At 33.9% G+C, this 267,410-nt stretch overlaps 38 protein-coding genes, 1 long non-coding RNA gene, 4 other non-coding genes and 3 pseudogenes across 87 annotated transcripts; 25 read left to right on the forward strand and 21 right to left on the reverse strand.

The window, feature by feature from the left end:
• The first annotated feature begins 13,606 nt into the window (after positions 1-13,606).
• On the forward strand, positions 13,607-16,829 carry LOC123223771 (calnexin homolog). Its single transcript, XM_044647132.1, has 6 exons — positions 13,607-13,969; positions 14,060-14,129; positions 14,827-15,953; positions 16,042-16,113; positions 16,201-16,311; positions 16,401-16,829. The coding sequence occupies exons 1-6, from the start codon at positions 13,886-13,888 to the stop codon at positions 16,545-16,547; spliced, it is 1,611 nt and encodes a 536-aa protein (XP_044503067.1). The 5' UTR covers positions 13,607-13,885; the 3' UTR covers positions 16,548-16,829.
• A 1,754-nt stretch (positions 16,830-18,583) lies between these two features.
• LOC123224522 (ribonuclease TUDOR 1-like) lies at positions 18,584-26,738 on the reverse strand. Of its 4 annotated transcripts, none has more exons than XM_044648219.1 (18): positions 26,614-26,632; positions 26,403-26,432; positions 25,680-25,842; positions 25,277-25,351; positions 25,075-25,188; positions 24,885-24,989; positions 22,984-23,190; positions 22,665-22,871; positions 22,484-22,591; positions 21,534-21,704; positions 21,251-21,448; positions 20,818-21,171; positions 20,500-20,730; positions 20,229-20,417; positions 20,070-20,153; positions 19,789-19,983; positions 19,184-19,561; positions 18,584-19,045 (listed from the first exon to the last, which is right to left on the reverse strand). In XM_044648219.1, exons 3-18 carry the CDS (start codon positions 25,833-25,835, stop codon positions 18,857-18,859), a joined length of 2,961 nt encoding a protein of 986 aa, XP_044504154.1. In that variant the 5' UTR covers positions 25,836-25,842; positions 26,403-26,432; positions 26,614-26,632; the 3' UTR covers positions 18,584-18,856. The 4 variants fall into 4 exon arrangements, with proteins under 4 accessions (XP_044504154.1, XP_044504153.1, XP_044504155.1 ...); XM_044648218.1 differs by lacking the exon at positions 26,614-26,632 and adding an exon at positions 26,527-26,543; XM_044648220.1 differs by lacking the exon at positions 26,403-26,432 and having other exon boundaries at positions 26,614-26,738.
• Positions 26,739-28,251: 1,513 nt separating this feature from the next.
• LOC123224524 (glutamyl-tRNA(Gln) amidotransferase subunit A) lies at positions 28,252-32,693 on the reverse strand. 2 transcript variants are annotated; one of them, XM_044648221.1, is made up of 12 exons: positions 32,303-32,693; positions 31,768-31,869; positions 31,425-31,646; positions 31,252-31,334; positions 31,078-31,178; positions 30,485-30,608; positions 30,241-30,395; positions 29,870-30,006; positions 29,599-29,769; positions 29,278-29,502; positions 28,821-29,072; positions 28,252-28,570 (listed from the first exon to the last, which is right to left on the reverse strand). In XM_044648221.1, the coding sequence occupies exons 1-12, from the start codon at positions 32,480-32,482 to the stop codon at positions 28,433-28,435; spliced, it is 1,890 nt and encodes a 629-aa protein (XP_044504156.1). In that variant the 5' UTR covers positions 32,483-32,693; the 3' UTR covers positions 28,252-28,432. The 2 variants fall into 2 exon arrangements, with proteins under 2 accessions (XP_044504156.1, XP_044504157.1); XM_044648222.1 differs by having other exon boundaries at positions 28,821-29,054; positions 32,303-32,692.
• Positions 32,694-33,463: 770 nt separating this feature from the next.
• Positions 33,464-40,833, reverse strand: LOC123224523 (annotated as a pseudogene).
• A 3,836-nt stretch (positions 40,834-44,669) lies between these two features.
• On the forward strand, positions 44,670-46,842 carry LOC123222511 (inositol polyphosphate multikinase alpha-like). The gene is made up of 2 exons (XM_044645332.1): positions 44,670-44,892; positions 45,524-46,842. The coding sequence occupies exon 2, from the start codon at positions 45,546-45,548 to the stop codon at positions 46,464-46,466; it is 921 nt and encodes a 306-aa protein (XP_044501267.1). The 5' UTR covers positions 44,670-44,892; positions 45,524-45,545; the 3' UTR covers positions 46,467-46,842.
• Positions 46,843-48,032: 1,190 nt separating this feature from the next.
• On the reverse strand, positions 48,033-52,306 carry LOC123223409 (respiratory burst oxidase homolog protein C-like). The gene is made up of 12 exons (XM_044646573.1): positions 51,727-52,306; positions 51,473-51,632; positions 51,341-51,389; positions 51,101-51,214; positions 50,575-51,003; positions 50,070-50,453; positions 49,885-49,980; positions 49,703-49,818; positions 49,518-49,620; positions 49,336-49,415; positions 48,467-48,999; positions 48,033-48,391 (listed from the first exon to the last, which is right to left on the reverse strand). Exons 1-12 carry the CDS (start codon positions 52,304-52,306, stop codon positions 48,282-48,284), a joined length of 2,754 nt encoding a protein of 917 aa, XP_044502508.1. The 3' UTR covers positions 48,033-48,281.
• Positions 52,307-53,518: 1,212 nt separating this feature from the next.
• On the forward strand, positions 53,519-57,055 carry LOC123222382 (protein FRIGIDA-like). 2 transcript variants are annotated; one of them, XM_044645112.1, is made up of 3 exons: positions 53,519-54,504; positions 55,818-55,984; positions 56,051-57,055. In XM_044645112.1, exons 1-3 carry the CDS (start codon positions 53,670-53,672, stop codon positions 56,822-56,824), a joined length of 1,776 nt encoding a protein of 591 aa, XP_044501047.1. In that variant the 5' UTR covers positions 53,519-53,669; the 3' UTR covers positions 56,825-57,055. The 2 variants fall into 2 exon arrangements, with proteins under 2 accessions (XP_044501047.1, XP_044501048.1); XM_044645113.1 differs by having other exon boundaries at positions 53,522-54,504; positions 56,072-57,055.
• An 851-nt stretch (positions 57,056-57,906) lies between these two features.
• LOC123222383 (superoxide dismutase [Fe], chloroplastic-like) lies at positions 57,907-60,180 on the reverse strand. Its single transcript, XM_044645114.1, has 9 exons — positions 59,923-60,180; positions 59,805-59,845; positions 59,614-59,697; positions 59,157-59,345; positions 58,776-58,947; positions 58,572-58,690; positions 58,456-58,482; positions 58,336-58,359; positions 57,907-58,247 (listed from the first exon to the last, which is right to left on the reverse strand). The coding sequence occupies exons 1-9, from the start codon at positions 59,969-59,971 to the stop codon at positions 58,038-58,040; spliced, it is 915 nt and encodes a 304-aa protein (XP_044501049.1). The 5' UTR covers positions 59,972-60,180; the 3' UTR covers positions 57,907-58,037.
• Positions 60,181-60,779: 599 nt separating this feature from the next.
• Positions 60,780-62,866, reverse strand: LOC123222385 (probable pterin-4-alpha-carbinolamine dehydratase, chloroplastic). The gene is made up of 3 exons (XM_044645117.1): positions 62,407-62,866; positions 61,293-61,485; positions 60,780-61,210 (listed from the first exon to the last, which is right to left on the reverse strand). The coding sequence occupies exons 1-3, from the start codon at positions 62,767-62,769 to the stop codon at positions 61,119-61,121; spliced, it is 648 nt and encodes a 215-aa protein (XP_044501052.1). The 5' UTR covers positions 62,770-62,866; the 3' UTR covers positions 60,780-61,118.
• Positions 62,867-63,181: 315 nt separating this feature from the next.
• LOC123222384 (phosphomannomutase) lies at positions 63,182-66,832 on the reverse strand. 2 transcript variants are annotated; one of them, XM_044645115.1, is made up of 13 exons: positions 66,190-66,832; positions 65,938-65,987; positions 65,763-65,852; positions 65,632-65,676; positions 65,490-65,556; positions 65,275-65,351; positions 64,994-65,029; positions 64,747-64,802; positions 64,538-64,637; positions 64,316-64,411; positions 64,113-64,202; positions 63,736-63,787; positions 63,182-63,430 (listed from the first exon to the last, which is right to left on the reverse strand). In XM_044645115.1, the coding sequence occupies exons 3-13, from the start codon at positions 65,829-65,831 to the stop codon at positions 63,372-63,374; spliced, it is 747 nt and encodes a 248-aa protein (XP_044501050.1). In that variant the 5' UTR covers positions 65,832-65,852; positions 65,938-65,987; positions 66,190-66,832; the 3' UTR covers positions 63,182-63,371. The 2 variants fall into 2 exon arrangements, with proteins under 2 accessions (XP_044501050.1, XP_044501051.1); XM_044645116.1 differs by lacking the exon at positions 65,938-65,987.
• Positions 66,833-70,103: 3,271 nt separating this feature from the next.
• LOC123224264 (polyadenylate-binding protein 1-like) lies at positions 70,104-73,836 on the forward strand. Its single transcript, XM_044647879.1, has 6 exons — positions 70,104-70,397; positions 70,478-70,580; positions 71,290-71,360; positions 72,150-72,341; positions 72,435-72,562; positions 73,463-73,836. Exons 1-6 carry the CDS (start codon positions 70,266-70,268, stop codon positions 73,506-73,508), a joined length of 672 nt encoding a protein of 223 aa, XP_044503814.1. The 5' UTR covers positions 70,104-70,265; the 3' UTR covers positions 73,509-73,836.
• A 559-nt stretch (positions 73,837-74,395) lies between these two features.
• Positions 74,396-77,516, forward strand: LOC123224265 (mediator of RNA polymerase II transcription subunit 31-like). The gene is made up of 5 exons (XM_044647880.1): positions 74,396-74,965; positions 75,082-75,179; positions 75,879-75,975; positions 76,166-76,244; positions 76,907-77,516. The coding sequence occupies exons 1-5, from the start codon at positions 74,919-74,921 to the stop codon at positions 77,189-77,191; spliced, it is 606 nt and encodes a 201-aa protein (XP_044503815.1). The 5' UTR covers positions 74,396-74,918; the 3' UTR covers positions 77,192-77,516.
• Positions 77,517-78,777: 1,261 nt separating this feature from the next.
• On the forward strand, positions 78,778-81,835 carry LOC123224195 (glutamate dehydrogenase A). The gene is made up of 9 exons (XM_044647790.1): positions 78,778-78,960; positions 79,049-79,162; positions 79,479-79,700; positions 79,932-80,006; positions 80,106-80,222; positions 80,321-80,571; positions 80,980-81,055; positions 81,134-81,220; positions 81,434-81,835. Exons 1-9 carry the CDS (start codon positions 78,853-78,855, stop codon positions 81,617-81,619), a joined length of 1,236 nt encoding a protein of 411 aa, XP_044503725.1. The 5' UTR covers positions 78,778-78,852; the 3' UTR covers positions 81,620-81,835.
• A 213-nt stretch (positions 81,836-82,048) lies between these two features.
• LOC123223724 (light-harvesting complex-like protein 3 isotype 1, chloroplastic) lies at positions 82,049-83,048 on the forward strand. The gene is made up of 3 exons (XM_044647056.1): positions 82,049-82,416; positions 82,485-82,622; positions 82,692-83,048. Exons 1-3 carry the CDS (start codon positions 82,095-82,097, stop codon positions 82,940-82,942), a joined length of 711 nt encoding a protein of 236 aa, XP_044502991.1. The 5' UTR covers positions 82,049-82,094; the 3' UTR covers positions 82,943-83,048.
• Positions 83,049-84,692: 1,644 nt separating this feature from the next.
• LOC123223722 (TBCC domain-containing protein 1-like) lies at positions 84,693-91,810 on the reverse strand. Of its 3 annotated transcripts, XM_044647053.1 has the most exons (9): positions 91,235-91,805; positions 90,768-90,908; positions 89,748-90,128; positions 89,138-89,242; positions 87,407-87,547; positions 86,888-87,091; positions 86,701-86,793; positions 86,422-86,533; positions 84,693-85,195 (listed from the first exon to the last, which is right to left on the reverse strand). In XM_044647053.1, the coding sequence occupies exons 1-9, from the start codon at positions 91,712-91,714 to the stop codon at positions 85,152-85,154; spliced, it is 1,701 nt and encodes a 566-aa protein (XP_044502988.1). In that variant the 5' UTR covers positions 91,715-91,805; the 3' UTR covers positions 84,693-85,151. The 3 variants fall into 3 exon arrangements, with proteins under 3 accessions (XP_044502988.1, XP_044502990.1, XP_044502989.1); XM_044647055.1 differs by lacking the exon at positions 90,768-90,908 and having other exon boundaries at positions 91,235-91,810; XM_044647054.1 differs by lacking the exon at positions 89,138-89,242 and having other exon boundaries at positions 91,235-91,808.
• Positions 91,811-98,372: 6,562 nt separating this feature from the next.
• Positions 98,373-102,726, forward strand: LOC123223618 (FT-interacting protein 3-like). 4 transcript variants are annotated; one of them, XM_044646872.1, is made up of 4 exons: positions 98,373-98,577; positions 99,006-99,100; positions 99,322-101,742; positions 102,359-102,726. In XM_044646872.1, exon 3 carries the CDS (start codon positions 99,380-99,382, stop codon positions 101,705-101,707), a length of 2,328 nt encoding a protein of 775 aa, XP_044502807.1. In that variant the 5' UTR covers positions 98,373-98,577; positions 99,006-99,100; positions 99,322-99,379; the 3' UTR covers positions 101,708-101,742; positions 102,359-102,726. The 4 variants fall into 4 exon arrangements, with proteins under 4 accessions (XP_044502807.1, XP_044502808.1, XP_044502806.1 ...); XM_044646873.1 differs by having other exon boundaries at positions 102,367-102,726; XM_044646871.1 differs by lacking the exon at positions 102,359-102,726 and having other exon boundaries at positions 98,374-98,582; positions 99,006-99,048; positions 99,322-101,932.
• Positions 102,727-112,184: 9,458 nt separating this feature from the next.
• On the forward strand, positions 112,185-117,802 carry LOC123224213 (bZIP transcription factor TGA10-like). Its single transcript, XM_044647816.1, has 12 exons — positions 112,185-112,348; positions 112,458-112,787; positions 112,881-112,981; positions 113,599-113,675; positions 113,781-113,903; positions 114,041-114,109; positions 114,222-114,281; positions 114,379-114,456; positions 114,540-114,609; positions 114,705-114,976; positions 115,766-116,005; positions 117,467-117,802. The coding sequence occupies exons 2-12, from the start codon at positions 112,603-112,605 to the stop codon at positions 117,614-117,616; spliced, it is 1,425 nt and encodes a 474-aa protein (XP_044503751.1). The 5' UTR covers positions 112,185-112,348; positions 112,458-112,602; the 3' UTR covers positions 117,617-117,802.
• A 2,524-nt stretch (positions 117,803-120,326) lies between these two features.
• On the forward strand, positions 120,327-122,575 carry LOC123222793 (annotated as a pseudogene).
• Positions 122,576-123,007: 432 nt separating this feature from the next.
• LOC123222350 (FT-interacting protein 1-like) lies at positions 123,008-126,303 on the reverse strand. The gene is made up of 2 exons (XM_044645052.1): positions 125,815-126,303; positions 123,008-125,629 (listed from the first exon to the last, which is right to left on the reverse strand). Exon 2 carries the CDS (start codon positions 125,507-125,509, stop codon positions 123,119-123,121), a length of 2,391 nt encoding a protein of 796 aa, XP_044500987.1. The 5' UTR covers positions 125,510-125,629; positions 125,815-126,303; the 3' UTR covers positions 123,008-123,118.
• Positions 126,304-130,938: 4,635 nt separating this feature from the next.
• Positions 130,939-135,352, forward strand: LOC123222921 (annotated as a pseudogene).
• Positions 135,010-138,044, reverse strand: LOC123223410 (protein ABHD18-like). Its single transcript, XM_044646574.1, has 6 exons — positions 137,819-138,044; positions 137,328-137,412; positions 137,064-137,233; positions 136,599-136,873; positions 136,131-136,348; positions 135,010-135,138 (listed from the first exon to the last, which is right to left on the reverse strand). Exons 1-5 carry the CDS (start codon positions 138,042-138,044, stop codon positions 136,175-136,177), a joined length of 930 nt encoding a protein of 309 aa, XP_044502509.1. The 3' UTR covers positions 135,010-135,138; positions 136,131-136,174.
• Positions 138,045-139,453: 1,409 nt separating this feature from the next.
• LOC123223037 (cytochrome P450 93A3-like) lies at positions 139,454-141,446 on the reverse strand. Its single transcript, XM_044646091.1, has 2 exons — positions 140,333-141,446; positions 139,454-140,253 (listed from the first exon to the last, which is right to left on the reverse strand). Exons 1-2 carry the CDS (start codon positions 141,245-141,247, stop codon positions 139,624-139,626), a joined length of 1,545 nt encoding a protein of 514 aa, XP_044502026.1. The 5' UTR covers positions 141,248-141,446; the 3' UTR covers positions 139,454-139,623.
• A 2,151-nt stretch (positions 141,447-143,597) lies between these two features.
• On the reverse strand, positions 143,598-143,690 carry LOC123224610. Its single transcript, XR_006504018.1, has one exon. It is a non-coding gene; the product is annotated as a small nucleolar RNA snoR31/Z110/Z27 (small nucleolar RNA).
• Positions 143,691-144,157: 467 nt separating this feature from the next.
• LOC123224622 lies at positions 144,158-144,248 on the reverse strand. The gene has a single exon (XR_006504029.1). It is a non-coding gene; the product is annotated as a small nucleolar RNA snoR31 (small nucleolar RNA).
• A 74-nt stretch (positions 144,249-144,322) lies between these two features.
• Positions 144,323-144,423, reverse strand: LOC123224624. The gene has a single exon (XR_006504031.1). It is a non-coding gene; the product is annotated as a small nucleolar RNA R30/Z108 (small nucleolar RNA).
• Positions 144,424-144,516: 93 nt separating this feature from the next.
• On the reverse strand, positions 144,517-144,619 carry LOC123224615. The gene has a single exon (XR_006504023.1). It is a non-coding gene; the product is annotated as a small nucleolar RNA Z107/R87 (small nucleolar RNA).
• Positions 144,620-146,620: 2,001 nt separating this feature from the next.
• Positions 146,621-155,692, forward strand: LOC123222465 (protein ORANGE, chloroplastic-like). 2 transcript variants are annotated; one of them, XM_044645246.1, is made up of 8 exons: positions 146,626-147,097; positions 148,162-148,276; positions 148,915-149,028; positions 149,212-149,298; positions 149,899-149,975; positions 154,395-154,522; positions 155,142-155,278; positions 155,425-155,692. In XM_044645246.1, the coding sequence occupies exons 1-8, from the start codon at positions 146,898-146,900 to the stop codon at positions 155,500-155,502; spliced, it is 936 nt and encodes a 311-aa protein (XP_044501181.1). In that variant the 5' UTR covers positions 146,626-146,897; the 3' UTR covers positions 155,503-155,692. The 2 variants fall into 2 exon arrangements, with proteins under 2 accessions (XP_044501182.1, XP_044501181.1); XM_044645247.1 differs by lacking the exon at positions 149,212-149,298 and having other exon boundaries at positions 146,621-147,097.
• An 815-nt stretch (positions 155,693-156,507) lies between these two features.
• LOC123223018 (U6 snRNA phosphodiesterase-like) lies at positions 156,508-158,697 on the forward strand. Of its 2 annotated transcripts, XM_044646071.1 has the most exons (7): positions 156,565-156,865; positions 156,946-157,044; positions 157,203-157,452; positions 157,532-157,628; positions 157,861-157,926; positions 158,062-158,200; positions 158,319-158,697. In XM_044646071.1, the coding sequence occupies exons 1-7, from the start codon at positions 156,691-156,693 to the stop codon at positions 158,369-158,371; spliced, it is 879 nt and encodes a 292-aa protein (XP_044502006.1). In that variant the 5' UTR covers positions 156,565-156,690; the 3' UTR covers positions 158,372-158,697. The 2 variants fall into 2 exon arrangements, with proteins under 2 accessions (XP_044502005.1, XP_044502006.1); XM_044646070.1 differs by lacking the exon at positions 158,319-158,697 and having other exon boundaries at positions 156,508-156,865; positions 158,062-158,317.
• Positions 158,698-159,881: 1,184 nt separating this feature from the next.
• Positions 159,882-164,728, forward strand: LOC123224129 (polyamine oxidase 2-like). Of its 2 annotated transcripts, none has more exons than XM_044647674.1 (10): positions 159,882-160,366; positions 160,479-160,594; positions 161,201-161,289; positions 161,382-161,495; positions 162,099-162,190; positions 162,436-162,517; positions 162,601-162,703; positions 163,396-163,493; positions 163,592-164,021; positions 164,163-164,728. In XM_044647674.1, exons 1-10 carry the CDS (start codon positions 160,327-160,329, stop codon positions 164,469-164,471), a joined length of 1,473 nt encoding a protein of 490 aa, XP_044503609.1. In that variant the 5' UTR covers positions 159,882-160,326; the 3' UTR covers positions 164,472-164,728. The 2 variants fall into 2 exon arrangements, with proteins under 2 accessions (XP_044503609.1, XP_044503611.1); XM_044647676.1 differs by having other exon boundaries at positions 162,099-162,186; positions 162,432-162,517.
• An 8,150-nt stretch (positions 164,729-172,878) lies between these two features.
• On the forward strand, positions 172,879-178,287 carry LOC123224436 (polyamine oxidase 2-like). Its single transcript, XM_044648091.1, has 10 exons — positions 172,879-173,357; positions 173,460-173,575; positions 174,863-174,951; positions 175,037-175,150; positions 175,725-175,812; positions 176,052-176,137; positions 176,221-176,327; positions 177,002-177,095; positions 177,194-177,623; positions 177,734-178,287. The coding sequence occupies exons 1-10, from the start codon at positions 173,318-173,320 to the stop codon at positions 178,040-178,042; spliced, it is 1,473 nt and encodes a 490-aa protein (XP_044504026.1). The 5' UTR covers positions 172,879-173,317; the 3' UTR covers positions 178,043-178,287.
• A 977-nt stretch (positions 178,288-179,264) lies between these two features.
• LOC123222781 (N-acetyl-D-glucosamine kinase-like) lies at positions 179,265-185,060 on the forward strand. 10 transcript variants are annotated; one of them, XM_044645740.1, is made up of 8 exons: positions 179,265-179,325; positions 179,598-179,816; positions 180,752-180,899; positions 181,295-181,486; positions 182,211-182,339; positions 183,213-183,382; positions 184,012-184,142; positions 184,707-185,060. In XM_044645740.1, the coding sequence occupies exons 2-8, from the start codon at positions 179,615-179,617 to the stop codon at positions 184,764-184,766; spliced, it is 1,032 nt and encodes a 343-aa protein (XP_044501675.1). In that variant the 5' UTR covers positions 179,265-179,325; positions 179,598-179,614; the 3' UTR covers positions 184,767-185,060. The 10 variants fall into 10 exon arrangements, with proteins under 10 accessions (XP_044501675.1, XP_044501676.1, XP_044501674.1 ...); XM_044645741.1 differs by having other exon boundaries at positions 179,300-179,325; positions 179,601-179,816; XM_044645739.1 differs by having other exon boundaries at positions 179,324-179,456.
• A 2,610-nt stretch (positions 185,061-187,670) lies between these two features.
• Positions 187,671-192,015, reverse strand: LOC123222870 (transcription factor PIF4-like). 5 transcript variants are annotated; one of them, XM_044645871.1, is made up of 9 exons: positions 191,829-192,014; positions 191,180-191,272; positions 190,180-191,056; positions 189,993-190,091; positions 189,851-189,916; positions 189,173-189,238; positions 188,790-189,098; positions 188,522-188,647; positions 187,671-188,171 (listed from the first exon to the last, which is right to left on the reverse strand). In XM_044645871.1, exons 2-9 carry the CDS (start codon positions 191,251-191,253, stop codon positions 188,160-188,162), a joined length of 1,629 nt encoding a protein of 542 aa, XP_044501806.1. In that variant the 5' UTR covers positions 191,254-191,272; positions 191,829-192,014; the 3' UTR covers positions 187,671-188,159. The 5 variants fall into 5 exon arrangements, with proteins under 5 accessions (XP_044501806.1, XP_044501805.1, XP_044501801.1 ...); XM_044645870.1 differs by lacking the exon at positions 187,671-188,171 and adding an exon at positions 188,179-188,454 and having other exon boundaries at positions 188,790-189,089; positions 191,829-192,015; XM_044645866.1 differs by lacking the exon at positions 187,671-188,171 and adding an exon at positions 188,179-188,454 and having other exon boundaries at positions 191,829-192,015.
• Positions 192,016-192,589: 574 nt separating this feature from the next.
• On the reverse strand, positions 192,590-195,393 carry LOC123222904 (uncharacterized oxidoreductase At1g06690, chloroplastic-like). 2 transcript variants are annotated; one of them, XM_044645926.1, is made up of 11 exons: positions 195,240-195,393; positions 194,841-195,112; positions 194,620-194,711; positions 194,488-194,528; positions 194,244-194,408; positions 194,131-194,153; positions 193,912-193,983; positions 193,575-193,742; positions 193,179-193,261; positions 193,041-193,103; positions 192,590-192,891 (listed from the first exon to the last, which is right to left on the reverse strand). In XM_044645926.1, exons 2-11 carry the CDS (start codon positions 195,055-195,057, stop codon positions 192,706-192,708), a joined length of 1,110 nt encoding a protein of 369 aa, XP_044501861.1. In that variant the 5' UTR covers positions 195,058-195,112; positions 195,240-195,393; the 3' UTR covers positions 192,590-192,705. The 2 variants fall into 2 exon arrangements, with proteins under 2 accessions (XP_044501861.1, XP_044501860.1); XM_044645925.1 differs by lacking the exon at positions 195,240-195,393 and having other exon boundaries at positions 194,841-195,223.
• Positions 195,394-196,581: 1,188 nt separating this feature from the next.
• LOC123222867 (reticulon-like protein B8) lies at positions 196,582-199,347 on the forward strand. 2 transcript variants are annotated; one of them, XM_044645858.1, is made up of 7 exons: positions 196,627-196,697; positions 196,821-197,106; positions 197,262-197,478; positions 197,554-197,734; positions 197,842-197,983; positions 198,684-198,753; positions 199,000-199,347. In XM_044645858.1, the coding sequence occupies exons 3-7, from the start codon at positions 197,298-197,300 to the stop codon at positions 199,167-199,169; spliced, it is 744 nt and encodes a 247-aa protein (XP_044501793.1). In that variant the 5' UTR covers positions 196,627-196,697; positions 196,821-197,106; positions 197,262-197,297; the 3' UTR covers positions 199,170-199,347. The 2 variants fall into 2 exon arrangements, with proteins under 2 accessions (XP_044501794.1, XP_044501793.1); XM_044645859.1 differs by lacking the exon at positions 196,821-197,106 and having other exon boundaries at positions 196,582-196,697.
• A 529-nt stretch (positions 199,348-199,876) lies between these two features.
• On the forward strand, positions 199,877-201,098 carry LOC123222866 (oxygen-evolving enhancer protein 2, chloroplastic). The gene is made up of 4 exons (XM_044645857.1): positions 199,877-200,189; positions 200,318-200,550; positions 200,635-200,682; positions 200,761-201,098. The coding sequence occupies exons 1-4, from the start codon at positions 199,949-199,951 to the stop codon at positions 201,019-201,021; spliced, it is 783 nt and encodes a 260-aa protein (XP_044501792.1). The 5' UTR covers positions 199,877-199,948; the 3' UTR covers positions 201,022-201,098.
• Positions 201,099-201,495: 397 nt separating this feature from the next.
• On the reverse strand, positions 201,496-206,557 carry LOC123222865 (WD repeat-containing protein 26 homolog). 3 transcript variants are annotated; one of them, XM_044645855.1, is made up of 6 exons: positions 206,217-206,557; positions 205,211-205,312; positions 203,504-204,392; positions 203,271-203,372; positions 202,178-202,807; positions 201,496-201,875 (listed from the first exon to the last, which is right to left on the reverse strand). In XM_044645855.1, exons 3-6 carry the CDS (start codon positions 204,299-204,301, stop codon positions 201,645-201,647), a joined length of 1,761 nt encoding a protein of 586 aa, XP_044501790.1. In that variant the 5' UTR covers positions 204,302-204,392; positions 205,211-205,312; positions 206,217-206,557; the 3' UTR covers positions 201,496-201,644. The 3 variants fall into 3 exon arrangements, with proteins under 3 accessions (XP_044501790.1, XP_044501791.1, XP_044501789.1); XM_044645856.1 differs by lacking the exon at positions 205,211-205,312 and having other exon boundaries at positions 203,504-204,288; XM_044645854.1 differs by lacking the exon at positions 205,211-205,312 and having other exon boundaries at positions 206,217-206,556.
• A 927-nt stretch (positions 206,558-207,484) lies between these two features.
• On the forward strand, positions 207,485-211,110 carry LOC123223090 (DExH-box ATP-dependent RNA helicase DExH6-like). Of its 4 annotated transcripts, none has more exons than XR_006503751.1 (5): positions 207,485-208,063; positions 208,182-208,492; positions 208,683-208,757; positions 209,893-209,981; positions 210,603-211,110. XR_006503751.1 is itself a non-coding variant. In XM_044646156.1 (4 exons), the coding sequence occupies exons 1-3, from the start codon at positions 208,208-208,210 to the stop codon at positions 209,902-209,904; spliced, it is 372 nt and encodes a 123-aa protein (XP_044502091.1). In that variant the 5' UTR covers positions 207,485-208,207; the 3' UTR covers positions 209,905-209,981; positions 210,603-211,110. The 4 variants fall into 4 exon arrangements, 1 of the variants encoding a protein (XP_044502091.1); XR_006503750.1 differs by having other exon boundaries at positions 208,206-208,492; XM_044646156.1 differs by having other exon boundaries at positions 207,485-208,492.
• Positions 211,111-211,652: 542 nt separating this feature from the next.
• Positions 211,653-216,044, forward strand: LOC123223044 (BTB/POZ domain and ankyrin repeat-containing protein NPR1-like). 4 transcript variants are annotated; one of them, XM_044646100.1, is made up of 6 exons: positions 211,653-211,782; positions 211,886-212,610; positions 213,285-214,035; positions 214,104-214,307; positions 214,696-214,842; positions 215,408-216,044. In XM_044646100.1, exons 2-6 carry the CDS (start codon positions 212,074-212,076, stop codon positions 215,680-215,682), a joined length of 1,914 nt encoding a protein of 637 aa, XP_044502035.1. In that variant the 5' UTR covers positions 211,653-211,782; positions 211,886-212,073; the 3' UTR covers positions 215,683-216,044. The 4 variants fall into 4 exon arrangements, with proteins under 4 accessions (XP_044502035.1, XP_044502034.1, XP_044502037.1 ...); XM_044646099.1 differs by having other exon boundaries at positions 211,659-212,610; XM_044646102.1 differs by lacking the exon at positions 214,696-214,842 and having other exon boundaries at positions 211,660-212,610; positions 215,355-215,530.
• LOC123223047 lies at positions 215,149-216,704 on the reverse strand. The gene is made up of 2 exons (XR_006503747.1): positions 216,450-216,704; positions 215,149-215,641 (listed from the first exon to the last, which is right to left on the reverse strand). It is a non-coding gene; the product is annotated as an uncharacterized LOC123223047 (long non-coding RNA).
• Positions 216,674-220,788, forward strand: LOC123223045 (TLC domain-containing protein 4-like). Of its 3 annotated transcripts, XM_044646105.1 has the most exons (10): positions 216,925-216,958; positions 217,552-217,669; positions 217,964-218,197; positions 218,386-218,474; positions 218,567-218,702; positions 219,163-219,237; positions 219,478-219,599; positions 219,683-219,758; positions 219,911-219,970; positions 220,401-220,788. In XM_044646105.1, exons 3-10 carry the CDS (start codon positions 218,078-218,080, stop codon positions 220,527-220,529), a joined length of 807 nt encoding a protein of 268 aa, XP_044502040.1. In that variant the 5' UTR covers positions 216,925-216,958; positions 217,552-217,669; positions 217,964-218,077; the 3' UTR covers positions 220,530-220,788. The 3 variants fall into 3 exon arrangements, with proteins under 3 accessions (XP_044502041.1, XP_044502039.1, XP_044502040.1); XM_044646106.1 differs by lacking the exons at positions 216,925-216,958; positions 217,552-217,669 and adding an exon at positions 216,674-216,697; XM_044646104.1 differs by lacking the exon at positions 217,552-217,669 and having other exon boundaries at positions 216,822-216,958.
• Positions 220,789-220,863: 75 nt separating this feature from the next.
• On the reverse strand, positions 220,864-225,392 carry LOC123223046 (probable transcription factor KAN4). Its single transcript, XM_044646107.1, has 5 exons — positions 225,059-225,392; positions 224,718-224,794; positions 223,342-223,466; positions 221,319-221,394; positions 220,864-221,141 (listed from the first exon to the last, which is right to left on the reverse strand). Exons 1-5 carry the CDS (start codon positions 225,183-225,185, stop codon positions 220,926-220,928), a joined length of 621 nt encoding a protein of 206 aa, XP_044502042.1. The 5' UTR covers positions 225,186-225,392; the 3' UTR covers positions 220,864-220,925.
• A 7,470-nt stretch (positions 225,393-232,862) lies between these two features.
• LOC123223011 (protein JASON-like) lies at positions 232,863-236,449 on the forward strand. Of its 3 annotated transcripts, none has more exons than XM_044646060.1 (7): positions 232,863-233,147; positions 233,234-233,282; positions 233,368-233,441; positions 234,413-234,651; positions 235,024-235,822; positions 235,899-235,981; positions 236,091-236,449. In XM_044646060.1, the coding sequence occupies exons 1-7, from the start codon at positions 233,010-233,012 to the stop codon at positions 236,197-236,199; spliced, it is 1,491 nt and encodes a 496-aa protein (XP_044501995.1). In that variant the 5' UTR covers positions 232,863-233,009; the 3' UTR covers positions 236,200-236,449. The 3 variants fall into 3 exon arrangements, with proteins under 3 accessions (XP_044501995.1, XP_044501997.1, XP_044501996.1); XM_044646062.1 differs by having other exon boundaries at positions 233,377-233,441; XM_044646061.1 differs by having other exon boundaries at positions 233,237-233,282.
• An 8,404-nt stretch (positions 236,450-244,853) lies between these two features.
• Positions 244,854-247,011, forward strand: LOC123222983 (transcription factor JUNGBRUNNEN 1-like). Of its 2 annotated transcripts, none has more exons than XM_044646016.1 (3): positions 244,854-245,294; positions 245,791-246,092; positions 246,215-247,011. In XM_044646016.1, the coding sequence occupies exons 1-3, from the start codon at positions 245,096-245,098 to the stop codon at positions 246,617-246,619; spliced, it is 906 nt and encodes a 301-aa protein (XP_044501951.1). In that variant the 5' UTR covers positions 244,854-245,095; the 3' UTR covers positions 246,620-247,011. The 2 variants fall into 2 exon arrangements, with proteins under 2 accessions (XP_044501951.1, XP_044501952.1); XM_044646017.1 differs by having other exon boundaries at positions 244,871-245,294; positions 246,218-247,011.
• Positions 247,012-247,645: 634 nt separating this feature from the next.
• On the reverse strand, positions 247,646-252,168 carry LOC123224137 (switch-associated protein 70-like). 2 transcript variants are annotated; one of them, XM_044647688.1, is made up of 10 exons: positions 252,030-252,168; positions 251,828-251,932; positions 251,439-251,500; positions 251,242-251,325; positions 251,112-251,143; positions 250,890-250,971; positions 249,821-250,049; positions 249,374-249,601; positions 248,441-248,733; positions 247,646-248,147 (listed from the first exon to the last, which is right to left on the reverse strand). In XM_044647688.1, the coding sequence occupies exons 1-10, from the start codon at positions 252,054-252,056 to the stop codon at positions 247,787-247,789; spliced, it is 1,503 nt and encodes a 500-aa protein (XP_044503623.1). In that variant the 5' UTR covers positions 252,057-252,168; the 3' UTR covers positions 247,646-247,786. The 2 variants fall into 2 exon arrangements, with proteins under 2 accessions (XP_044503623.1, XP_044503622.1); XM_044647687.1 differs by having other exon boundaries at positions 251,106-251,143.
• Positions 252,169-253,058: 890 nt separating this feature from the next.
• Positions 253,059-263,170, forward strand: LOC123222539 (anaphase-promoting complex subunit 5). Of its 2 annotated transcripts, none has more exons than XR_006503660.1 (20): positions 253,059-253,372; positions 253,470-253,629; positions 253,712-253,833; positions 254,257-254,506; positions 254,827-255,004; positions 255,097-255,175; positions 255,311-255,396; positions 256,299-256,395; positions 256,505-256,537; positions 256,795-257,043; positions 257,882-257,959; positions 258,085-258,347; positions 258,794-258,853; positions 258,943-259,010; positions 259,153-259,258; positions 259,360-259,501; positions 260,690-260,788; positions 261,158-261,400; positions 262,191-262,258; positions 262,670-262,959. XR_006503660.1 is itself a non-coding variant. In XM_044645380.1 (20 exons), exons 1-20 carry the CDS (start codon positions 253,211-253,213, stop codon positions 262,829-262,831), a joined length of 2,727 nt encoding a protein of 908 aa, XP_044501315.1. In that variant the 5' UTR covers positions 253,061-253,210; the 3' UTR covers positions 262,832-263,170. The 2 variants fall into 2 exon arrangements, 1 of the variants encoding a protein (XP_044501315.1); XM_044645380.1 differs by having other exon boundaries at positions 253,061-253,372; positions 261,136-261,400; positions 262,670-263,170.
• A 579-nt stretch (positions 263,171-263,749) lies between these two features.
• Positions 263,750-265,680, forward strand: LOC123222540 (4-hydroxyphenylpyruvate dioxygenase). The gene is made up of 2 exons (XM_044645381.1): positions 263,750-265,022; positions 265,244-265,680. Exons 1-2 carry the CDS (start codon positions 263,911-263,913, stop codon positions 265,428-265,430), a joined length of 1,299 nt encoding a protein of 432 aa, XP_044501316.1. The 5' UTR covers positions 263,750-263,910; the 3' UTR covers positions 265,431-265,680.
• The last annotated feature ends 1,730 nt before the right edge of the window (positions 265,681-267,410 follow it).

Raw genomic sequence — 267,410 nt, forward strand, 5'->3', positions numbered from 1 at the left:
AATATAAAAATATCACATGATACTACTTTATTTTAAGAAAACTAATTAAAATAACTTAACTATATCTATACCATATTAATTATAATTTTAGAGATTATGCAGGTATAACAGAGAAAATGAGATTTATTGAAATTGCTCAAGCATTTAATAAAGGTTTGATCACTATTAACTGATTTGAAGTGACCCATCTTGCCTACCAAAATCTTTTGTCTTTTTTTTTTTTTTTTATGTCAAATTCACCTTTAAAATGAGTTAAAAGGTAAGTATTAACTGATTTAATTAATTGCCTTAATATTCATTGTGTTGTTTTCTATTTTTATTTAAAATTTTGATTTTTTGTAATGCATATTGGGTTTTTGAGTTTGAAATTGGTTATTAGTTAATAAAAGTTGTTTATTCATTGGACTATGATGTGATTTGTGTCTGGAAACTATGAATTTTACTAAAAAAATAGTAAATTTTTTATTGGTAAAAAGTTTAGGGTTTAGTGAAATTTTTGAATTCTGCTATAAAGTTTAGGGTTTAGTAAATTTTTCAATTTATTGGTAAAAAAAATAGTAAATTCTGCTAAAAAGATTTTTGTAATGATTTTTTTAATAGGGATAAAATGGTATTTTTATAATATTAATTTTTTTAAATTTTTATAAGATATATTTGATTAATTTTTATACCTTTTATTTGTTTTAAAATTAAAATATGTTAAATTAATATGAATTCTTTTTTTTCATTTGATATACCCGCATCAAGAGAGGATAAAGTAAAAGTATGCATATCCAATTAATTTCAAGGAAAAGGCATGCAAATTTCATAAGGCATACAACTTTAAGATGTAAATAACACTAGAAAGGCACAAGGATAAAATAGGGAAAATATGAAGAAAGTTGAGTAAGAGACAGAGACAAGGGGCCTGCTTTGGATGTTTTATTTAGATGGGGGAGCATATGTTTAATTTTGTGCCCTTCTAGTCGGTAATTTTGGCAAATAAATCACGAAGACTTTGCATTAGAGTTTTGATTTCAACTAAATGGAGTGTATGTTTGTTTTAACTCATTGAAATTTGTCTTAGTGATTGGATTAAGATTTAGTACGTACAATCATATGTGTTAGTCTTAAGACAAACATGGTTAAAGTCTATATATTTTCTCAAACATACGTAAGTTAGTTATAGGGATTTAAGTTTGATTTTTAAGACAAAGTCCTAAGAGACAACAATAAAGATGTTGTCAAGATTGCAATACTTTAAACATATACTAGATTGGTGGTTCCAGATCACTTTCTTATATTAGCAAATGATTCATATGCTTCTATCCATTACTCATAAAGTGTTTTTGGGATGGAATTTGACAATAAATTCAATTAGGTGCCTCAACACTTAATTACGTGTTCATGCTTTCTTTTTAAGTGTTCCAAATAAACATTTTCTATTATAATGTATTCCTTAATTTTTCCTTTCTTGAATATATGACTAACTAACAACATTGATATTAAAATTAGAGTGTGTTCATGCTTTCTTTTTAAGTGTTCCAAATAAACATTTTCTATTATAATGTATTCCTTAATTTTTCCTTTCTTGAATATATGACTAACTAACAACATTGATATTAAAATTAGAGTTATTAAAAGCAAATCATGCCCATGGGTTTTTATCTTTTTTGTTGAATTTTCATGTTTTTCGATAACCGAAAATGACAAATAAGGATAGTACATTATCTTACTTCTTGTTTGAATCAATTTATTGCTAAAATTATTAAGATTTGAGGGAGATTTTGATGTTTGAATGTTTAGGGTTCTGATTTTAAACAATGTATAAAATGTTTTGATTCTTGGTTGTTTTGCTTGAATTTCTTGAGGGGTTTTGTGTTATTGGATGTGTAGATTTGATTTGTGTTGAAATTAGAGGTTGAAATGACGATTTTTGGTAGGAAAATGGGTTAGATCCATAACATCCCCCTCTATAAGTACTACCCACCAAAGAAGAAATGTTACGAATTACTATCTGGAGCATCTATTTTTTTTCTTTTTTAAAATACTTTAAAATAAACACATCATTAAAAGTGTTTAGGAAGTATTCCAAGAAAACTGAAAATTTGGAAGCGAACAAAAGATGTATATACTCATATGAAAACTCATTTGAAAGCATCTGAAAACAGGGAATAATCATATGCAACTATACCATAATCTCAAAAAGTTAAAAGTCGACAGGAATATGCCATTGTATGCATGTAATATAAACCAGAGAAAAACTGCTTCAACCGGATCTACCTACGCTGACCTGACCCTACCTCGCAGCTACCTCGATCACCTGTACCTGCAATCAGGAAAGAAAAGGAAGTGAGTGATAAAAACACTCAGTAAAGGGAAAAAATTAAGTAAACTATTCCCTTTCCTGTTTTAACTTACTCTCGGGACTCAACCTAACTCATAACCCTCCATAAGATATTAAGGGGGCAATTTAGTTCATTTTTTACTATTTGGGTCATACTTTGTCCCATCTGGTGTCTATTTAATACTTTTTAGAAGCTAACTATAGGGATTTGACACTTTTCTAAGCTCGTGCTCTCTTTCTTTTTTTCACTACACTATTTCTAAATCTAAATTAAGTTCTACTGCGAGCGGACCCTACTAGGGGTCTATGTCCTACTACGGATGTGTCCTACTACGGACGTGCCCTACTTTAGGCAGTGTAGTGTAAAGTGTCCCCTCATAGTTTATAGCATGCATGCGGGTCTTATATCTTACTAATCTTGCTTCCATCTAAATTTATTCATAACTTATCAGACATTGCTCTTAGGATGACCTCTAAATCTTGAGCCCCAAATTCCTTTTCTTGCTTTTCTTTCTTTTTCTTTTCTTCTTTCCTTTCCTTTCCTTTCTTCTTCCTTTCTTTTTTTTTTCTCCTTTTTTCTTTCTTTCTTTCCTGCCCAAAACTACAAAATACTGTTCACAGAACAGTTATTTAACTGGGTAGCCTTCTTTTTCATATAATTTAACAGCCTAAACGGTTTCTAATTCATACAAAATATATATCGTTGAAAAGAGGATTCAAAGATCTTTCCAACAAGCTATAATAACACTCATAATTCAATAGATAAGACAGTCAAAACGTGAGATAAACTCAGTGACAGAAACTGTCTCCTCTATTTATTTAGTAAAGCAGTCCTTTTAGTTCATACAATATTTAACAGTCCAAATGATCTCTAATTCATACAAGCTATATATCATTGGAAAGAGGATTCAAAGAGCTTTCCAAGAAGATATAATAGCACTCATAATTCATCAAATAAGACAACCAAAATATGGGACGAACTCAGTAGCAAAAATTGTAAATATCATGCAACTTTCTGCCATGAACAAAATAACACACATAGACATCCCAAATGGCAAAACAACATTCTTCAACTTCAAAATCATCATTTATAACATAGATCCAAAGAACCAAAAGCCTAAAACATGCAACATATCAAAGATAATTTTCCTTACCTTGTTTCAAGCCAAATCTTTGCAAGTTGGCTTCCTTCTCTTTGTTTTGCTTCCTTTATCACTAAGACCACTTTAAATCAATACCAAAACACACTAACATATTCACATAACATGCATATATATATAGATAAAAGGGAAAGGAAGGAGATTTTTGGTTACCAAAGCTTCCAAGTGCTTCCTTTTCTTTTCTCTTTTTTTCTTGTCTTTTAAACTCCTTCAAATCCTTCCTTATTCTTCAAGAAAACAAAGAAAAAGTATGAAGAATGGTGGCTGCTGGAATATGGATGGGAAATGATGGAAAAAATGGGATGAGATGCCTTTTTTGACTTTACTCTCTCTTTATCTAAGCTTTATCTCCCTTTTTCTCTTTATCTCTTTTTTTTTTTTCTTTTTGTATTTATATACATATATATATTTATATAAACACACTCATACATAACATATATATATATATTTAAAAAATGGGAAATATCTCAAAACATGGTTAAAAAACGTAATTACCCCTAGAACATATCCGAGAGTATTACAAGATCTGTCGATGCTGCGTAATCTCCCACGGGCGCTCGTGGGATGGGGGAAAATTTAATGTTTTCAAAATTTTAGAGGGAGGGGAAACATGGAGAGATCCACGGGGGTCCGTGGAAAATTTTACACTGAACCGTGGGCAGTCCGTGAAAATCGTGGGTTGGGTGGAAATTAAATTTTTTAAAACTACAAGGTTTATATGAGACAGATTTTGAATGACCATAACTTTTGATCCATGAAGAGTTATAAGGCCTTTAATATATCAACGCAAAGCTCGTTTTGAGCTCTATAACGACAACCAGCTTTGCCAGTTGTGCCAAATTTGGAGGCCGAAATAAAACTATTTCAATGTGTATTATGAAGTTTTTTTGTTTTATCAAATTTAGGATTTTCAGTTTTTATGATTTTGAGTTTGTTTGTGACCAGGCTAGACTTTTTTGATATGTAATTTTCAAATTTGATATTTGTAATTACGATGTGCTTTTTTAGACATGTTTTACAATGTAATTACGAAATTTTTGATCGATTTTTTGGTTTTCTCATTCATAAGCTATTTGAACTTGTAGTTTTCGAAATTCAGATATGTTTTTTTAGATTTTTGAGTAATTTTTTTATTATTGATATTCTAAGGTATTTCAATATATCTATTTATTCATAACATGTTATTTTCAATATAGTTTTCACGAATTGATTTTTTTCGATTCGAATTCAGAAATACAAATTTTTTCTTTTCGAATGAATCTGTAGTAATTGATATTAAGTAAAAATGAGAGTAAAAGTGAGTATTTAATTGATATAAAAAATGTATGTAATGAGAGTGAGAGTGAAGGAGTTTATATAAATATGATGAAGGGTAATTTTGATATTTAAAAAAAAAATTAGGGCGTTTTTGCTTAGGAATAGGGAATTTGGGTATTTTTACTTAGAAATAGTAAAATTGGATATTTTTGCTTAATGGAGGGATAATTTGGTCATTTATTATAATTTCCCTTAAATATATTTTGTTTGATAGGTAAGTTATATAGTAAACGAGGTTGAAAAGAACAAGAAAACGGCCCGTGATTTATTTACTGTGCTTTCCTCCATATTTTCCCTTTTTAACTTTCTGGAACAAGACAAAGTTAACCGGCGATGGACCAATTATATCTCAACACGTAAGCGCAGGAGCAGGGTCATGGCTGCGCTATCCGCGTGTGGCTGTGTGCTATTCCAATTTCACAGGTCGTTCACGAAGAGGCACATCGTTAAATTTAAAATACATTTGGTAAATGGTGGAAAATGGCTTCGAGGAAGTTCCTTCCAAGTCCTTTGGAATTTTTTACAAAGAATCATCGAAAAGCCAAATCAAAGCAGAAAAGCAATATAATAATAAGATATAGTAGATATAATTCACCATTAAACTTTATAAATACACGCCCCGCTACCATCTTCTCTGCCTTGTAGAAGATGAATCAAAGAAGTTCATTTCAGGTGTTGTGTCTGATGTGGGAGAGCCTGTGTTTGCTGAACTCTCTCTCAAAGGCTTCTCTGGTTTGTATAATCATTCTTTTAGCCAATCCAGGAGAAGCCATGCTGAGGGGAGTTCCACAAACGTAAGCTCTTAATTTGAAGATTAAAGAAAGAAGTTCATTTCAGGTGTTGTGTCTGATGTGGGAGAGCCTGTGTTTGGTGAACTCTCTCTCACAAAGGCTTCTCTGGCTTGCTATAATCATTCTTTTAGCCGATCCAGGAGAAGCCATGGTGAGGGGAGTTCCAAAACGTGGGCTCTTAATTTGCTTTAATTTAAGTCCAGCCAGCAAGAATGAAATGAATACAAGGCGGTACCAGGTAAATATTTATCTGCTAAGTGATTTGATTATTTTCTGTAACATCAATCACTATTCATGGTTTTCATTAATTCTCCATGAACTTCATAATTAACCTGAAAATTATAAACAAATTAGGTGCAACACAACCCCTTTCTTACTTCTAATGAAGCAACTTTACATGCCTGCCAGCTGTTGATTTAGCATGTTTAACCTTTATATTTGCATCATGGAGGAAAGAAGTAATTACGGCTGGACCTAATTTTCTTTGCATGCTAATCCAACCCTGAAGGATTCAATTAGCAACGAAACTTCGCTTTGATCACAATCATCTCTTTATGTGGTTCTACAAAAGCACACACTAATCTACTAATCTAGTTTGTGTTGGCCTTGTGGCCACATATTTCCAGGAGATCAGTATGGCCTTAAATTATATATATTTATATGTCTATGCAATATTTAGAATTATACTCAGAATTGGTTGCATAGCTTTGAGAAAAAAATCTCAACTTTTCATTTTGTACATGCCTCACTAACATCAAGCAGACAAAGCGCAGCTTATCGACGTCGATCTGTTGATGACATACTATATCTCTTTGATCATATTCTTTTCTTTATAAGCACAAAAAATTTTTGTGCTTCGTTTCTCAATTTGAAAGTTCTTGTTTCTAAATCCTTTGATGATTAGAGAAAAGGTTTAGACATATTTAAGGTTATGAAAGCATATGATCGTATATATGGTATTGTGTAAGATAGAAAATACATAGCTCACAACTGCATCAACCATGATCATCATGTCATATTTTTGGTGATATGGAGGAGCAACGGTAAGATGTATGTGATCATATAATCCATTGGTCTTCCTATATTAAATGATTTTAACTTTAATCCTTCATCTGCATAAGTTTAATCAGTTTAATTATCATCTTTATTTAAGTTAATACTTAAACAAAATCAGAATTAGAATCTTTCTTAAAATTAGCCAGCCTTACAGTCATGTTTATGAATGTTATTTCCTGATTAGGGTTTAGAAAATTAGTGGAAGTACTTCCTCCCCGGAGGTGACTTTTAAGTTTAAATTTTGCAGTTTCAGGTAGTACTAATTTCTATGCGGTAATAATCCGCCCATAAATGATGTCAATTTCTGCAGCAATCAGCATTTTTTTCTTGTTCAAATCAGAAGGAATCAGAGATTATCAACGGCTGTTTATAATTAATTTCGAAGGTCCTGTTCTTTGTAAGTTAAATGATAATCGCAGACTAACCAACTTCACTTGATCAGTCTGCTGGTAAGTGGTAAGTGGTAAGTATCACCTCAGTAACAACTTCACCATTGATTCCCCTTATCTTGATCCAAATTCATAATCTTATTCATTTTTAGCAAACCGGTTCTTTCCATAGATGCACCTAATTGATGCTTGGAATTTTAAAGACGACATACAGAAGCTTAACTTTAAGTTCATCGAAATCATAGTTTTGTTTAAAAGTCTGCTCCAATTTACGATGTTGAGCCAGTTTATTCTACTTGGAAAATCTTGGGAAGCAATCCTATGTTGTGATTTTGTTGAACATACATTGGGATGCTTTGATTTGGATGAATGGATAGTTCATGAATATCGCACACAATATAAATTAAAATTAAATATTTCATCCCTTTATTTAATTAAAGCTCTTAGCTAAGTATTGAACTCAAATTAAGAAATCAAGCCTATAAAGTATTCAACAGTTGACGTAGAGATTTTACTGACTTTTGGAAAGCCTCACCCGCATAAGAGTTTCACGGACGGAGTAACAGAGTTCTAAAGAAATCTGTGGAAAATTTCAGAAGTTGAAATACAATCATGGGTTAGATACATCTTTGACATACATTGAGAATAAAGGGCTGGGAATATACGTTTGATTATAATCCAAATATTACAAGTCAAATCTAAAAGTGGGTGTAAATTATATTATGTTGATCAGAATCAAATCCTTGAGTGTTTTCCTAATTATTCCATTGAACATGCACCGTCGCGCTTATTCAGCAGTCATTTTTAACAGTAATTACCCAATTCATTCCAGACTGATGTGTTGTGTCGAAGAAACATTTACCAAGTTCGTGATTTAATTTCTTCAAGGTATTTGCAAGCCAAGCAAACAAAAAAGAAGTTTTTGGAAATAAGTTCCTAATGACAACCATTCATTAATCCTTCATCAGGCTCATTTCATAGCTTGTACGAGAATATCTCTTACTTTATATTGCTTTGAATGATGTTCCAACTGTTGATGGCTAACGCTTATGCCTTGTGCAAGACAGTACGTGTATGTCAAAGATCATGGATGATTTCAGCCTGATGATGAGCTTGTACACTCAGCAGAAATGCAAACTTGACATAAATATTATAAAACAAATATTGGAGGATGTGGGAGGATCCAATTCTACAGATGTAGGTAGGCAGCTAGGTATTAGTGGCCCCAGAATCAGCTCCAGTATCTGTCAAAGCTGAAATTCCCTGGAAAAAGATGCATTCTCTCGACCCTTGTAGTAGGAAATGAGTCAATTTTATAATATTGTTTATCCTTTGACATTAACGCCATGATAATTAGCACATTTAGTTTGCCAACAGATTTAGAGAACCAACAAAAATTCTGTGGTGGATGTGGAGGAGGAAGCTGTGTAATAGAATAAGCTTTTGCAATTTACTCGAGTAAGATTTGCACCACAAATAGTAAAAACGGCCCTTATATAAAGCATCTGGCATATTGGTCTTGCAACAAATAAAATTTCAAGGCCTTGTTAAGCTAATTGGGAGAAGACGCCAGTCTCCCTCAAAGGCTTCCAATGTGCATGCCGTCCTGCTGTTTTGTATACTTTAGCATGAAAGTTGGGACCCTTACAGGGAGAACTGAAGTCTACTCCTCATACGTCAGCGGCATTCTTTGATCTTCTCAGCAGCATCGATAAGTATGATTTTTTTTCTTCCCTTGAGGTATTTTAGGAGACTTAAAGGCATGACAAAAGTTCTTCCCTTACCATCAAATTTGGAGATTTCCTCTGATCAGGATTTTTTAGATAAGCAGACCACATACGTGCAGGTACTTCTTTATATTTGTATAGTTCAGAATATCACAAACTTAACTGCTTGGGAAGTAATTCGCGAACTCCATCAAGTTATAGTCAATTCGCTCTTAATATTAACAAGGTGTTCAAAATATCAAATGTGTTCATAAGGCCAGCATGCGGCAGAAGCCTAAAACTTGTGATCTAGTGAGAAAAAGGTAGGAACCCTTGTGGAAAAATACTTGATGAGAAGGGAGGGGCTTGTCATGGTATTATATGTTGTCGCAAATGACCCTCCAAAACCATGAAAAATTACATTTAACGCAGAAGCATCGCCAACATTGATGTTCTCGTCAAGGAAAGTAACATCTGATGATGAGAGAAAAGTTGATTAATCAAGAGGTAGAATAGGCTTTCTAATTTTTATTGTGTACTCTAAGAACCCTTCAGTTAGTTAAGTGTCATTTCAGCTGTATGGGGCATATTGTGTAATTCTTGATTTGTTTCACACTCTCTGCTTTATAATAAATCAAGAACATTGAAAAGAACAAGGGAGAGGCATGTGATTTCTCTGGTGTCGTTATTCATGTCTTATCTTTTTAACTTTAGGAAGAAGACAAGCTGATCCTTGTTATACCTATCATCTCTTAACACTGAAGGGGTAATTGCTGAATCATTGCTGAATAATCTCTGTACTATTCGAATTTCATAGGATGTTACAGGAAGGCACCAAAATAAATAAAATCTTGGACTCTACAAAACTGCCGGAAGATGATGGCGAAGTTTCTTTGTAAGGCCCTTTCTATTACTTCACAACCAATAATGATCTTTGTTATGCATGTCACCAATTAAAATGAAGGAAGAAAACAAACAAAACAATTATAAAGAAACAAAAGGGCAGAACTTTGACCTTCAAAAATCATTCTCTATAAATACTTGAACAACCATAAATAATCCCTGCACATCTAACTCTAGTAGAATAAAAAAGAAACAGTTTTGGCCTTTTAGAGAGCTTTTGTAAAGGGAATTTAACGAGCCAATGTTTTCCGAACTCTCTCCCTCAACGGCCTCTCTGCTGCTTGCTTCAGTCAATCCAGAAGAAGCCGTTGTTGGAGGAGTTCCGAAAGCTTTGAGTCTGCGCTTTGAAGTCCATCGCAAAGAATTACTATTCTAGAAGTTTGCCAGCAGCAGGTATGTTGAAGTGGTTAAAGACTAAAATTTACCAGCTTAGTAGCTTACTTGGGTTCATGAGCATCTATTGTTTCTATTGAATCCAATTAATTAATATTTTCTGATTAATCTTGTGCTTTACGATTTCGAATTCTATTTTGTGCTTGGCTTGCTCCATATGTGAATACAATTCCTCTTTATAGGGCTTGGCTGACTGGGATTTGGGACGGCTGTGCACTGATGTGTCTTTCTAAACTCTTTGATGATCACAGCAGCTGTAGTTCAACAAATTTTAGTAAATAAGGGTTCATATTGTACAGACTCTATTAATGCAAGGCATTTGTGTTCTTGTATATCAGTTGCGCTTGAAATAACGAAGTAAATCAGTTGGACTTGACATTTAACCTTGCAGAGTAATCTTTAGGTTTAAGTTTTCAGATAAAATAAAGCATTTCCCTTGGGTACCTTGTCATCAATTCCCAACAGGTTGATATTAAATTGGAAGAGCCAAAGGCTCTCCTATGCGGCACGGTGCTCATGGTTGGTTAATCGGTTTATATAAAAGAAAAGGCCAAAGGACTTATTCCCACCCAAAATATGTTGTTTTCCAATTCTCATCCTTTAAATTTGAAAATCACAAACACCCATCCATAGAGTGGCTAAGTCTGTTAGTTTCAACAGCAAAATCATCTTTTTATCTATAATATTAAAAATAAACTAAAATCTAATTTTTTTTTTCCCATAAACCCAAAAACTAAAAGTTTTTTCCTAGCCCAAGTTTTAAAAAATAATATTTTTTTTCCTAGAGTTTAGTTTCATTTGGTGTCGGAGATTGAAAACTAAACCCCAGAGGAGAAATGTCATTTTTTAAAATTTGGCTCGTGAGAAAAACTTTTAGTTTTTAGTATTTAAGAGAAGAAAATAATATTAAATTTTAAGAGATTAGAGTTTCATTAACTTTAACCACCTATAAGTGGATATGTAGAATTTTCAAAATTAAGATATGAAAACATGAGAAAACAACATATTTTGAGTGGAAATAAGTCCATTGGCCAAAAGAAAAATAAACATGATTTCGTTTTTTCAAACTGTAAACAATAACCCTTAACTGATTAATCAATAATATTAGATTGATTAACCAAAATTTTATGTTTTTTGTCAAAATTATTTTCAAAATTCAATAAAAATTTTATCAAAGTTCTTTTATAATTAAAAAATCCTAGTAAAATTAAATATACAAAAATCATCTATAGAACCTGAATCATCAATATTGTAAATCTAATCATGCGTCGTCTTTTATAGTGCACACTTAATTCATTAACATAGCCATGGGAAAATACAAATCGAAAAATGACATTACAATGTTATAAGATTACAACATTAAAACATCATATAAAATGGACATTTGATTTTACCAATAATAGGTATTCTTTCGTGAAACTTTAAAACCAAATTTGCTTCAATATTGGCATAAGGGGGAACGATGTTGTTGTTTTTGTTGTTTGAAATGAATATGAAACTTTTAGGTACGGGCATTCCATCTTATTTATTGGTGATAGAATAAATTAGGACTCTTTCCATACTTATCTACCATGATTATGAACAGGCCAAACGACTATTTCCCACCCAAGGTTTGATGTTTTCTCAAGTTTCTATCCTTTAACTATAGAAACATCAAACACCCATCCATGATCGGTTAGATTTAATAAAACTCTAACGGTGGTAAGGGTAAAATTATCATTTTTGCTATAAAATAAAAAATAAACTAAAATAGAATCTAATTTTGCCCCCCTAAACTTTAAAAACTAAAATTTTCCCCCAGCCTAAGTTTTAAAAAATGGCAGTTTCACCCTAGAGTTTGATTTTGAAATCTCCGGCGACCGTTCCGGCTCCATTGCCGACGACCTCTCCCTCCCGAAGTAGCCTCTACTTCCGACGAATGTTTTCCTCCCATTTGGAGGCTTGATCGGCTTCGTCTTCGCCTTGGGAGATGAAGAACTTCGTCAGGGAAGACGAAGTTCTTCATCTCCCAAGGCATCTCCGACGTCGATCGAGCCTTCAAATGGGAGGAAAGCATTCGCCGGAAGGAGAGGCTGCTTTGAGAGGGAGAGGTCGTCGGCAATGGAGCTGGAACGGTCGTTGGAGATTTCAAAACCAAACCCTAAGGTAGAACTGCCATTTTTTAAAACTTAGGCTTAGGGAAAATTTTAGTTTTTAAAGTTTAGGGGGGCAAAAAGAGATAAAATTTTCAAGCGTTAGGGTTTTGTTAAATCTAACCGGCCATGGGTGGGTATTGATGTTTCCATAATTAAAAGAGAGACTTTTGAAAAAACATCAAACCTTGGGTGGGAAATAGTCGTTTGGCCTTATGAACACAATAAAACCTTATGATGAATCTCCTTGTCTAGTTTGATGGTGTCTTTTTTTTTTTGTCCAAAGCATAATTTTTTGGAGTAATGCTATATTTAATAATAACTCTTATTATCTTATTCACATAACTTAATATAATAATATGTAATTGAGTAATTTTAAAGTAAAAGAAAAAATAAATAATTATATCACTCAATTACATCATTTAATCACGTACTAATACTTTAATTTATATGAATAAATTAACATAATTTATTATATATATATAGTTTTATTATATTTTGATTTAGGAGGTTTATTCGAAATTATACCTCATTTATAAATTCTTTTACGCCAAAGGACTTATTCCCATTCAAAGTATGCGTTTTTCTCAAATTCTCACCTTTTAACTTTGAAAATTTTATTTACCTATATTTAAACAGTTAAATTTGTAAATTTTCACGGTTAAATTGTTATTTTATTTATAATATTAAAAATAAACTAAAATTTTATCTTTTTTCCCTCCCTAAGCTCTAAAACCTAACAATTTTATCTTATATCAGGTTTTAAAAAAGAACATTTTTCCTCTTACGGTATAGTTTTCAATTTTCGATGACATCTCTAGTGTTATCGCAAGCAACCTCTCTCTTCAGACGCTTCCTCTTCCTTTGACAGTGTCTCTCTCAATATTTCTTTCTCTTTTGACCAACTATTCAAGCCGAAAAGATGAAAAGCTTCATTGAGAAGATAAAGCTCTTCATTTGGGAAGATAATCATCTTCCCAAAAGAAGATGAGTCGTCTTCTTCTGGGAAGAGCTTCCTTTTCTCAACAAAGTTTTTTATCTTTTCGGCTTGAATAGTCAGTCAAAAGAGGGAGAAATACTGAGAGAGATACTACTGGAGAAAGAGAAAGCATCAAAAAAGAGATATTGTCAACAATGACGTTGAAGATACTATCAAGAATTGAAAACTAAATTCTAAGGGAAAATGTTGTTTTTTAAAACTTGATCTAGAGAGAAAATTATTAATTTTTAAGATTTAAGAAAAAAATAAAATTTTAAAGAATTAAAGTTTTGTTAATTTTAATAATTTATAAATAATAAATAAGTTTTCCAAAATTACATAATGAAAATTTGAAAAAAAAAAAAAAGGCATAATTTGAGCGGCAGTAAGTCCTTTGGCCATTCTTTAATGCTACCTATTGTTTTGTAGGTGAGTGCAAAAAATAATTTATTCATAAAAAATTTCATAAGGTTAAAGAGCATGATTGGGTTCATGGGCCTAACGGCGCCTACACGTTATTTATAGACAGAAAGTCTTTCCGTCGCACACCAGCTCCCCAACAATTTCCTTACGTGTCACTATCTGATTGGTTATTATCACGTGGCGTCAGTTCTAATTGGAGCAAACAAGTCGATGGCAGTATTACGCAGCTCTATAAAAACAAAGTAACACCACCGGAACTCAGAGCATTCGAGATTGAGATTTAGATCCACCAAATCACAGGGAAGGAGAGATGGCGGTCTCTCTACGTTTAGCCTTTTTAGTGTTCGTAGCTTTTGTTTCCTTTCAGTTGATTTCCGCTTCTGATGATGCAAAGGTAACTTATAACTCATCTGTATATATGTTTTATGATTTCCTTATTTAATAATTTATTTATGATATACGGTTCTACTGATGAAATTTGCAGATCCTCTACGAGTCCTTTAATGAGCCATTTGAAGGGCGTTGGATCGTATCTGACAAATCAGACTACCAAGGTGAGCAGTTTTAGTATTTGGATCTGAAATGATAGTGTTAATGGAAGCTTTTGTTTTTTTGGTTACTAGTTATTACTTGTGAATTTAATTAGATGTAGAGTTGTGCTTAAAGTTAGATGGGCATGAGCTAATTTTAGAGCTTGTTTATTTTTCAGGTTAATATGATAATTTTATAGATAAAAAGTGAGAGCTTTTAAGGGGATTCAATTCATTAATGATTTTGTAGTAAATGAGGGTTATTATTGTTATTGCGATTCCTTGTTGGGAGTTGATAAGTTACGGGTTCGTGATTAGGGATAGTATATAATAATACATAAATCTATACAACGCCACGTCAGGGTTTGAGTGTGCGTGGTTTTTTGGTTAACGATCTTATGAAAAGATGATTAACAGGGAGGCGTCTATTTGATGGAAATTTTAGAATTAGTGTCAATGAATTAGAATGTTTGTTGTCGTACCTAATTTTTGTGAGTTGCATAGTTGTTGTGCGTCGTTGAATTTATAATCATTTGGAATAAGATCATGAGTTTCTTCCGCCAAATGGGTTTGCTGCATTACTGTAATTTAACCCAAAAATAGTATGGCTCAAATCTTAAACAATAATTGTTTGATTTGTAAGTAGATGGTTTTATGGAGTTGGATGTTCATCATGTTGTGCTGTATTTATATATATAATATATATCTTTTCTCATTTTAGGTGTATGGAAACACTCAAAGAGTGAAGGTCATGATGAATATGGCCTTCTTGTGAGTGAGCCAGCAAGGAAGTATGCAATTGTGAAGGAGCTTGATGAGCCCTTGTCTCTCAAGGATGGAACTGTTGTCCTCCAGTATGAGGTTCGCCTTCAGAATGGGCTTGAATGTGGCGGTGCATACCTGAAATACCTGCGACCCCAGGAGGCTGGTTGGAATCCTAAAGAGTTTGACAATGAATCTCCTTATACTATTATGTTTGGACCAGATAAATGTGGTGCCACTAACAAGGTTCACTTTATCTTTAAGCATAAGAATCCCAAGAGTGGACAGTATGTTGAACACCATCTCAAGTTCCCACCATCTGTCCCATCAGACAAACTTACTCATGTGTTCACTGCCATCCTGAAACCCAATAATGAGTTGCAAATTTTGATCGATGGAGAGGAGAAGAAGAAAGCAAATTTCCTGTCATCTGAAGATTTTGAGCCCCCACTTATTCCCGCAAAGACAATTCCTGATCCTGATGACAGGAAGCCTGAGGATTGGGATGAGAGAGCTAAAATCCCAGATGCCAGTGCAGTTAAGCCAGATGATTGGGATGAAAATGCACCAATGGAAATCGAAGATGAAGATGCTGTGAAACCAGAAGGATGGCTAGATGATGAGCCTGAGGAGATTGATGATCCAGAGGCAACAAAACCGGAAGATTGGGATGATGAGGAGGATGGTGAATGGGAGGCCCCAAAGATTGATAACCCTAAGTGTGAGACAGCCCCTGGATGTGGTGAATGGAAGAGGCCAATGAAGAAGAATCCTGCTTACAAGGGTAAATGGCATGCCCCACTTATTGACAACCCCGATTTCAAGGGTATTTGGAAGCCACAAGAGATTCCAAATCCTGACTACTTTGAGCTTTCTAAACCTGACTTTGAGCCTATTGCTGCTACTGGCATTGAGATTTGGACCATGCAAGATGGTATTTTATTTGGCAATATTCTCATAGCAAAGGATGAGAAGGTTGCAGAGTCTTACCGGGAGAGCACGTGGAAGCCAAAGTATAATGCTGAGAAAGAGAAACAGAAGGCTGAGGAAGCAGCTGCTGGTTCACATGATCTTGCAGGCTTTCAGGTAACGGATTGGGAAACTTTATTTTTTATCTTTTTGGATAAGATTTTCGGCGGCACCGTTTGAGTCATTTTCTTTTTCTCTTTTGCAGAAGAAGGTATTTGATCTGCTGTACAAGATTGCAAACATTCCTTTCTTGGATGCATATAAACATAAGATTCTTGTAAGTTGACAGGCCATTTTGTTTATCATTGTGCCAACTCATTGATAGTGACAGGATTTTGACCAGAAATTCAACTTTTCTGGATAGGGTGTCATTGAAAAGGGAGAGGAACAACCAAACCTCACCATTGGTATTCTTGCTTCGGTTGTGGTGGTTTTCATCACAGTTCTATTGAAGATTATTTTCGGTGGGAAGAAGGTAAGTTTAGGAATCTCCTTTTTATTGTTAGTTCTTGGAAGTCATGTTTAATTAATACTTGTGTTTAACTGTAACGCTTGTTCACGCAGGCAAGAGTGGAGCCTACACCCCAACCCACAGCAGCTGCTGAGAGTTCCAACCAAGAAGAAAGCAGTAGTGGTAAAAAGGAAGAAGAAAGTGACAAGGAAGAGACTGGTGCTCCAGTTCGCAAGAGGCATACCCGTCGTGAAAATTAAATAGATGCAGGTGTTTGTTTACTAGAATCACTCTTGATAGTTTTATCAGGTGGCTGGACAATGGGTTTTTTGCAATATCATTTTAGCTCAGCTTCGAAAACACTAAAATGTACGAAGATTGAAGAGTGTAAATTGGATGGTTCATCCTGAGAGGGTTGATTTTGTCCCAATGGGGGATTTCATGTTATTTTAGTTTTAAAGATATCAAAACGTCTTTGGTTTAATATCATTCATTTTGTTCTGATACGATCATTTATATATGATAATGTTATTTGGCCCAAACGTTTTTAATTGTCGAAGGTTTTCTGTTAGAGCGAGTGTTTGTTACAATCTTTGTTTATATGCTCCTTTTGAGAGTTGTGATTGGTAATGACGTAGTTGGACTTTAAGAGTGCGACCTGCCTGAAGCCACAATTAGGAACAAATCTTCTTAACCAATTTCTCAATAATTAAGGTATTGATTACTCAGGTCTAGAGGACTACTGACAGTGGCTCCAAGAGAAGAATCATAGAGTAAATTACATTTTCTCACCAGGATTGGTTTAAGAGCACCTTTCCGTCTTTATGCTTTAAATAAATACCTTTTTATCTAAAATTAAACTTCAAAAAAAAAAAAAAAGGATATAATAATAATTTTACTATCTTTTGAAAAATTTTAAAAATATTTTGTTGTAAATCTCACTTGTACGTTTAAGACGTGATACTTGGATTCTTTGAAAGGTTTGAAATCTTGTATTTTCGATCATTGTAATGCATTGAAAACTTTAGTCATCAAGGACGTCTTTGACCACTATCCTGCTCTCATTGCCATCATAGCTTGGCTCCCACAACTTTCTCTCCTGGCACATTTGGGTTATCTATGATGAATCCAAAAATGAGCCGAAGTCCTAACTGAGATCCGATGACGAAAGATGTGAGAGTGAAAAGAAATTGGATGTTTGAATGTAATCTGGAAAATCCCCTGTAAAAAAAGATGTTAAAAGTAAAATTAAATTAAAGCAATTGCGCCCATTGCAGAACCGAATTGGTATGGCTCATTTTATTTTTATAAATAATAACAATTAATAATAGGCCAAGGATTATTTCCTACCCAAGTTTAAGTGTGATCCTAAAGTCACATTCACAAGGTTTGAAGTCTCACTTATTGATCAATTGGGTTGAAATCTAAAATTATCATTTTATAAATAATATTAAAAAAATATAAAATTTATTACATTTCTCTTAAGTTTTAAAAACTAACATTTTACCTCTCCTAAAGTTTTTTAACTTTGAAAAGTCACATTTTTCTCCCTAAAACCTAAAAAGTTTTTTCTTCCCGTCTGACTATTTTCTCCAACGATCTAAAAATGACGACAATGAAGAGATCTAGTTTCTGGATCTCTTCATCTCCAACAAAGAGATTCCAAAAGAAATCAAAAATCTCTTTCCTCATATCTTTATTTGGATCTCTTTGTCACATCCTTTCTAGATTTATTTACGTATATCAACCAACTATTTAAAGTAGAGAGGGGAGGTCGTGGACGTCGAAGATGATAACGAGAGAGGTGAAAAAAATTTAAAGAGAAAATATAACTTTTCAAAATTAAAAACTTTAATATGAGTAAAATTATTAATTTTTAAAATTTAAGAAAGAAATAATAATGATTTTTATATTTTTTAATATTATTAATAAAATAATAATTTTGTCTCTACTCTAAAAAAAAATTTTAATGATAATTATGTCATAGGTGAGATTTTAAATTTTTTAAATCTCATATATATAACTTTGAAAACGCACCTAAACCTGAATGGGAAATAGTCATTGGCCTTTATAATACTCCCATCCACCTATCTACAGCGAAAATGGCTCACAGTTTGCCTTCGTCAAACAAGCTAAGTTTCACTTTCGAGTACTCTAGCAAGTTTGCCATACGGCCAGAGAATGTTCACACCAAAAAAAAACCCCAGATTAAACAGCGTTTCTGTAAGATGGACCCCATTATAACCGAATCAGTTCATCGTTTTGAACCAACGTCGTCAGTGCTGGGTTAAGAAGATTCAGCTCAAAACAAAAATTGTTAATAAAATCCTTCCCAAAGGAAGACTGGACTAACTCGGTGCAGTTCACCTTATTATCTCATGCTTAAAAAAAATTGTACCCTCAATTACAAAGAAATATTCGAAATTAAAAAAGATAATAATAAGAGAGTTAAGACAAAACTTAAGCAAGTAACTCCGCAACGTTTCACTGTTCCTACCTATAACTTACTTCATTTTAGGCCTATACCTCAATGAGGCCACTAGTTGATCTTTATCTGTTCTAGTTATAATCACCGTCGACCACCAGCCTTTCTAGCTGGAGGTGCCAAGTCTTCGTCATCTGACTGGACATCGCCATATTGCCACATCCCCAGCCTTCCAGTCTTGGCTTCTTCCTGGAACTTCTCCAGATTTTCGAGAGCAGCCTGCCTATCCCTGGCCTCCCATCTCTTCCTTCTTTCTACCCGAGCAAGTCCTTCCTGTAAATATATCAGATAATTCAGAAAATTGAACACACATCAGTCACAAAATAGAGAAAATAAGCACCAAAGTCAAGAGCACTCTAGATAATACAGACATCAAATATGACGACATAAACAAAGGGCTAATGTTCAAACCTGTAGCATAAGAGCATTTATGCTTATCTCAGCATCCACAGCAACAAGAGTTACAACAAGAGTCGTCCCAGTTCCCTGTCCCTTGATTTTTCCTCCAGAAGTATCCTTCTCCTCTACTTTAGCTCTAAATTCCTTTGAACTGCTTAATGTTTGCTCACTCAAAAATTCTGCAGCTTCAGAGCCATACTCATCCTCCAAGCCAGGAACCTTAATGTAAGCAAGGCTGCATAGCTCAGCCAGACCAGGTGCTGCAGATACTGAAGGATCAATACGCCTTAGGCTACTGTATGGAACAACTTCTTGATTTCCGTAATCGATGTAGAACACTTCAAACTTATCATTTAAAGATTCAACATTTCCCCGAGGTGCATCGACAATCTAAACATATGAAATCAGACTGATGTAAGCCAGAGAAACAACAAGACCAGGACTTTTGAGTTTGAATTTTACTTGAAAACCAAGAATCAAAACATATCTCACTAAATATAAGCTTTCGGTTTATAAATTTCTATAATAACCACTAATCATCTATCAAAAAACAGAAAGTAAAATTAGCTGAAAATTATAATGAATGTAACATAATTAACATAGGAGGCTCTACTAACCATAGCCCGATTCCAGGAATTATCTGCACTAAATTGAGCAAGGACAATGTCACCCTTCTTAGGATTGAAAGAACCAATAACAGGAGCTTCTTGAAGATTCAATGAAGCAAGTTGTTGCTGAATTGATGCAACTTTTTGATCCCCAACTTGCTGGACATAAAATTTACCACCACCCAGAACTTCTGTGACTACTACCTGAAAATAAAGGTAAGGGAAACAGGTCATTCACTACACAAGACTCATAACGAGGAAGATAAATGATGCAATAGTATCTCTAGCACCTTCAGTACTTCTCTCTGTATACTTTCAACAGCAGAACTGCTGGTCGAGGCTACTTCCTCCCCTTCAATATAATTCTCCCAAATCTGTAACATTATTTCAATTAGAAGTCATCAACACAACACTACTGTAGTAATGCACATACATATTCTGATTCTTACTTTCAGTTTCTGAGATTTTGCAGATCGCTCCGCCTGTTCAAGAAGATGAGCTTCTGGAATCCTATCACTGCCAAAAGAAGTTTGCAGCTTTGCCAGGCCAGCTTCAAGAAGTGTCACTGCCATATTGGTTCTGGACTCCCACAAGGATCCCAAGAAAGTTCCAGTTCTATCAACTGTTTCCACTTCAATCTGGGTAAAAATATGCATATAGAGTTAATCAAGTACGAAAAACAACCAAAGTGGCTCTGCCAGGTTTAAAGGCGTGCAGTACCTCCACATCTCTCTGTAAAATCTTGCGTCTCATAAGAGCAATTGCTTCTTCAGAATAGGACTCACCACGACCAGGGCAACGGACACCAGAAAATGAAAAGGCAATGCTGCATGTTTCCTTGGGAATCAACAACTTAAATCGATGGCCACTAAGGACATATTCAACAATGGCAGGAATTCTCCTGCTCCGCTGGAGGAATGGCAAGAAATCTCTAGCTTTCTTGACTGATGCCTGTAAGTGACAATTAAAAATGGAATACACAATAAGAGACAAAGTTAGATAATGCAGTGACAACAAATATTATGGTAAGTTTCTAACCGTGGTCAAGTCTGTTATGTGCATGACTGGGGGATCCTTGGAAGAGTATACCCCTTTCTTCCCAGCACTAGCACGTGACTCAGCAGCAAGAAGAGCATCATAATAATTTGATCTTTCCTCAAAATCTCGATGCTTGATTATGTTGCCAAAGCCACGTGATACCACAAGCTCTGCTACATTGATACCAGTTGGCTGGCCAGCAGAATTGGATGGAACCATTGAAGATGTATCATCACCCTCTCCCTTAACAGAAGATTGGAGGAAGACTGATCCAAAATCCATTATTCTTGAATCTGAAGTTGTAGTTCCATCTGCCATGGGGACCTTCCTGGAATATTCCATTTGAACATTCACCTGCAAAAACGTTTAATAGAAACATAAACTAAAATTGCCACAATAATTCAAATGATGTTCAATAAATAATGTTGCATACTTGTTTGCCAATGAGTCGTGTTCTTAAAAACTCTCTTGCTTCCTTGGCATAGGGGGCTGGCTTTTCATCTTTACGTGGATTGCCAATTTTTGGACACCTAATACTTGAAAGATTGACTCGTCGCTCAGCCAATGGACTACCATATGAGACAGAATCATCAGCCACAATGATGCAGTCCCCACTGACAACCTCCACAACCTGGGAAAAAAAATTAATTGAATCAGAATCCCATAAACATAAAGCAAGGAATCTTATGTAACCATAACTTAGAAGCAGGTACTACCTTTCCAGTGAAATTCTGGTCATGAATTGCTTTTGAATTTGTTGCTGGTGGTACATAGTTTGTCCAGATGCTCAACCGGCTTTTCTTGGCTTGAAGCTCTGCATTCTTTAGTCTTCGCTTAGCGTCTTCCTCCATCAAATTCGCACTCCATTCAACATATTTAGCTAAGCCCTAAGTTAAGAGTGAAAGTCTATTATAATAGCCAAATGCACTAGAGATGATAACAAGCACGATAAAATACAATGACATAAAAAAGAAAAAGTTTCATTGGCATTTCATAGTATTAGTAGGGATAAGCAAAATTTATTGAACTTCTAAACTGCATCATCATGGAACAGAATTTTAATTTAAACCCATAGCTTAATGATTCAGCATAATGTAAAAAAAGGTACATCAATGACCAGTACACACACATAAAATATAGCTTTGGCAGAAATTGCAGCACATGCAAGCCTTATCTCCACTTCCACCTCTTATTGTGCAACTAGCACAACATTATGAACAAAAATCAAACATATACACAAGTCCTATCATACTAAGTATCAAAACAAAATATTTGCAGTGTCCCAGACACACTCACATACAAATTTGCATTTTAAAAGTGCCAGAACAATTTATCCAAGCCTCAAAGTGGAAAGATAATTCTATGTATAGATCACTGGTGAATTAATATGAAGCAACAATAGGCAAAAATTTCATCCACAAACTGATTTGTTCGATGTCATTTCAAATATTTTCTTGTGGACAAGGAACTGAAATATATAAAGACCACATCTGTCATCGTCCACAAGCCTCAATCATATCACACTAATTTTATGTAGTAATTAGTAATGTACAAGGAACTACAACAAAGAAGCAGATCCCAGCAACTAACATTAAATCATCACAATCCTCAATCCGTTATAAAATTATGGATATGTATAAAAGCAAGACAAAATCTATGGACATACATTTTCCACAAGTTCCAGTGCTAGGTCCTTAGCTGATTCTCCTTCAGGATAATACACTGAGCCAATCAAATTATTGAATTTGTCAACACCTTCCAGAACAATGCGAACCTACCAAATAATCCATTTTGAGTTAAGACCATCAAATGAATATGAGGATAGACTTCAGTCGTAATTAACTTACGTCTCTGTTCAAGACACGAAGCTCTGTAAAATGTTTGGCATCCACCATATATGGATCATCAGTAGTTGTTACTGCTGATGCTGCAAGTGCAAGTCTCTGAGCAGAATTCAGTGGACCTTGAGATACACTTGAAATATCTCCATTGATCTCATCAGTGGTGGTATCTACTTCACTAGCAGCTACAGGCTTCCGACCAACTGCTGGGGCCTTAATTCAAATAGGAGAAATGACATGAAGAACTCATATTAGAATAGTGAATAAGGCAAAAGAAAAAAAATTCACATAAACTCAAATACCAATCAAGCTGTAAAATATCAACCTGAATTCCAGCCACAAGTACTCGGACATATTGAAATTCTGGAAGGAGGTAAACCTGTAAAGTGCTGCCATTTTGAACATGTTCAACCATACATTCCATGGGTCTACCCTTATTTGCAGCTAACAGACCCATTGCATCAAAATTACCAGAATCACCAATGGCAGAGGGAGGTAATTTCCTTATGGAAGCCTCAGCAGCACCTGGAACCTACAACCAGGAGAAAAAAACCATTCAGCCATTAGACAGTCATTACAAGTACATGTTTTCATTGCCAAACATATCAATGTTGCAGGAACTTTAATAGACCTGTCACATACAAATGGTCCAATAACTGAAGACATCACACAGATGCAAGTCTAAGTTTGACAACACAGTTACAAAATTATACCAGTAACCTTATTTAAGGAAGGCACCTTTTTAATAAAAAAATTTCCTATATTGTAGGTTCACTGTTTGTCACAGAAAAGAAGGTGAGCAACCCAAAAAAAAAAAAAAAAAGAAGAAGAAGATATTTTATGGTTATGGCTTTATCAGTAAGAATTTCAGCTGTCAGAGAAAGAGAGGGATAGAAAACAGAAAATTTTAAATTTTAGCTGAAACTATGATAAGAAAGACTCTACAAAGGGTAATGAATGACATCCAATATATTTGCTTAAGGTTGTTGAAACCATAAAGGAAAAATAACTAATAAAGGACAAAGTCTTTACTTCATTGCCAAGGGTGAGAAAAGAGAAACCATTTCAAGACTTCATATTGTCTATGGCAAGTCAAAAGCATTTTGATCATGTACATGCTATACTTATATAAAAAATTATAATACATCAACTGATGTTTAATGTCAAAAAAAAATTGTGCTGTGTAATTATAGAAACTCACAGCCCAACACCTCACTTTTGAAACTTATATACTGCCAGGAGCATCAACAAAAAGTTATGGGAAAACATACTAGTCTATCAATCTGAGTAAGCACTTACAATACGTCTAACACTCAAGTCCAAAGAAATATAGCTATTCAGCAAATATGAGCCTTGACAATCTACAATGCCATCTTACCCTCTCCAGCAATATTATTGCCACTAGCATGAGAGAACTTAAACTAAACTAATAAATTCAGCCAGCCACAGACTTCATTCAAGTCAACTGTCCACAGTTTCTGCTTTCAAAACATAATAGATCCTAGATTTTAATAAAATATTCTAGTTTAGATCTCTCCCTTTCATACTATGTCCGTTTAAGTAAAAGCAAACTGAAAGAATCAAAATTTCTTACTTGCCTTCAGTTGCAAAATAGTGGCAGACTCACGATGTGAAAACTCCAGCTATCCAATAACCAATTTTTATTTTGTTCATCATTATACAGTCATAGTAGACTGTTTTAAAAGTAATAAAATAGCAGACCTTCAACTTTTTCCTTTGATTTATCCATATCCATCTGGATGGGTCATCTAAAACAAAACTAACTATGAAACTTCAACTTCAACAAATTGTGGTAAAACAAGCTAGATTGGTAGTAAGCAACAGCCTTGAAATAAGGGAAAGCGCACTGTGTTAATATATTGCCAAGCAAGCTCCAAACATGTCATTTGGAATTAACACACAAACTGATAACTCTGTTTAAAGTACCCTCGGTATAGATATTTATATACTCATTTAATCAGACAAGCACCTTAAAATTATGTGCTCTTACTAAGTTAAAAGTGCAAAATTTTCCACTGAATTGATTATGGACATGTTCTTGCAAGGAACAAGAGTAGTAGAGGTTCTCAATTCATAAATCTTTCAGTTATCCAAAGCTAATGGATCGTTGCCAAAGGTCAGATTATTATATCCAAGAAACAGAAAGCAGCATTTTAGATTTAACATAGAACAAAAAGGAAGTAGGAAGGAGGGAAAAAAGAGAACCTTGGTCCAGCGGCCAACACCTTGTTGCTTTGCTTGCTCTTCTAGACGTAGCAATTCAACAAGGAAAGGACTTGCTTCACCTTTCTGGGAACCCTGCTCCTTGACCTGTATATAACAGAGTTTGCTAATAAAGACCCTAGGGTAAAGCAAAAGTCAATACCTCCAAATCCAAAAAATAAATGTATATAACCTTTGCCCAGCCTTCAGCAACAACCAACATTGCCACATTTTTATCATCGAGGATAACAGTGCCAAACTCCCTGCCTATACTGGCTACAGTATAATCCACTCTAAAAGTGACCTCCTGCATATAGCAGCTATTGATTTAGCTTATTCCCAAAAAAAAAAAAAAATTAACCAACTAACAACCAAAACAGAACAAAAGTAGGAACCTTTCCTATGCAGAGCTTCCTCAAAAATTCTCTGCTGTCCCAAGCAAAAGGCTCATCTGTACCTCCTCTACGGGCCTACGAACAAGATACAGAAATCATAACAAAACAAGTCCAGTCAGTAATCTGCCAAACATTCATGCCATGAAAATTGTTGAAATTCAAATAATTCCTAATAAATACAAAAATTATAATTCAACCAGAATTTGTATTATCGTGTTACCATCATTCAAAACAAACTAAAAGATCATTATAATTTAAAAATGAACTGGTACATTTCTAGAATGACTCATAAACTTACAAATATCTAACCTCATGAAAATCTTTGGATTACAAAATACAGCTGATTCCTTCAGCAAATATGCAACATAAATGCATGAGCTAGATAGAGAGATTGTTGAATTACCAGTCGAGGAGCAATAATAGATGATAACGTGAGAGTTTTATCACGTGGGGGTCCAGCCTTGAGGGCAGACAAGGCCGTAACTACCAAACTGTCCCCAGATGTAACCGCTTTCACTTTTCCTCTGTACCATTGTCCCCCTGCCGCTGGCGCCGCCATCTCACACCTAAGATAACCATAAAATTTTTAAAAAAGAAATTGAAAACGTATTCAATTGACTACTTTATTAAGTCGTTTCATATACTCTGTAAAAACAGATGTTAATGAGTTAACAAAACTAAATTATTTTGACAAACAAATTCAACTCTAAACCACTACCATGCAATATAATATTAGATCCGCAACACTGAATCATCGAACTTCATAAAACTCTTACAATTAGCATTAAAATAAACAAATCAAGACATGCAAAAACAGAACATGCAACAATGTAACATCAACAACTAAAAATAAAAATAAAAACTTGGTCTAATTCTTCGATCAAGCAAAATCAATACCAAAACTCAAACTTAAAAAACAAAAACGCAGAACCTGAAAATTGAAATCAAATTAATTTCAAATTGCATGCAAATCCGTACTCGCGCATTCATACATCAATCATCACACACTAAATATGAACGAATAAAAACTTAAAAAAAAAAAAAAGAATTATCACCAAAATTCAATCGAACCTAGATCTGAATAAAACGAAAGGAAAATAATCTTTATTCACATTCCTTAATCTACCTGGATTAGGTAAAACGGCGCGTTACGGATCTAAAGGAGAAGAAAAAGAAGAGATGAATTAGTAACTAATAATTTAGAATAATTAAGAATAGAGGAGACGAGACAGATTTATAGGGAAACGGACGGCGGATCAGAGAGGGAACGGAGGACGAGACAATGAGCTAAACAGTGGCCTATAAATAAGAGAGATTGCAGCTGACATTGCAATTACCTTTACCATTTGAAGAAATTACGAAGAATGCCACCACGCGAATTCTAATTGGCCAATTGCCGTGTATGAAGTCCTACCATATCTACAACTACACACTAACTGAATTTCCCTTTTTTTTTTTTTTTTTTCACTCTGGATAATTACGGAGAAGGTAAGCTGCTCCCAACAATTAATGACGTTACGTCGTTATCTTTAATATCCTATTCAGCGTTTGTGAAATCAATGCTGCTTCAATTATAGGCTGATTCTCGAGAATGTTGACTTGATTCCAACCAATTGCATGCTTAGAAGAGTACTTTTTATCTATTAAAAATTTAAATATTTATATATAAAAGTTATTAAAATTAATAAATTCAGCTATATTTTAAAAATTAGATTATTATTTAATTAATAATATATTAAAAATAAAATGATAATAATTTTTTTAATTTAAATTTTAAAATATTATATTTTCATTTTTAAGGTTTTTTTCTCTTTTTTTTTATATCATCGCTCATCGATTTCTCTCTCTTTTTCTCTTTCTTTCATTTTTTTATGTTAAAAATCAAACAAAAACGATCATCTTTATTTTTTACAAAGATATTCTACATTTAATTTTCGATGTTAAAGAGAGAGAAGTCGGTCAATAACAAATCTAAAAATATGAAGGAAAAAAAACATTAAAAGAAAAAATATAATAGTTTAAGGTTTAATTATGAAATAAATTGTTAGTTTTCTAAAATTATAAAAAAAATAAATAATATTAATTAATTTCATTAATTCTAATAAATCACGGATGAATATTTAAATTTTTAATAATTATCATATATCAATTTAAAAATACAATGAACTTTAGATGAAAGGAAGTCCTTTGGCCAGGAAATTATGAGCAAATACAATCTTAAAGTCATATATTAGCATCATCCATAATCTTTTTGTTTATTATTTATTTAATTATGATTTCAAATGGTAAGCTCACGTGCGATAAAATGTATTAAAATTAATATTTATACCTAAAATTCTATAAGTAAATATGGATTACACTTTAATATTTTAATTAAAAAAATTTTATATTTAATGAAATATCTATAAAAAAAAAAAAAAAATCAATGGATACAAGAATTTAGAAGTAAGGCATGTGATGCTGCCGAAGTGGCAGTTACTGTCAGGCAATGGATCTAAATAGTCTGATTCGGATAGCTCAAGTACGCGAACGTGATGATGCTATGTTCATCTACCCATCGCTTTACTTCAAAGAAAAATAAAAATGTAGGGCTTTTAATGGAAAAACAAAAAGAATTCTTACACCCTTTTTTCTTCGCATTTCTGCTTTCAATTTTCTTAGGAATCCTGTATAAAGATTAGAGAGATCTCAAGGCAAGGGTGCTGGAATCATGTTGCTTCCTTTTATGGAAAATAGGAACAACAACTAAGGAATAAAGTGCGATTTCAGGGACTAATCTTGGACCATCTAAAAGGTAAGGAATGTTTAATTGGCTCATAACCAACTGCCTTTTTCAGTCTACTTTCTAAGTGCTGGAAGATTTTTCCACATGCATAATACCACTTTCAGTACATTAATTTTTCTTCTTAATCTACTTCATTTGTCAATTTTACCACTACAGCTTCTGTTGCAAACATTCAAATGAAGATACACTATGTTTCAATGGAGTTTTCATGGGCTTTTACTTGACATGAACATTTATAATATCTATCCTCAACATGATATTGCAGTACTACTTTTACAATGCTAATGGCAATATGATAATTCTGATGGACCATTCCATGAATGACAAAGCAGGAAAACTTGTTAGCAGTAATATTCTGGATAAGGAGACCTTCAAAGATGCAGTAATTTGGGAGGGATGGCAGCCAAGGGATGATTCAGGATTGTGTCATTTGGCCCAAGATCATCAATAGGTGGGCGCTGCTTATGGTGGTCTGCGACTGATTGATAAGCCACTGATAATGCCAAAGCCTGCACCAGGGAACACCAGAAGAACAATTAGTCTATTCCTAATAAAGGAACCATGTCTTGACCATGATCTTTATATATGATACAATTACGGGCTATGAACGAAGTCTTTCTTTACTCTACAAAACATGGTATGAGAAGGTTATACAAGGAGGTTCAGGGAATCATCCAGACCTGAGATAGTACATAAAAAGCCGATACCTGAGAGAGTAAGAAGACAGTAATTACAGATAGAAGTTTGAATGAAGCTTACAATGTGATCATGGTCAGGAGGAGCATAAATGCCAGTAGAGATTGCAGTCCTTCTTCGAGTACCACCTTCTGGTGGATTAGTTATTGTTTTAAATCCAGTGGGAATAACGGTTACCGGCATACCAACAAGATTTCCTAGGCAAACTTTCTCCCAGTCAGTTGCATTTCCAATGAAGGCATCAACTGTAAAACTTTCTTTCACTTCTCTGATTAATTTTCCTCGTGCTCTTTGTGCCTGGACAATTATCAAAATCTGAATAGTTGAAACATCTCTGTAAATAAGAAAATATACATGTTTTTTTTTTCTCAGTTCTGCTTCGATTTAGAACTTTCTCTTTGTGTTAACTTTTTCATTTCATTACAAAAATCACCAAGTTAGCAGCTTTTTCTTATTTTACTCAAGAAGGTCACATTAATCTCATTTATAATATTGAATGATAATAAACTTGACAGCAAACCTGTACATAATCTACAGCTGGGATTATGCGAGCACGGCGTAACTCAGTTGGCCATTGTTCCTGAGCTTCATAATTATCATCTTTCCCAGAGCGTTGCCACTCATCAAAGTGACTCAGCATATCAACATCCATTGTGAAATTCAGGATTCCTTGAACAGAGTCAACAGTATAGTTCAGTTTGAAAGGAACCATGTTAACGCCCTTTGATGCGAGAACTTGAACAACCTAGCATTGCATCCCAAGAATGTAGTTTGGTGACACTAAAACTTCAAGTTTAGTTATGTTGCATGCATTGTCAAGTAAACAATTAACTTGTCTAACCTCCATCTCAGCATCCTCAAGATATCCAACTGTAAGTTTTGTAATGTCTACTGAGAATGGATCACTGAATGGGATATCTCTTGATGAGAGATCATCATGATCCTTCCCCCTGATAGCATCCAAAACAATCATACAATCTACAGCATTTCTACAGAATGGACCAAGTTTATCCTGTCAAGCACCATATATAGATTGGAACCTCACTACACTAGTCAAAAGAAAAGAGAGAGAATAGGAAAATCACATGAAAAGAAAGCATTTGGAATATTACCAAGCTCTCTGATATACTCATCACACCAGTTCGCCCGACAGTGCCAAAGGTTGGGCGCAAAGCTGTCACTCCACAACGAGATGCAGGGTAGGTTATAGAGCCAGCTGTTTCTGAACCAATTGCAAATGGAACCATACCTGTTTAAAAAAAAAAAAAATTCTAGAGTCATAACTGAAGTAATTTAAGTCTTGCAATTAAAAATCAAATATGAAAAAGGAGAAAGATCTAAAAGTACTACTTTAACATCATTCCCTGATTTGGAGTAGTTTTCCCTTAAAATTAGGTTGAGGTATACTCAAACCCAAGATAAAGTGCACAACAACATATGGCAAGAAATGAAAATATTGAAAACCATCAAACCAAAACAATACCAGCCGAGGTACAAGCAGCAGGCCCAGCTGATGAACCAGTTGAGAATTCCTCAATGTTCCATGGGTTCCTGGTCCTACCCCCAAACCAGATATCATCATATGCCAGTGACCCAGAAACAAGTTTTGCAACAAGAACTGCCCCTGCTGACTTCAACCTGCATTGAGCAGAGCCAAAAAATAAAGAATTCAAATACAATGTATTTATTTCTACAGGAAGTTATAACATTTCAAATAAATTCCTTACCTCTTGTAAACCCAGGCTTCACTGTTAAGGACTTGATCTTTGAAAGTTGTTGAACCCCAAGTTGTTTTGTACTGTGGTACTGAAATTATATCCTTCAACCCATAAGGAATCCCATGCAGAGGGCCTACAAAAATTTAGTAAAAGATTAAAAAGCAAATCAACAATGACTAAATGATCAATGGAAGAAAGGTGGTGGCAGCTTCAATGCAAATACTTTCCAGGAACCAGTCATATTGTAAAAGTTTCTAAAAGCACCATATAGCTTTACATATCAAATAGGAAAAAGTTGGCCCATCCTACTTCTTTTTCCAGTTCTAAACTTCAAAGTACTTTCAATTGTTGAAAACTACCTAATATTTACCTTGCCATAAAATCCTAACAAGTTAATCACTGATGTCAAAGGAGTTTTAAAAAGGGTTGGTATCTCTTGAAGCAATGATGCATTCTCATAGTGGGTGATGATTCAATAATATTAGACATACAAGAAATAAGCTCTGACAACTTATAAGTACCACGCTAATATTAAAATAAATGTAATAAGAAAATTCTTGTTATTCTCAGATGTAACTGACAATAAATAGAAAGAGACATACCCAAATATTTTCCTTGGGCAAGCAATTGATCAGCTTCTTTTGCTTGCTTATAAGCTAATTCTTCTGTAAAAGTAACCACAGCTTCGAGAATGGGATTGTACCTGGTTTTATCCCCGTCATTCATTACTATCATTACAAAATGAAGATGAATGTCAGAAAGCATCACTTAGTTACCTTTTTAATCTCTTCAGAAATATTTGAGTGAGCTCCTCTGATGTAATTTGTTTTGACTTAATCAGTGCCCCCAATTCAAGAACCTGATGAAGACCCCAAAAAATTATACATAAGAAGGGAAACAATGAAACAGGTAATAAAGTTCAACCGTGTCTATCCAAGAGGCAACTTACACTCATGAAGGCAATGTCTTCTTCCTTGTCCGGCTTTTGTATGCTAGACACAGAAGGATGATTAAATCTGTTGCTCACTTTTGCCTGTCCACTGCCCCAGTCAGCATTAAAAACTAAAGCGGATGGATTATGCAACCCTCCTTCCTCTGAAGCCACTAGTTTCCGGTTGGCCCTCATTATAGGTATATTAAATTCTGTGGCACCTTCTGCAACTTCCAACACCTAAATTAAAAGAGCTAATCAACCACCACTACAGAGCATGAAAGAAATGAAAAAAGCTTAACGCTACAACAATTGAATCAAAATCATTACCTAATTAAGGTAAAAATAGTTTAACAATCACCTTTCTTTCATTGAAGAAGTTGCTATCAAGCAACTTAAACGCACATCTAAGTGTTGAAGCTTCCCTGAGTGTTTTTGAACATTCGCTACTCTTTTTATTGTCCTGATCAAACAACATGACACACGACGTCTATCAAAAACTGAGATAAAATTATAAAAATAAAATGGCTTCTTCATGCTTCACGTAATTAGTGTGGAGTGTTAGGGTACAAAAATTCAAGTAAGCTTAATAGCATATAAACTAGAACACAGCTTTTTAAATGTGATTCTGCATACAGGTGAGAAGCCGTAAAAGTAAATTGTAAAATTTATTTCAGTATTCTCTTCTCTTTTTATTTCAACAGGTTCCTAGAGTCAGCTGTGGAAAGACTTCCAAATATTATATACAATCAAAACAAAAACATTTCTAAGCTTTACAATAATAATTTTCAAACAATTACAGATTGGACAAATGGGTAGTGGCAAAACGCAAATTTATGCATATGCAACACCAAAGATAAGCAAAAAGACACATAAAAGTGAGAGAAAAATAATACCATTTCATTACAGGTACTGGCAAGAAGAGGATAAGTTAAATTGGTGATAGTAAAGCGAGAGTGAAACTGTGTCTTGGGCAAAGCAGCAGCAGCAGCAGCGACAGCAAGTGAAGAAAAAATTACAAAAACACAGAGACGTGTCCCTCCAAAAGGAGAATCAAAACACATGTCAATAAACATGATTGCAAAGCCGTTGTTACTGGCGACTGAAAAAACCTCCTTAATGAATCTCAGACCATCCAGTGCAAGTAGTATAAAAGTAAAGACTTTTACTTTTATCTGTGATTATAAGAATCTTATTGAGATTTGAGAGCAGAAGGGTATTGCAGTCAGCGCACCCAAGTCTAGTCGAAACTTTGACTCTGATTCTTTCGAAAGGCCAGGAGACTTATTTCTACGCAAGGTATAAACTTCCAACCACTAAATTTTAAAATTTTAAATATTTAGTTAAAATTAAAAATAAAATTATTATTTAATAATAATATTTAAAAATAAAAATTTATTTCATATTATCCCCTTAATTTAAAACTAATAATTTTCTTTTAAATTTAGGTTTTCAAAAATGATATTTTCTCTCTTCTTAGGGTTTTTAAATTTTGTCAACAAATTTTCAATCAAAGATAGTTGATCTCATCATCTCTCCTTCCAGTATTCAATATTTGATCGACAATATTTAGATTCAACGAAATCCAACTCTTCGTTTGAATCTTTATCATTTAGACGAAATCAACTTCATTTAGATGGCAACGACAATCTCATCTAGATCATCATCGTTATCGTCATCCAAATGAAACAAATTTTATCTAGATGATAAAGATCCAGACGAAAAGTTTTAACTCTTTATTTGGATTTTATCGAATCAAAACATCATCGATTGGATATTGAACACCGGAGAGAAAAACGACATCGGGAAGGAGGGAAATTGGCCATCGTTAACTAGAAATTCGTCAGTGAAATTCAAAAACCTTAGAGAGGGGGGAAATGTCACTTTTCAAAACTTAATTTTAGATAAAAATGATTAATTTTCTAAATTAAGAGGATAAAATAATATAAACTTTAAATATTATTATTAAATGATGATTTTACCCTTAATCTTAACTGAAGAATTTTACAAATTTTAATTTATAAGTGAGTATTTAAGTTTTTGAAAGTTGAAAGATAAAATTTTTTTTTTATAAGTGAAGGTTTTTTTTTCTTTTTACTTTTTGTAAGTATTCAATGAAGCAAGTTGTTGCTGAATTGATGCAACTTTCAGATCCCCAACTTGCTGGACATAAAATTTACCACCACCCAGAACTTCTGTAAGTACTACCTGAAAAAAAGCTTAGTGTGACAAGACATTCACTATACAAGACCCATAAAGACAAAGATAAATTATGCAATAGTAGGCCCCATGGGTGGCCTAGTGGTTTAAGGCTGCGGGGCTTACACGTGTCCCGGGTTTGAGTCACAGGAGGTCCCGAAATGCTACCACTAATAAGCCTAGACGTACCTGATCGTCGGAGATAGAGGCGCAAGGCTGGCGACCCCGGGGGTTTATTGGCAGAGCAAGCTGAAGGGTTCCCCAGTCACAAAAAAAAAAAAAAAACGATGCAATACTATCTCTTGCACCTTCAGTAATTTTTTCTATTTACTTTCAAGAGCTGAACCGTTGGTGGAGGCCACTTCCTCCTCTTCAACATAATTCTCCCAAATCTGTAAATATATTTCAATTAGAAGGATTCAACACAACACTACTGTAGTAATGCACATACATATTCTGATTCTTACTTTCAGTTTCTGAGATTTTGCAGATAGCTCTGCCTGTTCAAGAAGATGAGCTTCTGGAATCCTATCACCGCCAAAAGATGTTTGCAGCTTTGCCAGGCCAGCTTCAAGAAGTGTCACTGCCATATTGGATCTTGACTCCCACAAGGACCCCAAGAAAGTTCCAGTTCTATCAACCGTTTCCACTTCAATCTGGGTAAAAATATGCATATAGAGTTAGCTACGTATGGAAAGCAACCAAGTGGCTCTGCCAGCTTTAAAGGCATGCAGTACCTCCACATCTCTATGTAAAATCTTGCGTCTCAAAAGAGCAATTGCTTCTTCAGAATAAGGCTCACCACGACCAGGGCAACGAACACCAGAAAATGAAAAGGCAATGCTGCATGTCTCATTAGGAATCAACAACTTAAACCGATGGCCACTAATGACATATTCAACAATGGCAGGAATTCTCCTGCTCCGCTGGAGGAATAGCAAGAAATCTCTAGCTTTCTTGACTGATGCCTATAAGTGACAATTGAATGGAATACACCATAAGAAACAAAGCTAGATAATGTAGTGACAATAAATATTATGGTACGTTTCTAACCGTGGTCAAGTCTGTTTTGTGCATGACTGACGGATCCTTGGAAGAGTGTACCCCTTTCTTCCCAGCACTAGCATGTGACTCAGCAGCAAGAAGATCATCACAATAAATTGATCCTTCCTCAAAATCTTGATGTTCAACAACGATGCCAAAGCCACGTGATACCACAAGCTCTGCTACATTGATACCAGTTGGCTGGTAAGCAGAATAGGATGGAACCACTGAAGATGTATCATCACCCTCTCCCTTAACAGAAGATTGGAGGAAGACTGATCCAAAATCCATTATTCTTGAATCTGAAGTTGTAGTTACATCTGACAAGGGGACCTTCCTGGAATATTCCATTTGAACGTTCACCTGCAAAAACATTTAATAAAAACATAAACTAAAATTGCCACAATAATTCAAATGGTGTTCAATAAATAATGTTGCATACTTGTTTGCCAATGAGTCGTGTTCTTAAAAACTCTCTTGCTTCCCTGGCACAGGGGGCTGGTTTTTCATCTTTATGTGGATTGCCAATTTTTGGACACCTAATACTTGAAAGATAGACTCGTCGCTCGGCCAATGGACTACCAAAAGGGACAGAATCATCAGCCACAATGATGCAGTCCCCACTTACAACCTCCACAACCTTTGAAAAAATATAACTGAATTAATATCCCAAAAACATAAAGCAAGAAATCTCATGTAACCATAACTTCGAAGCAGGTACTACCTTCCCAGTGAAATTCTGATCATGAATTGCTTTTGAATTTGTTGCTGGTGGTACATAGTTTGTCCAGATCCTCAACCGCCTTTTCTTGGCATGAAGCTCTGCATCCTTTAGTCTCTGCTTAGCATCTTCTTCCATCATATTTGCACTCCATTCAACATATTTAGCTAAGCCCTAAGTTAAGAGTGAAAGTATATTATAATAGCCAAATGCACTAGAGATGATAACAAGCACACTAAAATACACTGACGTAAAAAAAGAAAAAGTTTCATCGTCATTTCATAGTATTAGTAGGGATAAGCAAAATTTATTGAACTTCTAAACTGCATCACCATGGAACAGAATTTTAACTCAAACCCATAGCTTAATGATTCAGCATAATGTGAAAAAAGGTACAGCAATGACCAGTACACACACATAAAGTATAGCTTTGGCAGAAATTGCAGCGCATGCAAGTCTTATCTCCACTTCCACAACGTTATGAACAAAATTCAAATGTATACACAAGCACTTTCATACGAAGTATCAAAACAAAATATTTGCAGAGTCCTAGACACACTCACCTACACATTTGCATTTTAAAAATGCCAGAACAATTTATCCAAGCCTCAAAGTGGAAAGATAATTCTATGTATTGATCACCAGTAACATTAATATGAAACAACAATAGGAAAAAATTTCATCAACAAACTGATAGAGTTGTTCAATTTCATTTCAAATATTTTCTTGTGGACAAGGAACTAAAAATATATAAAGACCACATCTGTCATCATCCACAAGCCTCAATCATATAACACTAATGTTATGTAGTAATTAGTAATGTACACGGAACTACAACAAAGAAGCAGACCCCAGCAACAAACATTAAACATCACAATCCTCAATCTGTAATAAAAATTATGCATATGTATAAAAGCAAGACAAAATCTATGCACATACATTTTCCACAAGCTCCAGTGCTAGGTCCTTAGCTGTTTCTCCATCAGGATAATACACTGAGCCAATGAAATTATTGAATTTGCCAATGCCTTCCAGAACAATGTGGACCTACCAAATAATCCACTTTGAATTAAGACCATCAAAAGTGTATGAAAATGAGGAGGACAGACTTTAGTTGTAATTAACTTACCTCTCTGTTCAAGACACGAAGCTCTGTAAAATGTTTGGCATCCACCATATATGGATCACCAGTAGTTGCTACTGTATCTCCATTGCTCTCATCAGAGGTGGTATCTACTTCAGTAGCAGCTGCAGGCTTCCGACCAACTGCTGGGGCCTTAATTCAAATAGGAGAAATGACATGAAGAACTCATATTAGAATAGTGAATAAGGCAATAGAAAAAAAAATCACATGTAGAAAAATACCAATCAAGCTGTAAAATATCAACCTGGATTCCAGCCACAAAGATTTGAACATATTGAAATTCTGGAAGCAGGTAAACCCGTAAAGTGCTGCCATCTTGAACCTGTTCAACCATACATTGCATGGGTCAACCCTTATTTGCAGCTAACAGACCCATTGCATCAAAATTAACAGAATTACCAATGGCAGAGGTGATAATTTCCTTATGGCAGCCTCAGCAGCACCTGGAACCTACAACCAGGAAAATAAAACGATTCAGCATTCAAGTGCATGTTTTCATTGCCAAACATATCAATTTTGCAGGAACTTTAATAGACCTGTCACATACAAATGGTCCAATAACTGAAGACATCACACCGATGCAAGTCTAAATTTGCCAACACAGTCACAAAAATATACCAGTAACCTTATTTAAGGAAGGCACCTATTTTATCAAAAATTTCCATATATTGTAGGTTCACTGGTTGTCATGGAAAAGAAGGTGAGCAGCAAATTAAAAAAAGAAGAAGAAGAAGAAGATATTTTATGGCTATGGCTTTATCAGTAAGAATTTCAGCTGTCAGAGAAAGAGAGAGGGATAGAAAACAGAAAATGTTAAATTTTAGCTGAAACTATGATAAGAAAGACTGCACAAAGAATAAGAAATGACATCCAATATAGTTGCTTAAGGTTGTTGAAACAAAGAAGGAAAAATAACTAATAAAGGACAAAGTCATTACTTCATTGCCAAGAGTGAGAAAAGAGAAAAGCATTTTGATAATGTAAATGCCATACTTATAATAAAAATTATAACACATCAGCTGATGTTTAATGTCAAAAGAAATTGTGGTGTGTAATTATAGAAACTCACAGTTCAAAACCTCACTTTTGAAACTTATATACTGCCATGAGCATCAACAAAAAGTTATAGGAAAACATACTAGTCTATAGGAAGCACTTACAATCCGTCTAACACACAAGTGCAAAGAATTATAGCTAATTCAGCGAATATGAGCCTTGACAATCTGCAATGCCATCTTACCCTCTCCAGCAATATTATTGCCACTAGTATGAGAGAATTTAAACTAAACTAATATATTCAGCCAGCTACAGACTTCATTCAAGTCAACTGACCACAGTTTCTGCTTTCAAAACATAATAGATCCTAGATTTTCATAAAATATTCTAGGTTAGATCTCTCCCTTCTGTACTATGTCCATTTAAGTAAAAGCAAATTGAGAGAACCAGAATTTCTTACCTGCCTTCAGTTGCAAAATAGTGGCAGACTCACGATGTGAGAACTCCAGCTATCCAATAACCAATTTTTATTTTGTTCATTCTTATAGAGTCGTAGTAGACTGCTTTAAAATTAATAAAACATCACACCTTCATCTTTTCCCTTTGATTTATCCATATCCATCAGGACATATCCATCAGGATGGGTCATCTAAAACAAAACTAACTATGAAACTTCAACTTCAACAAATTGTGGTAAGACAAGCGAGATTAGTAGTAAGCACAGCCTTGAAATAAGGGAAAGCATGCTCTGTTAATTTATTGCCAAGAAAGCTCCAAACATGTCATTTGGAATTAACACACAACCTGATAACTCTGTTTAAAGTACCCTCGGTATAGATATTTATGTACTCATATAATCAAACAAGCACCTTAAAATTATGTGCTCTTACTAAGTTATTAGTGCAAAATTTTGCACTGAATTGAGTAAGAACATGTTCTTTTAAGGAACAAGAGTAGCAGAGGTTCTCAATTCACAAATCCTTCAGTTATTCAAAACTAATGGATCCTTACAGGAGGTCAGATTATTATATCCAAGTAACAGGAAGCAGCATTTTAGATTTACCATAGAACAAAAAGAAAGTAGGAAGGAGGGAAAAAAGATAACCTGGGTCCAGCCGACACCTTGTTGCTTTGCTTGCCCTTCTAGACGTAGCAATTCAGCAAGGAAAGGACTTGTTTCACCTTTCTGGGAACCCTGCTCCTTGACCTGTATATAACAGAGTTTGCTAATAAAGACCCTAGGGAAAAGCAAAAGTCAATACCTCCAAATCCAAAAAATAAATGTATATAACCTTTGTCCAGCCTCCAGCAACAACCAACATTGCCACATTTTTATCATCAAGGATAACAGTGCCAAACTCTCCGCCTATACTGGCTACAGTATAATCCACTCTAAAAGTGACCTCTTGCATATAGCAAATATTGATTTAGCTTATTCCAAAAAATATATATAATAATAATGTTACCGACTAACAACCAAAGCAGAACAAAAGTGGGAACCTTTCCCATGCAGAGCTTCCTCAAAAATTCTCTGCTGTCCCAGGCAAAAGGCTCATCTGTACCTCCTCCATGGGCCTACAAACAAGATACAGAAATCATAACAAAACAAGTCCACTTAGTAATCTGCCAAACATTCATGCCATGAAAATTGTTGAAATTCTTAATAAATACAAAAATTTATAATTCAACCAGTATTTGTATTATCATGTTACCATCATTCAAAACAAACTAAAAGATCATTATGATTTAAAAATGAAGCGGAAAATTTCTAGAATGACTCATAAACTTTCATTCCTTACAAAAATCTTTGGATTACAAAATACAGCTGATTCCTTCAGCAAACATGAAACATAAATACATGAGCTAGGTAGAGAGATTGTAGAATTACCAGTCGAGGAGCAATAACAGAAGATAATATGAGGGTTTTATCACGTGGGGGTCCAGCCTTGAGAGCAGACAAGGCCGTAACTATCAAACTGTCCCCCGATGGAACCGCTTTCACTTGTCCTCTATACCATTGTCCAACTGCCGCTGGCGCTGGCTTTTCATCTTTACATGGATTGCCAATTTTTGGACACCTAATACTTGAATGATTGACTAGTCGCTCGGCCAATGGACTACCATATGGGACAGAATCATCAGCCACAATGATGCAGTCCCCACTGACAACCTCCACAACCAGGGGAAAATTTTAATTGAATTTATATCCCATAAACATAAAGCAAAGAATCTTATGTAAACATAACTTAGAAGCAGGTGCTACCTTCCCAGTGAAATTCTGGTCATGAATTGCTTTTGAATTTCTTGCTGGTGGTACATAGTTCGTCCAAATCCTCAACCGGCTTTTCTTGGCTTGAAGCTCTGCATTCTTTAGTCTTGGTTTAACATCTTCTTCCATCAAATTCGCACTCCATTCAACATATTTAGCTAAGCCCTAAGTTAAGAGTGAACATACATTATAATAGCCAAATGCACTAGAGATGATAACAAGCACACTAAATACAATGACGTAAAAAAGGAAAAAGTTTTATCAGCATTTCATAGCATTAGTAGGGATAAGCAAAATTTATTGAACTTCTAAACTGCATCACCATGGAACATAATTTTAATTCAAACCCATAACTTAATGATTCCGCAAAATGTGAAAAAAGGTACATCAATGACCAGTACAGACACATAAAATATAGCCTTGGCAGAAATTGCTGTGCATGCAAACCTTATCTCCACTTCCACTTATTATTGTGTAAGTAGCACAAAATTAAGAACAGAAAACAAACATATACACGAGTGCTTTCATATGAAGTATCAAAACAAAATAATTGCACAGTCCCAGACACACTCACATATACATTTGCATTTTGAAAATGCGAGAACAATTTATCCAAGCCTCAAAGTGGAAAGATAATTCTATGTATTGATCACCGGTGACATTGATATGAAACAACAATAGGAAAAATTTTCATCAACAAACTGATAGAGTTGTTCGATGTAATTTCAAGAATTTTTTTTGTGGACAAGGAACTAAAATATATGAAGACCACATCAGTCATCATCCACAAGCCTCAATCATATAACACTAAGATTAAGTAGTAATTAGTAAGGTACAAGGAACTAAAACAAAGAAGCAGACCCCAGCAACAAGCATTAAAACATCACAATCCTCAATACATAATCAAATTATGCATATGCAGAAAAGCAGGACAAAATCTATGCACATACATTTTCTACAAGCTCCAGTGCTAGGTCCTTAGCTGTTTCTCCATCAGGATAATACACTGAGCCAATCAAATTATTGAATTTGTCAACACCTTCCAGAACAATGCGGCCCTACCAAATAATCCACTTTGAATTAAGACCATCAAAAGAGTATGAATACAAGGAGGACAGACTTCAGTCGTAATTAACTTACCTCTCTGTTCAAAACACGAAGCTCTGTAAAATGTTTAAGCAGAATTTAGTATCATATAAAGCAAATAAACCAAGATTCACTACTGATATACATTATCCAAAGATATCAGCCATCATTATTCAGAAACATCATCAATCATTATACACCAAAATATCAACCAACACTTCCAAGAATATCATAGCAAGAGACCAAGCACCATTTTCTGGATCACAATAGACAAACAAGTCAGGACCAAAAAAAAGCCGCACCAAGCAAGCAATTACTCAGATACTTCAGTACAACACTCAGCAAGTAAAACACGAAGATTTTCCCTTAAACGAACAAATCTATGTGATGGTAAAGCCTTGGTCAAAATGTTAGTTTTCTGATGCTCACTAGGAACATATTGAATAGAAACAGATTTAGCAGCCACCTAGTCTCTAATATAATGCATATTAATTTCAGTATGTTTTGTTCTAACATGAAATATAGGATTTGAAGTCAAAGCACTAGCACAATATGATGGGAGGACCAGAAAAATTCAAACCAAACTCAGAAAATAAAGTTCTTGTTCATGCAACTTCAACTTCAACTTCAATAAAAGACAGAGTTATTACCTTTGCTTCTTGGAACACCACTGAATAAGATTGGCGCCAAGAAACAAACAAAATTCAGTAATAGATCTTCTGTCTTAAATGTTATTGGCCCAATTAGAGTTAGAATAACACCATAATTGAAGACTAGAATGAGACTTAAAAAAAGACCAAAAGTGAACGTACCTTGAATATATCTCAATATTCTTTTACAAGAAATCCATTAAGATTGGGTGAGAGCTTGTAGCAATTGACTCCATTTGTTTACTGAGAAAGAAATGTCAAGTCTAGTTAAGGTTAAATACTATAAAACTCCTATGACACTTCCATAAAGGAAAGGATGCTCAAACCTATCACTATATTCATAATGAAGTTTGACATCAATAGCACAAGGAGTAGAGCAGGTTTAGAATCCTGCATGTTGGTTTTTACCAGAAGGTCTCTTGCATATTTAGACCAACGCATATGTAAGCCAACTTGAGTTTTGATAACCTCAAAGCCAAGAAAGTAATGTAAAAGGCCCAAAATTTTAAGAGCAAGCTGATCATTCATGTAAAACCTGTAAATTCATCCAAGGTTATTTTGGTCTTTTGGCTTTGTTTATGATCGATTGTGCGTGTATGTGGAATTGGGTTTGCACAACAGTGTGGGAAGGCCATACACACATGTGCGTGATGATAATGACAAAATAATATTTTCCTATGTGATGTATCAAAATTAGCTAAAGATAACATACACAATCAGATATGGTTAACGCATTTGAATTATGGATAAGACACAGTTTTATAGGGATTTCAAAAACTGTCATTAATAGATAATGACATATACACTCATGAATAAATAGTACACACTCTTGTATCACTAACTATAGTGAAAATAAAAAGAATCACAAAAGTGTTTGACTAAGTGGTTATTCATATTGGTCAAAACAATTACAAGAGAGATAAGAGGGATTTTGAGCCTCGGACGCAAAAGAAAATTTTTGGGGATCAATCCTTGCCATGAGTAGCTTATCGACGGAAGAACGATAAATAGACGATTTCGCATCTTTTTAATATGTGAGATTTTATCGATTATGTTTTGATTTGAAAGTTAATCTTTTGATCATGATTGTACAAGTGATATTAGTGTTTATATATGATGATGTTGTTGTAAGTACGCATGTTTATATTTTAATTTCTGGAATTGTTGTTGAGATAACTAACTGGACAAGTATACGAATGAGAAAGGCTTTGAGGCATGTTGATCTTGTGCCATCGGTTAGTGGCTATGTTTTGAAATAATGATTTCATGGAAGTAAATATGTGAATGTCAATTATGGAGGTATGGATAGAAGGACTTCCTTCCAATTGAGTTCTTAGACTTGGGAACATAGATTATTGTTTTATATATGAAAGTGTGAAAGATAATTAGTTATCATGGATATATAATAACATTGGATCATTTGGTGGTCTAATTGACAAACCTAATGGTTTAGAATTTTGTTTAATGGATACTAATAGTTCAAACTATTGGTGATAAAGATGATTAGAGGAGGATGATTGGTGGTGAAGAAAATGATGGAAGGAGAAAAAAGATGGTGGGCAATTGGGTGGTAAAGATGATTAGAAAAGCAAGAGATTGGTTAGTGGTAATATTACTAGTGAAGATAACGAAAAAAGAAGAAAGATGATAAATAATCAGTGATAAACATGACAAAAAAAGAAAAAAGATAACTAACAATTAATAATAGAAGTAATATGAGGAAAATGAGAATAATTGATATGTCACATCTAGTGCAAATAAAGAGGGTAAAAAAAAAAAACTTCACAAAGATGATAAGGGGAAAAGCAAAAAAAAAATAAAAAATAAGAATTTTTTTTATAAAAATAATAATTTTTATAACTATATTTATTGGAGAATAATTTGACAAATTAAATTTTATTGGAAGATAGATTGATAATTAAATTTTTCATTTTTTTAATACAAATATTACGGCAAAATTTATATTAAATAATGAGAGAATTTTTGTTATTATATTTACAAAGGATAAAACACTAATTTAAAAAAGTAGTTGATTAATAAAAACTAAAAATTTCAAATTAAAAGGGTCAAAAATATGGTAGTTGAATTACGTATTGTATTGTGTATTAAAAAACTAATTCTTTGTATTGTATATCCAGTATTGTATTGTATTATATAATTAAGTATGATAATTTTGGTTCGAATTTAAAGTCTCTGATCATCCTCAACCCTAATAAAGAAGAGATTTTCCGATAGAAATGAGGAAGATGATGAAGATGGAGATGAAAAGAATTCTCACAATCGGACTCTCCTCGCCCCACCTTGTCCTTATTCCTTTATATTAATATTTTTGTTTAAAACACTAATATATCTTTTATAGTTTTAAATTATTTATATTTTTAAAATTTATTTATATTTTTATTGTAAATATTAAAGTTGTTAATATATGAATTTGTAATATTTGAAATAGTGAATTAGTTTTAATTTTACTTAATTTTTCTATTTAATATATTTATGTTGTATTTAGGTATTATGAGAAAAAGATTTTTTTTTTACAGGTTCAGAAAAGGAACAAAAAATCTTTGTCATTCTATCCTCACTACCATCCTTACATATAACGCAGTTTTTTTGTTAAATTTAATAATAAAATTATAAAAAAATTAACCATTATCATTTTTAAAAATATATAAAATATCTTTAAATTTTGAAAATTTTTCATATAACCTCACATCAGGTTATTATTTCATTTAAAAAAATTTATTAATTTATATCGATAATATCTATTATTTTATATTTTATATATAATATTAATTTTATATACTTTTTATAATGATCATATTATATTATCAAATATATATTATATATCATAAAATAATGATAATTATATTAAAAAAATCGTTCCATCAAAATTTGGAATTGGAAATAGTCATTTGGCTATTATACTGAGTGGAATTTCAGTGTTTAATTATAATTTTAATATGTAAACGATAAATATTAAATGGACTATTTTATTAATTATGTTGATTCGCATGTCAATAAAAAAATATAGATATGATTGACTTATAGACATCGTAACATTAAAGTGCACGGAACTGACATAGTCAACTTTCATTATTAATGTAATTAACTAGGATTCTGTGAATAAAACCAGAACTGAAGGCCAAGAGGAAGTCAAAAGGAAACCCAGCAATCACCAGCCGTTGATCTGACTTCTAGTTTTCTAACTTTTTTTATTCTTTCTTCGGATAAAAACCAACGCTGTACAATGGTGAGACGTAAACCCTACGCTCACTTTATTCTCCTTCTTCTTCTTCTTCTTCTTCTTCTTCTTCTTATAGAATAATATAATAGAAAATTTTGGACCTGGACAACTTCTTTGATTTGGAAGCTTCAGAAAGGTAATTTTTTAATTCCTGTTATAATGCTACTAAATTATATTTATTTCTTTATGTGGGTTCTTTTTTATTCTGATATTTAGTTGTTTACTGGTGTTAAAAGTTTTCGTTTATTTTGTTTTTACGTTGGATGACATATTCAAGGAAAAGTTTAATTTTGGCTGGTGGGAAAACTTCAGTTCGTCATAAAATGTCATCATTTTGATCCGAATTCATTTTGTGATCGTCTGCATATGAATTTATCTGACCATTATTGTTTTTGAGACCTTAATTTTTTGGAACTTGCTTTCTGAATTCGAAGATTTTTACTTAAATAATTTGGTTAGTAGCTCTCTGTGCATATATGAGGTTTCATCGGTAAAGCACTGTATTTTTTCCCACAATATGAACATGGACTGTTCAATGCTCCAACGGAAAGTGTCGTTTCTCATGATTATCTCTTTTAGGTAGTAATTTTACAGTCGATAATTAGTAGATAATTTTGTTGTCACTGATACTGATGCGGTGAACATTTCATTTCTTATTTTACTGTTTCTAAAGATTTGTAGCGTTTAATCCATATCAGCCTTGGATCTTACCTTTTCTGGAATTAATCACATCTGGTGAAGAGATATCATAATGTTTTTATTTGTAGGATTCTTCATACTAGCAGCATTATGCTTAAGATCCCAGACCATCAAGTTGCAGGTCACCAAGCCCTTGATGGAAAACTTGGACCCCTTATTGATGATTCAGGGCGATTCTACAAACCCCTCCAGGATGGTGAACGTGGTTCCAATGAAGTAGCTTTTTACACATCCTTTTCTTCCAATACAAAGATCCCTGATCACATCCGCAGGTTCTTCCCTGTCTTCTATGGAACTCAACTTTTACAAGCATCTGATGGATCTGGCCTCTGTCCTCACCTGGTTCTGGAAGATCTTGTCGCAAAATGCCTCAATCCATCCATCATAGATGTTAAGATTGGTTCAAGAACATGGTACCCTCAAGCACCCAAGGACTACATTGAAAAATGCCTTAAGAAGGATGCAGAAACCACCGGCGTGTTATTGGGTTTTAGGATATCTGGGTTGCAGGTATATCAAAACAAAGAATCGGGCTTCTGGAAGCCAGAAAAGAAGCTTGTCCAAGCATATACTGCAGACGATGTGAGATTGGTCCTGAGGAAGTTTGTTTCATCTCACTCGCCTATTGATTCAAAATCAGTCTCAGACTGTTCTTTTGCACCAACTGTTTATGGTGGTTCCAATGGGATTCTAGCACAATTGTTGGAGCTCAAAGCATGGTTTGAAGATCAAACCATTTATCATTTCAATTCTTGCTCAGTTCTCATGATGTATGAAAAGGAGCCTCTTTTGGAAGGCAGGAGTTCAGGTGCTGAAATTAAACTTGTGGATTTTGCACACGTGGTGGAGGGCAAAGGTGTTATTGATCATAACTTCTTGGGTGGGCTCTGCTCTTTGATAAAATTTGTCTCTGAAATTCTTACCAGTCCAGATGAACCAGTGTCAACGAAAGCTTCTTCACAGGATTCAGAGAAGAACTGCAGTTCTACCGATAACGACACTAGTGAATGAATATTGACACTGCAAAAGGAATTTTCACTTCTATCTGTGTTGTTGTGCCTTTTTATATGGTTATTTTGGACACTTCTACAATAAATTTTGGTTCTGCTTAGGTTCAAATTTTTTTTCTCTACTGGTCATTATCTTGACTTGTAGATTGAGATTTGTTCAGACCATTTCAACACATTTCCTGACTTCTTTAAGTAATTTTTACTCTACCATAACTCTAGTTTTGGTTGGAAAGAGACAACAACACTGTTGAATCTTAATTTTCCCAGTCTGATCATGTTAGTATTTTATTTGCTGAAACGTGTGGGAGCTATCTTCATATGACTGTATTTTATTGCACTCCTGTGCTTATATAAGACTAGCGTTTGCTTTCTTTACAGTCTTTCTTGTAGTTGTAGAGCATCATCGTCACTCACAATTTTGAGTTGTTTGACGAGAAAAGGCAGAATCTAGCAGCAGAAAGAAAAATTAATTATAAAAGAGAGATCTTCTTTCATGTGTATAGTAAATATTTTTCTTAACTTATCATTTGTAAGCTATGTTAGTATCAACACAAAAATCAATTTTACAGTTACGTTTAACATCTACAGCCTGAATTTGATAGATTAATTTACATATAATTCTGAGAAGCTCAATGCAGGTGAACCCCTAATCTAAGGAACAGGGTTTCAAATAATTGACAGCTTACCTTATTTTAATTATCAGTGTGATATTGATTCTCCAAATTATATTCTATTATAGTCTCAAGGACATTGCTTTAAGGCGTAATAACAGTCTGTGGAGCTGGTTGGTTTCCTGTCTGTAATGGCAAGAAAGATTGCAGGTTCAGAGAAACATGTAAAGATTGTTCCTCTGGAAAAAAATCTGTTGTTTCACATTATCTTTGTATCTGTTCTATGGAGACCGAATCTGGAGAGATAATTCTATCATGTCTTGAAGAATTACCCTACAAAATTTATCGGAAAATAAAAAATGATCTGCCAAGTACTAAGCTATTAGGCACATGACCAGATTAAATGCAATGGAAGCTGCTGATTCATCTCAGATGATTAACGTTTTAAGGGTAGCATACTTAGGCTTGATTTACATAGCCTTATTGTTTGCTTCATGAGTATAAACCTTCATACATTTCGCCTTTTCTGAATTTCCTCTAGATAGAATCAAGAGACTACAATCCGATCCTACAAGAGGGAGGCTTCCATCAAAAACTAACATGTGAAGGAGAGCTTGCAATTTCGGTAATTATCATCTCCATCTGCATTCAGCTTTCTGGAAAGAATCATTCCAGCAAATGACAGATTGTATTCTAAGACTATGCTGTCATGCTTTTTAAAACATAGCAAATGAAGCCTTAAATAGGCTAATAATCTTTCAGGTGAACTTAGACAACTAATTTTAGACATAAGAATGTCCATTTGAGTAGTAGGAAACTGGAATAAGACCCCAACCAATTTTGATACTCGGTTAATAGGCAGCTGGATGATAAAAAAACATTAAGGATATTAGAAAGACTGCAAGTGCCAAGAAACTTAAAAACAAAGGTAGTTTCTCCGATTAGCACCCAACTCAACTAACCCACCATTTTTTGTCTGCATTATCTCTCTATTTACATATCAGCAATTTGCAAAGCAAAATCAATTATAAATTCATGGTTGCAACATAAATTAATATGATTAAATATTTATATGAACAGAGAGGCCAGGCCAGAATCTCTGTACGTGAAAGAGAGTGGGGTATATAATGGAGGAAATGACTAGAATTTGTCTGTCTGGTGGGATATTAGACTCTTGGACTTGGTTCCTTCACTTCCATTCGAAGTTAAAAATTTTCTTTATGGAAGTCAAATTTGGTGGTGGTCTTGTGAGAGAAATCCAAAGCCAGCCGGCGTAGCTCTTGTGTTAGTGCTGGCGCCCCGCAGTAAAACACCCCTGTATTCATAAAATACAGTGTGAATATTCAGTTCTCACATAATTCATAAAACGATTGAAAGAAGATTGACTTACCAACTCTGGAATGGGGGTGTTTAAGAGCAACGCGCTTGTAGACATTGCGCCAATTAGGCTTGGCGAAATGGGACATAACCTTAGTGCCGGAGACAATGTCAACGCCATTCTTAGCATGATTTAGGGATTGAAGCATACAAATGAGCGCAGAGCGAGCATCGCCCTCTTCATAAACACTGGTACAATAATTATGAAGTTCAATCACATTATTATGGTCTAATTCAGCCACTTCATTCATCACACCTTTGAACCAATCGAACGATCCTTGCTCTCTTGTCACCCAATAAAAGTATGCTCTCCTTGTCTTGAACTGTTCTCTTCTTCTTTGTTGTAAAGCACTAGGAGTTGTCATATTTCCATTTTCTAAAGCAATCTCTTCCTCTTCCATGGCCCTGATGTTGCTTACTATGTCCTTCACAATACTTATCATTGGGGTTGCTCCAATTCCCAAACCCACCAGTAAAACCACCTCATATTTCTTGTAGTCTTGCGCTGGTGCCCCATATGGACCGTCAATCAGAACTCTGGGGAAACTGATAATCATGGATAGTCAAATGTTCTCAGTCTTTAATCTGAAGGAGGTTGATATATTAAATTTAAAAGATCATTCTTCAAATAGAAGAGATTGAGTCTAGCCCAATAAATAAAAACAAAGTACTTATAACAATGTTGCTTGTCACATCTCTGCCCTTTCACATTATTATTTTGACTTCTCTTTTTATCATAGCATGTGCCCATGATTAGAATTACGAATTTCTTATTATTATTATGTTTTTTTTTTTTCAAATGTGAAGTTGAAGATGTGTTATTTAATGTTGATAAAGATTAAAAGTATGGAAACAGAGGATAAATAAAAGTCTAAAACTTACTTGGGAATTGGATTGTTACTTCCTTGCATGCAATCTGCTCTAAGAAGTCCACTTTTTCCAATAGGAGGTGGCCGACAAACCTATACAAATTAGATTCAACTTATTAATCAATTACCCATATCTAAAAAGAAAAAATGATCCCTGATTTTAATTCATTGTAAGATAATAAAAAAATTAATTGCCTCAGAGAATACTGTTCTGAGTTGTCTTGTCCAATCACCAAGAGTTCGAATGTGAACACTCAAGTAAACTTCTCCAGGAGCTGAAGTTATGGAAAATGGATGCCTGTAAAAGCAAACAGTACTTTTATCAGAATCAAAATTTCAACCTGCGTATTAAGATTTTCAGGAGTTGCATCATTGCCTACCATTCGAATGGCGACACAGCAGCACAATTGACAAACATATACTGGCCACTCTTGTATCTGAATCCATGAGGCTTTGACATGTGAAGTGCCAGCACATTTCCAGGATAAATGGCCACCTGCAACACGTATTTATTTCAGCAATAAATAAATAAATCTAATTTCAGTTCATGTAAATTCTTTACCTTTTCTATAGCAACAGGTTCAATGCTGGACCTCAATGCCCTGATTAATCTCTCACAGGTATAAAGAAGGGCTGGAATGGCCAGGTACATCCAGGTCTATTGTATCATAGGATAAAGATTATTATGTCAGGTTTTAAATTAATCAAGTCAAGATGGTGAAAAAGCAAGGTGAAAAGGGAACTAACCGTTTTTTTGTACCATTTATGAGTCAAATACAGATGGTATCCATGAATAATGAGCAAGGTATAAACGATGACAAACAAATGATGGGAATACCAGAAGGCATTGAAGCCTGTAAGCTTCTCCAGGGGCTCTGGCAGTTTGAGCTTATTGCGCCTGAACCATGGGGTAGCAAGAGTAAAAGCTATTGCCATTAACACCACCATCACAATCCCAGTTATTCCTTCCACTGACTTCACAAAATGCCAGTAGCTTTTAGGCTGCTTCCCAAAATATTGCTCCATTAGTTCATACTTATCTTCACTTGCATGAACCAGGCGAGGGAAATCACATGCTAAATGATAACCTGCATGTATACCAACTCCACAAACAATCCCCAATGCTATCACCTGAAAAGAATAAGTTCTATTGATTTAATTTGCTTCAGCTTTTGAATCTTATAATGGCTTTGGATTTGAATAAATCTCTCTCTCTCTCTCTCTCTATATATATATATATATTCGATATTACCTTATGGAAATTGAGGTTGTCATCAAATGGAACAACAACTCCCAATTTGGTCTTGTTCCTGAGCCATGTGATGGTGTTTCGGCAGACAGGCAGCAGAATTAGAGCCATGTTTAACTTTAGAGTCTCTGCTGCACCCTTGGCCATGCATACACAATGCCCCATTACTTCATATGCAGCTCTATTTCGATATTGGATATATTTGTATACAAATAGACCTGCCATGACGCCAATCCACAGTGCCACTACCCAAACTCTCTGCCAATTATCTAGCAAGAAGTACTTGATGCCATCCCACCATCTCCTTACTGGGTTGTCAAATTGTGTAGGCTTTAGCTTCTGGCTCAACATTTTGCTCAGGTTTCGACTTTCTCCTCCAGTTTTGACAGTATGATTTGGAGCTTCCAACAGCAGCATTTCTAGACTATCGATCTGAGATATATTAATTTGCAACAATATGAGCGTCCAAAAATCAAAATTCAACCTGCTACATTCGTAGAGTTTTATTTTTATGAGTTTTTTATTTTACCATGATGTATCCTAGATGGTCAGTATCTAGTTCTTCCATGATCAAAGCTGCATATTCCTCCGCTTGCTTTTGGATATTCGAGAGTTTATTTGCAGAAGCACTGAGGCTGATAATCTGCAGATATTGTTGCCAATTTATTAGATTCAAACTAATCATTAACAAACATATGAAAGTCAACTTCTGCTTTAATGCATCTATGGATTATTCAAGCTGTCATGTTCTTTGAGGTCGAGGCCTTACCTCTCTGACTTCCTCTTCTGTGATTCTTCCATTAGCATCTTTATCAACCCTGCATTTCGTTTAAAGTATATTTATTAAGCTGACGATCAACAAATACACATGCTGAGAATAAACAGGAAACAAAATATTTACATGTTGAAGAAAGTTTTGAGCCTAGAGTCAAAACTTTGGTCACTGATCTGATCCCAAAATTCTCTTAGCTGACCCTTGGTGATCGAATCACCTGTAATATTGAATCTCCGGGTAAGCGAATCAAATAACTCCCCGGCAAACTCCTTTGAGTCCTTCATTCCTGCCATGCCATAGCATTTTTCACATCAACCCAAGTTAAAAGTCTTTCAGAAACAAAAACTGCTGTATTTATATTACCGAGTTTGTGTTTATACCAATGCATTCTCCAAATCGTGCACGGGGCAGAACCCGGTTAGTTGAAGCAGTGATCTCATCAAATCGCTTCTCAACAGCAGCCCAACCACCTCCACCATCAGTTTTACTTATAAATTTAAGTCCCCTGAGAGCATGAGTAGCCGCGGACTTCGTCCTATCAAAGCGAGGAGGAGGCTTCTTTGAAAACGAAGTGAAACGTTTAAGCTCGTGAGACACCTGTCTAATTCTAGAGGAAGCATTTTTCACAATTGAAGAACCAAAAGAAGACGTGCTTTTCTCCAAACCTTTAGCAAGTAACGATAGCTCCGGATCTTCATCGATTTCAGCACCATTAGTAGATTTAACATAGTGAACAGGGACGGTATCATCACGCACGTCGAGGGTGATGTCAAAAGGTTCATCATGTGATGAAGCTGAGTCAGGAATGTTGAACCGGGCGCTTTTTCTTGCAGCCCTTTTGTTATTTAGAGGTCCACTGAGTGGACCTGAGTAAGCCATTTTATCATTGCCCACAACTTCTGTGTCAGAATGGTGATCATAATGATCCGGAAACTTCACTCTTAGATCGTCCGTTCCCATATTCTGCATCTGAGTGGTGAATGCTTTCTCTGGAGAAATGATATATCCATTTGGTTGCTCTTATTTTAAAACCTTGAATTTGTAGGTGAAATGGTGTAAAAGTGAAATGGATTGCACGTTTAATTTGAAAAATTATTGACTTAATCTTATGAGGCAAAGAATTTTGCAATTTTGCTGCTTAATTATTCCACGAGGACATGTACCGCTTTGTGGTTGCCATTATCTAACGGCTAACAAATAAAATAATTAAACAAAATCATAATTAAATGTTGATTATCCTTATTAAGATATTTAAAACAAGATTGTCAATTAAACCCCAATCGGGCCTTCTAAATGGAAGAGTCCAAAACGGATCCGGATTTTTATTATCATTCAACAGTACCAATTATTAAGAGAATTATTTACCTAAAAGAGGATCCAAAACGGCACTGCCAGATTTTGTTTGATGCTGTTCAACAGAAGTGTTTTTGCGGTTCAACAGTACATATATTTCATGGCAAAGTAGCTAGTGGCAATTGAGCTAGACCATGACCGGCTGGATCCTTGTATGGACGGAGAAAATTTATGTCGTACAGACAATATTTGATCTGTTTATGAGAATTTTATTCCCAATAATAATTCTTCCAAGGCTTTGTTATTAAATCGTGAGGAGACAGATAATGCTCTTCAAGTTGGTAGTACAAGAAAGAAATGGGGCGCAATTCCTGTTTGCCTCCTGGGAAGAAATTTTCCTTGAACGACCTTGAATTTATGCACCATACTTCATCCAGTAGCGATGTCGGTTCCCTACCACAACTTCTTTGTCCCGTAGAAAGCAATTTTCAGCTATTTATTGCTACATTTACCAGGGACGTTTCATGGTAAAGTTCCTTCAATCTTCCATTTTTTATCATAACAGGTTTCCTCCATTTTCCGGAGGCCATGGCTCTCGTTGAAAACCGCAAGAAACAAGGATTTGTATTGAAATAACATTTGAAATTAAAAAAAAAAAAATTATTTTTGAAATTGTTTTCACTTGTTCTAGATTAAAAAAAAAAAAAAAGATTGATTTATAATATTTGAAGATGGAGAAAATATTTTTTGGATTTGTATTGAATTATTTGATGATAGGGAGAAATGGTTTTTTGTTAAAATTCAGGAATATTTCTATGACAAATATTCGTTAACTTAAATATAATTTATTTAATAATATGATAAATAATAATAAATTTTATAAATTTTACGGAACAAATGAGGCATTCTCCTGTCTAATTCCGTCTCATCTCTGCGAACTCGTTAGAATTTTTCCCTGTTTAAACTTGAGATTTCGTGTTAAAGGCAATAATAGCCCTAAAATTGGAAAATCTCAAGTTTCATTCTGTCAATGGAGCAACAAAACGCGCCTGTATTTCTGAAATCCATCAACGAACTGAGCAGCCTGGGCGCTGCCGTACAAGTCTTCGAGCGCCGATTCCAAGAGTTACAAAACCACCTCGATTTCATCCAAACCGCAATCGACATCAAATTACGCCATGAAACCTCACCGTCACACCAAAACGCGGATCAATTACAACGGCTTACGGAAAAGATGCCGCTTCAACCTCAACCTCAGAGTCTACCACCAACTGAAACTCAAACCCTAACCGAAATGGCGACTAAGAATGTCAATCTGACTCAAGGGTCTCGGCCTTCTGAGCTTCACTATCTCTGCGAGATGATGTGCAGCCGCGGCCTGAGAAAATACCTTGTCACGCATCTATCGGACGTTGAAACGCTCCGCCGAGACTCAGCTTCGGCACTAAAATTGGCTCCAAAGCCGGCGAAACTCGTGTTGGATTGTGTGGGACGGTTCTTTCTACAAGGTAAAAAAGCCTACACCAAGGACTCTCCCATGATTTCGTCTCGCCAGGCTTCGGTTCTTGTGTTGGAGTTTTTCCTCAGACTGATTACTGAGAGCGGGAGCCACATTGAGATTGATGAAACGCTTAAACAAGAGGCCGAGAAGGATTCAGTTTCCTGGAGAAAAAGACTGCTTAGTGAAGGAGGTTTGAGTAAAGCTTGTGAGGTTGATGCCAGAGGCTTACTTCTGTTCGTCGCATGTTTTGGGATTCCTAAAGTTTTTAAAAGTGAAGATGTTAGGGATTTGATTAGGTTCAGTAATATCACGGAGATTAGTGATTTGCTTAAACGGTCTGGTGTTATTTTTGCAAGGGTTCCAGGTTTGTGCTAGCTGTCGCACTTTTTTGCATTTTGCCTTCCATCATAAATGTTGCTGTTTTTTCAATTTAGGATCACTTGTCCATTAGTAGAAGGAGCACGCTTATAATGCTGTTTGATTTGCCTCACTATTTTAATTTGCTTTGTTTGTTTCTGATATGCCATACAAATAGCAGGCTTAGTCCTGTTCTTAGTTTAGTGACAGGAAAAGTCTGATGGATGGCAGAAATTAGTACCTACCAATGAAGCACAAATTATATTTTGATGCGAATTTAGTTTTCTTATCGAATGTCTATTTATTAAAGAGCCAGTATTAATGTGTATGGTTATGTATGCATGTGCAATCTTACTTCCTCTAGGATAGAGAAGATTAGTTGAAGGCAGAAACCAATGCTGGTTTGTCTTTAGGAATGACAAGAAAACAAAAAGGTTATATGATGATTATCGTGAGAAACATGATTTCCTGATGCTGAGGCTGGTGGTGATGAACCAATTTTAGAAGATTGACGAGAGAGAGCAGAAGCAATCACTGATTTTTCCAAAATATTGATACTGCCCCTCCTATTTGATCACTGTAGCATAAGGCACCTGTTCTATCCACCAATACTTCTATGGACACGCTTTTACGGAGCTGTATTTTCCTAATTTTTTGACACATTGCATTGATATATTTTTTTCATATCCTTGTTTGTATTTATTTTCACTGCTTGAAAGTGCTATAAGGCTGGCACACTTGTTATAGGTAGGAAGTTAGGAGTAGTGGGCAATGTGCTCTTTCTAGTTTTCACATGCTTTTTTATCTGTTTTTAGCTGTCAGTCATCTGTGTAACTATATGTTCTCATCTTTGTTAGTTGATATGGATTATGTTTTATTGATGTGGCTGTAGGAATTTGGCAACTGTCTTTCAGTTTCTAAATCTTTCACATTTTTTTATTGTTTTTCATTTTATCAGCAAGAGTGAACTTAAACCTATTCTAGTAATACTAGCTATAAGGCCATCAGACAATTTTTGGTATTTCAAATTAGAGTTAGTTTGAGGGAGTCTTTTAAAGTAAATTTTGGCAGCATTTCAGTCGTGTATGCCTGTATCCAATCAACAAAGGACAAAGATACGATGAATCCATCCTATAAAAAGGGAATAGAACAAATTCATGACTTAGTGATTTTAACTACCATTTGGAATGGCTATAGGCAAACTATTCTTAGATGTAATCACATTTAACTTATTCAGCTTAAATTTTGTAACTGTGGAAGTGGGACAAACATAATGATCTTTTCTTATCATGCCATCTAATTTTTTATTTTTTATAACAGATATCATAGAGAATATGAAAAAGAATGGAATGCATGTTGAAGCAGTTGATATTGTTTACAACTTTGGGATTGAGGATAAGTTCTCACCTTATACAATTTTGACTTCACTCTTACGGGAGACTAGAGAAGCATGGAAGAGAAAAAGACGAGATGCACCACATCCTCTGGTATTGGCCTATTCTATAGCTACTGTAACATTCAAAATTTTATCTTTATTCTGATTAATGGTGTAGTTTCATGATGTTGTTTTGCAGAAAAAGGCAACTGAAAAGCATTTAGCTGCATTAAAATCTGTTGTCAAGTGTTTGGAAGATCGCAAAATTGATCCTGCCAAGCTTCTTTCTGGATGGCAAATCAAAGAAAAGATTGTCAAGTTGGAGAAAGAAATTGTTGATCTGAATAAACTTATAATGGATGATAATAAGAAGCCAAAGAGAAAAGCTGGTCAAATTCAGTCATCAAATAATTTCAACTTTCAAGAAACAAAACGTTCTCGATTTACAACCAATGGATCAACCCTGGTGTCATCTCCACATGTCATCCGGTTGCATGAACCAATGGCTGCAAACAGTTATATAGATAGGAAGAGATCATATAATACTTTGATGCCACATCTGTTGACTGGTGGTTACTCCAGCTACATCAGTAATCATCTTGCTGCCCCAGCTGCATCGCACGGATATGAAGCAGCACCTTTGCCTGAAGCTCTTGGCTCTATAGGACCAAGTGGGGGCACTGTGCATGCTATTGGAGTTGAAGTTGGTTTGTCTTCTGGAAGTAGTGTCCTCCCCTCCACTGCAGGTCCATCTGGTGTTCACAGAGAGGAGTCAAAGGATGCCGTTGGGCAAATGATGTGTGGCAGTGTTTCATCAAATTATGGGTGGCAGAGTGTTGGGGTTGCAGCTTATAATGACAGGGTAATTGGGCAACCTGCAGCCAAGGGGGTTGATGGTTTGTATGAGCCGCCATCATATTTCCCAGGTCCCAGCATCAATCGATGTCAATAATGAGAATGGATCCTCTGATTCCCATAGATCAGCTGATGCTATTGTCTGGGTCGAGTTGTAAAACGGCAATACATTCAAAGATGACCCCCCTTCTTCTGTTTTACCTCCCCATCATTCTTGGTACATCACAAAATATTTCCATATGAATGGTTGTGGGTAGCTGTAATTACTGCTAACTCCCGTAATTTTATCTGGGAATTTAAAAATTCAGTGCTACTACTTTTAAGTTTATATTTTCATGTAAACCAAAATGAAAATTATAAAATAAAGGCTAAAGGACTTATTCCCACCTCACAATTATTTTTTTTTTAACTTTTATATGTTAATTTTAAAAAATTCAAATATTTATCTATTTAATAAATTTGGTTATTATTGTAAAATTATTATTTTGAAAAGTTTTAAAAATTAATAATTTTTTTTTAAATTATTTTTTTACCCTTATTATATAAAGTTTCAAAAATTTTCATATTTTATAGTTAATAATTGGTCTCTTTAAATTTGAAAAAAATTTGTATTTACATTTACGAAAAATTTATTTTTTCTTTTTAACAATTATTCTTCTTGATAATTCATTTCAATGCGTTGTCAGTCACTTTAACGACACATTTTCTTTTTATCTAATGGTTTTTTAATGCAAAAACCACAAAAGATTCAACCAAAATGATCGGATTTGTCGCAGCCAATTTGTGCATCTTATTAGGTTTTTGTAACCCTATAAATTTGGGGTTTTTATGCCATGAAAAACATATATTCTTTCATATGTTTTCCCTTGTACATTTGGAAACTTCTCTAGTAATAATTTTATAATAAAATTATATATATCCAATTTAATTATACATTTATTTTTTTCATCATATAATTAAATGATTTTAAATTAAAGATAAAATAATACTTAATCCTATGATGATACGTATAAATGTGTATATGTTATATATCTGAGATAGATTAATATATTATTACTCATAATTTTATTAGTCAAAATTCCATTTCAACATTTATATTTTAATTCAAAAAATAGGGAAGAGGTTTTCCAATATGGTTAACTGAAGCCAGATAGTCGGAAATTTTGATAAAAAGAAAAAAAAAAAACAAAACCATTAGTTTATTCTCTTTGGATTTTAAAGATTGGCTCTTTAGACTGTCATCACCACAACCTTCGGAACCACTAATATCTTTGGCAGACTACAAGTTTAAGCAGATAACTGCAAAAATTTCAGTCGCTCTCCGAGTCATCACCGTCATTCTCTACGTACATCTTCACACCTTGATCATCCGTCGTCTTCTCCTCCTCTTCTCTTTTCTTCCTCTCTTCTTCCTTTTGTCTCTCAACTGCAAGAGCCTTTGCTACTTCCAGCCTATGGCCGACAGCTTCCCACGATACAAGCTTGTCCATAAAAATTGATATGTAATCAGGTCGTCGATTCTGCAAGGACATAATAGGCAGCTGTAAGACTCCAACTTAAGTAGACAAATTTCAGGCTAATCCCATATCTCATTGAACCATGCCTCACCTGAAAATCGAGGTAATATGCATGCTGTTGAGAAAAAAACAGATTCCATAGTACAGTTAGTAATCAGATAATATAATTGACTTCATTTTTCTATCAATGAAAGACAATTAAAACGTTTACCTCCCAAACATCAATAGTAAGGAGTGGCTGCAAAAATTAACAACCGCAAGATCAGATGCACAGAGAAACAAAAAATTGGAACGGACAAATTTTTGTAGTGAGTCACTTGTACTCACAAAATAATCCCACACAAGTGGATTCACAGCATTAGGACTCTTCACCACCACAAGCTTTTTGTCCTCTTCTGATGGAAGAGGATTTTCGGCATTGTCAACATTTAGTCTATTTGCTTTGTCTGGATTAAAATCACAGCAGGAAGAAAATGTTAACCCAAATGGTAAAACCTGAAAACAAGCAACAGTGGTAGGAAGATCACTCACAAGCAAGCCAAGCCCAACCAGAACCAAACTGTGTGGCTGCAGCTGACTTAAATTCCTGCAGAAAATTTTCAAAAGAACCAAAATCTCTTTCGATTAATTGCAAAAGTTCACCAGATGGCCTTCCTCCACCATTTGGTTTCATGGATTCCCAGAAGAATTCGTGGTTCCAGGCCTGAGAACAAGTAAAACAACTAAATAAACACTATGGAAGCATCAGAATCAAAACCGAAGACATGAAATGACTTCTAGCTAGAGTAAAGGAGAATCTGGGGATTATCAAACAAATTCATTTCATCTGTGAACTCTGAGATAATAAATTCATATGCTTGATATGAAAAGATCAAATTCAAGATCTAAATGATACAATGATGCATCTCATACCTGTGCAGCATTGTTAAAAGCTGGAAGCATGTCACCATTATTATAAGAAACAATTACTATGTCTTCTAATGGCATTCCATCCAGCTCTGTCCCTACGATTTGCTTGTTCAGGTTTTCCACATAAGCTCTGTGGTGCTTTCCCCAATGGTACTGCAGCGTCTCCCGGCTCATATGTGGCTCCAGAGCATCCTGCAAACCAAATCTAACTTAAATAAGCACACCACGAAGAAGCCTGTTTCCGGGCTTAAGTAACTTCTCTTGCATTATTTCTCTTCGTTGTGTATCACTTGACTTCAGGAAAACATAGACCAATGAAACCAAAAGACACTTGAAAGTTTTGTAATAAACACTTGATTATTTTTCAGTAGGCAAAATGCCAATACTTAAATAGTTTATAAATTGCAGACACTGTATTATTATTAAAAAGCTGATATTCAGACATACTGACAAATATTACCATTGGATATGGTGGCGGCTTGAGCTCAAGTTTTGCGCAAATCTTAGCGGAACCAGCGTCCCTTGTACATTTTCTCGGCACCATCTAATCATAGCAACACAGCATTCTTAATAAAACATTTCATCGAACACAACTTCTGCACGTTGTTTCCCATAAATCACCCAATGAAATAAATCTAGATAAGAAGAAACCTTTTTGTTTGTTTGCAAGCCTGGAGTACGTCCACCAAGTCCTGAGATTAAATCCACGTTAAAAACAGAAATAGAGCGTTACAAACAAAGGAAAGTAATGCGACTGAAATTTAATCACCTTGGCATGGAAAAGTGAATGCAAGGGGCCTAGTATATAAGGAAGCCATCCCTGAAAGTTTCCACCAATGTAAAAAACAGCAAGTGTACTGGGTTGAAGACTTTCAAGTACTCTGGTACTGCCGTTTGGTAGGCAGTACATATGTGCGGTACCTGTACGAGCAGTACCCCGTGGGTTAAATAATCTAGTGGAAGGTTCTAGCCTTCGTGATTATTATGTCAGAAATTAAATTTGTTTAGTTTGTCCGAACACTAGGCCGAATGATACATGATTGTCTCTTTCCTGTCTTTTTTATTACCTTTGATTCTCATTCTTATCTTTACTGATCTATATTAATATTTTTATTTAAAATATTAATATATATTTATAAATTTATATTTTTTAAATTTATTTATATTTTTATTAAACATATTAAGATGATTAATATATAATTTTTTATTTAAAATAATAAATTAATTTTAATTTTATTATTTAATATATTTTAATTATATTTAAAAAGTATATAAAGATGATTTTTTCTTACAAAGATGGGGATGGACATGAGGAGTGAACGGGAAAGAGATTTTTCTTTACAGAAAGGACATTGAAATCATTTTTACCCCTGTAACAGAAATGAGTAAAAGACGAGAATTGATATCCTGTAGAGATAGGTATGAAGATTGAACTCTTCTCTTCAGTCCTTTCCGTTATCACTCCTATAAACAGATAATTTGAATAGTAAAAAAATGATATACTGTACAGTAGTGAAGAAGTCAATCTCGATGTTTATTCAAACATTTATTTTCGATTCTAGGTTGCAGAATTGTCTATTTGTTTACAATCATACATATAATTTATGGGTATACTAGAAATCAGAATAAGCAAATTGACATATCAAATTTCAACCAGATAGAACTATGAAGTTTTACATCAACTGTGTGTATATCCCTCTGCACAAGATGATAACAAATCTCTATAAACTTGGAAAGTAAAAAATTAATCATCTGGTGAAGTAAAACATAACAAGAAGATAAGTAGTTCGAAACAAGGGAGTCAAATATAAAATAAATAAATTCATCCATTTAAAGAGTAAAAATGGGTTGAAAAACATTGTTCTCATAAAAATTGTAGCACATGAGTCTTTGTAGTCATTGCCGAAAGAGGGCTCAAGGGCAGACAGACATGCTTTTCTTCTTGGAAGAGAAAATATGGTCTACCTATGCCCAAATTCTTTTACGTGGAACCAAATCTGATGTTTTAATTTCATCTATTTTGGCAGCTACAATGAAATCATTCATGCTCAAGCCTCCTGCATGTAAACGAAAACTTGTATAAGAATATGTGCAGTGTAAAGCATAGCAGCCCTATGCGTGTGAGACCAGAGAGTTTACCAATGGAAGAAGTCCATAATTCAGCTCTAACTTCATTGGGCTGCTCCAAGTGGAGATTTGGGAAATGGCCGGTAGCTTCTACAACCTTGTATATTCTATTCACAAGTTCAACCCCACATTTAAAATCTCTCAACTTCCACAAGCATTGAAGTTTAAGTCCACCTTCTTCCTCCAAAAGTCTCCAGCCAATAACCTACATATACAAGTTTTTTCTCTTCAACAAATGAAAGCAAAAGATAAAGTCTCTGTGTGTGTGGGTGTATTCTTACACTATTCCATTCAAGATTTAAGTCACTGATACACACTCAAGAAAGCTTATTAGTGCTATGAGAGAATCATTAGATCTCACTGTGATACACAAATACAAACCAAAAGGAAATTGTGATGTGACGTATCTTAGTAAAAGAATTTATATATCGCAACATGAAATAAAACATGTTACAGATCACCTGATTGTCCCTTATAATCTGACAGTTCAACATAGCCTTTTAGGTTGAGATACATAATAAAATTGTTTGTTAAGCTTATCAGGTTTGAAGGAGGAGATGAAAGACCAAGCTCTATGTCTAAGTAGTGTCCAAGCTCTCGGTGACTACATCAGAACCAAATTTCAAACTTGTAGAAAATGTGGATAATGTGCTCTGTGGGTATATCAAGATTCCAAAACCAACAGTTCAAACTCAAAATTCAACATGTAACCAAAAGAGGTCTCCTCATGAAAGACAAAATATTCCTGAAAAGATATCTAATACTTGTAGTTTTGTATGCACTGCAAGAAAAAAAAATACTCAGCTTGAATTCGCCATTTCCATAGTTTCAGAATTCAAACTACATAAGGAAAAATTCTGACCAGTCCCTTATTATCCCATGGTAATTACATCAAATTAAGTCATTAGTGTAGAGTTCCAATTTTTCATATCTGAAAACTGAAAACAAGAACTAGCCTCAGTGCACAGGAAATGGACATGATTTCTTTAAATAGCAAGACATTATTATTTCATCTCCTTCTTCCCTATATAACTCAGACTACAACAGATACAATTTATTAATATGTATTAGTAAATAGCGAATTCTAACGCAAAATAGAAGAGGGGGTTAAGTATTGCAAAATAACCTTTTTCAACAACTTCTGTGCATCATCTACGGACATAGGTTTCTGCAGAGGAGACACGGGAGAGCAGTCTTGTTGAGCAAGAGAAAGAGCAGAAGCATTTGGAATAAGTATCTTGTGCTCAGTGTCAACATTTCCCAAAACTTTATCAGCAAATCCGCTTTCTAATTCTGCGGGAAACGGGTCTCTGGCTCCAAAATCGCCCAAAGAATCACTACCCAGAGCTCTCGTGGCTGTTGTTCTCAGGGAAAGTCGACTTTGAACTTGAATTGACAATAACTTGTTAAGGTGGTGGGGGTGATCATGACGAGGAGGAGAAAGGCGAGGGAGGATGAAAGAAAAGGTGAAGTGAGAAGTTGTGGCCATGAAATTGTCTGGGAGGTGAGAACAAAGAGCCGTAACTTGGTGAGCTTATCTGGTGGCACTGGTCCGAGACTCTGCTCTAAAACCGGTTTGTTTTTTGGTTCGATAAATAAAATAACAAGTTGCCGGTTTAACCCAAGTCAGCTTCACACAAATTGAGAAATACTGTATTTATAAATAAATTATTCAAATTTATTTACATAATAATAATATCTGCTTAAATAATTTTAAAATTAAAAAAATAAACAAATACAATTTTTTACAAGTATAGTTTTATTTGTCTTCATTAATACAGTGTCTCATTTTCCTTACAACTATAGAAAAACAAAGACAAACAATCTCTCTCAATTCAAATTTGATTAACAGAGCGTTTGAGATCGGTCAATATTCTGTTGAAACAAGGAACATTATAGCATGCCATAGTAAAATAAATACCCCTTTATTCAATTGAATCATAACCTAGACAAGGAGAGTAACTTCTCCAATTAACATTTCATCACGCCGTTTCGGTAGTTCAAATAACATATAACAAATTACATCATATTATTCATAAAAGAATACGTATTTATTCTCACAACAGTAAAATCAATATGTTTGTGGGAAGCTCAGGGTTTGGCTAGGAAGAGAGCTTTGCACTTATCTACTGTATCTTCTGGGCTGATAACTGCAAAAGGGCATGTCAATGTCATCAAATAATCCCATCACATTTGCAATTCAAAATACTCTCTATGTCCAACTGCTTCTAATGAAATTATCCCATCTTAATTTAATTCATTAAAATTATTTAATTTTTTCACCAATGAAATCATTTCTGAAAATTTCGAGAGTTATTTATATTTTTTCTTCTACCAACATGGATTCCTTCCATTATTTGCACCCAATTCAATTTAAAAGTGAATGAAATATTATTTCCACCGAGATGACATCCGAAATTCCCAAGTATAAATCAAAGCTAAAATATAAGCTCACCTGTGTGACCCACTGTTCGCTCAGATTCATAAATTTCATGATCATTCCCTCCCTGCTCAGAACAAAAACCCAAGCTCTACCATTAGTATGAAATCATGAGATGCATACACAACACTAGACTATAATGTACCATCAATAATAAATTCATATGTAATGGAAAGCTGTGGATCAAGCTAGAATCCAAGGGGGAAACTTATCCCAGAATATAAGATATTAGCGGTGATTAAAGCTCATGACAGAAGATTAATCGAATAATAATTATCACTGATATAAAGACACATTGCTACGAGTTCAGAAACAAGAAGGAGATGAGTGGCGTATGCACAAAGACAGTAGAAAATGGCCAAAATAAATAAGCAACAAAGTAAGAGGCTGACCTTGTAAGTTTTGTCTCCAAAGAAGTGAATTTCCTGGAAGTCATCAAGGTACCTCAAACAGTATGTCTTATCCCAACCTTGAGGAAAGACCTACCACAATCATCATGAAACATTAAAGATTCAATAGCAATACTTCCAATTTACCACCCTATATAAACCAGTCCAAGGATATTAAAAGATATACTAGATATAGTAACACAGACGTCAAAGCTTATCTGTCCCCCAATTGAAAATGTCAAGTTAAGATGAGAGAACTTCTCCCGAAGCACGGATACCATTTTTGTGCGTACATTGTGAACCTGAAACCGCAGTTGCATATCATAAATTTCAATGCAAACATCACCAGAGAGTATCTATACTAGAAAAACATGAACTATAGATATGACCTTTTGTATAAGAAGAGGGAAAAATAAATAAATCCTCACCTTGTCATACTTTTCAAACTCATCCCTTTCTTCTTGACTGCAGTTTCTCCCAATGGGTGAAACATTGAGCATCCCACTACGGAATTCAATGAATGTTCCCCTGCAAAATAATATAATACGAACAGAAATGTATTATTCAGCTGTACAATTAAATGGATACACAGAGTATGGTTCGACTAAAACTGATAGAAGGGCTCTGATCCACCAACCTTTTTATTGGAATGTCCAAGTCAGCAATATAGTGAAGTGTGAAATTTATAAATTCCTGCACAAGTTATCACAATAACAATTCAATAATTTCCATGAACAAATAAGTTCTCTGCACATGAAGTCAATGAGCCCACTATTCAGCAAGCACTTACAAGAGCTTGTAAAAAAAATACCCTATATATTTATATATATATATATTACACATGTAATTTATAAAGCCATCTGCTTGACAGGGACAGATCTTACCTTGAGCTTTTCCTCTCCAAGAAATGACTTCAAGCTCTGGACAAAGGAAAATACATAACTAAGGTTAACCATAAACGTTTACAGTCACTTTTAGTTAAGTGGTCCAATTACATTAAAATTAAAAACATCAATTACTGGGTGCCAAGTAATCAAATTCTGATACAAGCAAGGGACATTCTTTTATATATATATATATATATATAGGTATTAGTAAGTAAAGGTTACATTCTGATATTTCTTACTTCTAGTTTACAATTTTGGGTTTAATTTGCTAATAATACCTGGGTGCCTATTAATTTCCCATCCTTATGAGCAACTAGTCCATTCTCCGAAAATACATAATCATAGTCATTAATGACTGCAATACAAAAGAAAGGTTTAGAGATTCTTCATATATTCTAAAGACAATAAACTAGAAAGCTCCATTTACACAAGCTTTTCAAAAACTGATTCATTTCTCTTCATGCATGAGATTATTCAATCAACATTTTCTAACCCGAATTTCCGAGCTGCTCTGATATCTTAGAAAGGTCTGATCCACCAACAACACCAACTGTAACAACCTATAAATGCAAGAAAACCAACTTAGCATTGAAAAGACTTATCTTCTTGCAAACATTACTCGTTACACTCATTACCTTTCTGAGTTCTCGCATGAACTCCAACATCTGTGGGGTGGCAACCTGACAATCGAGTTGACAAAGAGTCAAATATTGCACATAAAATAAACAATTTAACATATAAGGAAGATCAAAAGGATAATTCATACCTTTCTTGGAGCCGTAAGAGTTCCATCAACATCAAACAGAGCAATTAAACCTGGCTTTATTGCCGCCATTGGAGCTTAATGTAAAATTATCTGCGACCAGATGCCCAAAATTGGTAAAGCCTTTTTCCACCAGAAAAGGAAACTATCAAATACCTTCAGTTTCACGATTACTCACCTGAAGATACAAAGAACTTAATAATGTGATAAAAGTGCAGTGTTTGATGTCTGTAAAAGTAAGATACGTACACGAAGGTTAAAGAAGATCTTAATTTACGTAAGCTGGATGCTAAACGGGAATAAATAAATTCAGTTTAGATCTAAATATGAGTATTCAATGGATAAAATTCTTTCTCCAGATCAGAGCCGTCATCAGATCACGACAAATAGTTTCAAAATATCGAAAAAAATTGTGCAGTCAGAAGAAAACCTGGCCGAGAACAGAGACGGAAGCGAGGCAAGCGAGTTTCACGGCAGACCTTAGAGCTTTCTTGTTTGAAGGTGCGTGATATCCCGCGCCTACGTGAACCACCACCAAGAACCCTGGATTTCCATCGCCGGTCTCGCCAGCCACAAACAAACAAGAGTAAGTGAGTTAGAGAGCAGTGAATGTTTTGGCAAGTCTCTGTTAATGCTTGTGCTTCTTGCTTTTTAAATACAAAGATTATGCACCTCAGGTTGGTGCGCGTTTCATGCCAACCGTATCGTTCCAATTTTATCGGATGTCTCCTAAGAGACGTTCAAGCCAATTGTAGCGTGAAAGTAAAACGGCCGCGCGAAATATGATGGGATGAGAAACCTGAAGCAGGGAGATTTGCCGGTGGATTTGTTTAGAATAACGGAAATGCCCCTGGTTTCAGTGTAATTGTTAGATTGTGATCTACGCTATAAGTGACTGATATTCAAGAATGAGCTGATCACTTGTTTATTTAGCCAATAGATTATTGCCACGTACTGCAACGAACGGAGTTGTTGTATTTTGTGAGAGGGGCTAATTTTTTTTGGGCCAAACCACTGGTTCCCACCCAAGGTTTGATGTTTTCTCAATATCCCCCCTTTAACTATGGAAACACAAAACACCCACCCATGAGCAGTTAAAATTAACAGTGGTAAGGGTAAAATCATCATTTTCTCTATAATATTAAAAAATAAACTAAAATATAATTTATTTTTTGCCCCCCCTAAACTTTGAAAACTAAAATTTTTCTCCAGTCTAAGTTTTAAAAAATGATAGTTTCACCCTAGGGATTCGTTTTGAAATCTTCGGTGACATCTCCGGCTTCACTGCCAACGGCCTCTCCCTCCCGAGACATCATCTCCTTCCGACGATCTCTTTCCTCTTATTTGGATGCTCGATCGGGGTCGGAGAAACCTTGAGAGACGAAGAACTTCGTCGGGGAAGATGAAGTTTCGTCTTCCCAGACAAAGATGAAGTCGTCATCTTCGTTTGGGAAGACAATAGTCTTCCCAAAAGAACTTCATCTTCCTCGACGAAGACGAAGTCGTCGTCTTCGTCTGGGAAGACGGTCGTCTTCTCAGAGGTCTTCTTCTGGGAAGACGAATCCCGACGAAGTTCTTCGTCTCCCAAGATTTTTTCGAGGCCGATCGGGCATTCAAATGAGAGGAAAGAGATCGTCAGAAGGAGAGGATGCTTTAGAAGGAATAGGTCATCGGCAATGGAGCTGGAGATGTCGCTAGAGATTTTAAAACGAAACCCTATGGTGAAATTGTCATTTTTAAAACTTAGGCTAGAGAAAAATTTTAGTTTTTAAAGTTTAAGGGGGTAAAAAGAGATAAAATTTTCAGATGTTAGGGTTCTGTTAAATTTAACTTGTCATAAGTGGGCGTTTGATATTTCTATAGTTAAAAAGAGAATATTTGAGAAAACATTAAACCTTGGATGAGAAATAGTCGTTTGACCAATTTTTCCGGAAAGTGGAGGGGCACAATTTTTAATGAAAGCTTAAAACTTGAATATATGAGAAAATATATATATTTTACCGAGGTTTGGTCGAAACAATAAGGCCAAAGGACCATTTCCCACTGTAGATATGCTATTTTATTAAGTGTTTCTTTTTTAATTTTAAAAATTTCAAATATACATATGTGAATAGTTAAAATTAATAGTAGTAAGGGCAAAATTATTATTTTCTCTATAATATTAAAAATAAACTAAAATATAATTTCTTTTTGTCCTCCTAAACTTTAAAAACTTAAATTTTTTCTAACGTAATTTTAAAAAATGATAGTTTTTTCTTAGGGTTTCGTTTTCAGATCTCTAGTATCATTACCAGTGGTTTTTTCCTTCCAAAGTTTCTTCTCTCTCCCTTCAATAGTCTCTCTCCAATCATTTGAATATCTGATTGACGTCAAAGAAGTCATGTAAGATGAAGAGACGAAGCTTTTTATCTTTCCACAGCTTCTTTGACGTCGATCGGATATCCAAATGGTTGGAGAGAGACCATTAAAAGGAGAGAGAGCTTCGGGAGGGAGAGACCGTCAATAATGGCACCAGAGATAACGTTAAAGATCTGAAAACAAAACTCTACAAGAAAACTGTCATTTTTTAAAATTTAGGTTGAGAGAAGCTTTTAGTTTTTAAAATTTAAGGAGACAAAAAGAGATAAAATTTTAAAAGGTTAAAGTTCCATTAATTTTAATTGTTCATAGATAAGTATTTAAGATTTTCAAAATTAAAAAGAAGAAACATGAGAAAACAACATACTTGGGTGGAAAATAGTCGTTTGGCCAAACAATAAATCCATCTTTGAATTACATAAAAAGGCAAAATAATATATTACCATACAAAATTTGTTATATATTACAGGCGAAATGCCATTTCTCACCCGAACTTTGATAAATAGTACATCAACCCTTTAGATTTAAAAAATCCATTTTTTACCCTATGCTGTTTCATTTGGTATAAATTTTTTATTTTTATTATAAATTACTATTTTACAATTTAAATCAAATTATAAAATTAGTTTTTGATAATAAATATATATATGTTATAAAATTAATATAACTAATACCAAAGATAAAGAAATGGAGGAGAAAGCTTCTGAAATTATAATAAGAAGCAAAATGAAGAAGAAAGAAGAAAGCTTTTTTATGTGAAGAAAAGTGTGTCGATTACATGAAGAGAGGGGGGTATTTATAGAAGAATTGCCGCCCCTCCAGTCAGCAAAAACGGCTTCCTTCTAAGCCAAGTTTCCAATGTCATTAATGTTTTCATACTCCTTTAGCCAAAATTTCTTCTCCTGCGTCAGCCTCTCCAATAAATGTTTTCCCACCCATTTTCTTGACTTTATTGGTGGAAAGCCACTGCATCTGTAACAATATATATATATATATATATATATATATCTATTTTTATTAAAATTTAAAAAATATCGTAAACTAATTTCAATTATTAATTATAATTGTACTCTTTTCGTTCAATCCGGAACACATTTTCAACCATCATCTATGGCCATGGCTTTGAACCATTTATTCTTTATTACCTTTTCAATCTTGCCAGCATCTTCCCTAACCTCATATGGATCTTGTAAAACATCAGTCATTGTCAGTGATTTATTTACCCATGAATCCATTATTATGCAATTCAACCTTCTTCTGTAAACTTTTTTAATTGACAACTCAATGACCTTTGACAGATTAGACTTGGTTGTGAGTAATTTTGACTTTCGCTTTTCACTCATGCGATGGACCACAATTTGAGACAAATCTCCCCTGGTTTATTATGCGGTGATTAAAAGTTGGATTTGTGTACAGGAGGTCAACAGGGGTTTGGCTGGGCTTGGCAAATGAAGGAAGAAAGGAGACCCAAAAAAAAAGCTACAGTGCAAAAGATTTTTGAGAAGAGAGCACCATGTGAAGTGAAATTGAATAGATGGGAATATTGATGCTAAGAAGATGACAAAAAATTGGAGGAAAAAGAAAATAGTGCAGTAGAAAGATAAAAAAGGAGGTGAAAAAAGAAACTAAAAGAAAGAAGAGGGAAAAAGAGGAAAAAGGATGGGCTAAAAGAGAATTTGAAGACAAAATGAATAAGAAGGGATAAGTAAAATTCATATTTTTCTTTAGATAAATGGGTGAAAAATAAACTTTTTAAATTTAAAATATACAAAAATTATTTTATTAAAACTCGGATGGAATGTAGTGATTTAGCTTTTTTCTATAGGCCCAAACTTTTATATTTTTACTTAATATGCCAGCTTATAAAAAATATTTAAAGTATTTAATTGTTCTTAATATATTGTTTGGTTTGGAAAAATGTTTGAAAATGTGGAAATATATTTTTTAGTTGCAAAAAATACTAAACGCTCCTTCCTTTATGCTGTGTCAAATCGCACCCCGTAGGTTCGTGAAAATTACAAAAGAACCATCTTCCCCAGTCCCTGGTTCGCTAGGCCACCTACACTTCCGAATCCCTAATCTCTTCTCTCAAAGAGAACCTAAAAAACCTCCCAAAACCCATACAAACCACAATAAAGAATAATAAAGATGGAAGACCAACATGAACACGAAGACCAAGAGTATGACGTATATGGCGGAGAGATCCCCGACCAGATGGACGCCGACGATCAGAATCCCGAGCATGAACAAGACCTCGACGACCCCAACTCTAACTCCAAGGTTTTTCTTTTCTTTCTTCTCTCTGTTCAGTTTTTGGAAGATTTTTTTTAAATTCTTTTTAAGTTTTGAAACAAAATTAGGATTTGGAGGACATGAAGAAGAGGCTGAAGGAGATTGAAGAAGAAGCTGGTGCTCTTCGTGAAATGCAAGCTAAAGTGGAGAAGGAGATGGGAGCTGTCCAAGGTCTCTCTCTGTACATAACGTTACTTTGATTTTGTTGATTTATTAAATAAATTTTGATTTTTGGATCTGGGTTTGGACTTGACGAACTTGTTTAGTTTGATAATTTGCGCTGCCCACATTCAGCCTACAAAATCATTTGCTGGCTCTTTGATATTATATTTGTGGGGAAAATTGGCCAAATTTGAAGCTGTTGATATTTGAAAATGAAAACTTTGGACCTGTAGTCTGGAAAGTAAAACTTGTCATAGGAAGTAAAACTTAGAATATGTTTTCTGTCAATAGTTGTTGATATACGCTGTGCATTACTAGTATGCAATGTTTTTGTAAACTGATGACGGAAGTGGCCAACTTTTAAGTCTTATGTTTGTAATTTTTTTTTATTCGCGATCTGTTCTGAACAGCAGTGAATTTTAGACTTGCTTCCATGTTCTAGGTATATTGATTACTAATGCTGTTGCTTTCATTGTGAAATCTGGTTTGTGCCATTTTTCCAGAAATTTTTATTCATGTTTGTTGGCAAAGCCAAGAACTGATGTGGATAAAGGAGTAGATCTACAAACTTGTTATACTTCTTTATTGTTATGTTGAAAAAAATTTGTAACCTGGCTCAATGTCAAGTGATTTTGCATTGCGTTATTATCTGTCGCACTTTTTCGTTCTAGCTAACGGTTTTTCTTATGTTGAATTTTTACCCTGGAAATGAATGAAGATCCCTCAAGTACTTCTGCAACTCAAGCTGAAAAGGAGGAAGTGGATGCCCGCTCGATCTATGTTGGTAATGTGAGGTTTCTTACCATTTTTTTTAATTTAGATTTTCCCGTTTCATTTTTCCAATAATTGATAAGGTCACTTTGCAGTAAACAGTTTTATTCATCCTTTATGAAATATTCAGAGAAAGTATCTGCAAACAATGTGAACTAGTTGTGTTTATCACAATGCATTTGACTGATGTATGGCTTTGAGGCTGATGATATGAATATAACATGAACTCATGTTGTATAAGATAGTGTCTCTAATCCCTTAAATTTTGATAATTGCATACTACTCGCACTAACAAGTGCTTTTATTTTGCTTTCCCTGCATAATTTTACAACAAAAAGCACTTCAGGTAGCTCTTCTTGCAAAAGAGCTGCGCTAATTCTAACACCACAAATATCACTATTCACCTCAAATAACTTCGCAAAATTAATTAGGACAATACAAGTGCAATTCAAACTTTTTCCCTGATAAATGACATCTGTTCTTCAACAAATTAGCCTTGCTGAAAATTCTCTCTCTTCCAATATTCCATGATAGGTGCAATTATGGTGTTGAAATTTCATAGTCATTTGTGATAGAAGGTTGCTTATCCATAGAAACTGCAAACCACTCCTGCAACTAACGTGGTGAAGTCAATGTATTTAGTTTAGTGCTTGCTTAATCTTGTTTTGGTCAATCAAATTTGAATAAGATATTCACATTTTAGTTTTTAGACTTTTATATTTCAGGTCGTTTCTTTGTGTGCAACAACCAACACTTTAGATGAAGCCTGTAACTCTTTTGCTGTGTATATATGTATATGCAATTTAGGTAGACTATGTTTGTACCCCTGAGGAAGTACAGCAACATTTTCAGTCCTGTGGAACTGTCAACAGGGTGACAATTTTGACAGATAAGTTTGGTCAGCCTAAAGGATTTGCTTATGTTGAGTTCGTTGAAGTTGATGCTGTCCAAAATGCTATTCTGTTAAATGAAACAGAGCTGCATGGTCGTCAGATAAAGGTCTTTAGATTTCTTCTTCTTGTATATAGACTATAGTTAATGCATGAATTTAATTTTTACATTATTACAGTGTTGGGTTTGGTCTATTTTCAGGTTTCTGCAAAGCGAACCAACATTCCTGGTATGAAACAGTATCGTGGAAGGCGACCCAACCCATATCTTGGTTTCCGAGGTCGGAGGCCCTACATGCCTGGTGCTCCTTTTCCACCATACGGTTATGGGTGAGTCTAAGAAAATCTTTACATCTACATGTATGTTAATGTCTATCTTGATTCTTGCTTTTGTGATTATGCTCAATTATTCAAATCTTGTGTGCAATCTTTTCATTTTATTTTTTTATTTACTCTACTTTTAAAATGTATACTTGGTGTAATATATATTTGTTACCATCCCAAATGCAAGATATGAGATTTGGATCTCATATAAAAAAATATGAGCTTTTGATGAGGGTTTATATGTCTTTGAACTCTTCAATCTCAACAATTAGCATTTGAGTGTGGTTCTCCTAAGATTCATATCATTTGGTATCAGAGTCACTATCATACCTCTCAGTTGCAGTCTTGCGATACGGGCGGTGGCATTGATATTGTAGTATTCGCCTAGGGGTAGCAAAAAACTAATGCACAATCAACACATGTGAGTGTCAGGGTTGCGGAGTATGGTGATATTTTACGATCCCAAATATTAAGTATGAGACTTGGATTTAAAATTGGAAAGTATGAGCTTTTGATGTGAGATTTATATGTTTTTGAGCTCTTTAATCTCAACACTTAGCTTTTAAGGTGTGATTCTTTGAAGCTTTTATCATTATTCCGCTTGCAATATCTGCGAAATGGTTCAGATTGAACGATTGTATCCTACTGTGAACCAGCTTCTGGGCTTTAGAAGGGTCCTTTTCACTTTTTGATTTATTTCTGCTTCACATTTAGAAACTAATGCATATATGTCACCACAGGAAATGCATTAGATTTATTTGTTTTTTAATTAGTGGATCGATGGTTTGGAAACTGCTAGATTTGCCCTTATATTTCATGTTCCGTGCTGCAAATAAAATAAAAATCAAATTTATCGGTTTCCGTGGCTATTCATTTCTGAATTCACTTATTTCTCCTCATACGCAGAAGGGTTCCCAGATTCAGACGGCCAATGAGGTACAGGCCATACTAATGATGGATCTCATGTCAGTACTGGTCACTATGGTAAGGGCATCATTTTTTTGGTGGTTTATGATAATTGTCATACGATTATTACTCCTGAAACCCGGATGGAGGAGAACACTTGTATCATATGCCTGTGGCATCTGCCAATTGGCTTCCTCTCAAATGGTTCTTCCTGAAGCAATGATAGAATCACGCTTTCTGCTTTTAAAAGAGGTAAGAAGAGGCAGAAATGCAAATGTTTTAGTGACTTTTTTTTTTAAATGTACTCTGCGAATTACTGGTCTGAAACTGATTCATTTCTAAGTTTAACCTGAGGATCAAGTGATGTTTTTTTCAAATTGGCTGGCTACTTTTGTGATTACAGTTTGGCTGAATGACTATTTTCCATTTAACTTTGATGAAATGATTTCTCACCTTTAATTTACAAAAGTGCATTTTCACACTTAAAATCTGGTAATAAAATTTGTTAATTTTTTTTTATATAAAACTGGTAAAAAGATAAAAATGTTATCTGCTTCACCAAACCTGGGTAGCCATGAGAAAAAGTCGCGGTTGGTTTGTTCTTGCCTGTTGATGATTGTTGCTCTTTTGTAGTTGCCACCTTTGCGTTACTCTCCATATGGGTCCATCAGTTGGACAATGTCAAGGAAAACGACCTATTTGAATGAGAAAAAACAGTAAAACAAAATGATTTGAAAAAATCGTGAAATTATTTGAAGAACTTAAATCACGAGCGTGTCTGATGGAGAGTCGCCAGGGAGGAAAGAGAATCGGGGCCCTTCATTGTGGGTTTCCTTCATGTTTTGGATTTTCAGTTTCATGAGCAAAAATCTTTGTTTCTGAACTTCTATCTTTTGATTTCAATTTAAAGTGGATTGAGAAGCGGGGCTTTTCCTAACTCGAAAGCAAGAGAGGTTTATATTGATTTGCTTTTCAAATGCACTTTGGTTACGGAGCTTGGCGGCATCTGGCCAAGCCCAATTGAAGCCATTGTCGGAGGCGATTCACCTGGCCGTGTGGTTTGTCAAACCCCAACCACCCTCCACAACTGCAAGCTCACCCATCAGCCAAATCTAACTGCAACCAAGCCCACTTTCTACCATTCATTTTCACAAATAACGATTTCACTCAACGGCACAACTTGTAAAATTAATAAAGAGAACAATTTGTAAGATTTCAAGAAATGAGAAAGAAAATATAGAAAAAAAAGGAAGAAAAATCTCCATGTTATCCGTATAAAATCGAGCAATGTCAAGAAATTAATTTAAAAAAAAAAAGAATAAAGAAAAAAAATACTGAAAGGTCGAATATGGGTGTGCGTATATGTATAAATATTTTTTATTCCTGCCTGCTCCTTCTCTGTTAGAGTTTCAAGTCATTTGATTTCTCTCTAGCTCTCAATTTCCTGAGGGACTGAATGGCAACGTCTAAAGAAGTTGAAGATGCACCTAACACTACATCCTCGTAAGCATCTGCTTGTTTCCTTACCTACACTTAGTAAATTTGATTGCTAATAATATTTGAAGGTTTTCGTCTTCTTCTTCTTTTTTCTTTTTGTAATTTTTTCTGGTGATTTTCAGGCCGAAGAAGATGTATAAAGACCCAGATGATGGGCAACAGCGATTTTTGCTTGAATTGGAATTCGTTCAGTGTCTTGCTAATCCCACTTACATTCACTGTATGTTTTTTCTCGACTAATATTTATTTTTGTCCCTTTTATTATATCTGCTTTTAATTTGCCCTTAGATGAGCAATTTAGGGTGCTTGCAGTCTCGTTGTTCTTATGGATTTTTTAACGATATTTATCTTAACCTTTCTTATTCTTTTCTTAATTGGTCCATTGATGATTCGTTACTTTTTAATAATAAATGAAACAGTTTGAAACTTATTATTTACCCACATCTCTGTTTTGCAACATCTCAAATGATTAAATTTAAATAATATGCTTCAAGGGAAATATTATTGATTACTGATATAGAAAATTTGGGTTTGAATTATTAGAGCTGACCTAAATTTCTTTCAATTGCCCTAATTTTAGCATTGCTTGCTGAAGCATTGAGATTTGAGCCAGGCACAGTTAGTTGGTGCACATAGATGGCACCAGGTGCTGTCATATATGTTTCAGTGAATATATGTTGGTGCATGGGTCCTTGATCATTGCTGTGTGAACTAGATAGAGAGTTTTTCCTTCAACTGCATATTTATCATTTTATGAAACATAGACTGTGTTTGTGCATGTGTGCACTTATACTTAACCAACCAAACTCTCTTGCATATAAAATAACTTTAGTACTTCACTTTGTCAATAATCACTTATGTTATTTGTTGCTGCCATTGCGTTTCTGCTTGATGTTTGGTCCTTGATTTTCTTCTGCAGATTTGGCTCAAAACCGTTATTTTGAAGATGAAGCTTTCATAGGCTACTTGAAATATCTTCAGTACTGGCAACAGCCAGAGTATATTAAATTCATAATGTGAGATAATTTCTTAAAAGTATGCTTCTACTACCTTTAGACTTGTGTTGCTAGAACTGACTCCATTTCCAGATCAAAAGGGGATAGCCTCTGCTTATCCAATTAGTTAATTTCTTCATTTTACATTTCAAGGGCGTGAGGCCTGGTGGGATGTTTTTATCGTTATACTTATCTTCTACGACAATTTCAGGTATCCTCATTGCCTCTTTTTCCTTGAACTTCTCCAAAATGCGAACTTCCGCAATTCAATGGCACATCCAGGCAGCAAGGTCAGATTCTGGTGTTTTCCCCCTGCCCCTTTGGGTGTGCTTTTGAAGTCATGTTATATCTCTGTTAAAGTTTTCTCTGCTTTTGTGTTCCTCTGAAACAAGTCCTCAGTGAGGTTTAGTTCAAATTTATCAACTATTTTGAAGTAACCCATGGAATTTTCACTTCTTTTAGTTAGTACCCAAGAGTTCATTATCATTTTTTTTTTTCATTTTCACTTCACTAGATTGTTTGTCTATATTCAGTGTAGCATTTGCCTAAGGTTTGCCTGCTTTATCCTACTGATTGAGTACACTATGATCCATTTTTGTTGTCCTCTTTAGAGAGTTATGCCTAGGAAATAGATGGATATTGACCATTGTATGTCATTGTTCATCGAGCTTCTTGTTAGAAGCGGCATAATATTTGCTTAACAAGGAGTTCTTGTTGCAGTTTCTAGGATACCCTAATATGAATTTACCATATAGTTGGCTTCCTTTATGTGTTTTCTTTTTTTATTTGTCTTCTTAAGCATTGTGAACAATATAAAACTAATCTTTTGGGTGAGATTAAAATTAGATCTCATTATGTTCCCTGAAAGAAATGCATGTCTTACAATTAATATTGAAACAGTTATGTTTATTGTTAACTTATAATAAAACATTGTTCATCTTGAAACCTGAAGGAATTAGCACATAGGCAGCAATTCTTTTTTTGGAAGAACTATAGAAACAATAGATTAAAGCACATCTTACCAAGATCTCTTCCTGAAATTGTTGAGGTGCCACCGGCTGCTGCTGCACCTCTGCCACCTGCACCACCTGTTCCAGCTGTGACTATCCGTATGACAGCTCCTCCTGCCCAAGCCCCTTCTCCTATGCATTACGGTATTCCCTCAGGATCTGCTCTCACAAAAAATGATATGAGGAGTAATAGCATTGATCGAAGAAAGAGAAAGTATGTACAGTGAACTATCTGTAGCTGAATGAACTCTTTTTTTTCCCAGCTTCCCTGATAAGAACTGCAGTAATTGCTCAGAAGACCCTTCAAATATCAACTGTCTGATGCAATTTAGTTTGATTATTACAGGAAAGAAGGGTAAATTGGCATATCATGCCATTTCATGTATTTGTGATGAGATATATTTGATGAGGTAATCAATGTTTTGCCACTTGGATAGTGAGAATTAGGAGTTTGCAGTGATTGTATGTTTACAAATATTGAGACTGTAAGGATTTCTATAATGAAGTCAGAAATAATAATTATTCTGGAAATCAAATCATTTCATTGGATGATTCCTTAGTGTTGCTATTTCAATATCAACAAAGCTTTTAATGAGTATTCATTGTGTCAATGAATGAATAGTTGTTACCATAAACAAAATGTGACTATCAGCTTGAGCTATAAATAAACTCTGTGGTTGTAATCTGAGAGTTAGGTTCAGCGGTGCTAAAAACTTCTTGATAAATGCTTGCAGGCTCCATGAAGAATTGGGAAGTTTTTTTTTTTTTTTTTGGCATACAAGGACAATTTCTATTTGTAGAGAAGAGTTTAGTGATTTCTGGACGACAGCATAAGAGCTGATATGAAATTTGCAGGTCCATTAACCATAGTTTGGGGAGGGTTTTCTTGTGGGAACCTCACAAGTAATTATCATAATCATAAAGGTAGAAGAAACTTGTAGTGTTTGCTTTGGCAGTTGTATTCAAGTTCATTAATTTGATGGAAAGACAGCTGATTTTGAATTAGATTTGAATGGCTATTACATTTTTTAATAAAATTTGCTTAGCTTAAGTCATGGTTATCATTATCCTAATATATACAATACATAGCTTATAACATATATTGTGATGATATAAATTGATATATCTTTTTTGAGAAAATAATGATATAATATAGTAAATAAGAGTTCAGGGGTGTTTGTGATATTTTAAAATGATGATATGTCAATTAAAATTTTTTTATTATTTTATGTAATTTGAATACACAAATGATATATTATTATATAATTAAGTATTCTTTTATTTTTAATTTAAAATTATTTAATCATATGATGATATAAATTATGTTCAAAAATATATATGTCTAATTTAATTGTTTTGTAAATAGTATTCAACAAATAAAGCAGCTTTATCATGTGATTCCTTTTATAAGTTGGAAACATAATCCAGACCACGTCATTTTGATAGGGTTGGACGCGGCGAATCGCATAACGTGTTCAGCAAGTTTTCCAAGTTTACATGTGGCGCGTCGTCAGTGTATCAGAGATTTTATGTTTATCCATGGAAATGAAATGTTTCCAACTAAATTGGATGGTGTAACTTGACTCCTTTGCCAATGACTAATTTTAGTTGAGAGGTTTAGTTTGGATTTCTATTTTTTCCCATTATCAATTAATGATTTTAGCAATGATGATCTGTCGACATATCGAAATTGGTATTTCAGTAACACTGTTTAATTGGTAGCTGAGTCAGTTTACCATTCTCAAATTCTTTCCATATCTTCTTGACTCGATCACTCCCGTCTGATCATCTGCCTCCCTTATATATATTTCCTTTATACTCTTCTTTGTTACAACACCCCAACCCAACAATCCCTTGTTTCTTTCTGCTTCCCTTTCTATCGTTACTTATGAATGCTCTTGCAGCCACCAGTCGTAACTTCCGCAATGCTGCTCGTATTCTGGGCTTAGACTCTAAGCTTGAACGGAGTCTTTTGATCCCTTTTAGAGAGATCAAGGTTCGTGTCTCTTGTTTTTTACTTCGTGGAGTTACTTCATTTGATAATTTTTTTTTTCATTCGTTTGAGGGGTTGTTTTGATGATCAGGTGGAGTGCACCATTCCCAAAGATGATGGAAGTCTCGTCACGTACGTTGGATTTAGAGTCCAACATGATAATGCACGTGGGCCTATGAAGGGAGGAATCAGATATCATCCTGAGGTCCCTATTTTTTCATTGCTTTTGTTTCTATTTCATGATGCATAGTAATTTTTTACTTCTGGTTTGCAGTCATCCATCCTATATAGTTAAGGTTCTATTTGGATGTTATATTCCGGTTTGAGTTTAGAAAGCAATAAATATGGAAGGAGTATAAGTAGAAACAATGAATAAGAGAAAACAATTTCCCCAAATTTCCTACCAATGGTTCGATCAATCCTGTCATTAAGTTAATGTTCTGAACCAAGTAATTGTGCTGGCCTTCTGCATTTAAACATGTGTGTTCAATTTCTTACTTTGGATTTGAAATGTTTTGAAGGTTGATCCTGATGAAGTAAATGCTCTGGCTCAACTAATGACCTGGAAGACGGCTGTGGCAGACATACCATACGGCGGAGCAAAGGGTGGGATAGGATGTGACCCAAAAGAGTTGAGTAATAGTGAGAAGGAACGTCTAACTCGTGTCTTCACTCAGAAGATCCATGATCTAATTGGAACCCATGCTGACATACCAGCACCAGACATGGGCACAAATGCTCAGGTCTTACAATCTGTCTCATATATATAGATATGTATATATATAGATATATATAGATATGTATATATATAGATATATATAGATATATATATCTATATATATACATATCTATATATATATATATCTATATATATACATATCTATGTATGTATGTATTTTGGTGTACATTTATTGATTTATCACATTCATTATAATTACCTAGCTAACTTGCATGTTTCTTGTATATGTGTACAGACTATGGCATGGATCTTGGATGAGTATTCGAAATTTCATGGTCATTCTCCTGCTGTTGTCACAGGAAAGCCCATTGTAAGTATTAAGGACTTGGACTTCTGATTCCAGGTTTAGTTGTCAAGTTGGATGTGATCCCTCTCCTGCCTTATCTCATGCTTTTATTTTGGAATTTAGGATCTTGGTGGATCATTGGGTAGAGAGGCTGCTACTGGGCGTGGTGTTGTTTTTGCAACAGAAGCTTTACTTGCTGAACATGGGAATGCGATAAGGGATATGACATTTGTAATTCAGGTAGAGTTGAGTTACCTTGCATGTCAATTTTCAGTTCATACATGAGTTAAAATGCCTTTCTGTGAGGAAAAATTTTATCTTATAAATTAATTTTGCAGGGATTTGGTAATGTGGGTTCTTGGGCAGCAAGGCTCATTCATGAGAGAGGTGGCAAGGTCATTGCAGTAAGTGACATAACAGGTGCAGTTAAGAATGCAAATGGAATTGATATTCCTGAATTGCTCAGGCATAAAGAAAATACTGGTAGTTTGAAGGATTTCGATGGTGGAGACCCCCTGGATTCTAGTGAGATTCTTGTCCATGAGTGTGATGTTCTCATCCCTTGTGCTTTAGGTGGAGTTCTGAACAGGTTAGGCTCCTTTTGCCAAGAAATTTATTCTTTGCATTCTTTTTGTTCTTGGTTTGGTACTTTCTTCGTGTTGTGTTATAAGATCATTGTAGTATTGACAGCTTCAATTATTCTAAAATTTGCTACAAAGTCAAACTGCCACTTGATATCGGTAATGGTTGAATCTTAGTGTTGCTGCTATTGTACTTACTATCATGCAGATTTTAAATGAATGACCTAGTTTATGCTAGTTTTAAGAAAGTTTCAGGATTGAAGTGTCTTTCCACTTAGCAAATTAGTTAGTTCAACATATTCCTGGTTTCACATGACATAGGATTTCTTTGTTTGTTATGATAAAAGATTTCTTAGCTTTCTAATCTAATTTATTTCCAACTAAATTGCCTTATTTTCTATGTTTGTCCATTGAAGGGAAAACGCCACAAATGTAAGGGCCAAGTTCATAATAGAGGGAGCAAACCATCCTACTGATCCTGAAGCAGATGAGGTAATTGCTATACTGGTTTCTTCCTTTTGCTGTAAGAAAACTTTTAGAGAGATTTGTAATGAGATTATGAAATTGCAGATATTATCCCAGAGAGGAGTTGTAATACTTCCTGACATCTATGCAAATTCTGGTGGCGTAACGGTTAGCTACTTTGAGTGGGTTCAGGTAATAAATTATAATTACAAGAAAAACTCCTCCAACCCCTTTGATGTTGGAAATTATAAATAATGTGCCAGATGAAATCCTCAACTCTCATTACTGAGCTTTCAACATTGTATGGTTGCCTCTTTGCTTTATGTTATTGACAGAGACAGAGAGCTAAAGCCTAAAGTTGATAAGCAATACTGTTGATATGCCTAATTATTTGTTATGTTGCAGAATATTCAAGGTTTTATGTGGGAGGAAGACAAGGTGAACAATGAGCTTCGGAGGTATATGATAAAAGCTTTTCATAACATCAGGAGCATGTGCCAGACACACAATTGCAGTCTCCGGATGGGCGCCTTCACACTCGGGGTGAATCGAGTTGCACGTGCCACCCTATTGAGGGGTTGGGAAGCATAAATATTTCCAGCCACAGCATACCAAAACAGCTTGGGAGCCACTGTTACCTCCCATTAAGTTTTATTAGTTCGTCTTTCCAGAATTTTTTTTTCTTCGAAACAGATTTAAGTGCATTCTTTGGGGAGATTGAATTGTTATATGAAACCTGTGATTCTTTGCAGCAACATTTTTAAAATAGATTAGTTATTCCCATCAGTTTTGCAATTGAAGTCATTAAAATTGAAATATTATTATGCACATTGGAGCATTGGCAATAGGTACATTTTGCAAAAGTCTTGCTAAAAGATGTCAGAAAGCAGTTACAGATAAGATAAAAGCACCTTCCCATAACTTTACTGACAAAAGAGGGAAGAGAAGATAAACTTATTTGTTATTCAGTATGGGCTATCTCTGCTTTTTGTTGTACATCACAACAAACAAGAACAAGATAGAAAGAAATTAAAAAAAGTAAACAAATAATTCTCTTGAATCAACCATGACTACCATTGCCGTTTCTGCTTCACTGCAAAGGGCCTGCAGCTCAAACAATGTCACCAAAAAGCAACAGTCTCAGATAAGAACTGCTCGCTCTATTGGAACAAAGCAAAAGTCAAATGTAGTTACTTTGAACGTGGAGGGCGACGTAGTTGGGCAACAAGAGAAGTCTTCTTTTCAAATGGGTAGATACTTGGAGCATAGCTCAGAGACAGAATCTCCCGCTCCAAAATTCCTGGATGAGCGTTGGAAGAATGGCACATGGGACTTAAACATGTTTGTTCAGGACGGGAAGATGGATTGGGATGGACTGATTGTCGCAGGTGAGTGCCTTATCATCCAACATTACAATCTTACCCAGTTTGATTTTAAATCTGTGGATCTCTTGCAGAAGCAAGAAGGAGAAGTTTTCTTGAAATTTATCCAGAATCAGCAACAAATGAAGAACCAGTAGTGTTTAGGAGCTCAATCATACCTTGGTGGGCATGGCTTAGGAGATCATATCTCCCAGAAGCTGAGCTACTCAATGGTCAGAATTTATCCCTTTCTATCAGGAATTTGCAACATCCAAATTTTATTAAACGAATTAATGTTGCAGGTCGAGCAGCAATGGTGGGATTCTTGATGACATACATTGTAGACGCATTGACTGAGCTAGACGTGGTTGGACAAACTGGGAATTTGGTGTGCAAAGCAGGAGTGTTTTTGACAGTAGTTGGTGTCATACTGTTGAGGCAAACCGACGATTTCACCAACCTCAAAAACTTGGCTGACGAAGCCACTTTGTATGACAAGCAATGGCGAGCCTCTTGGCAACACCAAAATTCCGATACTGGAAACAAAATTTAGTTGCCATAAAATTCCTTGTATTCTGTGTGTCTTAGTATATTTACATACATACATTCAACAGGTTTCTAATCTCTGTTAATTGAATTAAATTTTATTTTTTTGGGTCTTAAATCTTGAGAAGCTGAAATTAAGCTTATTTGGGTCAATGCTCTTAATGATAAGTAATATTTTTCTTTCTGAAACGTAAATATTAGTGTTACCATTTACAAACCAAAACATATAAAATTAGCACCAATTATAAAGTAAACATCCCCTACCTATTAGTCCCTCAGCAATTAATCATCCTGCAGGTTTAAAACCCTGCTCCTGGCCTTGTGTTTCCGCAGCATCACGCTGCCTGTTAGTGAAACTAAATGGTTGCTACTATTGCTTGAATATAAAATTGCTAGCAGGAACTTAAAGAAAAATAGAAAATCACTGCCCTCGACGTCCTACTGATTTTCCCAAGCGAAGCTGGGGATAGAGAAATTGAGGAGATCCTTGGCAGTGGTGGAGCTATGAGAAGAGAGATATTATTCCTTCCTCAACAAATGACAATCAAATCTGTGCAACAGCACAGGGACGTCCATTGCAACAATGGCCAAGTGATTTGGTGGAATACTTCAAGTTCAAAAGCGATTTCCCAGCTGGATTGAATCTTCCAGGTGGCGTTTGGCAAGACAACAGCAACCAGCATATTGCAGGGAGTTCCATATTGGGATCTGTGAAATGCTGTTGCATTTGGTATTGTTATGGCTTCCAACTCAATTGGGTTTGCAATGGCTCTTCAGATGATCTATATCCTCGCTTACAATTTTCCCTCGCAATTAGAGCTTCAAATTTGTGTGCTTGCAAATGTCTTTTACCTACAAGACTGCTGTGCCCAATCTTGCACCAGATAAACTAAAGCTCTTCCTCACTCTGTTGACGGCAATCCTGCCTGCAAATTTACCATTTCTGGCCAGGTGGGTTATAAAATTCATCAACTGGGTCGGATAATTTGTGAATACCTTCCGCACCACAAGATCTCAAATGTTTGACCTACACCCCAAAATTATAATACGATAATAATGTAGTGAGATCTCTAAAGAGACCAAACTAGTATTGATGTAAATAAATGCCATATGTTATAATTCAAAGTTAGTTGTTTAATTTATTTATTTCGATTATCATTTTTATATTAGGAATATCAGATCCAATATAGTGTTCAAACGAAATGCTACAGAGAAATTCATAGTTAAGAGGTTAATCAATATGTACCATTACACCAGGATCAACTTTTCTCCCCCAGAAAACACCAAACCATTTCAGAAATACAAATATTGTTCAAATTTTATTGTAAGTGGAACTTGTAAGTTGCGTGATAGCCCTGTCGGACAGATAAACCTTGGAGATTATGAGGCGCAATACAAGAAAAGAACCCCTAGCCTGAAGAATGCCTTTGAAATTGTGGTTGCAGGAACCTAATAAGTGATCTGCAAACACACCAGTAGCATAAAATATGCCACACATTACAAGACTAACATAATAGGCAGGGCAGCTCCGCTGACGTTAATTCATTGGTGGCAATTCATGAAATTCATATCGACCTAGGACTGGTGGGCAAATTTCACGCAGGCAGATATTCAACAATCTGTGACAAATTCAAAAGAAACAACAAACCTAGGTCTTACATAAAATTTTCCTCAGGAAGGAGGCCTTCATCATCTATCTTATCCTGCAGAAAATCCATACAATTTTCCTTGACAAGAAACAACAAGCCTACGTCTCATGTTCAACTCATCTCCATAATGATAATTGAAATTGTTCAATCCTACCTGAATAAATCATCAATTAAACACCATTGGACACCTCAAATCATTATTTACAGAGGAAGAAAAGATATGGGCCAAGCTCATAAATTAAAGAAGTTGGCCTTTAAATTGCACAAGACCAGACCAAGAAAAGGGAGCCAAAATTATATGAAAAGAAAACTTCACAAGACTGCAAGCCTAGGTAAATAAAATTTTACAGAAAAAATTTTTTAGATTAGCCAACGTGTTTCTAATTGCATTCTGTGCAACATTTTCAATGCATAGAGTTGTACCACCTCAGTGTAAATAGGATCGAGTCTCAGCAGCCTGTATTACCAACAGAAATGGTAAGTGGAACTCGGTAAGGGTTGAAACAGAAATAGAACCAGGAGGAAAGCTTCCCTGTCTAAGATCCTCAATCACATCTTCATACAGCATTAGTCACCCTGCAGGCAGTAAAGCTGACGAATATTTCCTGAGGCTGCAATTATGAGAGAATTAGAATTATATACTGATTATAGTGCAATAAAATGATATTATAGAAAGTTGTATAGCATTTCAAACATAGTTTAATTCTACAAATCTTCATATTTGGTATTATGAAATTTTAGATGAAAGAGAAAAGTTCATCTATGAATGTCAAAACAGGCATTGGTTGAGCACATCCCAGAGTTGACTACAGAGAGTTTAAATATAGTCTGGATTGAGTGTCATCCAAGTCCTAACCTCATGATGTGTCAGTTTCCCAATACCCATTTACTGTTAAAACCAAGTTGGTTAGCTGAGCCCAACACAGTTGAGTAAATTGTTAAAAGAAAACGTAAGAGGCAACTCAAAGAAATCTAACACTGCATCTAATACTTATTGTCTAACCAAAGACGAGAGGTGCGAAAGGTATACAGCAAAATCTCAAAATTCTAAAGAACAATCCTTTGCCAATTACACTTAGTATAGCACACCAACGTCCTTCACAATGTCAGTTCTCCACAACCCACCAACAGTCTGTAGACGAAATGGAAAATTATGGTGGTGGAGAGAGCATAGACAGTGTCGTAGGCTACCAGGATTAGACACAAATCCTATAAATCCAGACCTAAGCAAACTTGCATTCTTAGAGTTGTCTGCTTTGAGTGACCAAATAGTTGTGTACTTTCCATTATTACAGGAACTGAATCAGTGCAAACCATGCCTGTTGAAACTTCTACATAGATACAAGCTTGCAAAATTTGAACTGGTGAAACCCTCTTTCTGACAGAATGGCTTCACGCATGCAGGTAAGTTCATCTAAAAAAATCTTAGGGATAAATCCATACAAATGAATGAAAAGGATTAAAATAAGGGGTGCATAAATCCCATGATTAAGAAGTATCAAAACCCCAGGTTCAAGAACTTAATTCCAACAAGGGGAACAAGATAAATTGAGAAATTATATGATCACAGAATATGGGTTGGATAAATGGTACAGGAAATTTGTACACAAAGATCAGGAAACAATACTTTGGCATTCTGATGTTTTTTTTTTTAAATAGACACAAGTTCTCACATCAATATCACCTTCATACTTCTTTTTCCTATGACCTTCCTATAGTATTAAAGCCACATAAAGCCTTCAGAGCATAACATCAACCAACATAATAAGAAGTGTGGCAACAAAACCAAGAATATTTATTTTCCAATATAAAAGCTACAAAGAGCTATGATAATTACCATATAGCCAGTCTTTGAAGTATACATGGAGTGCACTCGATAATTCCCGTTTCCGATTTTCTTCAAGAGGTACCTCCCTCAAAAGTTGCTTAACCTGACCCAAGTTCTCTTGCTGTAGAAAAGTGAAAGCATTCCACAAAACCAACAAAATATCATTAATAGAACTTACAAGCAACTTGTGGAGCATCACTTATGATAAACAAAACAAGCAGACTCCAAGAAGAAGAGACAAATATTAAATAAATCATCTGGTCATCTAGTAGTATTAAACGCACGCACATTTCTCTTCTGAGATGTGATATAAGCATCTGGTAATGGAAACGGATTGTCCTTCGTTGACCCGGGGGACTCACCTCCATACCAGTTTGGGATCTGTGAATGAAGAAATAAAAGGTATGATCAGTATTAAACAAGAGAAAAACAATAAAGATAGCCTAAATTTGAATGAAAAATATGTTAAGTATACCAAGAAAATTGTGAAATGATCTGGGTCTAGAAGTGAAGCTGATTCAGCTTGAACATCAGAGACACCGGCTGGATGAGACAGTGAATCATGTGGATCAATCGCTCCCAGTGCCAAGGGTTCATCCCATTTGTTTATAGTTGCCTCAATACCAACTTCTGCCATGTGCTCCTCCAACTTAGAATAAAATGTATTGTATGGTGCCACCTGACAAAAGTAGTAACCATATTTATCACAAGATGCTCTGAAATACGTCCACAACTATGAACTCTACTCAAAAATCGTTAATCGCAAAAACACTTTTCACTAGAGAGCTAAAACAAACTCCACACTAAGCTAACTTAATTTGTGACAGCAACATAATGTATCTCTTTCAATCAGAATCTTTCCTTTAACATCAGATGGATAATTATAAGCACTAACATAATATAAAGAGATTATTACACTAAATGTAGCTATTATGGAGGAAAATAAAAAATTAACCGCCATTGAGAATACATTGTTACATATAGTGGCACACACCTGCAGTTTATGGTTGTCACCAACAATGAGTGGTCTCTGGTTTACTCCCAAAAAGAATACACATTCACGACAGTTGGCAATGCAAACACGATTAGCTGCCGTTATCACATGAACTCGCTCACAATGCTCAACTCTTACAGCCTGTAAAAGGAATTAAAAGCATATACGAGACCTTCTGAGAATAAACTTTCATCTGAAATATGAAGGCATGCTGAGTTGATAGCACATGATAAATATCCTAATTAACTTGATATAATAGGGAAGAATAGCCGTGGACATTTATCCTGTTTAACTAGACATAATGGGGAAGAAATATAAAACATAAAAAATCCGAAATTTAACTGTTAAGCAAGATATACAATACATTAACATATCCATAGTGATATTACATAAAAGCACAAAGCATATGCAATGGCAATATCAATCCTCACTCCCCTTTTAAGACACCATGATCAAAAAAATGAATTTGCATAGGTGTGGTGAAAGCCTTTGTAAAGCAGTTTTGGAAAAATAGCCTTCTAGATTGACAAATTTTATGAATATAGGACTTCCTAAATTATATATATATTTGATGTCCTGGTATCATTTTGCTATAACAAGAAGCTACAAGGAGTCTCCGTATAACACATGCACATTTTCCAGTGATAGATATGAACAGATGACAGCATTCATGCCATTGGCAAAACTAAGTGCTTATCACATGTATGTAGGTCACATTCTAGTTTATACAAACTCTTTCTAGCAGCTATACAAGGAATGGGTCAACATTAACTTGTCTAATTGGCTTTAAAGCACAGTAATCAGTCATCTCAAATGGGCCAAAAAAGTGTACTTGAGGTGAAGGCAGTTAAACTTTTTTTTTTTGGCTAACATGTGAACATGCAGCAGTATTAAAGGTGTCATAAAGCTGAATTTTCAAAGGATTTTGTCTACAAATAAAAGTCAATAATGCTCTTTTTAGAAGGCGTCATTAGCTAGTGGCTAAGTGACCAGATGAATAAAACTACATTAAACAAATGCAGAAAATTGACCCCTTTTCTGCAGCACATCTCATCATCATTGGCTAATTCTCTAAAGCATTATATTAATGAACAGTTCTTTGATGACAGATAGACATAGAATGCAGGATCTCTCTTTTTTGATAAAGCTGCAAATTTTATTATTGAGAGAAAAACATGCAAAGCACGTAAACCAATAATCAACCACTACAAAAAACCAAATTCAAGCCAACACAGAATCTCAATATGTATGATAAAGGAGATGTTATCCTGAAACTTTTGAGAAACCAAAGCTTAGTTACATGCCAAAACTTGACCTTTGCCCCACATAATATCAACTTGCTCATTCCACCATCCTAACAGGAACGATGCAAAATATGCATTGCTAAGTTATTAATGTCAATTAGCCAGTTAACCATTAAGCAGTTCTTTTCTGCTGAAGAGAAAAAGTACCGTTGTTGACAGTCAATTCTCCAACCAAGAAAGAATTATTTTCTGCCATAGTTACAAGAAGATTGTCCTCATGCAACTAATTAAAAGCTCCAACACATATCATTTTCCAACATTGAACAACAAAAAAGTTTTTTTATTTTAGTTTATGTGAGCTCAAAACAAATGTTTCAGTAAACTGGTAAATGAATCAAGGATAAAATAAAGATCTGCTAATCAAGCAAACACAAATCAGGGATGCACTCAATCTACGAATTATAGGAATGAATCTTTTCAGTTTTACCTTTCCAACGGCTCCGAGAATTATGGTAGCATCTGAGCATCCATATATTGTGGCATATCTCAAAGGTGCTAAAATGTAAATGACAGAATCATGGCAATTGATAACCTGCTATCATACAAGATACTGCTCAAAAGAATTCAAAAACAAATTTTACAAGAAAATTACAATAAAACAATCACGTGGAGCACTAAAAGCTTATGTGAAATGCACATTAGATTGAGGCAGAAACGAAAACAGATTTATGTTTCTTTTCAGATTGTTACATCATAACAAGTTAAGCCTTGAAAAATCATCTAAGGACAATTTAAATCTCAATTCTAAATAAAATGGATTCAGCTACTTTATATTACCGGCCTCTATAAATTTTTACAGCTATAATATCATAAAAATGAAATCAGGTCAAATTTAGCAGACTTGGTTCCAGGTTCACCTGTAACAAAAAATGACGTAAATTGAACGAGCTAGTAGTTAATGCTGAGAAAGTACGCTGAGAATAATATATGAAAACCTAACTTTGATAAAAACCACAAATTTAAGAGGGCATAAAATAGTGATCATGAAGACTAGAGTAAAACATATGTAATAGTAAAATCTGAGCTTCAAAACTTACCTTCAGAGAAGAACCTTTAAGATCTGAAGCTTGCTTTACATATGATGATTTGGAGATCCCCTCAATATAACTCAGACCCCTAGTACTTGTTGAGGGTTTGGCTGAACTTGTGCAGGCATCAGCCATTGCAACATCTGGATCAGAGGTATTGGCTGGCCCATTCTCTCTTGCAGAAGCTCTTTCAGTAAGATGTTCCAAGGCAGACTCTATATTCTGTAGAATCCACTCATGAACTTGTCCAGCAGGTACCGGTACAGCAGGCATGTCTGGATCTGAATTGGCAAAAAATGGAGCTGCTTGGCTTAAAGAAATTCCTTCAGATCCCTTATCACCAAATTGAACCAGAAACCCAAGGTGCTCAAATCCTTCCATGCTCAAAACCTAAAAAACAGAGAAACCACTAAATAACAGCCATACAATGAAGCGCAAAATATATAAATGCCATAAGACAAATTGCAAATTTCCATACAGTTTAAAGAGTCGAAACTGTATATAGGCTAAACACATGCCCACAAACTTAGGTAAAGATTGGCAAGACAAATAACAAAGAACAACAATGATTCAATCGGCATGACAAGCAGGTGAAATTGTCCAAGCCAAAACACAACTGAAGTATCTCAGTCCACAATCAGAATTAATATCTAACAGAGAACCACCTGCCAGTATGCAAGAAATGAGCCTACTTCAACTAGATGATGCACTCTGCATCAGGCAGGGTAATCATCAGTGCCAAATGATGATTCTAATATCTCAATTCACTATGGCAGGCGATTATTTAAGGAAAGTGCTTTAGGCGTTTCAAAGATAGGAGAGCTCTTACTGGTCTATATCAGCATACAACACAGATATATTTATGTCTCCAGCACGCTTTAATATACCTTACTAATCTACCAGCTCTACCAAGTCAAATGCCAAAAGTAAATATCGCATTTCGCCTTCATTGTAATGTCCGCTTCCAGTTTTAAATTGCAAAGTATAAACTTCACCAAACTCAATAAAATGCAAAGTGATATGACATACCAAAGATTCTTCACCTTCCCCCTCAGCAGGTTCCGCCAAAAGATGAAGAATGTTAGCCATGTGCTTTTGCAAATAGGACAACTGATGAATCTCTTCATCAATTTGTGAAGGCATGAACCGACGGCTGTTGCTTCGCACAAGCTGCAATTTGAGCAACAGGCTTAAGTCTAAATCCAAAATAAGAAAATAATAATGCAAATCGGTGGCAGTCAAAATTTCCAATGACAACATATCCAGTGAACTCATAATTTTTATAAATTGTAGATCTCCACACTAAATTGGCACCTCATACACAACATAAATCACAGGGAAACTTTCAAAACGAATCTAGAACAGATAAAACATAATCAAACACAACTCGGTTAGCTACAAAACTGATATCAATAAAAGCAATAAACAATGCGAACCAATTCGTCCCACTAGAAGCACATTGCACAACATTAAACTACCACCAAGAAAACCCTCACCTGAAGGGGCGATAACGCTGACAAATACCCGTCAAAAGCGGACGTAGACGGCCACACGTCAGCAACCGCGGCGGAGTCCTTGTGTGTCCTCGGTAACAACCTCTTATACGACTGTAAATACAAAAACAGTATCAGATCCCTAAAATCCGCCCCAACCAAGTCAATCTCGTCGGGCTTGGCCTTGACAATCGGGTCGGAATCCGAGTGGAGAACCGAAGCAAGAGTATCGAGAACGAGCCGCGCATGGTCGACGGTGATCTGGAGCGATTCAGAGAGGATTTCCGAGTTGACTCGCTGAGTGGAAGCGAGCTTCTCTTTGAGCGGGATTAGGCTCTGGATCGGGTCGGTGAAGATGAGCTTGGGAATTGGCAAAAGGCCGTGCTCAAAGGACTCCCTCCGAGGATGAATAAGGGAATTCAGATTCGGAGTCGGGTCCGGATCTTCCCGTGAAGATGTTGATGGCTCAATTGAGTTGGCCATTCTTTTTAATCTAAAAATAATAATTTGGATAAAAGTGAGCGAGCGAGTGAGGCTTGGCGAGAAAAGAGAAAAGAGAGAACAGAACTGTATGTAGATCTTTAATTTAGAGAGAAACGAATGAATAGGTTGTTACCGCTGAGTGGTAAGAAATTAATTAGGTGCAGTTAGGTATACATATACTTATAATGTGGCGATGTTTCATTGGACCAAGCGAAGAGTCACGGTGAAAGATTGTGACGTGTCGTACAGGTAGTAGTAGTATCACCTGAGTTGTATTACATCAGAATTTTTCATTCAACAAGGCGTGAGCGTGTCTGAAAAAAAGGATGAAAATATATCCATTAGAAATGAATCGCTGGACAGTCAGCAATCATTGATGTTGTTATAGGCAAAATTTCAAGTACAATCAACCATTATGCAAAGGGCTGGGCTGGGTTGGGTTGGGTTGGGTTGGGTTGGGCTTGGCTGTTTAGTTAAAAAGGTAATCATAAAGAAGAAGATAATACAAAGTCCATTTAATTTTTAGTTCTCAGATGTGTTTTTGAATAATAAATTATTATATAATTTGATACTATTTTATTATTAATTTAAAATTATTTATTCAAATTTAAAATAGATATATTATAATATCAATTAACTTGTAAATAAATAAGAAGATTCAAGATAAAATGAGACTAACATTTGCAAAAATACCACTGATATTATTGATATTACATTTGTTTTTCCCATTCATATATTAAATTGGGTGAATATTTTTTTCTAAATAAAAATATATTAAAGAGTGGAAAAGACAAGCAAGTCCAAGAAAATACTCGACCACAATCTAAGTTTGTCATGCCAAAAATCAAGACAACAGGAACAAAACAAGTAAATACCGCATTTTAAAATCACATATTTTAAATCAAAGACTTTTCAGAGGTAGAACTCAAGAATATGACAAAAGGACTAACTAGTCCCATAGATTTTTATATTCAAGTCAACGAAACACAATGCCACTAAACCGAGGCTCAAATATAGCACATCTGAAATTCTGATGGCAAAGGACTCTGGAGCAGTAAACCTGGAAACTTTGAGAGCCAAGCCAACAGAGGAGACAAGCCAAACCTGGAAGCACAATGAGGTGAATAACGTTACCAGACTATTGTAGTTGGCTGTGAGAATGGGCTTAAAGTCCACACACAAACCATAATTGTTTGTTGACATGAAAAAAAGGTAGTTGGACACCAAATAATAAAATTGAAGACAGAATGATAATGCTTTCAATAACTTAAGAAACAAGTTGTCATACATGAGCAGCCAAGGCCTTCATACAACGCCCTCCTCCCAAAAATATTTTTCGCCAATGAAAAGACCGACAAAAACAAGTAAACTGTAGATGGTCCGGCGTCTACATCTCTACCAACAAAGGGAGATCATTCATTAGTTAAAACGTGTGTAAAGTAGATGATGATTTATAAATAAATTAATAAAAATATTTTAAATTAAAACAACATGGCAATAATAAAAAGGCCAAAAGACTATTTCCCACCCAAGGTATACTGCATTCTCAAATTTTTTTTCTTTAATTTTGATAATCTAAAATATTCATCCATGAACAATTAAAATTACTGATAGTAAGGATCAAATCATTGTTTTCTCTATAATATTAAAAATAACTAAAATATAATCTCTTGTTGTCTTCCTAAACTTTAAAAACTAAAAATTTCTTTCAACTTAAGTTTTAAAAAATGACCGTTTCACCTTAAGGTTTCGTTTTGAAATCTCCAACGTCATCTCTAACTCCATTGTCGATGGTATTTCCCTCATGAAGCATCATCTCCCTTCAGTGTCCCTCTCCTTTAATTTGCATACCCAATCGATGGTGGAAGACAAAGCTTTTTGTCTTCTATCGCTCCTCTAACGTTGATCAGATGTCTAAATGGGATGAGAGATGTCGCCGAAGGGATTTTAATGTAAATTTTAATAATTGTAACTCCTTTTTTTTCTTTTTTAGATTTTAATAAAGATTATTACATTTAAGGAAACCTTCAATCATTATAGTTAAGATTGTATCAAAGTCTTTCGGGAAAACGATAAAATTTTGGTTTTATAATTTAGTTAAATTTTAATTTAATAATTATATAAACATGGATTAGATTGTTTGTTACATTTGTAGAAACTCTTTAAGAAATGAGTATTTTAATTAATTACCCTTTGTGTAGCGAACAAATTAAGAAGAAGATTGATTGAGAAATGCTAATGGGAGAATAGAGATAATGAGAGTTGGGTTTTTATTAATCCTAAAATTTAATAAAATTTACTAGACGTAAAAGAGTATTATTTTTAAAGTTTTGAGAAAAAAAATTAAAAAATAGTTATTTTGTGCGTTAAATCTCTCTTTGGCAACACTCTCCATAGACCAAAAGACTTATTCCCATCTAACGCTTGGATTGTTCCCAAATTTTTATTTATTAATTTTTAAAATTTTAAATATTTATCTGTTATTTAATTTTTATTATAATATTTTTATTAAAATTAAAAGTAAAATCGTTATTTTATTAATAATATTAAAAATTATATAATTTTTTCTTTTTTTTCAAAACTAATAGTTTTATCACACCCTCAACTTTTTTAATTTAAAAAAGTGACATTTTCCTCCCACATTCTTATGATTTTTTTTCTTCTTTCAACATCAATCATATCCAACAACAACAACGACGACTTTCTTTTTTTCATTATTTTCTTTTTATTGGTTATCTCTTTTTGTCAGTAGACAAAAACAAAGATAAATTATCTTTGTTTTTATCGAAACAAAGATAAAGACGAAAAAGACTCATCTTTGTCTCTTTTTTGATGAAAAGAGACAAGAACGACTCGATTACTTTTGTATCTGTTTTTCAATATTTTTCACTTTGTATTTTTAAATATTTATGTTGTTTAAATAAAAAATAACTATTTTGACTTCTTTATGAAATAAAGTACTCAAAAGAAACTTTATTCTACTACTAATTGGAATCATATATTCATATTTATTATGACAATTTTCTCTCATTTTGGCTCGACATTTTATTTTTATTATTAAATAAAACAAAATATTATTTTATTTAACCATTTAAATGTGTCAAGAACTAACTCATGTCATGCATGTAACTCTTATATAGTTATATATATTAACCTTAAACCAACTCCACATTTATTATTATTTTCATGCATAAAATACCATACCACATGTTCGGTTACCCATTTTATTGATAATAAATATTTATTTTCAATTATATTATTTTTAATATTGAAATCACCATCATGCCTTTAAAATGTGATAAGTCTTTTAAAATAAATTTTAACAATATCATAATACTTTTGCCCTTTTTATCTACTATGATCACATTTAAGATTAAAAATCTCTTGCACTATCTACATAATTGTTACGATGTCTAATATAAAGTATGAGATTTTGATCATACATTAAAAAATATAGGTTTTTAATATAGGGTTTGTATGGTTTTCGATTTTTTAATCTCAATAATTAGTTTTTGAAATGTAATTCTTCTAAAATTTATATCATTAGTATCAAACTTAAATATAAAGTATGAAACTAGTATGGTTCTGTCAAGATTCATAACAGGATGAGTTCGGTTTTGGGAATATTTTATTATTAAAATTAAAATATTACCTTGAAGAGAAATTATTTAGAAGATTACTGAGTATAAATTATAACTATATTTGATAAAATTTAGCAAAATTAGATAAATATAAATAATTATTGTGTTTGGTTAGAGATAATAAAATAATATAATTATATTTTTATTTTTATTTAAATACCTTTGAGTATAATTATTTTAAAATATTTTAAAATATTTTTTATTATATTAATTGAACATAAAATTATTTTTGCCATAAAAATTAATAAATAAGAATATAATTATAATAAAATTAAGATTATCTTGATAATTTTTTAATACATAAAATAAGATAGAGGTGGTAATCAGATTACTTCTTATATTACCTGTCATATCATCATTGGTAATAAAAGTTTACTATAATATTTTATTACTTATCAATCAAACAAAATAATATAAATAATAAACGATAGATTACTAAAATAATTTTTATTTTTCATTAACCAAACAACCTCTCAATATATGTTTAAGTGCGTGTTTCAATTGAAAATTTTATGCATTGTTATCGTTGCATTGTAATTCATAATTGAAGTATGATTACAAACCTTATAAATAAAAAAACTTGGACAATATTTGATGTGTTATACGAGTCTGTTAAAATTGGATACTGTCATATAAAGTTTGAATCGAATAGATTATAATTTATAATTTTCATTTTAAATATCATTCTCTTTGTTATCCGTGTACAAATTTTATTGACGTAGAAGAGGAGGTAAGCGGAGAGATTCATGAGAGAAAAGTTGAAAGAGAGCATCAAAGTGTATATCCTCTCGATTCGTAGATATACCAAGATATAGAATAGAATGATGCAAAAGGGGCGTTACTGGCAAGGCATCTTTGTGAATATTGAGGCTCGCTTTAAGCTGACTACGGTTGCTATGAGCTGGAATCCAACCAGAGTCCAGAGGCATTTAAATTTATTAGATTAATTAGGCCAAAGGAGTACTTCTCACCCCAGTTTCATCGTAAAGGAGAATAAATTTTTTAAAGGTTTAAAAAATTTAAAACCTTGTTTACGAATTAATTATTATTAAAATTTTTATTAAAAATAAAGATAAAATTATTAGTTTATTAATAATATTAAAAAAATATAAAATTTATTATATTTTTATTCAATATTTTAAAAATTAATAACTTTGCTTATATTTAAAGTTTTTAATTTTGAAAAATCAGATTCTTTTCACTAATTCTCAAATTTTTTTCTTCGCTTTTTTTATTTTAAACCGTTGGTTAACAACTTCCACTCTAAAAGCGATATTTTTGTCAAAAATGAAGAGATATGAAACAGACTTTTTCTCTAATAAAGAGATCTCCTCCAAAAGAGAGGTCATCGTGCCCTATATATTAACAATAGTTTATAGTAAAGAGGGAAGGTTATCAGCATTAAGTATGGTAGTCAAAAGGATAAGAAAAAAATTCCTAAATTTAAGTGGATAAAAAATATAAATTTTTTAAATTAAAAATTTTTAAATAAGAATAAAATTATTAATTTTTAAAACTTAAAAAAAAATATAATAAATTTTATATTTTTAATAAAATAATAATTTTATTATAACCTCCACTAGAAAATTATAACATTAGTTAATTTATATGTGAGCCTGCAGATTTTTTATACTATGTTAATATGAGTTTAAAAACACAACAAAACTTAGGGAATAAGGAGGCGTTTGGTTTGGGTAATGTTTGATTACTAAAATAGAAAGATTACCTTGAAGATATATTACTTATAAGATTACTGGGTATAAATGATTATTATGTTTGATAAAATTTGATAGGTATAAATAATTATTGTGTTTGGTTAAAGGTAATAAAATATTACTAGTAAATTATTTAACTTAAATGTCCTTGAATATAATTATTTTAAAATATTTTTATATTATTTATCATATTAATTAAAAATAAATTTATTTTTATCTCAAAAAATTAATAAATAATAATATAATTATAATAAACTTAATATTATCTCAGTAATCTTTAAATACCTAAGGTGAAAGTGGTAATCAGATTACCACCTATATTACCTGTCACGTCAGCATTGATAATAAAAAATTATTGTAATCTTTTATTACTAACAAATCAAATAAGAGAATAAAAGATATATTATCCAGATAATAATAAATTCTCCCAACCAAACGCACCCTTAAGTCTTTTGGCCGATTGATTAAACTATTTGAGGCATAAGCGACAGACACCTGTAAAGGACAAACCTCTTTTGTCCTTGTAACGTACGTTGCAATTCCATTAGATGTCAAGCATAGAACCTACCTCGACATTTGACACCTGTATTTTGACTGAGGTTCTCTTTTCAGTTACCGTCTAATATGTATGGTAAAAAAGTTAAGCAAAGGGACGGGTTTAGAATATACCAGAAATCGAGGATTACGGTAAAAACGTAAATTAATTGATTTACCGTCAAGTACGCCAAGGCGCTCTCTTCTAAATATTATTCCCGTTTAACCTGCAGGCTTCAAGGCTTTATCCACAAATACTTCATATTTTATTGGATTAATGTAAAGACAGATCTTGTAATTTCAAATGTCGATATTATATAGTAATTAATTCAATATAAAATTTGTCACAATGTAAATTTATATAATATAGACAAACATACTTATTTCAAGTATAACAATTATTAATGGCATCAATACCTATATTTATTATAATAAAATATTTTAGATTTTCAGATTAAAATTTTTGGGTTTGGATTATTAAGCGAAAAGGCGTTCAAAAACAAAGAAGAGAATTCAATGGCAAAACTGAGTAGACCCAGGCAAGGGTAAGGGATATTTTTTACCAAACGTAAGCGCTGGGCGCACGTGCGGGGCCCAACCGTTGTCCCATCGCTTAAGCTTGAAACCCGGGTCCCCACCGAACAGTGTACCAAATCAGTAGAATTAAAAATAATAAAAGAAATAAAAACCAAAAATTAGAAAAGTGTTTAAAAAAAAAAAAAAAAAAAGGCAAAGAGAACAGATAGATGGAAGTATGTAGAATATGTATTCTCTTAGAGATTCATCAGATCCTAGCCCACGAAAAAGCAAAATCTAAAAGCAGACACAAGTCTCTTCTCTCTCTTCCGTTTATTTCCATCTTTCTTCTTCTTGTTGTTCTTATCTTGTCTCTTCTATTCTTTTTTACTCTGAAGCAACAAACACTAAAAGGAAAAAGAAACTTGGTGTTTGTTCCGCTGCTTTCATCGTTCATGTAAGGCACGAAGCTAGGGTTTATCAACACCTTTTTCTTTTTTGCTTTCTTTCAAACATATTTTGGTTCTGTCTATTCTTTTTTGTCGTTGTTATACAATGTGTTTGTTTTTCGGGAAAATCGAGAACGATTATCTGAGGGTTTTGTCGCAAGTATCTCTATTTAGAAAAACATGTTTTGTTACTAAAATTTTTTTGAGAAGAGAAGAGACTGATATTTTTCCTGTGTTCTTCGTGATTATCTAGTAGATTACAGTCTTTTTACTTCTCTGTTGCTTGCATATACTACGCACATAAACTGGTTTTGAGCTTTGGATATCGCTTTTTCACTGTTATTAGATCTAAAAATTCTTACTCTTTTAGTCTCTCTCTCTTTTTTTTTTTTTTCCTGGCTGGTAATTGACGGTTTTGTGTTTTTGCTTTCTGCAGGGTTTAGCTCACAGATCTGAAGCTTTAAAAAACCTCTAGTAAGGTCATTTTCTATCTGTATCGTCAAGCTCCCCATTTATAAAAGACCCAAGAGTGTATGTTTTAAAAACCATCTGCGTTTTGTTTCCAGCTGTTGTCGTTTTGAGTTTTTGTTGCATCATTTAATGCTTTCTTTAACTAGCTGTTAAAGTTTCTTTCAATTTTCGTTTTCAAAATATCTGTATTTGATTTCCTACTTTTCAGTTTTCTTGAATATTTAGATAAGTTTTTTTTTTTTTCCTGTAACGGTTAATTCAATCATATTTCTATCTTTTAGGTTCCGGAAACATTTTGAACTCAAAAGATACAACTCTTCAGTTTTCTCTCCGTAAAACATGATGCAGAGACCGCCTCCAGAAGATTTTTCTTTGAAAGAGACCAGTCCCCATTTGGGTGGGGGTAAGGTCAGCGGTGACAAGCTCACCAGCACCTATGACCTTGTTGAGCAGATGCAATACCTTTATGTCCGGGTTGTCAAGGCCAAGGACTTACCTGGAAAAGATGTCACTGGTAGCTGTGACCCTTATGTTGAAGTTAAGCTTGGCAATTATAAGGGTACTACTCGGCATTTTGAAAAGACTTCACATCCTGAGTGGAACCAGGTGTTTGCGTTCTCTAAGGATCGGATTCAGTCATCCGTTCTTGAGGTTATTGTGAAGGATAAGGACTTTGTGAAGGATGATTTTATGGGTAGAGTTTATTTTGATATGAATGAGATTCCAAAGCGGGTTCCTCCAGATAGTCCTTTGGCTCCGCAGTGGTATAGGTTGGAGGATAGGAAGGGGCAAAAAGTTAAGGGAGAATTAATGTTGGCTGTTTGGATGGGTACTCAAGCAGATGAGGCATTTCCTGAGGCATGGCATTCAGATGCAGCCACTGTCAGTGGCATGGATGGTCTGGCTAATATAAGGTCCAAGGTTTATCTCTCTCCTAAGCTGTGGTATTTGAGGGTTAATGTCATTGAAGCTCAGGACCTGCAACCCACTGACAAGGGTAGGTACCCGGATGTTTTTGTCAGGGCCATACTTGGAAGTCAGACTTTGAGAACTAGAAGTTCTATTAGCAGGACTATTAATCCTATGTGGAATGAGGATCTGATGTTTGTGGCAGCAGAACCATTTGAGGAGCACTTGATTTTGAGTGTGGAAGATAGAGTTGCACCTAACAGGGAAGAAAATCTGGGAAGGTGTGCGATTCCTCTACAGTATGTGGACAGGAGGCTTGATCATAAGCCGGTAAACACTAGGTGGTTTAATCTAGAAAAGCATGTGATTGTGGAAGGGGAGAAGAAGAAGGAGACAAAGTTTGCTAGCAGGATTCACGTGAGGATCTCTTTGGATGGAGGTTATCATGTTTTGGACGAGTCGACACACTACAGTAGTGATCTTAGGCCAACAGCAAAACAGTTATGGAAGTCCAGCATAGGGATACTAGAATTGGGCATTTTGAATGCTCAAGGTTTGATGCCAATGAAAACTAAGGATGGCAGGGGAACTACAGATGCTTATTGTGTGGCAAAGTATGGGCAGAAATGGGTTCGAACTAGAACAATCATAGATAGCTCTGCTCCCAAGTGGAATGAGCAATATACATGGGAAGTTTTCGATCCTTGTACTGTTATAACAATTGGGGTGTTTGATAATCATCATTTGCATGGTGGAGATAAATCTGAAGGGTCAAAGGATTTAAGAATTGGGAAGGTAAGGATTCGACTCTCTACACTTGAAACAGATCGTGTTTACACTCATTCGTATCCGCTTCTGGTTCTATATCCAAATGGTGTCAAGAAGATGGGTGAAATTCATTTAGCTGTGAGATTCACGTGCTCATCATTGCTTAACATGATGCATATGTACTCACAACCATTGTTGCCAAAGATGCACTATTTGCATCCATTAACTGTGAGCCAACTCGATAACTTGAGGCATCAGGCCACTCAGATTGTGTCCATGAGGCTGAGCCGAGCCGAGCCACCATTGAGGAAAGAGGTTGTGGAGTTTATGCTGGATGTGGGTTCTCACATGTGGAGCATGAGACGTAGCAAAGCTAATTTTTTCAGGATTATGGGAGTGTTGAGTGGTTTAATTGCTGTGGGAAAATGGTTTGATCAGATCTGCAATTGGAAAAACCCCATTACCACTGTGCTGATTCATATCTTGTTTATCATACTGGTGCTGTACCCAGAACTTATTTTGCCCACAATTTTCCTGTACCTGTTCTTGATTGGAGTTTGGTACTATAGGTGGAAGCCTAGTTATCCTCCTCACATGGACACCCGTCTCTCCCATGCAGATTCTGCCCATCCCGATGAATTGGATGAAGAATTCGATACATTTCCAACTTCTAGGCCTTCTGATATTGTAAGGATGAGATATGATCGTTTGCGAAGTATTGCTGGTAGAATTCAGACTGTGGTTGGTGATTTGGCTACGCAAGGGGAGAGGCTGCAATCTTTGTTGAGCTGGAGAGACCCAAGAGCTACTGCTCTTTTTGTGATCTTTTGTTTGATTGCTGCCATTGTTCTTTATGTTACACCATTCCAAGTTGTGGCTCTTCTAACTGGAGTTTATGTCTTAAGGCATCCAAAGTTTCGTCAGAAGCTTCCCTCTGTGCCACTCAATTTCTTCAGGAGGTTGCCGGCTCGAACTGATTGCATGCTATGAGGAAGGCCAGATACATCTGCAGCCGCATTTTAGTGGTATGACATTTAGTTTTCCCCTTTATTGTCAAGTCAGTGGAGATTTGCTGATAGAAAAGTTTTATGTATATCCTTCTCCTGAAGGTGTTTGATTTTGTGGATTTGTGGTTCTTATATATCCTCCATAGTTCTATTTATGTTTGAGACTTGAGTGTATGGTAATCAATTAATGTTAATTTGTAATTTTGTAGGTTTTGATTAGAATTTTACTTATCCTGAACCTCTCTTTGCTTAGGTAGATCTAGTAGATACTAACTGGACCTTTGAGCTCCAACCTTCACATCTCTTGGGATGAATAACTTTCTGTTTCTTTTGGTGATTGCTGAATTACAGCATTGCATGTTTAATGTTAATCTTGATCCCTAATTTTGAGTTTTATGTTAATTTGTTATTGCTTTTTTGATCTTGATTAGATTAATATAATATAGCTAAATACCAACATTCATTTAAGTTGCATCTAAATTACCAGACATCCTGAACAACTAGCTGTTGACAGTACTTAATTGTTTATAAATGGTATGTTTGTACTTGTTGAATGGAAGTGTGCTTCTTACTCCTGTTGTTGATCATATTATAGTACATTTTGTTTATTGTTGGCTCTATTTTACATGTAAAGAGAATCAGGGTAAGGGGACAGGCAGAGATTGCGTTCCCGACTATTGCGGCAGCTGCGCAAGTGCATAATAAATTCTCCAAACAAAAACAAATAGATTTCCTTTGGGTTAACGTGATGGTTAAACCACTTTGGCGACAGAACCACAAATATGCTTCATAGCAATTGGAGGGGTTAATGTGGCATTTTGAACAGCAAAAACTGACTAGTGAGAAAATTGGGTAGTTGATTCTGGGAATTGTGTTGGTGTATCGGCTTTCTGTGTACCAGGTTGGTGGAGGCGTTATTTATTTGCTTTACAAGACTTATTCCCACCAAAAGGTTTGGTGGATACACAAATTTATATCCATATTAATTTTTAAAATTTTATATTTTTATTAAAATTTGTTATTAGAATTAAAGATAAAAATATTATTAAATTAAAAATATTAAAAAATAAAATTTATTATATTTTTTAATTTAAAATCTTAATAATTTTTTTAATTTGAAGTTTAAAAAGTAATAATGTTACAGGCTGTATCCACGTTTTCTTCTCAATTTAGCCACGTCTTTGTGACTCTGCTTCTGCATTCTGGTCAGTGAGCCCCCGTAGGCATATTGTTGGTTTTTTGTCTTTTCCGTACTCTACTTGTAACTGCTCTTGTATTTGATTCCTCCAATTTTAACAGCTCATGCATTGCATATAACACAAACATTAACTCAGATATTTAATCTTATAGTTCACTAAGGTTAAAAAAAAACCCAACGCTAGAAGTCAACTACTGATACATTGACTCCATTATTTCTTCCTTGAGAGGGAGAGTCTTGATTTTCTTCTTAACTACCTTAATTTCCACCCAATATTCTTAATTCTTCGTTCGATAAATAATTTTAGAATGTGATTACCTTAAAAATTCAAATAAATTTAAGCAATTAATCTAATCTAAATGCTATGCAATGGGTTTAGCTGGCTTTACATACCAGAAAGATGTGAGTTAAGCCTTGGGGACATCTCAAAACTCTCTCTTTTCGTGCTTTCTTAAAACATCATCATATCAGTTTCATAAGAGGGATTTGATTTACAATTTAAAACACTTTCCCAAAATACATTTTCCTGATTAGAAAGGTCGAATTACGAAGTATGCGAAATAGGCCAGATGATTACAAAAGTCCATTTAAAGCCCAACTAGAAGCATAAGTCCAATTCGATAAACTCAACTAACCCCAATAACAAATATTCGGATAGACCTTCTTTCTTTCTTTCTTTTACTCTCCGTCCTTAGTGGAGTAGCAAATATAACCTCATATACAAGGTTGGCAATAGGGAGGGGCGAGGAGAAGATATCAATCCCCATCTTCATTATCGAGATGATAAGGATTTTCTGTCCCTTTCCCATAAAGAAAAACCCTTTTTCTGTCCCTAAAAAAAAAATTCTCCTCTTCATTCACTCTAAACACAATATAAATATATTAAATAATAAAATTAATAAAATTAAAACCAATCCACTATTTCAAATATCACAAATATCATATATTAATCACTTTAATATGCATAATAAAAACTTAAATAAATTTGAAAAACATAAATAATCTAAAACTAAAAAAATATTATAGTATTTTAAATAAATATATTAATATAAAGGGATGAGGAAGGGGGCGAGATGGGGCAGGGAAGGAACACATGTATTCTCATCTCTAATTACAAAGTTTTTTTGTCCCCTTTTCTAAATCTATCGGAGAATCCCATCTCCATTAAGGTCGAAGTTCTTAAATTCGGATTGAAATTGTCTATCTCTACTCTACTCCTATGTCCACACTCACCTAATCCCACTTGCCATTTATTTATTTATTTTGATTAAGAGCATATATATATATATATATATATATTGTCAACAATGCTTGAATCTTGAGTGTTATTTCTTTTATATTATCATTAATAGATAATTTAAAGTATGTTGAATATCGAAATGAAGTACTGGATTAAAACTACATTGATTTAAAAATAAATAAACAAACTTGAAATTGTCAAATAAACAGACATTGGGCGTGCTCTTTTTTGACAAAGTGTTGTTGATTTATTTGAAGGACGCTGAAAAAATGAGGATGATGAAGATTTGTTCTTCCTGCACCAACTTGAAGAAGATATCTCCTGAACTTGAGCGTGACACATACAAGTCTCGATATTTCATCAACTATTCTTATTTGATTTTCGGTTTGTTGAGTTTGAATTTCGCAGTATTATCGAAACAAAAGTCCATTTTCTTGATCATCCCGTACTTCTTCAAATTACTAATTGAGAGGATGAAGGCAGATTCTACAAGTTATTTTATATAGTAATAGTTTGAGTGTCTAGTAAATTATTGAAGGGGCAACAGTCAAGCTAATTCATTGACGTAAATTGGGAAAATAATATATATTTATATTTATTTATATAATTAATCACATAAATTAATACTTAATCACATTATGATACATATAAATATATATTTATTTATATATTTAAAACAAATATATATGTTATTACTGATATAAAATATGTTAGGTAGTTTTGAGGAGAGGCAGGCTTTCTTGGAAAATAAAATTGCCATTAACCCAATTTTAAACCCCAAAAAACAAATGAGGATGATGATCGACGATGACTTGCTAACTTACTGGCACTTAAATTGGCGATTTCATTATTTGCTATGATTCTTAATTTGTCTATATATGGAAGGCGAGGTTGAGACTGCAAGAACAAAATTGCCCATATGAATTAGAGGTAAAAGTTTCCGGTCAAATTGTCAGTAATTTATGTCTAGTCAATTTTATAGACGGACTGCAGACAACTCGTCAAAAAAAGCCCAATTCAAACTAGTCCAATCTGAATCTGAAGCTACAGATAAAACACAGAGTTCTGGCTGACTATGGAGCCTGCAGCTTTAAATGAGTTAATCTTTGATTCCCATGTGCATGTGCATGGCTCATAGCCATACAGACCTAGAATATGAGAAAAACGAGTGCCATAGCTTGGGTGGGAAAGAATTTGAAATTCCTTCAACTCTGTTAATATCATATCAAAGATTAAATCTTTAAATTATTCGGTATTATTATAAATAAACTCTGAACTATTCAATAGAGGAAAGTGGGCATCTGCAAAGAGGGAGCTCATGCCTCCTGGTCAGGTGAACTCTCTTATTCAATATATGTGGCTCACATCTGAAACAGAAAGAAAAGAAATTAACTTCCCAACCAGCATTAAAATTTGCTATTTTTAGAAACTGAAAATGGAAGGTTGTGCCTGGAGTCCTAGACTAGACCCCATCGAAACTAAAATGTGGATCCTCCTCGTATGGCGTGAAATTATTGAATGCTCCTCCCTAAAAATAAGGACCAATATCTTGACCTTTACAAGAGGTTTCATGAAAGTTATAACTAGATTGACCCTTTCTCTTCCCATTTTCGGGCTCCAATCCAAGAGCCAGAATTCCTTACAAAATATAAATGTATTGGATAACCCCTATCCTTTGGAGAATTTCAAGGCAAGTCGTCAGTCGTTTTGCATAACAAATTGGTACACTCTCTGAACAGAGCTGTCTTTCGTCTATACCAATTTTTAAATATATAAATAATATATTATAAAGTAATTATTTTATTGTTTTATTTAAAATTATTTAATTATATAATAATATATTATTTGTATATTTAAATATACACTTAAAAATATATATATAATTTATTTTTTCGATTTCCTATATGGAATGAAGTGTTAGGCAATCTCATGATCTAATACTTAAAGGGCTCAAATTTAGAGGTTAGGCGAATTTAATTATGAAAGTAGGCTTCTTCTTGCTTGAATAAATTATCATATGACTTTTAATTTCAATTAATTAGATATAAAGAACATTCCATTATGTAAGGCAAGTTGTTAAGATTAGGCCGACCATACTTCTTCAATTCAATTCAATATAAAATTATATTTAATTAACAAACTGAATAAGATTAAGATTAATAATTTAAAATAACCAGAAGTGGTTTCCCTATTTCATTCTGTCTCAAATTAATTTCACAAAACAATAACTACTTGTCCTAGTAGTAATTAAATTAAATTAAATTATATTATATTTGCAGTCACAATATTTACTCTTTTGTATATATTAAATTTTAGCTATAAGGTTTGCTATTTGGTTAACAAAATGCTGATGATCAATAACATTCAGTCAACCAAAATAATTATCAATTAGATTGATCTCTAGAAATTTTCAATACACTGAGAAGGTATAAATACATTGAACATGTTCATGTTCATTTTCAATCGTATTATAAAAACTTTAGAATATTAATTGTATGATTATATATCCATCTATTATGATAATTTTTAGGCCACAGGACTATTCGCTACCCAGTTTGAATGTAAAAATAAATATATATATTTATAAAGTTTTAAAAACCCTCAATATTCATTCATAATCCAATTTTTATTAAAAAATTTCAGTTAGAGTTAAAAGTAAAATTATTATTTATTAAAAAAATTAAAATTTTATCATATTTTTCTCCTTAAGTTTAAAAATCTCACAAATTCTCCCCATTCAAAGTTTTCAAGTTTTGAAAATTGACAATTTCACTCCTAAATTCATAGGTTTTCTTTCTCTTCTCTTTGATGACAACGACTATTTGAAGATGAGACGAAGAGCCGAAAACCATCTCTAGTAGCTGAAGAGACATCTTTGTCGATAAAGAGAAGATGTCTCTGTCAACGATGAGACATCATCTCTTTGTCTACGAAAACGCCTCTTTAATTGTCAGAGATGGTCGGTGACTCTCCATTTAGTCTTTAGATGGTTGTTGTCACTAGAAAGGGGAGAAAGAAACCTTAGGGATTCGGGAGTAAAATGATCATCACTTTTCAAAACTTGAAACTTTGGGTTGGGAGGGATTGTGACAATTTTAAAATTAAGGAGAAAAATGTGATAAAACTTTAATTTTATAATTCTTTTAATAAATGACAGTTTTATTCCTAACCTAACTAAAATTTTTAATAGAAATTGATTCATGAGTGAGTGTTTGAGTTTTTAAAACCCTGTGAGTATGTATTTATCTTTATATTAAAACTTGGGCTGGAAATAGTCCTTCGGCCTAATTTTTAACTTTTTATCAACTTATCACTTGAAAGCCTAAATTAGTGGAGTATTAAAAGTTTCAAGGAGAAGTCTGACTTACGTTTGTAAAACTTTAACTTACGTGATGAAATGGTTATAGGTTCAATTATTGTATCTCAGGTTTACTCAACCCTAACTTACTCGATATAATGGTTGTGGGTTTGATTGTTATATCTCAAGTTTACTCATCCAACTAATATGGATGAGGTCCCTAGTGACCCAAAAAAAAAAAAACTCTCATCTATTTTTTTTACCTCACTTGAATTGAATCTATTTTTAGTTGACAAGAAATCTGCACGAAGAGTTTCAGTTATCTCAATTTTGTGGTGTAAATTAACACTTTTCTTTTTGTTGACGAGAAATCTGCATAAAGAATTTCAGTTATCTCAATGGGAGCATATTGAAGAAAAGCTAAATATAAAAACTAATTTAAGTTTTCAAAACTACAACTATTTATTTTAGGGTTCTTTATTTTAAACTTAGGATGTGGTATTAGAATAATCAAAAACTATATTTATACACTTTTGAATATATATGTGATATGTCATTATATAGTAAAGTGATTTTGAATTAAAAATAAAATAATATCCAATTACATAATGACACATCATCTGTATATTCAAAAATATATACATAAAACATTACTTTAAAATAAATTATTAACCATGTTAATAGCTAATCATATCTAGAAATTATTGCTGCTCTCTTAAGAGCTAGTCTCACAATATTGGTAACCTAATTTTGTTGTGGCAAGCAACTAAAGCTCATAAAATTAATAGAAAGAATTTTATAAGGTCTTGAAAAGGCAGTAGTTGACTATAAGGGAGTAGGACGGCATTAAAAAAGTAAATATAGATAAAATATTCAACTAAAACTTTATAATTATTCTATTAGTCAACCCATGTCCAAAATTAATCATCTAAAATACCTTCAATATCAACACAATCTACAGATTTCCTTCCAAATGAGCAGGCTAAATTTGATTGAGAAGCATTTCTAGAAATTAGATGGATCATTACAAGTCTTAAAAAACAAATATAGACAAAAACGGAGAGTCAATGATCTATGTGTCATTTCAAAAAAGGGTTTAAGTTTTCTCGAAGAAATTTGTAACACATACCATGTATTCACCAGGCAGAGGCTCTCTTCAATTAAAATATTGTATTTGATATTTATATTAATTGTCATTTTCAATGTTGACTCTGCCAATGGAATGGAAGGAGTTGGTATCGAAACCCTAGCTGCCTGAAGAGCCACAAGAAAAGGCCATGCATATATAATTACAAAAAATATTTTAGTTTATGGATCTGTTTTGATACACTACCTAATCCAAATAATTTGTTGTTTCCCTTTTTCTATTATAACATTAGAAAAGAGTTAAAGGAAATGAAATCCTTCTTGTATTGATAACAATTGCAAGTTCTTTGCTTTACATACATATATTTTTTTATTATGACAGTCCATATGTATAAAAGGTAGAATTATTAACAAACTTATGTTTATTTATGTTTCCAGTCCTTTTTTATATGGTTTTAGGGTATATAAATGTACATAGAAAATTAAAAATAAATTAATCCATTTTTATTTTTTGTATGTACATTAGAATAAGCTTAATCAGGGTGGAAAAAATGGAAGAAATTAGCTGGAGTTTTATAAAATATGTTTCTAGGTATATTTATAAATAATAAAATTATGTGCCCAAATAACAATGTGACACCATATAGTTAAATATTATTTTTTTATCTTTAATTTTCAACTATCCAATCAGATGATGATACATCATTGTTTGTGTATAAAATTATGTATAGAAGTTATGCACATAGCAATATTTATTTACGGATGTTCTTCGAATTATGATGATGGATAGACCCAAATTTTGATTCCATTACAAAATTTCTGTTAAGGGTGATGCATAGCTACCCACTTCTGCTAAAAAATTTGCCTTTATATCATCACAAATTAGTTTGAATAATTTAGGATTATTGTAGCATAGGTTTTCTTAATTCTTTTTTTTTGGGTAACGAAGAATTTTACTTGAACTGTATCACTATTTTTAACATCGAATCAATTATATTGAATAGAATAAACTTTAGATCTATCGAATAAAATAAATCAAAAATTTAATTTTAATATATTGTTAGATAAAACTTAAACTAATATTTTTTTATATATAAAATTTCTTTTTTTATTATTCAAATTATTACTGTTTAAGGGTATATTTTGTTAATTTTCCAAAGTCATCTTTTGTCATTATAGAAATTAATAATTAATGCATTTCTAATTTTATTAACTTCTTGATTGACAAAATTTAGTCAGTCTAATTAATTCTTTGTAATATTAAGTATTGATTGGTATTTTTTGAATTAAAAGAGGGTCTATTATTTTGTTTATCCAAATATATCTCTGAAAATATTTTAATTATGGTTGTTTTGAGGATTGTATTGGAATTTCATCTTCACAAATAAAAAATTTGAATTATATTTTTCAATTCTAAATAAATATAGTGATAGTATTATAAGCCAAATTACCATAAAACATAAAATATATAACATATCGTAAATTATTATTTCAATAAAACAGATTTAAATATTATTATGACAAAAAAGATTTTAAAAAAAAAAATTTATGAGATTTTGAGTCTTGTATCAATTTTCTTTCAAGTTAGCCGAGAATCCTTATTTTAGGAGTGGTTGAAAAACAAGGGAGTTAAAAAATCGCGGGAAAGGTGGGGGCCGGTTTGTGGACCCCCACCCCCCAACTGATTAAGACTTAGTTCTTCCTATCAAGTGGGGCCCAAACAAATTTAAAAACAAAAAAAGGAAACAAACTCTCTCTCGGCCGTCCGATTTACTTTTTATTATTTTAGATTCCGATAGTGGGTCCCGTCTGAAGATCGGTTTTTTTCGAACTTTAAACTGACACATGGTCTATGGTCAACGGTCCTACCTGCATTCTCTTGTTGACAGCTGCCTTTCGAAAATAATTAGGTTAGAAAAATAATTTAATGACAATTCTACCCCCACTCTTTTTCCGTATGAAAAAGATCCGGCAACGGCTCTTAAAAGGGGTTAAGGTTAAGGCTGAAGAGTTGAATTTGTTGTTTATTTGAATTTGTTTTAATGGTGAAAATGATAGGAATATGATAGTGTGGAAAAATCCAATATTCGAAATGTAAAAAATTATTTTTAATTCCCATAAATATGTACAATAGGGCTATTAAAAAATTATTTATAATTTACTATTTAATAAATATGATCAAGAAGTTTAAATTTTATCATTGATTAAAAAAGTCAAAAAAATAATGTTATTTACATTAAAAACAGAGTGAATAATATTCTACATCCACACATGTTTATAATTAACATTCCAATCACCTAAGCTTCCGTATTTTGGTGAATAATTAACAAAAAATCAAAGCAGTTGATTATGTTCATTAGTTTTGACCCCAGAAAGAAATTATATTCACACTTGTATTCGTAAATAGGGATATTCAAAATTATCTGGTAATAGAATTAAATTGATTTTTTCATCGAAAAATAAGTTATTTAAAAAATTGGTTCAAATATTAGTTAAAAAATATAGAAAAAAACAATTTTTCATTTTGATTATTAATTTGTCTAATTTTCAAAATTGATTAACTGAACTAAACTAGTTTTAAAAAAGTAGAATAAAAAACTAATAAGATATTAAATATATTTTTAAAAAAATTAGAAAAAATAAAATATGATAATTTTTTAAAATTATATTTAATTCAAAATTAGTTAATCTTTAAATCAGTTTGGTTTTAGTTTATAATTTTTCAAAACCGAAAATTTGGTTTAATTTAAAAAATTGGTAAACTGGTTCTAATAATTAGTTTTAAACACCCCCACTACTCAAATATCAAGCTAAATATTGCAAACTTTATTAAGTGATTAAATAAATTTAAATTAAAGATAAATTAATACTCAATCATATGATAATATATCATATAGATATATATTTATATACTAAAAAATATGTATGTACAGTATAACTTTTTTTTTTCTTTTTATAATTTTGTTTAGCCATCGTTTAGTTCAATTCTGATGTGTTTTTTGTTTTTCTAAGTTGAAATTTTAGAAAATATATGTACAGTATAACTTTTTTTTTTCTTTTTATAATTTTGTTTAGCCATCGTTTAGTTCAATTCTGATGTGTTTTTTGTTTTTCTAAGTTGAAATTTTAGAAAATATAGTATAAATTTGAGAAAATAGTATGCCCGTGATTATCTGATATAAATATACCATAATCATAAATGAGTTTTAATTTTTTAATGGTTAATCATTTTTTAGGTGTACCTAATCTCACTATTAAGAGGAAAGGGTTAAGATTATAATGATTAAAAGATTGGATTTTAGTGCTGAATTCTTATCTTTGAACCAGAATTACTGAAAATCAAATTGATAATTAGAAGTTAAAAAGAGAAAGTGGCTAAAGAGTAAAGACTATATACGAGGCGTGTGATGGTATGGTTGGAATGAAGCCGACTCACCCATCAACGTGTAAGTTTGCATGAAAATGTCAATAGTAAAATTTCAAACCAAACGGGGGTATTTTCGTCATCTTGATGGAAATTAATAGGAAACTCGGACAAGGAAACTAAACTCAGAACGCAAAAGTGGTTTTCCCGTTTACAAAACTGCGGTTTCATTCAAGTCTTGAGATGTTTATGGTTTTTGAGGGGGAGAGAGAGAGAGAGAGTTGAATAAGATAGCTTGAGACCGCTTTATCTGAAACTGTTTTATTTACCTTTGTTTTCTTTCGTTTCTTTTCGCTGAGACTCAAAAATGGTTTTACATGAAGTCAGGTAAGTCTAAGTTAGAGAAAGAGTGAGAGACAGATCGCTGGTAATAAAAAGGTTTGTCTTTTGTTTCTTTGCATTCAATTCCGTTCTTTCTTTTTATCTGTTTTCCTCTTTCATTTCTATCTTCTTTTCAATCATAACTGACTCTCTTATCTCTCTCTAGATATTGATTGTGCTGTAATGAAGAATGATCTTGCCAACTGCAAAGAAAGTCTGGTTTTTGTTTCTTAGTGGGGTTTCAAAGAGCTCTTGATCAAGTTCAGCTAGTAGAAGAGAAAGAAATTACGAGGCTTGTGGGAGCTCCTTTCATGGCTACTAATAATAAAGTCATCACCGATCACTCTGCACAACTAGACCATCACCATCATCAACATCATCATCAACAACAACAGCAGCAGCAGCAGCTTCAGCATCAGATAATACAAGAGCATCATCAGATTCCCTATGGAATGATGCAATCGTCATCATCATCCACTATCCCTGGAAACTACATGTAATTTTACATTTTGTAAACAAGGCCTTTTGGGTGAAATCAAGGTTCGATAATTGGTTCTCTAATTTTGTTTTCTTGTTATGGTGTCAGCAGCAGTAGTAAAGATACTGGAACTTATGATCTGGGTGAATTAGATCAAGCCCTTTTCCTTTATCTTGACGGACAAGACCCTTCTGGTGCTCAAGAGCAAAGACGTGAGTGCTTTCTCTCTCAAAATTTCCAGTTTTTTTTTTCGTACAGAGGGTACTCCTAATTTTCACTGGTTTTCTGTTGGGAAGATTCTTCGAGAGTAATCTGTTTGGGTCACAGGAAAAGTATGCTCAAGAGATCAAAATCTTCCGTGCCAGTACTTTCTTTGACCAGATCCTAGCTTGCAGAAAAAGCTTCGAAAAGAATATTTAAAAATATGTTATTCACCTTTCAATTATGAAGGGATAATTCTCTTGATTTTATTTCTTTCCCCTTGTTTGGAGCTTGTGTCTTGGAACATGACATGTAAAACAACCAACCCACTGATCATGATTTTTTATTCGATTTCTACATGCACTTAAAACGGTACGAAAGGGTGTGGGCTTTCTTCGCCTTTTTCACCTTTGTTTCTTCCTTTTTCTGTTTTCATGGCAGACGGCTAGAAATGCATGACGGTTTCTCTACTTTTCTAGCTTGCCCCGCATAACTCTCTACTCTTGTCTCCTCTTAGTCACTTGGGTCCTCGTTTTATCAGTATCTGTCTATCGTGGGCATGGGAATTATCTGCAACCAGTAGTATAAATCAACGCTTATTACTTGCTTTTTTTTTTTTTCGGTCCAGAGAATTCAGGAATGAGGCCTCCAACTTTAAACATCTTCCCTTCTCAGCCTATGCACGTAGAGCCAGCATCAACAAAGGTACTAATTCGTTATTCACTTAACCTATGCTTCTTCTCAAGATGGCGAGTTTATCATAATATTTAACTATCATTAGTTTCTGATAGTTTTGTTTGTATTTGATAGGGTGGTGCAGTTTTAGTTTCTTCTACAAATAGTGGTTCAAAGAGACCATCCGAACCGACCATGGAGTTGGCCAACGCACGAAATGACGCTGCATCTGGGCCTGAACCAGCTAAAACTGCCAAGGTAGGGATGAATAAAATAATATATTATTATATCTTGATCTAGAATAATAGTTTGGTAGCTAGTTTACTGAGAACTGAGATTCTTAGACTTCATTTTTTCTTTCCTTCGTTTTGTAATTTATTCTTCTCTTACGGCAGCGTGAAGGGAACCGTAAAGGGCAAACATCAAGCTCAGAACAAGAAGGACCCAAAACACCGGACCCTAAGGTGATTTATTTATTTATTCGATCACTTTCCTTTTGAAAAAAAATATATGAATACAGTATTCACATCAAATCTCCCTGGCAATTGTTCAACGTGCCTCATTATTTTCAAGAAGACACTGAGAAGACTTGCTCAGAATAGAGAGGCGGCAAGGAAAAGCAGGCTGAGAAAAAAGGTAAGTCTACAGATAGATGCCCTTACTTCTCTTCCTTTCCTAAACAAGTATATTTCAAATTATCATCTTTCTGTGATCTTTTCACTTTCCATTACAGGCTTATGTCCAGCAGCTAGAATCAAGCAGGATCAAACTTACCCAACTGGAACAAGAGCTACAACGAGCCAGAGCTCAAGTAAGACTAGATCTATTGTAAAACTAATTTCTTCTAATTATATATATGATCTAAAACTAATTTCTTCTGATTATTATTTTCAGGGCATGTTTTTTGGTGGGGTTTTAGGTGTAGAGCAAGGTCTTCCTGTTGGCATCAACAGCATTAGCTCAGGTATCTATATATGAAAATGTTCCTAAAATTAACTACTCTTCTTAAGTGTTTTTGTTTCTTTCACCTCGAACTTGCCCCATCTCTACCTTTTTTAGATGCTGCTGTATTTGACATGGAGTATGCACGATGGCTTGAGGTGCATCATCGTCTAATGTGTGAGCTTCGAGCAGCGGTGCAAGAGCATTTCCCCGAGAACGAACTTCGGCTCTTCGTAGACAACTGCTTAGCGCACTACGATGAGATGATAAACCTCAAAAGTATGGTCGCTAAAACGGACGTGTTTCACCTTGTTTCTGGCTTGTGGAAGACTCCGGCTGAGAGATGCTTCTTGTGGTTGGGTGGATTCCGGCCTTCTGAACTCATCAAGGCAAGTACTTAAATTCAGTATATATTCCCATCATCCAAGTAATTTCAATCAACCACTTATTTAAGTGTTTCCTTTTTCCTGTTAACACATTAGTTCCCCATGTAGCTACGAAAGAAGAAGTACATAAAACACCAAAAGTAACAAGAAAATGACAAAAGCCTTCACCAAAAAACCACAAAGCTTGAATTAGTGTTATGTAGCTAAACCTACTATAATATTTATATATAAATCTGAGTACAAAAAAACAAAACAAAAAAAAAAAAAAAAAAAGAAAGAAAGAAAGGAAAGGAAAGGAAAATGAAGCCATGTCTTTATTGCATGGTGCAACTTGTCGGTGGAATTGTGAAAGAAGATCACATAACAAAAATGAATATCAATTAATGACGAAAGACATCATGAAAGTTTCTACAACAAGGATTGGTTAGGTGCCATTCTAATAAAGCCATGTCTGTTATTACAACTTTTGGTATGAAAATGAAAAGAAAGAAGGAAAGCATTGCACGGGTCTGTAAAATATTCTCTCTTCTTCTCTCCCTTTCTCATTGATGCCAACAAACAGTCTTGTTCTCATCTTCATCTTCTCGTTTGGTTTTTAGTAAATAAAGTACTAAAACCCTTATGCAAAATCAAAGCCAAGAAAATTTGGTACTACGCAATGATAATAATGTCTACATGATTTATTATCCATTAATGTTTATGTTAGGCTGCATCATGGGTAGGCATGTTTTCTGATTCAGATTATTCTGACATATAAATTAATTACTGAGTTTAATTATGTGAATAATTCAGGTTATACTCAATCAAATTGAGCCATTAACGGAGCAACAGATCTTAGGCATATGTGGACTGCAACAATCTACACAGGAGGCTGAAGAAGCTCTCTCCCAAGGGCTTGAAGCTCTTAACCAGTCTATTTCAGATACGATAGCTTCTGATTCCTTGAGCTGCCCACCTAACATGGGTAATTACATGAGCCAAATGGCTGTAGCCATGAACAAACTCTCCACCATCGAAGGTTTTGTTCGGCAGGTATGTTTATCATTGTCTTAACTACAAAGTAATTTCTAGTTTATCCTATTTCTATTTTATATCTGTTTGCGGGCCTCTATATGCACGAATTATGATATATTTCTAAAACTATGTGGGGTATTTGGAACCCAATCTTTAGTGCCGTTTGGGTTTGGAAACTTAAGCCAATTTAGAAACTACTCATGGGGTGGCTAGAGGTACAATAAAGTTCGGACATTTCTTGCTGTATGATAGTTTCCCAAGAAAAATATGCCCTTCCCCATCATAGGAAATTCAGAAGGAAGCTAAACCAACAGCCATATGTCTTATTAGTAGAACATTTGGGTGTTACAGAAAATTTTTAATGAGGGATCATTTTGCAACGATAAATTGAATGCATAATTAACAGAGCTGATGAGAGAATATAGAAGCTTAATTGCACAATAACCACATCTTGTTAGGCATGAATTTGTTCATATATATTGTCCTTTTCTTCGATGTAACAACTTCTTAACATTAGACCTACCAAAGATTATAACTCAGTCATATGTATATATCCACTTGGAAGAGATATGGAAGATCCATATATTTCTATGATGTCAGGGTCGTAACTTTTTGACTTAAAGCCACCAGCCTTCCATGTATACCATCCCTACCATAACTTTCTTTTTTGTCCGTTCATGGAATTTGCAGAAACATGAAAACACTCAAAGAATGGACCCCTACATATGCGCATATAATTCGAAAACAAAGCTAAGTTGACTAAGTCAGTAGCTTGATTTCTTCTTCTTTTGTTCCATAATGAAAAAATAGATGCCTTGGTAGATAAATTCATGCTTAAGAAAATTTCAAGTGATGTGATAGTTTTAGTTTACTCTCTTTGAGGAAAAATAAAGGTTTCTTCTAGCAGCCTATACTTTGAGGATCGAGGGTCAGGTGGGTCCAAATATTGGAATGCATGTTTCGTCTGCAGAAATTCTGTTTCCTGCTTAGGAAAATTAATTAGGGCTTGCTTAGATTTGACATATGGTCAGGAAGATTGAATAGTCAAGTTGAATTCTCATGAAGACTTCTTGATCACTTCCTTACAAACGCCGCTAGCTGAAGTGTGCAGTTCAGTTGCTGTTTCAGTCTTATGTCAATTACTGTTCTTAATCTAAGGGTTGGCTAGGAAAACATCATTTGTAATTTCTTACTTAAGAATTTTGATTTGACGCTATCTGAACCTCTTTCTGTCAAAATTTTAGACAACGGTCAGTAATATACCAAAATTATTTACCATGAAAATGAAGACAGCCTCCCACATTTCACATCCACATTTTGCTAATTCCTTAAAGCTTTTGACAATTGAAACCCCTAACACCCCAAAGTCATGGATGCTCAATATTTCTCATCAAGTCAAATTATAATATTTAATAGTCTTAATATTGCTATCTAGAAGTACTGAAAACAGTCCTTATTTTTTAAATGGTAAACTTACAGGCAGATAATCTGAGGCATCAAACATTACATCGGCTGCATCAACTTCTGACGACCCGTCAAGCTGCGAGGTGTCTGCTAGCAATTGCCGAGTACTTCCATCGTCTCCGAGCTCTTAGCTCTCTCTGGGTGGCTCGCCCCCGACAGGAATGATAGAAACCCTACCCACTATAGCTAACTAGCTTTTATATTTTAAGTCCTACTTATAATTGCCTTCTTTGAATCTCTCTCTCTTTTTTACTTTTTTTTCTACAGATAATGTATAGATAGACGATAGACAAAATAAATAGAATATTAAATTTCAAAACAGTAGAACTAATTTCTCTCCCTCTCACTCTTCCTCTTTTAAGGAATTCATTGTTTGAATAATCTCGTTGGTATATTTCTGACTTTGAATGAACGGAGAAGAAGAAGAACAGGAAGAAGAAGGTGGTTTGATTAGTGAAAAAGACAAAACTTGTTTGGTCCTAGGAAGAAAAAGACTAAATGTTGTGGTCTAGGCATTGCCGCTTCTGCCTGCATGCTTTTAGATGGTGACTGATCCAAGATGAGATGCATGCTGACAAACTCTCTATGACATCACCCAACTCGACTCAATTGGCCGCTGTTCTCTATTTCACATATATACGTCATTATATATAAAAACTTCAAACGCTTCTTTTTCTCTCTAAAAGTATCAATTTAAATATCAAGTTCGGTGTTAAATTTTAGGTAGAACGCCATTTTTACAGTCCAGGATTGCTTTATTCATAATTTTCTTCATCCTTTATTCAAGTTTTACATACACATTTTTCTTTCACCATTAAAATCTAAAGATTCTAAACATTAGTTGGAACTATAAAATATTTTATAAGTAATATTATATACATAATTTTTATGGATATATAATGACGCGTCATTATATAATTAGATAATTAAAAATTAAAGATAAATTATATATTAAAGTAGTACACAAAAATAGCACACATGGTTTTATTATTGTTTTTTTTTTCCCATCAATTACAATATATATTATAAGATTAATATCAATTACACCCCACAAATACAAGTGAATTACTATCCTTTATAAACTTAGAAAATTCATCACTTAAACCACTATATTTGATTGAAAAATATTGAATCCTTAATCAATATTATTTCTTATGATTATAATAGTACTATTTGCTTTAATCTAGCTAAAATTGCACTACCAAGGGTACAAGGGTGTGATTCTAACTTAATCTTATCGTCAAAAATATAATTTCAACTAAATTACCTTCATAGATATGATTTCAAGTTATATCACACTATCTCAAAAGTACTCTGATCGAGATGACACCTAGCATTGTTAGTGATATTGTCGTTGATGACTTTTTCAATTTTTAATTTTAATTTTTAAAAGTATTAATCTTTAGTTAATCTAAATCGGAGTTGAAAAAAAAAAAAAAATATATATATATATATATATATATATATATATATAAAATAAAGTTTTTGAGTCAAATTATTTTTTTAACAAAGTAAACATTACCAAGTTAATAGATGGTATTTTCATTTTTTAATAATTGTAGTATATTAGGTAACAATTTTACTAATAGAAGTAGGTAACAGGCAAAGAAAATATATAGTGTTGAAATTTGAAGGATTAAATAATGTCAATGAGGCAAACCACCAGTGGGAATATCTCTTTTGGCCTAAACCTGACATCTGTTACTTATTCGGTCTTAAATAATGTTAGAAGCATTTGATCGATACATTATTTATGTATCTAAATTATATATAAAAAATATGTACATATAATTTTATTGACTTACTAAGTAGTGATGTTATTTTTCTCTTTAGTTCTCTACAAAATAAATAGATATATAACCAAAGAAAGTAGAAGTCGACATTGCAATATACATTAAGTAAGCGTTTGGTTTGCGTAATATTTTATTATTAAAATTGAATGATTATTTTGAAAATATATTACTTAAAAGATTACTGAGTATAAATGATTACTATATTCGATAAAATTTGGTAGATATAAATAATTATTATGTTTAGTGAGAGGTAATAAAAAAATGCTAATAAATTATTTTACTTAAATATTTTTTAATATAATTATTCAAAAATATTTTTTATATTACTTCTTATATTATTTGAAAATGAGGTTATTTTTATCATAAAAAATTAATAAATAAAAATATATTTATAATAAAATTAAGATCATATTTATAATATTTTAATACCTAATGTGAAGGTGATAATCAAATTACTACTTACATTACATGTCAGATCACCATTGGTAATAAAAGACTACTCTAATTTTTTATTATTGACAAATCAAATAAGATAATACAAGTAATAAAAGATAAATTATCAAAATAATTTTTATTAACTAGAAATCAAACACTCCTTAAATGACAGATAGAAGAGCATGACATATAAAAAGATTGACTAGCTAGACTAATGTGGTAACTTACTCAAAAGGCTTATTATCAGTGGTCCAAAAAGTCAGCAATGAATCCTGATGCAGTTAGTTTGATCGAATTTCAAATCAATAAAACTATGTGTATCCACTTTTAGTATATATTTAATATGTGTTATCAAATAATTATTTTGAATTAAAAATAAAATAATATTTAATCATATTATCATATGTTATATATATACTTATTTATATACTTAAAAATAAATATATATAACATTGCTTATTCCAAATAGCTCTATGACTCAAAAGAATGGCACATATACGATATAATACAAATAATGAATAGATTTAGAAAGGGGTATGTTTGTCTTGAGAAGAAAAAGAGTTTCGGACCAAGCTGCAATCTCTCCCATGTGGGCTTATATTGGGCCAAGAAGCCGGTTTTATAGCAACTCATGTAAAAGGGCCAAATACAAAACATGTTATTTTTATTAACAATGGTAAGTGCTTAGGGTTTGAGCTTCTTTCTTCTCCGGGCTACCGTCTCTTCGGAGAGCGGCTTCAACGAAATGGCCTCGAAAATCCTGAGAAGGAGCCGAAACCCAGATATCATACGTGGCGTTGGCAAGTTTTCCAGGTCGAAGATGTACCACAAGCGTGGTCTCTGGCAATTGAGGCCAAAGATGGCGGCGTTTTCCCTAAGCACGAGACTAAGCCTGCTGTAAACGATGCGGCTGCCACCAAGCAACCCAAGTTCTACCCAGCTGATGATGTTAAGCAGCCGCTTGTCAACAAGCGCAAGCACAAACCCACCAAACTTAGGTACATAAAAATTTTCCTATTTTCTCTGTTTTTGGGATCAATTTTTTTTTTTTTTTATAGTTTTGATGTTTCTTTTGGTGGATGTGTAGGGAGAGTATTACAGTTGGGACTGTGTTGATTTTGTTGGCTGGGAGATTTATAGGCAAGAGAGTTGTTTTTCTAAAACAGCTTCCATCCGGGTTGCTTCTAGTTAGCGGTGAGTTTTACTATAATTTTTTTAATGGCTATTTTGAGAAATTGTAGGGACTCTGATCCGTTTTGTGTTTTTAATATTAATAGTATAATTTTTCCTAAGCTATGTAACAAAATTGATGCTGGATGATCAGAGAAATGCAATTTGGTGCCATTAATTGTCACTGTAATTAGTGAAAAGTAGCTGGCTAATCAATCCCTTTTTTCCCTTTAAAATGTTGAATTCTCGGGGTCACTTATATGCTTATCATGTTTGATCAGCGGGCATATGCAATGTCAAACATATTTTATCAGCGGGCATATGCAGTGTCAACTATATTTTTATCAGCTGGCATATGCAATGTGTTTATGATGATGATAATATAAGAATTTTGTCTTAATGTGCTTTTCCATGTTTATCCCACAATTTTTTGGCGTCTAGTTATTATTTTTGTAACAGAAATTGTCATTTTCCTTGACTGCTACTTAAGAAGTCCTTAAAGATATTGAATTGTGTTTTTATACTCTTTGAAGAAGGAATTAAATTCTTTGATAATCTTATTAAGTTGATATTTTCATGGAATCATGTTTTGTTTAGTGATAAGACTTCTTAAGGCATTGTGTTAAGAAATGCAAAATATAAACCATTAACTTGTTCTTCTTTTTATAAACTTGTTCAGGAATATAACTTTCTTTTATGGAAGCCGTGTGTATATAATTTTATTGAATGTGTTATGCTTAGGCATGCCTTCAGTTCTTGTCTAACTATTATCATTTCTCTTCGCTTTATTGTTCTAATACTTGCATGGTTTGTTTCTTCATGACAGGACCATTCAAGATTAATGGTGTTCCTCTAAGACATGTAAATCGATCTTATGTGATTGCAACGTCAACTAAGGTTGACATTTCCGGGGTCAATGTGGAAAAGTTTGATGACAAGTACTTCACCAAGGAAGTTGCCAGAAAGAAAAAGAAGGGAGAGGGGGAATTTTTTGAGACAGAGGTGAGTTATATATCCTTCATGTACTCAATACAGTCCAAAGATACATTGTTTTTGACTTACTGCTTTGTCGGTATAGGTTCAGTTCAGCAGACATCCTATGCCAACATAGAAAGATCCATGAGATAAAAGAATTATATTGTGCTACTACATTCATCTTAGCCCTTTGAAATTTGATGGTGTTAGATTTTCTTTGGAATGTTTATGAACACATGCTTTTGCGACAAATCAAATTTTTGTAAACCCCGTCACTGTGATGTCAATGACATTAAAGAAGAATGGTGAAAAGTTTTGTTGGTCTGTCATGTTTAGCATAGTGTTTATAATTTTTCTTAAAAGCATATTCTTGTTTTGGTTTATTGAGTCCATTTTCTTTCTTTTTTTTTTTTTTTGGGTCAATGAACTGCAGGAGAAGAAAGTGCTCCGGGATAACAAGAAAGATGATCAAAAAGTAGTTGATACTCTTGATAAAATCCATTGAAGCAGTTGCAGATTTGAAGTCCTACTTGTCTGCAAGATTCTCACTCAAGTCAGGCATGAAACCACATGAGCTTGTCTTCTAAAGGAATTCCTCCAATTATAGTGTCAAAAGTTTTTTCTGAAATCCTTTTCATTTAGATTTTTGGTGCTTTATTAACAAAGTTTTGCAAACCTAAGTTTTGCATTAGCTCGTATCATGTTATGGAATGATTTATTTAATTTATTTTTGCGGTTAAGGTGGATTATACTCTCTGAATTCATATTATTGAGTTTGTTTCCTTATTTTGGAGCTATTCTTGTATATTACAATATCCTCTCTTCTGACCAAAAGAAGAAAATTACAGAATCCAGTCTTTCTCTGAACACAAAGTTCTGGTATGATATATTAATGAGTATATCATAAAAGCTTAGGTTGGGGACATTTATTTTTTAGTGCATGTTTTTGTTTATGATAAAACCGGCTTATATTGAGTATTAATTTGGTAATACATCTTATTATAAGTTAACATAATTAGGTCCTCTTGCTTGCAATCAATCAAAAGCCCAATAAAAAAAATTCTGGAATGGCTTATTCAACATTGCTATTTTCCTTGGATAAAGAATGGCTTCGGTCAAGGGGCTTTGTTTTTGCTGTTTTAGGAAGACATACGTAAATAATAACTGAAAGTAAGAAACAACAAAAACGAAACTACACATTAGTTATTGAATTAATATAAAAACATTCAGAGCAAATTAAAGCGAAAAAGAGGGAAAAAAACAAAAGAGTACACATCATAGTAGAGTCATTCTTTCAAAGCATGCTGTCAGCACGAGATGGTAATCTCCTGAAGAAATTGCTGGGTATGGAGGGTAGCTTAGTTCGAAATCTAGGATGTCGTAGCCAAATTAAGCCCGCAACGAAAGCAACTATCTTGAAGGGTGTCACATACAGCACGACTGCTGCAATTAGGCAGAAAATTACAAAGAGGCTGCTTGCTCTTGGGTCTCTCCAGCTCAACAGTGCCTGAAACCTCTCCCCTTGCGTTGCCATGTCTCCTACTACTGTCTGTATCCTTCCAGCCACACTTCTCAGTCTATCATACCTCATACGCACCACGTCTTGCTGCTTAGAAGTAGGAAAAGTGTCGAATTCTTCATCTAGTTCATCTAGGTGAACTGCTTCAGCCCATGAAAGTTTGGTATCCATGTGAGGAGGATGCCTTGGCCGGAATCGGTAATTCCATATTCCGATGATGAACATATATAGGAAAATTGTTGGGAGGATCAATTCTGGATAGCAAATCAGTATGAGAAATAGAACATGAACAAGAATTGTAGTTACTGGGTTCTTCCAGTAACGCACTTCACCAAGCCACTTGTTCATAGAGATTATGCCGGAAAATAGTGAGACAATCCTGAAGAAGTTAGCTTTGCTTCTTCTCATGCTCCACATATGAGAATCTACATCCAGCATATACTCTACTACCTCTTTCCTTAGTGGTGGCTCGGCACGGCCGAGCCTCACTGCTACTATATTCATGGCCTGATACCTCAAGCTATCTAACTGGTTAACTGTGAAGGGATGTAGATAATGCATTTTTGGCAATAACGGGTGTCCGTAGAGGTAGATCATACTTGCAAGAGATAAACAAGTAAATCTTACTGCTAATTGGAGTTCCCCCATTTTCTTCACCCCTGATGGACTTAGAACAAGAAGTGGGTAAGAGTGGGTGTAAATCCTATCTGTTTCTAGGGTTGATAGCCGGATTCTAACCTTCCCAATTCTTGAATCAAGTTTTGCTCCACTGCCGGATGCCGGTTTTTCATTTCCGCCCAAGTGGCAGTTGTCGAAGACCCCCAATGTGATCACTGTGCAAGGGTCGTAAACCTCCCAAGTGTACTGCTCGTTCCATTTGGGGTTAAAGCTTTCAAGGATTGTTCTTGTTCGCACCCACTTCAGCCCATATTTGGCAACACAATAAGCATCTGTGGTTCCCCTACCATCTCTTTGTTTCATTGGGAGGAGCCCTTGAGCGCTCAAGATGCCTACTTCAAGGATCCCGATTGGTTGCTTCCATAGCTGCCTAGCTGTGGGACGTTGGTCGCTTATATACATTGTTGATTCGTCTAGTACATGATAAGCACCCTCAAGGCAGGCTCTCAGATGAATCCTGCTGGAGAATTTGTGTTCATGCCTTTTATCTCCTTCCAAAACACCAAACCCAAATTTTTCAAGATTGAACCATTTGGAATGAACCGGGCGGTGATCCAAGCGCCTCTCAAATATGTTGAGTGGCAAATGTATCTTTCCCATAATTTCATCTTTTGCAGGTGGTACCTTATTTTCAATTGTAAGTACTAACTGTTCTTCGAATGGTTCAGCTGCAACAAAGATCAGATCCTCGTTCCAAAGAGGATTAGTGGTTTTGGTTGGACATAACTTGGTTTTGAGTATTTGGTTTCCAAGTTGAGCCTTCACAAAAGCCTGTGGTAATTGGCCTCTGTCATGGGGCTCTACATCCTGAGCTTCAATCACATTAACTCTGAGATACCACAATTTGGGTGAAACATAAACTTTTGATCGGATATTGAAAACACCCTCTCCTTTAACTGTGGCAGCATCTGAGTGCCATGCTTCAGGGAAAGCTTCATCAGCTTGTGTTCCCATCCAAACTGCAAGCATAATCTCTCCTTTCACCTTGCGATCGCCTCGACGGTCCTCTAGTCTGTACCATTGCGGTGCCAAAGGGCTATCCGGTGGAACTCTTGTGGGCACTTCGTGCATGTCAAATAGCACCCTTCCTAAGTAGTCATCTCTGGCTACCATCTCTTTGTCCCTGACAAATACTTCAAGAACTGACGATTGAATCTTGTCTTTGGAGAATGCAAAAACTTGTTTCCATTCGGGGTTTGTTTTCTTCTCGAAGTGCTGTGTTTTTCCCTTGTAATTTCCAACCTTAACTTCAACGTAAGGATCACAGTTTCCTGTCAAAGGGTTTGGGGGAAGATCTCTGGCTTTCACCACTCGAACATACAGATAAAACATCTGCTCAACAAGATCATATGTGCTTGTAGCTCTTTCACTGCTTATCCAGCCACCTGCTCCACGTATTCCTCCATGTGGCCATCGTTCTCCAAGCTGTGGCTTTGTGTCCTTCAACTTATAGTCTTCTCGTTGATGGGGAGCAGATAGCGGATTCATTGTCACTAGCTTGAAGATCCTCTGGAAGTTTCCTCCCTAAAATTTCTTCTTGCTTCAAAATCTGCAGGTTGTTTATATGTTGGATTGTAGTGACTTCTTTAATCTACCCCGCCTCTTTATCTGCAATTGCACAAAATGGAATTAGCTAATGCTGGAGCAGTAGAATCCAGCTGTAGAAACTGCAAGAATTTTTCACTGGTCTTGTAGCTTCAGTGGAAAATTATAATCATCATTAATTGTATTGATGAAGAGATTTTGCAATTTTCCAGACTCTATTAACATATGGATTGTAAAGATGAACTCACCTTCAGGATACAAGAATAACAGCTTTTGTAGCTCAAGAGTTGTTGATAGCCAGCCCCTTTATTGACTTACTCTTAAGCCATAGATTTTTCTCTTCCCAAGAAAGTTCTGAACAGTAATGCTCATTTCTTGTTGTAAGAAGCATATTTCGGCATCATGATTTTCAAGGCACTTGGAAATTTTGATTTTGATGAGTACCTGCAGGTTCCAAAAGGGGTTTAGCTACAGCTTGAGTTTTCTTTCTTTCTGAGAGCAGATTTAATGGTCCTCCCAGTTTCATATAACTATGTGCATGCAAAAGAATCTTAATATTAAAAGGAAAAGTTAGGGGAAAATTAGTGAAGTTTTTGGTTGAAAAAGTGATATATGCCTGCATTATCAAGTGAGCTGGAGGTGTAATGTGGAAGCTATTGCTCTGTCATTTGCATTAGTGCTCATCAAAAATCATTTTATAATTATGTGTCCACCGAATTCAAAGAGATTTGTTTCCGAAATTTACACTGGCATAAGATGATTGACAGCCCACTTGGGAGGACAAAGATAGACTTTCCCAGATTCTTTAAGATAAGTGATCTTTATTTCTTATACTGTCAAAGATTAGTGGCCTTTATTTATTATACTGTCAAAGATAATCTTTTAGATATTTATATACAATTTATTCTTTCTCCACTTGATGTTAAAGAATAATCTTGCTACCACATTGCTTTTCCAATTCTTTACAAGTGCAATATACTCTTAAAAGTTAATAAAATTAGTGAAGTATCAAAATTTTTATGAAAAATATTTTGATTCAAATCTTTATTATGCTTATAAACCTCTAACTTGTCTGATGTAATGATTGTAGGTTTGATTACTGTGTCCCGAATTTATCCATTCAACCAATATGAATAGAATCTCTGATTACCGATATATATATATATTTGAGCATCTTAAGTATTTGTTGTGGAGTAGTTTTGTTTGGCTGGCCCTGTACTTACTGTGTATAGACCTTTTTTTTATTTCAGTATAGCAAATGGAAAGGGAAGAGCATAGAAAAGACTATACAAAGAAGTAAAGCAGAATGGTGAGCTTGAAGAAAAGCAAAAGCACAACGAAAAGCGTATGGGTGTATGGCCTTGCACATAAAGACTTAACCATTATTCTTCATCTTTATTCTTTATTCCCTTTAACCTAATTTCCCACTAGCAGTTCTACTTTTGTTTTGCTTAAACTAAAGGGAGAAAGACCATTTCCCATCCCTTTTTTTTTTCTCTAAATGATGAAGATAATCTTGGCAAATGACTTTTGAAAATTTAATATTAATATAATAAATTAGATTACTTTTATATTTTTATATTAGTATTAAAATTACTTATATACTCTTTTATTTATCCGTCTTTATAAATCGCATTCATTAAATTCAAGATAGCTCTCATTTGTCACTGATAATTAGAAATTTTGTTTCTGATCGTGTGTCGTCACCCATAACACTAGAGTGATTACACTTTAGTTGGATCTTAGTGATGTTAGCCCATTGAAGATTTTGAATCTCTTTGTCATGTGAGATCGAAATGACAATGTTGAATCTTATCAGTATGGCATCTCTAAGAAAATTGCATCTTTATGCCATGTGAGATTAAGAGGAGAAGAAGGTTAGATCTCGTTGATGTCATCCGAACCATCTGACAATATATTCTGTAGCCATATGCATAAGCGTTCAAATGTAAATCGTTAGCATTGCTTCCGTCAAGCACACCCCACTTAGTCTCTTAATCTGTTGCTTTGGTTGATTTTGTTCTCTTCATCAGTCTCAATCTTTGATAGGTTTTTGTTGACATTGCATGTCGATGAGATAATAAACAATTAAAAAAAATTAGATAAGAAAAGAAGATAATGAAAAAATAATTATATAATTATAAATAAATTTTAAAATTATATGAATAAAATTATCTATATATCCTCTACAGTTAAAATTGACCCCAAAAAAAAATTAAAAATATGGTTAAAGTTAGAGTGAAAAAAAAGGGCCTAAAGGGAAATATCCTTGATGCTTTAACCCTGACCAGTTGCAGATGGCAGTGCTCTTGGCAAAGTCCGGGTAATTAGGTTCTGGATGGCAATTAATTATGTGTTCGACTTGCTTGGAAAACGTAAAGAAAAAGAGAAAACATGGCTTTTAACTTTAGTTGATATTTTCTTTCTCGGGTGTGGACTTGTCATTCAACCATATAATATAACAGTTCAAAGATGCCATGGCCATCCCATCCTATACATCTATAACCGCGATTGATTGATTGATTGATTGATTCAGTTAATATTTGATTATGGATTGTCGGCATAAATTCCAATGAAGTCTAATTTTATATGCTTCTGCAGTGTACTTAGAAGATGATACCCCTCATATTATTGGTTAGAAATGTAAGATGAAAAGTTAAAACCAGAGTGCTTCTGGTAGCCTCCATGTCCTTTAGCAAAGGATATTTAATATCAGAGAGAGGTCAACTAGGACGGGTTGGGCCACAGCCAATGGCTTGGCCCAGAGCCCGTTCATGAAGGTTTGATTTAGTATTATAATATGTTAAGCCCAATTTATAGGTCTTTCAAATCGAATCGTAAGTCTAAACATAAGATCCGTAAATCAATCTGGTATTGTTTATATAATATTAAAAATTAAATTAATTAATTAATAATTATAATATTAAAAAATATTTTTTTATTAAAATTAACAAGTCATTTCATTTAAAGCCGACCCATATCTATTAAACTGGGTTATAGGTCTTATATATCTCATGGGTCAATCTGACCCAAATACTTATTACTGCGGCAAACTTAAGACCGGCGTAGGCCATGAACACCTCTTATCAGAGTTACTCTTGACTGCTTCTACTTCGGCATATATAGTCATAATACTCAGCAATATGGTAGAGTTTTACAAAACTGTAGGTCTTTACTTTTGAGACTTGCAGGGAGGTTGAGGAATATGATCCTCAATATAACAGGTTCTCAACTTTTTTCTGTGTGCAATCAGATTTAGATGTTGAGAGTTGAGTTGGATTTTGTTAAAATATTTTGGATCTATAAGTGTAAAAATTTAAACCTATATTATACAAAATTAATTGATTTATATTAAAGTTTAATCTATTACACTTACATATTATTTATATTATTTTTTATTTAATATGAGATTTTTTTTCATCTTTTAACACCCTTTTTTAAATACAATTATTATAGATTATTGGATTCATTATTTGATTAAATGTGTTATTATTTGATATCTAATATTACTTTAGACTATTAAACTCGCTTTGATATTATGTAAAAATTATTAGATTCATGAAAATTATATTACAATATATAATATTCGTGTGCATGGAGTGCAGGAAAACTTTTGTCAATCAACATTTTACCACATGGCTGTACTCTATACAGAGAGCCACGGGATTTCACGTCAAGCATTAAATTCTGGTGCATGGAGTGCTGGAAAACTTGTCAATCAACATTTTACCAGAGACAGGATTTCACGTCAAGCATTAAATTCTGGTGCATGGAGCGCTGGAAAACTTGTCAATCAACATTTTACCAGAGACAGGATTTGCAAAATCAGGCTACTTCTAAGTTTTTTCTTTCAGAATCCTGGCTCCCCGGATCCCCCACCTGATGAAGACACTCTACTTGGCTTCTTTGAACAACTAGAAAGGAGTGATCTACTATTAGCCACCTCAACGTCAAGGAGATCACTCTCCACTCCATGATTGCAGCATGTATCACATGGGTTTCTACATGTCCTCTATTATTGGCATATGTGTGCTTTATTATTGTCGTTTTGATTCCTGCCATGGCCTTTCCTCTTAATGAAAATGACATGCAATGGCACATTTTTAGAATGGAAAATAGCAATCTTATCAAACCAATCCATTGATATTGATTTAATTACATTATCATATAAATTTCAAATTATACCTATTTAAGAAAGTGAAGGTAAAGTGAGAGATTTTTTTTTTTCAGATGTATACTTACAATATGTTATGTTGAATTTAAGAGAGATTTTAGTGTGAAATTCATATTATTAAAAATGAAAATATAACATGTCAACAAAACTCACATAAACGATGAGATATGTGATATATATATATATATATATATATATATATAGACATTTTATATTGTTTGAAAATGATAACAAAAGATTGGTCAAATAATTATTATCAAGATATGTTTTAAAGTATAATACTCAAGTACAAAACCCTGAATCAAGCTATTGGTATTAACATTCTCACATAAATAAGATATCTTAGACTAAATGGTTGCAAAATTGAAACACTCCAACGCATAGTAACATGTTCAGTCTGCAATTGCTCATAAGCAGTGTACTATTTCTTGGGAATCAATTGCTCTAACTGTTCCTTGGGCATTTGCTTAGGAACAGGAGTGCAATGAGGTTTCTTATCTGTATCCACATTCAAAAATATGGCATCTTGTGTATTTTTAGGAGTAGCAATATCCAAAGAATGGTTTTAGACCTGATATACTATTTGATAATGAATGGTAGCCATGACGGTTTGACCTTGTGAAACTGTACCAGTGGCTTGAACTTTGAATTTTAGGGCAGAGCAAAATTGGGGATATTGGAGAGACAGGAGAAATTTGGGAAGAGCGTCACCATAATAATACCTTCACTGTCTAATAAGTGAGCTTGCTTGTGCTTCCCTGTGTTATGGTATCAGAGCCAACATTCTAAGTTTTAGGATTCTTAGTTTGTGAAAGAGAGATATTTAAAAATTCAGATTTACATAATTACTCAAAACTTTTCTTTAATCACGGCTTGTCAAACTCTTATTCCATAGTTAGAAACTCATACTGTTCCCAGTGCCCCTACTTTTACCCTTTATGCATCCTATAAGATGGATAATTTGTATGAAATAAAATACCTTGAAAATTATTACACATCTTTATGACACGTTTACAAAGACACATTATAACAATACAAACAGTGTTACAAAAAAACTAGAATAAAAAAGGACAATAACAGAGAACATGTATCAAACAACTGGAATTAATAGGACAATAACAGAGGACACGTACTACAATAATAGAGGATGCGTATTAGCCCGTGTGATTCATGTTGCATTATAGAGTATTAATCTCTCTCTTTGCTTCACCTTTCTCATCAAAGCAAAAGCCACTTCTGAAAGCGAAACATGAACACTAACATTACTCCATTCTTGTCTCTCCTCATCTTCTCCATCCTCTTCTACTCTTCTCTCTCTGATCTCTGCAACCCTGATGACTTAAAGGCTCTTCTTAACATCAAACAAGCTTTTAACAACCCTTACGTACTCGCTTCTTGGGACCCTAATAAGAACTGCTGTCATTGGTACTGTGTCGATTGTGATTCCAATAATCGCATTAAAACTCTCAGTATTTCCTACGGAGATCTATCCGGTCCAATTCCCGTTGCAGTCGGTGATCTTCCTTACCTTGAAAGTAGAGACGTCAATGGGCCGGGCCGGGCCGACTCCAGCACGGCCCGTTGGGCTAATGGGCCGGGCCGGGCCTGAGGCCCAAACAGTAATGAGCCTTCGGGCCAGGCCGGCCCTTTGAAATATAAAGGCCCAAAGCCCGACCCATGTACTAACGGGCTTTAAACGGGCCGGGCCTCAGTAAACGAGCCGGGCCGGGCCTTATTAAATATTTTTAAAAAAAGTTTTAATTAAAATTTTTAAACACAAATTATTTTTCAATTATTAAAATCGAGGACAGTACCCCGAATATTTTATTTATAATCCCTCACTTATGGCGGAGGAATACTGTGGTTACATGATAAAAAATATTATAAATTGTTAATAAAATACAAATAAATTAATTTACATATTGTATAAATTACAAAACATAAATAAAATTTATCTACTATATAATATTTATCTATTCATCTTCTAAATCCAAATCTTTGAATTCTTCAAAGACATCTTCTGTCACACGATTCTGTAATTTAAAATCAGCTTTGATCCAATCTTTCATGCACATTATCGCTTCGACCATATTTGGATGTAAATTGGATCGTCTATCATCCAGCACACATCCCCCTGCACTAAAAGCGGATTCCGATGCTACAGTTGACACCGGAGGTGTTAGTAGATCTCGAGCCATGGCTGCAAGCACAGGAAAGGTTTCTGCCTTGTCTTTCCACCATGCCAAAACATCTAGTTTTTCAGCATTATATCTTTGAATAATTTCAGGATAATGGTCAATATTTATATAATTGTAAAATTGACTATAATTTGTACTTTGACTAACAGTTTGTTTACCTTTGCGCAATAAAGACCATATGCGTGACTTTTTTTTACCTGAACTACCAGAGCTTACCTCTGGTGCAGAACTTTGTCCAGTTTTTCCATATTTTTGTTCATAAATACTATACATATCAAATAAAAATTCTTGAACATATTCAACAGAATTTACATTGCTATTAATTGACAAATTTTCATTAATAACATCAAATAAATTTTGTAATCCATTAGTTTTTGCCCTAGGATCTAAAATAGTAGCTGCAGAATAAAGTAAAGGAATTTCACTCCAATATTTTTTAAATTTTTGTTCCATTTGCATACATATATTTTGAAAAGCATTATGAGAGTGACGATACCTATGTTATTTAAATATATCACTTATTTCTACCATATTATATATTATAGAACAAGTTGTCGGATAATACACACCTGAGCAATGATCTGTGGCTGTTTTCAATGGCTCTAACAAGTTCATTAAAGCCATAGCTATTTCCCAATCTTGATCTGTCAAAAAAATAGGATCTTGCGAATCCATTGGTTGGGTATTGAAGTATCGTGTTATAGGAACTTCATACCCTTCGCATGCTTTCAACATGAGATATGTTGAATTCCACCTAGTGCTAATATCTATTTTTAATTTTTTCCTTCTTAACCCCATTGATTTACATAATTGATGATATGCTTGTACCCGTGATGGGGATGATGAAATATATGCAATGACATGTCTAATTACTTCTAAATGTTTTTTTGTCAAACTCAAGTCATCTTGAGCGATTAAATTAATAATATGACATGCACACCTAACATGAAATAATTTTCCATTAAATGGAGGAGATAAATGATTATGCATATATTCAATAACTTTATTATTATTTTTAGCATTATCTAAAGTAATTGAAAAAATAGAATTATTAATTTTATATTCATCAACTAATGAACGATAAATTGCAAGACCATTATGTGAATATTCTAAATTTCTAAATGCAATAACTTTTTTGCATAATTGCCAATCAGAATTAATATAATGAGCAGTTGCACAAAGATACCCTATACGTTGATTTGTAGCAGTCCATAAATCAGAAGTTATTGAAATAACACCATTAAAATTACTTAATTCTCCAATAATTTTTATTTTCATTAGTTCATAATTTCTCAATATATCTGACCTAAGAGTTGACCTAGGAATTCTTCTAAATGCTGGTTGAATACTATTTTGCATCATCCATTCTAAAATTCCATCTTCTGCATAACTAAAAGGTTGATCAGAAGCAACGACATACCTGGCCATGTAATCTCGAACCTTCATTTGATCGTACGTAAAAGTTGACATTTCTCCCATATGTCCAGAACCGCTCGGACCTCCTGCTGAAGTGGCACCTGGACCAACAGATCGTGATCTGGTGAATGCAATTTGTTTTTGTCCTCTAAGTTCATGTGGAATTTTTTTACAGTAATCAGTAACATGTCGGCGAAGATGTCCCGTCCCACTTGTACTTGCACATGTTAAACAAGAACCGCAATGTTTGTATACTGCTCGACGAATTAATTTCCCCTCTATTGTTTCCTCTATTCTATCAAAGTGTTCTCATACCATTGACGTTTGTTTTCTTTTTCTCTCTGTCGAACAATGTGAACCTGTACCCGTACCACTTTCACCTGTTGGTGCTCTACCTATCCCACCTTGTGCATCATCAATAATATCATCAGCGCCAGCATGATAATATTCAAATGGATTGAATTCATTTGACATTGGATCCATTTGTAATATTTTGTAATGATAAAATTAAAATAAAATGAAATTAAAAATATAATAAATAGTTGAGATTGAGAGTTTGAGAGATTGGGAGTTTGAGAGATTGAGAGTTTGAGAAATTTGTAATTGTAATTGAAAATGAAAATGAAAAATTGAATAGGTTTTTATAGGAAAAAATCAATTAATTAAAAAAAAAATTAAAACAAAGTTTGGCAACGGCTACTGGCGCCAGTAGCCGTTGCCAACGGCTTCTGCCTCTGCCTTGTGGCAGAAGCTAGCCAACGGCTTCTGCCAAGGCAGAAGCCGTTCTGCCAGGCAGAAGCGTTCTGCCTGGGCTTCTGCCTGGGAGAAGCTTGCTTCTGCCAGGCAGAATTAGCTTCTGCCACCAGGCAGAATTAGCTTCTGCCATTTGGCAGAAGAAAAAATTAAAAAAAATTATATATATATGTGAACAGTGCCGGGCCGGGCCGGGCCAGCCCATGGGTTTAATATTAAGGCTCAAGGCCCGGCCCGGCACGCTACAGTACCGGGCCGGGCTTTGTCGTGCCCAGACTTTTTTTCGTGCTTCGGGCCAGACCTCCATTCGATCCGGCCCAATTGACGTGTCTACTTGAAAGGCTAGATCTTCGCAAGCTAACCAACCTCACTGGCCCCATATAACCCTCTATTGTCAAACTCAAGAACCTTAAGTTTCTTCGTCCTAGTTGGACAAATCTCTCTGGCTCAATACCAGACTTTCTTGGTGAACTCAACAACTTAACATTCCTCGATCTTTCTTATAATAATCTTTCTGGCTCAATCCCCGGTTCCCTTTCCAAGTTGCAAAATCTTAATGCTCTTCATTTGGATAGAAACAAACTTACAGGTCCAATCCCAGAGTCTTTTGGTGCATTCAATGGCAAAGTGCCATCGCTCTACTTGTCACACAACCAGCTATCTGGTAAAATACCTTCCTCTTTAGGCAACATGGATTTCAATATCATTGATCTGTCCAGGAACAAACTTGAAGGTGATGCTTCATTTTTGTTCAGGATCAACAAGAGAACGCAACAATTGGACGTTTCTAGAAATTTGTTGGAGTTTAATTTGTCAACAGTTAAGTTTTCGATGAACTTGACATCGTTGGACTTGAATCACAACAAGATCTTCGGTAGCATTCCTACCCAACTGACTTCAGTGGATTTACAGTCCTTTAATGTTAGTTATAACAGGTTGTGTGGGCAGATTCCTTTTGGAGGGAAGTTGCAGAGCTTCGATTATTCCTCCTACTTTCATAACAAGTGTTTGTGTGGCGCCCCGCTTGAAAGCTGCAAGTGAGTGCAGTAAGAAGAAAGCAGACGCCTTGGTAATTAAAGGCAGATATTCTAAATCTTCAGTTCCAGTCTATCTTAATATTGTGAGCATGTCATACTTGTTGTATGATTAAAATAAAAAAAAATAAAGGGATGGACTCCAAATGTTCAAAATCGAACTATTATTGTAGTCACTTAACAAATACTGTAGCATTTCCCACTGCTTTTACTTCCTATCAGAATATAATCAATTTGCATCAACATATCATCTTAACATTAATAAAAATCTGCATGACCAGATCCACAGGCTAAGGACCATCCAGTTGGAGTCCAAAAGTTTATCTCCAGAGATGCAGTTTTCAAGTAAAACACATATACCTGGAAGCAGATCTTCTGCTCTAAAGCCATAGATTGTTTTTAGGAGTAGCTTGTGACTGATAGCTATTAGAATCATGTTTTGCCATCTTTGCTAAAAGGCTTCTATTTCACGAGAGGGAGGATAATGAGGGAAAAGATTTTTAGTAGAAAGGCAGCAAAAGCATCTGCACAAGTGACTGATTCTTTCGACATGTCAGAGGATTACATTGTGGAATGCCATATTAAAAGGCTTTGACCTCCTTAATCGGAGGCCAATTAGTTTTCAGTTGACATGACAAAACCCAACTCTACAATTACCTATAGATAATTTGATAGTTCAAGAACTCGGGATAAGCAGCAATTACTAGTCACTAATTCCAGTTTCTTGGGTGTTATCTAGTAATTCTCTAGTATTCAGTGAAAAACCCGAAGCAAGAACAAAGGTACTACCATATTTTCCAAACAGTTCAAATTTTTTTTTTTCAATTTATTATAGATGTCAGTGAACTTATTTTACGTTTTCCCCAACGGTAAAGCATGCAAATAAGAGAGAGTAAAATATTCACAAGAAGTCTTTAGAAGGGTGTTTTAAGATATCAATTATAATTCATTGTACAAGTTCCTGGAGAACTAGCGATGAAGAAGAATACCCAAATAAAATCGAAAGCCTCTTCTTTACATGAGGTGCCAGTCATTAAGGAGACTCTTTCCACTCTAATCTATCAAGCCCATCCACAATCGCTTTGCGAAATTCACTACTGTAGAAAAGGAAGGATGAGACATGGCCTCTGGTAACCCATCTCACGTCTGAACCTGGCCATGCTTTCTGAAGCTCCAGCACTGAGTGTTTAGGTAGGTAACCATCATCCTAAAATGCATAATGAATCGATGGTAAGAAAAAAAAGTACAAGACTTGAAAAGATACAGGACATTATTCAGTTCAATGCATTAGGATCACTGACTCAAAAATATTTTGAACAGAATTGGCCTACTGGTTGAGACTGATCTCATGATCAGTCACAATTTTCATTTGACAACAACTTGGTAAAGAAAAAAGAAGTCAGGGGGCCATTTGTAAGTGAGACATCTACATGATGATCATCAGATATGGTACGTACAGTTGCAGCAACAAAAATCACGGCATTGGGATTTTTGGGGACTAGAAAGGGTGTAACATCTGTGAGAGATAATACATTTCTCATCCGTTCTCTGACCTCCTCAAGTGTGATTTCAGCCTTTTGAGCTGCAAGATCCTCCCTCAATGCCTCCCATGCAGTACCATGCTTTAATATTCCCTCACAGAATGCCACAACAGCAGAGTGCGGGGAGAGAAATGGAAGGGTTGCAACAGGTGTGGGGTGCAGTGATCCAACCATTGCAGCATGCCTTCCTCCTAGATTCGGTAAGGCATCAGATTTTGAATAAGTAAATGGACTTAATAAATGGTGTAATTATTACACACCATGGGTGTGAACATTCTGTGCTTCGAATTATCTTTCACAGCTTTGAACTCATAAGTTAGCAGCATACAACTTATTTCAACTTTCAAAGAGACAAATATATAACTAATGAATTTTTCTTACCCATGCTAAGTCCAGAGATACCCATCTTGCTAAACCCTGCCTCTGAGTCTAACCAATGCAAAAGACTCCGTGTCTCTTCAATTGTAGCTCTTCCTAATAATAGCAAGTCACTAAAACACAAAAGTTCCGCGCCTTGTTGGAGCATAGGCCGCCGTTTACCATAGAATGGGCTGCAATCCCATTTTTACATCGATCAAAATCTTATAACCAGAAGCTTAGTTTTCAGCTTCTGCAAGTAGATGGCAACATACAATAAATTTTTACCTCTCAAGCACCATGGTCGTAATGTTTTCCTTCAACAATGGTGCGCCAAGACGCAATCTCCGCTCAAATGCGTGGTCCCCTGTGCCTGGAAAAGATTACAACTTGAAATTAAGAGACAATAGATGATGGTTTAAATCAGAACAAAAGTAAGATTCAGTTGAAAACATCATTAAGAAGCTTCTGATACAAATCCTAGCTTTTGTGGGATTATAAAAAAATCAGATTTTCATATGGGCTAACTTCAAATTTTAAATTTTAACAGCACAATGTGAAGCTCAGAAATTATTTAGCAACTGTCATGAAAAAATCGGATATAAATTCCAAATCAAACATGCACTATCCTCGAAATGTTTGAACTGATGAAACTTCTCAACTAATACTGAACCTGGTTACAGTATCATTCCACATTCAATGGCTGGTTGGTAATCCACAATGAAACATATGATATTTTTCATAGAAAAATAAATTATGACACAAGATAACTTAATAACAAACCAATGACTGTTTCGCCACATTGCAAACAAGTAAACTAAGACTAAGAATCTCCACAAATACTTTTGAGAGATCCACAAAATTAACCAGATTCACTAAAAGTTCAAGCTTTGAGCACCCCCACCCTCTTGAGAAAAAAGGTGTGCTCATCTTTGTTCTGTGCATGAGTGCACCATAAACGTGGTCTATTACATAGTGCAGCATTCCCAGATTCACCGTCACCATTGCGGCACAACCCCACAGGCTGAAATAATAAAATTAAATGAAAGCTTTTTTAGTTTAATCAAGTCAAGCGACTTTTAGAGGACCCAGATGAGATTATGCAAGAATAGTGGATTGCTAGAGGTAATCACAACTTAAAATCGTATGAATAGAGAAAACTGTAATTTTGAAAGAAAAAAAAATTTAAAAGATATTTCTTTGTGGTGAATACAAAAAAGACGCGATACATCTAACTGGAGAAAGACTTTGATTAAACGATAATCAAGAAATAAATAGACAGAACAGATCTAATGAATTAGATTTTATATATATATCTATTTGAAAACGCTGAGACCCTAAAGGGTAGAGAGACATTGACTGAAAGAGAACGAAGGGATGAGGCAAGCCGTGAAGAGATGTAAAGACTGTTGGCAGCTAGTCTTTAAAAATTTATAAACAAAACAAAACAAAACAAAACAAAACAAAAAAAGGAAAAATCGACTACATAAATATATTTTTTTAATGAAATAAAAGCTGTTTTAAAAAAAAAAAAATCAATACTAAATTTTTGGATTTTGAGATCAAAATTATATTTCTCCACATAAAGTAGAAATAGTTTTAAAATTTGATGAAGTAAATTTTTTGTTTAAATTTAAAGATGATGATTGAGACAATAGAATGTCAAGGAAATCCATCGCTGCATGATCATCTCATATTCTAATATAATTCTCTGCATCATAGAGTCAAACATGTCTCGAACTTCCTTGGCCTATTTCTCAATTCCCAGCAAATCCTGCTTCTTACAAAATCAACTTCTTGAAGGGACGTTTTCAATAGAAAAAGATTTCCAAGTGTTGTAATCTCAAACCAAATATAATCTGCAGATTCATCTTCCCAATCAGCTCAAATACAGCTTTTACTAACTTCCTCATCTTATCGTCTTCTGGAACACTTACGACTTTGTTAGTCTTATTAGCGCTCCTCCAACAGCAACTGCCTTATTTCAGTTAGCTTTCCTTACATCAATTTTATGAACCGCTTTATCTCTTCAGACATACATAGATTCTTAAGAAACTTCCAGTAAGGTCCATAATTGGCAGAAAGGTGATTGTTAGCAATCGTTTTTTGAAGCCCACATAAACAAGTAACAAAGGGGCCGAGGTGAAGGTGTCCAACGATTGGCAGGTGCAACGGGCTTGGTAGAAGAGGAGATTTGGTCTTGGTTTTTCTGAAGATTGCTCTCATCAAAATCATGGAAGAAAGAAAAGTATAGCGCAGCCTTGCAAGTCAGCCCTGTTTGATCTTAGTGAAAATAGTTTAGATGAGATTAGCTTTTATCTAAGAAAAGTGGGTTTGCTCAGGGATATGAGAAAAACTAGTTATATAGCTTCAGTTACTAACAATTATCATAGATTAACTTATACCAGAGAGTATAGTCCAAAAGCAATCATATGTATTAACTTCATAAACAAAAGTAATTCTTACATCAACAAAGATAAAAATCATCTCCAGAGTAGTATGTTTTCTTTCATCATGAGTTGCATAAAGAACCACACAATTACAAAGGCTGAGTAAGTCTCGTTTCTAATTCTTACGTGAATAATCAGAGCAGTGGAAATGGCTTAAGCCTAGTAACTGGGACACAAATTAAAGGATGAGCTCTTGGAAGAGTTAATCCAGGTCCTTCTTCCATGTCAACAATTACACCTCCTCCCGAAAGCTTCCAATCAAAGCACTGAATCATAGCCGAAAGAGTTGCCTGAACCATATACAATGCCAGTGAGGTTCCGGGGCATGATCTTCGTCCACTTCCAAAAGGCAACAGATGAAAATGCTGTCCTCGAACATCCAACTGGTTCTTTCCATTTTCTACTATAAACCTTTCCGGGCGGAATTCAAGTGGGTTCTCCCAGCGGTTTGGGTCTCTACCGATAGCCCATACGTTAACAAAGAGTCTTGTTCCTGCTGGAATATCGTAACCATTTATGGTGGAGTTTTTGGTTGACTCTCTCACGATCATTGGCCCAGTGGGGTGAAGCCTTAGTGTTTCCTTTACTATAGCTTGGAGGTAGGGAAGGTTGGGGATGTCAGATTCTTCCACCAGTCTGCTCTTTCCTACTACAGAATCAATTTCTTCTCTCGCTTTTTTCATTATCCCTGGGTGATTGATTAGTTCTGCCAGAGCCCATTCAACAGTAATGGCGGATGTATCAGTTCCAGCTGCAAAAATATCCTGTGGAAACCAAGAAAATGTATATAGCTTCAAGCAAATTATAAAAATTATGGATGCACAGGTGCTAAAGAATCTTTACCAGGATGAAGGACTTGATGTTTTCTCTGGTCAACTTCATTTCTGAGCTCTCATCTTCTGATATGTCCAGTAGAATATCAAGTAAATCCTTTGGTGCCTCGTCTCTGCCTGTTTTCTTATTTATCTTCCTTGCCTCTTCATGCTCCTTAATAATTCTCTCCATCATCTTGTCAAATTTGTCACGAACTTCCTTCAACTTTTTCCCAAATCCCTGCAAATCTAAGTTCTTGCAGAACCAAATAAAATCCTGCAAATTAAACTTCCCGGTAAGCTCAGCAACATCATGCACCAACTTCCTTATCTCATCGGCTTCTTCTTCATTAGTGGAAGATCTTTGGCTCATAGTCATTCTTGATATTACGTGATTTGTCATCCCTATAAGCTCTCGTCCAACATCAACTGCCTCCTTTGCGTTTGCTTTATTCAGCATCAACCGTAAAAACTGCTTCATCTCTTCAGACCTGACTGGAAGAAACCGGTTCAGAGTTGGGCCACTGAGAAGCTCAGTCATGCATACTTTCTTCATGAACTTCCAGTAGGGTCCGTAAGGAGTAAAAGAGAAATCAGCTGATCCATATGTGAGATAGTCAACAGCAGTTATGCGGGGACGGTCAAGGAAAGAAAACTCGTGGGTTTTGAGGAACTCTTCAGCTATTTCTGGGGAGGAGGCAACCACACAAGGGACGGAGCCAAGGAAAAGATGAATTAATGGTCCATAGCCAGATGACAGCTTGTGAAATGCTTGGTGAGGTATTGGACCAAGAAGGTGGAGATGTCCAATGACTGGTAATGCCAGTGGGCTTGGTGGAAGACGATTGGCACTCTTGGTTTTTCTCATTATTGCTTTGACAAGAACCATGGAGACTAGCCCAACGAGGGAAAGTATGATGAAGCCTTGATGCTCTGCTATAGGCATGGCTGCTCTTAATTAGCCAAAGTAAAACTGATTAAGCTATTGGTTTTTTCATTTTCAGAAAGGTGTTTATAGCAAGGAGGTTTGGAACTGGAGAGACGGCAGAATGAATTGACCATTATAACACTATTCTGCAAGTTAATATTTGAACTTTTCTGCCAATACAGCATAGTGACTTTGCTCATCGTCTTGTCAATTCAGGCTGACTGGGAAGGAAGATTAGATGAGTGATTATATATGTTATGCATCTAATTTAATGTTTTGTTCCTTGTCCTATCTCATGTTCATGAATTTGCAGACTTGTAAGCTTTTAATAAAGTAATCTGTAGTAATTCCGTTCACATCACGCCATGTTAATAGTTTTAAACACAAGCAATTGAATTTGCAACCAGCGGCCGGCTGGTTTTAAACCATGGCCTAAGTTTTAGGCAAGCTCAGTTAATACTGCCGTCCCAAGATTTCTTATGTGGTGGAAATCCATAATTTTCCACCACAATATTATAACATCTAGTCAAAGATAGATTTCTACTCCAATACGGTCACGTATCACCAACTTAAAATTCTGGGCAAACCAGGATTTTATAAGTTGTTTTATAAATGAACCGAATATTTGCAGTTAAAATGACAGCAATGTTATAAAATTGTAGATTCCCACCACATGAAGAAACCTTGGAGTGAGAACATTAAATGAGCTTGGACCGCAGGGCGGTGGACACTGGAGAGTTGGACTTTGGTGCTATATTAAGAATTGAGAGAGAAGTCACGGAAGTGACTTCAGTTTATCATATTTCTTTCAGGTAAGACTAGAACAAACCTACTAGAATTACAATTATTTCCTCCCTTCGGTAACCTACTATGAAAGAAACCTTAGACACATACAGGAACATACCAAGAATTAGGGGCTTAAGATAACATATAGATTACAAAAACCTTCTTAATTCTTGATCAAAACAGTGATACTTAGCATTAACTTTAGTTCTATCTAGAAAAAAACTATTGAGTAATCTGATGTTCAACTCAAATCCTGATAATTGATTATTCTCCCACCATTAAACATGATGAGAGATTGCTGAATTTCGAAAGCTCCTAGATTTCTTGTTCATATTGCAGAACCATAACATTAAAAAAACTACTCAGTAACACAGAAGATCATAAAAAGAGATCATTTGATTCACACACAGTTGACAATAGAGTAGCACATGTACTTAATTATGACATTAAAGCTTTAAGCTTGCATAATCAATTACCAAAATCACAAAATTTTATTCCTTTCATGTAGTCCTGGCCATGGGCCGGTTTGGCCTGTGAACCGGACCGAAACCAGTCCATTCAAAACCGAAACCGGTATGAACCGAAATCAAAACCGGATTTTGACTGTTTAGTTTCGGTTTTAATATTTTCAAACCATGGAACCACCAGTTCATGTCCGATTTCATGAACCGACGGTTCAAAAATTCATAAACCGGTATTTTTTTTACAAGAACCGGCAAATGCTTGCAAGGACTGCCATATTTTAAACATTTACAGGACCGGGTCCCCTGCAAAATCTAAAATGTGGCTGCTTCTAAAACATTTGCAGGGACCGGTCCCCTGCAAATGTACAAAATATGGCAGTGTGGCTTTTAAAAAAAAAAAATTTAATATAAAATTTTATTTATAAATATTATTCAATCTTTCAAACCTCTCATTTCTCATTCTCTTAATTCTTAACACTCTTTCAATCAAATTATCTCAAATTTAATTAAATTTTTCTTTTATTTTTATCAATTATAATTTTAATTTATATAATTTAATTATTACTTTTTTTATTATACAATTTCATAATTAATTATAAAATTTACCTCTATAATTAATTTTATTTATTATCTATTTATTTCATTATTTTTATAATTAATTATATAATTTATTTTATTCATTCTCGAAAAATAGTAAATAAAATTACATAGAATTTAATTCTTCTAAATCTCAAATGGATACGTAAAAAATTTAATTGAAAAATTAAATTTAAGCATTTTTTAAATTTTTTATTCTTAATTATTATAATTATTAATTAAAAAATAAATCGGATCATAAATTAGAACCAATGGTTTAATGTCGGTTTTAAACCGGGGCCATGAACCAGAACCATCGGTTTCAAACCAATTACAAACCATCCTATAACAGTTTCGGTTCAAAGTTTTTATTTTTTCAAACCGTGAACTGACAGTTCCAAACCGAAACCGTCGATTCATAAACCGTGGCCAAGTCTACTTTCATGTTTTAACAAAAAGAAATTACCCCAAATTTATTTCAAATAATACTATCTAAATATTCAAAACAAGAATTAATTTTTCCTTAAAATTAATATGCGTGCATCATCATCAGTCTGGAATGTTGTTCTCATCCACAGCTAGACAGCCGTGTAGGAAGGTGTCCTAAGATTTTCCAGATTTCATCACTTGACAACACAGTTTTGCTTTAATGTGATGACAATAATGTCTCTCATAGAGATGTTAAGTCTTGAACGACCATATTGGTCAAAGAACAGCACTCTCATTTCATATATAAACATGTGAACAAAACTCATGTAGACTTGAAGGACTCAAAAGATAGATAGAACTAGCTAATACAGGCATTGCTTATTTGGTATATCTACCAACTCCAAACCCCTATTAACTATTTCTACCTATCTTTAAAAAACTTAAATCTACACAGAGTTTGAGTTCTCAGATCAATAGATAATTAACAACTAACCCATCAACTAAATCATATTCCAACAACGCTTGCACTAAATCAAATTTCAGTAAACAATAAAACTGGAGCGTGTGGACTATGATCTATAAGCTAAGAATTAAGTCAACGAAGGATTACAATATTCTAAAGAAAGCAGATGATTTAACCAAAGTAAAACTATCTGAAGAAAATAAAATTTCAGCAGATTCAGAAGCTAATAATAGCATTCATTTGATAATGAAAATCTCAGATCAAGTGTTGGATTATAATATTATTGCTTCATCCTCATCTACAAGTGAATCAAAATATATGGTATTTTAAAAAAAAAAAAACCATTAATATGAAGCAGCAAATCGAAGTAAATGATTACTCAGTGTTGGCTAAAAGTCATAGGTTCGATTCTGCCAGCGCTTCTCCTCAACTTTAAAATTCAGAAGAGGGAGCTGTGAATCCTCATCGTAATCCTTACCCCATAAATAAAAGAATTAAAACAGAAAAAATTAAGAAATTTGAAGAATTTCGGAAATACAAAACAAAAAACAAAGAAAATTAATGAAAAAGATCGCTCAGTTCAGCGGGGTGGTCGACACGCAAAGTTCTCAAGAAGAGAAGCCTGCATTCCGGTCTGTTGAGCTTGAATTTTACCGAGTCATCATTGCGATCTTCCATTAAAGAAAAAAATTATTGACACAAAAAAGAAATCAAATCTCAGTTGCGTTTTGAATGAAAGAGGTGCGGCAATAGTTAGGGGCGAAGTGAGTTTATAAGATTTTTAGCTAGGGTTTTTGGTCTTGTGGGCCGACTTCATTTGTTTTCCGGGTATTGTACCCGACCATATCATGCCACACAGGCCACCATTTGATTTTGATATTTAATTGTAGGCCAGCCAGTAGACCTGGACTGGTTTCTTCAAATTGGGCTAAAAAAATCGGATTTGGGCTATTCGAGGCTCAAAATTTTAGTTCAGATTCGGAACTTTAAATTGAATCGAGTTTCGCAATAATTTAAAAAACTATAAATACAACTTTATAATTTTAAAAACTTATAAAAACACTTTATCAAATAAATAATAATCAACTCAAGCACACATAAACTACGATTTTAATTTATGACTAAGTTTCTTGAGAATTATGAAAGCAAAAATAAGAAATAATGGTTTCATACATTAAATTTATGTATGAAATTATCGAATTCTATGATATAAATAATTTTAAAATATATAATTAGAAAAATCATGTAATCTTATTAAATATATATATATATATAAATAATTTAACTTAAAAAATTATAAGTTTTTGTTTTAGTTATACATATGTATGCAAAATTTAAAGTTTTTTCAAATTTATTTTATTTCAAACAATTTAACAAATATGATCTAAGTATAATAATAATATAAAGTAACAAAATTACATTATTTAAGCGTTATTGCATCTTTGGCTTGAACAACTTTTATTGAAACTTGAGCCCACTAACTTAATGAATAATTTTTTTTTTGTTTAGGTTTACCCAAAGCTTGAATTTTGTTTTACCAAAAATTTATTTTTTCGAACCAAACAATCAGATTTCAAATTTGTCCAACCCAATTAACATCCTTATTCAATTGCTAATATGATATGAGTGAATGACAAATTCTTCACCTATTGTTTTGTCCAATTTTGTTTGTTATCAGAAAATTTATAATACTCAATATCATCGGTTTTGCTCTTTAAATTAAAAAGAAAAATGAAAAATAAGTTCAAAGATAGACTTAAAAAACATGTGGGTTGGTCCAGATACACGTGTAGAACAGATTGATTTGAATGGACGTTGAATATGCAAACCTATATTAAGTCCCATGAGTACAAATGGACTCGCAAATACTCATATAATTTTCATTCAGTGGACATATTGACTTTAAGTCACCTTAATATCGTCTCCACAAACACCTGGAGTATTCAAAACAAAATTGTTTGAGCTATAAATGAGTTTAGCTTGAACAAATCTACGACAACAAATACTAATCTAATCATGAATATTTGATTGAGTAAACTTGACAAATTTGAATTAAATCCAAATTGAGTCTAATCTAAAATGAGTCAGATCTTATTTGTGTTCGGCTCATTTTTAACCTTAATATAAAGTTATTATAATTAAAATTTTAAAATAATAATCTCGATAAGTCAATTTATCGGTAAACAAATGTCAACTTAGGGTTCAATGTCATCCCAATTATACCATATATCTTAAAAATAAATTTAATCTGTAATTATTAATATATTATGATTGATGATCCATGTATAGAATCCAACTATTATCAATCATATTCTAAGCTGAGAAAGATTTATGAATGTTTTAACAGTTATATTTTATTAATATTTATGGCAAATTGGAGTTTGAATTAAAAAAGATGGACTAAGTACAATCCATGATTGGATGAATTATTGATTTAGCATACGATTTAAATAAATATTAAAAATAATATTTAAATTAAATTTACATAATTAATTATTAAATATTGATTTTATTTTGAATTAAATATTAAATTTTATTTCAATAATTATAAACATATTGATTTTTATTTTCAAAAAAATTATCACATTTTCTGTTTTTATATCAAATATATAAATAACTAAAAGCAGAAACGAGAATCAGGAGAAAGGAAGCGAACTGCTTTTTCGCTGATTAATTAAAAAAGAAAGATTACATACACTGAGACAACCACGGGGACGAGCAGCACAAGCTCCACTAAGTATTTTGAAAAATATGGACCACCCTCTTCCTTCCACGTAGCAAACCACTTATAAAAAGAATCCCTGCACTTATGCATTTGCTAATGCCTCTTTTTGTCTCCATTGTTCACTCATTCCTAAACTCATCTAAAACAGCCATCAAACCTATAAATTTTTTAAATCTACTAGTAGAAACTCTGAACTACTGTCGAAGAAACTAGGAATTACTCACCATGTCTTGCTTGAGCCGAGTTTTGGCGATTTCTTATCCATCGAAGCCGCTTGGTCGATACAAGCAGGGTCGTATCGACGCCGGAATTATCCAGGTTAATCGAAGATTAAGGTCGAACTGGCGATGTATGGCGTCAGAACCAGAGTCTTCCTCTTTGTCACCGTCAATTGATGCTGGCTCCACCGACAGAAGCGCTGCTGGGTACTATTAAGTTTTCTATTTCCTAATTTTTCTTAAATTTTATTGTGATAATTTTTTACTGCTGTAATATTTTTGATTGTATATATGCTTAGAAACTGTGATAAGTTAAAAAGTTGGTCAAGAAGTGTAAATTTCGTGCTATTGTTGATTTTTTTTGTGGCAAAATTTAGTATCAGAAATTATTTAGTAAATTTTTCTAGAAGTTTACTTTGAAGAAGAAAAGTTGAATTAATTAGAAAGTATGTGGTTGGTTGTAATTATCGTGCTGATGGTATGGATATATTGGGACCTCCTTTTACTCTGCCGTGCACGGATTTATCATCAACTTTTTAGTAGAATGTTTGTTATGTACAGCAGTCATTGGTAGTGAGTTTTGGATTCAATTTGGATGAGATGCCGTCCTGAGTTTGCATCAATAGATATAGATAGGGTTTTTATGTTTATAATTATTATTATTATTTCAAAATTAATGCATATCCACATGATGATCATGGATATTAAGAATAGTTTAAAAGTTGTGTGAGGGTCTCAAAATTTTGAGGTTAATACTTTCTTCTTCTTTAGAATGGAATGTAAAAGGAAAAAAATTTGTTAGCATTTGCATTGCATTAATTAGGGCTGGACTCAAGCCGAGCCAGCTTGAGCTCGAGCTCGGCTCGGCTTGGTTCTAGCCCGAAACGAGCCGGGCTCTGTTCGGCTCGATCGAGCTTGAGCTGGCTCGGTAGATTTTTTTTTTAAATTTTTTATACAAAACGACGTCGTTTTGATTTATATATATATATATATATATATATATATATAAAACGATGCCGTTTTGATATGAAAAACGAGCCGAGCCGAGCCGTAAACGAGCCGAGCCAAACTCGAGCCGAGCCGAGTTCGGCTCGAGTCGAGCTTGAGCCGAACTCGAGCCGAGCCGTAAATGACGCTTTCTTTTCCATGGGGAAAGGAGGTGCTTTTGTATATAAATGAAAATATGAAAAACTTTAAAATAACTAAGTTGTAATAGTAACAAAATCTAGTAAATAACTTTTCTGTGCAATGTCTTGTGATTTTGAATGCAGATTTTGTATCATAGAAGGGCCAGAAACTGTGCAGGACTTTGCAAAAATGGAAATGCAAGAAATTCAAGATAATATTCGTAGTCGTCGCAATAAAATTTTCCTGCACATGGAAGAGGTGGGTATGAAAGGATTACTAAATTCCTTGTAGGCATAAAATACATTATAATTGGAAGTATACTATCAAGGATAATTATAATTAACATCATATTCTATTTTTTTTCTTTTAACTTCGTGAAGCAGATTGAATTCATGAGTCAGCTAGTCACAGTTACAGGCCTTATATAGAGAAACAGTGAAATATCAAAAATCTTGGTGCATTTTCCATGCTTTAATTTTATTCTCACTTGCTATTCGGTAGTTCACCTCTAATGACCAAACTGATGGTCAGATGTTACCCACTCTCTATTATGGTTTTTATGATTTCAAGTGGGTTTTCTATGGACTACTATGGATAAAAAAAATCAAAGAGGCATTCAAACTGTAATTTTAATTATCTGTTTTTTTATATGGGGACCGGTTCTTCATTCTATGTGTAGAAATTATTTGTGAAAGTTACCTTAATCTAGTTGTTAAAGAGAATGGGATCGTCCAGGTTCTTTTATATGAGGAGCCTTAAGTTCTTTTTTTGAGTTGAAACCAAACAAAATAAATTTTTTTAAAGGAGTTCTTGACATTAAAATATTTATTTTAGCTAGTAGATAAGCTCATCCAGTTAAGCACTTAATTGATTATATGTGGGCTTAAAATGTGTAGGTTCGCAGGCTGAGAATACAACAAAGAATTAAAAGTGCTGAACTTGGTATGAAGGAAGAGCAAGAACATGAACTTCCTAACTTTCCATCATTCATCCCATTCTTACCTCCTTTGGTTAGTTCTCTTTCCTACTTATTGTTCATACTCAGAATTCATGTATCAGAAACTTATTTTCAGCTGGAACTCTTTCCGTAACTTTTCCTCTGTTTTTTTATTCGTAAAGTATCAAATGTAGATTTTCTTTTTCTTTTTTTGATCACATGTTAAGTAACGAATGCAATCAATGTATTCTTGCAGAGCTCAGCCAATCTGAAGGTCTATTATGCTACTTGTTTTTCTCTCATTGCGGGCATTATTATTTTTGGTGGCCTTCTAGCACCTACCGTAAGTTATTTGTGGACATAACTACTATGATCTGATAAAGCGTGATAAACCAAAAATAATTTCAATGCAATCAGAATTCAATATCTACCTCTATTTTTATTTTTTACCTTACTCTGTTTTGCCAAGGCTCCCTCTACTTCTTAACATATATCTCTCCATCTATTTCCATTGCTATATCCCTCTCAGTGTGATTTGCACTTAAATCTTTTCTCAAATATGCTAGAAATTTAATTATTTTATGTTTCTTTTAGAAAGAGTGCAATTCAAATTTTCTGTGAGAGAAGAACTTGCATGGCAAGATAAGAAATATTCCATTGTGTAAATTATTTGAAGCATGAAAGATGCAGAATGATGCAGCCAAGGCATGCAAACTTGGAAAACAAGCCAAGAGTGTTATAAGGTCATGCTAAATGTGTTAAGTCCTTTATGAATGAATATTAAATTTAGCAAAACTTTAGTCCAGGTGAAAGTCATTATGACTACTAACAAAGAGGATATGCCTAAAATTTTCTCAGCATACAGCGTTTATATCAAGGAAAGGGAGAATTTAATTTCCTTTACTTTACCCTGTTTTTAATCCTTGTTTTATTTCAATCTCAGCTAGAGCTGAAGCTAGGGATTGGTGGCACGTCTTATGAGGATTTTATCCGTAATGTTCATCTACCAATGCAGTTGAGGTATCCATTGTATTTTGGCTTGTTATTGATATTTAATTTGATTACTTTCATTGCTACATGGGAGAGGGGAACAATTAGTCAGGTGTTTACCAGAGAGAATTTGTTAGAGGAACATTTGTTACATCAGATATCCGAGTTTAGAGTTTTAATTTACATCTTCCAATACATCCATGATGACTTTTAGGGCATAGTATTTTGGCTTGCTACAAGATTACTTGCAGTTGAGGTATGCATCGTATTTTGTCTTGTTATTGATAGTTAATTTGATTACTTCCATTGCTACATGGGAGGGGGGAGAACAATTAGTCAGGTGTTAACCGGACAGAACTTGTTAGAAGAACATTTGTTACATTAGATATCTGATAGATACTTGGGCAACACCTCACCGCCAACACTATTTCAGACAATATCTCTCCCCACTGATTTAATCACCAAACTGGAGCAACTGCAGATACTAATAAATTCCAGCCAAGACAGAACATGCAAAATGAAATAGAGTAGAAAAATATGTATTGTATTGATTGGTTTGTCAACTTAAATACAACATTACTCTATCAATACAATGACTATTTCCCAGCTAATACAATTGTTAATTCTCAGAATTACAGAGCAAAAACAGAATCCCACAAAAGCACACTCAATAACAACAAACTGGATTTCAAAAGGATTCACTAAAAACCACCACAAGAAACAGTAAGCCAAGGGCTCCCTTGTTCAGCTTTCGAGAGGCTGAAACTCTCCCGCTCACATTCCTCAAATTTTCCCTCCTCCTCTCTTCCGCTCAAGGTTTCTTTTTATCTCTCCATTTCCACTGTATTCCCAATCCAGCATTGCCACTTGATCTTGGGATATCTTGGTGGTCCCACATTCTGATTGCGTATCCTGATCTGGAGGCTTCTCCTGTGCTGCATGTTCCCCTGCAGGTTGAGTATGTTTTAGTATAAGTTGACTTGCTAGTTGACTGCTACTTGTTATCCTCCTAGCGTTGCCACTTGTGTTTCTTCTTTTCTTCATATAAACATAATCCCTAACATTACCCCTCCCATGGAGAGACACCTTGTCCTCAAGGTGCGATTGGGGAAAGAGATATTGAAGGTTGTTGCATGATTCCCAAGTCCACTTGCAATCCGACAACCCTTTCCACTTATTAAGCAATTCAAGATCTCTATGGGAGGAATACTTGTATTCTGATACACCTTTAAGCTGCTCCTCTAGCAAGTCTTCCTTCAAGCCTTTCATATCGCCACATTTTATCAGATCACGAACAAGGCTACGAATATCACAGCGCACAGAAAAGTTTACAACAGCCCATCGTTCTATCTTTGTTGGCTCCACTAATTTCTCATTATTGAAATTCCGCCACCCATTTCGAGGAAAGAAATCCTCACCATTTCCTACTTTTAACCTTGGGCTGGACAACACACGACCTTCCACTTTGTAAGCTTTGGAGCGATAAGGGCGACATACTCTCTTTCGATCATTCGCACTAGGGCTCTCGCACCTATCAGGACTTCCATTTCCATTGTTTCTGCTGGATGAAATTTCCTCAAGCACAACAGTAAACTCTAGCTTATTGCGGGGAAGGGGACCAACAGTAAATAAACTCTTCTCCCCATCGTATGCAAAGTCCTCTCCAGCTAACTCATTATCATAGTTCTCTTGCACTCTGTCAATTACTCGTCTTCCATTACCCTTGCCATCAACAAGACGACCATCCTCATATGAGAGGGAAACACTATAATGGAAGAAGTGACCATTAACACTGGTAACATTAACTCTGAAGTGATTTGTAAGCACAACAATCTTTTGCCCTTTAGATCCAAGGCCACGCTTCGATATTGGAAGCCTCACCACCTTTTTCTTAAATGGTTCAGGTTCCACCTTTGTTGGAGTGAAATCTGGTGGAATTACTGGTGGAGGTAGTGGCAATGCATCATCTGTCCCATTTCCTTTATGGGCTCCATTTCCTTCGTGAGCCCCATTCCCTTCATGGGGTATCCCCTTAATTTTCTTCTTCTTTGATTTGGCCTCTTTCTCTTCGTCAGCTTCTTCAACGACACTTACCTCTATTTCCTTTACCTTTTCAGGCTCAGGAGACTCAGAGTTTGTGAACACTTCATTTGCAGTCTCAACTTTGACAAATTTTCCATCACTATAGCTATCAGAATAATTTTTGCTGGTCTTATGAATTTCAATTTTAACAATGTTCACTCTATTTTTTTTGAGAAAAGATAAAAAGCTATCACGCCTGTCATCTGTCGGTCGGTAATGCCCATTATCTATATCAGTTTGGATACGAATATCAAGATCAACAGCTTCTTTCAAAAGCTCAGGCTCAGTAACAGAAAGAAACCGCAGCTTGTCCACAACATCACTTGCATTGCTAATAAGCTCACGCAGGAACACTTCTTTGTTACTGTACAAGCTATTAACAATAAGGTCCATGAGTCGACTAACCTCTACTTGATATTCGTATTTCTCAGGTGGAGGTGAGGATGATGTGTCAGATGCTGTTGCAGTTGACTCATACCAGCTGCCCAAAAACAAACCATTCTTTTTCAAATTTAATTCAGTCGAATAACAGACAGTACCCGATTGCCTAGCTGTTAACACTGAATACCATCTGAGTTTGGTATCACTCTCTAATACCGAGTCCCCGGATTGATTGCTGCCGCTAATAGGTGCGACGGTTGCACTTCGAAGGTAGCGCGCACTTCCGTGGCGCAGAATAGTCGAAGCCGAACGCTTGGTGAGCTTGTGCATGATCGCAAAGTTTCGAAAGAGTGTTTGTGAAATGAGTGATTCCATGAGTTGCAAGCGAGTCGAACTGGTGAAATACTTATATAAAAGCAGTTCCAGTGGGGTTGTTGATTGAGGTTTTTGTAAAATAAGGTTTTGGGCTGGAATCTGGTTTTTTAAATATGAAATAGGTGTTGGCCTTGTTGATGAGTGATTGGAAAAGGGGTGGGTAAATGTTAAAGGGTTATTTGGGCCTGGGTCATATATTTTGGTTGGGTTAGTGGAAGAGTTAATGAAAAATTGGGTTGGGTGTTGAGTCAATACTTGGTTTATGCTGGCTGGGTTTGATTTTTAGGGGATGATTTTTGGATCGGGTCGGGTCTTTAGATTGGGTAGCAAATGGGTAGGGTTATTTCCTTCCATTTTTTCCCTTGTCTCCTTCCACCATCCGTTTTCCTGCAACTCCTCATCTCTTTTTTTAATAAACTGTGCCGCCTCCACTTCTACGTATTTCTCACCGAATTTTGTTGATTCTTCAACAGATTTTCCTATTTGGGCACCAGACATAATCGATCTACTCTTTTTATTGTCAGAATTTTCAATCTTTATTTCTGCTTCCCTTTTTTTGGTTTCTCTATCAAACGCAATTAGAATGCCTTCATCATCTGGATCATCCTCTTCCACCACCAGAACAGCCCATGACTTGCGTTTACAGTCATGGTTCAACTCCTCTTTGCCATCACAACGAGAACAAACTCTGTTAGCCCTCAGTTCTCGAATTTCCCACTGGGTTAGTCGCCGGACAATCCACCAACGTCCACCGTCTTTGATAAAGTCGATTTTTTCCATCCTCAGAATCGTCGCTCTGATACCAATTGATAGATACTTGGGCAACACCTCACCGCCAACACTATTTCAGACAATATCTCTCCCCACTGATTTAATCACCAAACTGGAGCAACTGCAGATACTAATAAATTCCAGCCAAGACAGAACATGCAAAATGAAATAGAGCAGAAAAATATGTATTGTATTGATTGGTTTGTCAACTTAAATACAACATTACTCTATCAATACAATGACTATTTCCCAGCTAATACAATTGTTAATTCTCAGAATTACAGAGCAAAAACAGAATCCCACAAAAGCACACTCAATAACAACAAACTGGATTTCAAAAAGATTCACTAAAAACCACCACAAGAAACAGTAAGCCAAGGGCTCCCTTGTTCAGCTTTCGAGAGGCTGAAACTCTCCCGCTCACATTCCTCAAATTTTCCCCCCTCCTCTCTTCCGCTCAAGGTTTCTTTTTATCTCTCCATTTCCACTGTATTCCCAATCCAGCATTGCCACTTGATCTTGGGATATCTTGGTGGTCCCACATTCTGATTGCGTATCCTGATCTGGAGGCTTCTCCTGTGCTGCATGTTCCCCTGCAGGTTGAGTATGTTTTAGTATAAGTTGACTTGCTAGTTGACTGCTACTTGTTATCCTCCTAGCGTTGCCACTTGTGTTTCTTCTTTTCTTCATATAAACATAATCCCTAACAATATCCCAATTTGGAGTTTTAATTTACATCTTCCAACACATCCATGGTGACTTTTATATCACAATGTTGTGTTTCAAATGATGTATTTGTAATTTCATTACTTTACTAGCTTTTACTGCTGTAATGTGCAGTCAGGTTGATCCTATAGTTGCTTCGTTCTCTGGTGGAGCTGTTGGGGTAATTTCAGCCTTGATGGTAGTTGAAGTAAACAATGTGAAACTGCAGGAACATAAAAGATGCAAATACTGTCTTGGAACTGGTATAGTGCTGAATCTTTCCTCCATTGTCTGATTTTTTTTACTGTCATTTAATGGGATGATGAAATTTTTTAGAAACTGGTCATTATTTATTCAATTATGGTCCAAAATGAAGATTTGTTTTGCCAAAAGATGTGGGATGGGCTATCAGATCCATTCTGTGAATGTTTAGTTTGCACTGTGTTAGACAGATGATCATGGCCTGGTCTTGGCTTTCAGAAATTTAACTGGGAACATTTTTGAACTGATTAAGACTGCACTTGAGACTTGACAGCTCCCTCCACTTATGCATCTTTCTATTGGTGCGTGGATGACATGAAACAACCAAGGAAATAACGAAAACAAACAACAGATTTTATGTATTGATCTCCTAATACACCTCAAATACTCCGAATTTGTTGATGAGTACCTGTACCCACCTAAACCCTGGAGGACTTTCCTTTGGCAGTTTTCTTTGTTCTTATTAGTAGCCTTAAATTCAAATTTGAACCTTTTTTTTTCATTCTTGCATTTTCGTCTGTTTTAATTTGAACTGAGATATGAACCTATCTCTATATTCTATGTGGGTTATGTATTTATTTAATTAATTATGGTGTTCACATTTCAACCTATTTAATGCAGGGTATCTTGCTTGTGCTCGGTGTTCCAGCACAGGATCACTTGTTCTTATAGAACCTGTCTCGACTGTCATTGGTGGAGACCAACCCCTATCAGCACCCAAAACGGAAAGATGTCCGAACTGTTCAGGATCTGGAAAGGTTGGGCATCTTGTTGAAAATATATTAAAGGAGACAGTCAAATACAAAATTCATATTCTACTTCCACAATAGTAAAATACAATTTTGAATTACAAGTATACAGCGTTCAATTTTATGATTATTATTATTTTTTCCATATTTTGCAGGTGATGTGTCCCACATGCCTTTGTACTGGAATGGCCATGGCAAGTGAACATGATCCCCGCATCGATCCCTTCATTTAGAGGTGCATCAGGTCTCTCTCTTTCTCTCTATCCTAACATGTAAAAAATTGTGCCAAAGATGTGTACGTGCAATATATAACCAATTTTGTGTATACAAACATGAACAACCATCATTGTGGACATTTAAGCGCCCAAATTATGCACTTTAAATTAATATTTAAAAAAATTAAAATAAAATGAAATTTCTCCACTCCCGACTTTTGAAAGAAAACCATGCAATTTCTGTAGCTCATCTGATTAATAGAAAACTATGAAATGTCTTCGCTCATCTGATTAAGAGAAAACTTACTTTCAAGGGTTTGATTCAGGTGGATTAAATGGTTCCTATGAAAGGTTTTTGACTTTCCATCTGGTGGTACTCCATTTTTGAGTTTAATGAAATCCGTTACTGATCACTTGAAATTACAGAATGCAAGCGCAAAATTGGAAATTAAATGCAGCTACAAAAAACTATTCTTGTAAAGGGTAATATTTTTTAGATATAAATATCTGTACATATAGATGTGACGTCAATTGATTGCTTGTTATAATTTATATGTATTTTATGGTAGATCTTTTTATCCCAGGGACCACAAATCCTAGCTTCGCCCAGGTAAGTGATGGCAAGAATGGACCACATCATGCCGTACGATCAAGAAATGGTTTTGCTGCTCTGAGAAATCCGAGATATTTGTTCCGCTAGGATTTCTTTTGTCGAAATATGAGTCATTCTTGTGCAACGAAATATTCTTATAATCATAAAAAAATAAAATAAAAATAGCTGAGATTATTATATTTTATAAAAATTAAAGCTTTTGTTAATGATCTAATTAACTGAAATATATTTTTTAAATAATGACTACATCAATTTTTAACTATTAAATGGTATATTTTAAATTATTTAAATATAATACATAATCATGTTTTACTCATAATAAAATTACGTATGCAATTTTTATATATAATTTTGTATATAAAAAATAATATATTATTTTATCTTTAATTTTTAATTATCTAATTATATGATAATATATTATTATTTATATATAAAATTATATATAAAAATAATGTATTTTTATTTGTATATAAAATAACGGGTCTTTGGCTTTGGGCTATCCGAATATATGGCCCATTTATAAATTTGAAGTAGAGGGTAAATTTGCCGTTAAAAGTTGAGAAAGCGGAGGTGAAGAAAAACGCAGGGTCAAAATGGAAGCTCTGATAGCCTCGTACGGTGACACATCGTCCGATTCTGATTCAGAACTCAGTAGCTCAACGACAATTACAAGCACCGGTGCCACAAATTCAAATGTTCAGCCGGAGACGACTAGTTTGCCTTTGCCGCCTCCGCCTCTCTCTCTCCTCACTCCTCCCAATTCATTGGGTAAACTTCAGAAATCGTGTACTATTCTTTCAGTTAGCTTTCGTGCTCACCATGTGTTTGTTATATTTTGCCAATGAAAGGTACGGTCGATTATCTCACTAGTAGTCAGCCTCAGCCGAGCAGACTCCGGAGCTTTCCCCATGTTGAAGGCAACTATGCCTTACACGTCTATATCCCAGGTCTTTTAAGCTTCGACTTTCTTTAATTTTTTTTTTAAGGGAATTTAAATTAAAGAGAAAATATTTAGGGTCACTGAACCATTATTTCATGGAATTTACGGCTATTGTGCTTCCATTTTATTGCATTGCGATATTTAACAGCAGATTTTCTTCTCTAGTTACTGTACCATCTGCATCAAAGAAGGAGCTGGCCCAGCTTTTGAAGAAGGTTTCATCTATTGTACCAGGTCTTCATGCTGTTGACATTGACATTCCATTAAGTAGCCTGTGTGAAGATGATTCTAAGTTTCAGCTAGTTACATTGGGAAGGCAATTTCACATAAGTTTAGGAAGAACTGTCCCAATACGTGTTCACCAAATTGACTCCATTGTAGCAATGCTTCGCCAGAAGCTTCAGTGTCAGCGGCGGTCAGATTATATATCCTTGCATATTTTATTAGCATTCAATCGTGTGATAGAGTTTAACGAACTGTTTTATTGCAAGCAGGTTTTGGATTGATTTTAGTCAGTGGGAGGTTTTCATAAATGATGATTGCACACGATCATTTCTCTCAATAGAAGTTCTTACAGGAGGATTACTTGAGGTATGCTCTATGTATTTCTTTTCTAGTTAGCCCTTTGCTTTTGCTAAGGGGAAGCTTCACTTGGATACGTACAATCATCTGCAAGTCTACATGCCCCGTGTTTTCAATTTTCTAGTGGATTTAGCAGATGAATAAATTGTTAGAATGATTGCTTATGTGATCATACATGCGTACCCAACGTCAAATGATTTCATTCAATTTCCCATTAATTGATTGGTTTCGAACATTTCAGATCACTAAGCAGATTCAAGTGGTTAACGAGGTTTACAGGCTTCATAATCTTCCCGAGTTTTACAAGGTTTGGTTATTAATTTTGTTGACTTTTTGCCATGTTGCTAATAGCATATTCTCAGTGTGTGTATGTGTGTAAAAAATGCTTAAGTATCCAGTCTCTGTTATGTCTCATGTATGCTCTGTTGAATGTTGATAACAGAGCCCACGCCCTCATATATCCTTAGCTTGGGCATTGGGAGATATTAGCAATTCTTTAAAGAGAGTGATCGAAGAAGAGACAAAGAAATTAAGGGTCGAGGGTTCATTACAGAAACGTATCTTTTCAAGTAAATTCAGTGGTACTGAGTGTAAGATTGGTAGTAAAATATATAAAATATGTAAATTTTCAGATAATTAACAAAACTGGAGCAGTATGTTATTCATCAAAGGGATTTGAGTTTCTTTGTTTTCTTGCAGCTCTTTCTTTGTGTTCTCTTGCAGTCATAGACAAACAGATAAATTGCAAGTAGATAAATAAAGGGAACTAAAACCATCTGTGACTGTGAGCCCTTGTCTTAAAATCATCAGGCTCCATCCCTGCTCCTGGCTCCTGGGATTATGTTTTACAACTGTTTTCAGTGAGCTTCAGATTAAAGGGCCCCTCCACGTTTCTCAAAATAAATGAGTGGGTGGGTGGGCCCTCATCTACTTTTTGAATTCTACGTTTTACATCTTTTCGTGACAGCCGTGTTACCGTGTACCAGTGTCCAGTGCCCAGTGGACACTTTTGTTTGTTTCCTTGACCCGCAAATTATATTACTAGTGGGATCTGCCGCATTAACTGGAATTGGATCAACCACATATCATAAATATTGCATACATCTCACCTACACCATATGTTATGTATTAATTGATATATTAAATTCAATTTAATATATACTTATGTCATATTAAATAATAATAATTATTTCAAAATATACGTTAATATTATTTCGGTTATTTTATACAAATATGGATGTTAATTTAAAGAGAGTTGCGAATGGGTTCATTGTGGGAACTAATTAGGTAAGACACGTGGTTAGATATAAATGACTGAATTTAATATGATACAGCACGTTTAAAGTAAGTGAGCTGTGGTCAAATCTAAGGTTAATTCCTTAAACAAACACAACACGGCCCTGCATTTCAACTTTTATATATATATATATATATATATAGTAGGGTAGAAAGTAGTTATGAGATAATATATATGTATATATATGGGGGATTTGTTATTTATGAGATAATATTTATTAAAATTTTTAGTTAGGGTAGAAAGTAGAATGATTAATGTTAAAAAATATAATTTATTAATTTTTTTCTTACAAAATTTTTAAAATTAATAATTTGATTTATATCTAAAACTTGTTTAATTAAAAAATTTATATTTTTATTCTTTTTAAATCTAAATTTTCATCTTTTTCTCGTTTTAATTGTCTCTAAATTTTTGAAAATTTTAATTTAACATCGCATTTTAATTTTAGATTACTAAAAAGTTCAATGATCTCTCTTTCTGTTGATTAAGTTAGTGTCTATCTTTGCCTCCAAATCGATATACATGGACGAAGCTTATCATCTCTGATGAGATCTCTTCATTGTCTTTAAAAGAAAATTGATGATTTTGTCTTTATCTTTTATAAAAAAAAATTTAACAAAAATTAATTTATAAATAAATATTTAGATTTCTTAAAACTCACAAATGTATATATATATTTGTATTAAAATTTAGGTAAAAACTAATGCTTTGACCATGTTAGTAAGAGAAATATGAAATTCCCAAAATGCTCATATTACGGCGAATATATTTCACAATGTAATCCGCTCGCTCTCCCGGCTGTTCACTTATCATATCAGAAAGTACAGAGATCTACAAATTCGACACGTGGTCAATTACACAGGAGAGTACGCTCTTAAATTATACTCGCGAGTATAGTATCTCCATCGAGTGACTTTTAGGTGGCAAAACTAACATTATAAATGCTGCCATAATGGTCTGATCTCATTACAGAAGCAACCATCCGGCACATTTCCTCTCTCTAGAAATCTCTCTTCCTTTTTCTCTGTTAAAATCTTTCGCTTTCTTCATCTCTTTTTCTTTCCGATTTCACATCACCCGATTTCCGTCCGGTTTTATCTCCGGCAACTTTGATATGTACAAAACTGTTGGCTGATCGACTCTGAAAACGATTTGATTCATCGAGATTTTGAAGAAAATCGGACAAAGAGTTCTGCATGAGCTGGTTGAGAAAGCTGGGTTTCTATTTGTTGTCCTCGAATTCCAACCATTTCATTACGTGTCTCTTGATTTTTATCCTTCATTATTCCCCTCAATTGCCTCCATCATTATTTAATTTTGAAAAAAAACCAACAGAGCCATTATTATTAATTAACATACGCAATTACTTTCAAAATATTATTAATCCTCTGTTAATAATATCGTCTTGCCATGGATTCAACAAACAGGAGTAATCGTCAATTAAGCAGAGGTTGGTAATGATTAGATTGTTTTTACAGTTTTTCACCGTTGCTTGGTTCATTTTTTTATCATTTTATACGTGTCGGTGGCATGTTCAAATTTTGTTTGGTTGTGTTGTGAAGCTCCTTGCTATTCGAACGTGGAGAGGGGGCAGGCAAGGTCGCCATCTGTTATTGTTATTGGCGGTGGCATGGCTGGAGTTGCAGCGGCTCGTGCTCTCCATGATGCGTCATTTAAGGTAAAAATAATTTTTTAATTTCATTGATAATTTATATTTTTTTAGAGTACATGTGTGCTTATATTTTCGTGTTCTACTTGGAGTCTACTTATCTTTATCTGTTTTTGAAACTATTAGCTCATTTTTTTCAATTATGCTGGCCCTAAAAGTCCACGCCTAATTTTCATTGTTGCCATTTGATTTTGACTTATGGAAAGAAATGTTTAATTTTTATTATTTACTTGCGACAAAGTCAAGGGAAACTTTTTTCTATTTTGAGCAACTGTTTCTTATGATTTTAGCTACCCAACTCTTTTTGAGAAATATGGCCTCATTTGTCAGCTTTAACCTGTTGAGATTTAGCTGATTTTGCCATGGTTAGAACTTAGGAATATGCCGACTGAATAGAAAGTGCTGCGGAAGGGTAGTTACGCCAAAAAAAAAAAAAAAAATTCTTGCTGAAGCGTCCTCGATGAAAAGCATCTCCGTTATTGTCTACTTGCTAAGGAATCGACATAGATAACAACCCTTCTTAATTTATTCGTGCCCAGAGGCAACACTTGTTTGGACCTTAAAATATTTTTAAAGGTTCGCTTTTTACCATGCTCTTTTTCATTTCATGGGCAGGTTGTCCTTTTGGAATCTCGGGATAGGCTTGGTGGTCGAGTTAACACTGATTATACCTTTGGTTTTCCCGTTGACCTGGGTGCATCATGGTAATTTTACTTGTCCTTAAAACGTAAATTTCTTAGTCATTTCTTTGTAGTGTAACAAGTTTTGGTCTCCAATGTTCATGTTGATGTTTCAGGCTGCATGGAGTCTGCAATGAAAATCCACTCGCACCTGTGATTGGGAGACTAGGGTTACCTCTATACCGCACAAGCGGTGATAATTCTGTGTTGTATGACCATGATTTAGAAAGGTGAAGATATGTTAAATTTGTTTCTCTCCGTGTGCCTGTAGTTTGATGTTACTTACTCTGGTTTCGTCTGTTAATAGTTACCTTTGAATCATTGTTCAGTTCATGTATAGAAGCCTTATTATCTGTTTTATTTTGTATGTTTAAATGAACGTGATGATTTTGTACGGTTAAATTCTTAAACCAATAACGTCCTGGTTTCTCTGTTGTATTAGCATATTTCATTTTTGTTTTGCTAATTTCATAAACTAAAAAGAAGACCTGGTTTACGTGGATTGAATGAGTTTTAGCTTGCTTCACTTTGTGGGTTTATTTGAGTTACTTGCAAATCCTAAACTGAGCATTCAACTAAAATAATGATGTATTGCTATACTAGCGTTTACTTGATTTTAAAATCATACTAGCATAATGGGCTTGTAGCCATCAAATTTTAAGAATATCCAAGAGACAAGTTATTTCTCCATGATTGTGTCATCAAGGCATCATTTTATTTCTACAGTTTTTTTTTCCATATATTAAAATATTTTGTCTAAATTCTCCCAAGTGAGCAAAAACTTCCATTTGAAGCTATCGCTGGATTGGGCTAAGCATATATTCTCTTTGCAGCTATGCGCTTTTTGACATGGATGGGAACAAAGTTCCTGCAGAAGTAGTCACAAAGGTTGGGGAAGTTTTTGAGATCATTTTGGCAGAGGCAAGTTTTCTTCATTGTGCAATTTTTTCTCTTAATGTTTACTGCTGTCACAAGCTGGAGCTGAAACATAATATACTATCTTTCCTTGGATTGATCTTTGGGTCATCCTAGCTAAGGCTAGAGGAATGTACTGCTATTTTGCTGCACTTTAAGGGTTGTTTAATTTTCTTTTAGTAATGTAGCTTCTTTAACTTATTTTGTGTTTTGCATTGTGCATTCTTCTGAGTTACTTTTCCTAAATTCAGACAGGTAAAGTAAGACAAGAATTCAGTGAAGACAAGTCTATAGGACACGCCATTTCAATTGTTTTTGAAAGGAGACCAGAATTAAGGTTGCAACAGCATGCTTTGAGCTCTGTTTAATCTTTGTTTAAGTTAAAGAATTTGAGTTACTGAATTTTGTTTGAACCAACAGGTTAGAGGGGCTTGCCCATAAGGTGCTTCAATGGTATTTATGCAGAATGGAAGGCTGGTTTGCTGCAGATGCTGATTCCATCTCAGTTAAATCCTGGGATAAGGCAAGTTTGCACTACATCTACAAGTTGAGATTTTTTAATCTTCACCGAATTTGTGTGTTATGAGAGTTGCTTAGTACAATCAACTGAGTGCATAAAAATAGAAATAAGGTTGTTCAATCCTGTATCCCTTGATTTAGTATTCCTGTGTTGCTAGGTAGTTGGCACCTTCTCTTCTTTCTTTCTCTGTTTTTCTCTTGTGCTTGTTCTGGATGTTAAAGATTAAAGCTCCTTGCATTTTTAACAATTTTTTTTTTATATATCAACAGTGTAACTTTTATGCCAGGTGATTTTAAAATATAATGTAAATTCATGGTAGCAGATCTATTTGGCATAAGTATAGTTCTGGCTTATTGAACTCTCAAAATTGTATAACATACTATACATCAACCAAGGGGTCGATGATTTAATTGGATCTGTATTGAGTATGGTCAACTTGTGTATAAGACAACTTCTTGTGTCCTATACTATCTGATTTTTTTTTTTTAATTTATTAAATTTCCAAGTGATGGAGTTAGGTTACGATGGCTGACCCATGGATAAGTTTATAACTTAAAATATGTTAAGAGATACATCTACAGTGGTTGGGCTCATCTTTCATATGTTGATTGTTCTTTTGTAATATTGTAAGAGCTACAAGCTATTGCATACTATTAAACTCAAATTTTAGTAATGATTTTTTTTTTTACGTACAGGAAGTGCTGCTCCCCGGTGGTCATGGGCTCATGGTTAGGGGCTATCTTCCAGTTATAAACAGCCTTGCCAAAGGCCTCGACATCCGCTTAGGCTGCAGGTGTGGATTATTTTTCTAAAGTAATCTTCAAGTTGCACACTGCTGTGGTATCACAGGACTTGTTTCAGGCACCATATCTTGACCTGATTTCTTTACAGGGTTACCAAAATTGATAGACGTTATAATGGAGTGAAGGTAACCGTAGAAGATGGAACTACATTTGTGGCAGATGCTGCTATTGTTGCTGTTCCTCTTGGTGTTTTGAAGGCCAGGGCAATCAAGTTTGAGCCAAGCCTCCCAAACTGGAAGGAAGCAGCCATTGATAACCTTGGTGTGGGAATTGAAAATAAAATAGTGCTGCATTTTGATAAGGTGTTTTGGCCAAATGTGGAGTTCCTGGGAGTGGTTGCAGAGACATCTTATGGATGCAGCTACTTCCTAAATCTTCACAAGGCAACAGGTCATCCTGTCCTTGTTTACATGCCTGCTGGGCAGTTGGCCAAAGACATTGAGAAAATGTCTGATGAAGCTGCTGCTAATTTTGCTTTTATGCAACTCAAGAAGATCCTTCCTGATGCATCTGCCCCGGTATTTCATCTGCATACAACTTTGTTATCATGCATGCCACTTTAAAAATTTGTTGTACTGTTTAAGGTTTCCTACTTAATTTATACTTCAAATTTTGTACTAGTTAAACCAAGAATCTAATTCTGTATTTTAATGATGCAGATTAATTATCTTGTTTCGCACTGGGGCACAGATGTTAACTCACTTGGCTCCTATAGCTATGATACAGTAGGCAACTCCCATGATCTGTATGAAATGCTTAGGATTCCAGTGGACAACTTATTCTTTGCTGGGGAGGCAACAAGTTTTAGCTATCCAGGGTCAGTGCATGGTGCATTCTCAACTGGACTGATGGCTGCTGAGGACTGCCGGATGCGTGTTCTGGAGCGGTATGGAGAGGTAGACTTGTTCCAACCGGTCATGGGTGAGGAGTCTCCTGTTTCAGTACCACTTTTGATCTCTCGAATGTGATTCTAAAGTTCCCAGAAGCCTCTCAATGCTCTTAAATTGATAGTATATCGCTTTAGATAAGTAAACAAGGGATTTGGCTAACACACAATTGCCGCTTTTAGTGGTGGTTGGGCAATGCCGTGATAAACCACTGTTTTCCTATTGACTAACCATTGTAAGAATTGGTTAATGTGTGTGGTTACCTATATGTGTTGTTATTTGGACAAGAATAATATTAAGTTTGATATGAATTTAAATAAAGGTGGACTTATGGACAATTTGCTGTTTTAACCAATAACTGTTTTAATTGTGAGTTAATATTTGAATGATGGAGAAGTGAGAAGACACAAAATATTCTTATGCCCAATTATTTTGTTCGAATGTGGATATTACTTTTAAGAGATAAGAATGAACATGGTTGATTCTGGTGATGTTATTATCCTGAACTCCATTTAATTACGTGAGACACGTGGCTGGATGTGGATGGGTGACGTTATTATATTAAAGCACGTTTGAAGTAAGTGATATTTGTTCAAGTCTGTCTTTAATTCCTTAGTGTTATATATGTGGTGGATTTTCCGCCACGTAGGCAAGTTGACAAATTAGTGTGAATGCAAGAAATTAAGCATGCATTAAAGTCAAGGAAGGGGGCAGCAGGCTTTCTATATAAAGCCTTCTCCTCTCATTTGTACTGACGCCTTTTCTCAATTAATTGCAGATTACTTTTCTTTCTTCTCTTCATCCGGGAAAGCATTTTCCTTGAATAGCTTCTGCACTTCTTCTCCTCTTTTTTCATTTTTACTTTACTTTCATTATACTTACATACTTGATTATTAATTTTATAACACGTTATCAGCACCATCAACTCAGATATATAATATTTTTATATTATATCGTTATGCTGCTTAATTATTATAAATACGGATATCCCAGTTGTGATATCCCAATTGACTTTTAATTTCTGTTATATTTCTGCGTAATTTTTATTTATAATCATACAATATTTGCAATCCGAAATTTACAAAATTGTAAATCTGGACCTGAAGTTCTAAAACTCTTGAATCTAGACCTGAAGTCTGAAATATCATAAATCTGGACCCGAAGTCTTGAATATTATTTGTAACCTGAAGTTTACAATATTATGAATCTAGACCTGAAGTCTGAACTATTATAAATCTGGATCCAAAGTTCCGAATCCTATTTGTAACTTGAAGTTTACAAAATTATGAATCTGGACCTGTAGTCTTAAATATCATGAATCTGAATCTGAAATCCTGAATATCGTTCGTAATCCGAAGTTTACGAAATTATAAATTTGTGGCCTGAAATCATAAATATTATTTGTAACCTGACGCTTACAAAACCAAGAATCTAGACCGGAAGTTCTGATATTATTTAAATATTTATTTTTATTGTATTTCATTTATTTGAATATTTATTTATTCGCATATTTATTTATTTGAATCTTTATTTTTATTTATATCCAATTTACAACCTGAAGTTTGTAAAATCGTGAAAAAAAAATCATATATATGGGCCCGAAGTCCCGAGTTTTACGATTTATAATTTGAAGTTTGTAAAATCATGAGAATACATGTTTATGGGCCGGAAGTCCCTAGTTTCATAAATATGGGCCGAAAGTCCCCAGTTTCATCAAAGTCTTTATTTTAATAATGATATCCCCTTTGCAACCTGAAGTTTGCATAAAGTGTGAAAAATATGGACTTAAAGTCCAAAACATAATCAGAATACGTATTATAATATTCTGAAAACTAATTACAAAACCAGAAGTTTTGTATATATGGGATAATATATGGACCTGAAGCTTTCAAAATTAATCCCAATATTTCTCCTACAAAATCAGCTGTTTTGTAAATATGAAATAATATTTGAACCTGAAGTTTCAAAGATTAACTCATATATATTGTTTACAAAACCAGAAGTTCTGTAAATATGACAATAATTGAACCTGAAGTTCCTAAAATTAGATGGATAATATTAAATGAGTTTTTTACATGAGTCTCCACTTAAAATTTGTGAGCCTTGAAAAACTAACTAAATAAAATATCCCAGAAGGACAAATATGAGACTATTATCTTTTGGCATCATATCCCTGAAGGATTGCAAGCCGAAATATGAATACAATGACTCTATATTTAGTATAAATCTGTAATATTTTTCTCGTTATATATCGTTTTCTGAAGTGAACGCAACTACCAGAAGTAGTTATTATGAGTATGAAATGCCTAAAATTTTTATAATTAAATCCATCATATATATTTATTTTGAGTCATGCATATTATTTTGTATTTTATTGTCATGTTCTCTTCCTTTCAATATTTTGTATACGTTATAACTAACGTAATTTTTAAATGAAAGGAAATGGACTCCAAAATTGAAGCGTTGACTTCAAAAGCTGATGTGGGAGACATATGTTTGGTGGATAGTGCAACAACGCACACAATTCTTAAGGAAAAGAGATTCTTCTTATCTTTAGCATTAATTGAAGCTAAAGTAACCACCATATCAGGATCAATTGATCTGATAGAAGGCTCCGGAAGAGCCACAATTATATTAAATAATGAGACCAAATTAAGCATCAATGATGCATTATATTCAAGTAGATCCAGAAGAAATCTACTAAGTTTTAAAGATATAAGAAAAAATGGTTATCATTTTGAAACCATGAATGAAAATAGTACAGAATTCATCTGTATAACTAATAATGCCTCCGGAAGAAGGCTTATACTAGAAAAATTGTCTGCTTTATCATCTGGATTGTATTATACAACCATAAAGGCAATTGAAACCTACGCAGTATCGAACCAGAAGTTTGTTGATCCAAAAGCATTTACGCTTTGGCATGATTGTTTAGGCCACCCAGGATCTACAATGATGCGTAGAATTATTGAAAATTCACATGGACATATATTATAGAATTATAAAATTTTATTGTCTAGTGAACAATTCTGCACCGCTTGTACTCAAGGCAAATTAGTAATAAGACCATCTCCCTCCAAAATTGGAGGTGAATCCCCATCATTCTTGCAAAGGATTCAAGGGGATATATGTGGACCCATTCATCCACCAAGTGGGCCATTTCGTTATTTTATGGTCTTAATTGATGCATCTGCACGATGGTCTCATGTTTGTTTAATGCGTACTCGAAATGTTGCATTTGCTAAACTGTTAGCACAAATTATCAAATTAAGGGCACATTTTGTAGATTATTCGATCAAGTCAATGCGGCTTGATAATGCTGGTGAATTTACATCCAAAATATTTGATGATTATTGCATGTCTATGGGGATTGAGGTTGAACATCCAGTCTCGCATGTCCACACACAGAATGGATTAGCTGAGTCTCTTATCAAACGACTCCAGGTAATTGCACGTACTTTATTATTAAAAAGTCAATTACCTACTTCTATGTGGGGACATGCTATATTACATGCTGCAACGTTAATTCGCTTGCGACCTTCTTCTTATCATCAATATTCTCCCCTACAATTGGTTCTTGGTCACCAACCTGATGTATCTCATTTGAGAATTTTTGGTTGTGCTGTATATGTCCCTATTGCGTCCCCTCGACGCACAAAAATGGGACCCCAACGTCGTTTGGGAATATATGTTGGATATAATTTATCATCCATTATCAGGTACCTGGAACCATTAACAGGTGATCTTCTTACTGCACGATTTACAGATTGTCACTTTGATGAGACAACTTTTCCATCTTTAGGGAAAAAAAAAATGTCTCCTAAAGTTAGACATGAACTTACTTGGTATGTACCTACCATGTCTCATTTAGATCCTCGCACATCCCAAAGTGAAACTGAAGTGCAAAGGATAGTGCGATTACAAATTATTGCCAACCAAATGCCTGATGCATTTGTTGATACAGCAAAAGTGACAAGATCACATGTTCCAGCTGCTAATACACCAGCAAGAATCAATGTGACTGCTGAACAGTCCATTCGAACCGTGACTGATCTATCTACCTCACGCCAGAAGCGTGGTAGACCTGTTGGATCGAAGGACACTGTTCCTCGAAAAAGAAAGACAAATAATCAAACAAATATTCCTCCAGAAGAGGTTATAGTCCCTGAAGAGACTCAAACCCCAGAAGTGGCACAAGCCCCTGAAGTGGTACAAACCTCTGAAGTGGTATAAACCCCTGAAGTAGTACAAAATCCTGAAGAACAGGAAAATGAGAATATTAAAATATCTTTAAATTATGTTCATACACAAAAAATGTGGAATCGTGAAACAATTATAGTTGATGATATATTCTCATTTGCAGTAGCTACTGAAATTCTGAATGATGATGATTTTGAACCACGTTCTATGGCTGAGTGCAAACAAAGACATGATTGACCTAAATGGGAAGAAACAATTCAAACAGAATTAGCTTCCCTAGCAAAACGTCAAGTGTTTGGGCCTGTAGTTTCAACACCTCAAGACGTACAATCCGTTGGATATAAATGGGTATTTGTGAGAAAAAGAAATGAGAAAAATAAAATTGCTAGATATAAAGCCAGACTTGTAGCCCAAGGCTTTTCCCAAAGGCCCGGGATAGACTTTGATGAAACATATGTACCTGTAATGGATATAATCACATTCAAATATTTAATCAGTTTAACAGTCTCTGAAGGACTAGATATGCGTCTAATGGACGTAGTTACTGCTTATTTATATGGAAATTTGGACACTGAAATTTACATGAAACTCCCTGAAGGATACAAATTACCTGAAGCAAAAAGTGTCAATTCAAGAGGCTTGTACTCAATTAAATTACAACGATCATTGTACGGATTAAAACAATCCGGACGTATGTGGTACAATCGCCTCAGTGAATATTTGAAAAAAGAGGGTTATGTGAATGACCCTATATGCCCATGTGTCTTTATCAGAAGGTCAGAATCGAGATTTGCTATTGTAGCAGTTTATGTTGATGACATGAATTTAATTGGGACTCTTGAAGAGCTCTAAAAAACTGCTGAATATCTGAAAAAAGAATTTGAAATGAAGGATTTGGGGAAAACAAAATATTGTCTCGGCCTGCAGATCGAGCACAATTCAAATGGAATACTTATCCATCAAGCAGCGTATATTGAAAAATTATTAAAACGCTTTAATATGGATAAAGCTTATCATTTGAGCACCTCAATGGTTGTTCGGTCTCTTGATCCAAAAAAGGACCCATTTCGTCCTAAAGAAGAAGATGAAAAGATACTTGGTCCTGAAGTACCATATCTTAATGCCATTGGAGCCTTATTATATTTGGCCCAATGCACGAACCGGATATATCCTTCGCAGTTAATTTATTGGCCCGATTTAGCTCTGCACCAACCCGTCGCCATTGGAACGGAATCAAACATATACTCCGTTACTTATGTGGAACTAGAGATTTAGGATTATTCTATTCTGTCAAATCCCCTAAAAATCCTAGTTTGGTTGGATATGCAGATGCTGGTTATCTTTCTGACCCCCATAAGACCCGTTCACAAACGGGATATGTTTTCACTTATAATGACACAGCTATATCATGGCGATCCACCAAGCAGACCTTAGTTGCAACTTCTTCAAATCATTCAGAAATTTTAGCTCTCTATGAAGCCAGCTGTGAATGTATATGGTTACGGTCTGTCATCCATCATATTCATAATGCATGCAGTCTTCCTTCTACAACAAACACTCTTTCCATATTATATGAAGACAATGCAACATGTATAGCCCAAATTAAAGGTGGGTACATCAAAGGAGACAGAACCAAATATATCTCACCGAAGTTCTTTTACACTCATGAGCTCCAGTAGAGTAAAAAGATTGATGTCAAACAAATCAGATCTAGTGAAAATCTTGTAGATTTGTTTACTAAGACACTACCGACATCAACATTTGAGAAGTTAGTGTATAATATCGGTATGCGACGGCTCAATAAGCAACCAAGTTAACCCTACTACAAAGAGGGGGAGCGTTCATCAGGGGGAGCATTCATCAGGCAAAATTTTGAAGTTTATCCAATATTGGACAAAAGGTGCACTGTACTCTTTTTCCCTTCACTAGGTTTTGTCCCACTGGGTTTTCCTAGTAAGGTTTTTAACGAGGTAGTTTAAGCACGTCAAACGCCAACTTACAGGACATTTAATAATTATGTTTTTTTGCTTTGGTTTTTATCCCACTGGATTTTTCCTTAGCAAGGTTAATATAATTATCTATAAGTGGTGAAAATCCAAAGGAGAGTGTTATATATGTGGTGGATTTTCCGCCACGTAGGCAAGTTGACAAATTAGTGTGAATGCAAGAAATTAAGCATGCATTAAAGTCAAGGAAGGGGGGCAGCAGGCTTTCTATATAAAGCCTTCTCCTCTCATTTGTACTGACGCCTTTTCTCAATTAATTGCAGATTACTTTTCTTTCTTCTCTTCATCCGGGAAAGCATTTTCCTTGAATAGCTTCTGCTCTTCTTCTCCTCTCTTTTCATTTTTACTTTACTTTCATTATACTTACATACTTGATTATTAATTTTATAACACTTAGCACATTTGTAGTTCTACAAAAAGCAACACTTCATATATTCAGCCTGTCACAGTCTGATATTGAATGGGCCATTAATTAAAGGGAAATTAATTATCAGGGCTCCAACTTAATACATGTTTTCCCAAATTATCTTATAACTTTAGCTTTTCAAACTTATCTTCGTCTTTATATTCATCTAAAAATCAATTTAAAATTAACAAAAAAATCATAAATGATAATCATCTTAATTTAAATAAATAATATTTTATTATATAATTTAATATTGATAAATTCTATTTTATTAATTTATAAGTTGTTATAATTTTTATAATTAATTTAGTTATAAAAATAATTTATTTACGTTAACTTTACTTTATAACAAAATAAATAAATAAATAATAAGAAGATACGCATGAAGTAGGTGGGATTTTTTTAATTTACTTTTGAATATGTTATAATATTTTTTATCTTATGTTAACATACTTGAACTTAGGCCAAAGGACTTATTCCCACAAAAGTTCTGTTGTAATCCCAAATGTTTATCTATTAATTAAAAAAAAACTTAAGCACCTATCATTCTATTAAAATTCATTGATAAAATTAAAAATAAAAATATTGTTTATTAAAAATTAAAAATTTATCATATTTTCTCTTATAAATTTAAAAGTCCAATAATTTTTTTCATACTCAAAGTTTAAAAAATTATTATTTCTGTTTTAGAGTTTGTATTTTTTCCTTTGTTGTTTCACCAGTGATCAAAATTGACCAACCTTCATATCAATGCTCTTCCTAACTCTTGGATGATGATGAATTATTGACACAACTTTGATATATGTGTCGTATAGAGCTATGTCAATGAATCATCTATCGACCTCTATTTGATCAATGATTCATCGTTTTCTAAGAGTTGGGAAGAGTGTCAGTATGAAGGTTGACTAACTCAGGTTATCGAAGAAGTAATAAGAAAAAAATGCAAAACTCTAAGGGGAAATGACACTTTTTAAACTTTAGGGGGAGAGAAAATTGTTAAATTTTTAAACTTAAGAGAAAAATATAGTAAAATTTATTTTTTTAATATTTTTTGCTCAATAATATTTTTATCTTTATTCTTGATAATAAATTTTAACAAATAAATATGTATTTGAGTTTTTAAAAATTAATAAATAAAAATGTATCTTTTCACTAAACCTAGGTGGAAAATAGACACTAGACCTATGTTAATAATTGAGTGAAATAAAATAATTTCTAATATTTTACAAGGTAATTCACCTGCTCTCCAGCCTGTTCACTTTACCATACCAGAAAGGTTGGTTGATTATTTTTCATTCAAGTTTGATGAATGGATAAATTTTTGTTCCTTAAATTTCAAGTTCATATTTATCATTTATTTTTGTTTGTAAATTTATCAGGATAATGTTATATGTATAAATTTTTAGTATATAATTTATGTACATAGTTGATATATCATTATTTAAATAAGTGTCATTTTATCTTTAATTTAAAATGATCTATCATATAATAATATATTTTTTGTAAATATGAATCGCACATAATTTTATTAAGTTTTATAAAAATAATTATTTTGTCTTTTTTATTAAAATTATAAAATTATTAATTTAAAATTTTATTTAAAACTTTTATAAAAAATTAAAAATTTAATCAATTTTAAAATATTATATTCTGCCCTAATTTTTGTTTTTTAAAATTATTAAAAATTTAAAAAACAATCCTAAAATTTTGCGGTAAGGCGAATTTGGCAGTTCAAGAAATATGGTGAATATTACGGGGAAAACCCTTTTAAGATTCTGCAACGTGTTCAAATGCCCAGAAGAGTACATTGTTAAATTACACGCGCGACTATGATTATCTCCCTGCTGTAACTTTTACTTGGCAAAACAAACATTGTTACTTGAAATCAAAGTAATCTGACCCGGCTCATTTTCTCTCTCTATAAGTGTCTCTTCCAAGATCTTTCGCTTTCTTCATCTCGCTTTCTTTCCGATTTCGAATCTCCCGATTTCCGTTTGGTTTTCTTTCCGAAACTTTGACATTTTCATAATTGTCGGCTGATCGATTCTTTAATCGATTCGATTCATCGAGATTTTGAAGAAAATCGGATAAAGGATTCTGCATGAGCTGGTTGAGAAAGCTGGGCTGCTATTTGTTGTCCTCGAATTCCAACCATTTCATTACGTGTCTCTTGGTTTTCATCCTTCATTACTCCCCGCAATTACCTCCGTCATTATTTAATTTTGCAAAGGAACCAACTGAGCCATTATTGTTAATCAACAGAAGCAATTATTTTCAAAATATTATTAATCCTCTGTTAATAGTATCGCCTCAGCATGGAATCAACAAACAGGAGTAATCGTCAATCAAATAGAGGTTGGTAATGATTAGATTGTTTTTACAGTTTTTGACTGCTTCGTTTTATTATTTCAAGTGTGACGGTGGCATGATCAAATTTTGTTTGGATGTGTCGTGAAGCTCTTTGCCATTCGAAAGCGGAGAGGAGGCAGGCCAGGTCGCCATCTGTTATTGTTATCGGCGGTGGCATGGCTGGAGTTGCCGCGGCTCGTGCTCTCAATGATGCGTCATTTAAGGTAAAATATTATTAAATTTTTATACATCGATGATTCATTTTTTAAGACTTCATGTGTGATTATATTTTCCTGTTCTACTTGTACCCTATCTATGTTTATTTGTTTATTAAAACTGGGAGCTCATTTTTTCAATTAGATTGGCCGTAAAAGTCCACGCAAATTTTCATTGTTGCCGTTTGATTTCGACTAATAAAAAGAAATGTTTAATATTTACTCGCCATAAAGTCAAGGGGAACTTTTTTCCTATAGTGATTAATTGTTTACAGCAATGATTTTAAAATTGAATCAATTGGCTAACAAGTTTATGGTTTAACTGGTTTAATATGTCCAATCAGTCAATTCAATCTATTATCAAATTATAATAAATTTTTTAAAAATAATATTAGAATAATTGATATATTTTGCACCTGGATAGAAAAATCAAAATAAAGAGTTTCTATTGCTCAAACATTTGCAAAAAAAAATTAATCAGGATATCCAAACAAATAGTAATTAGAGCATATCATTTTCAAAGAATGATAATTATTTACCAAATCTCAATGAAACAATTAGATTAAAAAAAAAGTATTCATCTCAGGATATAGAAAAAAAATTCTACAGACTATTGCCTAATCAAAGTTCTTTCACATTTCATAAAATAGTTATTTAAATGGATATGAGATGCGCTTTTTTCTTTCTTTGTCATTTTATTTTTGATCTTATATTTTCTTTACAAACTTTTAAAAATTGATCTACTCTAATCTAAAATAATTAAATTACTAAAAAATAGTCAAATTTTCTAAAAATAATCAAACTTTGGTCAAACTTGATTTAGTTGGTTTTAACCGGTTCACCAATTTTGATTGGGTTTAACCGAGTCAAAATCTAAACCAATTTTTAATGTGAATTGGATCGAACTTAGAGCTGGTTCCTGCTTCAACCAGTTTAATTAGCCAGTCCGATCCGGTTTTCAAAACCTTGGTTTATAGCCTTCTCATTAGTTTAGCTATCCAACTCTTTTGAGAAGTATAGCTTCAAACTGTCAGCTTTTACCTGTTGAGATTTAACTGATTTTGCCATTGTTAGGGGTACAATGAGTCAATGAAAAGTGCTCCATACTTGCAATTTTTCTTGCTGACCCTTTGTTTGAAGCGTTCTCAATGAAAACCGTCTCCATTGTCTACCTGTTAAGAAATCAAGTAGTTAACTACACCTCTTAATTGATTAGTGCCTAAAGGCAATACTGGTTTGGCCCTAAAAATATTTTTAAAGATTTGCTTTTAAGACTCTTTTTCATTTCATGGGCAGGTTGTCCTTTTGGAATCTCGGGATAGACTTGGTGGTAGAGTTCACACTGACCATTCGTTTGGTTTTCCCATTGACCTGGGTGCATCATGGTAATTTTACTTTCCCTTGAAAAGTAAATCTCTTAGTCGTTTCTCTTAGTGTAACAAGTTTTAGTCTCCAATATTGATGTTTCAGGCTGCATGGAGTCTGCAACGAGAACCCACTCGCACCTGTGATTGGGAAACTAGGGCTACCTCTATACCGCACAAGCAATGATAATTCTGTCTTATATGACCATGATTTAGAAAGGTGAAGATATATGAAATTTGTTTCTTTAGGTGCCTCTAGTTTGATATTATTTTCGCTGGTTTGGCCTGGTTATAGTTACCTTTGAATCATAGTTCAATTCATGTATAGGAGCCTAATTAGAATCGATAGCTTATTATCTGTTGGATTGTGTATGTTTAAATGAACGCGACCATTTTGTATAGTTAAATTCTTAAACCAAAAACATCCTGGTTTCTCTGTTGTATGAAAATATTTCATTTTTGTTTGGCTAATTTCATAAACTAAAAAAACGACCTGGTTTCATTTTGGTTACTTGCAAACCCTAAGCTAAGAATACAACTAAAATATTGATGTATAGCGATACTAGTGTTTACTTGATTTTAAAATCATAGAAGCATAATGGGCTAGTAGCCATCAAATATTATGAATATCAAAGTGACAGATTATTTCTATGTGATTGTGTCATCAAGGCTTCATTTTATTTCTACAATTTTTTTCAATATATTAAAATATTTCGTTCAAATTCTCCCAAGTGAGCAAAAAATTTTGTTTGAAGCTATCACCGGATTAGGCTGAGCACATATTCTTTTTGCAGCTATGCTCTTTTTGATATGGATGGGAACAAAGTTCCTCCAGAATTAGTCACTAAGGTTGGGGAAGTTTTTGAGATCATTTTGGCAGAGGCAAGTTTTCTTCATTGTTTAATTTTTTCTCTTAATGTGTACTGTTATCACAAGCTTGAGCTGAGCTATAATATAGTATCCTTGTGGATTGACCTTTGGGTCATCCTAGCCAAGGTTTGAGGAGAATATTGCTTTTTTGCTCCACTTTAAGGGTTGTTTTTCTTTTATTAATTAAGCTTCTTTAACTTATTTTGTGTTTTGCGTTGTGCTTTATTATGAGTTACTTTTCTTAAATACAGACAGGTAAAGTAAGAGAAGAATTCAGTGAAGACAAGTCAATAGGACACACTATATCAATTGTTTTTGAAAGGAGGCCAGAATTAAGGTTGCAGCAGCATGCTTTGAGCTCTCTTTAATCTTTGTTAAAGTTAAAGAATTTGAGTTACTGAATTTTGTTTGAACCAACAGGTTAGAAGGGCTTGCCCATAAGGTGCTTCAATGGTATTTATGCAGAATGGAAGGTTGGTTTGCTGCAGATGCTGATAGCATCTCAGTTAAAACCTGGGATAAGGAAAGTTTGCACTAGAGATTTTTTATACTTCACTGAATTTGTGTGTGTTATGAGAGTTTCTTGGCATGGTCAACTGAGTGAATAAAATAGAAATTAGGCTGTTCAATTAAGAATCACTTTATTTAGTATTACTATGTTGCTACTTAGTTGGTGCCTTCTCTTCTTTCTTTCTCTGTTTTTCTCTCGTGCTTGTTCTGGATGTTAAATATTAAAGCTGCTTGTATTGTCATCAATATTTTTCTGATGTATCAACACTTATATGCCTGATGATTTTAATTATAATGCAAAGTCATGATAGCAGATCTATTTGGCGTTAAGTGTTGTTTTGGCACATCTTTCTCCCAAAATTGTATAACATATTGTAAATACATCAACCAATGGGTTGTTGATTTAATTGCATCTTTATTGAATAGGGTCAACTTAATGCAACTTGGTGTGTCCTAAACTCTCTGAATTGTTTTTCATATATTAAATTTCCAAGCGATGGAGTTAAGTTACAATGGTTGACCCATGGATAAGTTTGTAACCTTTGATATGTTAATAGATACATCTACAGTGGGTGAGCTCATCTTTCATATGTTGATTGTTCTTTTATAATATGGTATGAGCTACAAGCTATTGCATACTCTGATTCACTCAAATTTTAGTATTGATTTTTTTTTTTTTATGTACAGGAAGTTCTGCTCCCCGGTGGTCATGGGCTCATGGTTAGGGGCTATCTTCCAGTTATAAACAGCCTTGCCAAAGGCCTCGACATCCGCTTAGGCTGCAGGTATGGATTATTTTTCTAAAGTAATCTTCAAGTTGCACATTGCTGTGGTATCACAGGACTTGTTTCAGGCACCATGTCTTGACCTGATTTCTTTACAGGGTTAGTAAAATTGATAGACGTTATAATGGAGTGAAGGTAACTGTAGAAGATGGTACTACATTTGTGTCAGATGCTGCTATTGTTGCCGTTCCTCTTGGTGTTTTGAAGGCCAGGGCAATCAAGTTTGAGCCAAGGCTTCCAAACTGGAAGGAAGCAGCCATTGATAACCTTGGTGTGGGAATTGAAAATAAAATAGTGTTGCATTTTGATATGGTGTTTTGGCCAAATGTGGAGTTCCTGGGAGTGGTTGCAGAGACATCTTATGGATGCAGCTACTTCCTAAATCTTCACAAGGCAACAGGTCATCCTGTCCTTGTTTACATGCCTGCTGGGCAGTTGGCCAAAGACATTGAGAAAATGTCTGATGAAGCTGCTGCTAATTTTACTTTTATGCAACTCAAGAAGATCCTCCCTGATGCATCTGTCCCGGTAATACCACTGCATACAAATTTATTATACTGCTTAAGGTTTCCTACTTATTTATTCTTCAATTTTGTATTAGTTAATTCAAAATCTTATTCTATATTTTAATGATGCAGATTAATTATCTTGTTTCTCACTGGGGCACAGATGTTAACTCACTTGGCTCCTACAGCTATGATACAGTAGGCAACTCTGATGATCTGTATGAAACACTTAGGATTCCAGTGGACAACCTATTCTTTGCTGGGGAGGCAACAAGTATTAGCTTTCCAGGGTCGGTGCATGGTGCATACTTAACCGGACTGATGGCTGCTGAGGACTGCCGGATGCGTGTCCTGGAGCGGTATGGGGAGTTAGACTTGTTCCAACCAGTCATGGGTGAGGTGTCTCCTCTTTCGGTACCACTTTTGATCTCTCGAATGTGATTCTAAAGTTTCCGGAACCCTCTCGATCCTCTTAGATTGATAGTAGATGGTTGTAGATATGTAAACATGGGCTTTGGCTAACACACAATTGCTGCATTTAGTGTTGGTTTCCATTGACCAATCGTTCTAAGAAATGGTTAACCTGTGTAGTTACCACTACGTGAGATATCTACATGTATTGTTATTTGGACAAGAATAATAAAAAATAAAATTTGAATTTAAATAAAAGTGTCACTTTTGGACAATTTGCTGATATGACTAATTAGATATTGTTGGTTTAGTTTAATTGTGAGCGCTTGTTTTGGCGTGGGTGTATTTACGTGATGGATGCATTATTTTTTTCCTTTTTGAAGCTTGCTTCTAAGATCGATGACGAAAATATTTTTCCATAGGGCTGGTGCTGCCGGCACATTAATGAAATGTTATCTATTTATTTATGTGTTTCAGGGAGGCATTATTTAGACAATAAAAATGTATATACAAGCTTTTAAATATATATAATGATTTATCGTATAACATTTAATTATATGATAATATATTATATATATTTATTTATATATTTGAAATTTATTCGATTATTTATCAAATTTCATAGAGGTGATTACAGATCATTTTAAACGTAAACAAATATTGTAATATTTTGAAATTATTTATTTGTTGAACGACATTAAATATGAGCCTAAAGTTGGGATTAAATATTATTGTGGCTATTTTCATATAAAATAAAATTAGTTTGATAAATTTTAATTATATTTAAATTAAATTATTTTTTATCCAAATCAAATTTAAATTAAATTAAATTTGATTTATACCTATTCTTAGTTGTTCCGATAGCCAATAACGTCATATTTGGCACATGACGCTTTTCAATTATGGTCAAAAGGCATGATCCTCCTGTCGCCATTGAGAAGGGCAACAGGACCTGATTTGGCCTCCTGTCCTGCTGCTCCAATCACATTGCGATTGTCGGATCTTTTATAAAGGTTAATTTGTCAGGTTTTAGAGTTGGAGGGGTTAGAAAGGGAGAAGATTTTAGGATTTAAAGGATAAAATAGTCCTTGTCTATTTTAATAGATTATTAATAAAAATTAACAGCCTTTAATGGATCATCAGGGGGTTCACTCCTGTTTCGGATATTGGCAGGTTATCAAAGAGGATGTAAGATAAGACAACAGCTAATAACAAAATCTATCTTATAAAAAAGACCTAGACTTAAGTTATCCAAATTTTATTTTATTTTATTTTTTGTTGAAAAAAAAGTCGAAAACATACAAGTACTGCAGGTAAAGAAAGGAAAAAAAGAAAAACAGCAGAACCTCCACTTTCTTGATGATCGTCATTAGTCTCCAAATTCACATAACATTCAAACACTTTAGCGTTTGGCTGAATTAGCCGTCCGAATCCAAACTCTAATGTTATAATAATACCCATGTGTTTGATATTGTAATTGAAATGTAAAATTTAGTAAATGACACACACAATCACTCTCTTCCCTTCGCTTTTAAATATCTTGACACCCTCATTTCTCTTTGTTCTTTGTTGTTTTTTGTCTCAGTAGAATTGATTGGAGTTATGAAGAGATACAGGAATGGCGATATCTGGGATTTCGAGTCCGGGCAGGGTGGAAGAGAAGTTATTTTGGGGCTGGATGGAGGCACCACCTCAACTATCTGCATTTGCATGCCCTTAATTTCCTTGTCCGACCCTTTCCCTGACCCTCTTCCACTTCTTGCTCGTGCTGTGGCTGGCTGCTCCAATCACAATAGCGTCGGCGGTACTACTTCATTTTCTGTTTTGCTCATTGGCATTGGATTTGATTTCCAATTGGAATGTGTCTCGAATTTTTTTGACAGTTAATTTGTTTAATTCTTTTGTTAATTAGTTCTGAACGATTTTTATGCTTTTGCAATCGAGGATTCCAATGGTTGCGTTGATTTAAGATTTTTGAATTTTTAATGTGTTTGCTTTGGTATGACATTGCTACAAAATTAATTTTGTGATGTTGTATACTAATTTGGAGTCACATAAGCTAAAACAGATTTTAAAAGTATTGCTTTTGTGCTTTTAGCATGATTTTATAACAATCTGAGAATCATCCTGACTTATAAATCCTTCTATTGATGTCTTCAAAGAGGGTCTTACTTCAGAAAAAATAAAAAAAGATCCTGGCTACATTTGAGGTGGACAATTGATTAGGAGGAATCTTCAATTTGGTAAATCTGGCTATGCTAGGGTCAATGTGGGTGCTGGGTGGGAAGAAGTTTATGAAATTTCCTATGAGGTTTAGGGTTGATAATGGTTTGTGAGAATGAAGTAAACCATTTAAATATGTTGGCAATTTGTCAAATAGTTTGCTTCGTCTTTTTTGCTGGTGTTATGTGTTTGAAAGACACTAAGTTATTGACACTTGCTATTCAATTGTTGCTTATCTTTTCCAGTATGGTCCTAGTTTTTCTCTATATAAGCATTGTTGAGTGATTCTCTTTTCTGTGTTCTCTCAATGTTCAAACGATGAAATGTTAGATCTTAGTTTTTCTTTTTGGTGCTTCTCTTCTTGGTTATCATTCACTTTAGTAGCATCAATTTTCGTGTATCTTATACATAACTACTATGCAACAACTTAAGATCTTATGTGTATGGCAATACAAGGATAAAACATATGAAGAGCATTTTATTCTCAGTAAAACTTGAATTGGTTTTATTTTACAGAAGATGCCGCACGGGAGACATTGGAGCAAGTAATGGCTGATGCCCTTTCACAGTCAGGTTCCAATCGAGCTGCAGTTCGAGCTGTTTGTCTTGCAGTGTCTGGTGTTAACCATCCCACAGATCAGCAAAGAATACTAAATTGGCTTAGGTTTGCTCAATAAGTACATTCTTTTTTTTCAACATGGTCATTAATTAGGATTTGGATTTTAAGGATAGTACAAGTTGGGGTGGTGTATTAATATGGTAAATATTGTAAAAATGTGTGGAACACAGAATGCATGCCTTCACAAACTTGTGATAACATGGTTCATTGTAAAATAGGTCAACAAACAACTTTATATAAAGGATTAAAATGACTTGGTAAGGTAGATTATATTATTTTTCCCTTCTTTTGGGCTGGCAACTTCAGGCTTTGCTGCTTAAAAATTATTTAGTTGTAGCTGTCTATAATGCCATGATAATATTTTTACTTTTCTTGTTCTACATTTGAATATTTGATTTAATAGTCATTTCCTAAGTTTTTTAGTGTGTTGATTTGTGCAGATATATATTTCCCAACAATGTAAGGCTATATGTCCATAACGATGCTGTGGCAGCTTTAGCTAGTGGAACAATGGGAAAGCTTCATGGATGTGTTCTAATTGCTGGTACAGGGACAATTGCTTATGGATTTACAGAAGATGGCAGAGAAGCCCGGGCTGCTGGTGCAGGACCTGTTCTAGGTGATTGGGGAAGGTATATACTTGTAACAGTTCTAGCTATCAAGGCTATCTTTTGGTTATGCAAAATGAATTTCTTTAAGTGACAAATTGTTGATTCATTGCATCAAATGATCCATGTGGATCAAGATGAGATTGCTTTGTTAGGCTTTATAAAGTATCACTTCATCCTTTGGCACATAACATTCTGATTCTCTTCAGTTCTGGCAGAATGGATAATGATGGACAGTTTTTATTTCTTATTTTTTTGTCATTGGTTGGAGAAGATATTACTCTCAGAAAAAAAAACCAATAGTCCTGACATTCTAAGAAAATATTAAATACATACGTAAATTAATGCCTTTCCATAATCCTAAAAGAAGAGTTGTAGTTTTTTTCGTTTTTTTCCTCAAATTAAGTGCCGCATAGGGGTGGACTTTTTGATATTGGACAAATTTAGACGTAGAGAAAAAACATGTAGATTTTGCTATTTTATCAAGATTTTTGATATGAATTTTGTTGGATGGTGAAATTTAAATAATTTATGGAGTTGATAATGGTATGTGAACAGCAGCATGAATAATAACTGTCCATATGATTTTGAAGAAAAAATTATATTAATGATAAGGTAAGACCTTGCAGAAGCAAACTTTTTGTTGATATACTTTTTGAGAATGTTACTTTAATTTTTCTGTGTGTTTATGCATCTGCGTATTTGTTATATCATCTACTTTATAAACTGATCTTTGATTCACTTGCAGTGGATACGGTATAGCTGCACAGGCATTAACTGCAATAATAAGGGCTCATGATGGTCGTGGCTTGAATACAAAGCTTACATCAGATATCTTAAGGACACTTCATCTTTCTTCTCCAGATGAATTAATTGGGTATATGTTCTATAAGTAATATCTATTTTGTGCGGTAAAAGATTGTTATATGCATTCTCACAATCTTAGCAATCTACAAGATGAGAAAACTGATTTTGATCTGGCATGATGTACCTATATGGTCTTCTATTGGAGAGGTCACCTCAAACGTTATAACTATCCTAACCATTTCATTCTAGAGATGTTATGGTTCATTCTACTTTCCCAAAATCCGTGTTTTTTGCCAACCTCTCCTGAAAGCAGCTTGATCTTACTCCTTTTGCTACCTAATAGAGGAATATTTTTCTCCATAATTCCTCATTTGTTCTCCACCTCCGTGCTTGCCTTGTCCCTATTCTTGGCTTTGCTCTAATTTCTTTACAATTCTTAAGTTATATAGCTGGCATATTGTCACATTCTCTTCTATAATATTGCATGATTCTTCTCTAAATTACCTCTGTGTTTTTATCTCGTTATTCTTGTAAAAGGTGCCAATTCAAAGTTAGCATTTGCTGATTTTAATTTTGTTGGTTGTTTCGTGTAGCTGGGCCAAATGCTAATGTTGTTAAATGTCCAGTGCGTACATACCCTTTGTGATGTAGCCTATTTTTTATGTTTTTGTGTGAAATGTATTTAAGGATAAATGAATGGGTCGATAGAAAATTTTTGGAATTTTAATTGATGTACATCAATCTTTTAATTTTTTTTTTTTTAATGTAACAATTCAAAATTGTTTAGGAGCAGCAGATGTGGTTCACCAGCTATCTATATAGAATTCATAGTTACAAAAGAAATTATTTTCATATATCTTCTTCAGAAATTGGATCTGTACTTCCCTTGACATATTGAAATTTCTATAATGTTTCAAAAACTTGTTCTCTCACTGGTATCTAGGTGGACCTATGCTGATCCGTCTTGGGCTCGCATTGCTGCACTTGTCCCAGTTGTTGTATCTTGTGCAGAGGCAGGTGATGAAGTTGCAAATAAGATATTGCTAGATTCAGTACAAGAGTTGGCTTTAAGTGTGAAAGCTGTTGTTCGGAGACTTGGTTTGTGTGGTGAAGGTATACTAAAAATTTAAAGTATATGTGCCTCCTTTTGTTTTGTGTTTTTGAAAATGTGGGCTTTACAGTTGATACTTTGTATAAAAGCATTTGACTTTTCTCTTTAGATATTTTGTTGCATGTCAAAAAAGGAATTTGATAAAATGTCCAGAGAGAAAAAATTTTCAACGCTTCTACCCCAATTCAATTTGATCATTGTGGTTTGCATTTGTGAGCCTGGATATTGCATAGTGTACAACCTAGGTAACTTAATCATGTTATTCAAACTGAAACTGAAATGATAAGAAATAATGTGTTTCAAATGTGTGAAGTTTGCTTTGTTCTGTGAACTGGGGCCTTACTGCCTTATTTTCCAGAAAACTTTGTGAAACATAATATCCCAAGTAGGTGGGCTCTGAGGAGATTTGAATCCTTGACCTCTTAGTTGTAACCAAGGGGTTATACTACTAATCTCTATCCATAATAAAGAGTAATTGGGAGAATTTTGTACTTGCAAATAATAAAGGGTAGCTTCTTATGAAGAAGGAAAAGAAGTAATAACGGATAACTGTGTCGTTATGATAGCTCTACCATGCATTCTTTCTTTGTGTTGGGTCTAACTCTGAATGTTTGTGAATAAATCATTGCAGAAGGAAAAGATTCTTTTCCTTTTGTCATGGTTGGTGGTGTTCTTGAAGCAAACAGAAGGTGGGATATAGGAAAAGAAGTCATAAAATGCATCACTAAGGAGTTTCCTGGTGCAGTTTCAATTAGACCAAAGGTATGTATCTAAACTGTTGCAATTTAATCATTCCAGCAGCTGCATTAACCATTAAGTATGTAATGCAGGTAATAATTGTAGACATGGGCTTTTACGAAGTATCAGGTCTTGATTAACATAAGTTAAGAAACTATTAAGCTGCTGGAACTGATTTTCATGTGTAAAGATCCTGGTGAAAATTTTCACAATTAAGAACCTGAGGGAAAATAACTATATCTTAGCAACATAGCTCAAGGGTAGGAAGAAGCAATGATACAGAGGCACAAGGAAAAAGATTTCTTATCCAGACCTGCATATATGAGACTGGCTTTTGTTGTTTGAATGGATAGACTCTGTCGTTAAAGTGAATTGGTCTATAGAGTTTATTATGTGTAGTTCCACTTAGAAACACAAGTACATTAGTCTAATCATAAAGTGCGGTTACTGATTTTGCCTAGAGTAATAATCTGAAGATAGAAATTAAATATCTAACCGATTTATCTTTTACCTTTATTGGATTGGGTATGCATGCAATTTCTTCTTTATTGTTGATATATACAAATTCGAGGTATTGTTTGACATCAGGTTGAGCCTGCTGTGGGGGCAGCATTGCTGGCTTGGAATACATTTATGAATGAAAGATGATCTCATGTTGATTCCAGAAGAGTTCAATTGTACAGTAGCAAGGACTAATTGGGAAGGAAAAAAGGGCTGCGGAAAAAAGAAAGAGTGATTGAAACATATGTTTCTCCATACATGGTTAGGTATTTAAATGAATTTTTAGTGTTGGTAGATTGATGTTTTCAAATTATTATTATTATTTTGTCAATTTCATACTTGTGTTAGCTTCTTAAGTTAGTATTTGCTCATGAAAGTGTAAGAACATACTCGTCTCAATATTATGAAAGCATGCGCTCTGCTTGTCTTGCATTTGCTTTATCTGTTGTCAGTGTTACCATAAGATCATTAACCCTGAAACTAGCAATTGAAACAATATATACATATATATATATATATATATATATATATATATATATATATATATATATATATATATATATATATATATATAAACTAGAGGTAAGGAAAATCGGAGTACAGCATTTGTAATCAACAGAAGATTTAAGTAGTGAATTGGACGAAGAGATGCCAATAATTGGGCATAGCCCATTTCACAGAGCAAATTATCAGGACAACCAGCTTGGTTGTGTTGAGTTGAAATCAAGTAGGGCATAAAGGTTGTAGTATTGCAGGACAACACCGTATTGGCTCCAACTTGTGGACAAAAATGGCTTCGGCCACAAGAGCGGACCACCAATCTGTCTACATTTCAACATCAAAGACAAAATAGGCAAGAGATATCTCTTAAAACTAGAGAATTGTCCACCGCCATCTTTGGGTGGCATATATTATATTCTCTATTTACAAGGTTAGATATGGTTATTATTACTATGGGTCCAGTCCAAGTAACCCAACTTGCCTGGACAGATAATACGGCTCAAAAAGCTTCCCTGAAAATGAGTATCTTTGTTGGGTTAAAATGAGGGAAAAAAAAAAGTAATAAGAAGTGGAAACAAAAGATATCTTTGATGATGAGGGGGAATAGTGAAGAAGATGAGGATGATGTCATTTTAGAGCTGGAAGTACATATAAGTGTAAACCAAAATTTTGGGGTCCAAATGGTGGGAAGGTGGCCTGGTGGGACTGGGATCAATCTCAATGCAAATGGTTCTCAAGTTGGGAAATAAGACAATGGACATCATGCCCACTTGCAAAAATAAACAATATTTATCATGTTGCATTTTCTTTATATTAAGAATTTAATTTGTTGGTGAGGAAAAATGCATGCAGGAAAATGTTGAATTAATAAATACGTACATCACGTTTTATTTGCCAACATACACGGGGATAGATATAGATGATTGCGTGTACAGCCACGGGTGAACCAATGAAATGCATATCTTTGCGGTGGTCATAATTTCCACACCCTCGTTGAGCAATTTTTTCAACTACAAATAATTTAATCTACTCCGTAGCTCACCTAGACTGGTTGAAATATTAGGTGAAAAAGACAGTTGTAATTTAGTAATAATTTTGAATGGGATGTGACAACTTTTTTTTATCAACTTCAATGAGGTCTCAATTTGTCCAGACAAAGCGGGATTTGACAAGCCATAAGTGAAGTGATTTGGAAAGGAAAGGACGGTGAATTGGAACTATGATAACAAGTTAGTCAACTGTTAGCCACCACTTTACCTAAATAAATAGAGAATACAGCTTTAAAATCTTAATGAAAATATATGTAACACTATTTATTAACTGGGAGAAAGAAAAGAAAATAAACAACGATACATACATACATACATACATACGTACATACGTATCTTTTATTGCCAAGAGTGGAAAATCCATGCTGTGGCAAAAGATAGAGAATTTTGAAAGTAAAGAATACAAACACGAAACATAAAGCCAAGAACAAAAACCCTTTGTTTATTTTTAATCACGCATGGGGGGGTTTCTGCGCGCGGTGTTTGTGGGTGGGTGGGGGGCGGTTGGGTGTTGGAGCAGCTATACATTTGACAAATAGATTACTTGAGTGGTGGAGTTCAAAAGAAAAACAAACAGTGTAAACTATAAGATAAATTATTATAAAAATTATTCAGTTTTAAATACCCTTAAAATAATTATTTTAAAATATCATTTATATTATAAGTTATATTAACTAAAAAATAATAAGGGTATTTTAATCATATAATATTAATAAGGATAATAAAATTTTAATAAAATCAAATAATCATATTATTTTAATATTAATAATGAAAGTTTATTAGAATATTTTATTATATGACAATCAGATAAGATAATGTTAATAATATAAGGTATATTAATAAGAAGGTAATATTTCATTAATGCAAACCAATATTAAATTGTCTTGTGAAAGAAGCAGCAACAGCAAATATGAGGACATTTGAACTCAAGAAAGATCGGTCACAGCTCAACTTTCACCAAATGTACATCCTTGCTTGGGGTGGGAGAGAGAATTTTGGAGACAGGAATCTAGACAAGATAAAAAGAAAAAATATGGAACCTTTTTTAGATAACGAATCCAAAATGCGTATAATTCATAGTGAAATGATAGCAACTTTTCATTTAGGGTGTCTGCGGCCTGTCTCTGTGATTTACAGATAATGACTCTTAACACTTAATTAACCCTTAAACGGGTTTACTTAATTTAATTCCATTAACGTGGCAACTCTTGTCTTGTCAGAAATTTAATGTTGGTCGGCTGATGAGTCCCAAGCACCCACAACAACAAGGTAGCTTGCTCTTGCTCTTACTCTAACAGATGCATGCATGCATGGTATTCCAAGAATCACGTGGTGGAGTGGAGGTAGTTGGCTGCCTTTACTCTTTGACAATGATAGCATTTCAATTCATTTTTGTTTCATTTAATCAACTAAACAGTATGAAAAACCTGATAACTAATGGCTGCAGCTTGAAATGATCAGAGGTTTCCCTGACTGTAGGTAAACAAGAAGAAGAGACAGCTTGTCGAGAAGATTGAACAAATGTTATTACAGTTTTTCGTACTTGCAGTTTCAGCGATAGCAGGAGCTTTTACATGTTAATGCCAAGAAGGAAGAAATTGTAAGTAGTTATACATATTATGGAATGGCAGCACAATAATCTTGAATTTGCGATGGTAGCAGGAAAAAACAAATCCGGAGAAGGCGATTCCCATGTCTCAATCGATCCACGCTGCAGTAGTGAGTGAACGAATTGGCTCATTCGATCATAACTTAGCAAGTTCAATGAACCAATATGTGATTGAGATACATCAACTTTTGTGACAGTTGTTTGTTTCTGTGACAAATACCCATCAGAGCTTTTACTCCTTACCTATCCAGTGAGAACTTATAAAAGAGCAATTTAATGTAGGCAGTAGCTGCCAGGATGAACAAAGCTTTCACCATCTGGTTATGGTCCCATGATAAATATAGGGGGACCATAGGTATTTCACTTTCCTTCCTAGTTTTCTCACTGATTAACCTGTTAAAAATTGAGAAAACGGTGCTATAAAAAATGGGACACTTGTGGCGTTAGAGGAATGATAAGACAAATTTTACTAAATCTGGAGGAACAATGAACAACTTGAAAGGGTACTAGTAGAGTCACAAAACTGAATTCATGGTCTATAGTTCCTAAAAGTTTTGAAAAAGGGATTTATGATTTCATAAAATAAGTACTGTTCTGTAAGAATCGCATTATTGTGAAATAAGTAATGTTTACCTTGGAAGTTTAAATCCGCTTACAGAAAGTAACAGTATGATTCCTAAGAATAATGAAGCCTTTGTGATTCCAACAGTATAAAACATGGACAAAAGATTGAAATGATATACCTGTCTGGCCACTTGGGAGGCATTATCTGTTGCAGCTCCTCCAGTGAAGGGTCCACAACTAGTGCTAGGCAGAGACATTATTGGACTCTGCACTGTCTGAGGACCAAATCTGAACATGTTGATAGGCTGAAAGACATAAGCAAGAAAGTAATTGTAAAACTGTATTCAGTAGAAAGAACTAAGAGACATTTACATTCCTAAAAAGCAATAGAGGCAGATTATTTTTTCATTAGTGCATAAATAAAGCTGTGACAGACAATGAACAAACCTGAGAGGTCGTTTGCATAGGGTGAAACCCCATATAACGTGCATATTGATCAGAGAAGTTTGGATTCTGCATCTGATTTTGGTAATTAACCGAATTCAACATTGAATTTTGACACATTACAGCCTGATTGTGCGCTTGGGCTATAGACATGGATTGATCAACTAGAGAGACCCCAGACAAATGCATAGGATTGTTTATAGATGGCAACGGTGTCGGACCGATTCCCATTCCCATACGAGACATAAAATGCTGAACTCCTGGAAACATCATGGGGGTCATGCCACTTCCCATCCACATGACCTGAAACATCTAAAAAAAATTCTCAGTGACGTGAGAGACTAACGATATAAGGTAAACGCCTATAGGTTTCTGTGATATCATACCTGAAGTTGTAACTGGAGAGACTTCAAGTATTCAATTGCTTCGTCTAGCATTGATGCTTTATCTGTCTGCAATCAGAAAGTAAAAAAAAAGTTAGATGTTTCTTTTTTAATCTTTCGACTGCCTGATTCAATATGAAAAACTCAGCGAGGCCTCCAAGGAAATGAGTCAGACATTTTTTTTTTTTTTTACTTTGCCCAATCCATTATTTACTAGTTTCTCTTTCTTGTTCTTTTTACCCATTTTCTGACTTTCTCTGGCCATTCTTATAGCCTAGTCAAACTAAACAAGAATTTATCAGTGTATTTTCTCTTACTTGTTTGTCCTTTATATGCTAGGTCTAACTTCCTACGACCCATTTTTTATTCTACAGTCTATAATTTTTTCTACTCAGAAAACTTTCCCATTTTCCACACGCCATTTGCAAAAGAGTCAACTTTTGACTCGGTAGGAATGTAGACCAGATAATGGCTGATCTCGTTGACCGTAGAGTTTCTTGCTCACCGAACAAATGAGATATCATTTTCAGCATGGTTGTTTCTCAGGAATGATGAAAAAAGATTCAAAAGAAAGGTAATTACACCATGGGACTACTAGCTAATGTAGAAAATTTTCAACTAACAGATGGAAGTATAAAGTAAAAACACTGACGAAGATCAGCCAGAAAGTAAAGGAAGGACCTTGTTGCAGTGGGGTATGAGCTCTTGCAATGCCCTCATCTTCTCATTTATCCTATCCCTTCGTCTCTGCACATATGCAATTTCTAATATTCAATCACTAGTTCTTGCAATTTAAAACGTCAGAACAGTTCTCCTATCCTACCCTTTCTGAGAGATTGTGCACTTCAGCAGAACGGCTCCTGCGGCAAGAGCCAGATCTTTGGGATGATTTGTTCCCCCCTGCTGAATCAAGTTCAGCTGCCTATAACATTAAAAAATTAATTTGTAAATGGGACTGGATAAGAGTTAGTAATAATTCACAAGAAGAATAAGGAACAAGACTGTCTTACATCACTTTGGCAATCAGATTCCCTTGCATCTCTACTCTTCCTCTTGTGGCTAATCTCCCCAGTAGATTGTTTGCTTGTTCTATTAAAACTACTTCCAGATCCACCAGAAGAGGACGTAACAGTAGCTTCAAGTGTCTCAGTTTTAGCTCTCTCACTCTGACAAATTACTTTCTGAATGTCACTGTTGCAATTTCCAGGAGATATACTAGTAGTCACCGCACCATTGCTGGAACCTCGACTCATATCAAGATCATATGCAACCTGATTGCTACCGCAATGGCTTGACCCAACTGTCATCATTGAACACTCCCTGACCTCCCCATTTGTCATATTTCTAGTCCCTCTGTGAACAAACTGTCCATTAGAAGATCCTAGCTCGGCCATCAAGGGAGCTGCGGTTTGACAAAAATTAACAGCTTCCCCTAAACCGCCTAAATTTTTATCTTGTTGGACTGAATCATGACACTCAAATCTTGGAGGAGGCATTGCGTTCTTGTTTATTCCAGGGACAACCGGATTGGTAACATTTGAAGGTTGTGAATTTGTTGCCAAACCTGAAGCAGCAACTGTAACCAACTTTTCTTCTCCAAATTGTCTTGTGTGCTTATCAGTCTCCATCGGACCAGCCGGCAGTTCAGAGAAAAAATTCGAATAGAAGTCTTTCTCGAAGGAATCTTCAAGCGGGTATTGAACCCATGAGATTGTTTCATCATCCTGAATCAAATTACTTGAATTCCCATATGAAGCACTTTCCCTTGAATTTTGTTTTTGGACATGTCTAGACTGATTAGGATTCAGACTTGGTTTTCTCTGCGTTTGGCTGTTGAAAACTACCTGCCCATTTTCCCATAAGAGCTCTACTAGGTCATGTTCTGGCCTGTTAAATTTAATGAAAACCACAAAAAGGTAAATAAATTACAATACTTCATTTTTCTTCTGAAAGATAAAAAAGAAAAAATCAGCCAGGGTAACTTATGTTAAACTCAGAGAGAGAACAGACCAGATGGGTTTTTTCTGATTGGTGGTGACAGGAAGATCACCTTCAAAATTCCAACCAGGGATACATGGATTCATGGCTCAGTAATAAAGACTTCTGCATAACAAGACAGACAACACTACTAAATTAATCAAATTAATAAACATAATTGAAGCACTTTTTTATCATTAACAGTGTGAGAATAATATAAATTATACTACAGAATCCCACTAAACAAAGTAAAAATATTTTAATACTTAGTTGACTACTACGATAAAAAAACCAGAGAATTGGTACTATATATAAACGTTTTGTACCATATATAGAAGCATCTGAAGTAACAAATGAATGAATCTCTATTCCTAAAGAAGTAAGACTAGATTTTAATCATAATTAACTATCACTAATAGTTTAATGGTAAAGCAACTTTGGAACAAATAAAGAACTCCAAACTTCAAACCTTTTGTCAAATAAAGGGAAAAGAATGATTGGAAATTGAAGTAAAATCTTTAATCATGCAATTTCAAGCTTGTAGAAAAAGAAAAGCAGCTAAAGACAACAAGCCACCATTGAAGACCAAAAAGCCAAGAACTTGCGAAGGAGAAACAGTTTCATTTACAAAAACAAACCAGACAAAGAGAAGAAACAATTAACAACACTTTAAAAAACATACCCAGAATAGAAAATGTAAATGAAATCAAGCAAAGCTGACCAAAAGTTAAATCTACGACTTCTCTTTTACGGAAAACTGAAACACAATAGCACTTGAGTTGTGGTTTCTCTCTCTTTAAAAAGCTGCTGCTGATGTAGTTGCAAAGAAAATGAGAAAATTTAGAGAATCAAGACCAGCACTAAATGTCATTGAGTTCTGTAAACGTAAAACGATAAATGACCATTTCACTGATGTATACGTGGCAAAACATGAGAGGGTTATGGGGAAAGTGGGTCCAGTTACAGATAGGAAATCTACAACTACAAGGGCATTGAAGTTGTGATCTGAAAGTAAACAGAGGTAGTACCACGTGTGCAGTAACAGACTACATTTTATTGCACAATGATTAGAGACACTGTTGTCAGGATAAATGTTTTTTTGACAACTGATCCATTGGTTCTTCGGTAAAAATCTATATAAATGTGAAGATTGTGGTTTGGATAATTTTGATTAAAATAAAATAAAATAAAATATATATATATATATATATATATAAATATATATTTATTTGTATATTTAAATAAATGTATATCATATTATTCAATTTTTTTAAATAAAAATAAAACAATAGCACATTCATTACCTTATAATTGATATTTTAATCTCAGATTCTGATTATTTTATCATTCTCTGAAATAATTTTGAAATTTTATTCTGACCATTTGATTTTGCAACAAATAATGTGTGGTGAAGATAAGAGGGAGTAACCAATCATTCCAGAGTAATGAAAGAGCAGATCCTTTTACTATTGTAATTAACATTTAGAAGTCGTACAAGTGTAATTCTGTTGCTTGCTTGGTGTATTAAAGCTCATGCCATTAATATATGGCAAAAAAATTTACAGCTTCTCGACTGGGAAACCAACAAGAGGCCTTATCTCTGATGCGATAGAGCGCAACTCATTCACCTCTTCATCACTGAGTCTCCAACCTAACGCACCAGGAAATTCCTTAGCCTGTTCTGCATTTTTGGCTCCTGGGATTGGCACAACATTTTCCTGTGCTATTAGCCAGTTGAGGACTACCTATATACAGAGTAAAAGTTCTATGGTCAGACAGAAGTTTGCTTGTAAGTTCAACTGCTATAACTGCAAAATAGTAACAGATTAATGGCTGAGTAAAACAATTTTCACTGTCTCGTATAGACACATGCAAAAGAAAGACAAGAATGAACCTGTGTGGAAGTCTTGCCATAGGCCTCTCCTATTTCATTAATTCTCTTCAGCAGTGGTTGGAGCTGAAAGATACAAATCTGGTTTAGTGATCATGTTGGATTTCATGATGAGGTTCTCATAACTAGGAGATGCCTTACTTTTGTTAGAAACTCAGGAGTGTAAATCCGGCCTCGAGGCCCAGTTGGTGGGTTTTCTGGGGTATACTTTCCTGTAAGAGCACCTGTGAAAATTTGAATCATTGGTTATGCTTCATCAGACTAGAATCAACTCTTGGACACAAAAGATCAACTTATTGAGGTTTTGGGACTCCTAAGTTTTGGGATTGGTTTAGAACTAGACTATGCCAAAGTCATATTTCAAATATGTATTAAATTATCGTATAATGCCCAAAAGACCGTAGGCATGGTGTTCAAGAAAATTTTATTTTCTTTCATGTATCTATCATAACCAACAAGAGTTCCTAGACTGACACACTGGATGCAATGAGGTCTGTGGTCAAAATGAAGCAAAAACATACAGAAAGGAGACTTCACCTTGAGCGACAGGACTATATGCAATTAATGTGACCCCAAGTTCATCACAGGTAGCCTTCACACCATTTTCTTCTGGGGCTCTGTATATGAGACTATAATTCACTTGGTTTGAAGCAAGTGGAATTCCTCTCATCTTAAGCTTCTCATAAGCTTCACGAAGTCGCCTCTCTGTAATAAAGTACTATATAAATCTTAATTCTTCACTATGATAAGGGAGGACAGGGAAATTGAAGTCATATATGAAGCCAGAATCAGATTTTTGTCAAAGTTGTAGCAGATTTTGCACATTCAATCAGCAAAATCGAGTCAATTATAGTAGCATAAATTGTGAAAATACCATTGTAGTTTGAAACACCAACAGCCTTCACTAGGCCCAGTTCAACAGCATCCCCGAGACCATCAATGTACCCTGAAAAGTGATTAAAAAACACTAAGCTTCTTTAGAAGCTCAAAGGATTGGCTTCTATATAACATCTGATTCTATTATCTACATGATTTCAACTGTTCAATGAAACACTAAACTACAGGATTGGCTCTGGGCGTCAACAAAAACAACCTTCATTTCCCCATATCCCTGGCCTGAAAATCCATGCCAATTTTTCATTAGCAACTATTTTTTCTCAAAGACATTCAGAAATAAAATCATGTAACAAGCTCAAAAACACAGACCAATGGAGCTGATAAAGTTCAACTGAAGAAAGTCCAAGCCGACGAAGGGAATCTTTAAGGGCTGAGACGACACTCTGACGGCCCAGCCTCCACGGTAAAGCTGCAAACTTGGTTGCAACATCCACCTCCACTTCTGGATCCTTTCCTTTCCTTTCTTTTATAAACCTTAAGAAAAGAATCATCAAATTTGGCTATCATAAGTACTAAAAGAACAAAGGAGCGCTGTAACTCTTAGAATGTGTACCGTCCTAATAATATTTCTGACTCTATGGCACCAAATGAAGCCTGCAATAACATATGATTCCAATTAATCTTGCATTTTTACAAACTTTCCCATGTAAAATAACTAAGAATTTAATGAAAATTGTTTACAAACCCTAGAACCATAAACCTCAGCTGTATCAAAGAATGTTATTCCATTATCAACACTGGTATTAAAAGCAGCCCTAGCAGCCTTCACCTTCCTATCTGTAATCATAAAAACAACAGACACATAATCAAAGAAATGTAGAAAGGGTTATTCAAACATAGAGTTTAAAACATAAAATAGGCTTATAAAGAGCAAATTTGTGTAATTAATATAAGCTTAGAACTGACCGTCCCATTCAAAGTTATTCCAGAAGCTGGTGTCACCCCAAGACCAAGCTCCAATTCCAAGCCTTGTTACCTTCAATTCAGACCCACCTAATTTAACTTTTTCTTCTGTTGTTTTTAAAGCAGTAAAATTCTCAGTAGCCTCGGCTCTTACTGTACCAACTGATCTCCTTTGTCCGAACACACAGAAACATGATACACCAATCACATGCATAGCCATTTTCGAATTGGAAAAACCTCAAAAGGGTTCCTCCAATTCCTACGATTGCTAATCTCTATACGTAAGGATAAATGGAATGTAAATAGAATGGTGATTAAATGGTTTGCAGAATGCAGAAGTGAATTGTAACGTAGAGAGAAAGGAAGAGAAAATAAACGGTAGGCTGAAAATAATTCACTTACTTGACCACTAAAAAAGGACACGTCAGTTCATGAACTCTGTGTGGCTTCCTGTCGTGCTGGAATTTTGTAGCCGAATGGAATGGATTGGATGGTCCTACTCCTGTTTATCAGAAGTTTTAAGAAGCCAAGCACATGGATAAAAATTTTATAAAAAAAAAAAAAAAATAAATAAATACTTGGTTTTGCAAGAAATTCATAAATAACCCAACACAAATATGAAATAACAATTTAAATAATCAGAAACAAAACAAAAACCCTTGGAAACGCCAGAACAGCAACAATTAATCTAAGTTTAGAAAATATAAATTAGCAAACTCTGTCCATGTGATATAAGTTTACGCACTGGTCTGTTGGGCCGAAGTTCTTTATAAGGATCAGAGCCAGACCTTTCATATGCCTTCCATGATTGGGCTCAAGAAGTATTTCCCTTCACCAATCTCAAGTTCAAAGTGGGTTCTACTTTTTCAAAGTCCTAATCAGGTCCGGTCTGGTCTTGTCTCTCAGTTCGGCCTTGGTATACATAACAAACCCAGGGAGGTCCACATGAATGTTTTGACAGTGGGCTACACTTTCCCAGTCAAAACACTTTTTCACTTTTATAGGTTTTTTTTTAAAAAAAAACTCAAAATTTAACTCTTTTAACGTGGGAGGATCCTAACATTATGTCAAAAATTAAATTATTATATTATTTCAAACTATTTTATATTATTATCATATATTAATTAAATTATTAAAAAAAAATCTTTTGAGATATCATATTAATTTTAACAATTTTTTTTCCCTTCTTTTCTTTTATTATTACTTTCTTCGTTTTTTTGGTGGCTTTGTTAGCTTCCCCCACCACAATTATTATCCACTTTTTGTCTCAAAAAGTTATCCTAAACCTCACAAGCTATCATTTAAAAAATACTCAATTATTTTTAAAGTCGTTTTTTTACATCGTAACTTTTTTAATGTCAAAATGTTTCAATTATGAGTAAAATTATATATTATAATAATAATAATGAATATTATTTTATATATTTTAATAATAATAATAATAATAATATATCATTATAAAAATTAATATTAAAAAAATAATTAATGTTATTTATCTATTATTCCAGATTATCAAATCACCAAATTAAAATGTTGTATAATATCGTGGGTGCCCTTAGTAGTCAAGTGTGGCTTCAAAGATTCTACATTTATTATTGTTATTCGCACTTAAAAGTTAAAATGAAAATAATAATAATAATAAAATTTTCAAACAAAGACAGACGGCAAATATGATTCTTATTATTATAAAAATAAAAACTTTAATTGAAAATATAATTAATATAATGAAAAAAAAACCAAAATACGGAATTTGAGTAGAGTCACGGCCATAAGAGGTTGGTGGGCACTTCCAAACGCCATTACATTATACTACTGTCTGCTTCTCTGTCCAATCCTCCTCCTCTTTAACGCGATAGCAAAGTAAGTTTCGCCCTGTTCTTCGTTACCTTCTGTGAGGTTTTTCTTTTTGTCGTTGTCTTTTATCTGAGTTGGAGCTTTTGGTGGCTTCTTCTTCTTCTTCTTCTTCTTGCATTTTTGAATCAGATAACTAGGACTGATCTTTGGGCCTTTTGTGCGAGAACAGAACTTTCTAAATAACAGGAGATTTGGAATCCGTCACTATTTTCGGTCCTTTTTGTTGTCAAACTATATTGTTGCTTAATTTTATTGATTTAGTATATGATTATGAGATGTTAGTGTTTAGATGTAGAGAAAATCAGAAAAGGCTCTTTTGAGTAGGCCGGGGTATGTTTTTATTTTTACAAACATCCTGCTTCACCAAGGTCAAGCTGGTAAAGATTCTTGTTGACCGAGTTTAAACTGTTACGAGGTCGAGTTCTTGTTATTAATCTGTTAATTATGTTATATGCCTTATGATAGTAATATTATTGGCTAATTGTGGGTTGCAATTAGAGCTGTTATAGCTGCGTTGAATATTCATTTGTTTATTTATTTTTAATGTTTCTAAATAAATTTGGGATTCAGGATAATTTGTTCTGTTGTACTTGAAAAGCACTAAGAATGTCTGAAAAATTAGACAATATTTTGGAGAACATTGCGGAAACCATTGCACAGAATGTTCCAAAGCAGAAATCTGTTTCATCATTCTTTGAGGAGCAGACATCAAGCTCAGTGAATACTCGTTTACGACGGCTGTTCGGACGCCAGAAGCCTGTCTACCATCTTTTAGGGGGTGGAAAATGTGGGCACATTTTATTGCTTTCTTATAATCACTTTTTCTCTTGCACCTATTAATGTGTTCTCATAATATGTGCAGCTGCTGATGTTTTGTTATGGAGGAACAAGAAGATCTCTGCCAGCACGTTAAGTGGTGCTACAGCAATCTGGGTGCTTTTTGAATGGCTTAATTACCATTTTCTAACCCTTCTATTTGTTGCTCTGGTACTCGGTATGCTCATCCAATTTCTTTGGTTAAATGTTTCTGGCTTATTTAACAGGTATTAACATCTGTCCACTTTGGCTGCTTATCTTGCTCAGCTTAATGTTCATTGTTGTGTGATTATGGATTCTAATTTCTTGACGGAAAATTTTGACATGGCATCAGATCACCATCTAAAGTACCCCGCCTTGTTCTGCCTTCAGAGTTATTTGTCAACATAGGTGTTTCAGTTGGTAATCTGGTTAACCAAGCTCTGAGGTTTCTTCAGGATGTTTCATGTGGAGGAAATTTGAAACAGTTTCTTGTGGTATGTTTGGACTTGTGAATTTGCATTGATAATTCTCCCTTTACTCCATTTTGTTGCATATTGGGTGATTGTCCCTTTGGCTACTGACCTCTGGGCATAACAAACACAGGTTCTTGAAATATTATGACTACTTCTGAGTTCTGACCAAAGTATATAGATAAATTACAACCTTGATAGAGACAGTTTGTAACTAAATCAAAAGAAACTGAATCTGTTGCATTTTCTGTGAAAGTAAAGGGCAATTCCTGTCATTTCAAATTATTTTTCTCTTTAGAAAACATTGTGATTAGACATTGATTAAATTTGGAGTGATGTGTTGAAAATTGTCCATTAATTTCAGTTATTTATAGGAAGCCACGTTGACATTTGGCCCCAGATGAGCATTAACTTGTAAACATAAATGAGGAAACAGTTGAACAGTACTTTCAGGATGTCGTCAAGTTATATGAGTTAATACACTTCTGTTAATTTGTGAAATCAATTAAGTTATTAAAATTGCTAAACTGATCAGTGGTCTGAAGAATAATGTTTGCTTAGTTTGCTATTGTTTCTCTGGTAGTTAGAGAGATCATAAAGTCATTAACTGTCTTTTCTGTTTGTTCATTTTTTGATAAGGGTTCATTTATTCGATATCCAAGAAGGATACGAACATGATATTAGTCTTGGAGATACATAATTGATTCTCAAGATATTCTTCCAGGTTGTGGCAAGCCTGTGGTTTGCTGCTTTGATAGGGAGCTGGTTCAACTTTCTGACTGTATTATATGCTGGTAAAATATCATGCTCATTTTACACAGTATAGCTGTTATTGCCTCATTGTAAATTTCTTTTTGAAACATTCTGTGCTAGGTTAAGAGTTTGCCAACTTCAATTTCATGATTTTGGACACCCCAATTCTATTAGATTTATTTGCACCAATGTATTTGTTGAAGCCCCAAGCTAGTCTCCGTCTAGTTTGTTGGATAAATTGGTTTCTATTCGGTATTTTAGTAAGGCTTTGTTGCTATTGATTGAAGGTTTCGTTGCTGCCCACACATTGCCAGTCCTGTATGAGAAGTATGAAGATCAAGTAGACAGCTCTGTCTACAATGTTTTTGGGCAGTTCCAAAATCAATATCAAAAGCTTGATGCTGGTTTCCTCAGTAAGATCCCGAAAGGAAAGCTCAGCGGGAAGAAGCTTGATTAGATTGGATACCGATTTGGCAATTAAGTTTCCTTTGATGATCTTAATTTAGCAGGGGCTGAAGAAAACTTATTGTCTTCCATGAGATATTGTGTTATTTTTATGGTTTCATTCAATTTGGCTAGAGATAATCTGTTTTACTGGTGTATATCAGTTAATTAAAAAATTTGGAGTCTTAAGTGGAGATAATCTGTTTATTTTCTTAATACATTTAATGTTAATTAGCATTATAAACTAGATATGAAATCTCTCACAAATACTTTTAAAATAATAAAATTATGTATATTTATTTTGAGTATACAAATAAATATATATTTATATGTGTTATCATGTGATTGAGTGATTTTAAATTACGGATAAAATATTATTTAATCACGTGATAATATATATAAACATAAATTTATTTGTTATTTATACATTTAAAATAGATAAGGATAGAATTGTTCCTTCTAAAAATCTAATTATTTATATATTTTTTAATTAAATAAGATATTTCTGATAGATATACATATAATAAAATTATCCTACTCTACAGAAAAAACAGTGTTTGGTGACATGGCAATTGACTAGAAGTAACAGAAGCCACGTGTTCCAATCAGAGCCCCTACAACCTTATCCCAGATCAATAATCTAATCGTCTTTCATCATCCAATATCCAAAGTCGACCAATTCTATTCACATATAACATTTTATTATTTTCTATTTTGTCACATTTATTCATCAAAGCTTTGTCCGAGTGGATTGAAGTGTTGAAAGTTCCAGAGAAGGAAATACAGAGAAAAATGGCCTCCACTGCATGCTTCTTGCACCACCACGCACTCTCTAGTCCCACAAGATTATCATCATCTCAGCGCCACGTCTCGAACATTAAGCCTACCCAGCTGGTTTGCCGTGCACAGAAGCAGGGTGCTCAAGAAGACGACGGCAGTGTAGTGTCTCGGCGGTTGGCTCTCACTCTGCTCATCGGGACTGCAGCTGTTGGCTCCAAAGTCTCACCTGCTGACGCTGCCTATGGAGAAGCTGGTATGCTTCTATTCCATTCTCGTACTATGACTAGCTTAATTATGTATGAATATTCCTGGTAATGTTATACTCAATATATTTTTTTCAGGATTTTTGTGTAATTAGTTTGATTATAAAAATTGTTGTAGCCAATGTGTTTGGTAAGCCAAAGACCAACACAGACTTCTTGCCGTACAATGGAAACGGATTCAAGCTATCAATCCCCTCAAAATGGAATCCAAGCAAAGAAGTAGAATTCCCTGGACAAGTTCTAAGATATGAAGACAACTTTGATTCCAACACTTATGTTTCTGTCATGGTCACCCCAACTGACAAGAAATCCATCACCGATTACGGTTCCCCTGAGGAATTCCTCTCAAAGGTATAAACACCTACATTCTTAATTTTGATTATGAATGTTTTACAATCATGTGCTATGCGAAATTGATATGTATGTTATATGCAGGTGGACTATTTGCTAGGAAAACAAGCCTTCTTTGGCAAAAGTAACGAGGTAATGCTGTAGATCCTATCTATATCCTAACATGTGTTCATAGAGTTACATATTAGCTTGAATTATTGGTTGTTGCAGGGTGGTTTCGAAAATGATACGGTGGCCACAGCAAACATACTGGAGAGCGCAACCCCGGTGATCGGTGGGAAACAGTATTACACATTGTCAGTATTGACAAGAACTGCCGATGGAGATGAAGGGGGGAAACATCAGTTGATTACGGCCACTGTTAAAGATGGTAAGCTTTATATTTGCAAGACACAAGCTGGAGACAAGAGGTGGTTTAAGGGTGCAAAAAGATTCGTGGAGAGCACTGCGAATTCTTTCAGTGTTGCTTAAGATGTTAATGAGAAATTTTTATTTTAATGTAAATCAACTTAATATATTATGTCATGGGGTTTTGAGTTTTTAATCGAGGGATGTGGTTGCAAAAATGTTGTGCATTTTTTATGGTATAAGGACCATTAGACCATCTGTTAGAATATCTGTGGCATCAAATTCAACTTTTGAATTTCAGCATCCTGACCTGATTATGGACGGAAAGACTATTAATTATAATTGCATTTTAGGTAATTAAAAAAACCTGAGGCAATAACATATGAGAAATCAGATGATTTTAAAGTGAAAAAAAAAAAACTTAATTACATAAATAAATTTTGTACAAAGTTTTACTTGGTGGTTAAACCCAGAAGTTAACTCGGAGTACACTTGAACCTCAGGAGTCACTAGAACAAGAAAATAATTAAATAAAATAGAACAATTTTTTCTGTAATGATACGACTTAATTCTTAGAACCAGTGCTCTAAAAATTAATTGAATGTCAAAAGTAAAATAGCAGATTTATTGATGCCTGCATTGTTCACAACCCTGTTTGATATGAATGTCAGCTTGGCATGAAAATGATGTATTTACATACAAGCAATGGTTAAGGAATTCTGGGATGAAGATTCCAGTTTGCGGTTTCAAGTTCCTCCATTGCAATAGTGGTTGCCATTGCTATTGCTATGACAATCTTCCAACTTGACATTCAGAGACTTCAGATCTTTCAAGCCCCAGATCCGAATTGTTCTATCATCGCTGGCTGATGCCAACATGTGAGGGTTTGTTGGATTCCAGCTCACGCAATTAACAGCCCCAGAATGGCCTGGTAATGCTGCAATGAGCTCACATGAGGCTCTATGCCATATATAGACCTACAAATATAATAAAAACCCCATCATTGATCTTGAAAAGGGAAAAATTAATATTCATGCACTTTGATTATCTAATGGTATGGGAGAAGCTAGTAAAGTACATAGAATGCAGCATCCCAACAGCAGCTTGATTATGTGATATTACAAAACCAATACAAGTTGAATAAATCACAAAAAACTCAACATGCATTAATTAGTCCATATGATTGAAATGGTAGTATGTTTAAATACAACAAGAACTAATCTTTTCACCAACAACAGGAACCAGGACACACCCAAGTATTTTCACGAGGAAGATATACCTGTGAATCCTCGCTCCCGCTGGCAATAAAAGCTTGGTCGAGCCCACCGAAACAAGACCTAATAACAAAACGAGCACGTTTATGTCCTCTGTACTTGGCAACAAGCTTGACATCTCCCTCTATGTTCCAGAGATGGATTTCTTGATTCAGAAGATTAACCAGCAAGAACCTGTTATCCCTAGATAATGAGAATGATGTTATTGTTTGGTCCTCTTCAATAAATCTCTCAGCTTTAGCTTCTCTGTCAAGTAATAGTAGTGTGGATTCTCTACACATGCTTATAATTTGTTTTCCATTGCTGGTTATCTCCAGATCAGAAATCTTTAAAGTTCGAGGCCCTTTCCAACACTCGTGCTGTTTCCCATCGACTTCCCACATGCAGATACTTTTATCATTGGCACCAGAAAATATCCATTTCCCATCTGGATGCCAGCCACAGGACACCAGGCCAACACCAGCTTTTTCAAAAACCTGGAGACATTCACCAGAAGAAGCATCCCAACGCCGGATAGCCTCCTCCACTCCACACGTGAGGAGCTGCTGGTCATCAGAACTCCATGAAACACAGGAGACAGGTTTCTGGTGACCAGATAATTTATGCTTTAATGTCACTCTACCATACATATCAACCTACACAAAATCAATTATAGACTTTATCAGTTCACAAAACACATCTTACAAACAAGCATCTCTATCTGACCCTACTTGAGAGAGAAAACTAATCACATTACCGACAAGTCGCAGCAGATGAGTTTCTGGGCACATCCCAAGATGCTTAAAAATCAATAAACTAATTCAAGTCCCACCTCATAATATAGTACTACAAGGTGATAACAAATTCCAGTCATTATGCTTAAAAATGCCAACTATTGTAACTCCAAGATACTATGGTTATTTAATGCAACAGATATAAAGATAATGACTATACACATACAAACAACTACGATTCATATATCACTGCATTCAAAAATGCATATCAAGCTACATTCATATTATTAGAAAACAGGATATAGATTATAGGCACGGATGGAAAAAGTAGAGTAAGGGAGACAAAAAGCAATTTGATGTCAATATCCAGAGAAAAGAACAATACCTCCCATACGATTGCTGACTGATCACTGGATGACGAAGCTAAGTATTTACCATTATGTGAAAATTGCAAGAACCAAACATCATCAGTGTGAGCCTCTAATACCTATTGAAAATGGGATAACAAGAAATGCTTAGATAATATATAAGAACCTTGCAATAAGCCCAAGTTATCAAAATAACATAAAATAGCACATATAAAATTAAACATCTAATGAAAGAAAAATGTGATCTAACCTGTAATGTTCGAGATGGAATCTGATCTCTACCACAATGATGATCGGTGTACAATGACATATCCTTGTCTAATGAGTTGTGAAACATACAGGCTTCTCGTTGCAATGTAAGTGCTTGTTCAACTAAATGTTCCAACCTTCTTTCAGGTATAATGATCGTTGGGGGAAGTAGTTTCTGTAATTCCTCCAGCAGTTTGGACCGCGATTTTGCCCCTGCAATATCTCGTTTCGGAGACCCTGCTAAAGCACACTGCAAAGGAGACACAATAAAGGAAGAAAGCTCATGTACCCTGCCATTATGAATACAAAGAGGAGTGATCTCAGTCCTCAAAGTCTTCAAAGCATCCATAACCTTCTCCCCATCCAGAAGTTCAAAAAATTTCTGCTCTAATATCAAGAAAGAAGCTGACTTAACAATGTTGTCATCCAGTACACCGATTTTAGGTAGTGTGGCCAGACTTTCATCCCAATTTCCATCAAGAATTTGCTGCATAAACAGATTTACCACCGGCGAGTGCAAGGGTATCCCTGACTCTTCCTCTAGACGAGCACCACTCTTCTTGTAACCAAGAGAGTATAGAGCCTTGGCTATTATTCGGACAAATTCCACTCTTTTAATAACTCCTTTTGGACCAATGACTTCTTCATCCCCTTCAGATTTTATGGGCCGAGCCATCAAGCCTCTCGACGACCCAGCTATGGGCTCTGTTAAAGTGGAACCGTTTGAATGACTTCTTAGTTCTACCGAGGATACTTTCATGCGCTTTGATGCTGGTTCATCATCCCCTACACCTCCCATGAAATGTGTGCCTCAGCCCATATATAATCAGAAAGGCAGCAAGACAAAAATAGGGGATTAATAGCTTCCAATCAATATCAAGAATAACTTCCTGCATGACATAGCAGGTTCTCACAGATTAACACAATGAACATAATACGGAACGAAAACGAAAAAATCTAAATACAGTCACACAAGGTTCTAAACAATATCAAACTCCTGGAAGTAATAACTATATACATGTAAATCCAAAATGGGTTATTCTATCATAATCATGATGGTAATTCAATACTTAAAATAATCAATTCTATCAAAAATTGTGGAGTGTAAGACTTTATGGGTCAGTTTCTACAATTAGTCATTACTGAAGCAATAGCAATATTTACATGGCATAAAATTCCAGATATCAGATCTATCTCCCCAAGCCTATCCACCCCTCTTGTAATTTCATTAGTTTGACTCAATTCCTTTTGCCCTATCACAGCTCCTGCTTGTTTATCATTTGAAATTATCTGCCAGCTGGCAACTAACATTGATTTTTCAGGATCCAAACAGTGGCACTCTTGAGGACCTGGGTCCCCCCATTACAAAATAAGAATTCAAAACTTTAAAGACTCTATGGGCGTAGACCAAATATGAAAGCAACAAGAGAAATAAGATGTGTTAAACAAATGAAAGAGGTTGGAAAGAAAAATCATCAGCAGCACAGTGACTTTTAAGATATCCCCGGTTGGGAAGGTGGGCACTAACATAGATTCTCTCAGATATCTATGACCATATAAAAAATATGGTCATAATGGTTCATTCAGGTGTTATGCCATCAATGCTACACAATACATATGATCTGCCTTAAAAATAAAGCCTAATCAAACAGAATACAAGCACCATTTAGCTCTTGAATTCTATATAAGATCATAAATTTACTCTTACCTTTCAAGGCTTAAATAATGCTTTCAAAACTTCCTTACTGCTATGTCCTTCAGCTAAGATCCAATAAATGGGGGCAAAAAAAGGAAACAATTGATGTCCTTCCTAGAGCAAAATCAAAGTCACCATTCACAAATGTATGCATCCAAATACTAATAGGCAACACACATCATGTAGCATCATAGCATGCTAAAAACTTGTCTGCGTACATCTGAACGACATTACTAAGATGATCAAATTATAATGCTAGTGAACATTTCCTAAGTGAAAATGAAAAGTAAATTCTCCACCATTTCCATTGCCATTAAACATATGTCAAGAACTACTTTCTTTTCTTTCTGTTTTTTTCTTCATTCGGTAGATCTTGTTTTCATTTTTCCTCGAGCAGTATCCTTAGATAAGATAACCAATATTACTCCACAACAATGTTGACACTGGGAGGGTATCAACAACGTTAAGACAACTTCAACAAGTGAACTCAACAAGTTCACAGTGGAAATACCAAATGGCTTTACATTATTTTTAATAAAAGAACCAGATTGACAGACCAAAAAATTTTCAATCAATAAAAGAAGCGAACCATCATTATCATATTAAAAGTCGTACAACAATAACCAAACCAATATAGACAATGCTCATCACTCCGTGTGTGTGTTTAAGCAACAAGCATTATCTAAGCCATAAGATCAAAAAGAAAAACATAGCCTCTCAATACCAAAAATTTGGTCAATTACCCCAAAATGGGAAAATAAATTATTTAGGTTTCAGCACATAAACAAAGTCCTTAACAACAATTACTGAAAACCCTCATTGGAAACAATCATTAACAGACGAATCACATAGCAAACGGTCAAAAGACTCGTGAAACAATAAAATACCAGTCACAAGGGGCATAAGCTAGCATAAAATTAAGCTCCAAAATAAACACAATCAAAGCAAGATAACCAAAACATCTTAGAACTAATCAGACCAAATTATGTAAGCACGACAACACGGAAATCTGAAATACCCAATCAGTGATTTGTGCTTAGGAGCCGATTCAGATCAGATGAAAACAAGCCCAACCCAGTAATCGATAGAAAATAATCCAGCAATCAGAATTGGGTACAGGTGAAAAATTGAACCAAATAGAAAGGAATTTCGCTTATTAGTCTTCACATTAAAAGTACTAAGGTGGATTCAACTCAAAAAATTTGTAAAAATGATAGTGTAATAGAAATAAGAATTAGGTTTATGAACGGTGTAAAGTTGAAGGTAACTTGTTGTACGGGAAATGAAGAAAGAAGGTTTGGTACCAATGCAAAGGGTAAAATACAAACACACTCTCAGGACTCTTGGCGTGGAGGAAACCACCTCATTCAGGGGTTATGTATTGTAGAGAGAAGGATTTTCAGAGTTTTGTATGGGGCTGGACCTTGGGCCTTCCCTTCCTGTTTTAATTTGGGCTAATTTGCTCAATATTGCCAGCGTTTGACCAAATATTGAATTGTAAAAGGAAATCCAAATTTGTAGTCCTTAATTTTCGCTTTACCGGAGTTGATTTAAAAGAAGGTAGATGACGAACGACAGGACAATCGGTGGGAACGAGAGAAAGGGCCATTTTTCACCCAAATTCTAATATAAAAATAAACATATATTTATAAAATTTTAATATCTAAATTTGTATTAAAATTTTTAATTAAAATTAAAAATAAAATTATTATTTATTTTAAAAAATTAAAATTTTATTATATTTTACTTTTCAAATTTTAAAATCTTATAATTTTTTTATTCAAAGTTTTGAAATTTTAAAAAATAATTATTTAATTCTCAAATCTTTAAATTTTTTTCTCCTCTCATCAGTGACCATCTCTAACGATAATGACCTTTGAAATCGAGAGGATAGAGTCAACAATATCTCTCACAGAGTTTTTTTCCCCTATTATTAGTGAGAGAAAAAAAAAACTTAGACATTTATAGATAAAATAACTATATTTTCAAAACTTAAAAAAATATGAAATTTTTAAATAAAATATGATAAATTTTTAATTTTTTAATAAATAATAATTTTATTCTTAACCATATCTAAAATATTTAACAAAATTTAGTTATAAAAAAATAATTAGGTTTTTAACATTTTATAAATATATATTTATCTTGAGTGAGAAATAGCCGTTAGCTAAGGAAGGAAAACATTAAACTCCAAGAAAAAAATAAATAAATAACAGTAATATTAGCCGGATGAAAGAAGCGCCACGGTACCGTACGGAATAAATTGGATACTCAAAATATATATTTACATTCTTCTGGCCCAAGAAACCAAAATAAAACCAAGAAGACGCAAGCTTGATAGCTGACAAAATGGGAAAGAACAGACTGAAGAAAGGAGAAGAACCACCACGGCAAAACCCTAATATTGCTGAAGCTACTGGGATTCGAATATCTCAAATACTCCAGGACTTTCGTGTCGCCAAAGATGATGGTAAAGCTTCATCAAATATACCAATTTTGTTCCTGTTTTTCTTTCGCTGTCTATTGCCCAGTTTAGAATTTGTTTATAATGTCTCATATCGAGATATTATCATGTGATGAAAGTTCCTGAATAAAGATTGGAGGCTCCTGTTTGCTTCTCGTGAATATGTGAACTGTTAGTAAATGATTTTTTTTTTTTCTTTTGAATGTTTGTCGAGTTTGGCATGGACTGTCATTTTGTTCGGGTTTTTTGGTGAAGTTGTTATTGAACTTTTTTAGATTTATTTATAATTTTTTGGATGCATTTTATACGTTTCAAGCCAGTTTGTCGAATCATGAACGCCCTGTCGTGCTGCTCGAGCATGAGGTTTGCAGGAAATTGGGTATGATATCCAAAAGTTCTGGGTAAGTGCTGATTACATTATTTCAAGTTTGCCAAAGCTATCATGTAACTATAGGAAGTGGGAATTTGCATACCTTTTACTATTTATTTAAGTTTGGTTATTTGTTTTACATTTTATAGCTTATTGGCCTGAACTTTATGTAGACATGGGAAACAGCAACGTGTTTCTGTTTACAAGGCTTAAAAAAACGCGGAGAAAGGGAAGGAGTAAGAAGAGTCTAAAGTTGTTTTGCAAGATTTATTTACGCGACCTACCCGATGAGGGAGAGTCTGTAGAGAATTTAGTTGCAAAACATGGTGAGAAGAATGTTAATAAAAAACAAGGAAAAAGAGATGATATTTTCTGCAAGCCTTCGATGAACAAAGAAGAATTTGCAGAGATGGTGGAATCACTTGCTGCTATGGTAGAGAAGGATGCAAACTTGAGACAGGTTCTTGTGACTTTCCTGACCACTTATTAATTTATGGATTTTCGTTGTTGGATGCTGTACCTTAATAATTGTTCTCCTTCCAAAATTTTACTTGATAGTAAGTTAAATTTGCATTTAACAATAGAAAAAATCATGTAATTCTGGTGAATCTGTCTTACTATGAAGAATTTGTTTAACATCTTTCTTGCAGGTAACTGAACAGAGGTCAAATCTTCCAATTGTCTTCTTCAAGGATGTCATCACTTCCAAAATAGAATCTAACCAGGTTTAAGACCTGCATGTATTTGTTTCTAAATGAATTTCTTGGAAATGAGACCATGTAGTGCACTATGCAGCCTTCTTTTCTGGTTCTAACAATCTTTAGTATGACTTTTTTGTCTGTCAGTTGTTTTGATGGTTAAATGTTTGGTGTGTTTTCTGAAACTTGCTGTTTGTTTCATTTTTTGACATGGGTTGTCCTCATTTGTGGTGAAATTGGGTGTGGGTAGAGAACACAGGTCATTAGTCTATCTTTATCTTCCTTATGGTCAGATGGTTTATTTTACCTGTTTGCAAGCAATCCCTTTTGATTATGCCATTTTCTTATTTGTAGATAGGAAGTATTATACATGTAATCAGTTGATAAGAATCAAAATGAACTAGATTAATCCTGTCAGTAGATTTATAAATTGTCTATTGTTAGTTAATTTGATTCAATGATATGGCTGTACTAAAGAACAAATTGACATTACAAAGTGTATAGGTGATTTCATAACTATGGCTTGACGCAATCTTCTAGATCTGATAATATATCTTCTGTAATTACAGTATCCAGTTGGGCTAGCAAACTTTTATTCTTTAGCTTATTGATTTAAATAAGCTAGAGGCTGTTTTATTTTAATTGAATGCCCATATAAATTTCATTGAACCTTAATACCTGCCAAATTGTAATTTGGCAGAGATAAAGATAAAGGCTACTTATTCATCAGGAGTTATAGGGTGAATTTCTGTTTGTTGAGTTCTAAAAGTCAGGTGAAAGCCACAAAGGAAAAACAGAAGAAACGCTGTTAAAGCTAATTCAAATCAAAACAATGAATAAATTATACAAGACAAGAATGAATAGAAAGACAAGCTTCTATTGATGGCTCTTAGCATACTTGTATCTCAAGTCTATTATGTAGTTCACAATTCTCAGTACAATCCATTTACTTAGATGTTAAACTTTAATCTGGGAATTCATTATGATACGTATTTTTAGTAAAAAGCCGAAGTTGTCCAGCGTTCACTAAGTTACTGACTTACTGTTTGTTTACGTGAGTGTAGAAAGTTGGATTTAGAGTGGTAAAGAAGATGGCTTGGCCCAAAACTGATTTTATTTTTTGATAATCATGTAACGCATACTCTTATTACTTGTGATCCAGGTCCCACAATAGCTGTTAGACCATACATGGGGAAAGAGTGATGCATGTAAAATACTGTGCTCAACCTCGACGTATCTTGGCAACACCAGGTGTATATCTTGATGCTTGCGGTATATTTTAGTTTTGTTGACTTTTTTGTAGATCGGTGGCTTTGTTTTGGATCAACGGCCATTGATTTTGCCCGAATTTACTGCTTGAGAGAACTATTGTTAGACGGGATTTTGTTCAATGTAGGGTTGAACTCGAACCGAATTCGTTCGAGTTTGAACTTGAGTTCAGTTCCAATGAGCCCGAAACAAGCCAGTTCTAGCTAAGCTCGATCTAGATCGAGCTCGAGCTTGAGCTAAATTTTTCAATTAAAAATTGTTGATACAAAACGATGTCGTTTTGAACAATATATATTAAAACAACGTCGTTTTGAACAATATATATTAAAACAACGTCGTTTTAATAACGAAAAACGAACCGAATTGAATTCAAACCGAGTTTGAGTTTGGTTTTCACGAGCTCTACAAGCTTGAATTTGAGCTCAGTTATATGTAAACCGAACCGAGTTCGAGCTCGGTTTGAATTCAGCCCTACTTCAAAATAAGTACTTTCATCATTTTTCATAGAAGAAACATTGCCATGTAAAGTTGATAGACAGGCTTGTTTGTTTGCATTGTGATATTTTTCTCTCTAAGTTGATTTCTTTGGTTAATATTTTAAAGGTAACGCATCCTCGAGAAGCACTTCCTGCAGTTCTTGAGGCATCTATGCGTGCAATAGTCTGCATTCTGTCTTATGATGGACTCTCAGGAATCTGATTTCCGTCAGAACCTGTGGACTCGGTAACAAGGATGATACAAGCCAATGCCAGAGAGAAGCAGAGATACAGGTCATAGTCCAAATAACTTCCTTAGGTCACTTTTGAACCACGACACCGACCAGAAGGGTACGTTTCAAAGGAACAAGAAAAGGAAATAAATCATCAAGCAGCTATGATGGTAGGCCACCATTACAAGGCCGGTCGATGGTAGGGGTCCGAGGAGAGATTCTTTCAAGAGGCAACGTGGGAGCGGGTCTAAACTGCATTCGTAATTGAATCTCATCTGACTGTAATGTTGTAGATCATCAGAATTACACCCCATGATGTGTTGCTTCTGTGAATATTATATGGTCTCGAAAGAAACAAGGTTTTTTTCTGTTTTTATTTTAATACCAAATATATTTCAACCATATTTAGCATTTATATATCAAGCTTCTGCTATCACTCTGGATGTGACACTCTTGGGTGACTCTTAGATTGATAAAACATGATACAATTACATCATTTAAAAATAAAAAGATATAATTAATTAAATATTATGTAAGTTTTATAAATTATTAAGATATATTTTAAATTATAAAATTTAAAAACAAAACTATGAATAAAATTTTGACAACGAATTAGGTTATGTAAATTGTATATTAAAAAAGACGATATCTTAAAGAAATAATCTTTGTTCCATTCCTCCTGTGACATAATTAAATAAATGCTATAACAATCAATGGATTGATAAATTATTCATATAATACAAAACAAATTGTTATCTATTAAATCCAAAATCTCAAAATTATATATCAATTTTGTCTTTTTTTTTTTTAATTTTTTAGATAAATTATTTCTAGAAGATTGATGAGCCGTATAAATTTATTATTCATCCAAAAGGGTGAACAGAAAATGACAAATATATGAATATATTATTATTATTATTATTAAACATCTTTCGGCTCGGAAAGAATATATTCATTATTTCATCAGGAGGTTTTATTTTCACTGAACTGTCGGTCTAGCTTTGTTTTTTCCTTTTTTTGTTCCTACAGACATTCAGATTCAACTCAATCCTCAATTTATGTCTATTAAATCTGGTAGATTACAGACAATTAGTACAAACTAATTTTATTTCATTTTGATTCTGATTTTATGTTCCAAGTCAACATTAAGGTTTATTGAATCCCTTGTTATTTGCAGATTCATCCCCAAATCAATCGTTTGCTTCAAGTCATGGCTCTCTTTCTTTGCTTTTCTCCATCTTTTTCTTTAGTTCAACCTGAAATTTCCACCATGATTCAATTTAAAGTCTACTCTTTGTTCAGTTTTATTAGTTCTTGATTCAGTGAAGTTTTTGCCTGGCCTGATCATCAATACTTGATATTATTATGGATGATGTAAACGAATTGTCATCATCAATGAGTTTTGCTTCATCTTCTATTCTTTCTAATGGGTCTAGCTCTAGCGACACAAGTCCTGAACATGGCTTAAATCTTGAAATTTTGAGCTTGAGCAGGCTCAGTGGCAGTCTTGAAAAGCTATTGCTTGATTCTGATTATGATTACACGGATGCAGAGATCGTTGTTGAGGGCATCTCAGTGGGTGTCCATAGGTGTATATTATCTGCACGGAGCCAGTTCTTTCATGAGCTTTTTAAGAAGGGAAATGATGCTTCTGTCAGTGAAGGTAAACCAAAGTATCTCATGTCCGAATTGGTGCCTCTCGGAAAAGTTGGATATGAAGCTTTCAATGTTTTCTTGAATTATTTGTACACCGGAAAGCTTAAACAATCTCCTCCAGAAGTGTCCACGTGTGTTGATGAGAGTTGTGCACATGATGCATGCCGCCCTGCTATTAATTACGCCCTTGAATTGATGTATGCTTCTGCCACTTTTCAGATGAAGGAACTGGTTTTGCTTTCTCAAGTAAGCTGTGATTGTGTTTCGGTATTTTGTTTAAATCTATTTCTCTTGCATATGTTATTTATTTATTTTCGTGCTTTTTAATTAATATTCATTTATTTTATTTCGGCCGGAATACTTTGGACAGTTTTCTTGGGCTATAGGATGTCTTGATAAGTTCTGTCTCGACATATTTCAAATGACTTTAATGTTATTTATTCAAAGTATATTTGGTTACAAGGTATATATGTCGGTAGCTACTGGAGTTACTGTCAGAATTTTCTTAATGCTTCTTTTTGTTATATTCAAATTGGTAAGTTTAGCAGAAGATAAGATGGTGTCGCTAAAAGTCATTTATAGCAAATTGCGCAATTTCAATCTCAATGAAGCACATCATGGAATTTGTTATGATTATACAGTTGAAACAATCTCCAAAGCTATGTTGATTGTAGGCAATCGTTAGTTTAATATTTTTCTTTTTCTTTAACTGGTTGTGTCTATGTCTGTTTATAAGACATTTGAGGCTGTGTTGAGTCCCATTATAAGGATAAAGACTCAAAGTGTAGTAGCAAACGATTTAGAGGGCAATTTGGTCTGAGGATATCCCATTTCAATTTTCTAACTTTTGGAAAAGCAAACAATAGTTGGGATGTTTTACCTTCCCCGTATTCTGACTCAAATACTGTCTATCCATGCAGCGTCGCCTTCTGAACTTTGTTGAGAAGGCTTTTGTGGAAGATGTAATCCCGATTCTTGTTGCTGCATTCCATTGCCAGCTGAATCCATTGTGCACTTGCTGCATCCAGAGATTAATAAGGTCAGATCTGGACAATGTCTGCCTTGAGAAAGAGCTTCCTGCTGAAGTTTTTCATGAAATCAAGTTAATCCGCTCCAAACCTCAGGGAGACTCAGAACAAGATGCTATGGAACTGGACCCTATGCACAAGAGGATCAGGAGTATTCACAAGGCACTGGACTCTGATGATGTTGAACTAGTCAAGCTTCTGCTAAATGAATCTAATATCACTTTAGATCGGGCTTATGCTCTGCACTATGCCACTGCCTACTGTGATCCTAAGATTGTTAGGGAGGTGCTCAGTCTAGGCTTGGCTGATCTTAACCTTAGGAATTGTAGAGGGCATACAGTGCTTCATGTGGCTGCAAGGCGCAAGGAGCCTTCAATTCTAGCGGCACTTCTAACCAAGGGAGTTTCTGCATCAGAAACTACATTGGATGGGCAAACAGCTGTTGCAATCTGTCGAAGGTTGACTAGGCCAAAGGATTATCACGAAAATACAGAGCAGGGGCAGGAATGTAACAAAGATCGGATATGTATTGTTGTCCTTGAGAGAGAGATAAGAAGAAATTCAGTGTCTGGCAATGTGTCAGTTTCATCACAGGTGATGGCTGATGATTTGCACATGAAGCTGGATTATCTGGAAAATCGAGGTTATTTTCCTTTTCTAGTATTGATCAATTGTCTTAGTCAGTGCCTTAAAAGTGCTTTGATTTTGCAGTGGCATTTGCACGCTTGTTGTTTCCTGCTGAAGCTAGACTAGCCATGGAGGTAGGGGATGCACATTCAACCTCAGTTTACGCAGGCCTTTCAGCATCAAAATCAAAAGGATCAAGTGGGAACTTAATAGAGGTTAATTTGAATGAAACCCCCTCTGTGCAAGCAAGGAGAATGCAAAAGAGATTTCTAGCTCTGCTTAAAACAGGTATTATATGCATTACGGATTTTTTTTACCTTTATTTTTTGTAATTCTGTTTAGCAATGAAATGACACATGATTCAAATTGACCTCCAATCCTTTAAAAAGTCATGTGAAATATAATCTTTATGCTTCATTTGTTTACCCATGAGATGTATCAAAATTGAATGTTGTGCCATACTAGTTAAAAAATGAATAACAGAAAAAGGTGAAAATGAGTGCTTTTGGTCATTTATGTATAATCTGCATTGGAGTACCTAAAGTAACTGGTTCTCTTTTCTCTCTATGTCCGCCCTCTCACCCAACACCTTTTCCAAGAAATTTGTGGGGAAATTTTATTGAGTATATTGTTTTGTTGTATGTATTATGCTGAAATGAATTTTTTAACCGCACAGATATGAAAATCTTACTTCGGCAGAACTTGCTATGCTTTATTAATGTTACACTTCTTTTGGATGGGTTGGAAAATGATGGAGCCCAGGGAATTTGCTATTGCAATGTCTCCATGGTCATCATCATTTATGCTCATGAATTAAACAATGGTTAATCTCTTATAACTGTCAACCTGTTCATTTCTATTCAATACCTTTGGACCCAGGGTTCTCGATTTTCATGAGTATTACTGCAAAAGTCTTGTACCTTGTGATTTTCTTGACATCTTGGAAGGGGAAAAACTGAGGCATATTCATACATGCATGCATGCTCTTAGTATCTATGTTGTATGACTGTACATATGCGTGTGACTGTATGTATGCATATTGATAGTTGCAGCACTGGGTTTGAACCTGGAGTGCATTGAGTATCAGCTTTGTGGTTAGGGAAAAAATTTATTACATCCTCAAACTGTGTCCTCATAAAATTTTGAAGTTTTATTTATGAGAAGTCTGTGAATCATAAATTAAACTCAGAAAAATGACACCCAAAAAGGGGGAAATTGTAGTATTTTTCTTAGTACAATATGGTCCAATCTATTTAGGGAAGTACCCGTTAAGCATATTGCAATGAATTCAGATCCCTAAAATGGTGGAAAAATTAAAACTTCCATTGACTGCAGATTTGTTATTAATCAGAAGCTTGGATATATTGCTGACTATTCTATGATGACAGTGGAGACTGGCCAAGACTACTTCCCACACTGCTCAGAAGTGCTTGATAAATTTCTGGATGATGATTTCATTAATATCCCTGATGCGTTCTTGCTTGAAAAGGGAACTCCAGAAGAGCAGAAAATTAAGAAAATGCGGTACATGGAACTTAAAGATGATGTGCAGAAGGCATTCTACAAGGACATGGCTGAAAAGAATCAGTCAGGTTTGTCCTCATCGTCGTCCTCATCCTCCCCTGCAAAGGCAGGTGTTAAGCGCAAGGTTAGGAAGAAGTAATGTTATCATTAATATGAATTTCATAGGATGGAACAAGAACAAGAGAGTACTTAGTTTGTTTTGGTTTTCTTAAATCATAAAACTATTTCAGAGCTAGCCTATGCTTCTCCCTAGATGTTTAGTATGTAAAATAGCAGAATGCTGCATAAGTGTCTTATCTTCAGAGCCTTATAATTTGCATTTTTATTTAGATTTTGCGTTTTACAATCTGGTGCTATTCCTTCTTTCCCCAGAAAGTTGGCTTCCGCATGTATGAACTCTAGTAACAATTATGTAGTCTTTACTCAAGAAATTTTGTACAGGTAACAATGTAAATATTGTTTCTACTAAAATGGAAATTTCTTGAAATGGGATTGGATGTATGATTTGTGTTATTCGATTCGAGGTTTGACAAAAATATATCACTAAATCAGCATTTTGTCGAAGAATTCAAAGAAATCGAACAAAATCTGGAAAGAGGAACTTTGCTAAGAATTTTTGAAGAGATTCTTATGAACATTAGAGGTTTTTGTATTTACGATGATTTTTATTGAATTATTATTATCTAATTATGGAACAGTTCCCGTAGAAGCTTGAGTGGTGGAGAATTGGATTCCCCATACCCCAATCGTCTCATCTAACGTCACTTTTAAGCTAAAGTTTCTCTTTTCTTTTTCTCTTACATATAAAAAAATGTCTTGATCATCATTCTCTTCCACATTCTTTAAAGCATAAAACTTCTAACGCCAAAGAAATAAATACAGGAATAATCTACAAGAAACACTAACCTCGCACGGGTAACATGTTTTGCGTTGTAAAATTGACGTTTTGTGTGTAAGTAGCGGTTTACAGTAGGATCAATCAAGTCGAAACGAACAAGCCACCAGTCTTATGGGAATTATTCAGAAATTTGTTTTTTAATGACTGTTTTTATATCATACTGACTGGCAGGTTTGAATTGAACAAAGGTCCAGTTGAAACGATGGGCTGGTCCATTTCTACGTTGAGTTGCGTTAGCTTTCAGATGAAAGGCTTGGTAAGTTCCTTACCCTGTTTTCTTTCTATGCTTTTCTTTCAACCTTTCAAACAAGAATTCCAAACCCAAGTAAACAATCTAAACTTTAGTTTACTTTATTAATAATAGTAAACGTATTGTGTGTATGTATTTATATATATATACACACACATATACATTTACATATATATATATATATATATATCAAATATAACATAATATAAGATGTAACAAACATCACTCTCTTTCCCCGCAGTTTCCGGTTGATTTTCTCCGTTTCAGGTAAACCAAATCACCAAAACAAACTCCTTTATTATTCATCTTTACGTGTATAGACAACCCTTTTATTTTTGTTAATTAATATTTTCAGGAATTGAATCATTAACTGTTTTAGTTCGTTCTGTTTGTTGAGTTTAATCTGTTCGTTTTCTCCTTCTCTGTTCTTGGTTTTCGTTGTTGGCTTTATGATCAAGTGACAATAATATAAATAATAACGAACTTCAAGAAGGCTAAAGACTTGAATTGGTCAAGTATAATAGGAGGAAGTTTTTTGTTATGACTATGTTTAGATGGATTTGTTGCCAATATAGAATATTCATGATACCTTTTTTTAACCTGTATTTCTCTCGTTTGGAGGAATTATAGGTTCTTTGCGCTTCCTTCGTTGTATTGTTTGTTTCAACTAAATAGAAAAAAAATACTTTCTTCGCTATCTTATTTACCATTCTTCTCTTTTTCATTCTGTGGAATCTTTCCCAGAAACAATTCCATTTACTGAATTGTTGGTGGAAAGATCTAAATCCTCCTTTTTATCCTGGAGTATATGACCATAAACAATTTGTTTCAGTCACAACTCATCTGATGTTTGCTGGCAGGCAGGCTGGTATATAAATGGCCTTGCTCGGCGAACCACAAGATAGTTATTGATACCTATGTTTGCACTTAAAATACCTTGATTGCATTTGTTTATCTATTTTTCTGCCCTTGATTAAGGTAATGATGATTCACCTGTTGTTGAAATAGATTCACTTTGTTTTATTTGTTTTTGGCTTTTGAGAGTATACTCATCATTGTTACATATGCATAGATGGGTTAAATTATAGCATCTCATATGGTATGAAATAAGATAATTTGATTCTTTATTTTTGTTTTTAATTTTTTACACCTGTTAACTGATATGTACTTCATTTTAATATTTTAAATGCTTTCAATTTTATATGTAGCTTAATCAACTTATTTTTGTTCCCTGATTGATAAGTTTAAGTTTTGTTGTCCTCCACTTTGTAGCTTTCATACAAAGAGTTGAAAAAGGAAAGAATATAGAACAAAGTTTAGACAACAGAAAGCCTACTGTGCGACCTATCGACACAGGTGTATTCTATAGTGTTGATTTGTGAAGGCATGACTATGGAAATCAAATCTTACCAGAACCAGGCTGAATTAATGTTAAAGGAATATGTACTTGGAGATTCATTTATCCCATACACTTCAATTGTTGGGGGCATTTTTGCTTCCAAGATGGTATGTTCTCATCAGTACATGTTGTGTTCAATACTCACTGATACACATTAATCAATCTAGTTAGTTGGATGTTAGCATATTATTTATCAATTTAGCCTTCTATCTTCTTTGTTTAGCAATTTTTATTTTTTTTTGATAGATGCTTTTTTATTTCTTCTGTTTTCCCTAAGCATGCTTTCCTTTTTCAGGTTTATGATCTTACCCAGTTGATTTGTACTGTTCACTTCAAAAAATTTTCCAGGTTCTCAAAAATTCAACAAGTTGAATGGAGTAACCGGTAATTGAATATTTCAATGAGTTCAATTTCATCTCTTTTCTCCATTGACATAAAAAAAATAACTGTTTTTTTTCAATGAAATGCTTATGCAGGGCTGTTTCAACCATCCATGCCATTTTTATTACAGTTATGTCGTTGTACTTTGTGTTTTGGTCAGAGCTTTTTTCTGACAACCAATATGGCCTTATTACATTTCGTAGTTCTTCACTATCTACATTCATATTGGGGGTGAGGATACTTTTTCTTTTGCTTTTCTCTTAAATATGAATTTTCCATAGGTTTTGAAGTGTTGCTTTTCTCTTGCATCTGGAACTAAGAATATAGGATATTGTCCTATTCTAGCTTAAACCTTCTTTGTTGCAGAATTGATTATCATATATTTCTAAAGTTATTATTGTCATGTTGCATCGTGTTTGCCATAGAGGCTTTCATAGTTGTGGTATACCCTGTAAACACATACAGTGCCTGCTTCCTGAACTTGTTGCCACCATTTCAGATATTGCTGAATATTAACATTGTTGCAAGCTTTTCTTGTGTGTTCTGTACTCCACAGTATTCTGCCTGCTACAAATCACCCGGCAAAAAGTTGAATAAATTGAAAAAACTAGAAAACCTGCTTAGTTTAAGCAATCTCACTGCCTACTTCTATCTAGTAAACTAAACTTATGCTTCAGCAAAATTTTGACAGGTTTCAGTTGGGTACTTCCTTGCGGACCTTGGGATGATTATCTGGTTCTATCCCTCACTCGGTGGAATGGAGTATGTAAGTACATTATTTTTAAGAATTAAATTTGCTCCTGGAAAAATGTTTTCTTCTTCTTTTTTGAACATGGGATGGTGGGATGGGGTTTTGGGATGATGTTCTATTTTAACTGTTTAAACATCTGTTTTAGCAAATGGTGATGATGAGGAAGGGTGAGTCAGGAGGGGAATCATTATCTAATCTCATCTAATTTAATGTTAAATTAGTGTAGCTGATGACAATGGCATATCGTTCTTTCAGGTGATTCATCATCTTCTTTCTATAGGAGCAGTGGCATACTCTATGTTGACAAGGCAGGGGCAACTTTATACGTATATGTTACTTATTTCTGAGACAACAACCCCAGGAATCAATTTGAGATGGTAATTTCATGTCAGTACTTCATTTATTTATATTATGTACAATATTTTATATTCTATTTTATGCATCTATTAGATCTATGTAGGTATTTGGACACTGCTGGAATGAAGAAATCCAGAGCCTATCTCATCAATGGAGTTGTTGTATTCATTGCTTGGCTGGTAGGTTAATCATTTTATATTCTTTATAACTTTTAGTTCATTTCATATTCTTGTTAGTGGAAGATCCCTTATGCAATCAGCAATTCTACTGATGATTTGTCATATGTTCCTCGATACATAGACTTTGGCTGAAGTGTAGTTTACATGTGCAGGTTGCCCGAATACTTCTGTTCATCTACCTTTTTTACCACCTCTACTTGCACTATGATCAGGTGAAGTACTACCTGCACATTCTCGCTTGTTTCCATGAATGTTGTGAGAAGTTGGCTAGCACTTCTGGTATTAGTCCATAAGATTATAAACTAAAATCCAGGAACTGAGCTTTCCCGCTAGAATAAAATTTCACACAGGATAGTTCTTTTATCTTTATAGAAATTTCAGTATCAATGATATTTTAAGACAAAACTAACAATCCAGGTTGTTGGTGTTAACATGAAATCCTAGACCCCCCAAATCACTGCATTATCTGGGGCAGGAGGCAAAATCATTAGAACACATAGATAACTTGGTTAAATTAGAAGAAACATCATCTCTGAAACTATCATAATATAATAGTGTCAAAAGAATATTGTCCCTATTCATATAACGTGATAATTATTCTCTCTTTCAGAAATGACATCTAATTGTTTTCTTATTGAACAGGCCAAGGAGTTGGATACCTGTGCACAATTATTAGTATGCATTGTGCCTCTAGCTCTAACAGTCATGAATTTGGTGTGGTTTACAAAAATCATAAAGGGATTAATGAAGACATTAGCAAAGAGACACTGAAGGATTCTTGGATTGGTGACATTGGTTAAGGAAAATATGGGAAAGAGAGGCAGAAGGATATCGCAAATTCTGGTATTCATGTACATTCTTGCTCTTTATGTAAAAGGGTAAAGGTATAACAGTAAAGTTATCACGATATTTAAAGTGAATATGTTCAGCAATCATTTTGGTGTAAAGTTGGAACATAAACAAGTGGAAGCAAATGGTGGGATTTATAAGTTTCGAAATTGAATATAGATTTGCAGGTTCCTTATGCTAACTGGGTATACTGATGTCTGTGTTCAAAAGCAAAATTTTATTTATTTTCTAGTACAACTACAAACTATATTTATTTAAAAAAAAAAATAGATACATTGAGGATCCTTATATTAATAGTTATAATTCCTGAGAGGAAAATTAGATTGTAAGGTCCAAGTTTAAGTGATGATTGGTACCAGGAGAGTGAAAATGTGGAAAATTTTTATCTATACAAGTATCAGATAGGTGGCTCTGCCCATCTTCCTGCTCTTGATCCATTTCCTTGGGAGTGAAGGATAGTGAAAGCTCACAGATTTCGTTTAAGCTTCCATTTTCTTCTTCATTCCTCCTTTTCCCATGTGTATGTCTGCAATCCTGCAAAATTAAAGATGCCACTAATTTTATTCATTTTTTAATTATTGTACTTGTTGAAGCATGTGACAGAAATTGTACTTGTTGAAGCCACCTACTCCGCAGTAATTGTCAAAGATAACTTAATTTGAGGAGATCCATCAATAATTAATGTTCATATTTTGATTTGCAGAAGCTTACCTCCGAAAACGCTAATTCGTGTTTGGTATTTTCACTTTCACATTCGAAATTGATGAACGATCCATTTCCTAATTGCCTGCAAAATTTAAGCCATCAACTCCATCAAAAACATAACAAATGTAAAATTATTGTTTGTAGTCTCTTCTCCATGGCATATGTCTCTAATCATATATATGTAATCTCTTCTCTGTTATTACTATGGTGATTTTGATCCATCAACAACCCAGCACTTTTTATATATTGGCAACTTATTCAATCTCAGGATGCTACCTTATTTAATTGTTCACATGGTTAGCTGTAGTTGGTCACCACATTTGATGAGGCTCTGGAAACAGTCAAATTCGATTATGGCGATATTATGTAGAGGTTAATTCACTAACCATATATGATAATTTAATTCTTCAAATAGTTTTTGCTCGAGAGTTTTTGTGATAGACCTACCCAAATTTATCAGTTAGAACGACAAAAATAGGCCAAAGGACTATTTCCCACCCAAAATATATTTTTATCTTAAATTCTCATCATCTAATTTTGAAAATCTCAACAAAATTATAATCTCTTAAAATTTTATTTCTTTCACCGTCCCCTCCACCCAAATCCCAAAAACTAATAATTTTCCCCATAGGACAAGTTTTGAAAAATAACATTTCTCCTTCCCCCCCCCCCCTGCCCCAAGGTTTAGTTTTCAAACTCTGGGCCATCTCCGGTGCTTCTCTGATAACATCTTCTATCTCTTCCTCTAATGGTCACTCCCTCACCATCTCTCCCTTCGACCGACGGTCCTAAATCCAACAAGAAAAGATATTTTGTCGGGCAAGATGAAACATCATCTACCCGACGAAGACAAGATCTCTCATCTTCTCCAATGAGGTCGTCTTCGTCCTCCCCTATGAAAATGAGACTTTCATCTTTGTTGAGGAAGACAAATAACTTCATCTTTTCGACGAAGTTAAGAGTTATTTTCAAGAGAAGATATTTCATCAAGCAAGACGAAACATCTTCTACCCGACGAAGACAAGATCTCTCGTCTTCTCCAATGAGGTCGTCTTCATCCTCCCCTATGAAGATGAGATTCTCATTTTTGTTGAGGAAGACAAACAATTTCATCTTTTCGACGAAGTTAAAAGTTATTTTCAGCATTAATCAACATTGTCCAAGCTTTCAAACGAGAGAAGCTTAGCTGTCGGAGGGAGAAGAGGCATTGAGAGATATTTGTTGTCGGCGATGACATTATATTTGACACTAGAGATCTAAAAACTAAACGCTAAGGGGGAGATGCCATTTTTTAAAACTTTGGTTAGAAGAAACTTTTAATTTTTAAAGTTTGGGGAGAGGGTAGAGATTAAATTTTAGTTTATTTTTAATATTATAGATGAAATGATTATTTTACTCCTAAAATCATTAATTTTAATCACCCATAAGTGGTGTTTAAGATTTTCAAAGTTAAAAGGTGAGAACTTGAAATAAAATGATACTTCGGGTGGGAATAAGTCCTTTGGCCACAAAAATAACTTCAAAACATGCATGTGCAACTAATGTTATAGGAACAATAAAACTATGTATATTCATTTTAAATACACAAATAGATATGTATTTAATATGCGTCATCATATGATTGGATGATTTTAAATCAAAGATAAATTAATACTTAATTACATGATAACACACATAAATATGTACTTATTTGTATACTTAAAGTAGATATATATAATATTACTCTTTAGAAATTACCTGGAAATGAGAGTATATATAAGTTTCCAACTTAATTGCTAGGAACCCACTAAATTTAACTGAACTCAATTGAAAAGCAATCTTTTCTCCATCCTTTAGAGGGATTTTCTTATATGCAAAATCGGGAAGGCCGTTGTACTATGTGGATTAATAAATAAGACTTTAGGGCAAAAGTTCTTATCCAAAAGAAATTGCCGACCAATCCATACATGTAAACATAATTTATTAATTAGTGTTATTTGAGAAGATGATGATGATGATATATATATATACACACACACACAATATGTACCTCTGGGACTGTAGGGAGCAGATGGGTAAGGCTCCATAATCACTGAAATGTGGTCTTTCTGCTCGCAATTGCTCCTTCGCCATCGTCACATCATCCTCATTACAGCCCTTCGTGCTTCTGAACATCTAATATTCAACACAATTACTTAAATTAAAAACTCCAAACTCAACTAAGAAACATTATCCATATTACAAACATTCTGCTTTCGTAATATGCACTATATTATATTACCCAGAACCCTAGCTATAGCTTTTTGCATAAATATTATCGACTTGATGTCACTTTCTCAAGGAGAATAATAAGGTCAAAATAATATTGATCCCAAAATTGATAAAAGGAAAAAAAAAAAAAAGAAATTGAATTAATATAGTAAATCCGAGAAGACATAAATAACAGTATTTTATGAATAAGCGATTGGATAAGATCTAAGAATGAACATCTGGTTAGGTCATAAGCCACTACTTATTTAACCAATATCAACGAGTAGTAGGTAATTAATTTCTGGCAACAACCAGTAAATTCTGATTGATTCCTCAGCACTATATTGTCATTCTATCTCCATTAACTGTAAGCTTTCTTTGTTACACATAAAGTAGTTCTGCATTTAAACATATCACGTGGGCATATATTAAAGTTACTGTTTAAGTACTTAATTATCCAGACCTAATTAGATATATAGCTCTATACACAAAGTTCCAAGCCAATATTTAACTCCAAAAATTGACAAATTCATTGTCAGTGACTCAGTAAAGGTTTTAATAGGAAATGATGAAAAGAATAAAAACGACGGAGGGAATTATAATGTGATCAATTCTTCTAATGCTTTAACGATAAGCTTCATAAAAAGAAGGCCTTGATTTTAGTAGCGCACTTAATAATTAAAGAACCTTTTTTACGTATGCAGTACAGTATGTTTATCAAATCAAGAAAAATATACAAAATTTTGTTTCCATAAAAATTTTTCGATACAGTAGAAATTCTTAAAAGTTGCGGCCGGATTCAAAACAAAATTCTGTGTGTACTTCTTGCTTGTTCAAGTTCGTTTTGCTCATTTCTAATCGTTAAGTTTATCTTCTTCTCTTTTTTTTCTTCTTGTTGGTGGCAGATAAAGAACTTGGTAATTTCTTTTTGCAAAATTAAACCTGTGAGAACTTTTAAGTAGGAGTAGAATTGTGTAAGAGTTCTAACTCATCATTAATGAGTTGGTCGTATATGGAACCCCGTTTCAAACACGTAGTTGAGCAATCAGCATTTAATATTACAGTTCGTAACTTTTAATTGAAAGCAAAAGACTGAGAAAGTACTTTACATAATGGCACAAATATCATTAAAAACAATTTTCATGTTGTTTCTTTTGGAATGGAAGCTAGCTGTACCTGCAGATGGCTTTTGATGTGAGAAATCTTCAGTCCTTTCACATTCATCATCTGCATGATGCGCTTGGGCGTTGCTTCTGCAAATCCCACAATAACTTAATATTCCTCCAAAAAAAAAAAAAAACACACATAATTCAGCTCTTAAATCTGCTTAGTTTAAGGCAAAGAAGATTTAGGGTTATATAAACCCTAATTAAACGGTGACAAGAAATATCATTGACTTAGATAAAAGAGATTGATCGGTGACTTCTTTAAATATCTTGCTCCAAGTTGCATAATATTTCGATCCTTCTTTTCTTGAACCAGCATTTAAAGATTTCATTGAAACAACTCAAACTTACTGTATTTTCCACCAAGGCTTTCAACTGTGGCGGCAAAGTGTTCATGAAGCTCAGGCGACCACCGCAAACGTGGAAGATCCGATTTGTTGTACCGCCTTACTTTAGTTGATCTCTGAGAATTTCTCATGATTTTTTTCTGGTTGAACGAGCAAATAATAATAAAATTCGCAGGACCTTTTTCTAGCTTGAATGCAGCTGCGAAACACAACACATGCTGGGTCGAAGACTAAGACTATGTACATTGTTCTTTGTAAACACGTAAAGTTTATATTTCAAACATGTTTTTACATCATGTATTTTTTTTAATTAAATTAGGGGTACTATCACTCTCTTCAAACTTTATCCTTTACTTTATTTCTCTATTCAAACTTTAAATAAGCAAATATATTACTGAGAATGAAATTTTATAAAATATACTATATGGGCTGCATCGTATTACTTTTAATAATTTTTAGTATATAGTCTATTTATCTTGTTCTTGGATGCAAAAAATATAAAGTGAAATACTGGGATGTCAATGATTTTTCCTTCAACCATCAAGTCCCCAACTGATTTTTTGAATTAAATTTGAAGCCCCTTTTAACGATATCAGCTAAAACATTTAATTAGTTCAACGATCTTAATACTTGGAGTACAGAATAAGCCAAGCCAAAGAACTTGTCCACAATTGATGAGGCAGTAAGACTTGAATTATATATAGAGGAAGTCAATGAAAGAGAAAAAATATTTGTTTTTAACCATTAATATAGTTTTATCATTAACACAATGATTATTTATTCCTCACTCTCAAAGTTCATATGGCGACTCATGTGGGAAAAACATAAGCATGCTTTCATATCATCTATTTTAATTAAATTTCCTCTAGTTTTTGGCCTATTGCTTATGGCCTTTAGATAAACAATCCACTTATTTGCGAAGCATAACCGAGTAAGTCAAGGTGGGGAAAAAATAAAATAAAGAAACAGAAGAGAAAGAGAAAAGCTACCCATCTCTTTTCTCGTTCACCTTCCTGTCAATAAAAGACGGTGCCTACTCTTGGACCCATTGTTCGGTCTTCCTGCCGTATTCAACACTACATTTCCTCAAAATTCAATATGCAAGAAAAACAAGCCACTTCTTTATGTAATTAATTAACATATACAAGCATATACATGGCATAAATGTCAATGAAAATTAATGGGTCGACTGCCCTTTTCTTCTAACTTAAAAGGGTGCCTCTGATATCTAGATAATTAGTTTTTGAGTGACTAACATTTCATCACTCAAAGGTTTGGTTTTAAACAGTTTTTTCATTTATTGAATACAAAAATCATATTTTTATCAAAAATTTAATGGAATCATATTTTTTATCTGAAATTTTAACTTCCTTAATGGGAAGTGGATTTTGGCATAGGCGTAAAGGTTGAAATTACTTTTTTTTTTTTTTTGGTTAATTGGGGATCTCACCCGTATTTGTTAGATGGATAAACCCGAGGTACAATGATCGAGCTCGTAACTACTATATCAGATAAATTAATATTTTACAAGCATGATAAAAATTTAAACCCAAATTTTTACCTTAAAATTTTTAATGTTCTATTAGTTTTTCTAACAATTGAACTCTAAAAAGAGACATGAAAAATTATTAAGAGATATGAAAAATAATTGAAATATCCTATTAATTATTTTTACATGTGAATAATTTGAGCATAAAAACATACAAGAAGATGGTTTGAAATAGAGAAAAAGAAACATAAAAGATTATGATTGTTGTAGCCTGGATCCAAATCACACCAAGATTTATCAATAGCAATAAAGTGGTTGCAAATTCAAAAGTCGGAATCACATTTTGACCGATGTGATTTTGATCCGATTAGGGTTCAAATTATTATTAGGTTCAAGCTCAATTTGATTGATTTTTCGCAAGGCTAAGCTCTAGCTTGATGAGTTTAGGAGTTCAAACATAAAGTTTGAGCTAGAAATAAGAGTTGGTGACTTGAGCTTGATTCAAAAATTATATTTAAAACACATAATTTATATATTCTTCAATTATTTACATATCAAAACCAAAGAATAAGATTTTAAAAATATAAGTATAATATTTAAAATCATTTATAACATATTAATATTAAACTTGAGTCAACCCATAAGCTAGCTAGCTCAAGGTCGACAACAATTGAGTTGAGCCGGTGCTCGTTTGTAGCCCCATATTCAAATAATATCGTGTGAGTGAAGAAAAGCGATGTCCTCATCTCAGGCTCCACTAATGACACCGACCACCCCTGGGACCCCTCGTCCTTTGCCTCTCTCGATACCTTCCACCCCCAAGACGCTTCCTTCGTTTCCTCTCTTACCTCTCAGGTCTTAAAGTATGCTCCCAAATTCATGTTTCTCTTTGCCCATGCAATTATAATCATTCATCACAAAGTTAATCAAACATGATAACGATATTATTATTCTGGAATTTAGCATTAGATTTTTGCTTATGTCGGTCAAGTGGATCCTATTAATTCCATTCACACAATTTCGCGAATCATCCTCCGCAACATTACTCGTATGGCAAACCTGATTTTCAAAAATGGTAGATGGTGGACGGCTTGTAAGCTATAATAAATTATATCCGCGTGACATAATAGAGCAAGAATAAATAAACAATTATGCCCCATGTTTGCTTGTATCAAACTTGCTGGTAACCATTCCAGTATGTATCCATATATAATTAAGTTGTTTCATCAAAGGCCAAATAAATATTATCGCTTTTTTTCACAAAAAATCTTATTCGAATTGAATTATTTATGTGGGATGAAACCACCCACATTAAACATATTAAACCCTAAGTACAGTGATTTGAGAATATTATATAATTTTCTTGGTATGCCGTAAAGTGGGGTGAATTGAGAATATTATATAATTTTCTGAGAGGATGCGCATGAAATTCTATTCTATCCACAAAATCAAACGAAAAGTCTTCTCTCTCTCTCTGTGGAAATTAGGCATGATTTGGGTTTATAGATGACAGAGAATTGGTTGCATGTCATCTCTATATATACATCTCTTGAAATGATATATTTCTACCATTCTATTGCGGCTTTTCGGCATGAATGCATGCATTTGTTTACATCAAGCTAACAAGTTAGCGCAATAAAAAACAAATAAATAATGGTGGCTTGAATCACTTCCATTCCTTTCCATGTATGCGTGTGAGGTAGCCTTTACCATCTAAAACAAGCTGAAAATGATTTATGCAAGTTTGTCACGAATAAAAAAAGGAGTTGGTAAGGCTCGTCCAAAAAGAAAAGAGAGAATTAAAGTTTGAATGAATTGTTTACCAACTAAAAATATGTAGATGATTGATGTAAGAGAAAGAGTAAAATCATAAAAACATGAACCACGTGCATGGTAGAGTTGTGACCGAATTTGAGATTAATGGAAAAGGCGGATGTATATTATATTATATTATATAATAAAAAATAATATTATATGTATGTATTTTTAAGTATATATAATATATTATTATATAATTAAATGATATTTTTTAATTCAAAATTACTCAATTATTTAATAATATATATCAAATATATATTTATTTATATATTCAAAATAAATATATAATTTTATTTGATCAAAAAATGTAGTTACTTCACTCACACAACTTTATCCAAAAGAATTTAGTTTCCATTTAAGTCATATTAGTAGCAATTTATTTATTACTAAATATTCCAAAGCTCTAGGGGGCGTTTGATTTGGGTAATATTTTATTATTAAAATAGAAATATTACTTTGAAGATAGATTACTTAGAAGATTACTAGGTATAAATGATTACTATATTTGATAAAATTTTGTAGATATAAATAATTATTGTGTTTGGTTAAATATAATAAAATATTACTAATAAATTATTTCACTTAAATGTCCTTGAATATAATTATTTTTAAATATTTTTTATATTATTTGTCATATTAATTAAAAATAAATTTATTTTTATCTCAAAAAATTAATAAATAATAATATAATTATAATAAAATCAATATTACCTTGATAATTTTGAAATATTTAAGGTAAATATGATAATCAGATCATTACTTATATTACCTGTCACGTCAGTATATGTAATAGAAGATTATTGTAATATTTTATTACTAATAAATTAAATAAAAAATAAAAATAAATTACTAAGATAACCTTAAAAAATCCAAACCAAAGACCCCTAAGTGGAGTTTATGAGAGCTTTGTTCTTATATATATAATAATACTATATAATCTAATTTCAAGAGACATTGTTGTTCTTGGTGTAATGATTTCGCTAGCAAAGGCATTAGGTGAATTCTCACTATTCTCTCTCTCTATGAATAATATTTTTTATTTTTGGGAGGGAAATGCAAGGAGAGAGAGGAACATTAATTGCAATTCTAGATAAGTGAAATAATTTTCCACCGCAATTTTGGTCTAAATATTCGTCCCACTTTTCGAGGATATAAATATTTTTTTTAAGACTAAACAATTATTTTTCACAAAAATTTAATATAAAAATAAATATATATTTAAAAATTTTAAATATTTATTTATATATTAATTTTTATTAAAATTTTTATTAGAGATAAAAGTAAAATCATCATTTTATTAATAATAATAAAAAAATATATATAATTCCTTATATTTTTATCATAAATTTTAAAAATTTACAACTTCACTCTAATATAAAGTTTTCTAACTTATAAAAGTAACATCTATCTCAATCTCAACCCCAAACTTAATATCTATTTATTTTCCCTTTCTAGTCACTGATGATAACACTTTCAATCCACGAAATACCAGCTATCAATTATTTATCTGTCCTACGCAATAAAAAACTTAAATATTTATTTATATGTTAATTTTTATTAAAAATTTTATTAGAGATAAAGATAAAATTATCATTTTATTAATAATAATAAAAAATATATATAATTCATTTTATTTTTCTCCTAAATTTTAAAAACTAATAACTTCACTGTAATATAAAGTTTTCTAACTTTTAAAAATAACATCTCTCTTAACCCCAACCCCAAACCTAAGGTTTATTTATTTTCCCTTGCTAATCACTAATGATAACACTTTCAACCTATGAAATACTAGCTATCAATTCTTCATTTGTCCTACACAAAGAAGAGCTAAGAAGATGCGTCTTCATCGGTTCTTTTTTGCACCAAAAAGATGAAAATCTGATAGCCCATTTTTTACGGATTGAAAGTGTCATCATTGGTGGTCAAAGAGAAGAAGAAAATAACCCCAAGTTTGGGGGTAGAGGGAATGTTATTTTTTAAAGTTAAAAAATGTTAAGCAGAGGTAAAGTTGTTAATTTTTAAAACTTACAGGAGAAAATAAATGAATTTTACTTTTTTTAATATTTTGATAAAATAACAATTATATCTCTGTCTCTAATAAAAAAATTATAATAAAAGTTAGCTCATGAGTGGGTATTTAGATTTTTCAAATTTCACATGTATATATTTGTCTTTACATTAAAACTTGGGTGGGAAATAGTCCTTTGGCCGTTTTTTAATGATATAAACAACATATATTTGTACTTAAAACCTAACAACAATGTATTAATAAAATAAATAATTTAGTATAATACAAAAATTTAAAAGAGTAACTTTATATATATTTATTTTGAGCATATAAATAAGTAAATATTTATGTATAAATCAAGTGATTGAATATTATTTTATTTTTAATTTAAAATTATTCAATCATATGATAATATATATTAAATATATATTTATTTATGTACTTAAAGTTAGTACAAATAATTTTATTGAAACTTATATTATCATATTACTAATATATTAAATCTCTTTCTCACTCTCTTACCAAATCATACTATCAAAAGTAATGTTTTATGAATCTATTATTGAATATATATATATATATATATATATATATATATGAATATATGATATATTATTATATAATTAAATATAATTTTATTTTTAATTTAAAATTATAAAATTAATTAATAATATATATTAAATATTTATATATTTATATATACAAAATAATTATGTATTATTTAATTGTACCATCAATTATTTGACTTTTTTGCTTTCCCATAATTATCAGTTTCTCTCTCCTTTTAATGGGGGGATTGGACAGAAGAGGTTGAGAGGGAGAAGAAGGCTTGTTTTTGGGTCTTATTCAATGCTAGCCATTGAAGGGATTCATGGGTTATGGATGTAATTTAATTGAATTGATGGAATGAGAATCTTGAGATCGAGGTTGAAATTCACACGAGAGGAAGAAGACGACGATGTAAGGTTCCCTTGTTAAAGTTCGTGGAATGTAATAATTAAATTAAAATATTAATCAATTAATTATATTTAGTGTTGCTTTTAGATTTTCCTTTGATTCCAATTATTATGAGTTGAATTAAAATTCGTAAGAGATAGACAAATAACGAGTTTGTTCATCTTCTTAGTATTTATACAATCCTTTCTAATTATATTGTTTTTATTTTAGTTATATCATCTTCGTCTATAACGTTAAAATGATTATAATTTGATCGAATATGATAAACTTTATCCACCTTATCTTGTCTCGGTCATACTATACCATAATCATTCTATATCTTTCTTGCCCTCATCATTATTGCGTTTGGTCCATCTTTCATGTTGTGTGCACCCCTTCACATATAATTGCATGTGTTATCACGTGCATCCCAATTATATATGACCAAGACGAAGAATGTTATTTGTATGATAGCGTTTTGGGTAAAAAAGTTAAGAATTTTGTCTTCATGATAATGTTTTAATTATGTTAAACAGTATTTAATGCTTTTGAATTAAACTATACTTAATTATATTATAATATATTTGCTTTAGGATTCAAGCGTTCCCATCATATTTATTAAGGACTTTGTTCAATATTTTTTTATTTTTTGGCAGCCAGGCTGCATAATATGGTCCACCCATCTTCTTTTACAAAGCTTTCCCAATGTTAGATCTATCAGTTAAACCCAGAATCGATATATTCCAAGTCTAATAGAATTGATATTTGAGGAATGTTTTAATTCAATTGTCAAAGACATAATTTTGACATCAAAGGTTTATTCTAAAAGCCCTTGTTCACCCCTTTAAGTACGTAAATTTTACTTTTTCTTTCAAGACATAATTTTGTTGATGGAAAATGAGATCTAACACTGTCAAAATTGTAGTTACTATATTACCCCTAATCATTTCACTTTTTTTAATTTACCATATTATCCCTAATTAAATATAATCAAATCCTTATATTGAAACTATTTTGAAGCTACAATGTTGTCTTGCCAATAAGTTAGTTTATGATTTCTTTGCCAAACTCACCTAACCTCAAGATGAAATTCTAAATCGTCGAGGAAAATTTATAATGTTAATAATTTATCAATAAAATTTGACAATGCTAACTTTCTGTTAGGTAAAAGAGAGGACAATGACGTTGTTATAGATAATGAATGTGGTTGAATTAATTATGAAGGTGAGATTCTAATTGATGGCTAGAGCTAAAGTTTTCAAACGTTTCATAATATTAAATTACAAGTGTCAAAATTTGTAAAGATATTAAACTATCATTTTTAAAATATTAATGTAAGATATATAATACGGTTGTCATTTTATTTTGTTCAAATTTTTTAGATAATAAAATTACTATTTTAGCCTCGCAATATTCATTTTTTAACCAGGTTTGATTTTGGGTGAAAAAGTGTGATGTATAACATTAACTGGTGTAAAAGGGTTTTTGGGTAAACCCTTGGGTGGGAAAAATATAATTTAGTCTCGTTTTAATTTTGGATTCGAGGCGTTTCTTTTCCCTCTCTCAGTTCGTTCAAATTTTAAAACGACGCAAAAACTCTCTTCCCACCCTTATACGATCGATTAAAATTAAAACCTTCGAAGAAAGATAGGGTTTCATTATTGACACTGAAAACAAGATCGAAAATTGAACCTATAACATGATATGATATTTGAACAGTTAAATCGTCAAATTCTTAGCATTTGCACATCCGTGTCTAGAGCCATGGGCTGTCTTTTTGGTTGCTTTCGCATTAAAGACGATCGTTCTCGTATCCCTCATTCTACCATCCCTACATACACTGTAAGCTTTTTTTTTTTTTTTTCTGAATTTAGAACTTTATAGGAACAAATGAATATGATTGATGAGCATTTGTTTGTTCTTATCAGAAGGCAGTGGTTTCGAAGAATCGTTTGTCCGCTCTATTTTTATCCGAAGGTGCGTGATTGTTTTTTATTTTCGATTCTTGTTTTGTTTGCATTTCATTGTGGTTTCTTGAAATTTGTTAATGCGTGCTTTGAAGAGAAAGAAGATTCACGGAATCAGGGATATCAGCGTGTTGGATCTCCCCATATAGAGAAGGGGCTAACGGATGAGGTGTGTGTTTTGGTGGTGCTGTGTCTCTTATTGTTGTTTGTTAAATTTTTTTAAGTTAATAATTATGTTACTTTTGCGTGTGGAAGCTAAGGTGTATCCTTTGAAAGAAGGCATGGATTGTTTATGTTGTGTTTAGCAGTGTCTTTGTAGGATTTAATGTTGAGCGCTTTTGAGTAAAAACAACTTTTGTGAGAGTACTTCAGACAATTATGAAGGGAAACAGTATTTCAAAATGCATTTTTTCTCTTTTCTTCTTCTTTGTTAGTGTTTTAAAAGCATTGCCGCCAAATTATGAAACTACTGCGAAAGTAATTTTAATATTTAAATGTACTTTTTGTAGTGCCAGGAAAATTTTGTTTTATCTGACAATCGGTGACTGGAAAAATTGATAATGAGGTGACACAAATTAGTTTAAATGGGAGATTTTAGCCCAATCTGGGCTAAAATGAGCTAGATCAGCTGAAAGTCTTGCATTGTGTGCTGAGTAGGTTACGGTTGCAATCTATTATGATGCCATTACCCACCCTTACAGAAAATTTTTGTCTTGCATTTTGGTTTCAAAGAAATTTAAGGTTGATTCTTTCTTTTTTTTTTTTTAATTTGAAAAAAAAAGGGCTTGACCTTATGGTTTTATTTGCAACATAGGGGGTGCTATATTTTAGCTCCATTGTTATGAGGGTTACTATTATTTTTATTATTACATTTGCTGCATATGAAGCAGCGTATTCATTCGAGAAAATTCCACAAATTTAAGCTGGCTCTTCCTGCGTTGTGTGTACTTATACTTGTAACAGTTGTAACAAGGGTTATATCATATTGGATGTTGTTTCAAGCCAAGCTAGGATTTAGAGGAATGATGGATAAAAAGAGAAAAGTGGCTCTTATATCGTTAATTTTATTCAAATTTCTCAGTCTAAGAAAGATTTTCTGTTGTCCTTGATGGATTAGAAGACCTTCTAAATTTTTTGCAGGCCAAGTTTCTTAAAGCTTGTGGTACTTTACCTGAGACTCCAGCTGAAATCAGGAAAGCATCAGAGAAATTTAGAGGTTCAGCTTCTCATGATAAAGATTCAGAACCCTCAAAGTTCCATTCATGGCTTCCTAATACATCCATCAAGACACTTCAGCTGGACAGACAATCTGATCAGCGCCCTATTCCCACAAAACTTTTTGAAGGGTGGGGAATGGAATCAGCTTCTTCACCAAGCAGGTTGGACTTATAATTTAAAAAATTGTTAATAACCAGTTAATGTATACAAGTTAATACAACTACAAGGTTTTCTGTGAACACCTTTAGCACCTGTGAAATAGAAAGAAGTTCACAGTATCTTAACACTCCACAACAATGTTACTTTTCATTGCCTAAATAGAACTGTTTTTTTTTTAAATCCAATCCACTAGTTTTCATTCTGTTGGTTTTAGCTGGTTGAAACATTCTGGATCCTTTTATGTCTTTGGTATAATGTTTTCTTAGAAGTATAAATGCTTGCCCGTCCATGTTCACTTTTAAATTGTACCATATAATTCATTTCTGAAAATTCTATTGCTAATTGACACGTCCAATGTTTTTTCCTTTCTGTAGCTGTATATCAGATGTACAAAACTCCGATAGGATCTCTATCATCTCTAATGAAGGAAGTGGTGCAGGAAGTGCTAGTTTGGCAGAGAGGGCACATGCCACTCAGAATGAAAACATTACAACATCTCTTTCACCCTGGGTTTCAGGCACAAATGTCCAGGACAATAACAAATCTGTTCGTTTTGAATGTGATATTGACGTATCTTCCTCTAAAGGGTCTTCGTCTGGGTATTTTAGCCAAAATTCCAAACATGAATCTACAGGCAATGAGAGTGTGTCAAAGCCTTCACCAAATCCAACCCCATTAAAGGTGTCTGATGATATGCAAACACCTGGGACTGTATTTCCTACAAGTCTTAAAAGTTTAGCTAATGGGAAGGCTCGGATCCGTTCTCAGTACGTATACTCAGTTTCAAACCCAGTGGAGAATGCTTCTCAGTGGAAGGCACTGAAGACAGCTGATTCTGACTCTCATCAACTATCAGGTCAGTTGAGAGAATCGCTTGAACAGTCGGAAGATTTTACCCCTATCCCAAACCAGGGGACACAAGAAACTTCTATAGGCATAGAGTTGAAGGTGGAAGCAAGCTTGTCTGCTTGGCTGAAGCCACCCTCATCCTCTCTTAAAAAGGACAATAAAAATCTTGGAGTCGCCATTCAAAACCGTTATTTTCGTGGAACACCATCGGATAGGCCTATCATTGGGATGGTTGCTGCTCACTGGAATGAGGAGACTCCTCAAGTTCAGCCAAGGTGGTGGGATGGAAATGGCATTCCAAATTCAACTAATAAATACAAGGAGGTATCTGTTGTCAGCTTTTTCTTTTTTAGCTTCACTCATGGAATCGTTTCACTCAAACTGCCGGTCTTCTTTGCAGGATCAGAAAGTTAGTTGGCATGCAACACCATTTGAGGAGAGGTTAGAAAAGGCGTTGTCTGAAGAGAGTTTCATCTCTCAAAGGTGTGGGATCAAAGTGTTTGATCTCTGTTTCTATTTTGTTTTTCAGTTAAGAGGTTGTCAACGTGGGTTTAAAATGCGCCTTCTGATCGTTTAGATTTCTGATTTGCAGAAAGAATATAAATCAGAGACCGACGGTTTTGGATGAGAACGAAGAAAGTGATACTGCTCTTTCACAGTTGCGGCCATCCCCACTTTCCAAGTCGGCTGTTTCATACTGATTTCCTTTTTTTTCCATTTCCAATGTCCCGCTCGAGTTTGGCATTGATCTGTCAATACAAAAGAGTTTTGTGAACCGAGCTGTTTCTGGATATACTACTTGTAGGCATCCTGATGCGATGTACATCGGGAATAGTACATATCAGCCAACGCTGCTGTTACGACTGGCTTGTTTTTGAAGGCTGAAATTGAATGAATATGAACTGTGATAAGCTCAAGATTAAATGAGCATTGCTCATTCTATCATTTTAATCTATTTTTCAAAAATATCATCTAAATTGTTAATATACTTGAAGAGGCAATCATCAACATGTGTTAATTGACGGGAACATGATTTTTTTCAGTTGTTGTCTTAATTGATAGTTTTCAATCTGAATTCAATTATTTTGCCGCTAGTATTCCTTTGTTTTTGTTAAAAATATATATTGAGTTTATAATAGTAAAAATTGAAATTCATATTATACAAAAACTAATTGGTTTGTGTTAAAGTCTAATTCATATATTTATATATTACTTATATTATTCAAGTTTATTAGATATAAGATTCTTTTTCTTTCTTTTTTATTTGAGTCTCCAACACTTCTGTTTTTTTCAACCACTTAGAGTATTAGACTTGTCTTTTGACTCAATTGATTTTTCGTTGAATGTATTGTCACTTGTATTTAGGACACTTAGGTTGTTAAACCCGCATTTTGGCTTGTGTTATGATTTCATATTGAAAATATATATTAGATTTAGAAGTGTGAATATTGAAATATATATTATACAAAACCAATTGACTTATATTAAAGTTTAATCTACACACTTGTTGGAGACTCAAATGAACAAAAAAAGAAAAAGAATTTCACATCTAATAAACTTGAGTAAGATCAGTGGTATATAAGTGTATGAATTGAATTTTAACACAAATCAATTAGTTTTGTGTAATATAAGTTTCAATTTTCACACATTTAACCTTATTATATATTTTTGACATGGGATTAGAGCACGAGTCAAACAGTGAGTTTAATAATCTAAGTGTTTCTAGATACAAGTAACAACACACCTAGTTAAAAATTGGTTAAACCAAAAGACAAGTCTAATAACTTAAATGATTGCACTTAAATAGGGGTATTAGAGACTCAAATAAAAAAAAGAAAGAAATAAGTTTCATATATAATAAACTTGAATAAAATAAGTGGTATATAAGTATGTAATTGAACCTTAATATAAGTCAATTAATTTTATGTAATATAAATTTTAATCTTTATATTTATAAATCCAATATATATTTATGATAGTTTATCCGGATCTCTCTCTAAATTTTTGTTAACGCTTCCCTTTGAGCCTCGTGACGATCTAAGCTCTGAAGGTTTTTTTTTAACATATCAATTATTATCTTCACTGGGTTTCATATGGTTTCTGCTCTTTTTTCTTCTTTCCACTTTTTTCTTTCAATTTTGCATTTGTCACTAACTTGAATTTGGTATAAAGATAATTCAACTTCCGTTCACTACAGTTCAGACATGTCAATGGGCGGGTTGGCTCTGGCATGGCCTATAGGATTTATGGACCAGATTGGCCTCTAGGTTTATATAGTAATGGATGTTTGAGTCAGGTTGGCCTATGAATTTTTGAAGACCAAGGCTTGGCCCATGGACAGCCCATTTAAATAATTTAAAAAAAAATTTAATAAAAATTTTTAAACATAAATTATTTTTTAATTGTTAAAATTAAAGATAGTATCTCAAACATTTTATTTATAATTTCTTATTTATGACAGAAGAATACTGAAATTATATGATAAAAAATATTATAAATTTATAACATAGTATAAATAAATTAATTTACATGTTATATAATTACAAACATAAACAAATGAATTTAATTTATTTGATATTAGATCTATTTGTAATATTTTATAATGATAAAATTAAAATAAAAATAAAATTATAAATACAAAAAATTATTATTTGAGAATTTAGATAGTTTCCAAAAAATAATTGATAAGAGAAATTGAGATTGAGAATATAATCACAAAATTGAAATTGAAAGATTGAAAAATTTGTAAATACAATTGAAAATGAAGAAGAATTAGATTGGTTTATGTGGAAAAAATAAATAAATGAAAATTTAAAAAAAAATTAAACAACAGCAACCGGTTGGAGGCCAATAGCCATTTACTTTTGTGGCAGAAACATCAATTGCGCATAAGATATATATTTTTGTTTTTTATTTTTTTTAATAGTGTTAGGTTGGGTTGGGTTACTCTATGGTAGGGATGATAATTTGAATTCAATTTTATGAGTTTCGATCTTTTTTGATTCTAATAGGAAGGAGATTCCTTGATAAAAATGGAGAAGAGGACGGGGATGGGGATACATGTGTCCCCTCCTAGCCCCGCCCCACCCTGCCCCTTTCCCTCTTCGTCCCCATCCTCATCTTTTTATATTAATATATTTATTTCAAATACTAATATATTTTTTGTAGTTTTAAATTATTTATGTTTTTCAAATTTATTTAGGTTTTTATTATATATATTAAAGTAATTAATATATTATATTGTGATATTTGAAATAGTGTATTGATTTTAATTTTATTTAATTATATTATTTAATATATTTATATTGTGTTTAGAAGATAAAAAAAGATTTTTTTTTACCGGTATGGGAAAAAGATTTTTTCCTGCAGGGATGGAGAGATAATTTTTCTTTACAGGAATAAGATGGAGAATCATTTTCATCTCTGTAACGGGGGCGGGGCGGAGAGGAAAATTAACATCTCCTATGAGGACAGGGACGAAAATTGAGATCTCCTCTCCGTCCTTCTTTGTTGTCATCCCTAATCTATGGGCTTAATATTAAAATTTATAATCTGACCGAAAAACTTATTGGTCAGGCTCGATATATTATATAACAACTTAAATTTCATGTTTTGGGCCGGGCAAATGCAATTCACGTGTCGCCTACAGTCACAGAATGTACATATAATCAGACGCTTATATAACAACTTCAAAATTATTTAGACTGTAGTAAGCTTGGAAGCTAAGTGCCTGCCTTATCTGCTTGACCTCTAGGACGCTATAGAGAGTACATACGACCAAAGAAGATATTTCATGATGAGACTTATCCCAAAAGAGTTGTAGGGAATTGAATGATCCAATTTTACGTGCAAGTTTTCTACTACAACACCACCACGTTGTCATGCCATTTGACTCAAAACTTCGTTGCCAACCCTGCGAGATTTATACAATAATCATTGTAAATGATAACAAACTGCATGCCCATAGACACCGACACTCAAAGCTTTTCGATAAATTTATGAGCTTAATATCAGCAACAGTAACGGCGGTAAAGGTGTACGGCGCAAATAACACTTCCTCAAAGCGGGTCATGTTATGCCTGGCTGAGAAAGGGGTTGATCTCTTCAAAAGAGAGCATACAACTCCCGAGTTACTCAAGTTACAGGTTTCTCAGCAATTTTAATTTTATTTTTTAATGAGATAAAGCTATTTCAATATTTTCATAAGTCTGATAAAATATATATCGGCAGTTTATTGCATTTAAAAATCAAGCCATTTGGACAAGTTCCGCTCATTCAAGACAGAGATTATACTTTATATGGTAATAATGGATTATTAGCACTCTTTTACTCATATGTTTTATGAAACTTTCTGCTGACATTGATCTGTTCTCATGAAATTACGATCTTTAGAATCACTAGCTATCATAAGGTACTACGCAGAGAAGTTCTACAAGTCTCAAGGAACTGATCTTCTGAGGAAAACCATAGAAGAAAGAGGAGTTGTGGAGCAATGGCTAGAGGTTGAGGCACACAATTATCATCCACCAATTTTCAATATGACCATGCATATTTTATTTGCTTCAAAACTGGGATTTGCTCGAGATGAAAAGCTGATAAAAGAAAGTGAAGAAAAGCTTGGAAAAGTTATGGACATTTATGAGTAGAGATTCTCAGAAAGCAAGTATTTGGGAGGAGAATTCTTCTGCTTAGCTGACCTTAGTCACATTCCAATGACAGAATACTTGGTAGGTCCAATGGAGAAAGAGTATATGATAAGAGATAGAAAGCATGTGAGTGCTTGGTGGGATAAGATTAGCAATAGACCTTCCTGGAAGAAGGTTCAACAGTTTTAGTTCCGTTTAGCCGCTGGCTTGAGATCAGCTTATGTTTTGGAGTTCGGATTCTCCTTTCCGACTTTGGTTTGTTTTAAATATGTATTTGTTCTACTCTTTTAAACTGTGCAGTGTCTCTTAATAAATAAACGTTCCTGCACCATAGGCTAAATAAGAGCCCGATGGAAGCCCATATAGAATGAGTGCATTGACTTAAGCTTGATTTTAGGCCGGGGGTTGTATGATTCAACTTTCGGCTATTGCTAGGGTTGAATCCGAGCCGAGTCAAGTTTGAGCTGGCTCGAGTTGGCTCGGTATTTTTTTTTAAAATTTTTTATACAAAACGGTGTTATTTTGATTAATATATATTAAAAATGATGTCGTTTTGATAAGAAAAAATGAGTCGAGCAGAATACGAATCCAAAATGAGCCGAGCCAAGTTGAGCTCGAATCGAGCTCGAGCCGCTCATAAATGAACCGAGCTGAGCTCGAGCTCGGCTCTGCTCGAATCCAGCCCTAGCTATTGCAACCTCAAAAATATTATTAGCATATAGTTTGAATATATAAATAAATATATATTTATATATTATTAAATAATTAAATATTATTTTATTTTTAATTTAAAATAACTAAATAATATAATAAATATATTTAAAATAGATATGCATAATTTTATTGATTGTATCTAAGAATATTGCTAATTTTATGATTGAACAAGCTATATACACCCATATTTGAATAGTCGATTGATTCTTAGTTAATATGTTATTATATAATTGATATTATTTTATCTTTAAAACAAAATTACTCACTCGCATGGTAACAAATCATACCCAATTAAATTTAAAATTAAATACACATAATTTCATTATTTATTACCTGAATTATAATTTAATTACATCGGCAGATTAATTGGAATATATAATAAAGTTAATATGTAAGTAAAAGTGCCTTGTTTTACTGACCTAGGTTAATAAATAATAATCTCTTCATATTTATTTCAATAAAATTATGTAAATAATTTTATATAAAAATAATAATATATAATTATATGATTAGATATTATTTTATTTTTAATTTAAAATTATTTAATTATATAATAATATATTATTATTTTTATATATAATATTAGTCTGTTTACTTCCTAATAGGGTTGGATTTAAGCCGAATCAAGCTCGGCTCGCAACCAGCTCGGGCTCAGTTCGAACTCGACTCGAGTTCGACTCATTTTTCATATCAAAACGATACCGTTTTGTATATATATATAGATCAAAACGACGTCGTTTTGTATAAAAAAATTTTAAAAAAAATATACCGAGCCAACTCAAGCTCGATCGAGCCGAACAGAGCCCAGCTCGTTTCGGGCTCGAACCGAGCCGAGCTGAGCTCGAGCTTGAGCTGGCTCGGCTCGAGTCCAGCCCTACTTCCTAAGCATTTATGCATGTTTGAAAATGAAACGGGTTCTGGATGAATGCAAACAGTTGGAGTATACCTGTATTCGGTAAAATTTTCAATGGAGTGATGTGGAGGGAAGAATTCAAAAGCATGCATAATGAATTTGTCATTATGCATCCAAGAAGGAAACTATTGTAAGCAAGATCGCATTCCAAAATGCACGTGTTTAGACCGATTTGCTAATTGCTCTCATCAAGCTTTTCCCTCTACAGCACGCATTATTTGATCTTTAGTCTCAGCGTTCACATAAAGAACTGCACATGCTTCTGATTTCATGTACCTTCAGAAGTTACACTTATACTAAGTCAACAAAAAAAAAAAAGGATAAATAATAAATAATAAATAATAGAAACTGCTAATAATCATACTTAGTCAGGTTAAATGTTTAAGTAATTCTTAATCAAGAATTGATTATCGATTTTTTGTCATGTCACATGAAAGTCAGCAGACAATAAGGAAATTTTGTTCTAATTAAAAGGACAAGAAAGCCTTAGCTTTCAGTTCTTGTTGGTCAATCGATAATCCTGGGGATATACATTGAACTCGTTTTATATTTTACCATTTAAAATATAAATAAATATGTTGCCTTTCAATCTATCTGGATATCTCTTCGTTACACGTTTCTTGTTTTTGTCAAAATGAAAGTGAACATCATGTACAAACAAATACCATAATATGAATTATTCAAGATAAATGTTCCATGTTGACCCTAAACAATTAATGTTTACCTTCTTCCTTGTGGTAGGTTTTTCTCCTCACCCGGATTTAAAATAATAAAATTATGTGTATTTAATTTTAAATATTTAATAAAATATTTAGATAATATATTATTGTTTGATTGAATAATTTTAAATTAATAATAAAATAATATATAAACATATAATAATATATAATCTAAATACCCAGTTGAATTGTGTATTTATAATATATCGAAAACTTAATATTTTGTATTGTGTATTGTGTATCATATCATCATTTTTTAAAATATTATAAACACCCATAAAATTTAAAATTTTTAATATATATTCTTATTACATCATCATTTTCTTTTAAATAGTATATTGAGTCGTATAGATAATGTGTATTATATTATAATATACGTACCTTATATAATGTGATATATCTATTATATTGTATTAATTTATCTTGAATTTAACGGAATTATCTTGATATATATACTGAACTTCTGCTGCTCTACTTCATTTTCAAAAATCAATATCAATATTTATAATCTGGATTTCAGCCAAAATCCGACTATTTCCAATATGTCAACCTTCCACTCCGAAGATTTGGTTAGAGAGGTACTTCAAAGTTTTCTTCAACATTGTAATTCACTGTTTGTCGTCCTTCTTCTCCCATTCTCAAGTTTCAAGTGTTCTTCTCCTGCTCAAAACAAAGTTAGTTGTTACTTTTCTAATATTACGTTATACTAATTTCTTTTCCTTAAACGCGTAAGATGGCATGACCGAATGCAAGAAAACAATTAAACTATGAAATAACATGTGTTTAATGTGTACTCAAATGGGTCCATATGGTATTGTAGAAAATTTGTTAAGTTTCGATCTTCTCACTTTTCATAGTTAGAAGTCATCTATCTACGTATTGATTAACTTTGCATGTAGATAACATGATTGATTACTAATCGTGTAACTTGTTATTATATACACATTTATATATATTATTATATGATTAAATAATTTTGAATTAAAAATAAAATAATATTTAATTATATGATGATATTTATAAATATATATATATATATATATATATTTATTTATATATCTAAAATAAATATATATAATATTAGTTTGTTTGGTATTATTTTTGTAAATTTAGGAAGGGAGAAATTTGGGGGAACAACAATATTGATGACGTTAATTTCCATGGATAGGAAACTTCTGTTTTCCTTATGATCTCATTTTCCATTAGCTACCGTACAGATGTACCATCGTACCTCAAGATGATCATCCCTTGATGTCAATTTTTAAAAGAAAATTCAAAGCAAACTCGAAATTAATTTCTTTCCTGATGAATTTGGAGGAAATTCATGTCTCTCAAAAGTCGGATACAAAAGTCAACAAATTGTAGCATTTTTCCACGATTTGATGAGCAGGAAACGGCATCTCATATAAATATATATATGGGGAAGGGTCTCAATTGACGTATTCTGAAGTCTTGGCGTGCTGAATAGTAAAAATGTTGAATGTTAAACAGCAAAAGGCACAAGCTAAGCCGTGCGCTGTTGAAATTGCCGAGTTTAATACTAAGACGTTCTGCACTGTTAAGTCTATTGCCAAAGTGAACCCTTTGGATGTTCGCAACGCAAGCAATGCAACAATTATTGATGGGGTTCCCACCGCAAAATCGACTGATTAATCTCGTTTTACCTCAGCGAATGCTAATTATGGGTGACGACGACGCTAGTTCGAAGGTATTAGACAAATGGGTCAATGTTCCTTCTGCACACGATTTTTCCTTTTCAGATATTTTCGCTGAACATTAATGGCTTTGAAATCTTCTGGTTTGATTGAGTTTCTCTGAGATGCTGGCCTCCTTTGTCAAATGTGCTGGCCCTCTCAGGTAGACTTTCGTGATTGTTTCCGTGATAGTTCACATACTTCCAACATTAATTATAATACCAAGCTCCTTAATATTATTGTCTCCGTCTCTTTCTAGACTTCGTCTCCTTGTTGATAGGAGCAAAGATTTGTTTGTTAGAGATAATCATCAGATTTTCATCTTATCTTCAAATAATAATTGTTGAAGAGAAAAGAAAAAAAAAATTAAAAGTAAAATATTTATTTTTCAAAATTTAAAAATTTTAAATAAAAGAATTATGAGATTTTTAAGTTTAAAAAAAATATTATGATAAAATTTTAATTTTTTAAAATTTTTAAATAAAAATAATTTTAAAAATTAAATGATAAATATATATTTAAGTTTTTTAAATTCCATAAATATATATTATTTATATATTAAAACCTGTACGGAGAATATGCCTTTGCCCTTAGTTATAATAGCTAACTCTATAATATCACTAACAAGGTACTGAAAATTATTCGAGTTTTATATCCTTGTTTTTACCCATCACAATCGTCAATTCATTAATTAAATTAGGAAATTCTGGAACGATGAATAATCGCTCACACCTTTCTTCTCATGACTCTTTTGGCCTTATAATCTGATCATAATCAAAGTACTGACTTGACCACATGGCTCTACATCTTGGTGAGCAGGTAGCTTCGTTATATAAGTCTATGTATAATGAGGTTCTGCTTTAAGACTGTTTGTATGTGCAACTCGAAAGCAGTAGTGGAGACAGAGAGATATGGAGGTGGCAAAAATAAGTACGTTGTCAGGTAACAATAACAACGATGAAGAAGTTATGCTTCCAGGGTTTCGGTTTCATCCTACAGATGCAGAGCTTGTTGGATTTTACTTGCGACGAAAAGTGGAGAAGAAGCCTATCAGTATTGATATTATCAAGCAGATAGATATCTACAAATACGATCCATGGGATATTCCAAGTAAGATCTAATTATAGTTTTTGTTTTTCTTACTTTTCATATATAAAAAGTTCAACTTCACAACTCAAACTCCAGAGTCCTTGATGAAGATAACTGGAAAACTTAATTTCTCATGTTAAATTTCTTCTTTGCTGCATAAAATCTCTACTCTTAAAACTTGAGATATGCACGACCGGAGATATATATAAGAAATTCCACTGAATCAACCATTTTATATATGCCAATAGCCAAGCATGTATAAACTAGCTAGTGAAGGGTTAGAAAAGCATGATTTCTGCTCCTTCAATAACACCTGTTAAGACTAAAATTCTGTACTTTAGTTTATATTCCAGTATTCATCTGTCGACACTCGTGGCTAATGAGCATTTACTTAATATAATATATATTATGTTCTCGAAATTTCAGCAATATATATCTGTATTGTTTATTGACTGATTTGGCTCTTGTTCTCTATTTTCTTGTATGGATAATGATGATGACGATGATGATAATGAAGGAGTTAGCGCGGCTAGTGGTGATCACAAGGAGTGGTACTTCTTCTGCATAAGAGGAAGGAAATACAGGAACAGCATTAGGCCAAATAGAGTGACAGGATCTGGATTTTGGAAAGCCACGGGCATTGACAAGCCCGTTCTTTCAGTTAAAGAACCCTACGATTGCATTGGCCTCAAGAAATCTTTAGTTTACTATCGAGGTAGAGCTGGGAAAGGCACCAAAACTGATTGGATGATGCATGAGTTTCGTCTACCACCAAATACCAAAAATGTCAAGGACATTGCCCACCAAGAACAAGAAGCTGTAAGATTCATATTTCTTCTAATTAATTACACACTTCTTTCATTCTTAATTGTTGATTATACAAAATTCACTATGCTAATTGAACTAAAATTCAAATTTAACATTTCTCTTTTAATGGTTAGCAGGAAGTCTGGACACTATGCAGAATTTTCAAACGAGCCCCATCGTTCAAAAAGTACACACCAGTTTTCAAACAAAACGTCCCAACTAATTCAGGTTCAAAAACATGCAGCTTGGAATCTGAAACCAGCAATGAGCAATACATGTGCTTTGGAAATTCAGTCTTTCAACTACAGAACGAAAGGAAACCACCAGTTGCCTTTATCAACCATGTTGATGAAAGAAACCATCTGTTTATGAATCAGTTTGATTGTGCAGCACAATCTGCAGTTAGTACTGTAGCCTCGTACTCGAGCTTTTGGAATCCAAGAGGAGATGATTTATTTACATATGGAAACTGGGATGAGCTACGATCGGTGGTTGAGTTAGCAACTGACCCATCTCACTTATATTATGACTGTAAATAAACAATATAGTATTTACAAATCAGGAACTTTAATAAGAAAACTTTAGAGGGATCCATAAACAGTTCATCTTTTTGTCGCCATTTTTACTGTTTACCATTATATATTCATGCAAATTCAAGGGGGCCAGATACGTACGTGTTCCAGAAGAACATGAAAAGCTGCACGCAGATTTCAAGCGCGTCAATACTGATCAGAAGCTTCGGTTTTTTTTTTTTTTTTAAATTATTTTAGGCAGAAATTAGAAGCTTCGACTCCGTTGATTTGGCTGCATAATTATTAATTTACACATGAATTACTGAACTCACTTATAATTAGCTTGCTGTTAGCGCATTCCTCTTGATGTATGAAAATATATGTATATGACATGTATCTTGTTATTTTTTGTTTGTTCATGTCGTTTGGCCACTTTTTTTCTTTTTTTTTTAAATTTATATTATGGATAACTGAAAGTCTTAATACGAATAATCCCGTTATATAGTCCTTTTTTATTAGAAAAAATGCAACTTAATTATACTATGATAATGGAATTATTTTTTATACTATATGATTTCATTAGGGTAGGTTGTTATATTGTTAGTTGGACCTGTATTGTTGCTTACGACTTGGAACAAGCCAAGTAATTATAACCAAGTAAATGCCGGTTGCCTCCCGTCACAGTCAGTCAGTCAGTCAAAGTCAACGCCCGACATACAAAAGCCAAAGCTCGTAGCAATTTTTGGACTAGGCCAGAAAAATAACCGACAAACTAACCAATCCATATGATAAAGCTGAGACAAATAATTCAATCTGATTCTGATTTGAGAATAAAAAAATTTTAAAAAGAAATGATTTCTGATAATCTAACGATAATCGCGGGCGAATTGCATTCATGTCAACCATAATTAAGACACCAATTTCAGTCAAAGTTAAGAATGAATATCAACGACTATATGAACTAATTCAAGGGATTCCACATGAAGGATGACTTAGTTGAGTTACCTCTCCAGATATAATTCGGATGTCCTTCCCTAATTTTACAACTTAAAGTAATGCCACTAAAGAATTCACATCCTCTTTATAGCTTCGGTATTTCAACAAAAATGTATCAAGTTTACATTTCATTTGTCAACTATATTTTCAGTTTACATGTTAAGATTGTTGGCCACTTAAATGTAGTCAATTTGAAAATCAAGGCTGATGAAAAGAATTGGCTTCTTGCTCATGGTGACTATTAACAGGTGAGCTAACAACTGGAATATCTAGACTGCTTCCTTCGGTCTCTGAGGCGACTTCTCTAACATCAGCTATCCTTGCCTCTGTTGCCTGAATGTCGCTCCACTCTCCATCACCAATAGGCCGGATGTTGGCCTGATTGACTGCCATGTGGACAACACTCTCCCCTGGAACTGCGACTGCTCTAGACACACTTAGACAAGCTTTATCCACATTTTCATCTGACAAATCTACATCCTTTGTCATTGGTTCGGAGTTACCAATATTTGAGGACTCCGTTTTCTCCTCAAAAACTTGTTTTGTGTCAATCTGCTGTCTGTTGGCAGAAAAAAGAGTATTAGTATCAACTATGGTTCCCGATAAGTCAGGTGATCCCTGACAACCTCACTTTTAGCAGAAGGATCCAACATTCTCAGGTTTTTGTAAACTTCTTTTAATTGATTTATTTCCCCTTCCAGTCATCCCAATCCTTTTTTGACATGATAAGATACTTCAAATATCATAACTTTCCTGATTTTGAGGCCCGAAGCTAGCAAAAATTCAAAGAATCATGAACTTGCTTAAAGTAGAATGACCCCCAAAATTGGCAAAGAGAGATAGTTGACAAACCTTTGAAGTTGTGCCTGTAGCATACTCACATACACTAGAAGCTCTTCCTTGCTTTTTAAAGCAGCTGCCTCTTTTTGAGCAGCCTCCTTTATTTGAGCTTCAGCATCTGCTTCAGCAACCCTGACCTTCTCCTCTCCTCTCACAACAGCTGCTTCCAAAATCACAGCACGCTCCCTAGCTTTTGCAAGCTCAGAACGCCATAGATGTGCTTCTTGAAAAGCAGAGTCTCTCTGCTTAATCAATTGATCTCTTTCTTTACTTAGAGCCATGAATTTTTCTTCATACTCTTTCAGCTGCAGATTAAAGTTTTTTAAAAAAAAGGAAAAAGAAAACAAATAAGAAACAATTAAAGTAATACATAATATAATTGAACATAAAAAGGTTACATGGTTCATATCAATCCAAACAAATGACAGGAAGACATCTTAAAGTGACATCTCAGCACCGTATGGTTACATTTTTCTTGTGAATTTAACTAGAACTAATAGTAAATTAGCATGGCTTCTTAAATGATTGAAAGAACTTTTTCTCCATATCAGATATACTTGTCATCTCTTCTAGTTGTTTAGTTGCACCTTAAGAGTTCATTTTAGCTCTACGAAGAGAAGCTCAAATCATCACTGAATCTGAAAAATTTTAATAAATCAGCTCAGAATGGAAATATTAAAATACATAAAGCATCATTTTAACAATGCTTCTAGAATTTTAGTAAAATTACCAACAGTGTTTGATCAAGAGGTCCTAAATGTAAAACTCCTAATAAAAGCTTTGATGAGCAAACACTCTACTTGGATCATCTGTATCAAATGGAGCCTTAACCACATACTCTCCAAACAAGTGATGTTCTTTTACATTGATTACTCTATATCATACAACACATAATATATTAGGCTACATAATAATTCATTGAACAAAATAAAAAACTATTAGTACCTTCGACATGGACATCTCCAATTGCTTTGAAGAATCTTTTGTTATACGCTCAATTTCTGCACAAGCAATTTTCCTCTGTTCATCCATTGTAAGAGCTGCAGCTGCTGCAGCCTCAGCTGCTTCAGCAGTCTCAGATAATTTATCAGCTATATCTCTTATTGTTGAATCACGAGCACGAAGGTCCCTAGCTAAATTTTGTAGTTCCTCATCCTTGACTAGTAGCGTCTCCTATAAGGAATATTATTTCATATTACTGATGTTCAGTAAAAAAAAATGTTTAAACAGATTTAACACTGACATTTAAAAAAAAAAAAGCAGCCAATCTGCACAGGGCAAATTTCCAAATATGGGCAGGTTATACTACATTTAGAAGAACTGAACTCAGGACAGAGTGTCACAATGGAAAAAAGTGACAATTTGTTTTTTGGGAAACAGCAGTAGGTGTACCTTCATAATGGTGAGGTCATCCATAGGACCATCAGTAATTCTATTTGTCACCATTCCAAGAGCATTTCTCAAGGAAATCTGCATTGCAGCTTCAATTTCTTTAGAACATTCCATCGCTGTTGAATTGGCAGCAGCAACAACTGTTGCGACTGTTCCTAACCTTGCAGGGCCATTTCCGCTTAAGGAGTTGACAGCCTCTTTGTGGGCTTTCAGGACCAATTGTGCCGCACTGGTCGATGGAATCGTTCAGAAAAAGAGGGGATGGAGATAAGAAAATCAGCAACAATATCAATATATGGAAACAGAATCAAAGTTGCGACTAAAACGGTCTTGAAAGAGGTGAATATGTCATTTATACTTTATAATACAAACAAAGATGCACTGCATAAATAAGTAGACCAGAACCAACATTAATTAAAAGAAGCAGGTGTCACCCTGGAAAGCTAAAATCTCTGATGTCCCTTTGGAAAGCTAATCTATATATATGAAGGGTAATTCTTCAACCTCATAATTGGCAATCGCCAAATTCATACCACTGAAGTAAAACACAGTATGGGAGAAAAAATTTCCAAAGTCAGTTTTCTTTCACTTAATAAAACTTTTACCATAGTAGCAATTATGTAAGGAAGAGAAAAGGTATTATAACCCATACTTCCAAATTACACTCAAAACTTTGCTTCATACTTAGTTTTAAGCACAATGCTGGAATTCCACTAACAATTATAACAGCATTTCTTTTCAAATGCAATCCGATATCCAAATTTATCATGAACTTTCTAAAAGTTTAACTTCATAACAAACAACAGCTAGATGGATCACCAAATGACTTCTAATCTCCTTCTATATAAATATCATCACATCTAGCTACCGATTAGCAAATAATTTGGAATGCATCTAATTAATGAGAAAAGCTCAACCAAATTTATGTTAGTAAAGTCATCTAAATTGAAGCTAGGCTCCCAGCTGTATGGAACAAATGAAATGACAATGCTTCCTTTGACCATGCAGGACAATAATTCATGATTAAAAAATTGAAGTAAATTAAATTAAACCCATACAAAATACTTACTGTAACGTCGCAACCCAGGCTCTAGTTGCACCAGGAGTCTCAGCACAAAGGAAGTAATCTTTTTTCTGTGGAGTCCCAATATCTATATAATACAGTTAAGAAAACTACAAGTAAAGCAACACCAACTTAACAACAAAATAGAAATTTTTTTACTGAACCAAAAAGCTGCAAACTCGAATTTTTTTCCTTCCAAAAAAAAAAAGATTGAACTCATACAGATACAGAAACAACAGCCATTGTACTTGGGAAGTCCACTGCATTACAACAAACAGAAGACAGTGTTAACAGCCATCCAAATTAGTTTCTCAATCACAGTGTTAATAACAGAAATATGCCAAAACATTAATCTTACTGGAAGTTCACAGGAGACACTGTGATTGTGCTGTTTTCATCAAATGTAACTATTCCCTTGACGGTTGGTTCATTTCTCCTTGTCCTAGATCACAGAATCAGCAACAGTTGATATGTCACGAAGAAAATATTCAAGCACATAATTCAAAATTTAAACCAAAAAGATGAAGAATAAAAAAATTGAAACAAAAAACTTACTTGTACTCCATTTTCCCAGTAGTTGGGTCCAGAATCATCCACCTCTCGTTCCATTTCCTCAACTATTGAAAGTAGCATAAATTATTTAGGTATTGTCATGAGGCTATCACATAGAGACATTTCTCAGCAAATTGTAGAGAAAGCATAATTGAAAATAGCCCAATCAAAATGTCCCACTTCCTATTCAATCAAAGGTCAACACAAGTTTTTCCAAATTTATGGCACGCATTATTTAACATCAAAATACAGAAATTAAACATACCAATCCTACAGTGAAGGATATTAGGGATTCTGATTTCGATCTTCAAACTTATATCAAGCTAAAATTTACGAAATGAAAACTCATAAAATGAATCATCAAATCAAATCAGGAGAGATAATAAAAGTACAGTTTCGGATCGTTTAAGAAGTGGTCCCTGCAACAAGTGGCGACCAGACCCAGAAGTCAGCTGCCGTTTGATCTTCTCTAAACTGTTCTCAGGATCCTCAACTCGCTGCTCCATAATAAAAAATCACTTGAATAAACACTCTCAAAACTGAATAAATTTACGAACTTAATATGCAGCCAGATAGAAATAAAGGGAGACTAACCGTAGAAGCACCATTAGTAGAAGTCATGGTAGATCAAAATATCCAAACAATAGAATCTAAATGAGACATTTTTTTTTCTCGGATATTTTAACAAGAGAAGGCTGTTAGGTTTGCTCATAGACTAGCAGTTGATGGTGACCACGTCATCATTTTTCTTCTTAAATTTATTTAATATTTGCCTGAATCTAATAAAATAATAAAAATATAATTAAAATATTATTATTTAAAAAAATAGCATAAATATTTTAAAAAATTTAAATTTATATATATTTTATTATATTTTTTCGAAATATATATTTATATTAATAATATATATTTTATTACATAATATATTACCATATTATATTAATTTAATATATATTATTTTTTATTTATATAATATTATATTATAACATACATATTATACATTATAAATTATATTCATAATTATTTCAATTAACACATTGTATTAGTTTTATTTTATTTTTAATGAGTAAAATGCTATGAAGTTTATTGATTTTTTTTTTCATTTTTGTGCTTTTTCTAGAAAATATTTTATTATTAAAATAAAAAAATTATCTTAAAGATAAATTACTTAAAATATTATTGAATACAAATAATTATTATATTTGATAAATATAAATAATTATTATATTTGATTAAAAATAATAAAAAAATACTAATAATTTTTTACCTAAACATTTTTTAGTATAATTATTTTTAAATATTTTTTTATATTATTTGTTATATTAATTAAATATAAATTTATATTTTTTAATTTAATAATTTTTTAATACCAATAATAAAATTGATAATCAAATTATTAATTATATTACCTATTATATCAATATTAATAATAAAAAATTATTATAATAATAATAAAAATATTATAATTTGTTATTATTAATAAATTAAAATAATATAATTAATAAAAATAAATTATCAAAATAATCTTTAAACCTTTGAACTAAACAATCCTTTTAATATGTTGAAAAAAAAAAAAAATCGTGTAAACCAAAGCCGTGTATAAATCAACTCGGCCGCTCCAAATCGTTTCCCGGTTTTTTTTTTTTTCAAATTCCAAAGCTCCCGAGAACCACAAAACAAAACCCTAGCTCAAAAAAATTAAATGTTTCTACTCTGCACCCAACGTAGAGCTTGATTTGAGCTTTCAATTTCTTAAGCTAACAGCAGTGGGAGGTATGATGAAGACACCAGGCGCCTTCACATTAACACCGCACAAAGTAACGGTTTGTATATTGATCCAGATGTATGCTCCTCCCGCTCTAATGTCTCTGCCTTTCCCTTTCTCTTCCGTCTCTCAACACAATCGGTTTGGCTTGTTTTTGATTGCTCTCACAAAGGTTCTTTTTAATCACATTTAATTAATTAGTTGAGAAGTTTTTGAAATTAAGCATAAGTTCATATTCTAATGCTCTTTATTAATTTTTTTAACAATAGTCCTGTGACGATATTTTGGAGCCGAAACTCGACGAGCTTATAAACCAATTGAGAGAGATTGGTGACTTGTTGTATCCGTGGTTGACTGATCAACTGATAAGTAGGCTGTCGTCTCTATCGTCACCTGATGATTTGTTCACATTATTTAGTGATTTGCGAGGTCAGTTTACTATTGTATTATCTCCTTTACTATTTCTTTTCTGGTTTAATTTAGGTAAATTGGTTTGGATAATCTTGTTTAGGTATTCTTGAAGGACCCGACCCTAGTGCAGTCGAAGATGAGCAGATTATTTTGGACACGAATAGTAACCTGGGAATGTTTCTTCGGCGTTGTTTGCTTGCTTTCAATCTGTTATATTTTGAGGTATAATTTCTTTTTAAGCTAAAATCTGCATGGGTATGTTAGATTAGCCTTAATTTTCTTCCAAATATCCTTAATCTCTATTAGTTGGAATGCTTTTTTGGCAGAGAAAATATCATATTGTAATATGTTATGTTTCGAACATCCCAGATATAGTTTGCATATCTTTTGCTATGACTGCACTTTACCTTCATAGTTGGTTATTTTAATTCTAACTTATGTATATTCTTTGTAATCTTCTAGTATTGTTTTATCTTCATCTCTATACCCCTATTCCATGTTTGAACTTTTGATGAATACTCTGATGCTGTTTTTGTGGCTGCAACTTTTCCTCTTCCTCCTTGCAAGTATTTTTCTCCTCCCTGAACGTACACTTTCCCAATGCTAGAAAAATTCAGTTAGTTTGGTTTATGTAATTTAATGCAGGGCGTGTGCCATCTTTTAACAAATATAGGGATCTATTGTAAAGAAGCGCTTTCAACTTGCCCAAGTTATGAGTTGCCTTGTTTAGATGATTCCAATAATGATTTGGAGGCATTATCCGAATACGAGAACATGGATTTGGAGAATATTGTTTTTGAAAAAGTTACTGAGGAAATTGAAGCAAGAAAAATGGCTAGTGAAAAAGTTTCATTTCACCTTCATGCACCAAAAGCTCTTTTTGGATTGGTTGAAGGTATATTTATTTTATTATTGCAAAGTATGCATGGATGCTATGGAATCATGTAGGTATTTTTCACAACTCCTTTAAGTGATCTGTGAAACTTTTTTGTTTGAAGCTCTTCATTACATCTGGTGACTACAGTGAAATTCTGTTGAGATCCATTAACTGATCTATGAATCTTTTGTTTCTTGTTCTTTTCATTTAAAAGGTCAATTTTTGTAACTCTGCTGAAACTATTACATGACGGGTTTTCTAATTTTTGCTTCTTTCAAATACATTGCTTGGTGGGAGGTAAGCAATAGCATGATGATGCAAACACATTAAATGTACAGATATTGAGGTTCCTGCTGTTCCAAGCTCCAAAAATGGTGACAATCGTAGAGAAACTTGCTCATATGCACACACTCCAAATGATGCATTGCGAGACATTGATTCCGGTGGTGGGGCATTCTTACGGACAAACTGGCAAACAGAAGGGTACTTAATGGAGCAAGCTGATGCTATTGAGAAGTAAGTCTTACTTTTTACTTGTGCATCTTTGTTGTTTACATGTCAAATATAGTTTATGTTGAATTGAGTCTGAAGTGATTATCTTTTGTCAGGCATGGCAGTTCTTTCTCTTTAAATGCTTTTGAGGTAATTCTAAGGCAGCTCCAAAAGTTGGCGCCTGAGCTACATCGTGTAAGTTAACATGCCTATTTGTTTTAGTAGGTTCATAAATTATTTCAACTCTTTCTTTTTTTTTTTATGTATGACTGGTATTATGTGTGATTTAATTCACTATATTTTCCCTGTCTTTGCTGTATTACAAAACAGGTTCACTTCTTACGTTACTTGAATAGCTTGTATCATGATGATTATTTTGCTGCCTTGGAGAGTCTTCACCGCTATTTTGATTATAGGTAAATAAAAATATAGCTGTCTTTAATGTCGGTATTTAAAGAAAATGGAAATTATGTACAACTGTATCAAGAAAAGATGTAGAGAAGGTTGAACAAGTGTACAAAATTTGTTGAAGAATATGTTGGTCTCTAACTACACAAGGTATACATGTATGAGATGTATTGATAATGGTATTGAACATGGTAATCAAATTGCATATCATTTTGTGAATTGAAAACCTAATTTTTTATATTACGTATTGTATATCGTATCATAAGATATATCTTTTTAAAAAATTAATAAAAAATTCTAATTGCTATGTAATCATTTTGGAAAATATTACAAACACCTTATAAAATTCTAAAATTTCTCATATATAATCTTACTATGTCATCAGTTCTCTAAAAAGGTGTATTGATATATATCATATTATACAATACGTATTATATAGTATGATTGTCTACTGTATCATACAAAATTTTGATATATCTTAGGATCCGTATCGTTTTTCACCTTTATTATATTATACGATATTAATAACTATGACACTAAATATGTTGTTAATATCCTGATGGGTGAGAATGGCTAGAGATAGATGCAAATAATTAGGGTTATGATGTAGTGCTGACAAAGTTTTGGCTCAGACCTGCAATTTGTTTAAAAGCCAAGAATGTGGTTGCTAACATAAACCAAGTCTCTTGGGACTTGTTTTCATTCTAGAACTTATTCTCTTGTTCCATAGGTTTCAAAATTTTTTTTTCATGAAAAAAGTTTAAGAAATTGTTCATATAAGATGGACTTAATCTGAAAATCATTGTCTGAAAAGTACAGGGACAGAGACATTTGATTTTGCTCAGCCTTCACTTAATTACAATAGTGTGTTTTTTTAAACTTAAAATTTCGACTTTTTTTTCTTTTACAGGACACTTGATTGCAATAGTTTTGGAAGATATGAAATTGCCTTGTTATGTTTGGGCATGATGCATTTCCACTTCGGACATCCAAAGCAAGCTTTAGAGGTTAGCATGAGCAAGGAGTATCCTACTTTCTCTCAAAAAACCCTGCTAGCTCTTTAACTATTCTTTAAATTGTTCTTGTTCGATAACTGTTTTACTTGATGATGTACAGGTTTTAACTGAAGCTGTTTGTTTCTCTCAACAGGTAGCCCTCTAGTTATGTTTGAACTTTGCCAGATTATAATTTGTTTTGGTTGTAACCTTGTATATTCTTTTGCAAGAAAATCTTCTGCTTCTTAGGAAATATTGTTTAGGAAACATTGTAATCTGTATAAGGTTTAAGGATCCTTTTCATTCTGATGTTATTCACTCTCTATGGTACCTTTCAGCTACAACATTGTATCTGATTTTAGTTTAAATTATTTTTGTGCACAAACACCTGATGGTTTTCAATTTATGCAGCGCAGTAATGATACTTGTCTTGCATACACGTTGGCAGCTATTTGCAACTTGTTGGCTGAAATTGGAATCTCAATCACAACTGGGATTCTTGGATCATCCTATTCACCTATAACCAGCATAGGCACTTCATTGTCTGTCCAGCAGCAATTGTTTGTTCTCTTAAAAGAGTCATCTAGATTAGCAGAGAGTTTAAAGTTAAAACGCTTGGTGGCTTCTAATCATCTTGCTATGGCTAAATTTGATTTAACGGTAATGTTGAGGATCATTCTGTGCAATGTTTGCTTGTACAGTTTGTTCATTTTCTCACTCTGAATGCTTCAATGACAATTCATTGTAATGTTGAGATCATTATGTGCAGTGGTTGTTTTTACAGTTTGTTCATTTTCTTTCTTTCAGTGCTTCAGTGACAGTTCACTACCTGATTCTGCCATGTCTATCTTTTATGGTTTAACATTTGCTGTTCATCTTAATTTAGTGTTCTTGTCTTAGTACCTTTGACTCCCCAATTGACTAAGCATATATTTTGGTATAGAATATTTTCATAAACCAATTGACTAATTCTAAGATTCTGTGACAGGTGCATTTATACATTGATATGACTGTATACATGATATTTTTTGTTTTAGCATTTGAAATGTTGATTGCAAAAATTTATTGTTTGAATGCGATTTGAGGATTTAATTTCCTAATATTTTCCCAACTTAAATATTGAGGAGCATGTGAAAGATATAAGTTAAAGAAACTGAAATTTTACCCCAAAAAAAAAAAAACTATTGAAGAGTTTAACTAAAAGGTTGATTTACATATATGTATGTTTGTGTGGATCAGGTTTAGATCATGTACGTCTCTACCTGGAAATAGTACTGGTTTGGTTATTATTTTGGAAACAATCTGTATTTTGGTGTGAGAAATGTTGTTAGTCCAGACTTCTGTGGAGGCTGCTACTTTTATAGCTGATACAGATTTGATATATATTTGTCTAATATTCTTTTGAGATTGATAGTTACATCTTTCAGTGACTGGATACAGAATTTGTACGCCTTTGATACTTTATTGTTACAAGTAAATTGTCATTGTTGCATTGCAGCATGTGCAAAGACCTCTGCTATCATTCGGTCCCAAAAATTCTGTGAAGCTTAGAACGTTTCCAACTAATGTTTGCAAGGTTATGTGCTGTCTTTGGTCACACTTTTTTATTTTTTTCTGATTAGATAACATGCTAGAAGCCCAGAACAATTTGATTCTAACTGTTAGTGCATCCTGTTTGCTGTTATGTGTATAATTTTGTAGGAACTGAGATTAGGTTCTCATCTGATAACTGAATTTGTCTCTGAAAGACTTACAACGACAGCTGAGGGTGCATTTAGTACTGCATGGCTTAAGAATTTGCAAAAGCCAATGGGTGCTCTGATGCTGTCCCAAGAGAATGTCTCTGGTGGCTCTTCCAATGCTTTCCAATTCTGTGCACAACCAAGTTCAATTCCTGGATCTGTGATGCAATTAGTTGGTTCCTCATACTTGCTCCGTGCCACAGCATGGGAGACATATGGCAGGTGATCTTTACAAGAACATTGTTCTTACCCTTGGTTATTTATTTATTTTTATATACAGGTTTTTATCATTATAGTTTATTGACTTTATTCATCAATAAAACATGCATCAAGGAATAACTACTGAGAGAGTTAATTGTAATTTACAAAAAGCAAATTTACTTAAGAGGCTATACTTGGGTATGCTTCTCAATGTAAGTGAGACTGAGTCTAGGTGTTAAATTAAAGTGTCTAGACATGTTATGGTTTTTAATATGATTTTATGGAGCTGTTTTTAGTTGGCGATATTTTGTTTATTTGGAAAGAGCAGAGTCTTGATAAAAATAATTCATCAAGGACATTCTGATTGCATTCATAAAGTTGGTTTAAGTTTGGCAAGAATCCTGTCACTACTGCTTAAGATTTTTATAGTTTAATTGACCATGCTTTTTCCCTTTTCCTGCCATCAGTGCCCCTCTTACGCGAATAAATACATTGATTTATGCAACCTGTTTTGCTGATGGTTTAAGGTACTTTCCCGTTTGAATCTGTTTTAGTTTTTTTTTTTTTTTAAATAACTGTGTCAACATGAGATTGACATTTCTCTGGACATCTCCAGTTTATCTGATGCAGCATTAGCTCATGTGAAGCTCATCCAACATTTAGCAGTATTTAAAGGATACAAAGGTCAGTATTTGGCTTGAATTTCTTATATGTGGTTCATCCAGCAGTCAGCAGTATATAGTTAATGACTGTAGCTTATCTGAGTTCTCATATTGTAATTTTTGACTGACAAAAACCTGTACTTTATTTTTTTGGATACTTGCAGAGGCCTTTTCAGCTCTTAAAATAGCAGAGGAGAAGTTTTTATCTGTCTCAAAATCACAAATATTGCTACTAAAGTTGCAGCTGCTCCATGAGCGGGCTTTACATCGGTAATGTTACTAAAAGTTGTGTCCATCTTTAATTTTACTAGCTACATAATGTTCACACATCAGAACTTGTCAGTTGTCTTTAATTTCTTCCAATTGTTCAGAGGAAATCTGAAGCTAGCCCAACAAGTATGTGATGAACTTGGAGTCATGGCTTCATCTGTAACTGGTGTGGACATGGAGCTAAAAACAGAAGCTTGCCTTCGCCATGCACGTACATTGCTTGCAGCAAACCAGTTCAGCCAGGTTTGATGTGCACGTACCCATGAAATTCATGTGTTCTAGCCCATTTTACTCCATTTGCTAAACTTATTGCTAACAGTTTCATGCAATTTCAGTATACTTTTGGTTGTGATGTGATTAATAACCACACCTGAACTTTTGACAATCCACAACTCAACAAGTCCAGCACAGAAACATCAAGCAATCAACACACACACAATCAGAATCGTATTTCAATAAGAACAACTGTATGTCCAAAATTCAAGCTAATCACAACTCTCACAAATGCACACAACACTCTTTTAACTTCTAAGTTCTGACAGTTCAATGCATCAGACCCTCCTCATTAGCATTTGCTGCCCAATTCCTATTTTACTCCTTAGTCTCTTGTTTTTCTCTCCTCTCTAGCCTATATTTCCCCTCCCATAACAAATTACACCATGTTTCTCATCCCATAAGTCCATGTGGTGTCTCCCTATTATTCAAATCTCCTGGAATCTCACTTTCTGCCATGCTTATTTCCTGCTCCATTTGGTTAGAATTGGGACCACGTCTCCTTTTGTCCTATTTTTACCACCCCCCTCAAAGCCCATGCTTATTTGCTGCCTCCTGTTTCTCTCCCTGTTCACTTTTTTTTCTCTCCTCTCTAGCCTATGTTCTCCACCCATAACAAACTCAACCATGTCTCTCATCCCATAGGTCCATGTGGTGTCTCCCTATCATTCAAATCTCCCCAAATCTCGCTTCCATCATGTTTATTTCCTGCTCCATTTGATTAGGATTGAGACCACATCTCGTTTTGTATTTCTTCCACCCTGAGGTCCTATCATGATGGAACTGAGTTAATAATCTATGATTGCATGACTTTTTAGATTCACTAAATCCTTAAATAAGATGTAAAGAGAAATATTATAAAGACTACTTCGCTTTCATATAATTGTTGCAACTTAAAATTTGTTAATTTGTCTTCTTATTCAGTAGAATAGTTTTTACTAAATAGTGAGAAAACCGTTTATGTTAGGTTGGTAAGGTGTTAAAAAGCAAAGCAAACCAATCATGAACTTCTTGGGCCAGTTTGTTTACCACCATAATATGAACTTTAAACGAAAATAAACCTTGAAGTCTGCTTAAATTTGACTCAGTTATTGTTTTCAATATAACTTTTCCCCCCTGTTTTCTCCTTCTGTTTTTTTCACTCAACATTCCTTGCAGGCAGCAGCTGTTGTACACTCTCTCTTTTGCATGTGTTACAAATTCAATCTGCAGGTTGAGAATGCCACTGTTCTCTTGCTGCTTGCTGAAATTCACAAGGTACAAGAGTTGAGTTGATACATGATACAAAAAATTTTGATATTCAACTAGACTGGACACATGTCAGTTTACTGTATTGGTGCATATATTGTAAATTTGTTATCAAATTCTTTTATTTAACCGTGGCCAATCCATGCCCTCAGGTGTTTGATTTTCATTTTCATGTTGTTAACATTAGAATCACATGTCTACCATGGAGACTCAAAGTTGGATTAATTCATTGATGAAGACATTTTGTGAATTACAAAATAGCATTTACATATGGAACTAATCATCCTTGGATATGTTGTATATGTATGTTTCAACCTTCTGCTGTAAAGTGCTTATAAATTAATCATTGTTCTCAGAAATCAGGCAATGCTGTTTTAGGTCTTCCGTATGCATTGGCAAGCCTTTCATTTTGCCAGTCATTTAACTTGGATCTTCTTAAAGCATCAGCCACTCTAACACTGGCTGAGTTGTGGCTTTCTCTTGGTTCCAACCATGCAAAAAGGGCTTCAACCCTTATACAACAAGCGCTTCCAATGATTCTTGGTCATGGAGGTCTGGAACTCCGTGCTCGAGCTTTTATTGCTGAGGCAAAATGCTTTCTGTCTGATCCAAGCTTTTCAGGTATTCTTTTCATTTTGAACAAAGGACAAAATACAACATGGTGTTTCGATATCTGGATTTTGGGCATATTTCAAATCCAAAATACTATTTACAAAATCTGTCAACAGATTTAACTTTATATTTTCTTGTTTTTGTTGTTAATTGGTTATAGATTTACTTGTCAGCCAGTAGGTTTCCTATCTTCATTTATTAGCAGGACATAATGGTACCTACTAAGAGAATAAAATAGAAAAACGAATTCTTACCTGAGTAACTCAAAAAATATATTTGAAAGAATTAAAAAGGATGTGAGAGACAGCAGTGTATAGGTTATTGGTAAATGTCAAACAAGATATTCGCATTCAAACAATCAATTGTTCGTGTTAGAAATTGGGCTTTAACATGTTTGGGATTCCAATTGTTAAAATGACTTAAACCAATCTAACTTCAATACTCATTACATTATGTACCCTTTCATTTTATTTTTCTTCCCAATGTTGGACTTATGTATTCTAATAGTTCCTTTGACAAGAGACTCCAGGAAGTAACTACACTTCAACATGTTGACATGGCGTTGCTTAAAATTTTTCAAGATAAAAAACATCCCTGGTTTTCCTCCATATGTTTTTATGTTAAGTATCATTTATCATAGCTTATCATGTATTAAATATACCACCCTCAACGGTCATATTCATAAATCTAACATCATGTATCATTGTTATTGTATGGATGCTTGAACTTATTTTTGTTGGAGTTGGAACCTTACTAGATTTATTGTGTTCTTATATATGCTTGTTGCATTTTACTTCAGTTTCTCAAAATCCTGACATTGTGCTAGATCCTTTAAGGCAAGCTTCAGACGAACTTCAAGTTTTAGAGGTAAGTTGAAATTATGAATTAAATGCATTTGTTTGGATAAAGCTAGATATCTCACTCTAAATTCTGGGAACTCTCAAGTCTGTAATGTTGCCAAATGTTTTACTTTTTCTTGATAAAATATCTGCTTATGAAAAATATTCTCAGAATTTTATCATAAGATTGCATAATTAATTATCCTATTGTCTGATTTAAGAAAAAGGAGTACATCTTAATTACTGGGTTGGTTAATTCAAACTTGCAAAAACAGTTATCTAATGAGAAATTATATTTTAATCCACTGAACCTCCTTTATAGGTGTTTCTCAGAGTTTGAGTTGATGTTTTGTTTCTTCAAGACTAGTTTTCTGTAGAGCATTCCTCATTTTTGGTGTTTTGGTTTGATTTTTTACTTAAACATAATTTTTTTGCACAGTATCATGAATTGGCAGCTGAGGCTTTCTACTTGATGGCCATTGTTTTCAACCAATTGGGGCAAGCAGCAGAAAGAGAAGAAGCGGCAGCTTCTTTTAAGAAGCACATATTGGCTCTTGAGAATCCGGAGGGTGAAGAGGATCCACTCATAGATACCAGATGAGGAAAAATTTTAGTTTATGTGTATATTAGCCATTTTCTTATAATATATAAACCTTGTAAGCTTTAATCAACGGGACATTCTTCATATGCTCCCATGTGTTATCAATTTGATTTAAACTGGTCTGAGAAGTTTCGATGGATAAGTGCCGTAATTTATCTTCTTGAAATGGTAAAATACCCGGATAGGGTGGATGTATCATGTACTGGAAATATATAGTCAGTTGCATGGGCTGGTAGATGAGGTGTATGTTTTTTCGGTTGTAGCCATGAGACTGAATCCTCTATCTTACCCTTTTTAGTTGTAATAATTTTATCAGTTAAAGTAACAAGGTTCTACTCAGATGAAATTAATTAATTAGAGATTGGTTGGGTAATTTTGTTTGTAGAGATAAAGGATGACGTGGATGCAGTGAAGGATAAGGATGTATGTCAGAGAGAAGGGGAACGTGGACGATTTGGATTATGCAACTTCTGCTTGCTCAGCTCGTCAGTGCCGTGGAGGAATAGGAGGTAAATGGAATCACAAATCAACAAACTATTCAATTATGCTTTGACATTCAAATTTGGAAGTTTCTATGCATCTGATTGTGGGAGTATTCGTTCGATTAATAGGTATCTCATCAGTGATGTTTGTTTAAAATTGATTGGAGTGCAAGGAGGCACATTATAAATCGTGAGTGATAGAATATTATTTATATAATTTAAAAAAAATAAGTCACGTTATTTTATATTTGAAGTTGTCGGTTATATTTTTTATTTAAATTGGATAAGTTATGAACAGGACAGGCCGCAGGCATATTAATTTTTTTTTATTTTCGTACAAAGCATTGGCTGGATTCTGGCGAGATAGCGTCATGGACGCCTTAGATCTTTCTGATTAAGCTGATAAGCATGATAAACCATCCACGTCAGAAGGTATCATAGAATAGATTTCCGCCTAGAAACAAACAAAACAGTCACACTTATCGCACACGTATCTCAGTCTGACTGACCAAGGTTATCTTGTCAAAACCAAAATCCCTCCAACTCTTGAGCACCACTCTGAGAACAGAACCAAACCAAGCCACAAAACCTACAGCAATGGGCAAACAAGACGGATCGTTCGAGCTCGTCGGCTTTTCAAACTTCGTCCGCCACAACCCAAAATCAGACCGCTTTAAGGTAAAGAAGTTCCACCACATCGAATTCTGGTGTACCGATGCTACCAATGTGGCACGGCGGTTCTCCTGGGGACTTGGCATGCCCATTATCGCCAAATCCGATTTATCCACCGGTAACATGGTTCACGCATCCTATCTTTTACGCTCTGGTGAACTTAATTTCGTCTTTACGGCGCCGTATTCGCCTTCAATTTCTGGCGATGATTACAAAAACACCGCTTCTATTCCAACTTTTAGCTATGATTCTTGCCGGGCCTTCGCTGTATCTCATGGGCTCGCTGTGAGATCAGTTGGTGTTGAAGTTGAAGATGCTGAGATTGCTTTTACTACGAGTGTGGCACATGGTGCTAAGCCCGTTTCTTCTCCTAGGATTCTCGACAACCGTGCTGTTATTTCTGAGGTTCATCTCTACGGCGACGTCGTTTTGCGATATGTGAGTTACAAGAGTGGAAATAATTTTGATTCTTGTTTATTTTTACCTGGGTTTGAACGGACGGACGAGATTACGTCGTTCCCGTTGGATTACGGGATCAGACGTCTTGATCACGCTGTGGGGAACGTGCCAGAACTGGGCCCCGCTGTTTCTTATGTGAAAGGGTTTACTGGGTTTCACGAGTTCGCTGAGTTTACAGCGGAAGATGTTGGGACGAGTGAGAGCGGACTGAACTCAGTTGTTTTAGCTAGCAATGACGAAATGGTGTTGCTTCCGTTGAATGAGCCAGTGTTTGGGACGAAGCGTAAGAGTCAAATACAGACTTATTTGGAGCACAACGAGGGAGCTGGGTTGCAACATTTGGCTCTGGTGAGTGAAGATATATTCGGAACTTTGAGGGAAATGAAGAAGAGAAGTGGTGTTGGTGGGTTTGAATTTATGCCATCACCACCACCTACGTATTATAAGAATTTGAAGAATCGTGCTGGTGACGTGTTGACTGATGAGCAGATTAAAGAGTGTGAGGAATTGGGGATTTTGGTTGATAGAGATGAGCAGGGTACTCTTCTTCAGATCTTTACTAAGCCTGTTGGTGATAGGTATACTTCCCTTCTCTGTTTCTTGGCTTTATTTCTTATGTGCTCATGACTGATTGCCCCTATATTTTACTCCAATGTTGTGTTGTTATTGTTATTCTCATATATATTTTACTCCTAATTTTTTAATTGAGTTAATGTTAATTTGCCTTTCTTCTGTTAAAGAATGGAGATCCAGATTGGTATTGATGTTTTGATTGGCTTTGTGCAAATCGTTTTGGCAGGCCAACAATCTTTATAGAGATAATCCAGAGAGTGGGATGCATGCTCAAGGATGATGAAGGGAAGACTTACCAAAAGGGGGGCTGTGGAGGCTTTGGGAAGGGCAACTTTTCAGAGCTCTTCAAGTCCATAGAGGAATACGAGAAAACACTTGAAGCCAGACAAATTGAAGCAGCCTCAGTTGTATGAGCAATTATTATGCAGTAATCTTATACTATATAATGCAGTGAAATTTGGTTGCCTGTGAATTCAACTTGGTTTATTATATTGAACAAAATAGTGTTATGTGTACAAACAATGTGCACAACTTTGTGAACATGGTTTTATTGTATTGAATAATTGTCCGGATACCATCACGGGCTTTTTTATTGTTCCTCCTGCAAACTTACTGGGAATAATGTACTCAAACCTATTTAGTTATTTAACTTATTTTTGTGCACTGTGTGTGTTCTGTGTTAAACCTTTATGCTCTCTTGAGCAGTCTTGGCCAACTCCCGACTTCTAGCAGAAATTATAATTGTTCCTGGGAAAGGCAGCTTTACTAGCAGAAATCATATTCATGTGCCTTTTTCCCTTTGGTTTTTCGGGAAATCTGGATTTTTCTTCTTCCTGCTATGTTTTTCGATGGGCAATCATGTATTATATAAAATAGTTACTCAGATTTGTGGTGGATGTACGCAAACAAAGAAATGATCCAGTTAAATATGGATTAGGAAAACAATCTCGTTTTCTTCTTTTATTTTTCTCTACACCACTGCTTTGAACGACTAGTCAATCGCATTTACTGGAATAATAATACTAATTCTATTTTTATTGTAAGTACCTATGTATAACCAATCTGCCATCTCGGGAAATAGATTATAGTGGGATAACTCAGCTTTACTTGTGTAAAATGTTTATTTTATTTTTATAATTGGTTAAACAATAAAAAGAAAAAACTCAACCCAACTGGTGGAAGTCCAGTGATTTTTCGGCACCAAGATGCTAAAGCTGCGTAAAGAAATTTTCTGCAATTCCAGAGAGGGAATTCTGGTATTGCTTGAGAGTGAATTGGAATATTCGACCAGGAGATACGTAATATTTTACTTTGAAGTCGTTGTTCCTAAGGTTATTGTATATAAAGCCTCATTTAGTATTTTGTTTGCCTTCTTGACACCAAGATATTCTTTGAATTTTTTTGCTACTCCTTATAATACTCTAGAGCTTGCCATGGACTTATCATACATTCTGCAATATAAAACTCAAGTAGCAAAAACAAACAAATTAAAGTTAAATAATTTCAAAGCAAAGCAAACGCCATTTGCAAAATCTGAAATATTATTATACATTGGTTCCAGGTAGGCAAGTCTTGATGGTTTGTGGCCTACAGAGATCGGAAAGTCAAGAATGAGGCGACCATTAGAAAAACGTCCACTGCCCACGCCTCTGGGAAAATCACGCCCATGAGGCCTAAAATTGCCCCTGGCAATGGTGGGTGTAAAACTATTGCTAGCCGTTTCACTGGGAACTTTCACTTGGCCAGACAGTGTGCATGCTTGCCATTCAATTGACGCTGACTCTCACGGTAACTTGCAAAGATCTTAAAGGACAAACAATATTCAATGAGAAGATGCTGGAAAGTTGTTTCAAGAAAATTTATACTAAAAGCGGTGTTAAATGCTAGTGGGGTTTGATTCATATTCTCCTGAGAGAAAGCTTCTAGTACTCCTCTTCTTTTGGTCTTGTGGCCTACTTTTTTCTTTTTGTCAGTAAGAGAAAGCTTCTACCAGCACTCCTCTTCTTTGTAAATTCAATAAAAGAATAGTTGGAAAAGAATTTGTTTAAGTTTGCTTGAGATTAAATAGGCTTGGTCAGACATTAATAATAGAGGCTTTTTGCACTGTTATTATTCAATAATTTTAAATAATATGTTAGTTTCAGATTAGGTTTTATTAAGAATGTTTTATTCAAGAATTACAATATTAGTAAACTAGATTAGCAAGAAACAAAAAAGAAAATTAGCATCAGAAATCATCAAAGATAACACAAGAAATACTTGGTTCAGGTTTCAATTTGAAATCCTACATCTAAGGCAAAGACAAGACACTAATCGAATCTATTATTAAACATAAACAAATACAACTTACACAACCCTCTGATCGACACCACACACGACTATTGTATACAGTG

This window comes from Mangifera indica, chromosome 8 (assembly GCF_011075055.1).
Source record: "Mangifera indica cultivar Alphonso chromosome 8, CATAS_Mindica_2.1, whole genome shotgun sequence".
Lineage (NCBI taxonomy): Eukaryota > Viridiplantae > Streptophyta > Magnoliopsida > Sapindales > Anacardiaceae > Mangifera > Mangifera indica.

Excerpts from the sequence above, each read along its gene's own strand:
- LOC123223771 (XM_044647132.1), top strand. The coding sequence starts at position 13,886 with ATGGCGGTCTCTCTACGTTTAGCCTTTTTAGTGTTCGTAGCTTTTGTT. Across the intron at positions 15,954-16,041 it reads ATGATCTTGCAGGCTTTCAG|AAGAAGGTATTTGATCTGCT; the intron begins GTAACGGATTGG and ends TCTCTTTTGCAG. Across the intron at positions 16,114-16,200 it reads CATATAAACATAAGATTCTT|GGTGTCATTGAAAAGGGAGA; the intron begins GTAAGTTGACAG and ends TTTTCTGGATAG.
- LOC123224522 (XM_044648220.1), bottom strand. The coding sequence starts at position 25,835 with ATGGCGGCGCCAGCGGCAGGGGGACAATGGTACAGAGGAAAAGTGAAA. Across the intron at positions 21,449-21,533 it reads ACCAGAATTTCACTGGAAAG|GTTGTGGAGGTTGTCAGTGG; the intron begins GTAGTACCTGCT and ends TTTTTTTCCCAG. Across the intron at positions 20,154-20,228 it reads CAAAATCTCAGAAACTGAAA|ATTTGGGAGAATTATATTGA; the intron begins GTAAGAATCAGA and ends ATAATGTTACAG.
- LOC123224524 (XM_044648221.1), bottom strand. The coding sequence starts at position 32,482 with ATGTTTATTGACATGTGTTTTGATTCTCCTTTTGGAGGGACACGTCTC. Across the intron at positions 30,609-31,077 it reads TGCCCAAGGAAAATATTTGG|GCCCTCTGCATGGGATTCCT; the intron begins GTATGTCTCTTT and ends AAATTTTTGTAG. Across the intron at positions 29,770-29,869 it reads TGAGTATATCAGAGAGCTTG|GATAAACTTGGTCCATTCTG; the intron begins GTAATATTCCAA and ends GGTGCTTGACAG.
- LOC123222511 (XM_044645332.1), top strand. The coding sequence starts at position 45,546 with ATGCTTAAGATCCCAGACCATCAAGTTGCAGGTCACCAAGCCCTTGAT.
- LOC123223409 (XM_044646573.1), bottom strand. The coding sequence starts at position 52,306 with ATGGGAACGGACGATCTAAGAGTGAAGTTTCCGGATCATTATGATCAC. Across the intron at positions 51,004-51,100 it reads ACCATCTAGGATACATCATG|ATCGATAGTCTAGAAATGCT; the intron begins GTAAAATAAAAA and ends AATATATCTCAG. Across the intron at positions 49,621-49,702 it reads GCTGTGTCGCCATTCGAATG|GCATCCATTTTCCATAACTT; the intron begins GTAGGCAATGAT and ends TTGCTTTTACAG.
- LOC123222382 (XM_044645112.1), top strand. The coding sequence starts at position 53,670 with ATGGAGCAACAAAACGCGCCTGTATTTCTGAAATCCATCAACGAACTG. Across the intron at positions 54,505-55,817 it reads TATTTTTGCAAGGGTTCCAG|ATATCATAGAGAATATGAAA; the intron begins GTTTGTGCTAGC and ends TTTTTATAACAG. Across the intron at positions 55,985-56,050 it reads GAGATGCACCACATCCTCTG|TTTCATGATGTTGTTTTGCA; the intron begins GTATTGGCCTAT and ends TTAATGGTGTAG.
- LOC123222383 (XM_044645114.1), bottom strand. The coding sequence starts at position 59,971 with ATGGCTTCCTTATATACTAGGCCCCTTGCATTCACTTTTCCATGCCAA. Across the intron at positions 59,698-59,804 it reads GCTTGCAAACAAACAAAAAG|ATGGTGCCGAGAAAATGTAC; the intron begins GTTTCTTCTTAT and ends TGCTATGATTAG. Across the intron at positions 58,483-58,571 it reads CACTTGTGTGGGATTATTTT|CCACTCCTTACTATTGATGT; the intron begins GTGAGTACAAGT and ends TAATTTTTGCAG.
- LOC123222385 (XM_044645117.1), bottom strand. The coding sequence starts at position 62,769 with ATGGCCACAACTTCTCACTTCACCTTTTCTTTCATCCTCCCTCGCCTT. Across the intron at positions 61,486-62,406 it reads CACAGAAGTTGTTGAAAAAG|GTTATTGGCTGGAGACTTTT; the intron begins GTTATTTTGCAA and ends TTGTATATGTAG. Across the intron at positions 61,211-61,292 it reads ATTATGGACTTCTTCCATTG|GAGGCTTGAGCATGAATGAT; the intron begins GTAAACTCTCTG and ends GTTTACATGCAG.
- LOC123222384 (XM_044645116.1), bottom strand. The coding sequence starts at position 65,831 with ATGGCGGCAATAAAGCCAGGTTTAATTGCTCTGTTTGATGTTGATGGA. Across the intron at positions 65,557-65,631 it reads TCATGCGAGAACTCAGAAAG|GTTGTTACAGTTGGTGTTGT; the intron begins GTAATGAGTGTA and ends TTGCATTTATAG. Across the intron at positions 64,412-64,537 it reads AGTTTGAAAAGTATGACAAG|GTTCACAATGTACGCACAAA; the intron begins GTGAGGATTTAT and ends CTGCGGTTTCAG.
- LOC123224264 (XM_044647879.1), top strand. The coding sequence starts at position 70,266 with ATGGAAGACCAACATGAACACGAAGACCAAGAGTATGACGTATATGGC. Across the intron at positions 70,398-70,477 it reads ACCCCAACTCTAACTCCAAG|GATTTGGAGGACATGAAGAA; the intron begins GTTTTTCTTTTC and ends AAACAAAATTAG. Across the intron at positions 72,342-72,434 it reads TGCATGGTCGTCAGATAAAG|GTTTCTGCAAAGCGAACCAA; the intron begins GTCTTTAGATTT and ends GTCTATTTTCAG.
- LOC123224265 (XM_044647880.1), top strand. The coding sequence starts at position 74,919 with ATGGCAACGTCTAAAGAAGTTGAAGATGCACCTAACACTACATCCTC. Across the intron at positions 75,976-76,165 it reads GAGTATATTAAATTCATAAT|GTATCCTCATTGCCTCTTTT; the intron begins GTGAGATAATTT and ends CGACAATTTCAG. Across the intron at positions 76,245-76,906 it reads TGGCACATCCAGGCAGCAAG|GAATTAGCACATAGGCAGCA; the intron begins GTCAGATTCTGG and ends TGAAACCTGAAG.
- LOC123224195 (XM_044647790.1), top strand. The coding sequence starts at position 78,853 with ATGAATGCTCTTGCAGCCACCAGTCGTAACTTCCGCAATGCTGCTCGT. Across the intron at positions 79,163-79,478 it reads GAATCAGATATCATCCTGAG|GTTGATCCTGATGAAGTAAA; the intron begins GTCCCTATTTTT and ends AATGTTTTGAAG. Across the intron at positions 80,572-80,979 it reads TTAGGTGGAGTTCTGAACAG|GGAAAACGCCACAAATGTAA; the intron begins GTTAGGCTCCTT and ends TGTCCATTGAAG.
- LOC123223724 (XM_044647056.1), top strand. The coding sequence starts at position 82,095 with ATGACTACCATTGCCGTTTCTGCTTCACTGCAAAGGGCCTGCAGCTCA. Across the intron at positions 82,417-82,484 it reads GGATGGACTGATTGTCGCAG|AAGCAAGAAGGAGAAGTTTT; the intron begins GTGAGTGCCTTA and ends GATCTCTTGCAG. Across the intron at positions 82,623-82,691 it reads AGAAGCTGAGCTACTCAATG|GTCGAGCAGCAATGGTGGGA; the intron begins GTCAGAATTTAT and ends TTAATGTTGCAG.
- LOC123223722 (XM_044647053.1), bottom strand. The coding sequence starts at position 91,714 with ATGGCCAACTCAATTGAGCCATCAACATCTTCACGGGAAGATCCGGAC. Across the intron at positions 87,548-89,137 it reads TTCTCGGAGCCGTTGGAAAG|GCTGTAAGAGTTGAGCATTG; the intron begins GTAAAACTGAAA and ends TTCCTTTTACAG. Across the intron at positions 85,196-86,421 it reads CTTCAAAGACTGGCTATATG|CCTCAGGAAATATTCGTCAG; the intron begins GTAATTATCATA and ends TCATAATTGCAG.
- LOC123223618 (XM_044646872.1), top strand. The coding sequence starts at position 99,380 with ATGATGCAGAGACCGCCTCCAGAAGATTTTTCTTTGAAAGAGACCAGT.
- LOC123224213 (XM_044647816.1), top strand. The coding sequence starts at position 112,603 with ATGGCTACTAATAATAAAGTCATCACCGATCACTCTGCACAACTAGAC. Across the intron at positions 112,788-112,880 it reads ACTATCCCTGGAAACTACAT|CAGTAGTAAAGATACTGGAA; the intron begins GTAATTTTACAT and ends TGGTGTCAGCAG. Across the intron at positions 114,610-114,704 it reads CATCAACAGCATTAGCTCAG|ATGCTGCTGTATTTGACATG; the intron begins GTATCTATATAT and ends TACCTTTTTTAG.
- LOC123222350 (XM_044645052.1), bottom strand. The coding sequence starts at position 125,509 with ATGAATCCGCTATCTGCTCCCCATCAACGAGAAGACTATAAGTTGAAG.
- LOC123223410 (XM_044646574.1), bottom strand. The coding sequence starts at position 138,044 with ATGGTGACGGTGAATCTGGGAATGCTGCACTATGTAATAGACCACGTT. Across the intron at positions 137,413-137,818 it reads GGCGAAACAGTCATTGGTTT|GCACAGGGGACCACGCATTT; the intron begins GTTATTAAGTTA and ends AATCTTTTCCAG. Across the intron at positions 136,349-136,598 it reads TGATTTTTGTTGCTGCAACT|GATGATGGTTACCTACCTAA; the intron begins GTACGTACCATA and ends TATGCATTTTAG.
- LOC123223037 (XM_044646091.1), bottom strand. The coding sequence starts at position 141,247 with ATGCCTATAGCAGAGCATCAAGGCTTCATCATACTTTCCCTCGTTGGG. Across the intron at positions 140,254-140,332 it reads ACATCAAGTCCTTCATCCTG|GATATTTTTGCAGCTGGAAC; the intron begins GTAAAGATTCTT and ends TGGTTTCCACAG.
- LOC123222465 (XM_044645246.1), top strand. The coding sequence starts at position 146,898 with ATGTCTTGCTTGAGCCGAGTTTTGGCGATTTCTTATCCATCGAAGCCG. Across the intron at positions 149,029-149,211 it reads TCCCATTCTTACCTCCTTTG|AGCTCAGCCAATCTGAAGGT; the intron begins GTTAGTTCTCTT and ends GTATTCTTGCAG. Across the intron at positions 149,299-149,898 it reads GTGGCCTTCTAGCACCTACC|CTAGAGCTGAAGCTAGGGAT; the intron begins GTAAGTTATTTG and ends TTTCAATCTCAG.
- LOC123223018 (XM_044646070.1), top strand. The coding sequence starts at position 156,691 with ATGGAAGCTCTGATAGCCTCGTACGGTGACACATCGTCCGATTCTGAT. Across the intron at positions 157,045-157,202 it reads CTTACACGTCTATATCCCAG|TTACTGTACCATCTGCATCA; the intron begins GTCTTTTAAGCT and ends TTTCTTCTCTAG. Across the intron at positions 157,927-158,061 it reads ATCTTCCCGAGTTTTACAAG|AGCCCACGCCCTCATATATC; the intron begins GTTTGGTTATTA and ends TGTTGATAACAG.
- LOC123224129 (XM_044647674.1), top strand. The coding sequence starts at position 160,327 with ATGGATTCAACAAACAGGAGTAATCGTCAATTAAGCAGAG. Across the intron at positions 161,290-161,381 it reads GTTGACCTGGGTGCATCATG|GCTGCATGGAGTCTGCAATG; the intron begins GTAATTTTACTT and ends TTGATGTTTCAG. Across the intron at positions 164,022-164,162 it reads TTCCTGATGCATCTGCCCCG|ATTAATTATCTTGTTTCGCA; the intron begins GTATTTCATCTG and ends TTAATGATGCAG.
- LOC123224436 (XM_044648091.1), top strand. The coding sequence starts at position 173,318 with ATGGAATCAACAAACAGGAGTAATCGTCAATCAAATAGAG. Across the intron at positions 173,358-173,459 it reads TAATCGTCAATCAAATAGAG|CTCTTTGCCATTCGAAAGCG; the intron begins GTTGGTAATGAT and ends TGTGTCGTGAAG. Across the intron at positions 175,151-175,724 it reads TATGACCATGATTTAGAAAG|CTATGCTCTTTTTGATATGG; the intron begins GTGAAGATATAT and ends TTCTTTTTGCAG.
- LOC123222781 (XM_044645740.1), top strand. The coding sequence starts at position 179,615 with ATGAAGAGATACAGGAATGGCGATATCTGGGATTTCGAGTCCGGGCAG. Across the intron at positions 180,900-181,294 it reads AGAATACTAAATTGGCTTAG|ATATATATTTCCCAACAATG; the intron begins GTTTGCTCAATA and ends TGATTTGTGCAG. Across the intron at positions 182,340-183,212 it reads TCTCCAGATGAATTAATTGG|GTGGACCTATGCTGATCCGT; the intron begins GTATATGTTCTA and ends ACTGGTATCTAG.
- LOC123222870 (XM_044645866.1), bottom strand. The coding sequence starts at position 191,253 with ATGAATCCATGTATCCCTGGTTGGAATTTTGAAGGTGATCTTCCTGTC. Across the intron at positions 190,092-190,179 it reads AATCTGATTGCCAAAGTGAT|GCAGCTGAACTTGATTCAGC; the intron begins GTAAGACAGTCT and ends TTAATGTTATAG. Across the intron at positions 189,917-189,992 it reads TGCACAATCTCTCAGAAAGG|AGACGAAGGGATAGGATAAA; the intron begins GTAGGATAGGAG and ends GCATATGTGCAG.
- LOC123222904 (XM_044645926.1), bottom strand. The coding sequence starts at position 195,057 with ATGGCTATGCATGTGATTGGTGTATCATGTTTCTGTGTGTTCGGACAA. Across the intron at positions 194,712-194,840 it reads GAATAACTTTGAATGGGACG|ATAGGAAGGTGAAGGCTGCT; the intron begins GTCAGTTCTAAG and ends TTATGATTACAG. Across the intron at positions 193,262-193,574 it reads ATATAGTCCTGTCGCTCAAG|GTGCTCTTACAGGAAAGTAT; the intron begins GTGAAGTCTCCT and ends AAATTTTCACAG.
- LOC123222867 (XM_044645859.1), top strand. The coding sequence starts at position 197,298 with ATGTCTGAAAAATTAGACAATATTTTGGAGAACATTGCGGAAACCATT. Across the intron at positions 197,735-197,841 it reads GTTTCTGGCTTATTTAACAG|ATCACCATCTAAAGTACCCC; the intron begins GTATTAACATCT and ends ACATGGCATCAG. Across the intron at positions 198,754-198,999 it reads TCTGACTGTATTATATGCTG|GTTTCGTTGCTGCCCACACA; the intron begins GTAAAATATCAT and ends TATTGATTGAAG.
- LOC123222866 (XM_044645857.1), top strand. The coding sequence starts at position 199,949 with ATGGCCTCCACTGCATGCTTCTTGCACCACCACGCACTCTCTAGTCCC. Across the intron at positions 200,190-200,317 it reads CGCTGCCTATGGAGAAGCTG|CCAATGTGTTTGGTAAGCCA; the intron begins GTATGCTTCTAT and ends AAATTGTTGTAG. Across the intron at positions 200,551-200,634 it reads CTGAGGAATTCCTCTCAAAG|GTGGACTATTTGCTAGGAAA; the intron begins GTATAAACACCT and ends TGTTATATGCAG.
- LOC123222865 (XM_044645855.1), bottom strand. The coding sequence starts at position 204,301 with ATGGGAGGTGTAGGGGATGATGAACCAGCATCAAAGCGCATGAAAGTA. Across the intron at positions 203,373-203,503 it reads TTCCATCTCGAACATTACAG|GTATTAGAGGCTCACACTGA; the intron begins GTTAGATCACAT and ends CATTTTCAATAG. Across the intron at positions 201,876-202,177 it reads GCGGGAGCGAGGATTCACAG|GTCTATATATGGCATAGAGC; the intron begins GTATATCTTCCT and ends TTATATTTGTAG.
- LOC123223090 (XM_044646156.1), top strand. The coding sequence starts at position 208,208 with ATGGGAAACAGCAACGTGTTTCTGTTTACAAGGCTTAAAAAAACGCGG. Across the intron at positions 208,493-208,682 it reads AGGATGCAAACTTGAGACAG|GTAACTGAACAGAGGTCAAA; the intron begins GTTCTTGTGACT and ends TCTTTCTTGCAG.
- LOC123223044 (XM_044646100.1), top strand. The coding sequence starts at position 212,074 with ATGGATGATGTAAACGAATTGTCATCATCAATGAGTTTTGCTTCATCT. Across the intron at positions 214,036-214,103 it reads GGATTATCTGGAAAATCGAG|TGGCATTTGCACGCTTGTTG; the intron begins GTTATTTTCCTT and ends TTGATTTTGCAG. Across the intron at positions 214,308-214,695 it reads TCTAGCTCTGCTTAAAACAG|ATATGAAAATCTTACTTCGG; the intron begins GTATTATATGCA and ends TTAACCGCACAG.
- LOC123223045 (XM_044646106.1), top strand. The coding sequence starts at position 218,078 with ATGACTATGGAAATCAAATCTTACCAGAACCAGGCTGAATTAATGTTA. Across the intron at positions 218,703-219,162 it reads TATCTACATTCATATTGGGG|GTTTCAGTTGGGTACTTCCT; the intron begins GTGAGGATACTT and ends AAATTTTGACAG. Across the intron at positions 219,759-219,910 it reads TTGTATTCATTGCTTGGCTG|GTTGCCCGAATACTTCTGTT; the intron begins GTAGGTTAATCA and ends TTACATGTGCAG.
- LOC123223046 (XM_044646107.1), bottom strand. The coding sequence starts at position 225,185 with ATGAGAAATTCTCAGAGATCAACTAAAGTAAGGCGGTACAACAAATCG. Across the intron at positions 221,395-223,341 it reads TGCTCCCTACAGTCCCAGAG|GCAATTAGGAAATGGATCGT; the intron begins GTACATATTGTG and ends TAAATTTTGCAG. Across the intron at positions 221,142-221,318 it reads ACGAATTAGCGTTTTCGGAG|GATTGCAGACATACACATGG; the intron begins GTAAGCTTCTGC and ends TTAATTTTGCAG.
- LOC123223011 (XM_044646060.1), top strand. The coding sequence starts at position 233,010 with ATGATATTTGAACAGTTAAATCGTCAAATTCTTAGCATTTGCACATCC. Across the intron at positions 235,823-235,898 it reads CAACTAATAAATACAAGGAG|GATCAGAAAGTTAGTTGGCA; the intron begins GTATCTGTTGTC and ends TCTTCTTTGCAG. Across the intron at positions 235,982-236,090 it reads GAGAGTTTCATCTCTCAAAG|AAAGAATATAAATCAGAGAC; the intron begins GTGTGGGATCAA and ends TCTGATTTGCAG.
- LOC123222983 (XM_044646016.1), top strand. The coding sequence starts at position 245,096 with ATGGAGGTGGCAAAAATAAGTACGTTGTCAGGTAACAATAACAACGAT. Across the intron at positions 245,295-245,790 it reads CGATCCATGGGATATTCCAA|GAGTTAGCGCGGCTAGTGGT; the intron begins GTAAGATCTAAT and ends ATGATAATGAAG. Across the intron at positions 246,093-246,214 it reads CCCACCAAGAACAAGAAGCT|CAGGAAGTCTGGACACTATG; the intron begins GTAAGATTCATA and ends TTTAATGGTTAG.
- LOC123224137 (XM_044647687.1), bottom strand. The coding sequence starts at position 252,056 with ATGACTTCTACTAATGGTGCTTCTACG. Across the intron at positions 251,144-251,241 it reads GTGTCTCCTGTGAACTTCCA|TGGACTTCCCAAGTACAATG; the intron begins GTAAGATTAATG and ends GTTGTAATGCAG. Across the intron at positions 250,972-251,105 it reads TGGCTGTTGTTTCTGTATCT|ATATTGGGACTCCACAGAAA; the intron begins GTATGAGTTCAA and ends TGTATTATATAG.
- LOC123222539 (XM_044645380.1), top strand. The coding sequence starts at position 253,211 with ATGATGAAGACACCAGGCGCCTTCACATTAACACCGCACAAAGTAACG. Across the intron at positions 255,176-255,310 it reads TGGCGCCTGAGCTACATCGT|GTTCACTTCTTACGTTACTT; the intron begins GTAAGTTAACAT and ends ATTACAAAACAG. Across the intron at positions 256,538-256,794 it reads CTGTTTGTTTCTCTCAACAG|CGCAGTAATGATACTTGTCT; the intron begins GTAGCCCTCTAG and ends CAATTTATGCAG.
- LOC123222540 (XM_044645381.1), top strand. The coding sequence starts at position 263,911 with ATGGGCAAACAAGACGGATCGTTCGAGCTCGTCGGCTTTTCAAACTTC. Across the intron at positions 265,023-265,243 it reads ACTAAGCCTGTTGGTGATAG|GCCAACAATCTTTATAGAGA; the intron begins GTATACTTCCCT and ends TCGTTTTGGCAG.